General features: G+C 39.5%; 10 protein-coding genes and 59 non-coding genes across 71 annotated transcripts in view; 39 read left to right on the top strand and 30 right to left on the bottom strand.

Annotated features, from left to right (window-relative positions):
* The window catches only part of LOC124203489 (uncharacterized protein K02A2.6-like), a 4332-nt gene extending 3345 nt beyond the window's left edge, over positions 1-987 (bottom strand). Inside the window, exon 1 of the mRNA XM_046600165.1 lies at positions 1-987. This exon is cut by the window's left edge and continues 3345 nt beyond it. Coding sequence (XP_046456121.1) covers positions 1-987 — 987 coding nt within the window.
* A 53312-nt stretch (positions 988-54299) lies between these two features.
* LOC124205991 (histone chaperone asf1-like) lies at positions 54300-56650 on the top strand. 2 transcript variants are annotated; one of them, XM_046603602.1, is made up of 6 exons: positions 54300-54521; positions 54676-54765; positions 54917-55077; positions 55143-55176; positions 55237-55423; positions 55485-56650. In XM_046603602.1, exons 3-6 carry the CDS (start codon positions 54970-54972, stop codon positions 55717-55719), a joined length of 564 nt encoding a protein of 187 aa, XP_046459558.1. In that variant the 5' UTR covers positions 54300-54521; positions 54676-54765; positions 54917-54969; the 3' UTR covers positions 55720-56650. The 2 variants fall into 2 exon arrangements, with proteins under 2 accessions (XP_046459558.1, XP_046459556.1); XM_046603600.1 differs by having other exon boundaries at positions 54358-54521; positions 54859-55077.
* On the top strand, positions 55728-56576 carry LOC124203488 (NADH-cytochrome b5 reductase-like). The gene has a single exon (XM_046600164.1). The coding sequence runs from the start codon at positions 55728-55730 to the stop codon at positions 56574-56576; it is 849 nt and encodes a 282-aa protein (XP_046456120.1).
* LOC124205990 (tRNA pseudouridine synthase Pus10-like) lies at positions 56639-58652 on the bottom strand. 2 transcript variants are annotated; one of them, XM_046603599.1, is made up of 7 exons: positions 58429-58652; positions 58251-58343; positions 57880-58181; positions 57613-57818; positions 57398-57523; positions 56963-57320; positions 56639-56905 (listed from the first exon to the last, which is right to left on the bottom strand). In XM_046603599.1, the coding sequence occupies exons 1-7, from the start codon at positions 58567-58569 to the stop codon at positions 56662-56664; spliced, it is 1470 nt and encodes a 489-aa protein (XP_046459555.1). In that variant the 5' UTR covers positions 58570-58652; the 3' UTR covers positions 56639-56661. The 2 variants fall into 2 exon arrangements, with proteins under 2 accessions (XP_046459555.1, XP_046459554.1); XM_046603598.1 differs by having other exon boundaries at positions 58251-58355; positions 58429-58650.
* Positions 58653-62110: 3458 nt separating this feature from the next.
* Positions 62111-64301, top strand: LOC124206317 (inositol 1,4,5-trisphosphate receptor-like). The gene is made up of 4 exons (XM_046604059.1): positions 62111-62276; positions 62434-62961; positions 63018-63704; positions 63774-64301. The coding sequence occupies exons 3-4, from the start codon at positions 63029-63031 to the stop codon at positions 64205-64207; spliced, it is 1110 nt and encodes a 369-aa protein (XP_046460015.1). The 5' UTR covers positions 62111-62276; positions 62434-62961; positions 63018-63028; the 3' UTR covers positions 64208-64301.
* A 766-nt stretch (positions 64302-65067) lies between these two features.
* LOC124206315 (phosphatidylserine synthase-like) lies at positions 65068-67300 on the top strand. The gene is made up of 8 exons (XM_046604057.1): positions 65068-65329; positions 65389-65557; positions 65624-65713; positions 65783-65941; positions 66016-66056; positions 66121-66486; positions 66545-66773; positions 66835-67300. Exons 1-8 carry the CDS (start codon positions 65160-65162, stop codon positions 66973-66975), a joined length of 1365 nt encoding a protein of 454 aa, XP_046460013.1. The 5' UTR covers positions 65068-65159; the 3' UTR covers positions 66976-67300.
* A 2272-nt stretch (positions 67301-69572) lies between these two features.
* On the top strand, positions 69573-72482 carry LOC124206313 (platelet endothelial aggregation receptor 1-like). Its single transcript, XM_046604056.1, has 8 exons — positions 69573-70137; positions 70515-70626; positions 70719-70872; positions 70985-71108; positions 71181-71251; positions 71489-71558; positions 71612-71989; positions 72066-72482. The coding sequence occupies exons 1-8, from the start codon at positions 69807-69809 to the stop codon at positions 72200-72202; spliced, it is 1377 nt and encodes a 458-aa protein (XP_046460012.1). The 5' UTR covers positions 69573-69806; the 3' UTR covers positions 72203-72482.
* Positions 72194-75270, bottom strand: LOC124206316 (E3 ubiquitin-protein ligase FANCL-like). Its single transcript, XM_046604058.1, has 9 exons — positions 74989-75270; positions 74739-74918; positions 74409-74660; positions 74163-74319; positions 73958-74082; positions 73647-73856; positions 73432-73506; positions 73314-73358; positions 72194-72973 (listed from the first exon to the last, which is right to left on the bottom strand). The coding sequence occupies exons 1-8, from the start codon at positions 75088-75090 to the stop codon at positions 73329-73331; spliced, it is 1131 nt and encodes a 376-aa protein (XP_046460014.1). The 5' UTR covers positions 75091-75270; the 3' UTR covers positions 72194-72973; positions 73314-73328.
* Positions 75271-80734: 5464 nt separating this feature from the next.
* Positions 80735-81444, top strand: LOC124203487 (plasma membrane-associated cation-binding protein 2-like). Its single transcript, XM_046600163.1, has 3 exons — positions 80735-81052; positions 81163-81349; positions 81419-81444. The coding sequence occupies exons 1-3, from the start codon at positions 80735-80737 to the stop codon at positions 81442-81444; spliced, it is 531 nt and encodes a 176-aa protein (XP_046456119.1).
* An 18794-nt stretch (positions 81445-100238) lies between these two features.
* Trnag-gcc lies at positions 100239-100309 on the bottom strand. The gene has a single exon. It is a non-coding gene; the product is annotated as a tRNA-Gly (tRNA).
* A 1930-nt stretch (positions 100310-102239) lies between these two features.
* On the bottom strand, positions 102240-102310 carry Trnag-acc. The gene has a single exon. It is a non-coding gene; the product is annotated as a tRNA-Gly (tRNA).
* A 2926-nt stretch (positions 102311-105236) lies between these two features.
* Trnas-gcu lies at positions 105237-105307 on the bottom strand. Its single transcript has one exon. It is a non-coding gene; the product is annotated as a tRNA-Ser (tRNA).
* Positions 105308-107446: 2139 nt separating this feature from the next.
* On the top strand, positions 107447-107518 carry Trnaw-cca. The gene has a single exon. It is a non-coding gene; the product is annotated as a tRNA-Trp (tRNA).
* A 575-nt stretch (positions 107519-108093) lies between these two features.
* Positions 108094-108164, bottom strand: Trnag-gcc. Its single transcript has one exon. It is a non-coding gene; the product is annotated as a tRNA-Gly (tRNA).
* Positions 108165-108446: 282 nt separating this feature from the next.
* Trnaw-cca lies at positions 108447-108518 on the top strand. The gene has a single exon. It is a non-coding gene; the product is annotated as a tRNA-Trp (tRNA).
* Positions 108519-109094: 576 nt separating this feature from the next.
* On the bottom strand, positions 109095-109165 carry Trnag-ccc. Its single transcript has one exon. It is a non-coding gene; the product is annotated as a tRNA-Gly (tRNA).
* A 929-nt stretch (positions 109166-110094) lies between these two features.
* Positions 110095-110165, bottom strand: Trnag-gcc. Its single transcript has one exon. It is a non-coding gene; the product is annotated as a tRNA-Gly (tRNA).
* A 282-nt stretch (positions 110166-110447) lies between these two features.
* On the top strand, positions 110448-110519 carry Trnaw-cca. Its single transcript has one exon. It is a non-coding gene; the product is annotated as a tRNA-Trp (tRNA).
* A 1930-nt stretch (positions 110520-112449) lies between these two features.
* Positions 112450-112521, top strand: Trnaw-cca. The gene has a single exon. It is a non-coding gene; the product is annotated as a tRNA-Trp (tRNA).
* A 929-nt stretch (positions 112522-113450) lies between these two features.
* Positions 113451-113522, top strand: Trnaw-cca. The gene has a single exon. It is a non-coding gene; the product is annotated as a tRNA-Trp (tRNA).
* Positions 113523-114097: 575 nt separating this feature from the next.
* On the bottom strand, positions 114098-114168 carry Trnag-ccc. Its single transcript has one exon. It is a non-coding gene; the product is annotated as a tRNA-Gly (tRNA).
* A 282-nt stretch (positions 114169-114450) lies between these two features.
* On the top strand, positions 114451-114522 carry Trnaw-cca. Its single transcript has one exon. It is a non-coding gene; the product is annotated as a tRNA-Trp (tRNA).
* Positions 114523-115452: 930 nt separating this feature from the next.
* On the top strand, positions 115453-115524 carry Trnaw-cca. The gene has a single exon. It is a non-coding gene; the product is annotated as a tRNA-Trp (tRNA).
* A 575-nt stretch (positions 115525-116099) lies between these two features.
* On the bottom strand, positions 116100-116170 carry Trnag-gcc. The gene has a single exon. It is a non-coding gene; the product is annotated as a tRNA-Gly (tRNA).
* Positions 116171-117310: 1140 nt separating this feature from the next.
* Positions 117311-117381, bottom strand: Trnag-gcc. Its single transcript has one exon. It is a non-coding gene; the product is annotated as a tRNA-Gly (tRNA).
* A 2285-nt stretch (positions 117382-119666) lies between these two features.
* Positions 119667-119738, top strand: Trnaw-cca. The gene has a single exon. It is a non-coding gene; the product is annotated as a tRNA-Trp (tRNA).
* Positions 119739-120314: 576 nt separating this feature from the next.
* Positions 120315-120385, bottom strand: Trnag-gcc. The gene has a single exon. It is a non-coding gene; the product is annotated as a tRNA-Gly (tRNA).
* Positions 120386-120667: 282 nt separating this feature from the next.
* Positions 120668-120739, top strand: Trnaw-cca. Its single transcript has one exon. It is a non-coding gene; the product is annotated as a tRNA-Trp (tRNA).
* Positions 120740-121673: 934 nt separating this feature from the next.
* Positions 121674-121745, top strand: Trnaw-cca. Its single transcript has one exon. It is a non-coding gene; the product is annotated as a tRNA-Trp (tRNA).
* A 5926-nt stretch (positions 121746-127671) lies between these two features.
* Positions 127672-127743, top strand: Trnaw-cca. The gene has a single exon. It is a non-coding gene; the product is annotated as a tRNA-Trp (tRNA).
* A 3579-nt stretch (positions 127744-131322) lies between these two features.
* On the bottom strand, positions 131323-131393 carry Trnac-gca. The gene has a single exon. It is a non-coding gene; the product is annotated as a tRNA-Cys (tRNA).
* A 2286-nt stretch (positions 131394-133679) lies between these two features.
* On the top strand, positions 133680-133751 carry Trnaw-cca. The gene has a single exon. It is a non-coding gene; the product is annotated as a tRNA-Trp (tRNA).
* Positions 133752-134685: 934 nt separating this feature from the next.
* Trnaw-cca lies at positions 134686-134757 on the top strand. Its single transcript has one exon. It is a non-coding gene; the product is annotated as a tRNA-Trp (tRNA).
* Positions 134758-144130: 9373 nt separating this feature from the next.
* Positions 144131-144202, top strand: Trnaw-cca. Its single transcript has one exon. It is a non-coding gene; the product is annotated as a tRNA-Trp (tRNA).
* Positions 144203-149967: 5765 nt separating this feature from the next.
* Trnaw-cca lies at positions 149968-150039 on the top strand. The gene has a single exon. It is a non-coding gene; the product is annotated as a tRNA-Trp (tRNA).
* A 5935-nt stretch (positions 150040-155974) lies between these two features.
* Trnaw-cca lies at positions 155975-156046 on the top strand. Its single transcript has one exon. It is a non-coding gene; the product is annotated as a tRNA-Trp (tRNA).
* Positions 156047-157627: 1581 nt separating this feature from the next.
* On the bottom strand, positions 157628-157698 carry Trnag-gcc. Its single transcript has one exon. It is a non-coding gene; the product is annotated as a tRNA-Gly (tRNA).
* A 13637-nt stretch (positions 157699-171335) lies between these two features.
* On the bottom strand, positions 171336-171406 carry Trnaa-ggc. The gene has a single exon. It is a non-coding gene; the product is annotated as a tRNA-Ala (tRNA).
* Positions 171407-173298: 1892 nt separating this feature from the next.
* Positions 173299-173370, top strand: Trnaw-cca. Its single transcript has one exon. It is a non-coding gene; the product is annotated as a tRNA-Trp (tRNA).
* A 580-nt stretch (positions 173371-173950) lies between these two features.
* Trnaa-ggc lies at positions 173951-174021 on the bottom strand. The gene has a single exon. It is a non-coding gene; the product is annotated as a tRNA-Ala (tRNA).
* A 930-nt stretch (positions 174022-174951) lies between these two features.
* Trnag-gcc lies at positions 174952-175022 on the bottom strand. The gene has a single exon. It is a non-coding gene; the product is annotated as a tRNA-Gly (tRNA).
* A 6931-nt stretch (positions 175023-181953) lies between these two features.
* Positions 181954-182024, bottom strand: Trnag-gcc. Its single transcript has one exon. It is a non-coding gene; the product is annotated as a tRNA-Gly (tRNA).
* A 2933-nt stretch (positions 182025-184957) lies between these two features.
* Trnag-gcc lies at positions 184958-185028 on the bottom strand. The gene has a single exon. It is a non-coding gene; the product is annotated as a tRNA-Gly (tRNA).
* A 2204-nt stretch (positions 185029-187232) lies between these two features.
* On the top strand, positions 187233-187304 carry Trnaw-cca. Its single transcript has one exon. It is a non-coding gene; the product is annotated as a tRNA-Trp (tRNA).
* Positions 187305-187880: 576 nt separating this feature from the next.
* On the bottom strand, positions 187881-187951 carry Trnag-gcc. Its single transcript has one exon. It is a non-coding gene; the product is annotated as a tRNA-Gly (tRNA).
* A 282-nt stretch (positions 187952-188233) lies between these two features.
* Positions 188234-188305, top strand: Trnaw-cca. The gene has a single exon. It is a non-coding gene; the product is annotated as a tRNA-Trp (tRNA).
* Positions 188306-196336: 8031 nt separating this feature from the next.
* On the top strand, positions 196337-196408 carry Trnaw-cca. Its single transcript has one exon. It is a non-coding gene; the product is annotated as a tRNA-Trp (tRNA).
* A 1930-nt stretch (positions 196409-198338) lies between these two features.
* Trnaw-cca lies at positions 198339-198410 on the top strand. Its single transcript has one exon. It is a non-coding gene; the product is annotated as a tRNA-Trp (tRNA).
* A 5930-nt stretch (positions 198411-204340) lies between these two features.
* Trnaw-cca lies at positions 204341-204412 on the top strand. The gene has a single exon. It is a non-coding gene; the product is annotated as a tRNA-Trp (tRNA).
* Positions 204413-205993: 1581 nt separating this feature from the next.
* On the bottom strand, positions 205994-206064 carry Trnag-gcc. Its single transcript has one exon. It is a non-coding gene; the product is annotated as a tRNA-Gly (tRNA).
* Positions 206065-208268: 2204 nt separating this feature from the next.
* On the top strand, positions 208269-208340 carry Trnaw-cca. Its single transcript has one exon. It is a non-coding gene; the product is annotated as a tRNA-Trp (tRNA).
* Positions 208341-208916: 576 nt separating this feature from the next.
* Positions 208917-208987, bottom strand: Trnag-gcc. The gene has a single exon. It is a non-coding gene; the product is annotated as a tRNA-Gly (tRNA).
* Positions 208988-209269: 282 nt separating this feature from the next.
* Positions 209270-209341, top strand: Trnaw-cca. Its single transcript has one exon. It is a non-coding gene; the product is annotated as a tRNA-Trp (tRNA).
* An 8032-nt stretch (positions 209342-217373) lies between these two features.
* Positions 217374-217445, top strand: Trnaw-cca. Its single transcript has one exon. It is a non-coding gene; the product is annotated as a tRNA-Trp (tRNA).
* Positions 217446-219375: 1930 nt separating this feature from the next.
* Positions 219376-219447, top strand: Trnaw-cca. Its single transcript has one exon. It is a non-coding gene; the product is annotated as a tRNA-Trp (tRNA).
* A 5930-nt stretch (positions 219448-225377) lies between these two features.
* Positions 225378-225449, top strand: Trnaw-cca. Its single transcript has one exon. It is a non-coding gene; the product is annotated as a tRNA-Trp (tRNA).
* A 933-nt stretch (positions 225450-226382) lies between these two features.
* Trnaw-cca lies at positions 226383-226454 on the top strand. The gene has a single exon. It is a non-coding gene; the product is annotated as a tRNA-Trp (tRNA).
* A 1584-nt stretch (positions 226455-228038) lies between these two features.
* Positions 228039-228109, bottom strand: Trnag-gcc. Its single transcript has one exon. It is a non-coding gene; the product is annotated as a tRNA-Gly (tRNA).
* A 10902-nt stretch (positions 228110-239011) lies between these two features.
* Positions 239012-239083, top strand: Trnaw-cca. Its single transcript has one exon. It is a non-coding gene; the product is annotated as a tRNA-Trp (tRNA).
* A 582-nt stretch (positions 239084-239665) lies between these two features.
* On the bottom strand, positions 239666-239736 carry Trnag-gcc. The gene has a single exon. It is a non-coding gene; the product is annotated as a tRNA-Gly (tRNA).
* A 282-nt stretch (positions 239737-240018) lies between these two features.
* Positions 240019-240090, top strand: Trnaw-cca. Its single transcript has one exon. It is a non-coding gene; the product is annotated as a tRNA-Trp (tRNA).
* An 11126-nt stretch (positions 240091-251216) lies between these two features.
* On the bottom strand, positions 251217-251287 carry Trnag-acc. The gene has a single exon. It is a non-coding gene; the product is annotated as a tRNA-Gly (tRNA).
* Positions 251288-255708: 4421 nt separating this feature from the next.
* Positions 255709-255780, top strand: Trnar-ccg. The gene has a single exon. It is a non-coding gene; the product is annotated as a tRNA-Arg (tRNA).
* A 574-nt stretch (positions 255781-256354) lies between these two features.
* On the bottom strand, positions 256355-256425 carry Trnag-gcc. Its single transcript has one exon. It is a non-coding gene; the product is annotated as a tRNA-Gly (tRNA).
* Positions 256426-263377: 6952 nt separating this feature from the next.
* On the top strand, positions 263378-263449 carry Trnaw-cca. The gene has a single exon. It is a non-coding gene; the product is annotated as a tRNA-Trp (tRNA).
* A 166-nt stretch (positions 263450-263615) lies between these two features.
* On the bottom strand, positions 263616-263686 carry Trnag-gcc. Its single transcript has one exon. It is a non-coding gene; the product is annotated as a tRNA-Gly (tRNA).
* A 7649-nt stretch (positions 263687-271335) lies between these two features.
* Positions 271336-271407, top strand: Trnaw-cca. The gene has a single exon. It is a non-coding gene; the product is annotated as a tRNA-Trp (tRNA).
* A 1584-nt stretch (positions 271408-272991) lies between these two features.
* Trnag-gcc lies at positions 272992-273062 on the bottom strand. The gene has a single exon. It is a non-coding gene; the product is annotated as a tRNA-Gly (tRNA).
* Positions 273063-283899: 10837 nt separating this feature from the next.
* Positions 283900-284390, bottom strand: LOC124203486 (cAMP-dependent protein kinase catalytic subunit PRKX-like). Its single transcript, XM_046600161.1, has 2 exons — positions 284293-284390; positions 283900-284188 (listed from the first exon to the last, which is right to left on the bottom strand). The coding sequence occupies exons 1-2, from the start codon at positions 284388-284390 to the stop codon at positions 283900-283902; spliced, it is 387 nt and encodes a 128-aa protein (XP_046456117.1).
* Between the last annotated feature and the right edge of the window lie 3968 nt (positions 284391-288358).

Here is a 288358-nt window from a genome sequence, read left to right as displayed (position 1 = left end):
CTCGTGCCACTCTTCTCCACCGCTAGAGCACTTGAGCTCATGCAGAACATATTCTTCGTCCATGAATCGCGCTTCCTCTTGGCCGACCGCCCCTGCGCCCTCAAGGGAGGGTAGCTGATGTTGCATAAACGTGCCGCGCTGTGCTGGTCGGTGTTGTGGCTGTGTCGGCTGTTGTCCTGTTGGTGGCGCCATCTGACGGTCGTTTGCCCAACCTCGTCGTTGTTGTCCGTTGGACGCTGGGCACCGCCTGGAGTAATGACCCGGCTTTCCGCATGCAAAACACGTGACACCGGCTGCGGGGCATTGATTTCTTCTGTGTCGTCTGCCACAATTGACGCAATTGTTCACGTCCTCACCTCGTGATTTGCTTGACTGTGTCGGCACGTGTTCCTTCGCAGCTTTGTCCCTCAGACCATGAACCTGGGCCTCAGTACGTGTCGAGATTTGTCCGAGTTGCATGGACGACGCTTCACATGCCCGAACTATAGCACACGCACCTTCTAACGATAGACCACTCTCGAACAGCAGCTTTTCACGAACATTATCGTTCGCGACTCCCAACACAATTTGATCACGTATCACCGATTTTACAACAGCCTCAGTTCCATAGTTGCACGTTTTTACCATACTCCGCAAATCCACGAGCCATGCATCAAACGATTCGCCTGGTTTTTGTACGCGTTTGTGGAAGCAGAAACGGTCGAACACTTCACTCTTCAGAGGCTCGAAATAGTCAGTGAACGTGTCTAGTACCTCAGCAATCTTCTTGGCGTCCAGAGGATCCGTGAACGTAAAAGTTTCGTATATTTTCAATCCTTCCCGACCGAGTAGCGACAGCAACACACCCACAATAACTTCTTCGTCTTTCTCGGTTTTGCGCGTGGCCATGATAAACCACTCGAACTGTCGCCTCCACTGTGACCACTCCAGCGACAAGTTCGATGCCGCAAAATTGAACGGGTCGGGAAATTTCAATGCGGACGCCATGGTGAATCGTCTACTGTAACACTGTGTAACTTTTAGAGTTATTAGCCCACGGATGGCTACGATAAACTCGGATTCAGTACTAACACCACGTGGAAAGTCAGCTCAGCGTGGTGTAGAGCACTTCTGACACCATGTTGTAGTCTCAAGTGTGAGATCTGACCTGAGCTTGTATTGTCTCCGTGTTCGTATGTCTCACCACCGGAGGTGTCCCTCTAGCGGTCGACATACAAGTACATACAACACTTGTCTTAGCATTAAGGGAAGCATGGCTAAACAAAAATTTCCAATCTATATTCTCGACGCCATATACAGTAAGCCAATGTGTTTGAATTTTGCACTTACTTTATTCAACCTTTTGACGTAGATTTCCTATTTCAAAAGTGGGCAGATTGGCATTAAGTAGTGCTAACCCCTAAACAAGTCAAGAAATCAGCAGGCTCTATATTGCTGTCATGTAACAAACATCTTTAAAAAAGGGAAAAACAAACTGTGGATGCCGATGACGACTCGTCACCTTAAAACATCACCAGAGGAATATAAATAGAAGACAACGTGCCCTTTTCGCTCCTTTATAACAACGTCAAATCAGAAATCCCTCACACACAGAAATTGGAAGTTTTAAATCACCTTTGAAAGTCTTAGAAATATTTATGACCTATTTTTAATTATCCTGATAAAATTTGAAATGGTTCACTCGTTACGCATTTCTTTTGTAATGTGTTGTTCTATAAATTTTGGTGTTTGTTCGCTATTTATAAAACAGAAAATTATCGATCTTCAACTCATTTGTTAACAGAAGAAAAAAAAGAGAATAATAAAAGTAATTTTAACTATTTTTCAACTCAACTAGAAATAACTAAGCCTAGTAGAATATCCCTTGCATATAATTTTACTATAATTATTATTAACTGAAATCAGTTGGTTTTAGTTATAGCTGGTTCTGTTGCAATCTTCAGCTAGTAAAGATTGATGTAGACTCCCCAAAAATACATTACTGGATATAGCACAAATCAGCTGTTTTTATTATGGGTAACCAACGGGTGGTGCCAAATCTTTAATTGTTGGATAGGGAGCATCGTTTTCGGCTGACGTTGGGTAGGTGTTTTTTGGTTCTATTAGCTTTCTCTCAGGGTGTTCATTTATTTTTGTGACAAGATTTCGAGGTATATGCAGCAAGCAATTAATGGTGTTTTTGTCGGAGGCAAATGAGAAAGTCATCGAGTCCTCGTTGGTCTAGTTGCACAAGGGATCTGAACAAACGTATACACCCATTACCTCCCTCTACGCACCAGGTATCGAATACGGTACCGGCTGTTGAGCTGGACGGAATAGATTACGCGGTGTTATGTGGGCAGCCAGTAATATAGGCAGAAAAAAGGTGGGAGAGTACAACGAAACATCTTGAAGAATCTAACGTAGACAAAAGTTTTGAGGCTGCAAAATATATAGCGGGAAAAGCGAAGAAGACGAGTTGGAGATTACTACGAACTATCATGAAGAATCTGACGTAGAAGAGAATAGTGACGACACACATGAAAGTAGCGAGGAAAGCGAAGAAGAGAATGTAGACAGAAATGGCGAGGAGCAGTTTTATGCAGATACCGATAGCAATTCAGGTACTGACAATATGCCTCCTCAGACAAAGCTTTTGACTCGAAAGGTCTTAAAAGAAATGCCGGAAGATTGCTTGAACGTTACGAGTCCACTGGAGTGTACACTCGCTTCCATAAATATGTAGGCCACCACCCCCGGGTTGTACCGCTTCAAAAATACCTTTATGCGCGCCTTTATGGTATATTCGACAATAGAGTAGGAAGGGGTTACATATGAAACCAAAATAATGATGGGATGAGTATGAAAACCAAAAAAGCTATTATTTCAAGGCTTTTTTCCTTAAAATTTATCTTTCAAATATGAAAAGCTACACTGTGTTAAAAAGGCAAGAGAACGTGGGCGAGTTTTTGGTCCGCATGAAGAATTTCACCGTGAATCTTACAGATTGACTGATGCAATTCGTATCGAAATAATTTGACTTCATAAAAATGGCATAGGGCAGCGCACAATCGCGCGTAGATAACAAATTCATCGAAAATCAGTGGAATTGTGGATCAAAAGATATAACGAAGACAGAAATCTGAAGGTTTATGCTAATGATGAAGGGGCTCCAAGATTGACTTCCGAAAATGAAGATTTTTTGTTGGCATGTTCAGGTGTGTGATCGTCTTAATGAATTATTTTAATTTTCTACTAAATTTTATTAATAATTACCATTTTATTTTTAGCCACTATAAATAATTTTGATAATTCTTCTGACGTCGCGGCTAAAGCCGGCATAAATTTCTTATCGATTCAATCTATTTCAAGACGATTGAATGAATCGGGTTTACAATCTAGAATCGCCGCAATAAAAGACATTCTAACTCCGGAACATAGAGCCGGAAGACTACATTTTGCTAGGCGCTACGTTGACTATCCCGTGGAATTTTGGAGGTGGGTTCTTTTTACTGATGAAAAATCGTAGTCATCGGCAGCACACGGTCAGATCAACGTTCGGTGACAACAGAATGAGAGATTCAAGAAAAAGAATATCTATTCTATTAAAAGAAGCGGACGAACAACTGTAAGCGTGTGGGGTGGTGTGTGGTTGGGTGGCTTAACGCCACTGTATCGCGTTCAAAATAATTTAATTTCAGCGCAATAAATAACGAATGTTTTAGAAGGAACTCTACTTCCTTACATTCGCCAAGCATATCCACATGGGGAACCTGTTGTTTTTGTTCAGGACAAGTATTTATAACAACAATAATAATCATAATGCAGATAACTTTATTTTTTAAATATTTTATTAGTTCTTCTGTCCATAATTCGCGCATTACCCGACAATGGTTAGTTGAACATCCGGAAATTGTGCTCTCGATTGGCCCGTGAAAGGAGCTGATATGAATCTTGTTGTCGCCCTCAACAAATCGAGAAATGAACAGGGATTGCCTTTTCACGCACGCGACGCAAATGGAGCTGACGAGTTATACGCCCTAGTAAATTCTGAATGGCAAAAGTTAATGCGTAATGAAACGTATATCGAAAGCCTGATAGAAAGTATGCCACGGCGACTTCAAGAAGTAATAAATGAAGAAGGGGGGGGGGTGGACGAAATATTGATCTTTGCCTAAAACACTGTAACAAAAAATTTTCCGCTAAAATAAAAAATTTTGTTTTGCTGACCCATCCCTCAAGTTTATTTTCTTCCTTTCACAAGCTTAAGTAAACATACCGTAAAGGTATATTTGAAGCGGTACAACCCGCGGGCGGTGTCCTACATATTTATGGAAGCGAGTGTACAATCAATAGGCGACGCGGAACTGCGGGCAAACTTATTTACGTATCTGGATGGAGAGGCAAGGAAATGGTACATGTGCTCCACACTTTCGATGGAATGGCGGTTTCTACCCATTTGGCCGGGGGTCTCTCGGCTAAGGTATCTCAAACTTCCAGAAGACTTGGCTTTGAAACTTGACAGGTCCATTCTTCCAACATACGTTAGCTGCTGGTTAACTGAAATAAATTCGCAGTGGAAGTAAGTTCATTTTCAATCTTTCCAATTTCCCTTGTAGTTTTTTTTTTTATCTTAACCACCATAGAGTCCTCAAACAACCTGTGGCTAGCAAATATTTGGATGTTGTCCTTCTGAAATTCCAACAATTAAGCGTTGATGAGGAAGCCAAATCCAGTCTTGTTTGTGATTAGGAAGACATTTATATGTCAGTTGGGGCTGAGGAACTGGCTCAAGGTATTTTTCTTATTTTTCCTTAAATTTAAATTTTATACTTGATCTATGTTTGTTAGGGTTCAAACAATTGTAACGATGTTATGTTACATGATAAAAAAAGATTACTGTGATGCCAGCACTACTCTGAAAGAAGTTGAATTTGGAAGGTATCCTAGAAGAGCAATTGGAGTTGCACGACTGTTCCCTCGACTCAAAAAGCTGCTGAGGTAATTGCCCTAACTATGGGTATGAAACTGGGAACATTGACATCTCTTCTCGAATTTCACGAAATAATGGCCTCTTTCAGTGGCTCACAGATAAGGAAGACCGCATCAAACGAACTAATGGTAAAATTATGGCTTTTTTTATTTCCCTGTACAATTATAACAACTATTTAATGCTATAGATGTTCGTTGGAAATGGAAGGAGTTGGATGTAGTCGCGAAGACTTCAAAAGCAGATTTGGAGAAGAAGGAATTTGAAAGTAAAAGAACGGAAGTAGTACAACATTTACATGCGTTGGGCTCCTAGACTCTGTTGAACACTTAAATATTTCCCAGTTGCCATTAAATCCTTCAGAAATCTAAAAGTTCATAAGTCAAGTCTTGACATCCACAGACGTCTTAACCAACAACGAAAAGCTTGTTGGATGACCTCAAATTTTCTGTAAGTCTAGATAATTTTTTAAAGACCCAGATGTAACGAGCGAACGCTCGTTAAATGCAACTTAGGTTCCGTAGATAGAAGACAATCAGTTTATTACAGCAGAGCCCAAAAAGATGTGCTCTAGAACACTTGACAGATTCAACTCCCAGAACACCGGGCGACGTGAGTAGGTCTGCTTCGCTGGCTGCTTGCACGTCGCCAAGGGAGGGAAATTTTCAATTGTTGTTGTTTGTAAAATTTACAGTGCCAACCCTGTCAATTTTGGATTTTGGATCTTAGAAGTAAGTTACGAGTTACTACTTTCAAATTTCTCAAAGCAGGAAGTGAGTTGTATCAATTCCAAACCATCCGGTCAGGTTGGAACCACACAACCGAAAAAAGTGTTTGGTACCCATTATTATCCTGAGACGCTAGAAAGTGTCATTGCATTTACCCCCAATCTCGAAAAGTTAGAACTGGATCTACGTTTCGCCATTTTTTTCTTGGGGGCGTTCTCGTGGCCGCGGCCATTGCTTTCCCCACACGGGATCCTTTATGCCCAAAATCCCCCCTCCCGATTCCACTTATAGCCACTTTGTCCGCGCCATCATTGGTCCCTACTCATCGTTCACAAGCGTTCCTCCTACTTCTTCGCGCCCCCCTCTTCATCGTATGCAACATAAAACTTGTATCACAGTCGTGTTCGTTACTCACTTCGCTGTAATAGAATTATTCGAAATTAGAACATGGAGTTTGGAACTTTTGGCATGGTGCCTCTTAAGCGCGACTGGGGCAATAGTTTACTTCTACTAGTGCAATAGAAAAGCTCGTTCCCTCCCTCCGCTACTTCCACGGCAAGTTCGTTTCCCCTAAGCATACCACGAAATAAAAGGGGTAACAAAAACACTTTTTAGAAGGAAAGGGGGCGCCAATTATCATCAAGTCTGCGTCTAAATCTCAGCGAACAGTTTCGCCGATGCGAAACTCCGATTTCGCCTATATTCCAAACACCTACCCAACAGCCAACAAACGAAGAAACAGGAAACCCATTTGCAGCTCAAGCCCCATCGTCCATCGCGTATTCGTAGACGACTCTCTCGTCTGAAGTCTTAAACATGATTAACCCGTTCAAAGGCTCAACAGCGGATGACACGAGGGATTGGGTGCTTACCATTGAAGACGTTGGAAGAACTCAAGGTTGGCGGGCTCAGACACACATGAGGGCGGCGGTCTCTAAATTAGTTAGAGGGGCTTACGACTGGCATGTGGTGGACGGATGCAGCCTACTGTTGTGGGAAGGCTGGCGGGCAGCATTTTTAAAAATGTTCGTGAAAGAGTTGACCCTAGAACAATGGAATCACATGGTAGAAAATAGGACGCGTCTTCACTTTGAGACAGGGCTGGAATACTCCCTGACAAAAAGGCAAATTTGTATGAAATGCCCCGTACCCCTAACGCCATTGTAAGTAATTCTAAGGATGGTGTTTGGTCTTATCAGCCCCCATCTTTAATCATTAATTTAAAAAAAAACGAAGCAGTTTGTATTAAACAACAAACAAATTAAACTACACGTTAAAATTATTAATAACCATGAAATTGTTTTTGTCATAATTCTATGAATATAAAACACATTTTACGAGAGACATATACAATATTCATGGGTAAAAAATACAGTCACGTGTGATGGTGTGAGGGTAAGGAGTTGCTAAGGGTAGGCGTGTATTCCGAAAAAAAGAAAAGAAATCGATGTGCTTGAGAACCATACCGAAAAACGATCGCTGCAAAAACAACATTGTTTGTCAAATTCTTACGTACAATATGTCAACACCCATTCAAACGGATATTCCAATCTCTTCTCGCAGTTTGCGAAATCCTGGACTATCTAGTCCTTTTTTCAACAAATCAGCCAACTGCCCTTCCAAGTTTACATACACAACATCAATAACTTTCTCTTCCTGCAGATCACGAATAAAATGGAATTTTACATCAATATGTTTTGTACGTGGGTGGAATTGGGGGTTACGAATGAGCTTAATAGCGCCTTTATTATCACAAAATAAGTAGGTAGGTTTGAGCTGAATACATCCCAGATCTTGAAGTAGACGTCTCATCCACCCAACTTCTTTAGCTGCATCTGGTGCAAGTGACGGTATATATATAAGGGCTCCAACAGCCTCACGATAAAGACGAGCCAGGTTCTCCTCTTCGGATGAGGAGTCTTGACCATTGTTCTTGGATAGACGAGTAAATGGGTCGGCTGGAACTGTTCGGGCTTGACAGTCTGAGAGGTTTAATTTGTCTAGCAGACGGGAAATTTAGTTTTCCTGTGACAGATGAATGGTTCTGCTCTCTCTGTCTCTGTTGATTTTAATGCCCACAAAGCAGTCAACTGGCTCACACGTCATCTCGAAGTTCTGTGATAGATACTCCACGACACTGTCAAGTCTCTTGATATCGCTACTGCAAATCAGGCCGTCGTCCACCCAGATTGCAATGATTGTTAGGCAATCTTCTTCTTCCTTAATGTACACACATGGGTCCGCACAGCTCCTGACGAATCCAAACTTGATGAGGAAACCGTGGAATTTAATATTCTAGGCTCGGAAGGCCTGCTTCAATCCATATACTACTTACTGCTGACTCCATATACTTCAATATATACTTCTGTTGAGCTTGCAGACTTCTTTTTCTCTACCAGATAAGACAAAACCAGTTGGCTGCGTCATGTATAATTCCTCGTGTAAATCACCATTCAAAAGCGCGGTCTTGACATCAAGTTGCAACATGTTCAGGTCCTTTTTGGCAGCCTCGGTGAGCACAGCACGCTAAGAATCGTGCTTTAAGACTGGTGAAAAGGTTTCCTCAAAATCCATGCCAGCTTGCTGTGTAAATCCCTTCACAACCAGTCGTGCCTTGTAGCGCCGAACTGCTCAATCTCCATCCAGCTTGAGTTTAAAGACCCAACGGTTCGTGATGGGTTGTCTGCCCATGTGAAGTTTGGTGAGGGTCCACGTCTCATTCTGTTCCAAGGATCGAATTTCATCTTCCATTGCCAGATTCTATTGATCTGCTTGTGGTGACGCCAGAGCTTCCTCTAGGGTTGTCGGTTTGATGTCACCCACTGCAGTCAAGCCAGCATTCGGAGGAGTTGTCGATTCTTCTATCCATCTGACAACTGGAGTCCTGATCCTCGGCCCATGAATGATCAAATCTTGGTCTGGAAGTCCTATTCTTCTTGGTCTCATGTCCGGCTGAATTATGGGTTCTATGATAGGATCAGGCTCCCTGACCCAGTGCAGGGACAGGAGCGAAGACAGGGTCAGCTACTTGCTCATGATTGAAGACAGGATCGGCTATTGGCTCAGGAACCAAGACAGAATCAGTCGTTGAATCAGGAACGAAGACAGAATCAGCTGCTGATTCATGACTAGAGACTGATTCAGCCTCATCATCATGGTACATAGCAGGAACGAGGTAAAAAATTATGTTTGTTTTTGTTGGCGACCTCAGTGAGTTTCTGGATGGCTGTGTGTCATTTGATCGAGTCTGCTGATCAAAGATGTCCTCAATCAGGTCTGAGATTCCACAGGGTGGCCCACCAGGCAATCCTTTTTCGAATTCTTGAAAAATGACATCACGACTGATGAGCACCTTTCCGCTTCCTTGGTTCAATGCTCGGAATCCTTTTTGAAGTTCAAAATACCCAACATGACAGCATTTGATGGACTTCGGTTCTAGTTTGTTTCGCTTTTCCTTCGGAACGTGTACGTAGACAGTTCAGCCAAACACCCGGATGTAAGATGAATTCGGCTTCACCCCTTTCCAAATTTCATAGGGGGTCTTCCCGTTGATGGACTTTGTTGCCACTCGATTCATGAGATATACAGCCGTATTGCATAACTTAGCCCATAATTTCAGAAAAAGGTCGGCAAAATGTATCATGCTTCGAGCAGACTCACTCTTTCGGCAACTCTGTTCTGCTCCGGCGTGTAGGCAACCGTCGTCACATGTCGGATTCCATTCTCTAGTAACCATTCTTCAAACGCCTTTACGACGTATAGACTTCCTGTCGTTGATCCCATACCCAGCTTAGAAGTCAGCCATTTCTGCAAAGACATGAATAGATTTTTCAGAATTTCGAAAAGAATTAAAATGAAATTAAATGAATGTACCAGTCGTAGTTGTAGCAAAATCCATGAGACCTGGAACGAATGTTTTTATACCCTGTGGACATATTTTTTGCTCCCATTGTGCAAACGAAATTTGAAATTCGGCCAGGAACTTGGAAGGACGCTTTTTTGTGTTTCGCACTCCCGTTGAAATAAACAATCGCGATTTTTTGTAGATTTCAACTGTCATTTTATGGTGTGGTAATTTTAATTAAGATGTTGTCAATGCATATAAATATTTCCGTTTCGTTTTATTTAAGGAAAGTATAGCCTGCATGTGTCATTTCAAAACATGTTTTTTAATAAAAATTTCACAGATGCTCATGTTACTCAGTCCCACATTTAAGAAAAAAGGTTTTGTTTACGTTACATGTTTTAGTTTACATCATACATTTCATTTAGCTGGTGCAGTTCCGCAGAGAGCTAGTGTTATTGTTTTCACGCCCTCTCTATCACGTGTTCATTTTTCGGATAACACCATTCGCCTCTTCAGCAGCAGCACTGCAACACGTATAGTGAGCGGGCCTACACCGTCGAAGATGGCTTTCTGGTTAGTTATCATATTTCATATTTCAAAAATGTTTCATATATATATAAATAATGTGTATTTCCTCAATTCTAGGAAAATTTTGAAGAGTTCGGGACACCACAGATGGACTTTGAGTACGCCGCGGCTGACAACTGTCCGGTTAGTTAAATTTGTCCCATTGGCAATTAATATTTCTAGAAATTTATAATCATTTCGCTGTTTAGAAAAATATTGATGAAGATTCCGCCGATCCTCTTGCTGTTTTGCAGCAAATGACGGCGGAATTTCCACCTTCGGCCGGCAACCAGAACCAGGCAGTTGCAATTGACGTCGACCTTGGAGAGACTGATGACGTCGCCGGCCATTCCGAATCGGGATTTTTCCGTTCATCTTTCACTACTGTAAGTATTCTATAACTTACATTTTAAAAATGTGTATTTGTTTTCCACCATCTGTAACATCATGTTGTTTATATTTTTTGTCTGTATAGGAAGAAGTGGCTCGAATGGCTAGCGCTCTGGTATTTCTGCCGCGAGTCGACATTCAGAAAAACCTGCAAAGAGAACATCCAGTCACCGCCAAAAACGTCCTACAATAACTACAGGAGGATCTTCGTGTTTTGGAGTTGGAGTTTAAGGAAGGCCATGGATTGAGACCACTGGAGGTACTATACTCTTAACCTAATTTTTAAGTGTCGTGTACACACACATATATACATATATATGTAACGAACCATGTCTATGTTACATTTAATTCAAGGTTTCCATAAATGTAACTTTATCTGTTTGATAGGGTGCGTTTCCCATCAAGCCTACCTTGATTGCTCAGCTGAAGACGACCTTCACGAAGATATCCGCTTGAAAAACAGTAACCGCCCTACTGTTATCGCTCTACAACCCGCTTTATATGGAGCTGCACAAAAGAACCGCCACGCTAACAAAACGTCCCGATTGCGAAGATGTTGCAATTCCGCTACCTGGAACCAAATTGCTACAAATTTACGGTAAGTTATTTTGTTAAAGATTTATGTATATATACCGTATTTATTACATTTCATTTATATTTATTTCTCATTTCCATACCTTTTAGATGCCATTCACAAAGTCATACCAGAGAGTTTGACTACCAAGGAACTGGAAAGGTAAATCAAGGATGCCATGACCCAAAAGTTCAATGTCTGTTCCGATTGGAGCAAAATTTGGCTCAGAAAATATAAAGTACTGCAGGAAAAGTTGAAAATGGAAACAGATAAGAAATAACTATTTCTTTTGAAATTTGAAATTTGGGCCTCTAAAAGTCATCGTTTCCAAAATAGTTTGAAGGCATGGACGTCTTAACTTTAATTTGTCTTTTTTCACTTCTTCTGCCACTCTGGCTTTATTATTTTTTGTGTAAATAATTTGATTAATGTCCTTTGATGTACTACCGTAACCAAAATGGGATATGTCCGCACATTGACATAACCCTAACCAAGAATTCACAAGAAAATAAATTATTTAAAATGCTCTCATCATTAACTTATCTGAATGTGCATGCATCCATGTTAAAAAAATTCTTCGTAAAGAAGAAAGAGCCAAATAAACCATTTCATCGCCGGATTCAGAAAAATGAGCAACTTAAAAATGAAAGTTGTATGATTGATTAGAAATCAAATGTATGATATCTGGTTACATACGCCAAAAATGACAATGCACGGACATGAAAGAGAACCTCTCTAGATGCCGGTGCTAGCCGGAATAAGAGCTTCTTCCTTCGCCTTTGGCAGCCCTCTACCGGACATTTCTACGCGTACATCGTTTTAAAGAGGCTGTATGCTGATTGGCCAGTTTGGACAACAATGAGATGGCAACGCAGGATGTGTAACTGCTCCATAGGAAATATTTTTCAGTTTTAAAGATATTATTTCCAAAATTTCTTGGGGGTTTAAGTACATTAAGATCTACTTTTTTCTATTTTTTCATAATTTTTTATTCATCCTCTCCCTCTTTTAATACCCTGTCTAACATAGTACAGGCGTCTGTCCAACATTACCCCGGCCTGGTAATAAAACATGAAAAAATTCAAATCTCAATAACTTTTATACTTTTAAAGGTACTTCATTGAAAAAAATCGTGCGTGTGCGGAAACTATTTCCGCGTGTTTTTGCAAAAAAAAATTTCTTTCGCGTAAGGGGATGGGAGATATGGGGGAAATCCAATATGGATTCGGTCTTCTCTACCCGTATTCTCCTTCCTCTTCTTTTGGTGATACATATTGCTAGGAATTGCCAGCAGACAAATGGAATTGCAGTGGTTAGACGATTACTTAGTGGAAGACGATTGCGCTGTACCAAATAAACCTGAAGTCGTCGAAGACCATGATGTGATTTGCTCCACAAGCGAAGAAGCTCCCAAGCCAAAAATTACCCTGCAACCTCGTCGAAAGCCTCATGTAAAGATAGAAAATGTTCGTCCATTTCTAGCTGCTTCAACATTCGTTGGCTGCTTCAACATCTTCTCTATCCATTGTTTGGGGATTTTCTTTTTTAATACTAGAACAGTCTTTAGGGGTGCTTTTCATTCTTTTTCTTTTTGTTGATTCCTTTTTTGGTCAAGATCTGGGGGAACTGATGAACTTTGTCGTTTAACTTTTGGAAAACTTTTTCTTTTGTTTTTTTTCCTCGGTATCTTTATGCTTTTGCAAATATAACTCTTTTTGTAAATCTTTCAATAGATCATTTTTCTTTTGCGACATTTTGTTTGTTTGAATTCAATAACACAATCACAGTCATCTTGACGGAAACAGGTCCGTTTACTTTTTTGTACAACGCGATGATTTGTAAACAATCGGTTAACTAAAACAAATCCGATTTTGAAAAAGGGAGGGGAATCAGGGCAGAGCTATAGAATACTGGTAGCGCCACTACCATGTTAACTCCTCCCCTCGGAAATTTTGTCTGGGGCAGAAGCCAAGTTTACGAATCGATAGTGAAAATCGGAGCTAAGATATCGATCTCGCTCCTTGCCACTCCTGCATTTTTCCCTCCATTCCTATACACTACTTCCACACTCACCCGTCGTGGCGCTTATAGCTAAGGAGCAGGGCAGGCAAGCAGGCTTCACTCCTAGAGAAAAAAAGCAATGGAAGGGCTCGCCATATAAGTAGCGGTACCAGCACAGATAAAGACCACTGGTTGATTCTCTCCATAAGAGATTTAACATGGCTAACTGTCGCCAACATTCTTGCTTCCCTTCTTCCGATTTCTCCGATCTTGGACTACTTGTCCTGCCCTCTAGTTTACGTTTTCATCTCTATACTCTGCTTAATTCTATTTAATTGCAATGATTCAATTGATTTCTCTGCTTTTTCAATTTGCAAACTTCAAAATTAAATACAATATGAATTCTTAATAAAAATTTTTATGAAAAAATTACCTAGGACTTTTAACGCTGGCAAAGAATTTTACCAAAACAGAAGGAAAACAATCTTCGTCTGCAAAACCCTTCGTAACCTTGGTGCAGTACAGTACTTTATCCGCTAGAGGCACTACAAGCACTCCAAGAACTCTGGGTCAGTAGGGATAGGGCTAAAAGGATAGCACATAATCAACCAGTCGTCTTTATCTATGGTAGGGGAGACCGGGAACATGGGGCTGAATAGGACATCGCAGTTTTGAGCATGTTCTCGTAATTTTTATTGAAATAATTTTTTTTACCTAACATGGGGCATGGTAAATGTTCAAATATGGTTTAAAAAATATTTAAAAAAAAATAGTAATAGTAATCCATATGTAATAAAAGAACAAGCTTTTGGGGGAGGAGCCTGTGTCTGTCACGCATAATCCATATATAATAAAAGAACAAGCTTTTGGGGGAGGAGCCTGTGTCTGTCACGCATAATCTATATAATAAAAGAACAAGCTTTTGGGGGAGGGACTTATTCATGTCACGCATAATGTCACGGATAATGTCACGAACATTTTGGGGGAGGAGCTTTTTCATGTCACAACGCTGTGATTGGTCAGTCGCTGCCCAAACATGCCAATCACCACCAGATGTCTATAGCGTCGCCGTTATGACGCAATCTTCGATGTCCCAACCATGACGCAACAACCAGCATCACCACCAGATGTCTATAGCATCGCCGTGATGACGAAATCTTCAAGTAAGGTAGTCACTGGGCAGATTTCCCACGATAAAATCTATTACGGGCAGATGACTAAGCTACAGAAAAGTAAATAGCAAAACAGTCCGACTTTACGCTAGACCAAAGTTCCCCGGATTTGAACGGGGCTCAGGTTACTCGTAGTTTTCTAAGTCCTAAGTCCTCATATACCATGCCTAGATAATAATTTATTTAGTCGATTCATGTTTTATATTATATGGCAACGCAGTATTTCTATCCTTTCTATTGTTTAGTCATGGACTACTTAAGCTAGTGGACGGGTCACTTCGACAAATCCTATGTCGGCTACCATTTTTTTTTGTTACTTTAATGAATCGAGCTTCAAAAATGAGCTAGAGTCTATTAAATTATCCCTATGCGGGAATTATTTAATTTCGGTGATATTTTTATTAGAAATTGACGCAGGTGTTCGTTGGTTTGTCGCCGCCTAGCGGTGATTGTTGGTTGACCACTCTGTGATTCTCTGGTTTTGGTTTGGATTGGTATGATTAGGTGCGTCTGCTATCTGTGATTCTCTGGTGATTCTCTGGATTCTGATTGTTTTCTCTCTAAAAACCATGGAAGAGTTTAGAATTCTTAGCGCTAGGAGGAGACAACCAACGATCACTTCTCCCGTCCTCTCAAAATTAAAACGCAAATATCTTTTAATTTAATATCTTCACAAGAAATGTGCATTGGAGACTTGTAATAGCTTTTTAAATCTCTATCGATTGACACTTCTTCAAAAATTATGATTAAAAATCCACCCGACAAGCTATAACACGGCGGGATAGGAGGTTCCCGTCCTCTAGCTTAAGTAGTCCATGGTTAAGTCCGCTACGCCGCTACTTCGCTTACCATTTCAACCATTTCTTGTTTTAATATTTTTTGGTCGGAAATACCTAAATTTATCCTGTTGCGTTGTACCTTTTTTCCTTACCAAATCAAAAAGGGATATTGCTGTTCAATAGTTTATGGATAATATCTGTTTTGCTATGAAGGTAAATTCATAACTTACATTAATATATAATAATAATAATAATAATAATGTATTTTATTTATATTGAATCAAAGGCGCTATGAGCTCCGACAGAAACAGAAGAATTCAGTTACAAAAGGAAATTTGAAAGAGATGTGTTTTTAATTTACAACGGAACTGTATCAGAGAAAAAGAATTAGAGTAGGGGTAGATTGCCAGTAAACGCAGGTCAATTGGAAGCGAGTTCCAAATACGAGAGGAAGCAACAGAGAAAGATCGGTCGCCATACGTTTTGGTGCGTGAGGGAGGAGAATGAAGAAGAAGTTGGGATGAAGAGCGGAGTTCTCGACAGGGACGACGAATTGCAATTACATCAATGAGGTACTGGGGGGAAACACCAATAAAAAAACGAAACACAAGTACAGCTATCTTGAATATAATCCGCTGTTTAATGGGGAGCCAGTGAAGAGTACGTAGTATCGGAGTGATATGATCAAAGCAACGAGCACCAGAAATTAGGCAAGCTGCTGAGTTTTGCACACGCTGAAGTCTCTCTAGTTGTGAGTTAGGAAGACCAACGAGCAAGGAGTTTCCATAGTCAAGATGGGAGATGACAAACGCACGCACCAGCTGAAAAATTGCGGGACGCGATAGGAATCTCTTTATTCTGGCAATCCGTCGGAGGTGAAAATACGCCTTCCTACAGGTGGAGCGTATCTGATGATCCATTGTGAGATGAGAGTCATGCAGTACTCCAAGGTTTCGAACGACCGTTGATGGGATGATAAGGGCATCACCCAGCTCAAGAGGACAGGATACTAAGGACTTTACATTGGATGGTGATGAAACGAGGAGAGCATCGGTCTTTTCTGCATTCAGTTTCAGCCGGTTGTTTGATAGCCACTTCTTTTGTTCCGTGATGGACGCCGAGAGACAAGAGAAGGCTAGTTGCTGGTCAATTCCACCTGGTTTGAGATGAAAGAACTGATATTCTTGGGTATCATCCGCGTAGTAGTGATCCAAGATTCCAGTTGAGGCAATTATATCATGCATTGGCGATATGTAGAATACATACAAAATGGGGCCAAGCACAGAACCTTGGGGAACTCCATAGAGAAGGGGACATTGGGAGGAAGAAAAACCGCTAACACAGACAGATTGCCTCCTATCAGAAAGATAGGATGTGAACCAGGACAAAGCAGTGCCAGAGATACCAAATCGAGCTGATAGACGATCAAGGAGAATGTCATGATCAATCGTATCAAAAGCAGCACTTTGATCGAGTAAAGCAAGAATTACGGCATCACCTTTATCCACTGCCAATAGTAGGTCATTCAAGACTTTGAGAAGAGCAGTTTCAGTAGAGTGTGCAGCTCTGTAGGCAGATTGAACAGGGACAAAAAGAGATCGCAGTTCAAGATGGTTAAACAGTTGTTTAGCAGCCAGTCTCTCAAGAAGTTTGGATAGAAATGAGAGGATTGATACAGGTCTATAGTTAGAAAGAACATCAGGTTCAAGATCATTTTTCTTTAACAGAGGAGTGATTAAAGCAAGTTTCATGGTGTGTGGGAATACACCCGAAGAAAAAAGATAGATTGACAATATCAGTGATGGGAGGAGCCAGTATAGTCACACATTCTTTCAGGATTGAAGTAGGCAACGGATCAAGTGGAGACGACTTTGATGGGGAGGCTTGTAACAAAGCAGAAACCTCTGCAACAGATACAGGTAGGAATGATGAGAGTGGAATGACTGATTTCCTAATCTCAGGAACCCAACCATCAGCAACAGCATCAAGGCTCGTTCGTATATCCTGGATCTTACGAAGAAAGAAGCTGCTGAATTGCTCAACCAGCGCAGAGAGGCAAACATGTGAAGGCAAACGGAAACCGGGTTTGACGAGGAGAAACGAATCGACTAAACGGAAGAGGGACTTCTTTCCTGTTGACTCCAGGATTTTTGATTCCAGAAAGGAAGCTTTCGCTTCATTAATCATTGTATGGAGGTTCAGTAAAGTCTGATTCATTATCTCCTTGTCAACTGTGAGACCGGTCACTCTCCAACGTCGCTCAGCTCTTCTTGCTCTCCTCCTTGCAGAATGAATCATCTCATTGTCCCACGGGTTTGAGATGAAAGGTCTAATATTCTTGGGTATCATCCGCGTAAAGTTCTTTTGATCAATGGGGCATGGCGATTTAACACTTCAGATAGACTATCGTTATACTGTACCACAGCACTCTCACAGTCGACAGAATGGCCTGTTACAATTGGAAGAGAGGACAAGTCAGAGATAAATGAATTAAAGTCAATTGACTTAGTCTTCCTAAACTCCACTGTCTTCTTTGGCCGAAGAGGTTGATTAACACTAGCATACCACTGGACAGCACGATGATCACTAATTACGTCAGAGACATAACAGGTCGATATGAAGTCATCTGCTGCACGTGAAAACACAAGGTCCAATGTGTGGCCACCACACAAATATATGTTCCTTTTTCTATTTTCATCTTGCAGTTCAAATTCAAATCTTTGATGAATCTCCCTTTTCACAACTACTTGGCCAAGCATGAATTGCCTAATTGCCAGCCAAAAATTCAATTGATTTTGCTCATATGTCAATTTTTTCAATTTTTTTAAATTCAAGTAATTTTGCTCTCACAGAAGCAGCAGTTTGTTAAATGTAGTTTTCCAAGTTGCTCAGTTAACAGACCACTTCGTTTTTATTACGGGTTGTTTTCTTTAATTTCAATTTTTCGCCAATCATCGCAGCTGTACTCCACATTAACTACCTAACATTCCTATCATTACTGCAGCGTTTTTATCTTGTTTAAACGTGATTCCCTTTTTGTTTTAGGTACGTGGTTTGCTTGAACCATGTACAGATGCTGATGGAATTTTCACATGCTGGACGAAGTACAGTGACACTATCACATCTAATCACGAGCTGTACTCGTACTGGAAGGAAGTTTGTCTGTTAATTTAACGACAGTGTCTCTACATCGAGAAAAAATCGCTGTATTTTCTTTCTTAAACACTGCCCCGAAAGAAATATGTGTCAAGGTTTCCCCATTCCTCATTCAAGAAGTTGTAGTAAGGTCAGCATTACAGGTTTTTCATCATAGAATGTTAAAATAACGTTTTGTAATAGGACTACCTAAAGGAACTAGATACCTACGAAGATGATGCAAAGTACCACCAAGTTGAAGAAGGTGTTCGTGATTCAATCTTTGAAACTTTTCATCAGGACAGACAGAAAATGGAAGCAAAGCTGACCATGCTGGAGAGTGTTGTTAAAAATAGCGAGGCCAACGACGTAGTTGAAGCGCCCGTACTTGATGAAATTGCTAGGATTTGGGACCCATTGATCTTTGACACTAGCCCATCTTAGAACATACCATTCCTTCCTCCTACAAGTAGCTTACGAAGAGTGAAAATTTCTGTTGCTTCTGTTATGTGTTGACAAACTTGCCTATCAACGACCACTTGAGGGTGTTTATGCAGATTATTGTATGCAGTGCCGTCAATCCTGCGGCATTCACCATTCAGCTCGTCTCCGAAGACAGACCTTTGAAGCATATACAAGACACTCTAAACACCACGAAAGTAGGTATATCTTCACTCAATTTCGTTATGATTTGCGTCAACTACATTATTCTTTGTTTGACCCTTTTCAGAAACTGTTGCCGTCAGATTATACGTGGAATGTGCCGCCGAATTTCACGACGACGACAAGTGGTACAGGGCTGAAGTTACCAAAGTCACGACTAAGGGAGTCTTGGTCACTTTCATTGACTACTGCAACATTGCCAAGAACATGATCTTCGGGCATTGCCACGCGAGTTACTGGATCCGCCATTTGCTTACCGCTGCTGCTTGGTGGGAATTCGGCCATCAAGTGCTTGGACAGGTTTTCGTTTTCTCCGAATTGGTGCTTTTTGGGATTTACTAGCTTTACACAGAGTTGAATTAATTTCAAGCTCATCTTCAGGCATATTTGATAACTTTTCCTGGAAAATCTTTTCCAAAGCCTTGCCCATCTTCACCACATCTTCACTGGGGTTGTAGTAAGTATAGCAGTTTTGGAAAATTCTTTCGAAATCTTGGATGCAGTCTATGGCTCTCCAGTAATAGTTATTCTCCAGTCGCTTCTTCACAGTCCCCAGATCCATGGGATACTTAATAACTTTAAAGTAGCCCTGCGAAGCAAATTAGGAAGAACAAAGAAAGTTGTCGGCTTACTGGTAAGCGAAGTTTAATGGTATAAACGGGTTTGTGGAATGGCCAAGCAAGCTTGTGTTTCAACACTGCTGGCATGACAGTACGATGAATAAAATGTAGCTGGTTTGTAAATCTGCCAGGGCGGTTAGGTACAACTGGAGGCTGTACAAACCCGTTGATGAGTTCCAGAATTGCTTCCTCTCTTGGAGGGGGTTTAGGTCTTGACATAGGTGTAGACATCTGGAAACATACATACATAATGTGAAAAAATGCTACCAAACACTTGGGGTAAGCCATAGAGTCATATTCATTTCTTGTAAAAATAGTTAATGATAGTTGTTTTATTATTCACAGTGTATCCAAGAACGACGTTTAAAAAGTGTTTGATCCAAATATAGTCCACTTGAAAGGGTAGATCACCAACAAAACGAGACTTTCGTCTGGTTTTTGGGAAAAAATTACGTAAGGGATGCTCTGAATGGCCTTAAAGATCGCAAGTTAGACGGTTCTTCACTTTTTGGAAGTTGGATAGGTTCTTTACTTTAAAACTGGAGTAGAAAAAGCAGTCCGTCCAGTACGGTGGCCTTTTTAAAATTTAATATCGATTTGAAAAGAAGTCAATCAGGAGATGAGGACGAGCTGGTTGCAACGACTAAGGGCCCATATACCCAATAGGTAGGAGAAATCGGCGCCGACGAAGCCTTTTAACAGTATAGACCATACGGTACAATCTTCTGTCCCATTCAAATAACTGCCTCTTTTTACGTGTTAAGAATATTTTTGTTATGTAAATTAATGAAAATTTCGGCCATCATTCAAATTTAATCTCGTCCCATAACCTGCCTATTCTATTATTCGTAGCATTTCTATAGATTTCCGCATATTGCCTTAAAGAACTTCAGTGAGAAGTTACAATCGGTGTTCCCTATACAACTGGGAGGAAGAGTAGTCCGTTCAGCGTTATGAGCAACCTTTAGGCTATCGATTAAAATTCCTGTACAAAAACACAATTAAAGGCATGATACCTTCCTTACAACTTTTTTTTCATGTCATCAACTCATCATGAACAAACAACAACTCAGTACTTGTTTACCCCTTTCTATCTGATATCTTTAAACACAAGTTATTGTATAATATTTCTTCAATAACTTAAAATAATTTCCATGACAACTATTCAGTTCAAATTTTGTAAAACAAATGCAACATGCAGGAGTTGCATCGAATAAAATTTATTCCAGTAAATCGGCTTTGGAAAGAAAGCCATGGTTCAGAATTTTCCGAACTAAAAAAAGTAATTTTCCCCAAAAACCAAATTGCAGTAAAACTTATTCAAATGATCGATACTAACAAAATAGAAGAATAAGCACTAAAAAAGACACAATTTGAATGTCGTCAAATTCTTTTATGTCAAAAGTTATGTAGTATTCAAGTGAGATAACTTGCAGTTGGAGTATAAGATTACTAAGTTTTAAGATAAAAAGCACTTATTCTTCACACTTGTTTGTGGATAATTTCGAATCGCACAATGCTAATTGGCCAAAAATTGCTTTGAGTGCAAAAGTACAAAAAGTTATCATCGTGATGAAGTTAAAAATTATCGCCGTTATCAACTTATTATCCATTTCAGGTATTTGCACTCCCACCTGCCAATGTAACCCAGCAACGAACTATTTCCAAAACATTCTAGAATGGGATTTCTTAATAAGTTTTATGAGGAGTTGCTGTTAAGTGAGGTTCATTGCTGCATTAGATGGCCAAGAATTTTTCCTTCTCTCAGTTGTAAAGAGTTACCACACAGATTCCATTCATAAACTTTGTGTATGATACAGAACTAAAATTTTTCAAACAATCATTTTGTATTTAACGACACGGTAAATATTTTAGTTTCATTTGAACTTTGATCTATCATACAGAAAGTCAGAAACCCTCTATGAACTTTGTTACGACAGGTCTTAGATCTTAGGGAGCGGGAAAATTTGCCGGTAAATAAAAGAAAGGTTTTTGGTGATACATTTTTTTACGTTTTCTGATGTTTATTGACTAACCAAAATGACAGCAAAAGCATGGATCAAGACGGTGTTCCAGATACATTCGTAAAGTTAATCGTTATGAAAGTCTTTCAAGATCTCTTACCTTGTCCCTCAAATTGTGACACTTTAATATTCCTCATTTCGAGATACTACAACAGCTTTTTTTCACCTGGTTAATCTGTAAAATGCGATAGTTTTAAAAATAATATGTCTCAAGCTCAAAATTTAGAAGAAAATGTCAATTGTTTGTCCCCATCATAAAGGTTGTGACCACGATGTCTTTGGTTCTTTTTTTAATTGTTAAATTCTTTAAAGCCCATTAGTCAAAAATTGCAAATCGGCTCTCATCTTGTATTCTATTTTTATAACTAAATATTGAGTTTTGAAAAATTGAAAGGTTGTCGTTGTATACAAAGAGAAGCGAGAATTAAAAAAAAATTTTTAAATTTTAAAAAATTTTAAGATAATTCACAGATATTTTAAGAATTCCCAAATTTCGAAATTAAGAAGAATTATATAAAAAATTCAGCTTGAATGAAACCTATTTATACACGTTTTTTTTCCCCCTGAATTGTTCATTAGACAAGACTGAGCAGCTATTATTAATGGAGAACAGTTTCTTCGATGGAAAAAACAAAATAATTATCCCCGACCGTATCAAATGTATCCATTGTAATCTTGTTTCCGTAGGAATCCTTGTCCTTACAAAGGTTAATGATTCAAACGTAAAAGAGATAGAAGAGTTCGTCAGTAAATGGTTGGTTCACAAGTGCAACATCGACACAAAAAGAAGACTAATTTTTCCAAATGATTGCTTCCAATCGTAGAAACCCTCTATCTCTGTGTTAAATAACGTGAAAGTAAGCAGGTGTATGTATTTGATAAAGTCAATTATTCCAATTGGTTATGGGCCCAGTTTGGCTTGACAAAATTATTATCTTTGTACGTCATCAACTTGGTATAGTTTTGTGTTAGTTGTTTGCATATTTGACAGTCCATAAACCTTTTTTTTTTGTCCTAAGCCTAGTGCTGTTGGTCCATGGTTTATTGCTGTGTCTGTTTCTCTGTATGCTAAAAACTTATCATGTCTTCCAATATTTTTTCAACAGGAGATGCCAGCCATGTTACTAAGTTTAATGGCAACAACTTTCCTTTTTGGAAATTTCAAGTACTACTAGTCTTAAGACAATATGATATAGTGGATGTTGTGTTGGGAACGCAAGTCAAGCCCACACCAACAATGTCAACAGCATGTCCACCTACATTTGCTAACAATGCATAAATGACCTTGTGAATGAAGAAAGACAACTCTGCTAGTTGTTGCATTGTAGCTACCATTGAAGAAACCTTTCAAAGATCACTCATTAATTGTAAGTCTTCTAAAGAGATCTGGGATCGCTTAGCAGCACAGTACGAGCAAGCAGCTTCAGAAAATAAGTATTTCTTATAGCAACGTTTTACAACTATTCCTTTCAACAAGCCCATGATGTGATGTCACATATAACTGAAATTGAAAATCTGGATAACCAACTAGGTGATCTAGGTGAAATTCAGTCAAAGAATCAGATTTTCACCAAAGTGCTTTGCACTCTACCACCAAGCTTCAGATCAGTGGTTTCGGCATGGGAAAATGTTAAGGAGGCAAAGAAAAAACCCCCACTTCTTACCACTAGGCTTCTGAAAGAAGAAAGTCTGAACAAGATGCACGAGAGTGAGGAGTCTGCAGAGGATAAAGCATTCTTTTCAAGAAGGTCAAATCAAGTCAGACCTAAAGATGCACAATCAAGCAAGAAGATTGACAAAAGAATCTGCTATTTTTGTGATCCAAATGGAAAAACTGGTCATGTTGAAGAACGCTGTTGGGTCAAACAGGGTAGGCCTACTCGCTCACATCACACAATTAAGAATGCAGATACAGCTTTGAGTCAACACCATACTGAGTGGCCATTAGATTACAGTTTCTCTTCTTATTATATAAACATTCCCATGACTTTGTTTGGTACCTAGTCACGTCTCTCAACGCCGCCCACCTTCATTTAAATATTTCACCAAGTTTTTTATTTCTGTTTTTTTTTCGAGCTTGTGTGTAGATTTTCCTTTTGAGCATGAGCGGTGGTGGTCTGCCGTATCACGAATCATCGGGATGATATTATTCCCATAGTCGTGGTTGTTTTATCTGGCCCATCCATCTCCCCCCCCCCTCTCTTTCCCGTTCTTCTTCTTCTACCTCATTTTTATCTGGTGGTGGTGAGGGGGGCGAAATCCACTGATTGTGGTGTTTTGTGAAAAGGTTCCATTCACCCAGCCGTAATCTTTAGAAGAGCTTTTTGAATTTCCTTTAAATCATTAATTTTTTTTTATTTGTTTTTATTGCAGATGACAAGAAATTCGACGAGAAGAACCATCATGAACTACTATTTGGGTTCCTGTCCAAATATGCTGGAACATCCAGTAATCTGGACACAGTCAAGCATCCAAATGGCTATCAATCATGTTTTTCCGTCTACGGAGATAGCTCCATTACATACTCACATTCAGTAATAGAGCTATAAAAGAAATATGTCCTGCTTCGCTACATCAATAGTCTTGTTGTAGACAAGTTCATGACTTGGTAACTTATTAAACTTAAATTTTTTAACAAGCGATCTGCCACTCAAAGAGGCCGTTTTGGGGTTTTTTGATTTAGCGGAAATCGTCGCTGGGGGTTCTAAAAAAAACTAATAGATGGGTTTTGTGCAAATTTTTCGCTAAGTCGATTGCTAAAAATCGCAATCGCCTAGCTTTTGTAGTTTGGGAGATATTTTAAAAAAACTGAGAGGGGGTAGCCGAAATTTGGAATTTTTTTCGTTTTTTGTGCCGCAGTTTTCTCGTCAACTGCACCTAGAAATATTCTAATTGTTTCAAAATGATGGGATAGCCCACCTCTTCAAACCATTTTCCTGTTTTTATGATGCTCGGCTCAGAAGCCGAAATAATAACGATTGAAAATTTGAAAAAAATTCCTAAAAATTTCTTCGTTTTCCAGCCATGCCGGGCTTCATCCTATAAGCCACCTAGCGCTCGAGAAAACAACATTTCCCCCTCTTTGCCTTTAGGGTCTGTTGGGGTGGTCTCCCTCATAACGTCAGCCTACACCTATCGAGAGGGGGTGGTCACCCCAACAGACCCTAAAGGCAAAGAGGGGTCAAAAACTGCTGCACAAAAAACGAAAAAAATATATATACTAAAAAACTAATATATACTGGAGTAAAACGACAGACTAAACTGTATGGGACCCTCCCAAACCCATAAGAACTCCACATCGTCCAAATTGAATTTTCACCTAATATAGCCACCGCGAGGTTGCCATGGCGGGGGTAAACTACCACAATGATTAAAGATTTTATTTTTTAAAACATCTAAATAATTTTTATGGAAGGTTTTTATCAATAAAAATTTCAACAAAGACAGCAAACTAGACGAAGGGAATGGACTTGGGAAGAATAAGAAGATTACCTCGCCTCCCAAGTAGCGTTGCTGGATAGGTTCCAGGATTGTGATAGAAATAAGTGAATAATAAATCAAAGACAAATAAAACAAAAATCAAGCAAAAAAAGAACTCAAGAGAGATTTTGATAAATAATACATTGTATTATTTATCAAAATGAGTAGGCGAAAAGCTAGAGCTGACATACGGTTAGTAGTTAGTTGTTATTAAATGTTATTTTGTTTTGCCCAAAAACCCAGTTGTTTTATGTTTAGTTTAGTAACGTCTATTTGGTATCTTGTACTAAAGTTAATAATGGCTAATCGTCTTTGTGGCTAGAAAAAATTAACAGGGTGATTAACTAGACTATATTGCAGCTGCTCAAATTCAACTAGGCAGCTGGTAAATACCTGCACTATAATTTTTTGCATATTGCTATGCGTAAATGTCCACACAGACAGCAAATAAAACCTTTCCATTGCACTTGTATCAGTAATATTCATGAGTTTATAAACAGATCAATTTCAGTTTAAAAGGTACTTCGTCATCGTAGCTCATTTGGATGATCTTATTTGGTACTTCTACTCTTCCCACGTAATTTTGGATAAGCAATTTTTTTTTAATTCCTTGTGTTCTGATATATCCGCGTTGCATAAAAAAAGAAGTAATTTTACACTTTCTATATCATAACATAAATAAAAAACGGGTTTTTATGAGCATTTCCTTATAGTTTTTGTCCATGTAGCAAGTATATTTCAACAATAAATGATTTATTTAAATCTTTACTGGATAATATATTCGACATGACTAAACAATCTTTTTTTGTTCTAACTTCTAGTGAGCAACAACTAGTTAATTGTGACTCTAACAATAGTGTTTGTCATGGTAGATGGTATTGCAAAGGCTTGGGAATACAAAAAAAATGAATAAGAAAAACAATCGCTCTACCCTTACAATGCCACTGTAAGTACAAATTCATTTTATTCGCGCGTTTAGTCTTCTTTTTCTTGGATGATGTTTGAGTCAATTATAATATTAAACAACTTTGTTTCCAATTCAGAATAGCACCCATAACTTCACTACATCAATGATCGGATCGACGGTTGCTACATACTTCAACATCGCATCTAATTCAACCTAGTACTAACCAATACATTCCACCTAGTACTAACCAACACATTCCACCAAGTGCTAACCAATACAGTACACCTGTTGCTATCCAATACATATCCTCTGCTACAGGCCAATCAATTCCCCCTGCTACTAACCAATCAATTTCACCTGATTCTAGCCAATACATTTGAATTTTACCTGATGCTACACAACACATTCCAAATCCAGTTAGAAAAAATGTGAATCAAGCTTCACTGTTTTCGGGTTCTTCACTTTCAACAATTTTGCCTAATAACATGTTTTAATGAGCTTTTTATAATTTCAGATGTTTCTAATTCACCCCATGATCCTGGAGTCTCTTACTACAGAGAAGCTGTCGACATATGTTGGGGATTTGATGCAGCTCTTATATTCTCGAGAGTTTTTTAAGACGCACAAAATAACAAATCAAGTGGGAGGGCAGAATGGAAACACTGGAAAACTTGTCATTAACCAGCTGGAATTTGCCCAAATTATCAGTAAGATATTTTCATCTAATTATTTATAACGTGATCGTAATAGTAATTGAAATTTGTTGTTCAGAAGCTATTCAAGATAATTTCATACCATAGCCTAAGAGGTCCGACACACTATAGTCATCACGGTGAAATTCAACAGTACATCAAAGAAGAATGAAATTATTTTAGTTTTCCTGAGCAGAAATCTACTATAAGATTCTGAATCCTTTTATCCCAACATACAAAACAATTCTCCCCCTTCTCGAGAAAGATTACCAAGATGTGGCAACTTCAGTCATCCCGAAGAGACCTGGTGAAGTTCAAGAACTGGATATAGTACATTCTTACGTTCTTACGAACAAGGAATATAAAATTTAATAGCTGAGATGGCTCGATAAGAACAATTGATGAAAACAAAATCTAGTCAAGAATGAAAATTGATTTTTCAGGTCTCTTGAGGAAACAAAAAGTATTGGAAGACAAAGTGCGAGATGCCGCCTGCTCTGCCCAAGAGAATATCCGTCTTTACGCTAAATAGGAAATTTATCTTACTGTTGAAATTGACAATCATTCAGAGGGTGACGAAACAGATTAAGAAATTGTAAGTGTTCAGTATAAAATGCTCTGTTAAATTCGCTTTTACTTCCTTATTGTTACTATCTTTCTGGTAGACCCCTTTTGTTTTCGAAGTCAGGAGATTACAAAATGCCATCTAACTTCGCAAGTTGTACATGTTGGTTTGCAACATCCTACCGAATTCCCTGTTTGCATTTGCTCTTCGTGGTTGACAAAGTAGAAGGAGAGTTGCCTTAATATTCTAAATAAATTCGATATTTAGTCTCGATGTTGTTCTCGCGCGTTGCAATTTTAAGATGGCTGAGTCGAAATCGATCATAGAAAATCTAATGGATCATTTCATCGAGATGGTGAATGCTGAATTGGTGAAATGCGTGGAAAGAAAGTTTAAACTCAGAGAAGACAACAATATGCTAGAAAAATTGGCAAAGGAAAATGAATTAGTCGAACAAGCCCTTGTAAGCCAATTTTTTGTTTTCCTATTTTTAAAATATTGCTAATTCATTAATGTATTTCATTTTTGTAGATCGCTCAATAAATTTCCGCTCAAACAAGCATGAACCGACTGAAAGAAGTGCGTAAAAACCTCATTATTCATCTTGAATGTGTTAAAAGTCAAGTCAACTGGCGATACTCGAAAGAAGAAGAAAAGTGTTGCAACGGAAACATTTTTTTTTAATGAGCGTGTCGTAGGTTACTTGTAATTAAAATTCTTGCTCTAGTTCTTAAAACCCGTCAAGAAAAAATAGAGAAACTTGAACAAGGAATATAAAATTTAATAGCTGAGTTGGCTCGATAAAAACAATTTATGAAAACAAAATCTAGTCAAGATTGAAAATTGATTTTTCAGTTCTCTTGAGAAAACAAAAAGTATTGGAAGACAAAGTGCGAGATGCCACCTGCTCTTCCCAAGAGAATTTCCGTCTTTACGCCAAATAGGAAATTTATCTTACTGTTGAAATTGACAATCATTCAGAGGATGACGAAACAGATTAAGAAATTGTAAGTGTTCAGTATAAAATGCTCTGTTAAATTCGCTTTTACTTCCTTATTGTTACTATCTTTCTGATAGACCCCTTTTGTTTTCGAAGTCAGGAGATTACAAAATGCCATCTAACTTCGCAAGTTGTACATGTTGGTTTGCCACATCCTACCGAATTCTCTGTTCGCATCTGCTCTTCGTGGTTGACAAAGTAGAAGAAGTGCTGCCTAACTGTACTAGATTGGAAGATCTCTCTGACAAAACTGAAAACCCTGTTGCATTGCGGTTTACGACTTCTAGTTAATCAAGGGTGCATCAACTTGTTGCGCACTCTCCATAATAGGTGGAAGGCTAACGAGCCAACAGATCTAATAGATGATGGACGAATCTTGACGATGTTTTCTCAAGAGGCCACGGAGTTGTTTCCCGTTTCTGCCGCTCCTGCTACAGGTATTCGCATGATAAAAAACTAACCTACAACTATATTAAAATGTGTTCGACTATTTCCATAAACTGCAGAGGCAGGATCTAGTAGCAAGAATGCTCAAGCGCAAACGTGCACCGTAAATTTAGTGCATGAATCAGGTATGAATATTATCAATTGATACACCTACAGAGAACTAATTGAACTTATTTTTTAAAATTCACAGATCAGGTATTTGCTAAACAAGAAACAGCCGCGGTACAGAAAGAGATTGTGACGAAGGAAAATACTACATCGACTCCTAGGACTAATGCAAAAATATAGCTCGATGCATACATAATGCCACCACCCAAAGGAAGATCTGCTCCTCAATGGAAGAAGAAAGCATTAGATCACTACAAATATGTGCCCAAGAACTATGCAGAAAAAACTAAAGAAGGAAAGGCTAAGTGTTAGTAAGTAAATAAGTTATAATATCAGTAAAATGTAAGCATAATCTAACTTTCTATTTATTTTGATCAACAGTGGCTATAACTTAGCTCTGCGGATTGACCAATGCTGACTTATTAGTAATTTCAAGTAAAAAGAATGTCACAGAAGAAATGATGAGGACTATCCCTGCCCATGTAAACCCTGCAATTTTAGAACCTTCCCCCGCATGGGGAGTTGTTAAACAGCTAAGTAATTAAAAATAAGAAGAAGAATCAAACCTGAACTTATTTCTTTCATTACAGTGTCAACCATGGCTGAAGCTCCAAAACCAGCTGGATTATGTATGCCAAAAATGTGACAAGATAATTTACGACGCTTCTAACAATGAACCATCAGTTCATTGCAATTTATCCCAACAATGGATGCATTTGAAGTGCAAAAATTCAAAAACGGACCCAAAAGAATCTGTGTAAAAATGTACACAATGTCGGGAGACGAAGTATTCGGACTGGATTACTTATTTCAAAAATATAACTATAATATGTCCTGTCTAAGTTGTACATTCAATTTGAGTATATGTGTTTGAGTAAATTTTAAAAAATGTATATTAAATTTTCAGTGTATGTGTGTGTGTATATATGTCATGTCCCTACAAGCAAATGTTTACATTTTGTTAATTTATAAAAACCTGACGCTCGCCAAACTGCCAGCTAAATCGAAACGAGACTGCCCTTCTTTCGGCCCGCTGCTTCCAATGGCCTTGTGAGCCGCGCTCCATCTAGCGATCATGGAAGGAAGGGCAAAGTAACACAAAATTTACAGCAACAGTTTTAACACGTATTTTTTCTTCGGAATTTGATCGGATTTTGAAAAATTTTTAATGGGTCCACCATGTCTGGATTACAGGAATTACGCCAAGGATCATGATAGCCATATAACCATCATCGCCGAAAGTAGCAAACAGAGCTACACCAACAACGTTTTTTAACAAGCCGGAAAATGATTACAAAATTATCTCTTTGAATTGGACTGGGATTTTGAATCTTTATTCTAAATCTCTCTTGAGTTCTTTTTTTGCTTGATTTTTGTTTTATTTGTCTTTGATTTATTATTCACTTATTTCTATCACAATCCTGGAACCTATCCAGCAACGCTACTTGGGAGGCGAGGTAATCTTCTTATTCTTCCCAAGTCCATTCCCTTCGTCTAGTTTGCTGTCTTTGTTGAAATTTTTATTGATAAAAACCTTCCATAAAAATTATTTAGATGTTTTAAAAAATAAAATCTTTAATCATTGTGGTAGTTTACCCCCGCCATGGCAACCTCGCGGTGGCTATATTAGGTGAAAATTCAATTTGGACGATGTGGAGTTCTTATGGGTTTGGGAGGGTCCCATACAGTTTAGTCTGTCGTTTTACTCCAGTATATATTAGTTTTTTAGTATATATATTTTTTTTCGTTTTTTGTGTAGCAGTTTTTGACCCCTCTTTGCCTTTAGGGTCTGTTGGGGTGACCACCCCCTCTCGATAGGTGTAGGCTGACGTTATGAGGGAGACCACCCCAACAGACCCTAAAGGCAAAGAGGGGGAAATGTTGTTTTCTCGAGCGCTAGGTGGCTTATAGGATGAAGCCCGGCATGGCTGGAAAACGAAGAAATTTTTAGGAATTTTTTTCAAATTTTCAATCGTTATTATTTCGGCTTCTGAGCCGAGCATCATAAAAACAGGAAAATGGTTTGAAGAGGTGGGCTATCCCATCATTTTGAAACAATTAGAATATTTCTAGGTGCAGTTGGCGAGAAAACTGCGGCACAAAAAACGAAAAAAATTCCAAATTTCGGCTACCCCCTCTCAGTTTTTTAAAAATATCTCCCAAACTACAAAAGCTAGGCGATTGCGATTTTTAGCAATCGACTTAGCGAAAAATTTGCACAAAACCCATCTATAAGTTTATTTTTAGAACCCCCAGTGACGATTTCCGCTAAATCAAAAAACCCCAAAACGGCCTCTTTGAGTGGCAGCTTGTTAAAAAATTTAAGTTTAATAAGTTACCAAGTCATGAACTTGTCTACAACAAGACTATTGATGTAGCGAAGCAGGACATATTTCTTTTATAGCTCTATTACTGAATGTGAGTATGTAATGGAGCTATCTCCGTAGACGGAAAAACATGATTGATAGCCATCAGTGATGTGCACGTCAACGGGATTTGTTGACGTAATAAGTCAAAAAAAAACGTCAACGTAACGTAAATTTTTTCATACTTCAAACGTATGACGTTACGTCACATATACATCATTACATTATTTATTGCTTTTGCCCATAATATACACAGATTGCATTTGGAAAAAATAAGAATGAAAATTAAACATGGAGGGCTATTTTTAGAAGAATTAAAATTTCAAGAAAACTATCAGATAGTTTGTTCCTTCTAACAGTTAGAACAAGTGTCATAAATTTTCAAATGGCAGACGAATTTTCGCAAAGCAAATGTTGCAAAATTTTTAAAATTGTTTCTTGACTTTTACGGTAATAACTCATAACTGGACTTTTTTACACGTCAAAAGTATACGTAAAAAGTCAGTATTTTTTTCACTTACGTAGAAGTCACCGTAAACTTCAAAAACAAGGAAAATTGACGTAACGTACGACGTAACGTCAAATTTTCGAAAATGTCACCGTATGACGTGCACATCACTGTAATACATTATAAAAATAATATTCTGTTAGATTGCTACGACGAGAGAAATCTGAGATAATCGACTAAGACAAAACCGCTTCGATGAGAGCAGTACAATAACGAGACGAGATCGAGAGAAAAAACTTCGTTGATGTGAGCAATTTGAGAGGGTGGGACAAAAACTGTTGTGAAAGCGAGCAGTGGAGAAAAAATTCAAAGAGTGTTTGAATCCTGGTCCATTGTTCGAATCCAGTCTTTAAAGGAAATATTCTTCTTTGGTCCAGTTTTTGGCACGTTTTCGAATCGGAAGTGGAAGCTAAAATCTTCGGTGGCGCTACTAAATTCAACTTTCTGATCTTTAGCTCAAGGGAAAAGCTAAAACCGCTCTACTAGGTCACACATCTTCTAACTAAAACTACATCAAAACTAAAAATATTATTCGTGAACAATACAGTAAACCCAAGAAAGTCGTAATCGCTCACTTCAAGCAAGGCACTCATCAATCTACCCGTTACAAACGCTACTCGTTCCAGTTTATGCTCGTTTACAGATCAACTTGAATCTCATATTCGAGGACGCGAAGCTCTTGGAACTGCCCCCGCTTTCTACGGCTATCTTCTAGTTTGTTTTCTTATCGACAAGCTTGCCATCGACGTGCACAGAAATCTCATATGCCATTAATGCACCACTGATTGGACTCTCAATGAATTACGAACAGCTACCATTGAACGTGAAATTTAAATCATGGGTGATGACTGCGACCAAGTCACACCTTCTCGCCCTGCCTTAAAACAAGTCCAGTTCACGCCATCCCAACCTTCTTCACCATTCTCTGGAAGAAGATGTCCATTTTGCTTAGGTGACGGGTGACCATTCCCAAACTCAATGTACCAAATTTAAAGGATCGGAAGATCGAGTAAAAGTCGTCAAGATCAAAAAGCTCTGTTTCAATTGTCTTTTTTTACCACAACAATCCGAAAGAATGTCCGTCTCACTATTGATGTCAACGATGTCATCAACCACACACCAAACCAGTCTTCACATCGAGAACCATCCGGAATGAACCAGAAACCTATCAGAAAAGTCTCTTTCATCCACTTTTTTCTAGAAAACGCAATCTTTGTCTCTCTTTTGCCCGCATTTGCAGAAGTCGTCTCACCCGCTTCACGGCAGGTTGCATTTCTTTTCTTGCTCACACAGAACACATTTCGACCTCGCTACCATAGGTCTTTCTTTCTCCCTCTAACACAGAACCTCGCTAACACAGGGTTCTTTCTCTCGTCAATTTCCCCTTATCTCTTCTCACAACGAAGTGTCCTAAACTGAACTTGTACTTTATACATTCGGATTGAAATTAAAAACCAGCGTCGCTATTTCTCGACATTTAGATTTAGATTTTTGGACTAATTGCATTCATATGCAGGAAAAATTGTAAACTAAAAATGCGATGCAGTATCCGATGATTCACTTATGTTAAAGAAACTTTAAAACGGATAAGACAACATTGGCTTGCATTGGTTAATAGAACCATTTAATGAAAAGTGTGTTCCTCTTCTAGTACAAACTTAACTCCCAGCAAAATGAACTGCACTTTATGACAAAATTGTTGCACATCTACCAATTTCTGAAATAAAGACGCCATGCGAAAATCTTCTTTTACATTATTCGGTAACTCATGAAAAACAAAATTACATAGAATAGTTTACTCAAAACAATCAAATAGTAAGCAGTGGCGCAATGTCACGAAGGTTAGAGTTACAGCAACTAGTATTCAAAGTAACGAGAACACGTTAGACAATCCTTCCAAGTCTTTGTTCTAACAAGGTTTACCCAATTGATTGCTGTACGTTCCGATCTAAAGCTACTGAGTATGATATTTATATCATGTTATAAAGAAATTGTTTATATATTCTACCCTCATCTATTTTCAGTTAGGGAATAAAACATGGTAGTAACAGAACTTCTAAATTAAAAGACTAATGAAAAAGTCTAGTCTTCACAACATGTTGAGGTTTGTGATGCTGGATTGCAAGTTTCTTTAACGCACTGATCTTGCTGTGACTCCAGATGGCATTTTCGTGGGTGCTTGTCATGAAAAAGCAGTTATAAAAAAATTTATTTCTCTCACTTCTTGAGAAGCTGCCACAAAAGACAAAAAATTTCTTCTCAATGTAGACCATGGAGGAATCCATCATCTTAACCATCGAAAATCCTTTTTCCTTACATGTTTTAAAAAGTTTTGCTGTTACTGTAACAGAAGAGGTTGTGCATCACTTTGCCGACGGTTATCCCAATTTTCCAAAATTTTCCCAATTTTCAAAATTTTCCCGGATTTTCCCGATTTCAGTAAAAATTATACTTTAAAAAAAATTTGTTTCAGAAAAGTAGCTTCCAATTTTATTTTATCCGAGACAAAAAAGATAAGCATCATGCACAATTTTGTCAGAATAAGCAATATTTTTACACGACGGGATGGCTGGAGGAGGTAGACTGCAAATGTATAGTCATTTTTTTAAGATCACAGTTTCTACTCAGCCTTTTTTTCTACGCCAGCAAATTGGACACGTTTAGGATTACAACTTTTAACTGAAGATGAGGAAAAAAGTTGCGGAATATCGCGAATAGTGCCAGTGTTCGACGGAACATAAAATAAATAAAGAGTCAAGAGTAAAAGAGAGTTAGTTACGACCATAAGTTTGGAAGCTAATCATTTGTTATAATATCTTTTTCTTTTTGTGTTTTATTTTGAAGGTAAAAAAATATGAATAATAAATTCTTTCTTTTCAGGCATCGTAGACAGCACCTATTTACAAATTTGCCAATCCTTTGAGCATTTCACGACTTACACATGCCGAAACAGTTATTGTGATATGATTCTGCAATTTACTTGCAACAAAAGCTTGAAGTGTGAGAACAGGATGGCCATGGTCAAACCATGATGTTCGAGTTTTTGAAAACAGTGCGATTTCGGTCGACAAAAACACCAAATACTACCAGGTAATTAAAAATATTCCTGGCGCTAATGAAATTTGGGGTCGATTTCAAATCTCTCAACGTCAGTAGAGAAATGGACCATATCGTGAATTGTTCTTGGACTATATACGTACAAATTGTTATTTACAGAAAATTTTTTAATTTTTTATGGTTACACACGAATTTTCACATCATGTGAGACAGACCTACCCACTCAGTCACAGTCCCGTAGACTTTTTAAGGTACTCTAAATGATTATCCTTGGAGTATAAAACGGGTATTGGTCCGATTGAAGAATCTTTTCGTTGACTGAAGTTTTTATGCACGATTCGACTGGATCTTATTCCAAGTGTTATTTTTTCTTCATGTTGTTTACATAATTTTATACTTGAAGTTGATGGCATTGATCAAGATGATAAATACAAGATAGAAGAAGAAGAGCAGAAAGAGGAAGATTTAGACCACAACGAGCTATTCAATGGTGAAGTAAAACGAGACAGAATTTCGTTGTCAATGTGATCCATTATAAATTTTTTTTAAGTGAAGAGGAAACGTGAAAAACATTTGCACCTTTAACAAATGTTTATTTGTTAGAATATTCAAATGAGAGGAATACAAACATTCTTTTCTCCAACGAATGTTTGTTTACATTTTGGAAGCATTTGGAGAAAGGTGTTCTACTGCTGCTGTGAGCCGACGAAAAACTAAAGACCTATCTTGCTGAGCGCCCACTAAATCTTTAAGTGTGCTGGCTTTCGCAATTTTCGTTGCCAAAAGTCGCTCGTTGTAACCTTCCTATTTTTGTCGGGTTGTGGAGGCTTTACACTGCTGAATAACATACGTTACATCCTACAAATGAAATAATAAGTAAGACTCTTTCCCGGTAATCTTATTTTGTTTCATTGAGAGATAGATAGATATTTCCAATATTTCCTCCTCTTCACTATATTTTTTCTCTGTTTTTTAATTTTTTTTTAGAGGGAGATTCTATTTTTCCAACATGCGAGTTACTTCAATCACCCCGTTATCTTTGTTGATTTTATCTGAGTCTGGGTCCTCATCTCCGTAGAAATGAGGAATCCGGTACTTCTGTTCTTGATATATCAATAGCAGAAGTTATCTTTATGCCCTATACCAGTGGAGAAACCAGAAAAAAAAACAATTGTCACAATTAACAAAGCTGACGTAGAAAACACTTTGCCTACAATCGACGATGCACCAATAACAGAAAAAGACTACCTTAACCCAGAACTCTTCAAAAATCTTCAAATTTCAGACACATCATTGCTACGCCCAGCTGAAAAAAAATCAATTTGATCTTAAAAACCTCAATGAATCTCACATCGTGCAATTTACTCGACTTACTTAGAATCAAACTTTAAGAATAAAGATTTACCAAACAAACCGGACTTTGCAATGGCTTGATCGTAACTACCAGAAGATTGGTCTAAAATGGTGAACAGGAACTGAAAAAAACACCCTTTTCTTCAGATTACGAAAAAATAATCAGCCATATGAACCTGTTAGCACCAGTTACATTTTTTTTACTGCCTTTCTAGTTTCGTTGCATTTTGTTTTCACTGTTGTATCTTTTGAATATCTATGTTTACCCACCCATATTGATTGATTTTTACATTATTCAAGGTCCAATTCTTTTCTCAGTAAAGGGAAAGGAAACACACTCCACATGGTGATGGCAATTTAGCCTTAAGGCATATCAGGATATTTACATGTTTCCTTATTTTACTCCGGTGATAGAAAATATGCGTATCCCTAACATGCACATTTTATGGTTTTTATATTGTTTCATTTATACCCCGGTGATGGAAATATGTATACCCATTTGAGTTCTTATATCCTTCCAATTACAAATTGTATTCCTTCTCAATACAAAAAATTCTTTTACAATAAGAGGATTAATTCTTTTCCTCAATAAGGGAGAAGGAATAACAATACATGAGCCAAACAGCTCAACTAACCCTCGACGGATATAATTCAAAAGAGACTGGAAGAGTAACAACAAGTTTCGGGCTCTTTCACCTGTATTCTTTTCCTCTTCCATAATACGCATGATCTGGATGCGTCCACACTCTTATTTAATTAGGTGTTTGTGTACGTACCCCAGTGTTCTTTTGAGAATAAATACTCGTGGATTTGGCACCTAAAGTGTTAAGAGTTCTTTCAGCTCTCTTTCAAGCTCCAGATCCAGAATAAGACCTCTTTATACTGCTCTTTTAGTGTGCTGTATTCGTGTATGTACTGTGGGAATAAATACAAGGTATTGCATTAAGAACACTACAATTGGGGGTCCTAATGAAACTTAAAACTTAAGTGAAGCAATTTGATTTAAGTCAGTCATTGTTGGTAGACTGTAAAAAGGAGAGACCTTTTACTGCCTGTATTCATCTTGGTGCTGCCGTGTACTTGTATTACTATAACAGAGAGTGTATTTTGACGAGTCAAATTTCACCACCCTATTGGAGGTAAGCGGATGCCTGACACTTTGTGCACTACTGAGACTACTCTCAACTCCTTCTTCACCACCCTCAAATCCTTATTAATTGGACGAAAGCCAAACTCCCACCCAACGCTTCAAACTCATCCAAAACCATAGATGGGGAAGAAGAATTTTTATGGATGAGCTCGTTGAAAACAGTACTGTACAGAATCTTTCGGTTTTTCTTCGGTGGTGGGGGAAGACATTTGTTTTCTGCTTGATTAGATTCTTCAGAGTTATTTGTAGCACTGTAATGATTGCGAGCACCTGTGAAAAAGAACATGAGAATTGGTGTTATTTTTAAATTCAAAATTTTTCTAACGCAGGGCTCTTGATTTGCTTTCTAGTTCCTTCCTGACAGCTTCTAACACCTGAGATTCTGATAATACAGATGATTTTATCCAGGGTTTTTTTAAAATGCGGATCAAGAATTGCACCTTGACGTTAAAGAGGCGAGCATTCCTTTCGCAACAGACTTGCAGTTTGTGATTTTACCAGTCAAGGGACTTTCAGGATTGAACACCTCCGTACCGTTTCTTTCCATAGTTATGGAAAGTTTATTTACCAAGTCTAAGTATAGGCAGGGATCACGTTCCCTACAGTTTTACAGTCGTCTTTGAAGTCGTCACTAGCGTCTTCGAACATTCAAAGCATGAAAATCAATTCCTTTATTATTTTCATTTCGAATGGCTCAAATTTTTCCGTGTTTTTTAGTGACATTCAGTTTTCCATTAAGTTCAAGGGCCATTTCGAAGACTCAAATTATGATCACTAACAAGTAGATTTGGGAATTCCACCTAGTAGCATTCCTCGCCGGAAGTCGGAGTTTTGCTAAGTTCAAACTCATCTTAGTATCGAGGACACTTTTTCTTACTGAGTTGACTATTTTACTAGCATGTTCGATAGTCTGTGCTAGATTTTTCTATAAAAGGAAAACAAATATCGTTAATACAACAGCTATGAAAATAAGCAAAAATTAACTTTCTCCCATTTCTTTTTTACCATCTTTTATCGCCAATTGAAGAAGTTATAATACAGATTTAGACCTGAGAGATGAAGGCAAAGAGTACCCTGACTTGTTGTTGACAGCCTCTATTGTCGCTTTGCTCAAAGAAAAAAATGTGTCTTGCAACTCTTGCTCAAGATCTTAAAGCTCATAAAGAATATTGCGATCTTCGGCAGAATTAGCGACTTACAGCCGCTCGTAGGCTACCTTTGGTGACTCGTGAGCCACAATCTCCATAAGCTTCAGGAGATAAGTTTCCAGCTGGAATTTAAGTTGCGTTCGTGCCGATTCGAAAAGCAAGAAACATACGCGACAAGCGGCGGCTACCACGGATAGTCACTTGAAATTCAGAAGCAAAAAGAGTGACCGGCACGTTTCGTATTGGTTTGGGGTTGAAGCGATGGTACGGCGGCACGATCACGTCCGCTCTTGTTTCCACGGCTATGGTGGGCAGTCTAAGACCAACATGAATCATTGCTTTGTTATTCATTCGCTTCAACAGATTGATGAGGCTCAACAGAAAGCGCAGCAACTCTCGGGCGCAGGGTAATTCGTAGGGCACAGGGGCGCGGCCAACACTCTTGGTCAGTTGATTCGGCTAAGATAAAGCCAACACCCGGTTAATTGACGTAGTCTTGGGCAGCAGCGTCAATGCTTTGAGGAGAAGATGTTTTTTCTGGTCCAGCTGAAATAGTCACGACAGGCGCTTCCGCCTCCACTCAGGAGGAACGATCAATCGATTGGCAAGTCGTTCAAATCATTTCGGCATTGCAATCCGTGTCGGCTGTTGCATTTCATCCGCCGGATTAGGTATGGGTATTGATTCAGTGCTCTCGTAGATAGTGGGCGTATCGACGTAGGACTAGACAGAGTCTCGACCGTTATTCCACTTTTGGACGTTCTATTGGAATTAACGGCTAATGTTTTCGGTCTCGGCTTTGGAGATTTAGAATTCTTATCAGCCTTGAAGGATCATAGTCAGCCGTTCTCATTTTGAACTTCTAAAATAAGATGCAATTAGATAAATAAAAGAGCTGAGAGGAAAATGGAATTATGATAACCTTGCAATTTAACGATCCTTTCGTTTCTTATAGAGGAAACTGCGGCCTTCGTTCGTAAAGCAGATGCACAAATTCACTCAGAGAATGTTCAGCAGATTTTCTCAAGAGATCTTAAATAATAGAATACTCATTTGAACAACTTCATTAGACTGCCCCCAACAAATCTTGCATGTGTTGCAGCATCAGCTAAACCTTTAAAATCAATGACAGCTGATTCCTGACCTGGGTCAGAAAGATCGAAGATCTGGAAAACTTATGTGATTTCAAAAGATGCAGGCACTAGAATGTCACCAATCAGTTCATAAGAGAGGAATGTAAGACTGCAGGCCAAGTGAGTTCAGTGACATGCCCATTTCACTCAGAAAATTTTCAGTAGATTTTCTCACGAGTTCTAAAATAAGAGACAAATGAATCAAAAGTCTAAACAACAGCTAAAGAAGCTGATTACAAACCACTTGGATGTGTCTCAAAGCAGGTTTCAACACAGCTTTGCATGATCTTGCTAACACTTTCATTAGAAAAGCAAATTTCCAGTGGGTGAAGATCCAAAAATCTCAAGACCTAAAACAGATGCAGATTTTAGAAATAAGTTCAGTAAGACTAGGTTAACAAAATATCTTACACGTAAAATTTTCATAAGAACAATACCATCACTGCATCTGAGTGAGATGAAAAATTTCTTTTCGTCTGATGGAATTTTAATTTTACACATTGTTGTCGAGTATCACCAATTAAAAAAGTATTTCACGTTTAAATTCTAAAATGTGTTTTTGTGTGAATCATTTATCCGGTGTTGTATTATCAAGTAATAAAAATAAAAAATCTTGTTAATCGAATAATTAAGTGTCTGTGTAGGGAAATGACGTCACACATTCTGGCCTTCTGGGAGTGTCGTCCCCGTTGTTACCTCAAATCACTATTGCTATTTGCTACATATTGTTAAGCGCTATTGGTGTAGTGGTTATCGAGTCGATCTGTGACACGATAAGTTAGAATTTAGAGTCTCGGGTGCAACGATATCTTGTTAAAATTCTCAGAATTATTTTACCATTTAATCGCTAACTTTTCCGATGCAAGCGGCCGCGCAGCGGATTCAGCGAGGATACCTCCAGCGTGACTTGAGCCCGCGGGGGTGGGGGCCTCGGAGATCCTGGTGCTGCTAGTGCTGGAGATCCTCACGGCTAAAGACCGGAGCCCGCGCTGCATAGGCAACGTTGCCAAGTGAGAATATATTTTTTTTTTGGGGGGGGGGGGGTTGAGGTTTTCATCAAGCTTATTAACATTTCAACCCATTTTTTCACACAACTCCACTATTTGTGAATATATTTCTAAAACTTCAACAAGCATTCGAAAGGGAATCAAATTCCCTATCCAATAGTTGTATTGTCATATTTTTAATGAATAAGGGGACGAGGCAGAATGAAAATTAAAAAAAAAACTGTATTCAAAAACGGCGCACGGGAAAGTCACAAAAATCAAAACTAAAAACGCCACAACTTTTTTACGGATAAAATCATTTTTAAAAATCCTTTGGGGGTTGTAATTGCACAGTAGTTCTTGATCTACTGTGCAAATTTGAATAAAATCGGAGGTTTCATCGCGCCACCGATTTGTGGAGTTGGCGCGGATTGACCCAAGAGCATACTATTCTCTTGATCATTAGGTTAGTATTTATTTTCATTATTTTTTTAAAATTCTATGCAAGGAACAAGGTATTTGAGAAAAGAGCACACTTGAGAATCAAAACATTTAAATTGTATTGAATTTTTGGTACACTTGGCAACAATGAGTCCCAATGCAAAGCAGACGACAACCAGTTAAAACTCCAGTCATTTCATTTTCGTCGCTCCATTAGGGGAGGTTGTGTTCGTGGCCGTCTCCATTTCCCCTCCTCCAGTTTTTCTTTGAATAGCTACCAATGGTATCTATTTTCGTGTGTTTTGCTCGACTGAATTGTGTTAACTGTAGTTTACAAATTTACTGTTCGTATTTGCTTACCCCATTTTTTGATCGAGCTTCCCCGTGTTAAGTAATTTAGTATAGTAAATATGGTAATTTAGTATAGTAGGTATAGTAAATTAGTATAGTAATTAGTGAATAGTAACTCTGGTGGCAGGAACTGGAATTTTACCCCAATCAGTTCATTAGTCAGGAACAAAAGGCTGTAGGCCACTGAGTTTAGTGACAGGCCCAGATATTTCAACGAATCAGATCACCTATAGAAATGGACCTCTATTGCCCTTTTTAAAAATAATATTTCACTTGGTTACAACAAAGCAACTCTACTTCATTATTTTTTTACGTAGAAGGCTGGTAATGTTTAGAAAAGAAATTATAGGGTCAATATAGGTTTTCGTGTCAGAAGACGACCCTTTTATTGACAAAATGCTAGGCTGCCATGGAAATACTTAGAAACAGAAGGAGGGGGCTATCGTGAAAATAGCAACAATGAGGAAGTCAAAGCGAATTTAACTGTACATTTTGTACTTAACACTTACAATTTCTTAATGAGTTTCGCCTTCCTCTGAACGATCACCAACTGCAGCAGCGGGACACATTTCAAATTTATCGCAAAGACTTAAACGTGCGTGAGTAGCGCACACGGCATCTTCAAATTTAACCAGAGCAGTGGATTTGAATTTTTTCAGCTAGAAAAGAGGGCCAAACTGTTCAAAAACCTCCCTCAACATCTCTTCTGACATATCCTCAGGTAGATTTTTTACATAGATGGATTTTACTTTGTCTAGCAATTCTTTGGGAGCCCTGAAATTAAAAATCAATTTTCACTCTTGCCTGGATAATTAAATTTTTTTCGTTAATACCGAGTGAAAGTCAACTCAATCTTCAGGTCTTCTATTTCCAGTTTAAGAATCTCAATTAATAATCGTTAAGATGACGCGGCAAGCGACTCCGACGGCCAGATCTTGAAACAGGCTGTTGGGGTGTCAATACATTCCAAACATACTCCCCACCAGAGCCCGTATCATCCGGATCGACTTCTCCAATTGCTGGATCTGGATCGTTTGGAACTGGATCGGGTATCATCGGTGCTGGATCAGGGGGAGCTGGATCATCGATCAGCTCCGTTCCTGCTGCATCTTTGGCTAATATGTCTTCGGAGTCTTGGTACACTTCTAAAGGGTATAAACATTGAATTTTGCGATTAATTAGATTACCGTTAGGGGTCCGGAGAACGACTGAACGAATGAGTCCATCGCGACTCGGTCTGAGCTCAGTGACCAATTACTTGACCACATAAGGCGTTTGTTGTATTCGTCGTGAATGAGTACGACTTTACCAAGATGAATTTTCCGGCCGGATTTTCCCTTAGTTTGGAAGTTATCCAGCTGCATTACATAGTCCTCGATGAATCGGGCGCAGATGTTGCTAACATTCTCTCTTCTCTCCTGGTCCATCGCGATGAGTGTTGCACTAGTTGAGGTGGGAGCCATCAAGTTGACTGCTGGCTTCGGGTTAGCACAAGTCGATCGGCGATTGTTGAGAAATTGGTTGGGAGTGATAGGGAGTGGTTCATCTGTTACGTCACTGATGTAATTAAGAGGCCGTGCGTTAATTACGCTTTCGATTTCGATAAGGCTTGCTTCGAGTTCGTCGTAAGCTAAACAGGCTCTGCCGTTGAAGCGTCGTAGTAAATCTTTGACACTCCGCACCATCCGCTCCCAAAATCCTCCCCAGCATGGCGCTCAGCTTGCGGAATAAATCCAAAGGATGTTTAAGTGGCGCTCGACACAGTGGAATATTTGTGCATTATCTTAGTACATGGCCGAAACTGGCCCTCTTCTCGCGGCAAATCTTCTGAATGCCAGTAAAAACGAGCGGGTGGATAAATCGGTAGCAAGTTAAAGATGCACTGCAAGTGTAGTGGCGCACGTAAACAAACACACGTGGCACTTGAGATGATTAGTCACTGTTTCTTCTTCAAATTCTTGTTCGGTTGGAGTCTCTGCTTCTGTCAGTGACTCCACATCTTGTTCTTCGGGAGTCTCTTCTTCTGCAAGTGGCTCCAGGATGGAATCAGCTTCAGTGGAAGTTATTTGTTTCTTTGTTTTCTTGATTGCTACCATTTTGTAGTAAAGCGGTCCAGCAAAGTCGACTCCAGTGACGTTAAAAGTCGATGGATTTTTCAGACGATTAAGTGGAAGAGGCGCTGCTAGCTCGTTGAATGTTGGCGATGACAGCTTTTGATATTTGACGCACGCGAACCACACTTTCTTGGTCGGTTGACGTCCCCTGATGATCCAAAATATTTCCTTTAGTTCGGAGAGGGTCGTCTTCACGCCAGCATGGATAAGTGATTCGTGTTTATCTGCAATAATAAAAGTAACAAACTTGTGATTAGCAGGTAGCAAGATCGGAGGCTCGATATTTTTGTCCCTAAGCTCTAGGATGACTCAACCACTGATCCGGATTAGTTTGTCTCGTTCGTCCCAGACTGGATTAAGAGATGCGATCTTTTCCTTTTGATGGATCGGTAGACCAAGCTGGAGTGTCTCGTATGCCTTCGGATACTTTTCTTTCTGGAGCTGCCTATAAATCTTCAGCTCCGCCTCGTCTAATTCTTCGCTTGCAAACCTGGTCACTCTGATAACTTTATCTTTTACTTTGATTGCTTCTGTTAGCCCTACGCCTGGGTCACGTAATCGTTTACGGCATCTGTTGGAGAACCTAAGCATTCAGGCTGTTCTCTGAAGAAGTCGATTCCAGGTTGAGATATAATCTAAATCCCCGTCGATAGGCGTTGTTGGTATTGCAATGGCAGCAGTGACGTTGACCACTGCTCCTCTTGACTCTGCGTCTATAGTTTCTTGAATGGATGGATCTTGCTTTTCTTGTGTGGAATCCGGCCAATCGTCTTATTCTTCGATCAGCCATTCGGGTCCGTGCCACCACAGCTGAGAGTTTACCAGTGCTTGTGCTGGCGCTCCCCGCGAAGCAAGATCCGCTGGATTCTGGAGACCTGGGCAGTGCTTCCACCAACTCTTCTCGGAGACACTTTGAATTGTCTCCACTTGGTTTTGGACAAACGGCTTCCACCTGTTGGCGTCACCTCGGATCCATCCGAGCGTTACCAATGAATCCGACCAATACGTCACTCTCCATTTTTCAATGTGCAGTGCTTTTCTTACAGCTTCACCTAGAAGGACTGCCAAAAGAGAGCTTAATAATTCTAATCGTGGTAAGGTGACCTTACGTTATGGTAGAGGCGCTACTTTCGTTTTGCTGAAGAGAAATGTGGTGAACGGCTTTTCATTTTCTCTTTGGAGCCGTACGTAAGCTACGGCTCCGTACGCAGCTTCCGGTGCGTCTCCGAACACGTGTAATTCTGGTGTCACTACGTCTTTTCCAAATCCTACCCAGCGTGGAATTTTCAGCTGGTTGAAATTGATAACACCTTTCATCACTGCTCTCCATGATTTTTGGATTTCTTCCGGGGCAACTCCATCCCAATCTACGTCGTTTTCCCAAAGCCGTTGATAAATGATCTTTAGCAGGAGGACTGTTGGGGCTAGAAAACCTAAAGGATCGAAAAATCTAGACGAAATACTTAAAATTTTTCTCTTCGTGATCTTTTCGCCTATTTCCTCCGCTGCTTGTACGATTGAAGACGGCTTGAATTGGAACGTTTCGGATCCAGTATCCCATAGGATCCCGAGAACTTTCTGTTGACTATCCAAAGAGGGAGACAGAAGACATACTGCTTGATTTTCAAGGCCTTTTTCTTCCAGGTGTGTGCGGAGCTCTTCGCTATTTGTTGCGTAGCTCCTCATGTTAAGTTTGGCTTCACTGAATAGGGTGTTCGTCTCGTCGACTCTTGTTTTGGCCGTTTCGACTTCGTCTGCTCCGCCTAATTAATCATCGACATACAAATTTTCCATTAGTTGATCCACCGTGTCTGGATATCGAGAATGAACGGATTTGAGGCGCTTGTTTACAGCTGCTCTAAGTAAAAAAGGACGAGGACTTAGGCCGAACGGGACTCTTAACTTTTTGTAGGCAATCAGAGGGGAGCCAACTTTATTTGGCTCCGTTGACCATAGAAACCTGATCGCTTCTGCATATTCGGGCTGTAGCGCTATATTCAAAAACGCTTTCTCTATGTCGGCAATCCAGGCGAAGTGAGTCATCCGGAACCGCATTGTGACTGAAAGGAGATCGGGGTTTCAATTCGGTCCGATTTCCAATACTTCATTCAGGCTTGGTCCATATTTCGACTTAGCTGCTCCGTCAAAAACTGGGCGAATTTTTGTCGTGTTTTTGTCTCTTCTGAAGACTGGCCGATTTGGTACATACGTGTGATGACCATCGTACTCCACGTCTGCTTCCTCCACGAACTTCTTGTCGATTAGTTAGTTAGTTGCTGCATCTCGTAGCTGTAGTCGGCGAGATACTGTGGAGTTTTTCTTAGCCTCCCCAGCGTATTTTCAAGTCTTCCGGCGGTCAGATGGATATTCCTCTGCAATCTCCATTGATTCGTCGTCCATGCCAATGAGGTGCAATAACAGCCATATCCGAAAGTCGAGTGATCTCGTCTTTAAACCAGTCGAAACGATTGTTTGGCTCCACCGCATCTGCTCCATCCAGATTCGAGAAATTCTCTTATTTCAAAAAAAAGAGAAACATCAAACTTGATTGCACTCAGCTTGACTTCTTCCATCCTTTTGATGTCTGAATCTAACTCTGGCCCATCTGATCCATCCGAGAGTCATGTTTTTTTTCATTTGGGGAGTGGAGACTGGATTTCCCTGTCTCCGAGGTTGATTTTTTCGACTGGACTGGGAAGACTTTCGTTGAACTGGCGCAAGTTGTAGTGAATGATGTTGCGACCTGCGAAGATGAGTAATTGGATTGAGAGATGAAATGTTTTATTATTGTTTGACCAGTTTTGGATGATGCTTCTTTTGATGGGCCGCCTAGCATTTTTACAAATGGCGTGTTGTAGGTTCTCAGCCCGCACGGGCTTTGGATTGATGCTCCACTGTCTATGATAAAATTTATTTGGTCCATGCCCACCAAAATTCCAGATGGATCTTCTTCTTCCGATTGAATTTTGTCGAATCTATCGTGTTGGCTATAAATTCAGACTCTAAAGCAAGAAGATTAATTATTGAGGCTCCTTGCCCCATGCCCAGCACTTTTAATTTCACTAAATTCTTCATTTCTGGCGGACTTTCTTCTTCTTGCTGGAAAACTATGATTGAGATATTCTCGACCTGTTTTCGTTTTCGTTCTAATGTAAGATCTTCTGAAATGGATTTAAGTACCCATGATCTGTGGCTTCCTTTGTTGGCGAATAGGATGGTCTTCTTTTCTCCGCCATCCGGGCAGATCCAGGACCGTTGGGGGAAACCGTCGCAGAGCTCGCGGAAGAATTAAGACAACACAAGAATTAAGACTTTAAAGGCGATATCCTGGAGTGCACATAATTTTGGGAGACGTTCAATTTAGCCATCCATTCCTCCAGCTTCACAGACATTTGACTACTTGAAAGAATATCTTAAGGGGGAAGCCCGTCTTTTTGTTGAAAATTTAGAGCTCACCGACGCCAACTATCAAATCTCCATCGACGAGCAGAAGAAAACTTACGGAAAATAAGAAGCACTTATCAACGCCCATTTTAAAAAATTGGATTCTCTACTGCCGGTGAGAGATGCGAAGGATGTCGCAGCACTGCGAAATCTTCAATTCACAATCCAGTCCCACATTAGTGCATTGGAGACTCTCGGAAAACGGAAGGCAACTTACGGAAGTTTCCTTGGGACCAAGCTTATCAAACTGGTCCCATACAAACTTCAGGAAAAGTGGGCGGAAGTCGAGGCCAACGATCCAACAGACATCGACTGTGTGCTGAAGTTCATCCGTGAACAAACAGAAGCGGCAGAGAGATTCAGCAGATTGAAGGTGACAGAAAAACCGAAACAAGCTCAAAACAAAGCTCAACAAAAACAAACACCACCTCCAGCTACAGCCTCGCAATTGGCAACGGGAGTCAGAATAAATTCGGCTAACCCAGTAAAGCAAAATAAAAAATCAGAAACTAATTTTCCTCCTTCTAACACAGGTCCAAGAGAAGCATACAGACCTTGTATCTTCTGCAACCAGGGGCACTGGCCATCAAAATGCCCTAAAAACTCAAAGGAGAGAAAAGCAGTCATTGCAGAGCTTCAAAGATGTACGAATTGTTTTGGAACGTGTCACGCAAACAAAGATTGCACTTCACCAAGAAATTGTAATCGATGCGGAGGCCGACATCACACAGCACTATGTGAACGGTAAGACACAAGATTCGCAGACGCATCCGGAACCGGAACATCCAGCTCCACAGTATCAGGAAATGCCGCAGCCGTCACCGCAGCATGTACAAGTACGTTTGGTACCATAATGTTAAAGACAGCAACAGTCGAGGGAAATTTTCAATTGTTGTTGTTTGTAAAATTTACAGTGCCAACCCTGTCAATTTTGGATTTTGGATCTTAGAAGTAAGTTACGAGTTACTACTTTCAAATTTCTCAAAGCAGGAAGTGAGTTGTATCAATTCCAAACCATCCGGTCAGGTTGGAACCACACAACCGAAAAAAGTGTTTGGTACCCATTATTATCCTGAGACGCTAGAAAGTGTCATTGCATTTACCCCCAATCTCGAAAAGTTAGAACTGGATCTACGTTTCGCCATTTTTTTCTTGGGGGCGTTCTCGTGGCCGCGGCCATTGCTTTCCCCACACGGGATCCTTTATGCCCAAAATCCCCCCTCCCGATTCCACTTATAGCCACTTTGTCCGCGCCATCATTGGTCCCTACTCATCGTTCACAAGCGTTCCTCCTACTTCTTCGCGCCCCCCTCTTCATCGTATGCAACATAAAACTTGTATCACAGTCGTGTTCGTTACTCACTTCGCTGTAATAGAATTATTCGAAATTAGAACATGGAGTTTGGAACTTTTGGCATGGTGCCTCTTAAGCGCGACTGGGGCAATAGTTTACTTCTACTAGTGCAATAGAAAAGCTCGTTCCCTCCCTCCGCTACTTCCACGGCAAGTTCGTTTCCCCTAAGCATACCACGAAATAAAAGGGGTAACAAAAACACTTTTTAGAAGGAAAGGGGGCGCCAATTATCATCAAGTCTGCGTCTAAATCTCAGCGAACAGTTTCGCCGATGCGAAACTCCGATTTCGCCTATATTCCAAACACCTACCCAACAGCCAACAAACGAAGAAACAGGAAACCCATTTGCAGCTCAAGCCCCATCGTCCATCGCGTATTCGTTGACGACTCTCTCGTCTGAAGTCTTAAACATGATTAACCCGTTCAAAGGCTCAACAGCGGATGACACGAGGGATTGGGTGCTTACCATTGAAGACGTTGGAAGAACTCAAGGTTGGCGGGCTCAGACACACATGAGGGCGGCGGTCTCTAAATTAGTTGGAGGGGCTTACGACTGGCATGTGGTGGACGGATGCAGCCTACCGTTGTGGGAAGGCTGGCGGGCAGCATTTTTAAAAATGTTCGTGAAAGAGTTGACCCTAGAACAATGGAATCACATGGTAGAAAATAGGACGCGTCTTCACTTTGAGACAGGGCTGGAATACTCCCTGACAAAAAGGCAAATTTGTATGAAATGCCCCGTACCCCTAACGCCATTGTAAGTAATTCAAAGGATGGTGTTTGGTCTTATCAGCCCCCATCTTTAATCATTAATTTTAAAAAAAACGAAGCAGTTTGTATTAAACAACAAACAAATTAAACTACACGTTAAAATTATTAATAACCATGAAATTGTTTTTGTCATAATTCTATGAATATAAAACACATTTTACGAGAGACATATACAATATTCATGGGTAAAAAATACAGTCACGTGTGATGGTGTGAGGGTAAGGAGTTGCTAAGGGTAGGCGTGTATTCCGAAAAAAAGAAAAGAAATCGATGTGCTTGAGAACCATACCGAAAAACGATCGCTGCAAAAACAACATTGTTTGTCAAATTCTTACGTACAATATGTCAACACCCATTCAAACGGATATTCCAATCTCTTCTCGCAGTTTGCGAAATCCTGGACTATGTAGTCCTTTTTTCAACAAATCAGCCAACTGCCCTTCCAAGTTTACATACACAACATCAATAACTTTCTCTTCCTGCAGATCACGAATAAAATGGAATTTTACATCAATATGTTTTGTACGTGGGTGGAATTGGGGGTTACGAATGAGCTTAATAGCGCCTTTATTATCACAAAATAAGTAGGTAGGTTTGAGCTGAATACATCCCAGATCTTGAAGTAGACGTCTCATCCACCCAACTTCTTTAGCTGCATCTGGTGCAAGTGACGGTATATATAAGGGCTCCAACAGCCTCACGATAAGGACGAGCCAGGTTCTCCTCTTCCGATGAGGAGTCTTGACCATTGTTCTTGGATAGACGAGTAAATGGTCGGCTGGAACTGTTCGGGCTTGACAGTCTGAGAGGTTTAATTTGTCTAGCAGACGGGAAATTTAGTTTTCCTGTGACAGATGAATGGTTCTGCTCTCTCTGTCTCTGTTGATTTTAATGCCCACAAAGCCGGCTCACACGTCATCTCGAAGTTCTGTGATAGATACTCCAAGACACTGTCAAGTCTCTTGATATCGCTACTGCAAATCAGGCCGTCGTCCACCCAGATTGCAATGATTGTTAGGCAATCTTCTTCTTCCTTAATGTACACACATGGGTCCGCACAGCTCCTGACGAATCCAAACTTGGTGAGGAAACCGTGGAATTTAATATTCTAGGCTCGGAAGGCCTGCTTCAATCCATATACTACTTACTGCTGACTCCATATACTTCAATATATACTTCTGTTGAGCTTGCAGACTTCTCCTTCTCTACCAGATACGACAAAACCAGTTGGCTGCGTCATGTATAATTCCTCGTGTAAATCACCATTCAAAAACGCGGTCTTGACATCAAGTTGCAATATGTTCAGGTCCTTTTCGGCAGCCTCGGTGAGCACAGCACGCTAAGAATCGTGCTTTAAGACTGGTGAAAAGGTCTCCTCGAAATCCATGCCAGCTCGCTGCGTGAATCCCTTCACAACCAGTCGTGCCTTGTAGCGCCGAACTGCTCAATCTCCATCCAGCTTGAGTTTAAAGACCCAACGGTTCGTGATGGGTTGTCTGCCCATGTGAAGTTTGGTGAGGGTCCACGTCTCATTCTGTTCCAAGGATCGAATTTCATCTTCCATGGCCAGATTCTATTGATCAGCTTGTGGTGACGCCAGAGCTTCCTCTAGGGTTGTCGGTTTGATGTCACCCACTGCAGCCAAGCCAGCATACTGAGGAGTTGTCGATTCTGCTATCCATCTTACAACTGGAGTCCTGATCCTCGGCCCATGAATGTTCAAATCTTGGTCTGGAAGTCTTATTCTTCTTGGTGTCATGCCCGGCTGAATTATGGTTCTATGATAGGCTCAGGCTCCCTGACCCAGTGCAGGGTCAGAAGCGAAGACAGGATCAGCTACTTGCTCAGGATTGAAGACAGGATCGGCTATTGGCTCAGGAACCAATACAGAATCAGTCGTTGAATCAGGAACGAAGACAGAATCATTCGTTGACTCAGGAACGAATACAGAATCAGCTGCTGATTCATGACTAGAGAGTAGAGACTGAGTCAGCCTCATCATCATGGTACATAGCAGGAACGATGTCAAAAATTCTGTTTGTTTTTGTTGGCGACGTCAGTGAGTTGCTGGATGGCTGTGTCATTTGATCGAGTTTGCCGATCAAAGATGTCATCAATCAGGTCTGAGATTCCACAGGGTGGCCCACCAGGCAATCCTTTTTCAAATTCTTGAAAAATGACATCACGAATGATGAGCACCTTTCCGCTTCCTTGGTTCAATGCTCGGAATCCCTTTTGAAGTTCACAATACCCAACATGACAGCATTTGATGGACTTCGGTTATAGTTTGTTTCGCTTCTCCTTCGGAACGAGTACGTAGACAGTTCAGCCAAACACCCGGATGTGAGATAAATTCGGCTTTACACCTTTCCAAATTTCATAGGGGGTCTTCCCGTTGATGGAGTTTGTTGCCACTCGATTCATGAGATACACGGCCGTGTTGCATGCCTTAGCCCATAATTTCAGAGGAAGGTCGGCAAAACGAATCATGCTTCGAGCAGACTCCAGGATTGTGCGGTTCACTCTTTCGGCAACTCTGTTCTGCTCCGGCGTGTAGGCAACCGTCGTCTCATGTCGAATGCCGTTCTCTAGTAACCATTCTTAAACTTAAGGTAAGGTAAACGTAAGCCGATTTGGAAACTGGAATGAGCGCCTCTAGTGAGTGTGTCAGCAACAACGTCCAGCTACTTTTGAGAGCCTAGATGGCGCTGTTTCCAGTTTCCATTTCACAATTCTGACAGGCCCCGCCCTAAAATCTCTGAAAATCGGCTTACGTTTACCCTGAAACCTGGATGGGGAAGCCAACACAGCCGTGAAGCGACCAGGAGTCTATAGCTCTGGTTATAGGGCTGTTCGACATCTTTGTTTCGCATTTGATTCCATCATGGCAACGCAGTAGTTGACGAAAGAATCCGTCTGCTACAAGAGCCCGCCTCGCTTTGTCTGATGTCAGCTGACCTTGGTCAACTGGGGCGTGTCTAAAGTACAAAAAAGTTAGAACGGTTAAGTTGCTGAGTGTGTGAATTAGTCACGTGATTTTTTCTGTATTTATCATTGGTTTCAGCATTTTTTCCTGCTATTTCTACATTTTGGCGACGTTGCGACATATAAAATAATACACTGCGCCTGTATCTAACCAGAGCCAATAAGGAGGGTCATTCCGCTGAAAAAGAATTATTTTCGGCGCTCAACATCACCGATATTCCCAATTTTTTAACGGTTTATTTATTGCTGATGTATAAAATACTCTGTTTCGGGAAAAAATTTCCCGTTTACCAAATGAAATGAGAGATAAAAAATCCAAAAGTTTTGGTTTTTTTAATTTAAAAAATTGATTTTTGTCGTTTAAATTCAATTTTTTCCAATAGAGCAAACCAACAACGCGTACCCCAGCCATGGCAACCTCGCGGCTGCCATAAGAGCCGAGAGAAAAAGAAGCCGAAAAAAATTGACCCAACATGGCCGCGGCGGCCATGTTGGGTCAATTTTTTCTCTCGGCTCTTATGGAAAAAAGCGCAGTTGCCACAAATTAGGGTACGCGTTGTTGGTTTGCTCTATACCGTTTGCGCTATAGGTTTAAAAAAAGAGAAAAGATAGAGAATTTTCTTTCTCTTTATTAATCATCTATTTGGATTTGAAATTTAATCAATACAAAGTTAGAATATCGGGGTTTAAAAATTTTTTTTCAAAAAGGCCTTAGCGAAAATAAGTTAACTTCGATTTGAAATTTTTTTTTACTCATCGATAGCTCTTGAGTGTGCGCATCTCGTGTAAAATTTTCAAGTTTCACCCGTGCTAAAAAAAAGTTTTGATTCCACTAATAATTAGCCTATGCCTAGAAGAGCAATAGATATTGCTCTGGCCATAGACAAAGACCACTTCTTATCTACGTCTTCTTTATCTATGCTCTGGCCCATGGTGTATTAGTATGGTGAGGGAACTTATGGTTGGAATCGGCTATCTCGGCTGAAGCCAGTGGTCGGCTATGATCAGCGCTGCCTGGTGGACAATTGGGTGAACTATGAGCTATAAACGGTTTGAAAATTTTCTAAGTCCGATTGCACTTTGCTTATGTACTTATAAAGCTATAAAATCGTAAAAAATGAGTCAATAACAGTAATTAAGTATTCTTTTTCCAGCTTTAATTATTTTAAAATTAATAGAAAAAAATATGAAAAAAAATTATTATAGAAATCGAACCTTAAGCCTCTAGAGTCGTAGCACGTTACTCTAACCACTACGACAAACAGTTGATGACTGCCTTCAAAAAAGTTACGAATTATTTTACAAAAGATATGTATTTTGGTTCATAGAGGGCACTGACAATAGCCGACCAGCCCTGCAATTGGCTGTTAAGAATTTTTACTTTTGCACTAAGCTCCGTCTCTTGTCCGGAAACTGGCTTCATTCGAGATAGCCGATTCCAAACAAAGTTCCCCCACCATACTAATACACCGTGTCTGGCCATGGGCATGGAGAGATGGTTTCCAGTCTCCATGTTAAATTTCCCATAAGGGGTTGTCCGCTTTTTTTACTAAAAGGTATCTCGGTATGTCCATATGCCGCGAGAGCCTAGATGGCGCCACCGTCGGAGAGACCTCCCTATGCCTCCATGTAAAAGTCGTTAGTAAAAAAGTAGCTTCCCGTCGAATCCCCTTAAGGGAAATTTAACACTGTCATTGGGAATCACCTCTCTATACCCCTGGCATGGTGTATTAGTATGGTGGGGGAACTTTTGTTGGAATCGGCTATCTCGAATGAAGCCAGTTTCCGGACAAGAGGCGGAGCTTAGTGACAAAGGCAAGCCAATTGCAGGGCTGGTCACCTATTCTTGGTTCAATTCTTTGGCATGTCATTGGTTCAATTCTCCAAATTGTCCACCAAGCAGCGCTGATCATAGGTGACCACTGGCTTCAGCCGAGATAGCCGAAGTTCCCCCACCATACTAATACACCATGCCCCTGGCATAGACAAAGACCACTGGTTGATGCTGTCCATAAGAAAATTAACATGGCCAACTGTCGCCAGAATTCTTGCTACCCTTCCTCCGATTTTCCCGATTCTGTTTTGCTTGTCCTGCCCTCTAGTGTACGTTTTGTTCTCTACACTCTGCTTACATCTATTCCATTGCAATCATTCAATTGATTTCTCTACTTTTGCAATTGGCAAACGTCAAAATTTAATACAAAATGACTTTTAAGTAAAAATTTGTATGAAAAAATTACCTAGAACTTTTAAACGCCAGCAAAGAATTTTACCAAGACAGAAGGAAAACAACTTTCGTCTGCAACACCCTTGGTAGCCACGGTGCAGTACAGCAGTTTATCCGCTAGGGGCAGGACAAGCAAAACAGAAACTCGGGGTCAGTAGGGATAGGGCTAAAAGGATAGGACATGCGAAACCAGTCTTCTTTATCTATGCCCCTGGTCTGGCCTAGATAATAATTTATTTAGTCGATTCATGTTTTCTATTACATGGCAACGCAGTATTTCTATCCTTTCTATTGTTAAGTCCCCTACTTCTTCGCTTATTTACCATTTCAATTTTTCTTGTTTTAATATTTTTGGGTCGGAAATACCTAAATTTATCCTGTTGCGTTGTACCTTTTTTCCTTACCAAATCAAAAAGGGATATTGCTGTTCAATACTGTATGGATATTATCTGTTTTGCTATGAAGGTAAATTCATAACTTACATTAATATTATATTTCTTTTTCTCTTTTCATCTTGCAGTTCAAATTCAAATCTTTGATGAATCTCCCTTTTCACAACTACTTCATGATAAAAGTTACATTTATTCTAGTTAATAGATATTTTTTCTGCTTTGTTCAGGAATTTGTACATGGTAAGTTACCAAGAATCATCTAGATATTTCAACAAGTATTTTGAATAGACATTGATCACCGAGATTCCAAACTCCAGGTAAAATATATCTTAAAATGTGATGTTAATGCATATGGTTTTACCCTTTTGTTATAATATTAACCATTTTCATACATTTTTGACCACTAATAGAGTAAATAAGTTAAATTTAAGTTGCAAGGATACCAATTGGCTAACTGTTTAATTGCAGTTATCAAGTGTTTAATAAGAAAAGTGTGAACAGCAGAAGAAACTTGGGCCATCATGGCAAAGGTTCATGTTCAGAATGTTGTAGTTCTTGACAACCCCTCCAATTTCTCCAATCCCTTCCAGTTTGAAATCACCTTCGAATGTTTGGAAGATCTTCAGGAAGTACTTGCTATTTATATACATTCGATAAAAATAATAATAAAACTAATAATATTTTTAATTATGAGGATTTGGAGTGGAAAATTATATATGTTGGTTCAGGTATTGTATACACACACAACATATATTTAAAGTTATATCATGCATTGTTTTCTTTTCCAGCTGAAAGTGAAACTTATGACCAAGTTCTTGATACTGTTTATGTTGGTCCTGTGCCTGAAGGAAGACACATGTTTGTATTTCAAGCTGAGCCTCCACAACCCTCTAAAATTCCGGTTGCAGATGCTGTGGGCGTAACAGTTGTCCTGCTTACCTGTTCCTATCGCAGCCAAGAATTTATTCGTGTTGGGTAATAATGTTGCATCAAACCACAATGAACCCTATACTCAATTATACATGGTTTTGTATAGGTATTACGTAAATAATGAATATGGCGATGCTGAACTGAAAGAGAATCCTCCCGCAATTCCGCAGTTTGACAAACTAATGCGAAATATCCTAGCCACCAATCCTCGTGTCACACGATTCAAAGTGGATTGGGACGATACGAATAAGAGCGGCACCTCGAAAGGTGAACAAATTGTGGAAAGTGATGGTCATCAGAAAATGGATGCCTCCATAATGGAATCCATGGACGTGATGTAAAGCTGAAAATGGATCGCCTTGTGAACCTGCCACCTGAACCGCTCAAACCGGAGGAATCCCAGTGCTGCGGCCAAGGATGTCAGTTTTGCGTCTTTGACACTTACAAGCAAGAATTGTTGATTTGGCAAAGAAAGTGTAAGGAACTCGAAACTTGCCAATTGGAGAAAAATACTAAAATGAATCCAGAAACTTATGTAGACTGTGTTATTGAAAGTGTCGAACCAGTGTGCCCTAGTGTTTTTTTGTTCCACTTCAAGCTTCCGGAGAACCACTGTATGGAGTTTAGTGCGAGCCAGCATTTGATAGCCCGCGAAAGTACGAGCAACTCAACCATTTCCAGGCCATACACTCTGATCAGTTCACCCGGACTAGTGAAAAAATTTACTGTCTTGATAAAACTTTATGACAACGGAATGATGTCCAACATTATCAAAAGAAAATGGCTGACAGGAAAGGTAGTTTCTTGGAGCGGACCAATTGGTCAATGTGACTGTAAGCCAAATAGTTATCGTAACGTACTGATGATTGCGGCTGGAACCGGAATTACCCCACTGTACCAAATAACAAAGCTGATTATTGATAACCCGGATGACGAAACGCGCGTTTTTCTTCTTTATGGTTGCAGAACGTACTCAGAAATAATTTTCCAACGTGAATTTCATCAACTGCAAGATTATTGGAATTTCAAGGCCTGTTATTTCCTCAGTGATGATGAGAATCAAGATGCTGAAACCCTTAAAAGACATAACGAAGAAATTATTTATCACACGTTAGACGAGGAAACCTTGAAGGAGATGAGTGTTATCAAGCAAAGTGACAGTTTCTGTGTGGATCTAAAGCATTTGAGAAAAAAATAATCGAGTATTTGACTAAAATTGGTATTGAGAAAAGTTCCATAATCACTTTTTAGTGAATACAATTCTTGCTGAATTTTGTATTGCTTCAATTGAAAAGAGCCGGAGGCCAATCTAGTTCAACAGCGTCAACATCTAATGCAACAATATCCACAGGTCGACCTAATAGTATACATAAGTTGGGCACTGTCCGATTGAAGTCGCCATGAACGAATTCTTTTATGTAAGTTCCAGCCTGTGTTTTGAGACGCATGATGAAATGCCCTGGATAGTCGTCGAGTAAAGTAGCATTTATCTGATGGACAGTTCGTGGTCTCACAGCCAGAGGTCTCCTGTTAGATTAAATGATATTTATTATTACAATGGTTATTGAATAGATGATTCAATACCTATGTAACACACGCAGGGGAGTTTTCTGCATCAAAACAAGTTCAGTAGTGCCATTGATACGATCTAAATCTTCGGCTGTTAGTGTCGAGCCATCAAGCGTTACACATAAAGCTCGATAGATTTTTGTTTTTTCTTCTTCACCCTCTTTTAGTACAGATAATTGTTCTTTTGTGACTAATTGCAGGTCGCGAATTTGTATGGCATCGGTACTTTTATTGATAATAATCTGCACTTGGGTAATCTCATCTTGTGTGAAGAGAGTTCTATGTGGGTCCAGAAGCTCTATGGCAAATGGTCTACCAAGCCCAAGAGTTCTTACATCCACATCCTCGCGCCCAGATGATGAAAATTTGACACCTAGAACATTCAATTAGAGTTGTAACTTTGCAATGTAAACATGTAAGTAGGTCTAAATTAAAAGTATTTCAACATACTTTCAGTTTTAAAAAATGGCTCAAGGTGTTTGCAGATCAATTCCTGGATGGAGGTGTCCATGTGTTTTTCACCTTCAATAAGCCAAGGTGTTTGGCAGAGTTTTCTGGAGAATTTTTGATACCGACCTAATCATGCAAATAGCACAGTAAAATAGTTTACATTATAACTTCACAGACATACTTAAATGCAAGACAAATTTAAACAAAAAAATTACCAGCAATGTGAATGGAAGTGTGTGAGCATTGTACCACACCATAGTGGGTGCCAACATTTGGTACTTTAAATGTGTAGTGTTTCTTAAAATTTAAAGAGCTTATTCCTGACAACACAGAATGAGCAGCATTTCTTGTGAAAATGCCTTCTCGATAGACTCTAGTCTGCTTGTATCTATGTTTGAATTTTTCAGGGCACATGTCTACTCTGTAATAAAAACATTTAATTATACATAAAAATATAAAATTAGATAATTATAAAGCATTACAAGGCACCACATTCAGATATTTCATCTTGGTAAAGTACATTGACTTGGATTTGGAATGATGAGCTGCTGTATTCCAATTTTTTCTTTAGTTTAAGTTCCAATGCCTCGGAGAACACAAACTTCCATACATCTTTGAGAGATGTGACATGATCAATTTTAAAGTTAGTTGAAAGTAGTTCTGGAAACTTCTCAGTTACCAGAAACCACACAGCTTGTTCCCTGAGCATAATAGCCACTGGCAATGAAACCATACATGAAAATGTAGGGGAATCATAATCAGATTCAATAACACGTTGGGAAATCTGTGAATGGAAAAAAATCAAAGCCAAAGATTAACACAAATACACAGATGTAGGACAAGTTATACACACCTCATCAGTAATACATTCTTTAATGAACTGATCCTGTACCAACCCCAAGCAAATAACGCATGGACTAGTTTTCTGTACTTTTTCTTCAGGTTCCTGTTTCAAATCCTTCACATGGTCAGGGTTGTCCAATTAAAAAACAACATAACTCAATTTGATCAGTTTAAACAGATATAATTACAAGGTTTTTCTGTTGATAGGCCTCTGGTTTCCTTTCTCTCGTAAATCGGATAGCACACCTCCAACATGATCCCAATTCCTGAATATATTCTGTAATTTTCAAATTCAATTTTTCACTATGAATTTCAATAGCGGGTGCCATTTTGTATTGAAATTAAAGCTGAGTTGTCAAACAGCATAATATTAAATATAATGGTACTGTACTGTGGACGAAGCATGGTGTATTTAGGGCTGTGGCCCGGGCCATGAAAGCCCGGGCCAAAGTTCGGGCTAAAGGGAAAAAAAACCCAACCCGACTCAACCCATCGAGGCATTTTTTTAACGGGGCGGGTGATGGGTCGAACCGCCGGGTCCGCGGGCCAACCCGAGATGTGGCGCCATCTATTGGTCAAATAAAGAATCTCACAGCTAGAAAGTGCCAGAAAGATCTGGAGGGATAGGATAGCTTAAATCCATGCATTGCAGAGTTGCAGATGCAGACATTCGAAGTTCAGTCATCACGTTTTAAGTAGACGCTGACACGCGCTAGAGCTTCAAAAGGCAGAACACATGAAGTGGTGAAGGCAGTATGTCTAAACGTAAATCTACTTCTTATAATGGCGAGCAGTTATCGCGTAAACCTCAAATTTTGTCTAAATCGAGCAATTCTGCTGGGAAAAAGAGAAGTTTACCAATTAACATTAGCATTGAAAGTGATGAGAATGAGATGGATGATGCAGATGCACTTCCTGCAACAAGCACAGAAATAACCAATCAGTCAAGTTGAGCTCCATCGAAAGGTATCAATTATTCTATCTTTTAATTTGCTGTTTAATGGCTAGAGATCTCCTCAGCATTCCAGCGACAAGCGCAGCTAGCGAGAGGGCCTTTACTGTTGGCAAGGATATTTTTGGCATTTCGAGAATGAGCTTGAAGCCTGAGACCGTTGAAGCCCTAATCTGTCTACGTTCATGGTACAAAGCAGGATTAGTTAGTGGGGGATGGGGGTAAAAGAAGTCTACGATTTCTTGGAAGAAAACTTTGATACCTTACTTTTCAACTTTTGGAAAACGAAGAAGAAGAAGATTTTTAAAAACAATTGTTTGTATTTGTTCGATAACTACAGTTAATTCGGATTTTTACTTCCAACACTTACTTCCAAGTTTCTTTTCGTTTTATTGATGTATGATTACATCAATTCTCATGTATTAATTTTTTTTTTGTTCATTTAAAACAGAATAAAAATTCAATTTTTATACGTTAGGAAATTTTGCCATTTATTGATAAACAGACTGAAAAGATGATGAAAAAGTATGATTGACCCGTTAAAAACCCGGGCCGTGACCCATCCTGTTAATATTTTTTGACCCATGGGTTGGCCCGGGCCGAACCCATTTACTCTGTTGGCCCAACCCGCTCCAACCCGTGTTTGAAGAAAAACCCATCTAGGCAACCCATTAAAAAAAAACCCGCCCAATAAGCTCCGGGCCACAGTCCTAGGTGTATTAGTATGGTGGGGGAACTTTTGTTGGAATCGGCTATCTCGAATGAAGCCAGTTTCCGGACAAGAGGCGGAGCTTAGTGAATTCTCAACAGCCAATTGCAGGGCTGGTCACGTATTGTTGGTGCCCTCTATGAACCCAAATACTAATCTTTTGTAAAATAATTCGTCTGTAAAATAGTATATATATTTAACATTTTCGAGTGCAGACATATTCCGGTTGTCGCAATGGTTAAAGATACGAGCTACGACTCCTGGGTAGACAGTATCGAGTCCCATTTACTAAATTTCTTTTTTTTTCATATTTATTGTCTATTAATTTTGAAATAATTTAAGCTGGAAAAATAATACTTAATTACTGTTATTGACTAATTTTTTACGATTTTATAGCTTTATAAGTACATAAGCAAAGTGCAATCGGACTTAGAAAATTTTCAAACCGTTTATAGCTCATAGTTCACCCAATTGTCCACCAGGCAGCGCTGATCATACGTGACCACTGGCTTCAGCCGAGATAGCCGATTCCAACAAAAGTTCCCCCACCATACTAATACACCATGGATGGGGTAAGCGAGGCGAGACCGGCGGCCAGGCAGCCATCTGCCAGCCGGAAGAGAAATATTTCGATCCTATTTTGATCTTTTTTCTTTAAATCAAAAATGAAACGCTACTGCGTATCGGCCATCGAGATTTTATTAATTGATCTAAAATATTGAACCGTTTGGATTTTTAAAAAATTTTGGGGGTTTTCAGTGCACCAATGTGGGTTGGTGTGGAGACGTGGAACTGTGAATGGTTGCCCTTTCTCACAAAAATTACAAATATTGGAATTAATCGAATTTCGCCTACGGAGTACGAAACTAATTTATTATAAATACCTTTAAGTTAAAATGTAAAATTAATAGTTGAAAAGGAATGTTAGGTTTAGATAAAAACCCCCCATCAAAACTAAAATAGTTAAGTATGAGGTTCCACACTTAAATTTTACATTGTAAGTATCACCTGCACTCTCCGTATTTTAACTAGATGTGATGAAAACAAAAGGTTCCGGCAAAGAAATAATCAACGAATTATTTACTGTTGAGATCTATTAATAGCTATTTAAAATTAGCATATTCGCCGATGAGTTATCGATAAGATGATCTGAGGGCATTTATTTCTATCTACAAAACCCTGATCGGCAAATGTCAAAATGTGCCTTCAGCTCCAGGTTTTAAAATGAAACGCACGCCAACGTTACGCGCCGCCATTCGTTTACATTTACATGAGTCATCCACATATTAATCAACCCTTTTTTATTTCGCGCAAAACTTTTGTTTTTTACTCAAAGTCAAATTGACTTTGTTCTTCCTCCGCACCAAGCCATACTTGAGTTACATCTATTTCCTTACAGTTTGTAAATTGTAACTTTGTTTATTTTAATAGACTATAAATAACCAAATTGTAAGACTTATAGATTTCCATCCGCTATAGCCCATAAGGAATCGTGCAGGACACGGACCAGAGTCCGTGTTAAGTGGGTGAAGGCCTTGATAAATTTTTTTTTACAAGAAAACTGTTTGTCCACCAGATGCATTGATATTTTGCAGTACCGTTTGGGATAGGAAAAAATAATATTATTGCTATTAGTTAAAAAATTTATAAAACTGTTTTTTCGTTAAAACAATGTGTGTGTTAATAATGAATCCAAAACATTTAAATTACATTCTATTTTTGCACAAGTAAAACAGTTTATTTGTCGGGAAGGTACATTTAAAGATTTAATTTCCCGTAGGGATTCTAGTCACAGTCGAAGGAGGCTCAGTTTCGACACGCCACCGCTACGATACAAATCGCTATTCAAACGTACGAAAAAAGGTTGTATTCTTCAACACGAAACGTACGGAAATGTTACGCAAAATGCCTTCACTTTTTATAGACATAGATTGCTCGCAGAAATCTCTTTCATATAGATGTAATTTCCAGGGGTATCTGTGTTTTTACACAGCGTTTTCCCTGTAAAATCGCAGTCGCCAAAAACGCGCCACTAGCTTTCGATGGCCACCGCTATTCCCGCCAAAGACGCACTAATCTTTATTTTATGCCGCTAGATGCGCCACATTGAGGCTCATTTTCCCGGCTTGAAGCGCGTCAACCCAAGAAGCTAGTTTCCAGGCCTACTAGAAGTGAGTTCGGTAGTAGTTTTAAGTTTAACGACTGTCCGGCGGCCTTATACATACATGTAGATCCAAAAAAGCGTCCGGTTTGTTTGTTTACGTTTGAACATGGTTTGAATGTTATTAAACTTAAACTTAAAATAAAAAATAACAATAAAATAAAATAAAACAATTAAAATAATAAAATAACAACAACATATCTTCTAAAGCAAAGTAAGTTTTCCTATGTGTTTAGACAAACAAATTGGTTATTTACACATTTTTTGGTATGCCTCAAGTCCATATGGATATGTAGAATTTCAATTTTTGAGTGTGATCTACAACAATTGACAAACATTTCTTACTGAAAATATTTCTTTTTCCTTTTTAGATGCCTGGAGAAGTTCAAATGGAAGACGAAGCTGAGACTTTCACATTCCAGGCCAAGATTGCTCAGCTTATGAGCTTGATTATCAACACCTTCTATAGTCGATCTCCAACTCCTCAAATGCCCTAGACAAGATCCGTTATGAATCCCTGACTGACCCAAGCAAGTTGGACAGAGGTAAGGATCTTAAAATCAAGATTGTCCTCAACAAGAATGCTGACTCACTCTCGACATCAACGCATGATGTCCACAAGAGTAGCCCAGTGCCCCAGTCCAACAAAAACAGTTACAATTTAGTGTCAGAGACACTCATGTTCATCGACTGCATTTGCGGATCGACGACGGGCGAACTGGGTCTGCTCGGCCTCTACATTAATGAGCACAACGTCACCCTCATCAACCAAACCCTGGAAACATTGACGGAATAGTGCCAAGGACCTTGTCACGAAAACCAAAACTGCATCGCCACTCACGAGTCGAATGGACTGGACATCATCAAGGCTCTTCTTCTTACCGACATCAATCCATTAGGTAACAATTTCCTTTCATTCCATTTGATTCTAATAATTATTGTATCAATTATTTAGGGCAGCGGAGAATGGATCTTGTTTTAGAGTTGAAAAACAACGCCTCCAAGTTGTTGCTGGCCGTCATGGAGAGTCGTGGCGAAAGCGAGAACGCGGAAAGGATCCTGTACAACATGAATCCTCGCCAATTGGTGGACGTTGCCTGCAAAGCCTATCACCAAAAGTTGGTCGGTGGAGAAGAGGCGGCCAGTCCCAAAGAAGTCGGCCAGAACATTTACATTTTGTGCCACCAATTGGCGCAGCACAACAAAGAATTGGCCGCCCTGATGAAACCGCCGCCAGTGGACGGAGTTAGCGGTGATGCGGCCCTGCAGTGCTACGCCGATCACACGGCGCAAATCGAAATTGTCCGTCACGACCGGACGATGGAGCAGATTGTCTTCCCCATTCCGGAAATGTGCGAGTATTTGACCAACGACACGAAAGTGCGCGTCTTCCACACGGCGGAGCGCGACGACCAGGGATCGAAAGTGGCCGCCTTCTTCAAAGGAGTCGACGACATGTTTGACGAGATGAAATGGCAGAAGAAATTGCGCGGACAGCCGTTCCTCTTTTGGGTCAGCTCGCACATGTCCATCTGGAGTCAAATCCTCTTCAATTTGGCCGTCATTATCAACTTGATTGTCGCCTTCTTTTACCCGTTTGACACTGACGGACCGGCTCCTGATCCTGGCACTCACCTCTCAGGTCTGCCCAACTTGGAATAGTAACTCCCATTTCCATCTTTTCAACGATCTTTTCCATTTATTAATTCAGGTCTCATCTGGGCCGTCATGCTCCTATCCGCCGCTGTGGCCATCACGTTACCCAAACCGTCGGGTATCAGGACTCTCGTCATGACAGTCATCCTCCGGCTTATTTGCTCAGCCGGCCCTCAACCCACACTGATGCTCCTTGGCACCGCCGCGGTAGTGTTGAAGGGCGTCCATCTGCTGAGCATCATGGGCAACGCCGGGACATTCCAGCGGAGCGTCAGACAAATCTGCACGGACACGGAGATTGTCTACCACGTCGTTTACCTCATCTTTTGCTTCCTCGGACTCAGCACCCATCCGTTCTTCTTCTCCGTCCTTTTGTTTGACGTCGTCTACCGCAACACAAACTCAGTTTCTCTCAATTGTTCTTATTTCAGCGTTTTTGTGAACTGGAATGAGAGTATTCATATGATAAAACTAGTCTTATTGTCTTAAAATCATGGCTTTACTACCCTCATTCTTGGCATTGTAAAACTACGTGTTACGAGTTGGAATTTAATACAACCAATCGCGGTTTGCTATATAAAAACCTTTGTTCGATTTCTCTCCATACCCCTGCTTGTGACAGCTATCCAACGACACCGAGTTTCGAATAGAAAAGCGGTACATAGAGCTTAACATTTCGGTCATGAGAAATGATTTTAGAAAAATGATGACGAATGGAATTGGTTATCCGTGGAGGATAATTCTCTGAGTAGATCCGCGGAGTTGGTTGCATAAATTTACTTAGAATGCTTCGTAAGAAATTCACTAGGCTACTCAACTAAGTTGATCCATAAATCACTCTTCGCTAATCTATAAGTGAGTTGAAGAAAATTCTGCCCTCTCTTCATTAGAAAACAAAATTTGTTGCCTAGATAGTCCGGCTTTAAAGTTGCATTCAATGTCTTCAATTCCAACATGATAGGGATCCAAATGATACAAGTTGTGAAAATGGTCAAAAGGTAACCGAAAAAAAAAATAGTTAGGCGTGCTCCTGGATTACAGTTACACCCCAAAATGATGTTTATAATAAGCGCCGAGCAATCACCCTACATTGCGCGAAAAAATACTTAACCTATATATAACCTTTCTCCGAACCCCCAAAAATTTATTATGCACACTCCCTCATTTAAGTTAAACCCCAAAAGTCCCGGAGGGAAACTGGCGACGCTAGGCGCGAGGCACAATAGTGATTCTTATCTACAACTACAAATACAAAGTTCATTGTTATCTTTTTAAAATTATCTACTTTGCCTCATCGATTGCACTATGATTGCATAGGTGTCACTACTTATTCTGTTGCCATCATGGTTGCCATGGCACTAACAACAGCAGACAATTATTAGCCTGCAAACACGATCGACGATTCGTAAATTTTTTCTTAAATTTTACAAGCAGCTTTACGATGGTGAGTAGAAAAAGGACATATTCCAATGTTTCACAAGACGAAGATCACTTTTATGTGATTAATGAAAGACCAGTCGACGATATTTCACTTGATTTTTTTTACAAACCACACACAATTACTTTGTTGACAACTATTTCATCGTTGCTTTTATACTCGGCCTTCACTAGGTAATACTTAAATCAGTCAATGTTTTACAATTTAATTTATTTAAAAAACGTTTTCTTAGAAATGACGACGATTTCCGAGAAAATATCTGGGCTGGAGTAAGGTGTGTAATATTCATTTTTCTGGTTATATCTGTCCTTGCCTTCCCAAATGGACCCTTTACACGGCCTCATCCTGCTGTTTGGAGGATGGTTTTTGGTCTTTCAGTTTTGTACCTAATTGCTCTTCAGGTAAGTGTTCTCATCACTAAAAAATTTATTTGAAAATTTCGAACATGACATTTAATTTCTTTACAGTTTTTCCTCTTCCAAAATTATCAAACTGTACGAAGCATTTTGGTGTGGACAGATCCTTCTCTTGAAAATTTCCACATCGATATGGACAAAGTAAAAAAAAAAAATCTGAATTGTCACATTTCATCAAAATGTTTACTGATGTTTTTCATTTTGTTTAAGGAATATGGAGTCAATTGTTCAGACATTAGTTTAGAAAGGGTTTGGTCACATATGGATGTATTTGCTGCTTCTCATTTTTTTGGTTGGATAATGAAAGCCCTGTTGGTTCGCCATTACGGAATTTTGTGGACGATCAGCGTGATGTGGGAGATTACCGAGGTATATAATGAAACAAAATCTCAATTTATCTTATTCCGTATTCTTATGCTCGATTCATCGCTATTTGTTTTCAGATTGCTTTTGCTCATCTTCTTCCCAATTTTGTAGAATGCTGGTAAGTTTAACAGTACTTTTATTAGTGTGTTTTTCGCCTTTAGTAATACTTATTCATTTTCAAGGTGGGATGCGATTATTCTTGATATTCTATTATGCAATGGTCTCGGAATTTGGGTGGGCATGAAATTGTGTCATTACCTTGAAATGCGCGAATATAAATGGGAATCCATCAAAGATATTCCAACCACATCGGATAAGATCAAACGAGCTGTATTGCAGTTCACCCCAGAGTCGTGGACAAACGTTCGATGGCTCGATCCTTACTCATCCTACATGCGCTTCCTCGCCGTTTGCCAGTTAGTGTTCTTTTGGCAAATCACGGAGTTGAACACGTTCTTCCTCAAACACATTTTTGAACTTCCGCCGAGTCATATGCTCAATCTATGGCGACTCGTTGTTATTGGCCTGATTGTCGCTCCTTCAGTCAGGTAAACATTTATTCTATCCAATTATTAAATTGCTCTAACATTTTTCGTATTTTATCAGACAATACTATACTTATGTGACGGACGCTCGCTGTACTCGTGTTGGCACTCAGTGCTGGGTTTTCGGTGCCATTTTGTTTACTGAATTAATCATTTGCATCAAATTCGGCAAAGAGATTTTTGAACATACTCAGATATTGACTATCGCTCTCTGGCTGGGTATCCAGTCTATCTTGTCTATGATCTGCCTCTATGGTTGCGTATTGTATCACCGGCAAGAAGTGAAAAAGGTTTCAAATCTTATTTTAAAATCAAGTTTAAATTGGCAATTTCATCAATATTCTTTCTTAGACTAAGGGACACGTGGCGTCTAACTCCAAACGTAGATCCCTCACAATCAGCAATGGTGCATCTAAGAAAGGAGTTGCAACTAGTCCACAGCATTGTCCAACAGCAGTCAAAAGTAAAGCGAAAACCGCAAAAATTGCTTAGAAGCCGTTGGAGACCAAATTCCCACACTCAACGACGTGAATCTCGATCTCTCTACGAGAGTTTTAGATAGATCAGTCGATTAGTCCATCAATATTTGTAGATAAATAAGCACGTGTGTCTCGATTTTCTTGAGAAAGTGCGTAATTGTGCTTTTTTTCTTTATCAATCTCATTCAAGTTAACGCCAATTTCCCGCTAGTCCTTGTTCTTATAACTAAGCTCAAGTATATAAATCAAATTGACTCGCTCGTCCTGTTTGCTTTACCAATTATAACGGGACTAACTCAATTCAATATGCATTGAAAATAAAGCTCTGTTCGTAGAAATTCGCACTTTAGCGTTGTCATCTAATTACTTTTTTTTTTCAGGACAACGTTCTGACGGAACAAATAAAATCAAATAAAAAATATTCACCGCCTGTAATCTTTTTTAAACATTTTTAAAAGGAGGGAAGGGGGGTTGGATACGGATAAGCTTACGGCTCCGTCGAGAATTTCAACCGCAAACACGAAATCGCACACACTCAGTGAAACTAAACGCCGCAACGAAAAGCTGTAATTGTTTTGTTTTTTTGCGGAAATCTGCCTTAGGAGGTTAAAATATAATCAATTCAATAACCTTGAGTAGAATTTTGTGCCAAGTCGATTTGCGCGAATCCCAATCTTGTAGATTTTTTTGTTTACGATAAATAGTTAAAATAAAACTTACCAGCTTGCTTAGCCAAAAAATCTATTTTTTACATCAGTTTTCTCGATGTGTAGGTCCTTTTACTCACTGAAAAACCGGGAACTGGAGTAGTATCTTTCTCAGTATCCGACGTGAACAAAGGCACGAAAACAGAAAGTTTTGGTACCACACATTCAGTAGAGCTACGTATATACGTGCTATGTGTGTCAATAATCCACCATGCAGAAAACGTTAGTTCTGTTGGAAAGTCACACTTGTTTTCCTTTTCTCACTTTGACTTATTTCGGGGGCTTGAATGCACTAATATGGTTCATCGTTAGAAAAGGTAATATAGGCAATATCACATGAATTTATAAAATTGCTAATAAGAGGTCGCATTTGCAACAAAATTGGTAGGTTAAAATTGGCATTGAATATATAAAATTGTTGATTCAGAAATAATTTGTTTTTCTAAATACTTTCTCTAGCTCAACAATGTGTGTATTAGTGTATATGTCGCAATAAACTTGAACGCTGGATAAAGTAAAGTCAATTTCCACCTCCTATTCAATGAATTGATTTTCCATCTTTTTATTCTGTTACATCCGCTCGTGGTGGGTGTTAGTGCAGCATTATTATGATAGTTAAGGATCAAACTACAGCGGAAACAGCGGAAATAGATTTTTTTTTTTTACTTTCACTTTCTTTTCTTCGACCAACAAACAATGAATCAGCATTATTTTGATGTCTTTAAAATTGATTGTATTAACATTAAAGAGCAATGAACAAAAGGATCATCCAGCTCAGGTAGTCTACGTGGGAAAATAAGGGGGTGTGCTGAGTTAAAAAACAAAAAAATACCAGGACACGACCAAAACAAAACAAAAAAACAAAAAACTTGAATACCGTTACTTTTGAAAAGTTCAATGTCCTACCCGGAAGACATTGAACTTTGAGATCATCCCCAGGATCTTTTAGTTCAAATATAGTAGGCTATATTGCTCAATTCCGCACCTCAACAACCTGGTGTACACAGAGTCCGTTCAGCGAAACTCTCTTTTCTTTTCTTCATCTGAAATTTCGTTATTCCAACCGAATCGGTTGGCATTAAATAATTTTCAAGGCTGAGCCCCGTCTAGAGGCGAAAGGGAAAGTCCTGCCATGTCCCGATCGCACCCAATCAAAGGTGTGCCGACCCTTTTTTTTTTCTTTGTCTGTTCTCTTTATGAAGCTGAATGGAGTATTCTCCTTAGCTCACTTACCGCTTTCATTATTTTCATTTTATATAACGTCTGAGAACCGAAAGAGCTTCTGCAAGGTAGTGAGAGCTAGCTGCCCAGCACCACCCATACTGCGATGATAACAAGCTCGCTGAAAACATTGAGAAAATTCAAATTGCGTTTTGGGGTTTTCTTCATTGGGCAGCCGTGCGTCTTTATTGGAACCGTTCCCTGCTGGTCTTATTTACCCAGAACTAGATTTGTTTTTCTCCCCGTTTTTCTCCTTATTTCGAAAATAAGAGATTTTGAAGGGAAAGTTAGAACTTTATCGAAATGGGACCGACAAGGTTTTCTACTGGAAGAGAACACCGAACTGTAACAAAACGAAACGAACAAAGTGTATAAATGAGGCTCGGCAAGACTGTGGGCTCCGTGAAACAATAACTACATATGCATGTGAATGATTACCAAAAGACCAGCAAGTATATCAGCTGATTGATCCGTCACTTTCTCTCGAGGCAATATCCTGCTGTTTTTACCGATTCTCGGTCAACACCTATACACACACCGACTATTGTTCGTGTGTCGCTATATCCGACGTGAAAGAGAGGGGTGTGGTGCTATAGCAGAGACTCAAATGCGCACATAGCTGCCGCCCTAGACTCTTATATTGCCATACACCTAACGGGAATAGTCACGTGACTTTCATTGTTTTGTCTTTTCCCTCATCGCCAAACACACACACACACACACATACACACAATCACCAGAGCAGCTCAAAGCACGCCCTCCGGGAGAGAAACAAGGGAGTACCTGAGCTCCAGTCTGGAGTGTTCAGTCGATCGGCTGGTCTAGTACCGTCACCACCACCGTTTTCAATAGTTTGCACACGGCAAATTCTCGATATACAACAGCTCCGAGGAAATTATTCTCTCTTTGAATCAGAATGACCATGAAATGGTTATTGGCGTGTGCGCTTTTATTGACGGTCGGTGCGGGCGCGGTTGACGGTCGCCAGCGATCGCTGATCAAAACTTGTCCAGAAGGTTACGAGTTGGTGGAAAATCCTGTATCAGGTAAAGCCGAATGCGCTTGCCTTCCGTATCATCTGTACTGGCCCATGGATGGGATCTGCTACCGTGAAATGACGCAAGGCCCTTGCAAACCCGGGCACAAGCTGATTTGGAATTCCCAACTCGAGACATCCGAGTGCCAGTGCCCACCGTTCTGGACCCGACTTACGTCTGATGGCGAGTGCTACGAGGAGTACACACAAGGTAAGACTTTCTAATTCAGAAAATTTGCTAAATCATGCTCTGCTATACACATCTCGCAATGTAAGATTAAGTTTAACAATTGCGAATTTCTAATATAAGCTCTTCGTCGTGGTGTATTATACCTACGCAGCGAAAAATAAATTGTGGAGGTTTAATCGGTTTAATCATCCGATTAATTAAACATTTAATTACAACATTTGTACACAGCCGTACTCTATTTTTAAATTTATATGAGAGTTGGTTGGGTGGTTCCGTCTGGCAGAAATGACCCTAACAATAGTCTTACGTCATTAGACCGTGGTGTATAGCAGCTGTAATGACATCATCGTCGTTGAATTTGGTTATGAATGCGGTACTATTTTTTTGCTCGTTTCAAGGTCCTTGCCAAAAAGGTCAACTCTTGATTCAGGAACGTTGCACTTGCAGCCAGAACTTGACCATGCACTACCACCCCGATTCAGGTCAATGTTTTGAACTGTACACCAGAGGGTAATGAACCAGATTTTTTTCACCGGGTCGTCGTCATACAAATGATTGGGCTAGTTTAGTAGCCAATAATATACAAAACGTTTCCCATTCAGGCCATGTTCGTCTGGAAAAGTGCTCCATTTTAACTACAGCACATTGCGCCCGGAATGCGTTTGCCAAGAAGGACACGTCGAATGGGACGACGGCAACTGTTACCAAGTTAATACGCAGCGCGTAGGGCCATGCAACGCGACTCAATGTCCTCAGGTAACCTATATTTTTTTTCGCACAGCTTTCATAGTTACGGAAAAATTAAATTGATTCACAAGATTTTGTGACCTCAATCTAATAACGCAAGTGTCCGGGGATTTGTATATAGGAAACGCCAATTTCTTGTTTCGTGAGCGATGCTGACGGTACGACTGTCAGCTCAGCCAGATGTGCTTGTTTGCCGGCATCCTCCCTGATGGACAACGGTCGCTGCTACGCCGCCTATAACCAAGGTTAGATGTCGATTCGTGTCAAACTAATAAAATAGAGGCAACAATTTTATTCGTAATGTCACAATTCTTTAGGACCCTGTGAATACGGTCACTGGTTCGTCTACGATCGCACCCAACAGCCAGCCCAATGTCTACCTAAAAAGGTCATAAACTGGTCCTTTCAGCCAGGAATTCTATTTTTTAAGTACAGGGTCATCGATTACAGCGCGGTGATTCCAAACGACCTAAATCCGTCGACATTGGTGGTGCTGGTCAATCAAATAATCTTTTGACATTCTTTCGTCTCGAATTTTTCCAACGTCACGTTTTCGAATGTTTTTTCGAGTAAATCTGTTTTCATATCGATAGAACCGTAACATACATTAATTGATTAATCACAGAACTGTCAGCGATTCGACAACTGGTACTCCTGGCTGCAGGACGGCAATTGCTACAAACAGTGGAGACAAGGTGCTTTAATTCAACTCACTTTTTCTATTCATTCAAAACAATTTTTCACTCAGGACCGTGCCAATTTGGCGAGCTTTTCTATCTCGATCCAGAGACGGGCAGAACGTCTTGCCAATGTAAGAGTTCCTGGTTGGCGCATTTATTTGAAGGGAAATGTTATGAACATCACTCGGTTGGTCCATGTCCAGCTGGGCAATATTTCAATTTCGACCCCGTCACCAAAAAGACCGGATGCACCTGCTTCACCGCTTTTGCGCCTGATGTAGAAAAAGGAATTTGCGTCGAAAAGCTGACTCAAGATAAATGTCCGCTCGGTCAATTAATTACGGCCGACGCCGTCACTGGCCAATCCAAGTGCGACTGTCAGGCAGACACGATGAAACAAAATTACTGGCCGGCCGATGGAAAGTGTTACCAGCATTTGACTCAAGGTTGAAATTCACTTTTTAAAAAATGTTAATCCACAAAATTTTGATCATTCAAGAGATGTTTCGAAATATTTTTCAGGGCCTTGTCTAAAATCGATGCTCTTCCGTTTGGACGATCAAACCTCTCTCCCGGCTTGTTTGCCGCCCATCGTCAGCAGTAGCGGCCTCCGCAAAAAAAGGAGCGCGCCATTCAAGAAGCTGTCGGCAACGCATTAAATTATATATTTTTTTTTAGCTTGTTATTATTATACATCGTAACTCGTCGCTATAGCCTCAATAAAGGGAAGACATGCAAGAAGAGAGAGTACAGAAAAGCTGGAGCAAACATATGGAGGATCGCTATCAAAATGTGCGGTACGGTGGCAGCAAAAACGTTTGGAGGTTATGTACACATCATCCACTGGTCACTTACATGAATTAAAAATACCATCTCCAATTAAATAACACCTTGAACTGAGCAGTGAAGTAAAATACACGTATAATTTCTTTTACGATACTTAACTGTGTACCTGTTCTCTAGAAGGACCTTGGTTTTTTCCCACATACAAACTAATTAGTAATTATGGAATTTTTTATATAACCTCGAATTCGCTTTAAGCCGTCGCGCCTTTCATCAGCTACTTTCATGACAATATTGCCAATATTTACAAAATGTTTGACGACGTACATGACTTATTTTGTTATTCATGCAAAATCTTTCAAGCTAGACCACCGGAAGACATCGTTAAGTTCTCCTTGTTGACTGTATCGTCGAGGTACCTACAAACCATAAACTATAATGCATGAATAGGTTTGACTACTATACCTTTGTGGTAGTGGGGTCTCTGACTCTCCGTGAGCTGTCGTCTCCTTCATTTTTAATCATTTGCAACAACACATTTTCTTTTATGGGCTGTACAAGTGTAGCAGCCCGTTAAAAGTCATCTAAAGGAGACGAGGATTTTCACACTTGCCTGTAGACATGTGGTTGGTGGAATTCAGTCTCTCCTATCCCCCAAACAAAAAACAAAAAAATGCGAGAAAAAACGCTTGTGGTAAAAAATGTCTTTCAAGGGCACCAAGGCAATCAACATAATTTGCTGGAATTGTAATAACTTGAGGACCAACATGGGGAAAAACTGCACGAATGTCGGTTACTCATTTCTTTGTTTTCATATGATTAATTTCAAGCGGGGAAGTGTAAGTGTAACACACAAGATTTAATTTGATAGTGAATGAAACAGAAAATCACATTGAAAATTACTAGCATTTTATATTTCCAGTTAACTTCTGTTAATAATTGAATTTAGATGTTGAAGCTCCCTCATAAGTCTCAATATAAATTTACCTTGAACATGACATTTTAAGGTCCTGGAGGATTGCACGAGATGGGCTACAAGGCAATTGGATTAAAATGAACTAGTGTTAGATACGAACATGAATAATCAAAATTAGAACGGTCTTACTTGGTCACAATATGGACACGCTCCAAATACTTTATTCCCCTGCTTTCTTATCGTCTCTCTTAAACTTCGAAGCCACTGCGAATGAAAAAATAAAAATAAACAGGAATTTTTAAATAATTGCGCTGAAAGATGCTACAGTATACAAAAAAGAAAATACCACAATACATGGCTAGCTGCTATAAATTAAACTCAATTAAGTAAAGCACTCGTATTACCTCGTATAGACAATAGATGTGGAATGATTGTCCGCAGTGAGAATTGTCACAAGTGCGCGATGGAACTTCGCCATTGAGGCGTTCTGAGTAGCAAATACAACAGGTCACCTCATGACTCTCTGCTGTTTGTTCACAAGTTTGTTTCGACGGTAGGGATATCTCGAGAAGTCTTTCGAGATTGGTAGTTATTGGGAAATCGCTGTTCCAAGTCTGAAATTTCCGCCATTATGATTAGACATAAACTTATTTAAGCATTTATAATTAAATAAATAAATAAATAAAAAAAAAATCAAATAATAAAAGAGACGTACCTCAACTCGATCTAAAATTTTCTCTCGGAAAACAAACACAGCCGTTTCAGAACCAAGCCAAGTAATAGAGGGGAAAATGCGAGGGTGATTTGGATCTACTTCTATTTTCAGAGACACGTTTGGAGCTGTTGGAAAAATATAAAATTTTTATTTTTATTCTAATTGTAATGACGTGAACGACATACTGAAAAATCCAGTAACATACCAATAGATATTTTCCTGTATGTATCACGTCTTGAGGGGTTTTCAGGTTCTAGAACCCAACATCTACTGTCCAACTCATCCATTGTTTCCCAGAAATCTTGGTAATGTTCTGTTTCTTCACAAAATATGTTGTACATTTCAATCAGTGTACTAGTGCTCTAAAAAATAAAATTTTTTGAATACTTGAGTTGTAAGTAAAAAAAAAATAACACCAAAAACAAAAAACACATAAACAATAATTAATTACCTCATGCCATTCAAAGTTTATGATTCTGGGAAACTCTGTTGAAAACTCTGGCAAATCATTGTTAAATTTGACATTCAAAATGTGTTCACGATTCAAAGAATCATACATTTTCAGCCTGATCTCAGTGAAATCATGATTAACACTTGAGAGCTTCTCCCAGCCTATTTTATCAATCTCATCCAGAATGTTTGAGTAATCTACCGCTCTTAGTTTATCCTTGTCAATAATACAGGAATCTGTTGTGTGATCTTTCTAAATATACAACAATAAAATTTCATTGTGGCATTAGTTATTTTTGTTATTGAAATTATACACAATAAAGTAACCAACGATTAGGAGGACCAATTTTTCAACAAATTCTGCAACACTGCAACAGTTTTCAAGCAAATGTTGATTGAAACCTTTACTTTTACTCGTCATTATTGATCTTAACTCCCAGCTCACATTAACTGTGCATCCCTTATGTGATGGATAGTTAGGAAGTAATAAGTGTAACACATAGTCTTTTCCCTAGAAAAAAAAAACGAACAGTTTATGTGTACTAAAATCATGACAATTCATACCATTCTTCAAGTCTTACGTTTATTACGAGAAGGCAGTCGAAAATGGTTTGCTGATCGTTTAACGGCAATATTGAATAAGAATATTGAGCATTAGGCGTACTCGTCTCCCGTAATTCCATAACTAATAATTTTTCTTCAAATTCAGCGAGACAATAATATTTACAATGATTGAATTTATAAAGAATGATGGACTAGTCTTTTGACAATATTTGTCAGAAACGGAAACTTCGCAGTTTTGGTTTATTTTTATTTCACACACTACTAAATAAGGGTGTTACAAAAACGCGAAGCGAAACGGCGGAACGCGAAACTCCTAAAACGCGAAACAGTGCTGCGAAACGGTCCCAAAAATTTTCGGGACCGTTTCGCAGTTTAGGCGCAAGAGGGCTTACTAAAATGCGAAACGGTAGACGCGAAACAGTCGACGTCAGTGCATTGTTAAAAGTAGTCGTCAAAGTGTCGAACTAGAAGCTAATAAAAAATTGAAAGTAAGTTATTTTTTGATTTTATTTATTTAACAACTGATGACAGTGGATTTGGAGACGGTCGGTATTTACAGCAAGAAGGTAAAACCTGCCGGCCATATGGCCAGGGTGAGAAAGCGCAAAGCGGCATACAAGCATTCATTGCCTTACTCATTATCAAAATCAATTAACGGCGAATTATCTTGTGTAGAATTGATGCCCAAATAGTTATACCGCCAGTTTAATATCAGAAACTATAACCTATTTATGTCTGAGTCTGTAATTATTGACTTTGTACGAAAATATGTATGAAACCAACATAATTTGTTACCAAACCCATCTTTGTTATTCAATTACTCTTTGAATCTGTTCAAACTACAATAAACGGTGGAATTCAAGATGCTCATATTATTTATTTAAATTAAATAATAGTATAATTTTTAAATTTCAAAAGTAAAATATTTGGGTCCCGGACATTCAGGCCAGTGACATTCAGGCCAGCGACATTCAGGCCAGTGGCCTGAAAGTCCCCGCCACTGGCCTGAATATCCAGATCCTTTCAGGCCAGTGGCGGCAGTAGGTAAATTTTCATTTTCAAAGTCTTGAGTCTCTACATACCGTGTTTTGGCGTTTTATAAATATTTTTAGAAGTTGGGAAGGGGTCAGTTTCGTGTCGTCAGAAGAAGTCAGTTTTAGCATAAATTTAGGGAAGTTTTTCTTTACAAGTCCCAACAAAACAATTTTGAGCAGAAAATACCAAAAACAAAAGAAAATCGTTACAAAAACAAAAAAAAAATAGATACAAAGTAACGTTGGGGTTGTTGATTGGAAGAATAGGTAGTAATCGAGCTCTTCAATAGTTCAATTCACATGAAGCTTTTAAATTTTATCTGAGACGACATCTTATCTCTGAAAGAGTTCCCGAGTTAAAATTTCTCACTGACATGCGAAATTGAACGTAAATTTGATGAGGATAAAAAAATCCGTCAGACAAAGATTTACATTACAGAACCGTCGTGTGTTTGTAAAGTTCAAGTATTTTATAGTAATGGAGGTAATGGTTTAAAAAGTTCATGATACACTTCCTAACTTGCCATTCAACTAAAATTTAAAATTACAGACTATTTCAATAAAATTCGCTGCCTTTTTTCTTTAGTGTAGGAAGGTGATTCATTTAAGGCTAGAGTTATTATTATGGCAAAGGGGTTGGCTATATCTTACTGGCCTGAAAGTCCCCTGGCACTGGCCTGAATGTCGCTGGCCTGAACGTCGCTGGCCTGAACGTCACACATCCAAATATTTCACAAGTAGTTTCGCAATTTAGGATGCCCTTGGGCGTTCAGAAATTTAAAAACAGGAAATTTTTTATATTTCAAAAATCAAAGGTTTCGCAAATGGTTTCGCATTTTAGGATGCCCTTAAGCCATTGAGCCCGCGAAACGGTCCCCAATTTTTGGGACCGTTTCGCACCACTGTTTCGCGTTTTAGGAGTTTCGCGTTCCGCCGTTTCGCTTCGCGTTTTAGTAACACCCGAAAAAAATTACATTTTACCTGAACGCTTGCGTTTCGTTCATGAAGTGGAAAGCAAATTCTAAACGTTAATTTGCTTGCGCAGGCGTTAAAAACAATTTGTGCGCAGCTCGCCGTGGATTACTTTCTTTCCGTTTCAGATTGCGGATGACAGTGTTGGGATTCACATCCACATCAGCAATATCTAGAAAACAATTAATTCGTTTCTATATATTAATGAGATTGCTTAATATTTAAACTTACCCACAATCTCTTGCGCTGTCGTGTTTAGATTGGCAGCCACAGCAAAGGGCTACATTATCTTCTTCTTCTGGGGTAACTTTTCTCAGTCTACCGGAACCAACTTGTCTAATTACGTCAAATATGTCAAGAAACCGTATTTGCCATAAACTCACGGTCCGGACCGCTATCCCAAATCAATCACTTATAAATCTACCAGTATTACTTCTTGTCTGTCTACCACTGCTTACCATGTATCTACCGGTGCTCTAGTCAAGGCCATTTCTTCCTCCTCTTGGTCGAAAAGATGTCTGAAGATAAAATTTATTATTTGGTCGTTCAAAGGGTTCTGTTGTTGAGGCTGAGGTGGATTCAATTTCGATTGTTTCGGTTGCACGTTTATTTTGACGTTGATCGGATCTTGTTGAGGGGGGGGGGGGCACTATCTGATTAGGGGTGGCAAGATTTCCGTCCAACTGGATCTCTGGTTTAATTTTAAAGGGTACAAATTGTGGGGGCTTGGTTTTGGTTGGGTGGTCCTACGTTCTGTTATATTGTGCTTCTTCGACGTTTGGGTTGTTCACTTGTTCTTCCGTTTTGTTGATTGTTTTTCTTCCTAATGGTTACTACAGTTCCTAATGGTGTTACTACACTTTCTACACTGTGCTAAGCTGTTTGGAATCGATTATATGTTATCATTACACTTTGCACACTCTTCAATGTGTTTTTGTGTTTCTGGGAGGGCTGCTGCTCCGTATTCAAATTCCTCAGTTGGTTCGGTAAGAGTGAAATTTGGACCAGCTGCGTGTCTTTTATTTTCTATACCTGTCACGGTTGGGCTTCAAAACCCTGAAATGGTTCAGTTTCTGGTAACTCTTGCGTTGGTACTGCGGGTATATTTTTTATTTCGTTTATGTTAACGATTTTTTTAACTAATTCTGCGTACTTTGCTGTTACATTTTGTACGTAATCTTTTAACGTTTTCATCTCTTTCAGGTCTAAGTTTGGGTCGAGTGACCATTACTGTCATTTTGGACATTTTTGAAATTATTTTAGATTTAAGCTTCTCTAAACTTATGATTCTCCCCTGGTCTTAGGTTGACCAACCCTAAGAACTTTCACTCGTTGACGGAAAAAATCTGGGAGATAAATTCATTACTTACATTTACAGTTCATAGATAGATCGTTCACCAATTGTAAGGCGTTTTTGAGGCTGCGGAAGACTTACTGGATAACACTCAAACTGACTAATGAAGCACTTGGGCCAAACTAAATGTATTTGCGGTATCAGAATAAAAAGTATTACAAGCGTTACAATCTGGAGAGCAGAGGTGACACAGTAGAGAGTTGAGTACGACACTGGTATTTGGGAGTATTTCTGGGGTTTATATATTCCCGGTCAGCATATAATTCCTAAGAGAAACTGCAAGCCGGACGGCGTAGTCATCGAGCAGCATTTACAAGTAAAAGGGGACTCTCTTGCGCGTACGTTGTAACGCAAGCCAGTGTCATGCAAAGGTTGCTCAAAGTAAAGCAGAAACTAGAAGGGTGATCAGTTGAAAGGTATTATGGGTATAGTCACAACAGTTCCTCTATGTCTAGAGCTAATGGCAGCCGTGGATCTGAAAGAAAATAATGAAAAGAGTCACATTTAATATGGAACTTATCAAATAATTTTATGTAAGCTCATTTACTTGATTTGGCCTTCTCAGATTTTAGCTGAAACGCATCCAGGGCTTGGGATGTACTTTGACAAGCTGGACCAAGGTCCAGAAAGAAGGCATCGTGTGCAGAAAGAGTAGCCAGTTCTCAGGTTTATCTACAATTTGCCAAGGTTGCTGTTGGGATCTGTGATGGTGGTGGATGGCGATGCATTACCACACAATGAGCAGTTGACTGCCACACAAGTGTAGCCTAATTGGAAGCTGACAAAACTATACATTGTTATTTATCTCGTTTGTTAGCGTTCCTGAGCACACCAAGAGTATCCGATTGGAGACGAAGGGTGGACGAGCTTGCAGCCACGAGATCAGTTGGGAATTTTTCGTCTCGCATCAACATATCTCAACTCATGTCTCCTCCATTTCTGTTCGCCTTCTCACCAAATTTTTTTTGGGCAGTCGCGTGATGTAAATACCTTCACTTATGTAATCTTGTCAATTATTAAAGAGTGTGTGTGTGTGTGCGTGTATTTCGTGTATGAGTCCCGTAATTTGTAGAGCCCCGTCGCAGGATATCCTTGCTGGACACTTTCCAACTCTTTCCGTAACTCACGTGGTCCGGTGGCCATTTTGTGTGCATACCAACTGGGTTTTGTGCTGTTGGGGACTAATCATACGGGGCATTTTATTTTAAAAAACGTTGGCGTGTACGTTTGCCTTAATTTTGTAAACCTGGGTGTAAAATTTTTGTGTTGGGTAAAAAGACCCAATTGAGGCCACCATGGCCAACCCAGAAAAAAGACCGACTAGCCAAAAAAAAGGAGAGTATGTTGCCTTTGATTACAAATTTATTTTTCTCTTGCTCCAGCAGTGGGGGGAATATGAATAAATACCTTATGTTGCTCTTATTTAAGAAAACAAAATGGTAACTAGCTCCTTTTTTTTCTTCCTTTAATCAAGAAACATTAAAGATTCCCGAATAATTGTTTATACTTTATTCAGGGTACCTTGTTTGAGCATTCATGAATTTTCTGGCCTTGATATTCTTCTTATTTTTATGTAATGAAAGTACAAATCAGCTTTCCACTTTCTTATAGTTTGTACAGCAGCACGGGAGAGATAGCCTACCGGAGTCGTTTTTCCTATTGTCTGAAGATTATTACCTCTACTAGCACCCTGGTCGTACTCCTGGTCGTAGTCTACTAGTCTTGAACGTCATTTCCTCTGAGTGTAAGAAAAGATTTGTTTTGTTTTGTTCGTTTTTTTTTTGTTTTTTGTTTGTTTGTTTGTTTTTTTTTTGGGGGGGGGGGTTTTCTTCTTAGCGGTATTTTTCCATCGGGCCTTCATGTCATATCACCAGAGTGTTGAATAACAAATTCCTGACAGAAATTTGATAAAGATATGGCTAATCATCTTAGATAAGAGGATAAACTAGTATTGCAGCAGCATGTCAATCGGATGCAGTTCATTTGGAAAACTGGGTTTAAATCTGACATAAAACATCTTAGCATCCAAAAGAATCAACCAACATAAAGACGGCATTTTTGAGTCAGACGAGGGATATGTTGATTGTTTCTCGCCAGAGGATCCAAAGGTTTGGTAATTATAATTCAATGTTACTTTCCTTCCTTTTATATGTAAACTTAAACATGGAATATTTGTAGGTTGGCTGTCAAGGAATCGAAACGTGTTGATTGAAAAAAAAATTATAGGACATTTTGTGATCATTTAGAAAAGCTGAGACCAACAACAACCAACAAAAGTTTGAACCACTTTTAAGTAATGACCTCAACATTTAATACGGACCTTTAGTTTACCGAAAACTTATTTCTTTCTTGGTTTTTGCAGTGTCGAACTTCACTAGCAAAAAAGGCCCAAGTACCCACGTTATGCGCGACCCTCCCGTTAGATTGAAGGAATCGATAGCCAACATCCGTGTCCAAGATGAAACGGTTCCAGTTGTTCACGATGAAACGGTTCCAGTCGTCCAAGATGCAACTGTTCCAGTCGTGCAAGATGAAACTCATCCAGTCGTCGAAGAAAAAACTGTACCAGTCGTCCAAGATGAAACGGTTCCTGTTTTCCAAGATGAAAATGAACCAGTCGTCCAAGAAGAAACGGTTCCTGTCGTCCAAGATGAAACGGTTCCAGTCGTCCAAGATGCAACTGTTCCTGTCGTCGAAGAGAAAACTGCACCAGAAGAAAAAGTAAAAAAAAAGAGTGGAAAAAAAGAAGGGTAAATGCATATTTTGCATTTTTTCATTTTATTTGCAATTCCAAATTTCACCACATTCGAGATTGCCCGGAACCACGCAAGAAAAAGAAGAAAATTGTTGTATATGTCGAAGTGGAAACTGTTCCAGTCGTCCAAGATGCAACTGTTCCTGTCGTCGAAGAGGAAACTGTACCAGAAGAAAAAGGGGAAAAAAGAGTGGAAAAAAAGAAGAGTAAATGCACAACTTGCAATTCCAAAACTCACCACATTCGAGATTGCCCGGAACCACGTAAGAAAAAGAAAAATAAGTTCTCGGGTTGATATTTATCATTTTTTAATTGTCATATTTGTCTAATAGACATTTATCCTTTTTTCCAAACTTGAAATCTAGTCTATGTCTAGCCTTATGCCAGTTTAGCAATAAATACCTTGTTTCTATTGGATGATGCTTCCGTCAAAAGTATCTAAAATACCTCCCCTCTTCTTATGTCAAAATTCTCCCCTTGTGAAAACGCATTTTTATGTCATTATGTCTTCCTGACATAGTTTTGGCGTATTGAGCCCAAAACAATGCGCGGAATTAGTTTGACGTAAGCGGCATAACGGCATAAAGGCATAAAGGCATAATAAAGTGGCAGTCTGGAGGGAAATTCACTTAGATAACCATAATTTTTGCATTTGCCTCATTTCTGTGTTTTCATAATTTGAAGAAAATGAATGGTCAAATGGGAATCTGGACTTGGTCAGTTGATCCATGGATGAATAAATTGTATTCATTTCAAAATCAGTCAGTTATGTTTGATACTCTAAGCCAAAAGAAAAAAAATAAACTGTGGAAACAATTATTTACTCAATCTTTTTTAGAGTTTTAAGTTACGAACAGAGTCAGTCACGAAGAATTTTGAATTTTTTAGAATGAGAAATTCCGCGTGCGCTAATATAGGAAAGCTACTAAGCGATAGAGTTTCTCTGGTCTTATGATTAAAATGTAAGAATGCGACTATACTTTTAACCTATTTATTCTCTCTAGATTAAAAACAATTCATTAGCAGGAATCAAAACACTAAGCAGTTGGCCCAGGAAACCAAGGAACATGGTCTTGAAATTTTCACAAAGTAATTGTTTTGCTTAAAGGTAATAATTTGAAGAATTCAAGTAAGAAATTTGCTATTTTGCCTCCTAAATAAATAATTTCACAGGAAGAACGATGCATAATAACAGTTATTATAACTAAAACGCGACAGGGCACTTTTCATTTCTAATGTTTTGCGACAGATTGTCGCCCAATGTTGGTATAGCCAAAAGTAGATTGGATCCTTAATACCATCAAATATTTTCTAATAATAAATTTTGTTGTTATTTGTTTTTAAATGTATGTATGTATGTATGTATGTATGTATGTATGTATTCAATTTATATAGCGCAATATCGCATGAATTCAATCCCGATCTAATGACGCTGTTTCGTTTCCAATTTGGAAGATGTGATTGAACAAATCACCGTATGTTTAACGTCATATCCTTGAAAGCAATCAAGGATCCCTGTGTTATGCATGCTGCCTTTCTCCACGGCGCGACGCTACAGGTTTTTGACGGGTTCAGCTGGGTTCCGAAACCAGAGCCTCATTGCCTTTTTCTAAAGCGTTGACGCTCTAATCCACTACACCAACACATCCCATCCCACACAATGCATTTCCAACTATCTTTTCCCCTCACATCGCTTTTCCCTTTTTCCACAACCTCAGCTTCCCTGACCAGTTAACCAATCTATAATTGGTTACCTGAAACAATCCTAACTCTGCCGAGTCATATCCATCTCTCATCGTATTATCACCTATATGTATTCTTATTGCCCTCCTGTCAAACGTTTCAGGGTGCCTTTTCCCCTTGTCCAATAAAATTAAATCACTATGAAATTTAGAGCTATTTCAAAATTACACCACCCACGAAACTAGTATAAAAGCCTCTACAAGGGCAACATCCTACAGAGCCCAGAGCCCAGAGTCCAGCCAGAGTCGCTGCCAGCACCGCAGCCAGCTGTCAGCCGCCAGTCGTCGACAACTCCGTGGTCTCCTCAGTTCGCTTCCTGTCTTCGACAGTGTAGCAGTCCGCCGACTCTTCATTCTCCCTCTCTATCCTCCCTCTCAGTTCTCCCACTCTACTCTCCCTTACAGTTCTCGTTGCTTGTGTACGTGCAGTCGTCAATAGACAGTTTAAACCAAAGACCTTTTTGTCCTCACACGTTTCATTATTTTATGGTATCCACTTTTCTGATATGGGTTTGTTGACTTTGTTTGCATTATTATAATTCAATACATATACATACCACCCGAAACACCTGCATTTCTTCGCTAGGCTAGGGCTCATTCCCGCAAATTTACTTAACTAGTATTAAATAAAGGGTACCAGCTTTTTCAACCGACCGATTTCACTTGAGAGGAAACTAGGGATTGTTCAATTTTTGCATCGAGTAGGCGAGAGCCGCCATTTTGTTACACCATAATTTCTTTGTTCATCTTTTACTGAAACGTTACTTATGGTTTTTATTTTCCCTGTTCGTTGGTCCATTTGAGCCGACCAGTCAGATATTTGGTGGACCCTTATACGGTGTTGATCATTGAGTCAGGTGAGGCATTGAACTGAGTGGGCGGGAGCCGCCATATTGCTGCACCATTGATGAAAGACGGGCTGATGTTCAAATTTTCAATCAGTTTGCCGATCTATCATTTCCTTGTTAATTTTTTACTGAAACGTTGCTTGTAATGTTTATTTATTGTTTATCATCGTTTATCCCTGGTCGTTGGTCCATCTGAGCCCATCGGTCAGAAATTTATTTGTTTTGTTTTCGTTTTCTTGTCTTCCTCTTTACCTCATGCCAAGTCGAAGAAATATTAAAATTAGTCGGGTGATTCGGGTTGTTGTTAATAAGGAAATCACTGTTCAATCATAAAGAAACCAACGTTTAGAAAAACAAGGGTAACAAGTTACACATCAATCTGCACAAGTTGTCGCTCCCGAGCGTCTGGCGAAGGATATTCGGCTCGGAAAAGTAATTTTTCGGGTTGTTCAAGCCGAGCGCCGCATCATCCCCCAGCATCTGCTTTCACCCCATGAGATTTGGATTTAGCAGTGTGAGGACATCGCTTGGAACGCTCAAGTGGTACGTATAATTCCACTCAGCCAGAACTGGCCAACGAAGTCCTTCAGGATGCTCTACTCTACCGACCTAATCTCCTGCCTTCTGTCACTGACCTACTCTATAGTCAGCTAGATGGTCTTCACCTTCCTGATCGTAATCATTAGACTTTTTGGTTGGATTTGAATTGGGTCTTTTTCGAATAATTTTACAGTGTAGTTGTGGCGTTGGAACTTGTATACAGTGTCCGTGCGCTCGACAAGGAAGAAGGTGCGACTAAAATTGTTGTTGTAGCCCTTTTTTCTGTTTAAATCAATACGTAGAAGGATTGGAAGACGCCGTGGAAATACCCGAAAACAATACTTTACAGGCAATAGATCCCGCTTTCCAGAATCTCTGGTGGGTATTGCATATATGCCCAAAAGGGTATGCAATACGCTTTACCCGTTTTTTCTGCCAAGTAAATCAGCCACATCGTCGTCGCATTCTATCCTAATGTCAGATCGGTAATAGTAGGACGAAATTTTTATTTCAACGTATTTTAAATGGCTCATTAGCCATGCAGCAGTTAGCGTCACTGAAGGATGAAATCCAGACCAATATCGGAAAGTGGCATTGAGGGCGGGTAGAACAACAGGATCTTTGGATTGATAAACTAGGCAGCGTTCCGGAAATTGCGGGTCGGATGGCGCCTCTTTTCTCCTACAGACCACTGAATCAAGAAACAAGGATAAAGCTTCAAATTTTTGGAAACTGAATTGGGGTTTTTTAATTGACTGATCAGCAATTGTTTTACGTAGCAGATGGTCACAGAAGGTGCCAAAACAGTGAAAAGCCTGACGGTGTCGACAATCGATCTTGCTCGATCTTACTGGACGACAAACGATCACGCTGGAAACCTGAACGACAAAACAGATTTAGATAACTAGTATCTTTTCTTGGTGGTGATCATAACGATTCCCTGATTTATCTGCTTAGGTATTCTAATTCCTATTTTTCCGTTTGATAATCTGAATACATTATTGGAAAACAATGCTACTGCTGTGTTATTACTTTTCCCGTTTAATATTTAGCAATTAGTTTTATACCCTACCAAAAATACTTCTGGGTTGGTTTTTAAAGGATAAAATTATTTTTTTTTGTATCTGTACCGATTTGGACACGTTTTGAATGTAATATGCATAAACTTGACAGGACATACAGAAGATATAGTCTATGCTAAGTCCATGTGTTGTGTACATCCTATGTATGTACTGACAGAATATCCCAGATCCAAAAATGTACGTACGAGGAATGTAATCGTAACATTCATGTCTTATTAGGGACGCCCTATTCATTATAGCGCAGTTGTTCTTACAAATTCTCCTTCCGTACTGCACTGTTGTTGGTCACATCCCACATTCAAATGATAAGAATTTGAGTACTGCAGCTAGAAATCTCTACAATTCCAAATTAAGTGATCAGCTGTGAACTGCCATCAACGATGAAATTAATTTGCCTGAATGCGACATCTATAGGTTCGACTTATGTTAATTGAAACAATCTTCAAAGTTTTTGATTGATGTTTTTGTGCAATTACAACTGGGATACGGCGACAGATCTCTTTGGTGACGATGGTTCATTGTGTCCCTATTATTATTTTTTTCTACAATCGGAAACTAAAGCGCATTGTTCCCTTAACATGCCGAATTCTCAGGTATGTAATGATCTCGAAGAAATTATTGATATTTATTTACTTTAACATTAAATAATTAGATTTAAATCACATGGATCCGAGTCGCGGTGGGAATTCATGAAGGATGAAGAAGCCTAGCCTTGTATTAAGACTTACAAGACTTTTTTAGTGCCGTACCATCAATCCGATTTTATCCTGTCTCCAGAGCATTCTTTACTTTAATTTAAAAAGAAAACGATGTAATGAATTTTCTTTTCTTCGAAGAATGTCGCATACGAATACACGGAATAAAATTTACCATTATATTGTGTTCCTGAGCAACCAGATTTCTCAATTTGGTATGCCCGGAAGCAACTATCAGAAAAAACCACAACATTGCTTGCTTCACCTAAAGGAGAAGGAAATTAATTGAATATTTGTATTGTTGTTTTTTTAACGAAAATGTCACATGACTAGCTATCAGTTCAATTTTATTTGAACTTCTCTTACTCTTGCATCGCTTGATGATTGTTTGAACGCTGTTAACAATAAAGCAACACCTTAATGAAGCTAGACTTAATGATTTTCCCGTATATAGTAGGAATCCCAATCTATAGTATACCAACACTGACCAAAGTTTCACACCTGGCAATAAAATGCTTTTGAAGAAAAAAGTAAGTCAATGAAAAGAATTTCGACGTTGGCGTCAAAGACTACAGAATCGTCGACAGGCAATCCATTATTTGCCTACATAAAAGAGGAGGGCATAAATAAGAGGACGTTTGTAAGAGAGTTGACGGAAGGATCCTGGCAAGCTCTAGTTGCTGATCGCCGCTAACTATCGGATGGGCCTGGAACTCAGTACGCTCTAGCAAAGTCTGTACTATGCTGAAGTAGGCCAACACTGGTTACAGAAGTCGAAATCATAACACAACTTATTCGAGGACTTTCCCACAGCAGCATGTGGCAAAACTTATGAAACCGCTTCATATGTTGTTGGAAGTAGAAAAAAGGTAGAAAAAAAGTCTTTACAAAAGAAGACGGCTATTCTGTTGGATTAGTAAATGAAGAAGAACACACGGTCAGCGTAACAAAAAATGAAAATCTAATTCGAGTTAGAATTACAGAAGGTTTGTCAACAAATTTTGGAGCTGGGAACTTTATTGTACATCTTCCAAAAGTGCTTCAAAAAACCGTTAACCCATCTAATTGAACACCGAATCGATACTGGCGATGCACTTCCAATTCTAGACGAACAACGGAGAGTGTCAAAATAGAAAGGAGCCTCATCATGGGACAAGTGAAGGAGAAAATTCCAATTAAAGTACTTATACCTATCCTACAGATTGTCATAATCTTATATTTTTCATATTAAATAATGCAATGGAAATTGAAGAACCAGATTCAACTTCGTCCATTAAGTCCATGGCGATGAAATTATTAAAAAAACTGAAGAAAAGAATAAGAAATCAATTTTAAAAGATGATACAAATAAAACACAATAAATCAAACCGTGTTACTTGAAGACAAAATCTAACTGCAAAATCTAAGATTTACTGCAACCCAGCTGAAAAACAACTTCAGTTAGACTGTAGTTTTTGCAAATTACTGCAGAAAAACCGCTTATTACTGCAGTAATTTGGCCAAAATACTGCATTTTAATTGGAAACAAAAAAATGCATTTTAGATTACCTAAAAAAAGAAGTAGAAAATCAGCTTTGAAACATTTCAACAGACAAGTAAAGACAGTGAATACAAATTTATAATGATAAAAAGTGTGATGTATGGGAGTAATATTTGTGAACACATTTTTAATGAAATATTTATTTAGTTTTATGTAAATTATCTATTTTTAATATTATTAACTTTTACTCGCTATCTAGACATTGTTAATCCTTTAATTACTCCCAGAATAATAAAGGGTATTATTACATTTACATTTTGATCCACCATTGGACAAGCACATCACAGAAACAAACCAGATTAAAATCCACAGAGCAATGATCACATTTAGTTCAATATTCTTTGACAATGAACTGGGTGCAAACAAATCAGATGATGGATGATGGACCCAGTACGTGGAAAATTCAGGGAAAAAAAAATTGTCAAGAAATCAGGTAGGGGAGAGTGGGGTTATTTGGACCGGTTTTTGTCTTTCTCGTGTTGGGCCTTTCCTAATCATCTGATTTGTAAAATAAATGTTTTATTGTATTTGTCTCACTTTTTTCTATCTCCAGTATTTTTCATTTTATTTTAGATTCGTTAGTTTACCCGCTACCAATTTTTAAAGTTGCGGAAAAAAAGTGGGCGTGGAAAAATTCGGGGTTTATTTGAGACAGGGCGAAACACTCTAAATTTAGCACTAAAATAGTGTTATAAATTAATTTCAAAATATCATGCGATTATATTTGCCACCTAGTATTTGTTTTTCATTATGTATTTGGGTTTATTGTATGTTTAAAAATTATATGTTTAAAAATTATTTTTTTTTCAGCGTTGCCACTGAGCTAAGCTCCGCTTATTACCCATTGCCCTTTTAGTCCCAGTTAACCCCACATCTTCGTCCCAAATATCCCCCCAAAAACGCTTTTCGGAAAATTTGAATTATAAAACACTTTTTTGAAGTAAGAAATTTTATTTTTGGGGGGGATTAAAGATAGAAGGTATAACTACACTTTTGTTATCTCACTTTTCTTTTAAAATTTTGAGTAAATTAAAAAAAATTGTTTTTTTAAAGAATTTTAGAGTGCTTTTTTTGTTTTTTTAAAAACTAAAAAACTTACTATACAAAAGTAATGATTTTTTAGGGAATAGAGTAGATACCTATGAACAACATCATGAATTAATTTTAGAATTTTAGAATTTAATTAAATATTTTTTAACTTGCTGTTTCACATAGTACAGCGGACTATATAACCCCCCTCTTCCCTTAAATGTAAGGGTTATTCGATGAATTAACCGGAGAGTCACGGAATTTGAGACTACTGTAGAGATTTTCTTCACCGTGTTAACTAAAACAACGACAACCTCAGAGGTCGAATTGTGTTTAGTATTTTCTCATCTGTTTAAGCACTCCCTTCAGCAGACGACAACTAAGTTTTATTTGTCTTAATTTTACTTTTAATCTTTACTTTTAACCTTTATCTTTATAAATACTTATAAATTTTAAAGAAAGAGGGTTGGCGAAAAGCCACAACCACATTTACAGTTTGGTAGCATGAGTATGATAGCCTTTAAAAGTCCACGACGAATGCTGGTAAAAAAAAGCCAAGAACGGAAGACCACTTCAACCGTCAGTTGTTGCAACATTTTCCCAAACCCCGGATGTCAATGGATCTTTTTCTTTGAACAGTATTTATAGATAAGTCGATCTTGTATTGTTAAAAATTTACAAACTCAGTCTCATTAATAAATTGATGACTTATATTATTTCAGTTTTAACTACAACTTCAAGTAACAAATGCAATGGCGTCATTGAAACAGAAAATCCTATTGTACAAAATACTCCAATTTAACGGCATGTACATCAAATGCATACAGTTCGTGAACTGATTCGTCTTGCAAATCAGTTACTTTTGTCTTCAGACCAGATATTTGAAGCAGAGGTGCAAAAGATGGTATCTCAAAACCATAGGCACAAGTCTATCATTTTTTATGATGATGAAGATCCTATTAGCTGTAAAGCTTTTAAACACACCCATAAGCTTTAAAGCTAATTCTTCTAGTATTATCAATGAAATGTCAAGGAAATACGATGTGAAGAGCCTCTTTGGGTATTTTGCAATCTGGCAACTCTGACATGTGTGCTTAGTTTGTTTGTGTTAAGTCATGAAGAAGAATGTTAGGAGAAACAACGGAATAGACTAACAGACCAAAATCTGATATCTTGCTAAAGCCTGGCTAGAACTCAACCGCTTGGTGGCGCTGTGCGGTGGTTGGCAGTTTTGCAAAGCAGTGGGAACTGGGAAGGGAAACAAAGATTAAAATAGGAATTTCGAGAACATAAATTCACTGCTTCATGAAAGGAATTCACTTAAGCTATGTTGAAAACACAATAAAACTTTGCTACAGTAGCTAACTTCTGCAAATGTTGAAAACACAAAAAATAAAACTGCCCTACCACCGCACAGCACCGCCAAGCGGATAAGTTCCAGCTAGGCTTCAGTATGATATCAAACTCTTAGTACGTCGTTGTTTCTCCTGTCTTTCACTTCACGGTTAAGTGATGGGTAGAAATGTCTGGTAGAGGGCCGCCAAAGGCGAAGGAAGCAAACCTCATTCCGGCTAGCTCCGGCATCTAGAGAGGTTCTCTTTCATGTCCGTGCATGTGTAATTTTTGACGTACGGATATCATACGGGTACCGTACCAGATATCATACTACTATGATATGGTTTTTAAGTCGCTCTTTTTTCTGAATCCGATGATGAAGTAGGGTAAAACAGCGAACTGGGACACGGGCGGCGAAAACGCGAATTGGGACACAAATCGACTTTTTTTTCTTAAAGTAAAATACAAAAAATTTTGAGGTTTATTGCAAAATCTAATTAATTAAATTTAAAATATAGGGGGGGATACGCTATTAAGCAAAAGGGCGTCATATAATATTCAGAATTAAACGAGATATCGTTAATTGAAATTTCAGAATCTTGCTTACGGCCAAGAAATTCGGGCTCTGTGTTGGCTGTTAGCAAAAATAATCACGGCATAAGGAATATCTAGAGTATAAGTGAAGTAATCCCTTAAATAATTATATCAAAAGATAGAGAATGAAAAGTTCTACAATATTATAAAAGGTTTTGTCAGTATTTTGAATATTTATCGAAATATTTCATTACCAGGAAATGGAAGAAAAATGCGAATTTGGGACAGCAGACGCGAATTGGGACAAAAAATTTTGAATTTTTTTTTTTCGTTATTTCGCCATGTCTGTACATCAATCGACGCAGAATTTGAAGGCGAATCGATTGATGTATAAGGTTTAGGGTTTTTTTTTGTCATTTAAGCATTTTTTGAAAAATAATATTTCAGGGACTCAGGATTGATTCTATCCAGGCTCAAGAAAATTGTCATTTCAACTTATTTGTTTTTTATTCTTTTCATAAAATGGCATTAAAAGCGAATAGGGTTTCAGGAATTTTCGCGAAAATTTTTGAATTTTATGTCAATATTTGAATTAGATAATGGCTCTTCCATCTCATAGTACCTTATCTTATGTCCCAAACTATAGCCCCTTATTATTTTATTGGCAATATTATTTAAGTCTTAACTTTTTTCATTAATCCCGTACACTTTCATAAAATGTTTGGGATTCGCTTTAAAAAATGCAAAAAGAATGAAAAACCGAGAATTTTTTTGAAAAAATAGTTGTAGTTTTGCTGCCATAAGGTGCTATGATGCTAATTGGGACAGCCGAATGGGGGACTTTGTCTATACTATACAATACTCTATCGCTGACATCTTCGAAACAAATCATAGCTCCGAGGTTTAATGCTAGATTGGAATGCGCGGTTTCCTTGATGTATGAGGTTCGAATCACATATCCGGTAAAACATATAATTAATTCATGGTTGAAATCCCAATTGTATTTATATCTTTAAAAAATTCCTGATTAACGTCCATTGTCAAATGGATTTTTTTAAAAATTTATTCGGTAAGAAAAAATCCAGCTCTGATCCCGCTCTAGATCACCAGGAAGATCTTCAACATATTCAAGGCTTGAACCTTCGACCTTTGTAGTAGCATTCTACTACCTTATTCACTAGACCACCACAAACTTTATAAAACAATAACATGTCAACACTTGATTAGCGAAACCTAAGCCCAATTTGATTTCTATTTTCATTTGATATCGCGATTTCATTTCAAATGATCTCAATTATCAAAGAGAATAAGAATTGTTGCCGATAACATAATTAAACATTTGTTCATTTATGAGTATCGAACTCACAACAATATTCTTCGTTCGCCGTGATTATACCGCTACGCCATTATACATTAACGAAACTTTAGGTAAATCTAAACCTTCTTTTGCGTAAGTTTGGGACATTCGCAACACGGACGTCCATCTTCCCAATCGAATTTCTAGATAAATGAACAACAGCATTTAGTTAAGTTTTTTATTTTGTTAATCGTATGTTATACCTTTTACATTAAGCTAATAAGTTCATGAGATTTTCAAAATCATATTTTTGTGCTGTTGAACAGTTTTGAAACACGATCGAAATTGTTTAGCAGACTGAAAAACTTTTTGACAGCTCAATATTTTGATTTTTTAAATCAGAATATCTTAATATTTTTCTATTGCACCATACTTAGTGTCTTAAGCAATTCGATTCAGAAAAAAATTCTGCGTCGAATGAAATAATTAGTTTTTAAAAATAAGTCTGTCCCAATTAGCATTTTTTGTCCCATGAATACACGTTTTGTCCCATAATTCGCATTTCGTCGATACACGTAAATGCCATAAGAAAGTCTATTAGGAAAAACGCTGTCCCAGTTCGCTGTTTTACCCTAGTTTACTTGGCCCTTTCTCCTTTAAAAAGACTTTTTTAACTTATAGTTTGTAACAACAACTAACAACAAAAACAAGGCTAGGGGTTAGTGGGACGAGAAAATGGCATAAAAAAACGAAATGACAGTAAACATACCAAAGGCATGGTTCTTTTGATATATTGGGCGTTCTCCACGGCTGGATCCTCTGAGGAAAATAAAATTAATAATTATATTTTTAGAATTTATAAACTTAATACTTACTAGTTTGGCATAGACTATTGCAAGTCTTAAAACAGGCGAGGTGACTTCTAAAACTCCGTCTCCATCTCAACGTGAGTTCCTTTTTTATTCAACTTCTTCAATAATTCCTGCAGACTTTTCAAGTCAATCGCTGCCGGAGCTGGTTGCGCTCCTGAAGCCAGAGCAGCTATAAGAAGCTACAAGCAGGCCGCTCCTGCTTTTGCTGCGTTATCGTCTGGCGGTGCGTGGATATCTAGACGTACTTGGAGTTTACAGAGGCCGGGTGGTTGAACCGGTTGGCTCACCGGACCCCATGTCATGGGACGTGACGTTTGATCGAAGGTGACAGCAATTCATGCGAATGATATGAAGGTCGTGAATGAAGGAATCGAAGGAAATGTTTGCAGTGCAAAGCATGATATTTTGAAAGAAAAAAAGAAGCTTGAAGCTTGAAACTTGGAGAAAGTTGTCAATTTCCTTTGGTAAGAACGGAGGAATTCGAAATCGGGCGGATGACAAGAGGGGACCGTAACGTAGATAATCTTTGCCTTAGCCGAATGACGAGGCAACTAAAAAAATAGCAACCAAACCAAGAATAGGGCCGCTCCTGCTTTTGCTGCGTTATCGGCCGGCGGTGCGTGGATATTTAGACGTACTTGGAGTTTACAGAGGCCGGGTGGTTGGACCGGTTGGCTCACCGGACCCCATGTCATGGGACGTGACGTTTGATCGAAGGTGACAGCAATTCATGCGAATGATATGAAGGTCGTGAATGAAGGAATCGAAGGAAATGTTTGCAGTGCAAAGCATGATATTTTGAAAGAAGAAAAGAAGCTCGAAGCTTGAAACTTGGAGAAAGTTGTCAATTTCCTTTGGTAAGAACGGAGGAATTCGAAATCCGGCGGATGACAAGAGGGGACCCTAGCGTAGATAATCTTTGCCTTAGCCGAATGACGAGGCAACTAAACAAATAGCAACCAAACCAAGAATGGGGCCGCTCCTGCTTTTGCTGCGTTATCGGCCGGCGGTGCGTGGATATTTAGACGTACTTGGAGTTTACAGAGGCCGGGTGGTGCGAAAAGGAGTTACTTATGCACTCAGATTTGTCATTGTGAATGAACCGGGTCAACCAGCCTTTTTGGGACTTCCGGCTTGCAATCATTTTTTCGCAATTTTTTCAACAACTACAAATATGAAATTGCAGTGTAGACCCTGTATTATGGGTTGCAAAATGTAGTGCGATACTGCTGTAATTATTGCTTTGTTATTTGTACATTTTATATTTGTATTTGATTAATATTCCCTGTTCTTCCAAATAATCTTGTGGATCAAACTTACTTTTCTTCTGTGTTGCTGAACAGTTGCCATTATTGCAACTTAGCATTATTTAAGACTATACCTTCGTCCGACGATTTTATTTCGCCTACTTTGATGTGTACCGTGGACCTTGCTCACAAAATCTTCACTGGACCAGCCTTGTTCCTAGTTTAAAATTGTGATTGGTGTCCATGCCTAAAAAAAGCCCAACAATCAAGAGTAATAAAACAATATAAGCCATGAGCCAAACGAAATCTTGACATTTAGTTAACTTACACCTCTTTCGGTTTTCTACTAACAGCATTCCCAACGGTCCAAAAAAGGACAAGATTGGATTACGACCACTTATTGTCAAGATGGTCCAAAAATCACCAAGTTAACCACTAGATCGTAAATCCACATACCTGCAAAGTGTTTTGTTACCGAAAAATCTTAATCCAACAATGGATTACGACCACTTGATATAGCCACGGGCGGGCTCAAGTCGAAAGTTGTTTTTTTTTTCTGTCAAGGAAACTTTTCTCTTTTAAAATCTTCAGGAAGAGCCCCTTGTCAATCTACGAAGAATTAGCGAAACCACCAATTTTTATGGTAGAGTACTGGACGTTCCGGTTTCAAAGAAGATGATGACGGCATGTCTACTTTCCACTATCGGTAGGCTTTTGAAGAGAACAAGAAGAGGCAAGAGGCCAGTTATTCTACAAAATAGCGGAAAAGAAAGTCGTTGGTTGCGAAGTTAAAAGAAATAAAAAAGAAAAGAAATTCACGGAGCTAGACTTGGAACAATTATCAATGGAAAGAAGACTACTTGAAACGCAGATATCGCACATGTAGATTTTATTTCAGCCTTCTCGAGTCATCCCAAAACTAATCGAGTCACCTGTCTCATTTAAAATTAAAGTGGAAATAAAGACCCTTTAACCTAGTTAAGTTCATGTTTTAAAAATGCAATACAGAAATTGCTAGTCACTTAATTATTTTGTGATATTCTGCGTTAGCCAAAGTCAGGGAATTCATATTTTTAGTCTGAAACTCTTGAAAAAGCGAGACATGTTATGAGAGGACACCCTGCTAATACTTGGTCTATATGTTTAACATGCTTCAGATCTCTATAGTGGTTGGATATATGATTACATCGTCAAGGTATTACTAACGCAAATTTCCTAATTACTGATTTTAAGATTTCTTTAATAAAACGCTGGAAAGTAGCAGGTGCGTTTGTTAGACCGAATGGCATTCTATTAAATTAATAATATCCATCTTTTCTGTTGAGAAGGCTGTTTTAGGTTTGTCGTCTAGCTTTTTCGATCTCAATTTGCCAATACCCGCTTCCAGATCAGAAGATATCGATTCTGAGAATGTGGTCCAGATTATCAAGCAAATTGATATTTCAAGTCTGGTATTAGGACTGCTTATTGGGGATCCATTAACGACAAACTGGACGAATTTTTAGCATAGCTAAAGTAAGTTAGGTTAGACGAAACGACTGATGACTCATGTTGTTTCTGCAGTTGTTCGGCACCTTGAAACAGCGAATATTGAATTGTATTTGAAATGAATTCAATTTACATAGTATTAGGATAGTGGAACGTATCTGGATTAAAGAAGAGAGACGAAGAGAATTTAGGAGGAATTTGCCAAGAAGAGAATCGGATTTCTCTTCTAGAATCCTTCTTGCTGATCCATTAACGACAAATTTTTAGCAATGACTGCCGGCCAGTTGTTCTTGTTGATTCCGGATTTTTTCGGCTACTTCAAGAAAAACCATCAATCAATCAAATTTTGAATTGAAAATCAATTTTTTCGGAGAGGGGGGGATTAGGAAGGCAATAATTTTCTTGCCCCATTGTGAATTATCCTCCTGCACCTGCGGCGCGAGATCCATTGACGGAAATTGGTCGTCAATCGACCTTCTCCCGACACACTATTGGCCTTGTAGTGAGGGCTGTTTTCTTCGTAATGATGATCTCGCCGAGAGTTTCTTGGTGTTAATTGGTTTGTGGCTGGCACGGATGCTTCAGTAGTGTGACTGTGGTAGCGACAGCGGTCACAACCTTTAGCAGTAGCAGCCGCGTCCGGAGGACTGGGATCGTCAGGGGACTCATCCTCATCAAGTGGACGACTGGTAGACGATTTTGTGTCATCATGTGACCCTACTTAAGGAAAAAATAAAAAATTTAAGCATTTTTTTAAAATTTAAAACAAAAAATGGGGAGACTTACCGTTGGAAGTCCTATTCCAACGCTCTCGTAAGTAGAACTGCATTAGAGGCCAGAGTATGATCTTCCGACACCAATAACCACAACTCCAAATATTCCTTCGGCCATAAGAAGGGCTAAGTTTGCTATTTGTTGATAACATTCTTTATCTGACTCTTCAGTGATAAAAGCCATTCCTTAAAAAAAATTTAACATTAGATGAAATGGAAAGCTATGCAAAGGCATGGAAATAAAACAAATTGCATAGAAGAAAAATCTGGACTGAACTCTTTTACCTTTTCAAACACAAAATCACAAATGTCCGCCTGTGCATAAAAAAATCTGCTGAAAACTGGAAATTGGCACACGAGTTTTCTTTCTTTTTGTCGTGTTTTGTTTGTTGCAAGCCCTGAATGACGACAAAATAAAAAAAGGGGTGGAAACTATGGCACAAGATCTTGGCTTCATTAAAACACTTTTCTGTGAAAAATAACAAAATAATTTAAATACTGGCACAGCCTTTCTCTTTCTGACATTATTCAATTAAAAAACAAGACATTCAAACTAAATATCGTAATCAATGGTAGATATGTAATCAATGTGCTAAAACCAAATCAATATCAATTGAATCGAAGGCTTTGCCTCATCCCAGTTGCAATGATTTCATTGCATCATTGTTGTATTTCATTCAGATGTCAAAAATTGTTCATATTTTTACGATTTGAATTTAAAACAGTCCACCAAAACAGCAGAACACTTTGAATAAATCGATATAACTATGAAAACACCTCCAGCAGAGACTGCCGTCACAAAAGGGTAGGCCTTCTGAAGAATGTACTAGATTTCTTTTTGTCCTTGTAAATGCTAATAACTTGCACAATGGATTTAATTTTGTCCAAAAATCTGCTGAATCATTTCAAGGTCAACTCTGTTTCCCACACTGACTACTGCTGACTGACGTCGTAATTTCATTGATCCAGAAAACAAAGTCAACGAACTTATCCAAACTGATAAAGAATAAACTTCATGAAAATAACTATTTTGATGAAATAACTATTGAAATCTGGATTCTTATCAGGTCGAGTGTTGAGAAAAATTGTGATCAATACTAGTAGTTTATCGTGTCGTCAATTCTTGGAAGTGGAATTTATCTTTTGTCGTTAACGAATTTAATTGGCAAAAATCCATACAAAATCGGTGTCCTCCTCCTTTCTTTTTAGCAAGGTGGATAGAAGCGATATGTGGGCGTTATCAGTTTAGTTTTTTTCTCTGTGTATCTTGAGACTTGTATCTTCTATTGTAAATGGGTCGGCTTCTTCATATACTGATTTTTTTTACACCTTTCAGCGTTAATTTATACTGTATATTTTTTAAAATTCATCTTTCAATTAGAATTATTTTCTTGTTTATAATGTATGAAAGTTTTCTAGCTATACCTTTTAATATAACAGAATTTGTTTTGATAAAGTCCATTCCTAATAAACACGTTTTTGTTAGATTTGGTATCACGTAAATTGTTGTTTGATTGTGTTTGTTTTCGAATCTACACTGATCGGTATCTCATATAATCTTGAAATTTTCATTTCCCGTACACAAATACTATGAAGTTTTTCGTCTTGACATTCTACTTCATTTGTAACTATATTTTTGGTAAACTAGAGGAAAAATATTAGGACATTGCACGCCAGTGCGCCAGTGTCTACTAATTATCTATTCCGATTTCTACGTGGAATAACTTGTATTTATGAATATTGTGTATTTACATGATACTTTCTTTGATGTTTTTAAGTTTTCCTTTAGTAGTTGTTCTTGCTCTGAAAGTTTTCTTCACTTCTGCTCCTCTGGAACCCATTGTTCGGGTTTCCATTTCGTTTCCTCGATACAAACACACAGTCTGGCGATGGATATAACTTGTACCTCTCTGTCCTACAAATGGTTTATTCGCCAATTGGTATGATCAAAGGAAGATGAAGTAATCTAAACCAATCTGGCAATTAAAAAAGAGTCCGCTTAAAGAGATTGCTTCAACCACCACTAACCACTAAGTACCGTCTTTACGCGAACTGCGCAAGAATATCAGCAAACTAAACTCAATAGATTAGATTCTACCAATGAGTCGTGGGCAATGGTGATTAAAATGCATTGACCGGGAATCGAACCCGGGCCGCCCGCGTGGCAGGCGAGCATTCTACCACTGAACCATCGATGCTTGTCCCTCAAGTATACTTCTTGATACAAATTGAACGACGACATCCCATCTATTGTAGCCAACTATCATGCCTAAGCTTGTTAGCTTTCATTACGCAAATCAAGGCTTGTGGCGATCAAAAGATCCACAGAAATATAAAAAAAATAACCTGACTAATCTGACTGACTCTTTCAAAAGACTAAATGTGTTCGTGTGATAATCAATCTTACCATCATAATCTATTCCTTTATAAAAGACACCGTAGTTCCCAAAATGTAACGATAGTAATTACATCGAAAATTAAGATTTCGTGGCGCAGTGGTAGCGCTCCTGACTCCAGATCAGAAGGTTGCGTGTTCAAATCACGTCGAGATCAAGAAAAAAATATCTCTTATGAAGGTATCTTTGTGCTTAAATAACGGATACAACGTTCAAATAACATTAATCACCATTGTTTCTATATCTTGTTATCTCAACACACATGTTTTCTAATTCAATTTGAATCTTAGTCAGCTGTTTTTTTTTCTTTTTATCAAAATGTGACTTTAGATCTACACGGGACTACAGTTTTTGGAATGGGAGAGCATAGAACCAAGTGAGTTTACAAAAGGGGGAACATTTGCGTCTGAATGTCGATTACCACAGCAGTTGGAACACGATGAGTTTGAACCGATAACTATCTTGGGTTTCCACGATACAAACACAGAGTCTGGCGATGGATATAACTTGTACCTCTCTGTCCTACAAATGGTTTATTCACCAATTGGTATGATCAAAGGAAGATTAAGTAATCTAAACCAATCTGGCAAACAAAAAAGAGTCCGCTTAAAGAGATTGCTTCAACCACCACTAACCACTAAGTTTCGTCCTTATACGTATTGCGCGAGAATATAAGCAAACTAAACTCAATAAAGTAGATTCTACCAATCTGTCTTGGGCAATGGTGATTAAAATGCATCGACCGGAAATCGAACCCGGGCCGCCCGCGTGGCAGGCGAGCATTCTACCACTAAACCATCGATGCTTGCCCCTCATGTATACTTCTTGATACAAATTGCACGACGACAACCCATCTATTGTAGCCGACTATCATGCCTAAGCTTGTTAGCTTTCATTACGGAAATCAAGGCTTGTTGCGATCAAAAGATCCAAGGAAATATAAAAAAATTACCTGACTAATCTGACTGACTCTTTCAAAAGACTAAATGTGTTCGTGTGATAATCAATCTTACCATCAGAATCTATTCCTTTATAAAAGACACCGTAGTTCCCAAAATATAACGATAGTAATAACATCGAAAATCAAAATTTCATGGCGCAACGGTAGCGCGCCTGACTCCAGATCAGGAGGTTGCGTGTTCAAATCACGTCGAGATCAAGCAAAAATATTTCTTGTGAAGGTATGTTTAGGCTTTTAAAACGGTTACAACGTTCAAATAACATTAATCACCATTGTTTCTATATCTTGTTATCTCAACACACATGTATCCTAATTCAATTTGAATCTTAGTCAGCTTTTTTTTTTCTTTTTATCAAAATATGACTTTAGATCTACACGGGACTACAGTTTTTGGAATGGGAGAGCATAGAACCAAGTGAGTTTACAAAAGGGGGAACATTTGCGTCTGAATGTCGATTACCACAGCAGTTGGAACACGACGAGTTTGAACCGATAACTATCTTGGGTTTCCACGATACAAACACAGAGTCTGGCGATGGATATAACTTGTACCTCTCTGTCCTACAAATGGTTTAGTCACCAATTAGTATGATCAAAGGAAGATTAAGTAATCTAAACCAATCTGGCAAACAAAAAAGAGTCCGCTTAAAGAGATTGCTTCAACCACCACTAACCACTAAGTTTCGTCCTTATACGTACTGCGCGAGAATATCAGCAAACTAAACTCAATAGAGTAGATTCTACCAATCTGTCTTGGGCAATGGTGATTCAAATGCATCGACCGGGAATCGAACCCGGGCCGCCCGCGTGGCAGGCGAGCATTCTACCACTGAACCATCGATGCTTAAACCTCATGTATACTTCTTGATACAAATTGCACGACGACAACCCATCTATTGTAGCCGACTATCATGCCTAAGCTTGTTAGCTTTCATTACGGAAATCAAGGCTTGTGGCGATCAAAAGATCCAAGGAAATATAAAAAAATAACCTGACTAATCTGACTGACTCTTTCAAAAGACTAAATGTGTTCGTGTGATACTCAATCTTACCATCAGAATCTATTCCTTTATAAAAGACACCGTAGTTCCCAAAATATAACGATAGTAATTACATCGAAAATCAAGATTTCATAGCGCAACGGTAGCGCGCCTGACTCCAGATCAGGAGGTTGCGTGTTCAAATCACGTCGAGATCAAGCAAAAATATTACTTGTGAAGGTATGTTTAGGCTTTTAAAACGGTTACAACGTTCAAATAACATTAATCACCATTGTTTCTATATCTTGTTATCTCAACACACATGTATCCTAATTCAATTTGAATCTTAGTCAGCTGTTTTTTTTTCTTTTTATCAAAATGTGACTTTAGATCTACACGGGACTACAGTTTTTGGAATGGGAGAGCATAGAACCAAGTGAGTTTACAAAAGGGGGAACATTTGCGTCTGAATGTCGATTACCACAGCAGTTGGAACACGACGAGTTTGAACCGATAACTATCTTGGGTTTCCACGATACAAACACAGAGTCTGGCGATGGATATAACTTGTACCTCTCTGTCCTACAAATGGTTTATTCGCCAATTGGTATGATCAAAGGAAGATTCCGTAATCTAAACCAATCTGGCAAACAAAAAAGAGTCCGCTTAAAGAGATTGCTTCAACCACCACTAACCACTAAGTACCGTCCTTATACGTACTGCGCAAGAATATCAGCAAACTAAACTCAATAGAGTAAATTCTACCAATCTGTCTTGGGCAATGGTGATTTAAATGCATCGACCGGGAATCGAACCCGGCCGCCCGCGTGGCAGGCGAGCATTCTACCACTGAACCATCGATGCTTGCCCTTCACGTATACTTCTTGATACAAATTGCACGACGACAACCCATCTATTGTAGCCGACTATCATGCCTAAGCTTGTTAGCTTTCATTACGGAAATCAAGGCTTGTGGCGATCAAAAGATCCAAGGAAATATAAAAAAATAACCTGACTAATCTGACTGACTCTTTCAAAAGACTAAATGTGTTCGTGTGATAATCAATCTTACCATCAGGATCTATTCCTTTATAAAAGACACCGTAGTTCCCAAAATATAACGATAGTAATTACATCGAAAATCCAGATTTCGCGGCGCAACGGTAGCGCGTCTGACTCCAGATCAGGAGGATGCGTGTACAAATCACGTCGAGATCAAGCAAAAATATTTCTTGTGAAGGTATGTTTAGGCTTTTAAAACGGATACAACGTTCAAATAACATTAATCACCATTGTTTCTATATCTTGTTATCTCAACACACATGTATCCTATTTCAATTTGAATTTTAGTCAGCTGTTTTTTTTTCTTTTTATCAAAATGTGACTTTAGATCTACACGGGACTACAGTTTTTGGAATGGGAGAGCATAGAACCAAGTGAGTTTACAAAAGGGGGAACATTTGAGTCTGAATTTCGATTACCACAGCAGTTGGAACACGACGAGTTTGAACCGATAACCATCTTGGGTTTCCACGATACAAACACAGAGTCTGGCGATGGATATAACTTGTACCTCTCTGTCCTACAAATGGTTTATTCGCCAATTGGTATGATCAAAGGAAGATTAAGTAATCTAAACCAATCTGGCAAACAAAAAAGAGTCCGCTTAAAGAGATTGCTTCAACCACCACTAACCACTAAGTACCGTCCTTATAGGTACTGCGCAAGAATATCAGCAAACTAAACTCAATAGAGTAGATTCTACCAATCTGTCTTGGGCAATGGTGATTAAAATGCATCAACCGGGAATTGAACCCGGGCCGCCCGCGTGGTAGGTGAGCATTTTATCACTGAACCATCGATGCTTTTCCCTCACGTATACTTCTTGATACAAATTGCACGACGACAACCCATCTATTGTAGCCGACTATCATGCCTAAGCTTGTTAGCTTTCATTACGGAAATCAAGGCTTGTGGCGATCAAAAGATCCAAGGAAATATAAAAAAATAACCTGACTAATCTGACTGACTCTTTCAAAAGACTAAATGTGTTCGTGTGATAATCAATCTTACCATCAGGATCTATTCCTTTATAAAAGACACCGTAGTTCCCAAAATATAACGATAGTAATTACATCGAAAATCAAGATTTTGTGGCGCAACGCTAGCGCGCCTGACTCCAGATCAGGAGGTTGCGTGTTCAAATCACGTCGAGATCAAGCAAAAATATTTCTTGTGAAGGTATGTTTAGGCTTTTAAAACGGATACAACATTCAAATAACATTAATCACAATTGTTTCTATATCTTGTTATCTCAACACACATGTATCCTAATTCAATTTGAATCTTAGTCAGCTGTTTTTTTTTCTTTTTATCAAAATGTGACTTTAGATCTACACGGGACTACAGTTTTTGGAATGGGAGAGCATAGAACCAAGTGAGTTTACAAAAGGGGGAACATTTGCGTCTGAATGTCGATTACCACAGCAGTTGGAACACGACGAGTTTGAACAGATAACTATCTTGGGTTTCCACGATACAAACACAGAGTCTGGCGATGGATATAACTTGTACCTCTCTGTCCTACAAATGGTTTATTCGCCAATTGGTATGATCAAAGGAAGATTAAGTAATCTAAACCAATCTGGCAAACAAAAAAGAGTCCGCTTAAAGAGATTGCTTCAACCACCACTAACCACTAAGTACCGTCCTTATACGTACTGCGCAAGAATATCAGCAAACTAAACTCAATAGAGTAAATTCTACCAATCTGTCTTGGGCAATGGTGATTAAAATGCATCGACCGGGAATCGAACCCGGCCGCCCGCGTGGCAGACGAGCATTCTACCACTGAACCATCGATGCTTGCCCTTCACGTATACTTCTTGATACAAATTGCACGACGACAACCCATCTATTGTAGCCGACTATCATGCCTAAGCTTGTTAGCTTTCATTACGGAAATCAAGGCTTGTGGCGATCAAAAGATCCAAGGAAATATAAAAAAATAACCTGACTAATCTGACTGACTCTTTCAAAAGACTAAATGTGTTCGTGTGATAATCAATCTTACCATCAGGATCTATTCCTTTATAAAAGACACCGTAGTTCCCAAAATATAACGATAGTAATTACATCGAAAATCCAGATTTCGCGGCGCAACGGTAGCGCGTCTGACTCCAGATCAGGAGGATGCGTGTTCAAATCACGTCGAGATCAAGCAAAAATATTTCTTGTGAAGGTATGTTTAGGCTTTTAAAACGGATACAACGTTCAAATAACATTAATCACCATTGTTTCTATATCTTGTTATCTCAACACACATGTATCCTATTTCAATTTGAATTTTAGTCAGCTGTTTTTTTTTCTTTTTATCAAAATGTGACTTTAGATCTACACGGGACTACAGTTTTTGGAATGGGAGAGCATAGAACCAAGTGAGTTTACAAAAGGGGGAACATTTGCGTCTGAATGTCGATTACCACAGCAGTTGGAACACGACGAGTTTGAACCGATAACCATCTTGGGTTTCCACGATACAAACACAGAGTCTGGCGATGGATATAACTTGTACCTCTCTGTCCTACAAATGGTTTATTCGCCAATTGGTATGATCAAAGGAAGATTAAGTAATCTAAACCAATCTGGCAAACAAAAAAGAGTCCGCTTAAAGAGATTGCTTCAACCACCACTAACCACTAAGTACCGTCCTTATACGTACTGCGCAAGAACATCAGCAAACTAAACTCAATAGAGTAGATTCTACCAATCTGTCTTGGGCAATGGTGATTAAAATGCATCGACCGGGAATCGAACCCGGCCGCCCGCGTGGCAGGCGAGCATTCTACCACTGAACCATCGATGCTTGCTCCTCACGTATACTTCTTGATACAAATTGCACGACGACAACTCATCTATTGTAGCCGACTATCATGCCTAAGCTTGTTAGCCTCCATTACGGAAATCAAGGCTTGTGGCGATCAAAAGATCCAAGGAAATATAAAAAAATAACCTGACTAATCTGACTGACTCTTTCAAAAGACTAAATGTGTTCGTGTGATAATCAATCTAACCATAAGAATCTATTCCTTTATAAAAGACACCGTTGTTCCCAAAATATAACGATAGTAATTACATCGCAAATTAAGATTTCGTGGCGCAACGGTAGCGCGTCTGACTCCATATCAGGAGGATGCGTGTTCAAATCACGTCGAGATCAAGCAAAAAAATTTCTTGTGAAGGTATGTTTAGGCTTTTAAAACGGATACAACGTTCAAATAACATTAATCACCATTGTTTCTATATCTTGTTATCTCAACACACATGTATCCTATTTCAATTTGAATTTTAGTCAGCTTTTTTTTTCTTTTTATCAAAATGTGACTTAAGATCTACACGGGACTACAGTTTTTGGAATGGGAGAGCATAGAACCAAGTGAGTTTACAAAAGGGGGAACATTTGCGTCTGAATGTCGATTACCACAGCAGTTGGAACAAGACGAGTTTGAACCGATAACTATCTTGGGTTTCCACGATACAAACACAGAGTCTGGCGATGGATATAACTTGTACCTCTGTCCTACAAATGGTTTATTCGCCAATTGGTATGATCAAAGGAAGATTAAATAATCTAAACCAATCTGGCAATCAAAAAACAGTCCGCTTAAAGAGATTGCTTCAACCACCACTAACCACTAAGTACCGTTCTTATACGTACTGCGCAAGAATATCAGCAAACTAAACTCAATAGAGTAGATTCTACCAATCTGTCTTGGGCAATGGTGATTAAAATGCATCGACCAGGAATCGAACCCGGGCCGCCCGCGTAGCAGGCGAGCATTCTACCACTGAACCATCGATGCTTGCCCCTCACGTATACTTCTTGATACAAATTGCACGACGACAACCCATCTATTGTAGCCGACTATCATGCCTAAGCTTGTTAGCTTTTATTACGGAAATCAAGGCTTGTGGCGATCAAAAGATCCAAGGAAATATAAAAAAATAACCTGACTAATCTGACTGACTCTTTCAAAAGACTAAATGTGTTCGTGTGATAATCAACCTTACCATCAGAATCTATTCCTTAATAAAAGACACCGTAGTTCCCAAAATATAACGATAGTAATTACATCGAAAATCAAGATTTCGTGGCGCAACGGTAGCGCGCCTGGCTCCAGATCAGGAGGTTGCGTGTTCAAATCACGTCGAGATCAAGCAAAAATATTTCTTGTGAAGGTATGTTTAGGCTTTTAAAACGGATACAAAATTCATATAACATTATTCACCATTGTTTCTATATCTTGTTATCTCAACACACATGTATCCTAATTCAATTTGAATCTTAGTCAGCTGTTTTTTTTTCTTTTTATCAAAATGTGACTTTAGATCTACACGGGACTACAGTTTTTGGAATGGGAGAGCATAGAACCAAGTGAGTTTACAAAAGGGGGAACATTTGCGTCTGAATGTCGATTACCACAGCATTTGGAACACGACGAGTTTGAACCGATAACTATCTTGGGTTTCCACTATACAAACACAGAGTCTGGCGATGGATATAACTTGTACCTCTCTGTCCTACAAATGGTTTATTCGCCAATTGGTATGATCAAAGGAAGATTAAGTAATCTAAACCAATCTGGCAAACAAAAAAGAGTCCGCTTAAAGAGATTCTCCAGTGTCGGGCCGACATTCTACCACTGAACCATCGATGCTTGCACCTCACGTATACTTCTTGATACAAATTGCACGACGACAACCCATCTATTGTAGCCGACTATCATGCCTAAGCTTGTTAGCTTTTATTACGGAAATCAAGGCTTGTGGTGATCAAAAGATCCAAGGAAATATAAAAAAATAACCTGACTAATCTGACTGACTCTTTCAAAAGACTAAATGTGTTCGTGTGATAATCAACCTTACCATCAGAATCTATTCCTTTATAAAAGACACCGTAGTTCCCAAAATATAATGATAGTAATTACATCGAAAATCAAGATTTCGTGGCGCAACGGTAGCGCGCCTGACTCCAGATCAAGAGGTTGCGTGTTCAAATCACGTCGAGATCAAGCAAAAATATTTTTTGTGAAGGTATGTTTAGGCTTTTAAAACGGATACAACATTCAAATAACATTAATCACCATTGTTTCTATATCTTGTTATCTCAACACACATGTATCCTAATTGAATTTGAATCTTAGTCAGCTGTTTTTTTTTTCTTTTTATCAAAATGTGACTTTAGATCTACACGGGACTACAGTTTTTGGAATGGGAGAGCATAGAACCAAGTGAGTTTACAAAAGGGGGAACATTTGCGTCTGAATGTCGATTACCACAGCAGTTGGAACACGACGAGTTTGAACCGATAACTATCTTGGGTTTCCACGATACAAACACAGAGTCTGGCGATGGATATAACTTGTACCTCTCTGTCCTACAAATGGTTTATTCGCCAATTGGTATGATCAAAGGAAGATTAAGTAATCTAAACCAATCTGGCAAACAAAAAAGAGTCCGCTTAAAGAGATTGCTTCAACCACCACTAACCACTAAGTACCGTCCTTATACGTACTGCGCAAGAATATCAGCAAACTAAACTCAATAGAGTAGATTCTACCAATCTGTCTTGGACAATGGTGATTAAAATGCATCGATCGGGAATCGAACCCGGGCCGCCCGCGTGGCAGGCGAGCATTCTACCACTGAACCATCGATGCTTGCCTCTCACGTATACTTCTTGATGCAAATTGCACGACGACAACCAATCTATTGTAGCCGACTATCATGCCTAAGCTTGTTAGCTTTTATTACGGAAATCAAGGCTTGTGGTGATCAAAAGATCCAAGGAAATATAAAAAAATAACCTGACTAATCTGACTGACTCTTTCAAAAGACTAAATGTGTTCGTGTGATAATCAACCTTACCATCAGAATCTATTCCTTTATAAAAGACACCGTAGTTCCCAAAATATAACGATTATAATTACTTCGATAATCAAGATTTCGTGGCGCAACGGTAGCGCGCCTGACTCCAGATCAGGAGGTTGCGTGTTCAAATCACGTCGAGATCAAGCAAAAATATTTCTTGTGAAGGTATGTTTAGGCTTTTAAAACGGATACAACATTCAAATAACATTAATCACCATTGTTTCTATATCTTGTTATCTCAACACACATGTATTCTAATTCAATTTGAATCTTAGTCTGCTGTTTTTTTTTCTTTTTATCAAAATGTGACTTTAGATCTACACGGGACTACAGTTTTTGGAATGGGAGAGCATAGAACCAAGTGAGTTTACAAAAGGGGGAACATTTGCGTCTGCATGTCGATTACCACAGCAGTTGGAACACGACGAGTTTGAACCGATAACTATCTTGGGTTTCCACGATACAAACACAGAGTCTGGCGATGGATATAACTTGTACCTCTCTGTCCTACAAATGGTTTTTCGCCAATTGGTATGATCAAAGGAAGATTAAGTAATCTAAACCAATCTGGCAAACAAAAAAGAGTCCGCTTAAAGAGATTGCTTCAACCACCACTAACCACTAAGTACCGTCCTTATACGTACTGCGCAAGAATATCAGCAAGCTAAACTCAATAGAGTAGAATCTACCAATCAGTCTTGGGCAATGGTGATTAAAATGCATCGACCGGGAATCGAACCCGGGCCGCCCGCGTGGCAGGCGAGCATTCTACCACTGAACCATCGATGCTTGCCCCTCATGTATACTTCTTGATACAAATTGCACGACGACAACCCATCTATTGTAGCCGACTATCATGCCTAAGCTTGTTAGCTTTCATTACGGAAATCAAGGCTTGTGACGATCAAAAGATCCAAGGAAATATAAAAAAATAACCTGACTAATCTGACTGACTCTTTCAAAAGACTAAATGTGTTCGTGTGATAATCATTCTTACAATCAGAATCTATTCCTTTATAAAAGACACCGTTATTCCCGAAATATAACGATAGTAATTACATCGAAAATCAAGATTTCGTGGCGCAACGGTAGCGCGCCTGACTCCAGATCAGGAGGTTGCGTGTTCAAATCACGTCGAGATCAAGCAAAAATATTTCTTGTGAAGGTATGTTTAGGCTTTTAAAACGGATACAACGTTCAAATAACATTAATCACCATTGTTTCTATATCTTGTTATCTCAACACACATGTATCCTAATTCAATTTGAATCTTAGTCAGCTGTTTTTTTTTCTTTTTATCAAAATGTGACTTTAGATCTACACGGGACTACAGTTTTTGGAATGGGAGAGCATAGAACCAAGTGAGTTTACAAAAGGGGGAACATTTGCGTCTGAATGTCGATTACCACAGCAGTTGGAACACGACGAGTTTGAACCGATAACTATCTTGGGTTTCCACGATACAAACACAGAGTCTGGCGATGGATACAACTTGTACCTCTATGTCCTACAAATGGTTTATTCGCCAATTGGTATGATCAAAGGAAGATTAAGTAATCTAAACCAATCTGGCAAACAAAAAAGAGTCCGCTTAAAGAGATTGCTTCAACCACCACTAACCACTAAGTACCGTCCTTATACGTACTGCGCAAGAATATCAGCAAACTAAACTCAATAGAGTAGATTCTACCAATCTGTCTTGGGCAATGGTGATTAAAATGCATCGACCGGGAATCGAACCCGGGCCGCCCGGTTGGGAGTCGAGCATTCTACCACTGAACCATCGATGCTTGCCCGTCATGTATACTTCTTGATACAAATTGCACGACGACAACCCATCTATTGTAGCCGACTATCATGCCTAAGCTTGTTAGCTTTCATTACGGAAATCAAGGCTTGTGACGATCAAAAGATCCAAGGAAATATAAAAAAATAACCTGACTAATCTGACTGACTCTTTCAAAAGACTAAATGTGTTCGTGTGATAATCAATCTTTTAATCAGAATCTATTCCTTTATAAAAGACACCGTAGTTCCCAAAATATAACGATAGTAATTACATCGAAAATCAAGATTTCGTGGCGCAACGGTAGCGCGCCTGACTCCACATCAGGAGGTTGAGTGTTCAAATCACGTCGAGATCAAGCAAAAATATTTCTTGTGAAGGTATGTTTAGGCTTTTAAAACGGATACAACGTTCAAATAACATTAATCACCATTGTTTCTATATCTTGTTATCTCAACACACATGTATCCTAATTCAATTTGAATCTTAGTCAGCTGTTTTTTTTCTTTTTATCAAAATGTGACTTTAGATCTACACGGGACTACAGTTTTTGGAATGGGAGAGCATAGAACCAAGTGAGTTTACAAAAGGGGGAACATTTGCGTCTGAATGTCGATTACCACAGCAGTTGGAACACGACGAGTTTGAACCGATAACTATCTTGGGTTTCCACGATACAAACACAGAGTCTGGCGATGGATATAACTTGTACCCCTCTGTCCTACAAATGGTTTATTCGCCAATTGGTATGATCAAAGGAAGATTAAGTAATCTAAACCAATCTGGCAAACAAAAAAGAGTCCGCTTAAAGAGATTGCTTCAACCACCACTAACCACTAAGTTCCGTCCTTATACGTACTGCGCAAGAATATCAGCAAGCTAAACTCAATAGAGTAGAATCTACCAATCAGTCTTGGGCAATGGTGATTAAAATGCATCGACCGGGAATCGAACCCGGGCCGCCCGCGTGGCAGGCGAGCATTCTACCACTGAACCATCGATGCTTGCCCCTCTCGTATACTTCTTGATACAAATTGCACGACGACAACCCATCTATTGTAGCCGACTATCATGCCTAAGCTTGTTAGCTTTCATTACGGAAATCAAGGCTTGTGACGATCAAAAGATCCAAGGAAATATAAAAAAATAACCTGACTAATCTGACTGACTCTTTCAAAAGACTAAATGTGTTCGTGTGATAATCATTCTTACAATCAGAATCTATTCCTTTATAAAAGACACCGTAATTCCCGAAATATAACGATAGTAATTACATCGAAAATCAAGATTTCGTGGCGCAACGGTAGCGCGCCTGACTCCAGATCAGGAGGTTGCGTGTTCAAATCACGTCGAGATCAAGCAAAAATATTTCTTGTGAAGGTATGTTTAGGCTTTTAAAACGGATACAACGTTCAAATAACATTAATCACCATTGTTTCTATATCTTGTTATCTCAACACACATGTATCCTAATTCAATTTGAATCTTAGTCAGCTGTTTTTTTTTCTTTTTATCAAAATGTGACTTTAGATCTACACGGGACTACAGTTTTTGGAATGGGAGAGCATAGAACCAAGTGAGTTTACAAAAGGGGGAACATTTGCGTCTGAATGTCGATTACCACAGCAGTTGGAACACGACGAGTTTGAACCGATAACTATCTTGGGTTTCCACGATACAAACACAGAGTCTGGCGATGGATACAACTTGTACCTCTATGTCCTACAAATGGTTTATTCGCCAATTGGTATGATCAAAGGAAGATTAAGTAATCTAAACCAATCTGGCAAACAAAAAAGAGTCCGCTTAAAGAGATTGCTTCAACCACCACTAACCACTAAGTACCGTCCTTATACGTACTGCGCAAGAATATCAGCAAACTAAACTCAATAGAGTAGATTCTACCAATCTGTCTTGGGCAATGGTGATTAAAATGCATCGACCGGGAATGGAACCCGGGCCGCCCGCGTGGCAGGCGAGCATTCTACCACTGAACCATCGATGCTTGCCTCTCACGTATACTTCTTGATGCAAATTGCACGACGACAACCCATCTATTGTAGCCGACTATCATGCCTAAGCTTGTTAGCTTTTATTACGGAAATCAAGGCTTGTGGTGATCAAAAGATCCAAGGAAATATAAAAAAATAACCTGACTAATCTGACTGACTCTTTCAAAAGAGTAAATGTGTTCGTGTGATAATCAACCTTACCATCAGAATATATTCCTTTATAAAAGACACCGTAGTTCCCAAAATATAACGATAGTAATTACATCGAAAATCAAGATTTCGCGGCGCAACGGTACGCGCCTGACTCCAGATCAGGAGGTTGCGTGTTCAAATCACGTCGAGATCAAGCAAAAATATTTCTTGTGAAGGTATGTTTAGGCTTTTAAAACGGATACAACATTCAAATAACATTAATCACCATTGTTTCTATATCTTGTTATCTCAACACACATGTATCCTAATTGAATTTGAATCTTAGTCAGCTGTTTTTTTTTCTTTTTATCAAAATGTGACCTTAGATCTGCACGGGACTACAGTTTTTGGAATGGGAGAGCATAGAACCAAGTGAGTTTACAAAAGGGGGAACATTTGCGTCTGAATGTCGATTACCACAGCAGTTGGAACACGATGAGTTTGAACCGATAACTATCTTGGGTTTCCACTATACAAACACAGAGTCTGGCGATGGATATAACTTGTACCTCTCTGTCCTACAAATGGTTTATTCGCCAATTGGTATGATCAAAGGAAGATTAAGTAATCTAAACCAATCTGGCAAACAAAAAAGGAGTCCGCTTAAAGAGATTGCTTCAACCACCACTAACCACTAAGTACCGTCCTTATACGTACTGCGCAGGAATATCAGCAAACTAAACTCAATAGAGTAGATTCTACCAATCTGTCTTGGGCAATGGTGATTAAAATGCATCGACCGGGAATCGAACCCGGGCCGCCCGCGTGGCAGGCGAGCATTCTACCAATGAACCATCAATGCTTGCACCTCACGTATACTTCTTGATACAAATTGCACGACGACAACCCATCTATTGTAGCCGACTATCATGCCTAAGCTTGTTAGCTTTTATTACGGAAATCAAGGCTTGTGGTGATCAAAAGATCCAAGGAAATATAAAAAAATAACCTGACTAATCTGACTGACTCTTTCAAAAGACTAAATGTGTTCGTGTGATAATCAACCTTACCATCAGAATCTATTCCTTTATAAAAGACACCGTAGTTCCCAAAATATAACGATAGTAATTACATCGAAAATCAAGATTTCGTGGCGCAACGGTAGCGCGCCTGACTCCAGATCAGGAGGTTGCGTGTTCAAATCACGTCGAGATCAAGCAAAAATATTTTTTGTGAAGGTATGTTTAGGCTTTTAAAACGGATACAACATTCAAATAACATTAATCACCATTGTTTCTATATCTTGTTATCTCAACACACATGTATCCTAATTCAATTTGAATCTTAGTCAGCTGTTTTTTTTTCTTTTTATCAAAATGTGACTTTAGATCTACACGGGACTACAGTTTTTGGAATGGGAGAGCATAGAACCAAGTGAGTTTACAAAAGGGGGAACATTTGCGTCTGAATGTCGATTACCACAGCAGTTGGAACACGACGAGTTTGAACCGATAACTATCTTGGGTTTCCACGATACAAACACAGAGTCTGGCGATGGATATAACTTGTACCTCTCTGTCCTACAAATGGTTTATTCGCCAATTGGTATGATCAAAGGAAGATTAAGTAATCTAAACCAATCTGGCAAACAAAAAAGAGTCCGCTTAAAGAGATTGCTTCAACCACCACTAACCACTAAGTACCGTCCTTATACGTACTGCGCAAGAATATCAGCAAACTAAACTCAATAGAGTAGATTCTACCAATCTGTCTTGGGCAATGGTGATTAAAATGCATCGACCGGGAATCGAACCCGGGCCGCCCGCGTGGCAGGCGAGCATTCTACCACTGAACCATCGTTGCTTGACCCTCACGTATACTTCTTGATACAAATTGCACGACGACAACCCATCTATTGTAGCCGACTATCATGCCTAAGCTTGTTAGCCTCCATTACGGAAATCAAGGCTTGTGGAGATCAAAAGATCCAAGGAAATATAAAAAAATAACCTGACTAATCTGACTGACTCTTTCAAAAGACTAAATGTGTTCGTGTGATAATCAACCTTACCATCAGAATCTATTCCTTTATAAAAGACACCGTAGTTCCCAAAATATAACGATTATAATTACTTCGAGAATCAAGATTTCGTGGCGCAACGGTAGCGCGCCTGACTCCAGATCAGGAGGTTGCGTGTTCAAATCACGTCGAGATCAAGCAAAAATATTTCTTGTGAAGGTATGTTTAGGCTTTTAAAACGGATACAACATTCAAATAACATTAATCACCATTGTTTCTATATCTTGTTATCTCAACACACATGTATTCTAATTCAATTTGAATCTTAGTCTGCTGTTTTTTTTTCTTTTTATCAAAATGTGACTTTAGATCTACACGGGACTACAGTTTTTGGAATGGGAGAGCATAGAACCAAGTGAGTTTACAAAAGGGGGAACATTTGCGTCTGCATGTCGATTACCACAGCAGTTGGAACACGACGAGTTTGAACCGATAACTATCTTGGGTTTCCACGATACAAACACAGAGTCTGGCGATGGATATAACTTGTACCTCTCTGTCCTACAAATGGTTTTTCGCCAATTGGTATGATCAAAGGAAGATTAAGTAATCTAAACCAATCTGGCAAACAAAAAAGAGTCCGCTTAAAGAGATTGCTTCAACCACCACTAACCACTAAGTACCGTCCTTATACGTACTGCGCAAGAATATCAGCAAACTAAACTCAATAGAGTAGATTCTACCAATCTGTCTTGGGCAATGGTGATTAAAATGCATCGACCGGGAATCGAACCCGGGCCGCCCGGTTGGGAGTCGAGCATTCTACCACTGAACCATCGATGCTTGCCCGTCATGTATACTTCTTGATACAAATTGCACGACGACAACCCATCTATTGTAGCCGACTATCATGCCTAAGCTTGTTAGCTTTCATTACGGAAATCAAGGCTTGTGACGATCAAAAGATCCAAGGAAATATAAAAAAATAACCTGACTAATCTGACTGACTCTTTCAAAAGACTAAATGTGTTCGTGTGATAATCAATCTTACAATCAGAATCTATTCCTTTATAAAAGACACCGTTATTCCCGAAATATAACGATAGTAATTACATCGAAAATCAAGATTTCGTGGCGCAACGGTAGCGCGCCTGACTCCAGATCAGGAGGTTGCGTGTTCAAATCACGTCGAGATCAAGCAAAAATATTTCTTGTGAAGGTATGTTTAGGCTTTTAAAACGGATACAACGTTCAAATAACATTAATCACCATTGTTTCTATATCTTGTTATCTCAACACACATGTATCCTAATTCAATTTGAATCTTAGTCAGCTGTTTTTTTTTTCTTTTTATCAAAATGTGACTTTAGATCTACACGGGACTACAGTTTTTGGAATGGGAGAGCATAGAACCAAGTGAGTTTACAAAAGGGGGAACATTTGCGTCTGAATGTCGATTACCACAGCAGTTGGAACACGACGGGTTTGAACCGATAACTATCTTGGGTTTCCACGATACAAACACAGAGTCTGGCGATGGATACAACTTGTACCTCTATGTCCTACAAATGGTTTATTCGCCAATTGGTATGATCAAAGGAAGATTAAGTAATCTAAACCAATCTGGCAAACAAAAAAGAGTCCGCTTAAAGAGATTGCTTCAACCACCACTAACCACTAAGTACCGTCCTTATACGTACTGCGCAAGAATATCAGCAAACTAAACTCAATAGAGTAGATTCTACCAATCTGTCTTGGGCAATGGTGATTAAAATGCATCGACCGGGAATCGAACCCGGGCTGCCCGCGTGGCAGGCGAGCATTCTACCACTGAAACATCGATGCATGCCCGTCACGTATACTTCTTGATACAAATTGCACGACGACAACCCATCTATTGTAGCCGACTATCATGCCTAAGCTTGTTAGCTTTCATTACGGAAATCAAGGCTTGTGACGATCAAAAGATCCAAGGAAATATAAAAAAATTACCTGACTAATCTGACTGACTCTTTCAAAAGACTAAATGTGTTCGTGTGATAATCAATCTTACAATCAGAATCTATTCCTTTATAAAAGACACCGTAGTTCCCGAAATATAACGATAGTAATTACATCGAAAATCAAGATTTCGTGGCGCAACGGTAGCGCGCCTGACTCCAGATCAGGAGGTTGCGTGTTCAAATCACGTCGAGATCAAGCAAAAATGTTTCTTGTGAAGGTATGTTTAGGCTTTTAAAACGGATACAACGTTCAAATAACATTAATCACCATTGTTTCTATATCTTGTTATCTCAACACACATGTATCCTAATTCAATTTGAATCTTAGTCAGCACTTTTTTTTTCTTTTCATCAAAATGTGACTTTAGATCTACACGGGACTACAGTTTTTGGAATGGGAGAGCATAGAACCAAGTGAGTTTACAAAAGGGGGAACATTTGCGTCTGAATGTCGATTACCACAGCAGTTGGAACACGACGAGTTTGAACCGATAACTATCTTGGGTTTCCACGATACAAACACAGAGTCTGGCGATGGATATAACTTGTACCTCTCTGTCCTACAAATGGTTTTTCGCCAATTGGTATGGTCAAAGGAAGATTAAGTAATCTAAACCAATCTGGCAAACAAAAAAGAGTCCGCTTAAAGAGATTGCTTCAACCACCACTAACCACTAAGTACCGTCCTTATACATACTGCGCAAGCATATTAGCAAACTAAACTCAATAGAGTAGATTCTACCAATCTGTCTTGGGCAATGGTGATTATAATGCATCGACCGGGAATCGAACCCGGGCCGCCCGCGTGGCAGGCGAGCATTCTACCACTGAACCATCGATGCTTGCCCCTCACGTATACTTCTTGATACAAATTGCACGACGACAACCCATCTATTGTAGCCGACTATCATGCCTAAGCTTGTTAGCTTTCATTACGGAAATCAAGGCTTGTGGCGATCAAAAGATCCAAGGAAATATAAAAAATAACCTGACTAATCTGACTGACTCTTTCAAAAGACTAAATGTGTTCGTGTGATAATCAATCTTACCATCAGAATCTATTCCTTTATAAAAGACACCGTAGTTCCCAAAATATAACGATAGTAATTACATTTAAAATCAAGATTTCGTGGCGCAACGGTAGCGCGCCTGACTCCAGATCAGGAGGTTGCGTGTTCAAATCACGTGGAGATCAAGCCAAAATGTTTCTTGTGAAGGTATGTTTAGGCTTTTAAAACGGATGTAACGTTCAAATAACATTAATCACCATTGTTTTTTATATCTTGTTATCTCAACACACATGTATCCTAATTCAATTTGAATCTTAGTCAGCTGTTTTTTTTTCTTTTTATCAAAATGTGACTTTAGATCTACACGGGACTACAGTTTTTGGAATGGGAGAGCATAGAACCAAGTGAGTTTACAAAAGGGGGAACATTTGCGTCTGAATGTCGATTACCACAGCAGTTGGAACACGACGAGTTTGAACCGATAATTATCTTGGGTTTCCACGATACAAACACAGAGTCTGGCGATGGATATAACTTGTACCTCTCTGTCCTACAAATGGTTTTTCGCCAATTGGTATGATCAAAGGAAGATTAAGTAATCTAAACCAATCTGACAAACAAAAAAGAGTCCGCTTAAAGAGATTGCTTCAACCACCACTAACCACTAAGTACCGTCCTTATACAGTATCGTCCAAAAAAATCCGAACTTACCTCTTTTTCAAAAGCCCAGTTTAGTGTATATTTTTTGTTTTTAGCTTTCAAGACTCCATATTATGTGTAGAATGAATTGTTTTACAAAGTTCATTTGTTAGGATTAAGAAAAAAATCTCGAAGAACTTTTAAAAAATAAAGAAAGAGACCATGGTGTTCGGATTTTTTTGGACGATACTGTACGTACTGCGCAAGAATATCAGCAAACTAAACTCAATAGAGTAGAATCTACCAATCAGTCTTGGGCAATGGTGATTAAAATGCATCGACCGGGAATCGAACCCGGGCCGCCCGCGTGGCAGGCGAGCATTCTACCACTGAACCATCGATGCTTGCCCCTCATGTATACTTCTTGATACAAAATGCACGACGACAACCCATCTATGGTAGCCGACTATCATATCTAAGCTTGTTAGCTTTCATTACGGAAATCATGGCTCGTGGCGATCAAAAGATCCAAGGAAATATAAAAAAATAACCTGACTAATCTGACTGACTCTTTCAAAAGACTAAATGTGTTCGTGTGATAATCAATCTTACCATCAGGATCTATTCCCTTATAAAAGACACCGTAGTTCCCCAAAAATATCGATAGTAATTACATCAAACATCAAGATTTCGTGGCGCAACGGTAGCGCGCCTGACACAAGATCAGGAGGTTGCGTGTTCAAATCACGTCGAGATAAAGCAAAAATATTTCTTGTGAAGGTATGTTTAGGCTTTTAAAACGGATACAACGTTCAAATAACATTAATCACCATTGTTTCTATATCTTGTTATCTCAACACACATGTATCCTAATTCAATTTGAATCTTAGTCAGCTGTTTTTTTTTCTTTTTATCAAAATGTGACTTTAGATCTACACGGGACTACAGTTTTTGGAATGGGAGAGCATAGAACCAAGTGAGTTTACAAAAGGGGGAACATTTGCGTCTGAATGTCGATTACCACAGCAGTTGGAACACGACGAGTTTGAACCGATAACTATCTTGGGTTTCCACGATAAAAACACAGAGTCTGGCGATGGATATAACTTGTACCTCTCTGTCCTACAAATGGTTTATTCGCCAATTGGTATGATCAAAGGAAGATTAAGTAATCTAAACCAATCTGGCAAACAAAAAAGAGTCCACTTAAAGAGATTGCTTCAACCACCACTAACCACTAAGTACCGTCCTTATGCGTACTGCGCAAGAATATCAGCAAACTAAACTCAATAGAGTAGATTCTACCAATCTGTCTTGGGCAATGGTGATTAAAATGCATCGACCGGGAATGGAACCCGGGCCGCCCGCGTGGCAGGCGAGCATTCTACCACTGAACCATCGATGCTTGCCTCTCACGTATACTTCTTGATGCAAATTGCACGACGACAACCCATCTATTGTAGCCGACTATCATGCCTAAGCTTGTTAGCTTTTATTACGGAAATCAAGGCTTGTGGTGATCAAAAGATCCAAGGAAATATAAAAAAATAACCTGACTAATCTGACTGACTCTTTCAAAAGACTAAATGTGTTCGTGTGATAATCAACCTTACCATCAGAATCTATTCCTTTATAAAAGACACCGTAGTTCTCAAAATATAACGATAGTAATTACATCGAAAATCAAGATTTCGCGGCGCAACGGTACGCGCCTGACTCCAGATCAGGAGGTTGCGTGTTCAAATCACGTCGAGATCAAGCAAAAATATTTCTTGTGAAGGTATGTTTAGGCTTTTAAAACGGATACAACTTTCAAATAACATTAATCACCATTGTTTCTATATCTTGTTATCTCAACACACATGTATCCTAATTGAATTTGAATCTTAGTCAGCTGTTTTTTTTTTCTTTTTATCAAAATGTGACCTTAGATCTGCACGGGACTACAGTTTTTGGAATGGGAGAGCATAGAACCAAGTGAGTTTACAAAAGGGGGAACATTTGCGTCTGAATGTCGATTACCACAGCAGTTGGAACACGATGAGTTTGAACCGATAACTATCTTGGGTTTCCACTATACAAACACAGAGTCTGGCGATGGATATAACTTGTACCTCTCTGTCCTACAAATGGTTTATTCGCCAATTGGTATGATCAAAGGAAGATTAAGTAATCTAAACCAATCTGGCAAACAAAGAAGGAGTCCGCTTAAAGAGATTGCTTCAACCACCACTAACCACTAAGTACCGTCCTTATACGTACTGCGCAGGAATATCAGCAAACTAAACTCAATAGAGTAGATTCTACCAATCTGTCTTGGGCAATGGTGATTAAAATGCATCGACCGGGAATCGAACCCGGGCCGCCCGCGTGGCAGGCGAGCATTCTACCAATGAACCATCAATGCTTGCACCTCACGTATACTTCTTGATACAAATTGCACGACGACAACCCATCTATTGTAGCCGACTATCATGCCTAAGCTTGTTAGCTTTTATTACGGAAATCAAGGCTTGTGGTGATCAAAAGATCCAAGGAAATATAAAAAAATAACCTGACTAATCTGACTGACTCTTTCAAAAGACTAAATGTGTTCGTGTGATAATCAACCTTACCATCAGAATCTATTCCTTTATAAAAGACACCGTAGTTCCCAAAATATAACGATAGTAATTACATCGAAAATCAAGATTTCGTGGCGCAACGGTAGCGCGCCTGACTCCAGATCAGGAGGTTGCGTGTTCAAATCACGTCGAGATCAAGCAAAAATATTTTTTGTGAAGGTATGTTTAGGCTTTTAAAACGGATACAACATTCAAATAACATTAATCACCATTGTTTCTATATCTTGTTATCTCAACACACATGTATCCTAATTCAATTTGAATCTTAGTCAGCTGTTTTTTTTTCTTTTTATCAAAATGTGACTTTAGATCTACACGGGACTACAGTTTTTGGAATGGGAGAGCATAGAACCAAGTGAGTTTACAAAAGGGGGAACATTTGCGTCTGAATGTCGATTACCACAGCAGTTGGAACACGACGAGTTTGAACCGATAACTATCTTGGGTTTCCACGATACAAACACAGAGTCTGGCGATGGATATAACTTGTACCTCTCTGTCCTACAAATGGTTTATTCGCCAATTGGTATGATCAAAGGAAGATTAAGTAATCTAAACCAATCTGGCAAACAAAAAAGAGTCCGCTTAAAGAGATTGCTTCAACCACCACTAACCACTAAGTTCCGTCCTTATACGTACTGCGCAAGAATATCAGCAAGCTAAACTCAATAGAGTAGAATCTACCAATCAGTCTTGGGCAATGGTGATTAAAATGCATCGACCGGGAATCGAACCCGGGCCGCCCGCGTGGCAGGCGAGCATTCTACCACTGAACCATCGATGCTTGCCCCTCATGTATACTTCTTGATACAAATTGCACGACGACAACCCATCTATTGTAGCCGACTATCATGCCTAAGCTTGTTAGCTTTCATTACGGAAATCAAGGCTTGTGACGATCAAAAGATCCAAGGAAATATAAAAAAATAACCTGACTAATCTGACTGACTCTTTCAAAAGACTAAATGTGTTCGTGTGATAATCAATCTTACAATCAGAATCTATTCCTTTATAAAAGACACCGTAATTCCCGAAATATAACGATAGTAATTACATCGAAAATCAAGATTTCGTGGCGCAACGGTAGCGCGCCTGACTCCAGATCAGGAGGTTGCGTGTTCAAATCACGTCGAGATCAAGAAAAAATATTTGTTGTGAAGGTATGTTTAGGCTTTTAAAACGGATACAACGTTCAAATAACATTAATCACCATTGTTTCTATATCTTGTTATCTCAACACACATGTATCCTAATTCAATTTGAATCTTAGTCAGCTGTTTTTTTTTTTTTTCTTTTTATCAAAATGTGACTTTAGATCTACACGGGACTACAGTTTTTGGAATGGGAGAGCATAGAACCAAGTGAGTTTACAAAAGGGGGAACATTTGCGTCTGAATGTCGATTACCACAGCAGTTGGAACACGACGAGTTTGAACCGATAACTATCTTGGGTTTCCACGATACAAACACAGAGTCTGGCGATGGATACAACTTGTACCTCTATGTCCTACAAATGGTTTATTCGCCAATTGGTATGATCAAAGGAAGATTAAGTAATCTAAACCAATCTGGCAAACAAAAAAGAGTCCGCTTAAAGAGATTGCTTCAACCACCACTAACCACTAAGTACCGTCCTTATACGTACTGCGCAAGAATATCAGCAAACTAAACTCAATAGAGTAGATTCTACCAATCTGTCTTGGGCAATGGTGATTAAAATGCATCGACCGGGAATCGAACCCGGGCTGCCCGCGTGGCAGGCGAGCATTATACCACTGAAACATCGATGCATGCCCGTCACGTATACTTCTTGATACAAATTGCACGACGACAACCCATCTATTGTAGCCGACTATCATGCCTAAGCTTGTTAGCTTTCATTACGGAAATCAAGGCTTGTGACGATCAAAAGATCCAAGGAAATATAAAAAAATTACCTGACTAATCTGACTGACTCTTTCAAAAGACTAAATGTGTTCGTGTGATAATCAATCTTACAATCAGAATCTATTCCTTTATAAAAGACACCGTAATTCCCGAAATATAACGATAGTAATTACATCGAAAATCAAGATTTCGTGGCGCAACGGTAGCGCGCCTGACTCCAGATCAGGAGGTTGCGTGTTCAAATCACGTCGAGATCAAGTAAAAATATTTCTTGTGAAGGTATGTTTAGGCTTTTAAAACGGATACAACGTTCAAATAACATTAATCACCATTGTTTCTATATCTTGTTATCTCAACACACATGTATCCTAATTCAATTTGAATTGTAGTCAGCTGCTTTTTTTTTCTTTTTATCAAAATGTGACTTTAGATCTACACAGTACTACAGTTTATGGAATGGGAGAGTATAGAACCAAGTGAGTTTACAAAAGGGGGGAAATTCGCGTCTGAATGTCGATTACCACAGCAGTTGGAACACGACGAGTTGGAACCGATAACTATCTTGGGTTTCCACGATACAAACACAGAGTCTGGCGATGGATATAACTTGTACCTCTCTGTCCTACAAATGGTTTATTCGCCAATTGGTATGATCAAAGGAAGATTAAGTAATCTAAAGCAATCTCGCAAACAAAAAAGAGTCCGCTTAAAGAGATTGCTTCAACCACCACTAACCACTAAGAACCGTCCTTACGCGTACTGCGCAAGAATATCAGCAAAATAAACGCAATAGAGTAGATTCTACCAATGTGTCGTAGGCAACGGTGATTAAAATGCATCGATTGGGGATCGAACCCGGGCCGCCCGCGTGGCGGGCGCGCATTCTAGCACTGAACCATTCATGCTTGCACCTCTGGTATACTTCTTGATACAAAATGAACGACGACAGCCCATCGAGGTCCGCCCAGCGATAAACACCAATCCTGCTATACGCCTTAGAATTTGCTTGGTCGGCTAAAAAGGCTGCTACCACAGTTACGTCATTGCACAGGGGATCGGAACGCCTTCCCACACACCAATCTGACAAAACTCCCCAGGCCGAAGCGTAAGCGGAGTTTATAGGAAATAGTCTCATGGGAGAATTTCTCACTTTAGAGGCCCCACGAAAGCACAAAAGAGTCCTGGCTCAAAACACCATCTTGAGTTGGCCGATTTCAGGTTAGCTCAATGATCCATTCACAAACACTCAAACAGTAAGCGTCTCTTCATTGAACCTTCCTGTCCCGAGTCTTGAGTCCTCCCCCTCAGGTCAAATACCCGTTGAATTGTCTTTGTTGTCGGCTTGGACTCAGTAGAGAGTCCAGGCTTTGTAACTTGTATTTCAGTGGACTTAGAATATTTTTTTGAATAGGAAATGTTGTAAGTATCTGGATTCAGGACCATTCACCGTTTACCCATTAGGAATTTGCAGACGACATCCGTGTTTAGGCTCAATTCCGCAGATGCCAGAAGACGCAACCGTTGGACCGTCCCATCCTACTTTCAGGCCGCCTCTGATTGTAGCTCCTCGGTGTGGTCGACGTCCACAGCCGGGATAAATCTAGCCCAACTAATTGTCTCCAATTCCAGGAAGTTCAACGATACTAACCGGTCGTATTGTCTATTTACACATCTGGACGAATTCTCATCATTTCGCGCATCGTAAGCATCATCTCACTGAATCTACTGTAAGGAGAAAGTGTACCTTTGTGCGAATGCACCACATATGTGCGGTAACGAACTGCAACCAACATGAGATTTCTGAAACAATTGCTGCATTGGACCAATATTGTGCTGGAAGCAAATTTAACGTTGTTGCAAGATCGATATGAGACAGGTCCACCATTCGTCCAATTTTAGCATTGGGCCAATACGACCTTGGTGGAATATCGGTGGAATATTGGCTCTATCTTGTGCCTGACTCATCTCCATCTTGAAAGACCGTTATTTGAAGCCAATGTTTAACCATGATAAAGAATCATATGTAAACAACAATGTTGTACCAAATCATCATATATGTGCGGTTACGAACTGAAGCCAATGCAAGGTTTCTGAAACAGACGGTGCATTGGAACAGATCAAAAATGGGGATTGGGCTAATTAATGAAACGAAAACAGATATAGCTGCCAATACAGTTTATTAAACGTGGTAGCAAAGAGCAAACAACTCCAAATTACGTTTTTTTTAAGTTTAATCGTTGTTGACGGCTTCGTCTGCCGTTCCACGTCGTACTTTTTGCTTTAAAAACTTGTCTATGGCAGTTTTCTTAATGGCAGTGAGTTTCTTCCTATCAGCGACCCCACCGTCCTCATCCGCTGCATTAGCGAAAGTGTCTAATCCCATTTCCTTTAGAATGGTGTCGTTTGTCAACTCTTGGCTGGTGTTGCTGGCCCAACGCCCAATTATGTCTAAATTAAAGAGTAAACAAAAAAGATTAAAACAGGTAGAAAAAAGGGAATTGCTTTAAAAGTTTACCGATTACAAAGGAACAAATCATCTACATATCAGTAAAGACGTGTTTAACTTTAGTTTTTTTACGGGGGAAGTACATCATTCTGAGCTCTTTAGACATAAGGCTCTTTAATACATTTCTGACAATAGCCTTTAGGCTCTTGTTGGTCCTCACCAGGGTCAGGACGTTTCTGATTTGTGTCTTTAGCGTTGCATCATTCCTCATCTTAACTTCAAGTTCCTCGAAAAACGTCTGAGTTGTCACAGGCAACTCATCGGCACAGTCAGTTGAGCATGGCGAGCCATTAATTGGTGTAGGCAGGTTGGTAGCGATTTCAAGTCTCCTCGTCATGAACAAGTCAGTCAGCTGCTGTATTCCCATTTTGATCTCAATAAGCATTTTTGCAACGTCAACCTGTACCAACATTGCTTTTTCTGCCTGCTGGATTACTACAACAACAAACAAGTAAACAAAAGAAATCTTTAGTAGTTGTCACTTAGGTGTACCAATAAAGACATTTTCCTTACCCAATATGTCTTCATCGCTTACAGAAATAACATCCTGTATTACCTCGTCGTTTTACACCAAAATTTCTCTGGTTTCTCTCATTTGGACGTGAGCCACACCCCCTTCTATCGGTTGAGTTACCGTTTCATCTTCTGGTCTCTTCATCTTGTTCGTGAAACACCCCCTCCCCCTTCTTCTTTTGCTGGATGAGTTCCCGTTCTGAAGGCGTATTTCAGTCATTTGAATTCCTTTCTTTCACCTCGTCCTCTGACGTAGATTCTTCAGAGCTATTGTGATCTAGATTTTCAGAACTCTTTCTAAAGGGACAGAAGGGTGAGCTTGTTACAGAACAGACGAATCAGACTCTGGCTTTTCAGCAGGAGTTACTATACCACAAATATAAAAAAGTTATAATCTGGACTTACAGTTTCATAATTCAAATTGTTACATATCGTACCTTTTGACTTCTGGGCTTTGGTTACAGTCTTATTTGATGTTGCCGTTGTTAGGTTTTTTAGAGCTTCTGCAATGAAGAAAAAATAGTATGCTATTTCACCATATCACCTTCAAAACCCGTATAGAATCACCTGCTTGTGTTGTAGAGCCATCACCCTTTTCCTTATGGTTACTCTCTTTCACTTTTCGGTTCCGAGTTAACTTTATTTCCTGAAATACACAAGGCAACATGAACACTGTATTGAGAGAAAAATATAACAAAATTCCATAATGAATGTACCTTGGGGAATACGTGGAGCTACAGGTGTAACTTGCACTACTTGTTAGACTTCTTTGTTGCCGGACGCTCCGATGATGATGATGAAGGCTCGGCATAATTAGTATTTGGCAGTTTCGTTTTGGTTCTGTTTTTTACAAAATTAGGTTCTGGGAAGGGGCATAATTAGCCATTTCACTTGTTTGGATCAAAAACACAATATTGTTGCAAAATCGGATAACTTGGTGGGCCATGGTGGAAATCAACATCAACTGACGTGCCTGATTCACGGGCAAGAAACAATATTGCTCGCAATATTGCCCAATATGTCAAGCCTATGTTCATTTCGGTAAGGTTAGCGTTGGTTAATCTATTTAAATGAATGCAAATGGGGTCACGGCTTGAAAAATATTGGAATTACGATTTAAACAGCCAGGCCAATATGCAAATTGGGCCACGTTTGAAAAGTCAGGTTCAACCAATGTAAGTACCCCGCTACCAACCCAATGTCTGTATGCACCTTTGAGATTTTCATGTTTTGTACATCGCAGATAACCAATGTATCCAACAAGTAATTTGTAATGAAAGGATTTCAAGATTAGTTTAGAATAGGGACAAGTTTCTGATAGGTTAACCAACATTCCGCTGACACCGATTTTCTCAGCTTAGACCAAAGCAGACATAATGATGAAGAGTTTGGTACCGCATTTGGTCAAACTTGCCAGTCCAATACAAAAATTCTAATCATAGCCGCAATTTTGCCAACATTACATATTAAAGTGAGGATTATTCGCAGTAGTTGAATTCCTACATTGGTTTAGCATAGGACCCAGCTTGAAAATTACACTGCAAAATTTAAGTTACATCGGTAAACCAACCTTCTGCAAATACTGCATTTCTGTACGACATTGATCTATGAAATGACGAGCTGAATACAACATTACGCCAAACTCTGAAATCCATATGGGGAAATACAAGTGTTATTATTTATTATTTATTAGTTGTTATCATTGCAAAAGACGGAACCCAATTTTAAAAAGCATTTTTAAAGCATCTTCACGTGACCCCAGAAAGTTTCATATGGAAAAGCAGAGAAAAAATTAATTAAGTGAGCCATCGATCTCAAGTCATCAACTAAATGAATGAGTGAATGAACATTGTGAATGAGGTGGTTCTTGCTATAAATTTCTCCAAATTGAAAAGCAAAATATTGCAAAAAATCTTGAGCCAATTAAGAGTAGGTTTTAGACAACGTATACTAGAGCAGAGAATACGAATTTCCAACTCTTAATACAAAAAATGGGTTTACTTTTCTGTTTATAAAATTCCCTTGAAGATTACTGGTCCAATATGAAGAAAAATTTTACGCAGTTCGTTGGCTTTTAGCTGATTGGGATATTTGGGATATTCATTCCCTTATAAAAGACACCGTAGTTCCTAAAATATAACGATAGTAATTACATTGAAAATCAAGATTTCGTGGCGCAACGGTAGCGCGCCTGACTCCAGATCAGGAGGTTGCGTGTTCAAATCACGTAGAGATCAAGCAAAAATGTTTCTTGTAAAGGTATGTTTAGGCTTTTAAAACGGATATGACGTTCAAATAACATTAATCACCATTGTTTCTATATCTTGTTATCTCAACACACATGTATCCTAATTCAATTTGAATCTTAGTCAGCTGTTTTTTTTTCTTTTTATCAAATTGTGACTTTAGATCTACACGGGACTACAGTTTTTGGAATGGGAGAGCATAGAACCAAGTGAGTTTACAAAAGGGGGAACATTTGCGTCTGAATGTCGATTACCACAGCAGTTGGAACACGACGAGTTTGAACCGATAACTATCTTGGGTTTCCACGATACAAACACAGAGTCTGGCGATGGATATAACTTGTACCTCTCTGTCCTACAAATGGTTTTTCGCCAATTGGTATGGTCAAAGGAAGATTAAGTAATCTAAACCAATCTGGCAAACAAAAAAGAGTCCGCTTAAAGAGATTGCTTCAACCACCACTAACCACTAAGTACCGTCCTTATACGTACTGCGCAAGAATATCAGCAAACTAAACTCAATAGAGTAGATTCTACCAATCTGTCTTGGGCAATGGTGATTAAAATGCATCGACCGGGAATCGAACCCGGCCGCCCGCGTGGCAGGCGAGCATTCTACCACTGAACCATCGATGCTTGCCCCTCATGTATACTTCTTGATACAAATTGCACGACGACAACCCATCTATTGTAGCCGACTATCATGCCTAAGCTTGTTAGCTTTCATTACGGAAATCAAGGCTTGTGACGATCAAAAGATCCAAGGAAATATAAAAAAATAACCTGACTAATCTGACTGACTCTTTCAAAAGACGAAATGTGTTCGTGTGATAATCAATCTTACAATCAGAATCTATTCCTTTATAAAATACACCGTAGTTCCCGAAATATAACGATAGTAATTACATCGAAAATCAAGATTTCGTGGCGCAACGGTAGCGCGCCTGACTCCAGATCAGGAGGTTGCGTGTTCAAATCACGTCGAGATCAAGTAAAAATATTTCTTGTGAAGGTATGTTTAGGCTTTTAAAACGGATACAACGTTCAAATAACATTAATCACCATTGTTTCTATATCTTGTTATCTCAACACACATGTATCCTAATTCAATTTGAATCTTAGTCAGCTGTTTTTTTTTTCTTTTTATCAAAATGTGACTTTAGATCTACACGGGACTACAGTTTTTGGAATGGGAGAGCATAGAACCAAGTGAGTTTACAAAAGGGGGAACATTTGCGTCTGAATGTCGATTACCACAGCAGTTGGAACACGACGAGTTGGAACCGATAACTATCTTGGGTTTCCACGATACAAACACAGAGTCTGGCGATGGATATAACTTGTACCTCTCTGTCCTACAAATGGTTTTTCGCCAATTGGTATGATCAAAGGAAGATTAAGTAATCTAAACCAATCTGGCAAACAAAAAAGAGTCCGCTTAAAGAGATTGCTTCAACCACCACTAACCACTAAGTACCGTCCTTATACGTACTGCGCAAGAATATCAGCAAACTAAACTCAATAGAGTAGATTCTACCAATCTGTCTTGGGCAATGGTGATTAAAATACATCGACCGGGAATCGAACCCGGGCCGCCCGCGTGGAAGGAGAGCATTCTACCACTGAACCATCGATGATTGCCCCTCACGTATACTTCTTGATAAAATTTGCACGACGACAACCCATCTATTGTAGCCGACTATCATGCCAAAGCTTGTTAGCTTTCATTACGGAAATCAAGGCTTGTGGCGATCAAAAGATCCAAGGAAATATAAAAAAATAACCTGACTAATCTGACTGACTCTTTCAAAAGACTAAATGTGTTCGTGTGATAATCAATCTTACCATCAGGATCTATTCCCTTATAAAAGACACCGTAGTTCCCCAAAAATATCGATAGTAATTACATCGAAAATCAAGATTTCGTGGCGCAACGGTAGCGCGCCTGACACCAGATCAGGAGGTTGCGTGTTCAAATCACGTCGAGATAAAGCAAAAATATTTCTTGTGAAGGTATGTTTAGGCTTTTAAAACGGATACAACGTTCAAATAACATTAATCACCATTGTTTCTATATCTTGTTATCTCAATACACATGTATCCTAATTCAATTTGAATCTTAGTCAGCTGTTTTTTTTTCTTTTTATCAAAATGTGACTTTAGATCTACACGGGACTACAGTTTTTGGAATGGGAGAGCATAGAACCAAGTGAGTTTACAAAAGGGGGAACATTTGCGTCTGAATGTCGATTACCACAGCAGTTGGAACACGACGAGTTTGAACCGATAACTATCTTGGGTTTCCACGATACAAACACAGAGTCTGGCGATGGATATAACTTGTACCTCTTTGTCCTACAAATGGTTTTTCGCCAATTGGTATGATCAAAGGAAGATTAAGTAATCTAAACCAATCTGGCAAACAAAAAAGAGTCCGCTTAAAGAGATTGCTTCAACCACCACTAACCACTAAGTACCGTCCTTATACGTACTGCGCAAGAATATCAGCAAACTAAACTCAATAGAGTAGATTATACCAATCTGTCTTGGGCAATGGTGATTAAAATGCATCGACCGGGAATCGACCCCGGGCCGCCCGCGTGGAAGGAGAGCATTCTACCACTGAACCATCGATGCTTGCCCCTCACGTATACTTCTTGATATAAATTGCACGACGACAACCCATCTATTGTAGCCGACTATCATGCCAAAGCTTGTTAGCTTTCATTACGGAAATCAAGGCTTGTGGCGATCAAAAGATCCAAGGAAATATAAAAAAATTACCTGACTAATCTGACTGACTCTTTCAAAAGACTAAATGTGTTCGTGTGATAATCAATCTTACCATCAGAATCTATTCCTTTATAAAACCCACCGTAGTTCCCAAAATATAACGATAGTAATTACATTGAAAATCAAGATTTCGTGGCGCAACGGTAGCGCGCCTGACTCCAGATCAGGAGGTTGCGTGTTCAAATCACGTGGAGATCAAGCCAAAATGTTTCTTGTGAAGGTATGATTAGGCTTTTAAAACGGATGTAACGTTCAAATAACATTAATCACCATTGTTTTTTATATCTTGTTATCTCAACACACATGTATCCTAATTCAATTTGAATCTTAGTCAGCTGTTTTTTTTTTCTTTTTATCAAAATGTGACTTTAGATCTACACGGGACTACAGTTTTTGGAATGGGAGAGCATAGAAACAAGTGAGTTTACAAAAGGGGGAACATTTGCGTCTGAATGTCGATTACCACAGCAGTTGGAACACGACGAGTTTGAACCGATAATTATCTTGGGTTTCCACGATACAAACACAGAGTCTGGCGATGGATATAACTTGTACCTCTCTGTCCTACAAATGGTTTTTCGCCAATTGGTATGATCAAAGGAAGATTAAGTAATCTAAACCAATCTGGCAAACAAAAAAGAGTCCGCTTAAAGAGATTGCTTCAACCACCACTAACCACTAAGTACCGTCCTTATACATACTGCGCAAGAATATCAGCAAACTAAACTCAATAGAGTAGATTCTACCAATCTGTCTTGGGCAATGGTGATTAAAATGCATCTATCGGGAATCGAACCCGGGCCGCCCGCGTGGCAGGCGAACATTCTACCACTGAACCATCGATGCTTGCTCCTCAAGTATACTTCTTGATACAAAATGCACGACGACAACCCATCTATGGTAGCCGACTATCATATCTAAGCTTGTTAGCTTTCATTACGGAAATCATGGCTTGTGGCGATCAAAAGATCCAAGGAAATATAAAAAAATAACCTGACTAATCTGACTGACTCTTTCAAAAGACTAAATGTGTTCGTGTGATAATCAATCTTACCATCAGGATCTATTCCCTTATAAAAGACACCGTAGTTCCCCAAAAATATCGATAGTAATTACATTGAAAATCAAGATTTCGTGGCGCAACGGTAGCGCGCCTGACACAAGATCAGGAGGTTGCGTGTTCAAATCACGTCGAGATAAAGCAAAAATATTTCTTGTGAAGGTATGTTTAGGCTTTTAAAACGGATACAACGTTCAAATAACATTAATCACCATTGTTTCTATATCTTGTTATCTCAACACACATGTATCCTAATTCAATTTGAATCTTAGTCAGCTGTTTTTTTTTCTTTTTATCAAAATGTGACTTTAGATCTACACGGGACTACAGTTTTTGGAATGGGAGAGCATAGAACCAAGTGAGTTTACAAAAGGGGGAACATTTGCGTCTGAATGTCGATTACCACAGCAGTTGGAACACGACGAGTTTGAACCGATAACTATCTTGGGTTTCCACGATAAAAACACAGAGTCTGGCGATGGATATAACTTGTACCTCTCTGTCCTACAAATGGTTTATTCGCCAATTGGTATGATCAAAGGAAGATTAAGTAATCTTAACCAATCTGGCAAACAAAAAAGAGTCCACTTAAAGAGATTGCTTCAACCACCACTAACCACTAAGTACCGTCCTTATACGTACTGCGCAAGAATATCAGCAAACTAAACTCAATAGAGTAGATTCTACCAATCTGTCTTGGGCAATGGTGATTAAAATGTATCGACCGGGAATCGAACCAGGGCCGCCCGCGTTGCAGGCGAGCATTCTACCACTGAACCATCGATGCTTGCCCCTCAGGTATACTTCTTGATACAAATTGCACGACGACAACCCATCTATTGTAGCCGACTATCATGCCTAAGCTTGTTAGCTTTCATTACGGAAATCAAGGCTTGTGGCGATCAAAAGATCCAAGGAAATATAAAAAAATAACCTGACTAATCTGACTGACTCTTTCAAAAGACTAAATGTGTTCGTGTGATAATCAATCTTACCATCAGAATCTATTCCTTTATAAAAGACACCGTAGTTCCCAAAATATAACGATAGTAATTACATTGAAAATCAAGATTTCGTGGCTCAACGGTAGCGCGCCTGACTATAGATCAGGAGGTTTCGGTTTCAAATCACGTCGAGATCAAGAAACTAATCTCTCTTTTATAGGTATCTTTGTGCTTATATAACGGATAAAACGTTCAAATAACATTAATCACCATTGTTTCTATATCTTGTTATCTCAACACACATGTATCCTAATTCAATTTGAATCTTAGTCAGCTGTTTTTTTTTTTCTTTTTATCAAAATGTGACTTTAGATCTACACGGGACTACAGTTTTTGGAATGGGAGAGCATAGAACCAAGTGAGTTTACAAAAGGGGGAACATTTGCGTCTGAATGTCGATTACCACAGCAGTTGGAACACGACGAGTTTGAACCGATAACTATCTTGGGTTTCCACGATACAAACACAGAGTCTGGCGATGGATATAACTTGTACCTCTCTGTCCTACAAATGGTTTTTCGCCAATTGGTATGATCAAAGGAAGATTAAGTAATCTAAACCAATCTGGCAAACAAAAAAGAGTCCGCTTAAAGAGATTGCTTCAACCACCACTAACCACTAAGTACCGTCCTTATACGTACTAGGCAAGAATATCAGCAAACTAAACTCAATAGAGTAGATTCTACCAATCTGTCTTGGGCAATGGTGATTAAAATGCATCGACCGGGAATCGAACCCGGGCCGCCCGCGAGGCAGGCGAGCATTCTACCACTGAACCATCGATGCTTGCCGCTCACGTATACTTCTTGATACAAATTGCACGACGACAACCCATCTATTGTAGCCGACTATCATGCCTAAGCTTGTTAGCTTTTATTACGAAAATCAAGGCTTGTGGCGATCAAAAGATCCAAGGAAATATAAAAAAATAACCTGACTAATCTGACTGACTCTTTCAAAAGACTAAATGTGTTCGTGTGATAATCAATCTTACCATCAGAATCTATTCCTTTATAAAAGACACAGTAGTTCCCAAAATATAACGATAGTAATTACATCGAAAATCAAGATTTCGTGGCGCAACGGTAGCGCGCCTGACTCCAGATCTGGAGGTTGCGTGTTCAAATCACGTCGAGATCAAGCAAAAATATTTCTTGTGAAGATATGTTTAGGCTTTTAAAACGGATATAACGTTCAAATTACATTAATCACCATTGTTTCTATATCTTGTTATCTCAACAAACATGTATCCTAATTCAATTTGAATCTTAGTCGGCTGTTTTTTTTTCTTTTTATCAAAATGTGACTTTAGATCTACACGGGACTACAGTTTTTGGAATGGGAGAGCATAGAACCAAGTGAGTTTACAAAAGGGGGAACATTTGCGTCTGAATGTCGATTACCACAGCAGTTGGAACACGACGAGTTTGAACCGATAACTATCTTGGGTTTCCACGATACAAACACAGAGTCTGGCGATGGATATAACTTGTACCTCTCTGTCCTACAAATGGTTTATTCGCCAATTGGTATGATCAAAGGAAGATTACGTAATCTAAACCAATCTGGCAAACAAAAAAGAGTCCGCTTAAAGAGATTGTTTCAACCACCACTAACCACTAAGTACCGTCCTTTTACGTACTGCGCAAAAATATCAGCAAACTAAACTCAATAGAGTAGATTCTACCAATCTGTCTTGGGCAATGGTGATTAAAATGCATCGACCGGGAATCGAACCAGGGCCGCCCGCGAGGCAGGCGTGCATTCTACCACTGAACCATCGATGCTTTCTCCTTTCGTATACTTCTTAATACAAATTGCACGACGACAACCCATCTATTGTAGCCGACTATCATGCCTAAGCTTATTAGCTTTTATTACGAAAATCAAGGCTTGTGGCGATCAAAAGATCCAAGGAAATATAAAAAAATAACCTGACTAATCTGACTGACTCTTTCAAAAGACTAAATGTGTTCGTGTGATAATCAATCTTACCATCAGAATCTATTCCTTTATAAAAGACACCGTAGTTACCAAAATATAAAGATAGTAATTACATCGAAAATCAAGATTTCGTGGCGCAACGGTAGCGCGCCTGACTCCAGATCAGGAGGTTGCGTGTTCAAATCACGTCGAGATCAAGCAAAATTATTTTATTTCTTGTGAAGGTATGTTTAGGCTTTTAAAACGGATACAACGTTCAAATAACATTAATCACCATTGTTTCTATATCTTGTTATCTCAACACACATGTATCCTAATTCAATTTGAATCTTAGTCAGCTGTTTTTTTTTCTTTTTATCAAAATGTGACTTTAGATCTACACGGGACTACAGTTTTTGGAATGGGAGAGCATAGAACCAAGTGAGTTTACAAAAGGGGGAACATTTGCGTCTGAATGTCGATTACCACAGCAGTTGGAACACGACGAGTTTGAACCGATAACTATCTTGGGTTTCCACGATACAAACACAGAGTCTGGCGATGGATATAACTTGTACCTCTCTGTCCTACAAATGGTTTATTCGCCAATTGGTATGATCAAAGGAAGATTACGTAATCTAAACCAATCTGGCAAACAAAAAAGAGTCCGCTTAAAGAGATTGTTTCAACCACCACTAACCACTAAGTACCGTCCTTTTACGTACTGCGCAAAAATATCAGCAAACTAAACTCAATAGAGTAGATTCTACCAATCTGTCTTGGGCAATGGTGATTAAAATGCATCGACCGGGAATCGAACCCGGGCCGCCCGCGAGGCAGGCGTGCATTCTACCACTGAACCATCGATGCTTACCCCTTTCGTATACTTCTTAATACAAATTGCACGACGACAACCCATCTATTGTAGCCGACTATCATGCCTAAGCTTGTTAGCTTTTATTACGAAAATCAAGGCTTGTGGCGATCAAAAGATCCAAGGAAATATAAAAAAATAACCTGACTAATCTGACTGACTCTTTCAAAAGACTAAATGTGTTCGTGTGATAATCAATCTTACCATCAGAATCTATTCCTTTATAAAAGACACCGTAGTTACCAAAATATAAAGATAGTAATTACATCAAAAATCAAGATTTCGTGGCGCAACGGTAGCGCGCCTGACTCCAGATCAGGAGGTTGCGTGTTCAAATCACGTCGAGATCAAGCAAAATTATTTTATTTCTTGTGAAGGTATGTTTAGGCTTTTAAAACGGATACAACGTTCAAATAACATTAATCACCATTGTTTCTATATCTTGTTATCTCAACACACATGTATCCATCGACAAATCGTCTGCTAGTCGCGCCATGAGAAGGCTGCACAATCCAGTAGCTCCCTGTTTTAGTGATTTAGCTTTTTTAACCTATATTTACCGTGTGTGTTTTACAAGGTTTACTGTACAGTTTCATCTCGTACACTTCTTGGCCCAATTAATTGGATTCCTGTCCATCTAAGTGCAACTGATTTTTCGTTCTCAAATCTTCCCTGAATCTGTCACTCTGGTTCTTTTTTCCACCGCCAGTGGAGCCACTTGAACACACTGTTTACATCAATCAGCAAATGTGTCCTCCTATCGACCGCGATTTATTACTTGCTCTCAAATCAGTTGGTGAGCAGCTGGAACTTCTTAGCTGGACCCCTTGCAAAAATCATCATTCGTTATGGCAGCACAACCTTCTCAGATCTTCTTTTCCACGAACAAGAAGAAGCTACCGGGGGGGAAGAGCTGCTGTCGTCAGATTCGAGGCTAGATGTGCTCTCTACTCCGTGAATCCTTACCAGTTTGCTCGGCCCGCTACCTCTAAAGAGAAGAAGATCCCTCCTCGCGTCTCTGTTCCCAGGCTCGGCTTACTTAATGCCCGCTCGGTTTGCAAGAGAAAACACGACATAGCCGATCTAATCATCTCCTCAGGGCTCGACTTCCTTGCGATTACCGAGACGTGGCTCAATGTCACCCATGGTGATCACATTTTGAAATCGGCATGTCCTCCTGGCTACATGTCATTACACGTTCCTCGTCTGGTCGCGAAGAAGAAGAGGGGTGGTGGTGTCGGTCTAGTCTTCAGGGCGTCTTTTAATGTGAGGGCAGTCCACCTTGACATCTCCCTGACTAGTTTTGAGCTCCTCTGCGTCCAGATCAGTTCATCTACCAAAACTATCCGACTCTACGTCATCTACCGTCCGCCAGAGCGCCCTGGTTTTCCAACATTTTCGACTTTTCTATCAGAGTTTCGTACTCTACTTGAGTTTGCGGTCGACAACAACGAGGAGCCAGTTATCGTCGGTGATTTCAACATTCATGTTGACGACTCTAACTGCAACAAGGCTCGTTCCTTTAACCAGCTAGTCGAAGAGTTGGGCTGGAATCAGCTTGTCTTGGGTCGTACTCATAGTGCGGCTCATACACTCGATCTCATTCTCACTCGCAGTGGAAGCAAATTCGTCTCCGACGTCCAGGTAGCTGGCCTCGTCAGCGACCACCACCTCGTGATCTGTTCCGTCGGGCTTCGCCGTCCGGTGACGGAGAGAAAGTCATTTTCTTTCCGTACCTACAATTCCATCGACTTGGATTCTCTGCGAGCTGACCTGTCCCAACTACCATTAATTACTGCTCCGGCGTTCGTTCATCAAGACCAAGTAGCGACTCTGGATTCACTTGTCGACCTGTTTCAGGAGATTCGTGGCGTCGTGGAGTCGCACGCCCCGCTGAAGACTAGTGTCGCGGTGCTTCGTGACCCTGCCCCGTGGATAAACTCCGACATTCTTGTTTTTCGGCACAAACTTCGAAGAGCTGAGAGAATCTGGCGTGGTGGTGGATATCTTCAAGGCCATTTTGAATCATACAAGTGCCTTCGCTCTGAATATCGAAGACTTTTATTTAAGGTGAAGGCCGACTATCTCTGTTCTACTATTGCCGACTGCTCTGGCGACCAGAAGAAACTATACAAGATTGTTGACTCATGGCTTGGTCGTTCTAAAGAGCGATCACTCCCGACTCATCAGTCTTCAGCTAATTTGGCCAACGCCTTTTCTTCCTTTTACAGCGACAAGGTAGACGCAATCAAGGATGAACTTATTGGTTCTAGAGCTAGGATTGATCCAACCAGTGTCATTGGCTCGGTTCACTTTTTGGACACTCGAACAGACTCTGATCTGCTCACTGAGTTCTCCATCGTCAGTATCGAGGAAGTCCATCGTGTGATCGTTGCCTCCCCCACAAAATCCTGCGGATTGGATCCTATTCCCACTGGTATCCTTAAGAAGGTGGCCCCACTGCTCGTTCCAGCGATCACTTCCATAGTCAACCTATCTTTCCAGACCGGCGTTTTCCCTCAGATCTTCAAGCACGGTCTCATTACGCCTCTTCTTAAGAAGCCAGCACTCGATAAAGAAGTTTTCTCCAATTATCGACCAGTAACTAATCTCTCGTTCTTGTCTAAAGTTCTTGAGCGACTAGCAGCCCACCAGCTTGATGCTCATCTGGCCAGCCATGAGATCCTTTCACCGACTCAGTATGCCTATCGCCCTAATCACTCGACCGAGACCGCGCTACTGGCACTTCAGAATGACTTACTTCAAGCTGCTAGTCAGGGACATGGCTGTGTCGTTCTTCTTCTCGATCTGACCGCCGCTTTTGACACGATCGATCATGAAATTCTTCTTGATCGAATCTCTTCCCACTGTGGCATTGATGGAAAGCCTCTTGCCTGGATCGCTTCATATCTAAGAAACCGGACTCAATCGGTGATCGTGGATGGTGTTGAATCGGTTCCGGTTCAAGTTAAGTATGGAGTCCCCCAAGGATCTGTCCTTGGTCCTAAACTCTATACCATTTATGTGAACTGTTTACGGCTGGTGGCTGAGCGGTACGGCATCAGCATCGAGCAGTACTCCGACGATACAGCCATCTACCTCGAGTTCGGTTTCTCACGTGACTGTCTCGACCAATTCGACGCCCTTAGGATCTTGTCCGAGTGCGCCGGCGACTTAATCGACTGGTTCTCATTCAACTGGGTCAAGTTGAATCCTTCAAAAAGTGAGGTTCTTTACTTTGCCCCCTCCGAGCTGGCTGGAAAATTAGCTCCACTGCCATTTCGTGTTGGTGACAACCTTGTCACACCTACTACATCAGCGAAAGTTCTCGGTGTTCACCTTAGCTCTGATCTGACGATGGACCGTCAAATTTCGGCCATATCAAGAGCCGCAAATTTTAATTTATATCGGCTCGGCAAAATAAGAAGTCATCTGACAACGGAAGCCACGAAGATTCTTGTGCACTCGCTTGTCATATCACATCTTGACTACGCCAACTCCTTACTGGCTGGACTTTCAAAGGAGAAATTAAGACCTCTTCAATCGGTGCAGGACTCAGCCGCACGCCTAATTCACCGAGGCGTTTTTTCCACTGAAGAGTCAAGATTTCGACTGCACTGGCTCCCTATCCACTACAGGATTCTCTTTAAGGTCCTACTTCTTGTCTTCGACTGTCTGCAAGGAACTGCACCAGTCTACCTACAAGAATGCGTTGCTCTCCACGTACCCGGCCGTGCAGGTTTACGCGCGGAGGCGAGGAGTCTTCGTGTGGTGGCCTCCACTAGAACTCGGGGGAAGAAGAACGCTCCACCAAAGCCAGCCTACCAAAAGCGGTCGTTTATCTCTTATGCACCGCACTACTGGAACGAACTTCCACCAGCTATCCGGTCAACTTCTAGTCGCCAAGATTTCAAGAAACTCCTTAAGACACACTTTTTTACCTTGTCATACCCTTTTTTAACTGCCCGTCACTAAAGCACAGCTCACTTTTAAACCGTCATTTGAACGTATTGTTATTATATGAGAAAGTGCGGTATATAAATGTTAATATACATACATACATACATACGTATCCTAATTCAATTTGAATCTTAGTCAGCTGTTTTTTTTTTCTTTTTATCAAAATGTGACTTTAGATCTACACGGGACTACAGTTTTTGGAATGGGAGAGCATAGAACCAAGTGAGTTTACAAAAGGGGGAACATTTGCGTCTGAATGTCGATTACCACAGCAGTTGGAACACGACGAGTTTGAACCGATAACTATCTTGGGTTTCCACGATACAAACACAGAGTCTGGCGATGGATATAACTTGTACCTCTCTGTCCTACAAATGGTTTATTCGCCAATTGGTATGATCAAAGGAAGATTAAGTAATCTAAACCAATCTCGCAAACAAAAAAGAGTCCGCTTAAAGAGATTGCTTCAACCACCACTAACCACTAAGAACCGTCCTTACGCGTACTGCGCAAGAATATCAGCAAAATAAACTCAATAGAGTAGATTCTACCAATCTGTCGTAGGCAACGGTGATTAAAATGCATCGATTGGGAATCGAACCCGGGCCGCCCGCGTGGCGGGCGCGTATTCTAGCACTGAACTATCCATGCTCTATTTCTGGTATACTTCTTGATACAAAATGAACGACGACAGCCCATCGAGGTCCGCCCAGCGATAAACACCAATCGTGCTATACGCCTTAGAATTTGCCTGGTCGGCTAAAAAGGCCTCTACCACAGTTACGTCATTGCACAGGGGATCGGAACGCCTTCCCACACACCAATCTGACAAAACTCCCCAGGCCGAAGCGTAAGCGGAGTTTATAGGAAATAGTCTCATGGGAGAATTTCTCACTTTAGAGGCCCCACGAAAGCACAAAAGAGTCCTGGCTCAAAACACCATCTTGAGTTGGCCGATTTCAGGTTAGCTCAATGATCCATTCACAAACACTCAAACAGTAAGCGTCTCTTCATTGAACCTTCCTGTCCCGAGTCTTGAGTCCTCCCCCTCAGGTCAAATACCCGTTGAATTGTCTTTGTTGTCGGCTTGGACTCAGTAGAGAGTCCAGGCTTTGTAACTTGTATTTGAGTGGACTTAGAATATTTTTTTTGAATAGGAAATGTTGTAAGTATCTGGATTCAGGACCATTCACCGTTTACCCATTGGGAATTTGCAGACGACATCCGTGTTTAGGCTCAATTCCGCAGATGCCAGAAGACGCAACCGTTGGACCGTCCCATCCTACTTTCAGGCCGCCTCTGATTGTAGCTCCTCGGTGTGGTCGACGTCCACAGCCGGGATAAATCTAGCCCAACTAATTGTCTCCAATTCCAGGAAGTTCAACGATACTAACCGGTCGTATTGTCTATTTACACATCTGGACGAATTCTCATCATTTCGCGCATCGTAAGCATCATCTCACTGAATCTACTGTAAGGAGAAAGTGTACCTTTGTGCGAATGCACCACATATGTGCGGTTACGAACTGCAACCAACATGAGATTTCTGAAACAATTGCTGCATTGGACCAATATTGTGCTGGAAGCAAATTTAACGTTGTTCCAAGATCGATATGAGACAGGTCCACCATTCCTCCAATTTTAGCATTGGGCCAATACGACCTTGGTGGAATATCGGTGGAATATTGGCTCTATCTTGTGCCTGACTCATCTCCATCTTGAAAGACCGTTATTTGAAGCCAATGTTTAACCATGATAAAGAATCATATGTAAACAACAATGTTGTACCAAATCACCATATATGTGCGGTTACGAGCTGAAGCCAATGCAAGGTTTCTGAAACAGACGGTGCATTGGAACAGATAAAAAATGGGGATTGGGCTAATTAATGAAACGAAAACAGATATAGCTGCCAATACAGTTTATAAAACGTGGTAGCAAAGAGCAAACAACTCCAAATTACGTGTTTTTTAAGTTTAATCGTTGTTGACGGCTTCGTCTGCCGTTCCACGTCGTACTTTTTGCTTTAAAAACTTGTCTATGGCAGTTTTCTTAATGGCAGTGAGTTTCTTCCTATCAGCGACCCCACCGTCCTCATCCGCTGCATTAGCGAAAGTGTCTAATCCCATTTCCTTTAGAATGGTGTCGTTTGTCAACTCTTGGCTGGTGTTGCTGGCCCAACGCCAAATTATGTCTAAATTAAAGAGTAAACAAAAAAGATTAAAACAGGTAGAAAAAAGGGAATTGCTTTAAAAGTTTACCGATTACAAAGGAACAAATCATCTACATATCAGTAAAGACGTGTTTAACTTTAGTTTTTTTACGGGGGAAGTACATCATTCTGAGCTCTTTAGACATAAGGCTCTTTAATACATTTCTGACAATAGCCTTTAGGCTCTTGTTGGTCCTCACCAGGGTCAGGACGTTTCTGATTTGTGTCTTTAGCGTTGCATCATTCCTCATCTTAACTTCAAGTTCCTCGAAAAACGTCTGAGTTGTCACAGGCAACTCATCGGCACAGTCAGTTGAGCATGGCGAGCCATTAATTGGTGTAGGCAGGTTGGTAGCGATTTCAAGTCTCCTCGTCATGAACAAGTCAGTCAGCTGCTGTATTCCCATTTTGATCTCAATAAGCATTTTTGCAACGTCAACCTGTACCAACATTGCTTTTTCTGCCTGCTGGATTACTACAACAACAAACAAGTAAACAAAAGAAATCTTTAGTAGTTGTCACTTAGGTGTACCAATAAAGACATTTTCCTTACCCAATATGTCTTCATCGCTTACAGAAATAACATCCTGTATTACCTCGTCGTTTTACACCAAAATTTCTCTGGTTTCTCTCATTTGGACGTGAGCACACCCCCTTCTATCGGTTGAGTTACCGTTTCATCTTCTGGTCTCTTCATCTTGTTCGTGAAACACCCCCTCCCCCTTCTTCTTTTGCTGGATGAGTTCCCGTTCTGAAGGCGTATTTCAGTCATTTGAATTCCTTTCTTTCACCTCGTCCTCTGACGTAGATTCTTCAGAGCTATTGTGATCTAGATTTTCAGAACTCTTTCTAAAGGGACAGAAGGGTGAGCTTGTTACAGAACAGACGAATCAGACTCTGGCTTTTCAGCAGGAGTTACTATACCACAAATATAAAAAGTTATAATCTGGACTTACAGTTTCATAATTCAAATTATTACATATCGTACCTTTTGACTTCTGGGCTTTGGTTACAGTCTTATTTGATGTTGCCGTTGTTAGGTTTTTTAGAGCTTCTGCAATGAAGAAAAAATAGTATGCTATTTCACCATATCACCTTCAAAACCCGTATAGAATCACCTGCTTGTGTTGTAGAGCCATCACCCTTTTCCTTATGGTTACTCTCTTTCACTTTTCGGTTCCGAGTTAACTTTATTTCCTGAAATACACAAGGCAACATGAACACTGTATTGAGAGAAAAATATAACAAAATTCCATAATGAATGTACCTTGGGGAATACGTGGAGCTACAGGTGTAACTTGCACTACTTGTTAGACTTCTTTGTTGCCGGACGCTCCGATGATGATGATGAAGGCTCGGCATAATTAGTATTTGGCAGTTTCGTTTTGGTTCTGTTTTTTACAAAATTAGGTTCTGGGAAGGGGCATAATTAGCCATTTCACTTGTTTGGATCAAAAACACAATATTGTTGCAAAATCGGATAACTTGGTGGGCCATGGTGGAAATCAACATCAACTGACGTGCCTGATTCACGGGCAAGAAACAATATTGCTCGCAATATTGCCCAATATGTCAAGCCTATGTTCATTTCGGTAAGGTTAGCGTTGGTTAATCTATTTAAATGAATGCAAATGGGGTCACGGCTTGAAAAATATTGGAATTACGTTTTAAACAGCCAGGCCAATATGCAAATTGGGCCACGTTTGAAAAGTTAGGTTCAACCAATGTAAGTACCCCGCTACCAACCTAATGTCTGTATGCACCATTGAGATTTTCATGTTTTGTACATCGCAGATAACCAATGTATCCAACAAATAATTTGTAATGAAAGGATTTCAAGATTAGTTTAGAATAGGGACAAGTTTCTGATAGGTTAACCAACATTCCGCTGACACCGATTTTCTCAGCTTAGACCAAAGCAGACATAATGATGAAGAGTTTGGTACCGCATTTGGTCAAACTTGCCAGTCCAATACAAAAATTCTAATCATAGCCACAATTTTGCCAACATTACATATTAAAGTGAGGATTATTCGCAGTAGTTGAATTCCTACATTGGTTTAGCATAGGACCCAGCTTGAAAATTACACTGCAAAATTTAAGTTACATCGGTGAACCAACCTTCTGCAAATACTGCATTTCTGTACGACATTGATCTATGAAATGACGAGCTGAATACAACATTACGCCAAACTCTGAAATCCATATGGGGAAATACTAGTGTTATTATTTATTATTTATTAGTTGTTATCATTGCAAAAGACGGAACCCAATTTTAAAAAGCATTTTTAAAGCATCTTCACGTGACCCCAGAAAGTTTCATATGGAAAAGCAGAGAAAAAATTAATTAAGTGAGCCATCGATCTCAAGTCATCAACTAAATGAATGAGTGAATGAACATTGTGAATGAGGTGGTTCTTGCTATAAATTTCTCCAAATTGAAAAGTAAAATATTGCAAAAAATCTTGAGCCAATTAAGAGTAGGTTTTAGACAACGTATACTAGAGCAGAGAATACAAATTTCCAACTCTTAATACAAAAATGGGTTTACTTTTCTGTTTATAAAATTCCCTTGAAGATTACTGGTCCAATATGAAGAAAAATTTTACGCAGTTCGTTGGCTTTTAGCTGATTGGGATATTTGGGATATTCATTCCCTTATAAAAGACACCGTAGTTCCTAAAATATAACGATAGTAATTACATCGAATATCAAGATTTCGTGGAGCAACGGTAGCGCGGCTGACTCCAGAAGTCAGCTGTTTTTTTTTTCCTTTTATCAAAATGTGACTTTAGATCTACACGGGACTACAGTTTTTGGAATGGGAGAGCATAGAACCAAGTGAGTTTACAAAAGGGGGAACATTTGCGTCTGAATGTCGATTACCACAGCAGTTGGAACACGACGAGTTTGAACCGATAACTATCTTGGGTTTCCACGATACAAACACAGAGTCTGGCGATGGATATAACTTGTACCTCTCTGTCCTACAAATGGTTTTTCGCCAATTGGTATGATCAAAGGAAGATTAAGTAATCTAAACCAATCTGGCAAACAAAAAAGAGTCCGCTTAAAGAGATTGCTTCAACCACCACTAACCACTAAGTACCGTCCTTATACGTACTGCGCAAGAATATCAGCAAACTAAACTCAATAGAGTAGATTCTACCAATCTGTCTTGGGCAATGGTGATTAAAATGCATCGACCGGGAATCGAACCCGGGCCGCCCGCGAGGCAGGCGAGCATTCTACCACTGAACCATCGATGCTTGCCCCTCACGTATACTTCTTGATACAAATTGCACGACGACAACCCATCTATTGTAGCCGACTATCATGCCTAAGCTTGTTAGCTTTTATTACGAAAATCAAGGCTTGTGGCGATCAAAAGATCCAAGGAAATATAAAAAAATAACCTGACTAATCTGACTGACTCTTTCAAAAGACTAAATGTGTTCGTGTGATAATCAATCTTACCATCAGAATCTATTCCTTTATAAAAGACACCGTAGTTACCAAAATATAAAGATAGTAATTACATCGAAAATCAAGATTTCGTGGCGCAACGGTAGCGCGCCTGACTCCAGATCAGGAGGTTGCGTGTTCAAATCACGTCGAGATCAAGCAAAATTATTTTATTTCTTGTGAAGGTATGTTTAGGCTTTTAAAACGGATACAACGTTCAAATAACATTAATCACCATTGTTTCTATATCTTGTTATCTCAACACACATGTATCCTAATTCAATTTGAATCTTAGTCAGCTGTTTTTTTTTTCTTTTTATCAAAATGTGACTTTAGATCTACACGGGACTACAGTTTTTGGAATGGGAGAGCATAGAACCAAGTGAGTTTACAAAAGGGGGAACATTTGCGTCTGAATGTCGATTACCACAGCAGTTGGAACACGACGAGTTTGAACCGATAACTATCTTGGGTTTCCACGATACAAACACAGAGTCTGGCGATGGATATAACTTGTACCTCTCTGTCCTACAAATGGTTTATTCGCCAATTGGTATGATCAAAGGAAGATTAAGTAATCTAAACCAATCTCGCAAACAAAAAAGAGTCCGCTTAAAGAGATTGCTTCAACCACCACTAACCACTAAGAACCGTCCTTACGCGTACTGCGCAAGAATATCAGCAAAATAAACTCAATAGAGTAGATTCTACCAATCTGTCGTAGGCAACGGTGATTAAAATGCATCGATTGGGAATCGAACCCGGGCCGCCCGCGTGGCGGGCGCGTATTCTAGCACTGAACTATCCATGCTCTACTTCTGGTATACTTCTTGATACAAAATGAACGACGACAGCCCATCGAGGTCCGCCCAGCGATAAACACCAATCGTGCTATACGCCTTAGAATTTGCCTGGTCGGCTAAAAAGGCCTCTACCACAGTTACGTCATTGCACAGGGGATCGGAACGCCTTCCCACACACCAATCTGACAAAACTCCCCAGGCCGAAGCGTAAGCGGAGTTTATAGGAAATAGTCTCATGGGAGAATTTCTCACTTTAGAGGCCCCACGAAAGCACAAAAGAGTCCTGGCTCAAAACACCATCTTGAGTTGGCCGATTTCAGGTTAGCTCAATGATCCATTCACAAACACTCAAACAGTAAGCGTCTCTTCATTGAACCTTCCTGTCCCGAGTCTTGAGTCCTCCCCCTCAGGTCAAATACCCGTTGAATTGTCTTTGTTGTCGGCTTGGACTCAGTAGAGAGTCCAGGCTTTGTAACTTGTATTTGAGTGGACTTAGAATATTTTTTTTGAATAGGAAATGTTGTAAGTATCTGGATTCAGGACCATTCACCGTTTACCCATTGGGAATTTGCAGACGACATCCGTGTTTAGGCTCAATTCCGCAGATGCCAGAAGACGCAACCGTTGGACCGTCCCATCCTACTTTCAGGCCGCCTCTGATTGTAGCTCCTCGGTGTGGTCGACGTCCACAGCCGGGATAAATCTAGCCCAACTAATTGTCTCCAATTCCAGGAAGTTCAACGATACTAACCGGTCGTATTGTCTATTTACACATCTGGACGAATTCTCATCATTTCGCGCATCGTAAGCATCATCTCACTGAATCTACTGTAAGGAGAAAGTGTACCTTTGTGCGAATGCACCACATATGTGCGGTTACGAACTGCAACCAACATGAGATTTCTGAAACAATTGCTGCATTGGACCAATATTGTGCTGGAAGCAAATTTAACGTTGTTCCAAGATCGATATGAGACAGGTCCACCATTCCTCCAATTTTAGCATTGGGCCAATACGACCTTGGTGGAATATCGGTGGAATATTGGCTCTATCTTGTGCCTGACTCATCTCCATCTTGAAAGACCGTTATTTGAAGCCAATGTTTAACCATGATAAAGAATCATATGTAAACAACAATGTTGTACCAAATCACCATATATGTGCGGTTACGAGCTGAAGCCAATGCAAGGTTTCTGAAACAGACGGTGCATTGGAACAGATAAAAAATGGGGATTGGGCTAATTAATGAAACGAAAACAGATATAGCTGCCAATACAGTTTATAAAACGTGGTAGCAAAGAGCAAACAACTCCAAATTACGTGTTTTTTAAGTTTAATCGTTGTTGACGGCTTCGTCTGCCGTTCCACGTCGTACTTTTTGCTTTAAAAACTTGTCTATGGCAGTTTTCTTAATGGCAGTGAGTTTCTTCCTATCAGCGACCCCACCGTCCTCATCCGCTGCATTAGCGAAAGTGTCTAATCCCATTTCCTTTAGAATGGTGTCGTTTGTCAACTCTTGGCTGGTGTTGCTGGCCCAACGCCAAATTATGTCTAAATTAAAGAGTAAACAAAAAAGATTAAAACAGGTAGAAAAAAGGGAATTGCTTTAAAAGTTTACCGATTACAAAGGAACAAATCATCTACATATCAGTAAAGACGTGTTTAACTTTAGTTTTTTTACGGGGGAAGTACATCATTCTGAGCTCTTTAGACATAAGGCTCTTTAATACATTTCTGACAATAGCCTTTAGGCTCTTGTTGGTCCTCACCAGGGTCAGGACGTTTCTGATTTGTGTCTTTAGCGTTGCATCATTCCTCATCTTAACTTCAAGTTCCTCGAAAAACGTCTGAGTTGTCACAGGCAACTCATCGGCACAGTCAGTTGAGCATGGCGAGCCATTAATTGGTGTAGGCAGGTTGGTAGCGATTTCAAGTCTCCTCGTCATGAACAAGTCAGTCAGCTGCTGTATTCCCATTTTGATCTCAATAAGCATTTTTGCAACGTCAACCTGTACCAACATTGCTTTTTCTGCCTGCTGGATTACTACAACAACAAACAAGTAAACAAAAGAAATCTTTAGTAGTTGTCACTTAGGTGTACCAATAAAGACATTTTCCTTACCCAATATGTCTTCATCGCTTACAGAAATAACATCCTGTATTACCTCGTCGTTTTACACCAAAATTTCTCTGGTTTCTCTCATTTGGACGTGAGCACACCCCCTTCTATCGGTTGAGTTACCGTTTCATCTTCTGGTCTCTTCATCTTGTTCGTGAAACACCCCCTCCCCCTTCTTCTTTTGCTGGATGAGTTCCCGTTCTGAAGGCGTATTTCAGTCATTTGAATTCCTTTCTTTCACCTCGTCCTCTGACGTAGATTCTTCAGAGCTATTGTGATCTAGATTTTCAGAACTCTTTCTAAAGGGACAGAAGGGTGAGCTTGTTACAGAACAGACGAATCAGACTCTGGCTTTTCAGCAGGAGTTACTATACCACAAATATAAAAAGTTATAATCTGGACTTACAGTTTCATAATTCAAATTATTACATATCGTACCTTTTGACTTCTGGGCTTTGGTTACAGTCTTATTTGATGTTGCCGTTGTTAGGTTTTTTAGAGCTTCTGCAATGAAGAAAAAATAGTATGCTATTTCACCATATCACCTTCAAAACCCGTATAGAATCACCTGCTTGTGTTGTAGAGCCATCACCCTTTTCCTTATGGTTACTCTCTTTCACTTTTCGGTTCCGAGTTAACTTTATTTCCTGAAATACACAAGGCAACATGAACACTGTATTGAGAGAAAAATATAACAAAATTCCATAATGAATGTACCTTGGGGAATACGTGGAGCTACAGGTGTAACTTGCACTACTTGTTAGACTTCTTTGTTGCCGGACGCTCCGATGATGATGATGAAGGCTCGGCATAATTAGTATTTGGCAGTTTCGTTTTGGTTCTGTTTTTTACAAAATTAGGTTCTGGGAAGGGGCATAATTAGCCATTTCACTTGTTTGGATCAAAAACACAATATTGTTGCAAAATCGGATAACTTGGTGGGCCATGGTGGAAATCAACATCAACTGACGTGCCTGATTCACGGGCAAGAAACAATATTGCTCGCAATATTGCCCAATATGTCAAGCCTATGTTCATTTCGGTAAGGTTAGCGTTGGTTAATCTATTTAAATGAATGCAAATGGGGTCACGGCTTGAAAAATATTGGAATTACGTTTTAAACAGCCAGGCCAATATGCAAATTGGGCCACGTTTGAAAAGTTAGGTTCAACCAATGTAAGTACCCCGCTACCAACCTAATGTCTGTATGCACCATTGAGATTTTCATGTTTTGTACATCGCAGATAACCAATGTATCCAACAAATAATTTGTAATGAAAGGATTTCAAGATTAGTTTAGAATAGGGACAAGTTTCTGATAGGTTAACCAACATTCCGCTGACACCGATTTTCTCAGCTTAGACCAAAGCAGACATAATGATGAAGAGTTTGGTACCGCATTTGGTCAAACTTGCCAGTCCAATACAAAAATTCTAATCATAGCCACAATTTTGCCAACATTACATATTAAAGTGAGGATTATTCGCAGTAGTTGAATTCCTACATTGGTTTAGCATAGGACCCAGCTTGAAAATTACACTGCAAAATTTAAGTTACATCGGTGAACCAACCTTCTGCAAATACTGCATTTCTGTACGACATTGATCTATGAAATGACGAGCTGAATACAACATTACGCCAAACTCTGAAATCCATATGGGGAAATACTAGTGTTATTATTTATTATTTATTAGTTGTTATCATTGCAAAAGACGGAACCCAATTTTAAAAAGCATTTTTAAAGCATCTTCACGTGACCCCAGAAAGTTTCATATGGAAAAGCAGAGAAAAAATTAATTAAGTGAGCCATCGATCTCAAGTCATCAACTAAATGAATGAGTGAATGAACATTGTGAATGAGGTGGTTCTTGCTATAAATTTCTCCAAATTGAAAAGTAAAATATTGCAAAAAATCTTGAGCCAATTAAGAGTAGGTTTTAGACAACGTATACTAGAGCAGAGAATACAAATTTCCAACTCTTAATACAAAAATGGGTTTACTTTTCTGTTTATAAAATTCCCTTGAAGATTACTGGTCCAATATGAAGAAAAATTTTACGCAGTTCGTTGGCTTTTAGCTGATTGGGATATTTGGGATATTCATTCCCTTATAAAAGACACCGTAGTTCCTAAAATATAACGATAGTAATTACATCGAATATCAAGATTTCGTGGAGCAACGGTAGCGCGGCTGACTCCAGAAGTCAGCTGTTTTTTTTTTCCTTTTATCAAAATGTGACTTTAGATCTACACGGGACTACAGTTTTTGGAATGGGAGAGCATAGAACCAAGTGAGTTTACAATAGGGGGAACATTTGCGTCTGAATGTCGATTACCACAGCAGTTGGAACACGACGAGTTTGAACCGATAACTATCTTGGGTTTCCACGATACAAACACAGAGTCTGGCGATGGATATAACTTGTACCTCTCTGTCCTACAAATGGTTTTTCGCCAATTGGTATGATCAAAGGAAGATTAAGTAATCTAAACCAATCTGGCAAACAAAAAAGAGTCCGCTTAAAGAGATTGCTTCAACCACCACTAACCACTAAGTACCGTCCTTATACGTACTGCGCAAGAATATCAGCAAACTAAACTCAATAGAGTAGATTCTACCAATCTGTCTTGGGCAATGGTGATTAAAATGCATCGACCGGGAATCGAACCCGGGCCGCCCGCGAGGCAGGCGAGCATTCTACCACTGAACCATCGATGCTTGCCCCTCACGTATACTTCTTGATACAAATTGCACGACGACAACCCATCTATTGTAGCCGACTATCATGCCTAAGCTTGTTAGCTTTTATTACGAAAATCAAGGCTTGTGGCGATCAAAAGATCCAAGGAAATATAAAAAAATAACCTGACTAATCTGACTGACTCTTTCAAAAGACTAAATGTGTTCGTGTGATAATCAATCTTACCATCAGAATCTATTCCTTTATAAAAGACACCGTAGTTACCAAAATATAAAGATAGTAATTACATCGAAAATCAAGATTTCGTGGCGCAACGGTAGCGCGCCTGACTCCAGATCAGGAGGTTGCGTGTTCAAATCACGTCGAGATCAAGCAAAATTATTTTATTTCTTGTGAAGGTATGTTTAGGCTTTTAAAACGGATACAACGTTCAAATAACATTAATCACCATTGTTTCTATATCTTGTTATCTCAACACACATGTATCCTAATTCAATTTGAATCTTAGTCAGCTGTTTTTTTTTTTCTTTTTATCAAAATGTGACTTTAGATCTACACGGGACTACAGTTTTTGGAATGGGAGAGCATAGAACCAAGTGAGTTTACAAAAGGGGGAACATTTGCGTCTGAATGTCGATTACCACAGCAGTTGGAACACGACGAGTTTGAACCGATAACTATCTTGGGTTTCCACGATACAAACACAGAGTCTGGCGATGGATATAACTTGTACCTCTCTGTCCTACAAATGGTTTATTCGCCAATTGGTATGATCAAAGGAAGATTAAGTAATCTAAACCAATCTCGCAAACAAAAAAGAGTCCGCTTAAAGAGATTGCTTCAACCACCACTAACCACTAAGAACCGTCCTTACGCGTACTGCGCAAGAATATCAGCAAAATAAACTCAATAGAGTAGATTCTACCAATCTGTCGTAGGCAACGGTGATTAAAATGCATCGATTGGGAATCGAACCCGGGCCGCCCGCGTGGCGGGCGCGTATTCTAGCACTGAACTATCCATGCTCTACTTCTGGTATACTTCTTGATACAAAATGAACGACGACAGCCCATCGAGGTCCGCCCAGCGATAAACACCAATCGTGCTATACGCCTTAGAATTTGCCTGGTCGGCTAAAAAGGCTTCTACCACAGTTACGTCATTGCACAGGGGATCGGAACGCCTTCCCACACACCAATCTGACAAAACTCCCCAGGCCGAAGCGTAAGCGGAGTTTATAGGAAATAGTCTCATGGGAGAATTTCTCACTTTAGAGGCCCCACGAAAGCACAAAAGAGTCCTGGCTCAAAACACCATCTTGAGTTGGCCGATTTCAGGTTAGCTCAATGATCCATTCACAAACACTCAAACAGTAAGCGTCTCTTCATTGAACCTTCCTGTCCCGAGTCTTGAGTCCTCCCCCTCAGGTCAAATACCCGTTGAATTGTCTTTGTTGTCGGCTTGGACTCAGTAGAGAGTCCAGGCTTTGTAACTTGTATTTGAGTGGACTTAGAATATTTTTTTTGAATAGGAAATGTTGTAAGTATCTGGATTCAGGACCATTCACCGTTTACCCATTGGGAATTTGCAGACGACATCCGTGTTTAGGCTCAATTCCGCAGATGCCAGAAGACGCAACCGTTGGACCGTCCCATCCTACTTTCAGGCCGCCTCTGATTGTAGCTCCTCGGTGTGGTCGACGTCCACAGCCGGGATAAATCTAGCCCAACTAATTGTCTCCAATTCCAGGAAGTTCAACGATACTAACCGGTCGTATTGTCTATTTACACATCTGGACGAATTCTCATCATTTCGCGCATCGTAAGCATCATCTCACTGAATCTACTGTAAGGAGAAAGTGTACCTTTGTGCGAATGCACCACATATGTGCGGTTACGAACTGCAACCAACATGAGATTTCTGAAACAATTGCTGCATTGGACCAATATTGTGCTGGAAGCAAATTTAACGTTGTTCCAAGATCGATATGAGACAGGTCCACCATTCGTCCAATTTTAGCATTGGGCCAATACGACCTTGGTGGAATATCGGTGGAATATTGGCTCTATCTTGTGCCTGACTCATCTCCATCTTGAAAGACCGTTATTTGAAGCCAATGTTTAACCATGATAAAGAATCATATGTAAACAACAATGTTGTACCAAATCACCATATATGTGCGGTTACGAGCTGAAGCCAATGCAAGGTTTCTGAAACAGACGGTGCATTGGAACAGATCAAAAATGGGGATTGGGCTAATTAATGAAACGAAAACAGATATAGCTGCCAATACAGTTTATTAAACGTGGTAGCAAAGAGCAAACAACTCCAAATTACGTGTTTTTTAAGTTTAATCGTTGTTGACGGCTTCGTCTGCCGTTCCACGTCGTACTTTTTGCTTTAAAAACTTGTCTATGGCAGTTTTCTTAATGGCAGTGAGTTTCTTCCTATCAGCGACCCCACCGTCCTCATCCGCTGCATTAGCGAAAGTGTCTAATCCCATTTCCTTTAGAATGGTGTCGTTTGTCAACTCTTGGCTGGTGATGCTGGCCCAACGCCAAATTATGTCTAAATTAAAGAGTAAACAAAAAAGATTAAAACAGGTAGAAAAAAGGGAATTGCTTTAAAAGTTTACCGATTACAAAGGAACAAATCATCTACATATCAGTAAAGACGTGTTTAACTTTAGTTTTTTTTACGGGGGAAGTACATCATTCTGAGCTCTTTAGACATAAGGCTCTTTAATACATTTCTGACAATAGCCTTTAGGCTCTTGTTGGTCCTCACCAGGGTCAGGACGTTTCTGATTTGTGTCTTTAGCGTTGCATCATTCCTCATCTTAACTTCAAGTTCCTCGAAAAACGTCTGAGTTGTCACAGGCAACTCATCGGCACAGTCAGTTGAGCATGGCGAGCCATTAATTGGTGTAGGCAGGTTGGTAGCGATTTCAAGTCTCCTCGTCATGAACAAGTCAGTCAGCTGCTGTATTCCCATTTTGATCTCAATAAGCATTTTTGCAACGTCAACCTGTACCAACATTGCTTTTTCTGCCTGCTGGATTACTACAACAACAAACAAGTAAACAAAAGAAATCTTTAGTAGTTGTCACTTAGGTGTACCAATAAAGACATTTTCCTTACCCAATATGTCTTCATCGCTTACAGAAATAACATCCTGTATTACCTCGTCGTTTTACACCAAAATTTCTCTGGTTTCTCTCATTTGGACGTGAGCCACACCCCCTTCTATCGGTTGAGTTACCGTTTCATCTTCTGGTCTCTTCATCTTGTTCGTGAAACACCCCCTCCCCCTTCTTCTTTTGCTGGATGAGTTCCCGTTCTGAAGGCGTATTTCAGTCATTTGAATTCCTTTCTTTCACCTCGTCCTCTGACGTAGATTCTTCAGAGCTATTGTGATCTAGATTTTCAGAACTCTTTCTAAAGGGACAGAAGGGTGAGCTTGTTACAGAACAGACGAATCAGACTCTGGCTTTTCAGCAGGAGTTACTATACCACAAATATAAAAAGTTATAATCTGGACTTACAGTTTCATAATTCAAATTATTACATATCGTACCTTTTGACTTCTGGGCTTTGGTTACAGTCTTATTTGATGTTGCCGTTGTTAGGTTTTTTAGAGCTTCTGCAATGAAGAAAAAATAGTATGCTATTTCACCATATCACCTTCAAAACCCGTATAGAATCACCTGCTTGTGTTGTAGAGCCATCACCCTTTTCCTTATGGTTACTCTCTTTCACTTTTCGGTTCCGAGTTAACTTTATTTCCTGAAATACACAAGGCAACATGAACTCTGTATTGAGAGAAAAATATAACAAAATTCCATAATGAATGTACCTTGGGGAATACGTGGAGCTACAGGTGTAACTTGCACTACTTGTTAGACTTCTTTGTTGCCGGACGCTCCGATGATGATGATGAAGGCTCGGCATAATTAGTATTTGGCAGTTTCGTTTTGGTTCTGTTTTTTACAAAATTAGTTTCTGGGAAGGGGCATAATTAGCCATTTCACTTGTTTGGATCAAAAACACAATATTGTTGCAAAATCGGATAACTTGGTGGGCCATGGTGGAAATCAACATCAACTGACGTGCCTGATTCACGGGCAAGAAACAATATTGCTCGCAATATTGCCCAATATGTCAAGCCTATGTTCATTTCGGTAAGGTTAGCGTTGGTTAATCTATTTAAATGAATGCAAATGGGGTCACGGCTTGAAAAATATTGGAATTACGATTTAAACAGCCAGGCCAATATGCAAATTGGGCCACGTTTGAAAAGTCAGGTTCAACCAATGTAAGTACCCCGCTACCAACCCAATGTCTGTATGCACCTTTGAGATTTTCATGTTTTGTACATCGCAGATAACCAATGTATCCAACAAATAATTTGTAATGAAAGGATTTCAAGATTAGTTTAGAATAGGGACAAGTTTCTGATAGGTTAACCAACATTCCGCTGACACCGATTTTCTCAGCTTAGACCAAAGCAGACATAATGATGAAGAGTTTGGTACCGCATTTGGTCAAACTTGCCAGTCCAATACAAAAATTCTAATCATAGCCGCAATTTTGCCAACATTACATATTAAAGTGAGGATTATTCGCAGTAGTTGAATTCCTACATTGGTTTAGCATAGGACCCAGCTTGAAAATTACACTGCAAAATTTAAGTTACATCGGTAAACCAACCTTCTGCAAATACTGCATTTCTGTACGACATTGATCTATGAAATGACGAGCTGAATACAACATTACGCCAAACTCTGAAATCCATATGGGGAAATACAAGTGTTATTATTTATTATTTATTAGTTGTTATCATTGCAAAAGACGGAACCCAATTTTAAAAAGCATTTTTAAAGCATCTTCACGTGACCCCAGAAAGTTTCATATGGAAAAGCAGAGAAAAAATTAATTAAGTGAGCCATCGATCTCAAGTCATCAACTAAATGAATGAGTGAATGAACATTGTGAATGAGGTGGTTCTTGCTATAAATTTCTCCAAATTGAAAAGCAAAATATTGCAAAAAATCTTGAGCCAATTAAGAGTAGGTTTTAGACAACGTATACTAGAGCAGAGAATACGAATTTCCAACTCTTAATACAAAAAATGGGTTTATTTTTCTGTTTATAAAATTCCCTTGAAGATTACTGGTCCAATATGAAGAAAAATTTTACGCAGTTCGTTGGCTTTTAGCTGATTGGGATATTTGGGATATTCATTCCCTTATAAAAGACACCGTAGTTCCTAAAATATAACGATAGTAATTACATCGAAAATCAAGGTTCCCGTGGTGCAACGGTAGCGCGCCTGACTCCAGATCAGGAGGTTGCGTGTTCAAATCGCGTCGAGATCAAGCAAAAATATTTCTTGTAAAGGTATGTTTAGGCTTTTAAAACGGATATAACGTTCAAATAACATTAATCACCATTGTTTCTATATCTTGTTATCTCAACACACATGTATCCTAATTCAATTTGAATCTTAGTCAGCTGTTTTTTTTTTCTTTTTATCAAAATGTGACTTTAGATCTACACGGGACTACAGTTTTTGGAATGGGAGAGCATAGAACCAAGTGAGTTTACAAAAGGGGGAACATTTGCGTCTGAATGTCGATTACCACAGCAGTTGGAACACGACGAGTTTGAACCGATAACTATCTTGGGTTTCCACGATACAAACACAGAGTCTGGCGATGGATATAACTTGTACCTCTCTGTCCTACAAATGGTTTTTCGCCAATTGGTATGATCAAAGGAAGATTAAGTAATCTAAACCAATCTGGCAAACAAAAAAGAGTCCGCTTAAAGAGATTGCTTCAACCACCACTAACCACTAAGTACCGTCCTTATACGTACTGCGCAAGAATATCAGCAAACTAAACTCAATAGAGTAGATTCTACCAATCTGTCTTGGGCAATGGTGATTAAAATGCATCGACCGGGAATCGAACCCGGGCCGCCCGCGAGGCAGGCGAGCATTCTACCACTGAACCATCGATGCTTGCCCCTCACGTATACTTCTTGATACAAATTGCACGACGACAACCCATCTATTGTAGCCGACTATCATGCCTAAGCTTGTTAGTTTTCATTACGGAAATCAAGGCTTGTGGCGATCAAAAGATTCAAGGAAATATAAAAAAATAACCTGACTAATCTGACTGACTCTTTCAAAAGACTAAATGTGTTCGTGTGATAATCAATCTTACCATCAGAATCTATTCCTTTATAAAAGACACCGTAGTTACCAAAATATAAAGATAGTAATTACATCGAAAATCAAGATTTCGTGGCGCAACGGTAGCGCGCCTGACTCCAGATCAGGAGGTTGCGTGTTCAAATCACGTCGAGATCACGCAAAAATATTTTATTTCTTGTGAAGGTATGTTTTGGCTTTTAAAACGCATACAACGTTCAAATAACATTAATCACCATTGTTTCTATATCTTGTTATCTCAACACACATGTATCCTAATTCAATTTGAATCTTAGTCAGCTGTTTTTTTTTCCTTTTATCAAAATGTGACTTTAGATCTACACGGGACTACAGTTTTTGGAATGGGAGAGCATAGAACCAAGTGAGTTTACAAAAGGGGGAACATTTGCGTCTGAATGTCGATTACCACAGCAGTTGGAACACGACGAGTTTGAACCGATAACTATCTTGGGTTTCCACGATACAAACACAGAGTCTGGCGATGGATATAACTTGTACCTCTCTGTCCTACAAATGGTTTTTCGCCAATTGGTATGATCAAAGGAAGATTAAGTAATCTAAACCAATCTGGCAAACAAAAAAGAGTCCGCTTAAAGAGATTGCTTCAACCACCACTAACCACTAAGTACCGTCCTTATACGTACTGCGCAAGAATATCAGCAAACTAAACTCAATAGAGTAGATTCTACCAATCTGTCTTGGGCAATGGTGATTAAAATGCATCGACCGGGAATCGAACCCGGGCCGCCCGCGAGGCAGGCGAGCATTCTACCACTGAACCATCGATGCTTGCCCCTCACGTATACTTCTTGATACAAATTGCACGACGACAACCCATCTATTGTAGCCGACTATCATGCCTAAGCTTGTTAGTTTTCATTACGGAAATCAAGGCTTGTGGCGATCAAAAGATTCAAGGAAATATAAAAAAATAACCTGACTAATCTGACTGACTCTTTCAAAAGACTAAATGTGTTCGTGTGATAATCAATCTTACCATCAGAATCTATTCCTTTATAAAAGACACCGTAGTTACCAAAATATAAAGATAGTAATTACATCGAAAATCAAGATTTCGTGGCGCAACGGTAGCGCGCCTGACTCCAGATCAGGAGGTTGCGTGTTCAAATCACGTTGAGATCAAGCAAAAATATTTCTTGTGAAGGTATGTTCAGGCTTTTAAAACGGATATAACGTTCAAATAACATTAATCACCATTGTTTCTATATCTTGTTATCTCAACACACATGTATCCTAATTCAATTTGAATCTTAGTCAGCTGTTTTTTTTTTCTTTTTATCAAAATGTAACTTTAGATCTACACGGGACTACAGTTTTTGGAATGGGAGAGCATAGAACCAAGTGAGTTTACAAAAGGGGGAACATTTGCGTCTGAATGTCGATTACCACAGCAGTTGGAACACGACGAGTTTGAACCGATAACTATCTTGGGTTTCCACGATACAAACACAGAGTCTGGCGATGGATATAACTTGTACCTCTCTGTCCTACAAATGGTTTTTCGCCAATTGGTATGATCAAAGGAAGATTAAGTAATCTAAACCAATCTGGCAAACAAAAAAGAGTCCGCTTAAAGAGATTGCTTCAACCACCACTAACCACTAAGTACCGTCCTTATACGTACTGCGCAAGAATATCAGCAAACTAAACTCAATAGAGTAGATTCTACCAATCTGTCTTGGGCAATGGTGATTAAAATGCATCGACCGGGAATCGAACCCGGGCCGCCCGCGTGGCAGGCGAGCATTCTACCACTGAACCATCGATGCTTACCCCCATCGTATATTTCTTGATACAAATTGCACGACGACAACCCATCTATTGTAGCCGACTATCATGCCTAAGCTTGTTAGCTTTCATTACGGAAATCAAGGCTTGTGGCGATCAAAAGATCCAAGGAAATATAAAAAAATAACCTGACTAATCTGACTGACTCTTTCAAAAGACTTAATGTGTTCGTGTGATAATTGTAAAATTGTTCGAGCGCTAGCGCTGAAAAATTGGGATTATTTACTAAAATGAAAAGAGAGACAGAACTGTGTGTGACCTTTTATATTGAGCATATTTATAGCAAACATGACTTGAAGTATGGCAACAGTGCCATACAAAAAAAGATGAAGAGGTGTGGACGAAGCCTATGAGGCACCACACGTCGGTATACTAATCAGACTTTAGAAGCACTGAAATATAAAGTAACACGGAGGAAAGGCAACAAGAAAAGGAAACATGATTACTTTTTGTTGCTAAATTTCTCAGATTGTCGATCTTGTCTTGTCTCCTTTTCCCGGCTGTAATCGTTATTATTTCCACTGAAAAATAACAAAAGCAAAAACGAGTCTGATCATTATTAATTACTAAAAATATGAAAAGCAGCGGCGGGCGGGTGGGAGAGACAGTTCTGTCTCTCTTTTCATTTTAGTAAATAATCCCAATTGTTCAGCGCTAGCGCTCAAACAATTTTACAATTATTTAGTAAAATTCGTTCGACAGAACTGTGTGTTCAAAGCAAAAGCTGACGAGGTATAGGGAAAAGAGCGAAAATAGAACCACAACACAGCAGAGGGTTTGACTGTGATTCCAAGATGATGTCAGATGGATGGCGATCAGGTTGGATGGTCCATCGCCCATCTCCCTGTGGTAAAGCTGTTTGAACATAGACTGTCTGGCCCAATGGCCGAAGTCTAGGATAATTCGGACTCTTTTTCTCTGGTGCCGTGAAGATTCACCCTAAGCGCTAACTAGTCCCGTGGCCTATTGTAGTGACGGGGAACGGGATCACGAAGTTTGTTGTTGTTGAGCAAGAGAGAAGCGGAGTTGGTGGTATTGCGCAATGCTACAGTACAATCCAAATGTGTTTCCACGCATTTGACAGAACAAATTGAAAAGAAACATAAAGTTGCTCGGTCCCGAATGACACACGATGGAGGGGCCTAGAGTGTTGAGTTTTACTTATTTGGCCAATTGTAAAACACATTTCGGAATCGACTCAAACAAATTTGAAGAGATTCGTATGTTTCTAGTAGTGTGGGAGTCAAGAGCAGAGATACCAGCTTCCGAGACATTTCAGGGAGAGAAGGAGCAATTGTTGTGACATCAAAAAAAGGATTCCATGATTGGGGGTATCTGACTGATGTAGGCAAATATATATATTTTTTTTTTTTTTTCGCATTTGACAGGACAAATTGAAAAGAAACATTAAGTCGCTCAGTACGTGATGGAGGGGCTCAGAGAGTTGAGCCTTACTCAGTTGGGCAAGGGGAAAAGACATTTCGGAATCGACTCCAACACATTTGAGAGATTTCGTAAGTTCTTAAATATTGGCATGAGGGTCAGAGAGAGAGCAGAATGACCAACTTCCGTGACAGTTCAAGGAGAGATCTCTTGTTTTTGGCGGGCGGATGAGATGTTACCCGGGTTTACAGCAAGCGTAGAGGAGAGAGTAGGGGCGCTGACCTACGTCTTTGTTCTGCAGCTCCTTCTCACGCTCGTAGCACATAAAAAGTTTCAGTCGGACTTATGTGCAACGATTTTATGTAGATAACGGTGGTGTCGGTCTTGTTTTCCGCCATGCAATCAGGGAGAGAAGAAGCGATGAAACATTCAAAAGGTTATTGACATCTCGGCCAATTCCGCTTTACACCAAGGCAAGTGACAAGGCAAAGGCAAGGGTAACCCAAAAACGCCCTCGGTTGTGAACAGAAACCAAAACGCAGGGTAGGTGAATATTTGGACGAGTTTCAGAAACGCCCTCGACGCAAGTATATCTTTTGGCCTCGAAAGACTAGACTGTAACCTTTGTCGACTTAGCTTTCTTCTCCTTCGTCTGTACTACTTGCCCCCCCCCCTTCTAATTTTTTTTTTTTTTTTTAATAAACTCCACCTCTGTTGACCAAATATCCAGCTGGACGCTATCCATCGATGCGTTTGGTGGAATATTACGTTGAAAGAGGGGAAAATTCGCCTTTGCTGTTTAGTTATTAATTTCAGTTCAAAAAATTCAGCTTTTTTTGTAATAGTAGACAAACAAAAAATCTAACGGCACAACCCACAGGTCATTGTCAGACGGGCCTATGTGATAACGGAATGAACTGGCAATCGGCCAATAACTGAGGGAAAAAAGAAATTAAAAAATAATTTGCATACCGGGCGAAACTGTTGTTGTCGTTGGGAGAGCCGTATAGAGGATGTGAACGGCTCGATTTCCCCGGTGTTGCCGAAGTCGATGGTCCAGCCACAGAGCTGATTATCAAACTGGCGGTCTTGACTTGAGAGACGAGTTCATTGACAAAATCCGTCCCAAACAGATCCTCGCCTCCAACTGGAAGTTTTCCTGCTGCGCGGGAAAGTAGACCGATGTGATTGGGATGAGTCTGTGTCAGAATGTTGAGTCATCTAGAGTGGGTGATCTCGCGAAACAGGTGAACCCACAGCATTAACAGGGATCTCAAGGCCTTGGAGTCGTTGTTGCTTCTCTTTCTTTTCTTGTTGAGGAGAAATAAGAGAGGTTTGGCCATATCCAGGATGAAATCTGTCTGTTTTCGATACACTTTCTCCAATTGGTCAATATTGGCCATTGTTGCACTCGAATTCTTGGCAGATTTAAGGGCCCCGTAGAATGTCTCGTCCAATTTGGGATTCGTGAAAAGATCAGAGGCACTGACACTAGCCTTTTTGCCACGTTTGACAATAGGCTTGTACGCCTCTCTAGCAGACTTCAAGTTTCTTTCACCTATGCCTTTCGCAATCCAATTAGCGAGAACCAACGATTTGCGTCTGCTAAGCGTAAAGTTTTTTGGTTTAAACTTAGTAATGTCTGAAAAGGTACTTGAAAAAGAATTAGAAGAAGAGGCGGATCTCTCAGACGAGACAGAGTCGGAACTCGAACTCGAACCCGTCTTACGAGAACGCCTAGATTTACGATGTTTAGACATGCTTGCTATGCAAGAGCAAAAAAAGATCTGATTAGTATACCGACGTGTGGTGCCTCATAGGCTTCGTCCACACCTCTTCATCTTTTTTTGTATGGCACTGTTGCCATACTTCAAGTCATGTTTGCTATAAATATGCTCAATATAAAAGGTCACACACAGTTCTGTCGAACGAATTTTACTAAATAATCAACCTTACCATCAGAATCTATTCCTTTATAAAAGACACCGTAGTTCCCAAAATATAACGATAGTAATTACATCGAAAATCAAGATTTCGTGGCGCAACGGTAGCGCGCCTGACTCCAGATCAAGAGGTTGCGTGTTCAAATCACGTCGAGATCAAGCAAAAATATTTCTTGTGAAGGTATGTTTAGGCTTTTAAAACGGATATAACGTTCAAATAACATTAATCACCATTGTTTCTATATCTTGTTATCTCAACACACATGTATCCTAATTCAATTTGAATCTTAGTCAGCTGTTTTTTTTTCTTTTTATCAAAATGTGACTTTAGATCTACACGGGACTACAGTTTTTGGAATGGGAGAGCATAGAACCAAGTGAGTTTACAAAAGGGGGAACATTTGCGTCTGAATGTCGATTACCACAGCAGTTGGAACACGACGAGTTTGAACCGATAACTATCTTGGGTTTCCACGATACAAACACAGAGTCTGGCGATGGATATAACATGTACCTCTCTGTCCTACAAATGGTTTTACGCCAATTGGTATGATCAAAGGAAGATTAAGTAATCTAAACCAATCTCGCAAACAAAAAAGAGTCCGCTTAAAGAGATTGCTTCAACCACCACTAACCACTAAGAACCGTCCTTACGCGTACTGCGCAAGAATATCAGCAAAATAAACTCAATAGAGTAGATTCTACCAATGTGTCGTAGGCAACGGTGATTAAAATGCATCGATTGGGAATCGAACCCGGGCCGCCCGCGTGGCGGGCGCGTATTCTAGCACTGAACTATCCATGCTTGCACCTCTGGTATACTTCTTGATACAAAATGAACGACGACAGCCCATCGAGGTCCGCCCAGCGATAAACACCAATCGTGCTATACGCCTTAGAATTTGCCTGGTCGGCTAAAAAGGCTTCTACCACAGTTACGTCATTGCACAGGGGATCGGAACGCCTTCCCACACACCAATCTGACAAAACTCCCCAGGCCGAAGCGTAAGCGGAGTTTATAGGAAATAGTCTCATGGGAGAATTTCTCACTTTAGAGGCCCCACGAAAGCACAAAAGAGTCCTGGCTCAAAACACCATCTTGAGTTGGCCGATTTCAGGTTAGCTCAATGATCCATTCACAAACACTCAAACAGTAAGCGTCTCTTCATTGAACCTTCCTGTCCCGAGTCTTGAGTCCTCCCCCTCAGGTCAAATACCCGTTGAATTGTCTTTGTTGTCGGCTTGGACTCAGTAGAGAGTCCAGGCTTTGTAACTTGTATTTGAGTGGACTTAGAATATTTTTTTGAATAGGAAATGTTGTAAGTATCTGGATTCGGGACCATTCACCGTTTACCCATTGGGAATTTGCAGACGACATCCGTGTTTAGGCTCAATTCCGCAGATGCCAGAAGACGCAACCGTTGGACCGTCCCATCCTACTTTCAGGCCGCCTCTGATTGTAGCTCCTCGGTGTGGTCGACGTCCACAGCCGGGATAAATCTAGCCCAACTAATTGTCTCCAATTCCAGGAAGTTCAACGATACTAACCGGTCGTATTGTCTATTTACACATCTGGACGAATTCTCATCATTTCGCGCATCGTAAGCATCATCTCACTGAATCTACTGTAAGGAGAAAGTGTACCTTTGTGCGAATGCACCACATATGTGCGGTTACGAACTGCAACCAACATGAGATTTCTGAAACAATTGCTGCATTGGACCAATATTGTGCTGGAAGCAAATTTAACGTTGTTCCAAGATCGATATGAGACAGGTCCACCATTCGTCCAATTTTAGCATTGGGCCAATACGACCTTGGTGGAATATCGGTGGAATATTGGCTCTATCTTGTGCCTGACTCATCTCCATCTTGAAAGACCGTTATTTGAAGCCAATGTTTAACCATGATAAAGAATCATATGTAAACAACAATGTTGTACCAAATCACCATATATGTGCGGTTACGAACTGAAGCCAATGCAAGGTTTCTGAAACAGACGGTGCATTGGAACAGATCAAAAATGGGGATTGGGCTAATTAATGAAACGAAAACAGATATAGCTGCCAATACAGTTTATTAAACGTGGTAGCAAAGAGCAAACAACTCCAAATTACGTGTTTTTTAAGTTTAATCGTTGTTGACGGCTTCGTCTGCCGTTCCACGTCGTACTTTTTGCTTTAAAAACTTGTCTATGGCAGTTTTCTTAATGGCAGTGAGTTTCTTCCTATCAGCGACCCCACCGTCCTCATCCGCTGCATTAGCGAAAGTGTCTAATCCCATTTCCTTTAGAATGGTGTCGTTTGTCAACTCTTGGCTGGTGTTGCTGGCCCAACGCCAAATTATGTCTAAATTAAAGAGTAAACAAAAAAGATTAAAACAGGTAGAAAAAAGGGAATTGCTTTAAAAGTTTACCGATTACAAAGGAACAAATCATCTACATATCAGTAAAGACGTGTTTAACTTTAGTTTTTTTACGGGGGAAGTACATCATTCTGAGCTCTTTAGACATAAGGCTCTTTAATACATTTCTGACAATAGCCTTTAGGCTCTTGTTGGTCCTCACCAGGGTCAGGACGTTTCTGATTTGTGTCTTTAGCGTTGCATCATTCCTCATCTTAACTTCAAGTTCCTCGAAAAACGTCTGAGCCCAGCTAGCAGAGTATATTTCCCAAATATTGCTAAAATATTATATTCCTACAATTGAGATGTTGGTAAAATAATTTTTTTAAATATTTTTCCAATATATTTTTGCACCCAAATTTGTTGGCTCACAATATTTTTTCAACTTGTTTTACTTTTTTCACTTTTATTGGTAAAATAAAAGTTTTACTACTTTTAAAATTTTGATGGAAATCTGGTTGTTGTGTTTATGGTTATATAGTCCATCGTGGAATATTTATTTATCTTCTACTTGTTATTAGACAAGTTCTTGATTTTGGCCTTGAGTGGGTTTGAACCATCACACCTTCAGTCACCAATCCAATGCTATAACCACTACACCAAGATCGGTGTTACAAATTTTTTTCGACTTGATGCAATAAAAGTTTTTAACTTCTAGAAGCCACGTAAACAAGGGTTAAGAGGGGATTCCCTATAGGGGTTTGTCCCGACAGGCAATAGACAGATGCAGAGGATCTCGCCAAGGATGTTCCTACGGCCAAAAAATGGATAAGTCTAGTCCCGTAATGGTAAAATATTGTTTTCCGAGAAGATTCTTCGGTCGATAACCCACATATTGGTATAATATTAGATTATTACTTTGCTGCGTCAAGGTGGCTGTTAAATTGTTTTGTTGTTTTCCCAATGAATGGCTATTATGAAAAATGAATAAATCAATATTACTTTTTGTTATTTTCCCAATAACGGACCATTAAAAAAATAATAAATCCTTTTTTTATGAAAAAGCTATAGTCTTTTACATTTAACATGCGTTCAAAATCCTAAAAGTTTTATATCGTATTCAATTCGTTAGTTCTGCATACAATTGCCTAACTGAACAATCCAATTTTCTTAAAATCCATATCTTGCACAAGTCTCGAACAACTAACTTACGTACTTCGAATTTAAAACTCTACCTTCGCGCTAACGTAATATAATTTATCTTAAACGTTAAGGAGATGAAATGTTAAATCTGCTATTATTATATATCCATATAGGTAATTCTATGGAGGTTGGTTCAAACCCACTTGCAGCAAACAAATGACTTATGAAACAAATAGTCTCAATAATCATAAATTTCTACACTGATGTAAATTAAATCGATTTTGCTCACGCTGGGCTATAACCATGACAATGTGTAAGTATGCACTATCCATCCTGTCACATCGGGACTTTATAATCATTACCGTTTCTGGTGTAGTGGTTATAGTGTTGGATTGGTGACATAAAGGACGATGGTTCAAACCCACTCTCGGCTTAAAAGACAGCAGCTATCCAATCATTTAGGATTTTGAACATGTGGTAAATGTAAAAGACTATAGCTTTATCATAGAAAACGATGTAATCATTATTTAATGATCCGTTATTGGGAAAATAAAAAAAAATTATATTAATTTATTCATCTTTGATAATAGTCATTTATTGGTAATATAACAAAAAAATTTAACAGCCACCTTGTCGCAACAAAGTAATAATATAATATTATACCAATATGTGGGTTATCGATCGAAGAATATTGTCGGAAAAAAATATTTTACCAATAAAGACATGCTAGCTGGGAGTTGTCACAGGCAACTCATCGGCACAGTCAGTTGAGCATGGCGAGCCATTAATTGGTGTAGGCAGGTTGGTAGCGATTTCAAGTCTCCTCGTCATGAACAAGTCAGTCAGCTGCTGTATTCCCATTTTGATCTCAATAAGCATTTTTGCAACGTCAACCTGTACCAACATTGCTTTTTCTGCCTGCTGGATTACTACAACAACAAACAAGTAAACAAAAGAAATCTTTAGTAGTTGTCACTTAGGTGTACCAATAAAGACATTTTCCTTACCCAATATGTCTTCATCGCTTACAGAAATAACATCCTGTATTACCTCGTCGTTTTACACCAAAATTTCTCTGGTTTCTCTCATTTGGACGTGAGCCACACCCCCTTCTATCGGTTGAGTTACCGTTTCATCTTCTGGTCTCTTCATCTTGTTCGTGAAACACCCCCTCCCCCTTCTTCTTTTGCTGGATGAGTTCCCGTTCTGAAGGCGTATTTCAGTCATTTGAATTCCTTTCTTTCACCTCGTCCTCTGACGTAGATTCTTCAGAGCTATTGTGATCTAGATTTTCAGAACTCTTTCTAAAGGGACAGAAGGGTGAGCTTGTTACAGAACAGACGAATCAGACTCTGGCTTTTCAGCAGGAGTTACTATACCACAAATATAAAAAGTTATAATCTGGACTTACAGTTTCATAATTCAAATTATTACATATCGTACCTTTTGACTTCTGGGCTTTGGTTACAGTCTTATTTGATGTTGCCGTTGTTAGGTTTTTTAGAGCTTCTGCAATGAAGAAAAAATAGTATGCTATTTCACCATATCACCTTCAAAACCCGTATAGAATCACCTGCTTGTGTTGTAGAGCCATCACCCTTTTCCTTATGGTTACTCTCTTTCACTTTTCGGTTCCGAGTTAACTTTATTTCCTGAAATACACAAGGCAATATGAACACTGTATTGAGAGAAAAATATAACAAAATTCCATAATGAATGTACCTTGGGGAATACGTGGAGCTACAGGTGTAACTTGCACTACTTGTTAGACTTCTTTGTTGCCGGACGCTCCGATGATGATGATGAAGGCTCGGCATAATTAGTATTTGGCAGTTTCGTTTTGGTTCTGTTATTTACAAAATTAGGTTCTGGGAAGGGGCATAATTAGCCATTTCACTTGTTTGGATCAAAAACACAATATTGTTGCAAAATCGGATAACTTGGTGGGCCATGGTGGAAATCAACATCAACTGACGTGCCTGATTCACGGGCAAGAAACAATATTGCTCGCAATATTGCCCAATATGTCAAGCCTATGTTCATTTCGGTAAGGTTAGCGTTGGTTAATCTATTTAAATGAATGCAAATGGGGTCACGGCTTGAAAAATATTGGAATTACGTTTTAAACAGCCAGGCCAATATGCAAATTGGGCCACGTTTGAAAAGTCAGGTTCAACCAATGTAAGTACCCCGCTACCAACCCAATGTGTGTATGCACCTTTGAGATTTTCATGTTTTTTACATCGCAGATAACCAATGTATCCAACAAATAATTTGTAATGAAAGGATTTCAAGATTAGTTTAGAATAGGGACAAGTTTCTGATAGGTTAACCAACATTCCGCTGACACCGATTTTCTCAGCTTAGACCAAAGCAGACATAATGATGAAGAGTTTGGTACCGCATTTGGTCAAACTTGCCAGTCCAATACAAAAATTCTAATCATAGCCACAATTTTGCCAACATTACATATTAAAGTGAGGATTATTCGCAGTAGTTGAATTCCTACATTGGTTTAGCATAGGACCCAGCTTGAAAATTACACTGCAAAATTTAAGTTACATCGGTAAACCAACCTTCTGCAAATACTGCATTTCTGTACGACATTGATCTATGAAATGACGAGCTGAATACAACATTACGCCAAACTCTGAAATCCATATGGGGAAATACAAGTGTTATTATTTATTATTTATTAGTTGTTATCATTGCAAAAGACGGAACCCAATTTTAAAAAGCATTTTTAAAGCATCTTCACGTGACCCCAGAAAGTTTCATATGGAAAAGCAGAGAAAAAATTAATTAAGTCATCAACTAAATGAATGAGTGAATGAACATTGTGAATGAGGTGGTTCTTGCTATAAATTTCTCCAAATTGAAAAGCAAAATATTGCAAAAAATCTTGAGCCAATTAAGAGTAGGTTTTAGACAACGTATACTAGAGCAGAGAATACGAATTTCCAACTCTTAATACAAAAAATGGGTTTACTTTTCTGTTTAGAAAATTCCCTTGAAGATTATTGGTCCAATATGAAGAAAAATTTTACGCAGTTCGTTGGCTTTTAGCTGATTGGGATATTTGGGATATTCATTCCCTTATAAAAGACACCGTAGTTCCTAAAATATAACGATAGTAATTACATCGAAAATCAAGGTTCCCGTGGTGCAACGGTAGCGCGCCTGACTCCAGATAAGGAGGTTGCGTGTTCAAATCGCGTCGAGATCAAGCAAAAATATTTCTTGTAAAGGTATGTTTAGGCTTTTAAAACGGATATAACGTTCAAATAACATTAATCACCATTGTTTCTATATCTTGTTATCTCAACACACATGTATCCTAATTCAATTTGAATCTTAGTCAGCTGTTTTTTTTTTCTTTTTATCAAAATGTGACTTTAGATCTACACGGGACTACAGTTTTTGGAATGGGAGAGCATAGAACCAAGTGAGTTTACAAAAGGGGGAACATTTGTGTCTGAATGTCGATTACCACAGCAGTTGGAACACGACGAGTTTGAACCGATAACTATCTTGGGTTTCCACGATACAAACACAGAGTCTGGCGATGGATATAACTTGTACCTCTCTGTCCTACAAATGGTTTTTCGCCAATTGGTATGATCAAAGGAAGATTAAGTAATCTAAACCAATCTGGCAAACAAAAAAGAGTCCGCTTAAAGAGATTGCTTCAACCACCACTAACCACTAAGTACCGTCCTTATACGTACTGCGCAAGAATATCAGCAAACTAAACTCAATAGAGTAGATTCTACCAATCTGTCTTGGGCAATGGTGATTAAAATGCATCGACCGGGAATCGAATCCGGGCCGCCTGCGTGGCAGGCGAGCATTCTACCACTGAACCATCGATGCTTGCCCCTCACGTATCCTTTTTGATACAAATTGCACGACGACAACCCATCTATTGTAGCCGACTATCATGCCTAAGCTTGTTAGCTTTCATTACGGAAATCAAGGCTTATGTCGATCAAAAGATCCAAGGAAATATAAAAAAATAACCTGACTAATCTGACTGACTCTTTCAAAAGACTAAATGTGTTCGTGTGATAATCAATCTTACCATCAGAATCTATTCCTTTATAGAAGACACCGTAGTTCCCAAAATATAACGATAGTAATTACATCGAAAATCAAGATTTCGTGGCGCAACGGTAGCGCGCCTGACTTCAGATCAGGAGTTTGCGTGTTCAAATCAAGTCGAGATCAAGCAAAAATATTTCTTGTGAAGGTATGTTTAGGCTTTTAAAACGGATATAACGTCCAAATAACATTAATCACCATTGTTTCTATATCTTGTTATCTCAACACACATGTATCCTAATTCAATTTGAAACTTAGTCAGCTGTTTTTTTTTCTTTTTATCAAAATGTGACTTTAGATCTACACGGGACTACAGTTTTTGGAATGGGAGAGCATAGAACCAAGTGAGTTTACAAAAGGGGGAACATTTGCGTCTGAATGTCGATTACCACAGCAGTTGGAACACGACGAGTTTGAACCGATAACTATCTTGGGTTTTCACGATACAAACACAGAGTCTGGCGATGGATATAACTTGTACCTCTCTGTCCTACAAATGGTTTATTCGCCAATTGGTATGATCAAAGGAAGATTAAGTAATCTAAACCAATCTGGCAAACAAAAAAGAGTCCGCTTAAAGAGATTGCTTCAACCACCACTAACCACTAAGTACCGTCCTTATACGTACTGCGCAAGAATATCAGCAAACTAAACTCAATAGAGTAGATTCTACCAATCTGTCTTGGGCAATGGTGATTAAAATGCATCGACCGGGAATCGAACACGGGCCGCCCGCGTGGCAGGCGAGCATTCTACCACTGAACCATCGATGCTTGCCCCTCTCTTATACTTCTTGATACAAATTGCACGACGACAACCCATCTATTGTAGCCGACTATCATGCCTAAGCTTGTTAGCTTTCATTACGGAAATCAAGGCTTGTGGCGATCAAAAGATCCAAGGAAATATAAAAAAATAACCTAATTAATCTGACTGACTCTTTCAAAAGACTAAATGTGTTCGTGTGATAATCAATCTTACCACCAAAATCTATTCCTTTATAAAAGACACCATAGTTCCCAAAATATAACGATAGTAATTACATCGAAAATCAAAATTTTGTGGCGCAATGGTAGCGCGTCTGAATCCAGATCAGGAGGTTGCGTGTTCAAATCACGTCGAGATCAAGCAAAAATATTTCTTGTGAACGTATGTTTAGGCTTTTAAAACGGATACAACGTTCAAATAACACTAATCACCATTGTTTCTATATCTTGTTATCTCAACACACATGTATCCTAATTCAATTTGAATCTTAGTCAGCTGTTTTTTTTTTCTTTTTATCAAAATGTGACTTTAGATCTACACGGGACTACAGTTTTTGGAATGGGAGAGCATAGAACCAAGTGAGTTTACAAAAGGGGGAACATTTGCGTCTGAATGTCGATTACCACAGCAGTTGGAACACGACGAGTTTGAACCGATAACTATCTTGGGTTTCCACGATACAAACACAGAGTCTGGCGATGGATATAACTTGTACCTCTCTGTCCTACAAATGGTTTATTCGCCAATTGGTATGATCAAAGGAAGATTAAGTAATCTAAACCAATCTGGCAAACAAAAAAGAGTCCGCTTAAAGAGATTGCTTCAACCACCACTAACCACTAAGTACCGTCCTTATACGTACTGCGCAAGAATATCAGCAAACTAAACTCAATAGAGTAGATTCTACCAATCTGTCTTGGGCAATGGTGATTAAAATGCATCGACCGGGAATCGAACACGGGCCGCCCGCGTGGCAGGCGAGCATTCTACCACTGAACCATCGATGCTTGCCCCTCTCTTATACTTCTTGATACAAATTGCACGACGACAACCCATCTATTGTAGCCGACTATCATGCCTAAGCTTGTTAGCTTTCATTACGGAAATCAAGGCTTGTGGCGATCAAAAGATCCAAGGAAATATAAAAAAATAGCCTAATTAATCTGACTGACTCTTTCAAAAGACTAAATGTGTTCGTGTGATAATCAATCTTACCACCAAAATCTATTCCTTTATAAAAGACACCATAGTTCCCAAAATATAACGATAGTAATTACATCGAAAATCAAAATTTTGTGGCGCAATGGTAGCGCGTCTGAATCCAGATCAGGAGGTTGCGTGTTCAAATCACGTCGAGATCAAGCAAAAATATTTCTTGTGAAGGTATGTTTAGGCTTTTAAAACGGATACAACGTTCAAATAACACTAATCACCATTGTTTCTATATCTTGTTATCTCAACACACATGTATCCTAATTCAATTTGAATCTTAGTCAGCTGTTTTTTTTTCTTTTTATCAAAATGTGACTTTAGATCTACACGGGACTACAGTTTTTGGAATGGGAGAGCATAGAACCAAGTGAGTTTACAAAAGGGGGAACATTTGCGTCTGAATGTCGATTACCACAGCAGTTGGAACACGACGAGTTTGAACCGATAACTATCTTGGGTTTCCACGATACAAACACAGAGTCTGGCGATGGATATAACTTGTACCTCTCTGTCCTACAAATGGTTTATTCGCCAATTGGTATGATCAAAGGAAGATTAAGTAATCTAAACCAATCTGGCAAACAAAAAAGAGTCCGCTTAAAGAGATTGCTTCAACCACCACTAACCACTAAGTACCGTCCTTATACGTACTGCGCAAGAATATCAGCAAACTAAACTCAATAGAGTAGATTCTACCAATCTGTCTTGGGCAATGGTGATTAAAATGCATCGACCGGGAATCGAACCCGGGCCGCCCGCGTGCCAGGCGAGCATTCTACCACTGAACCATCGATGCTTGCCTCTCATGTATACTTCTTGATACAAATTGCACGACGACAACCCATCTATTGTAGCCGACTATCATGCCTAAGCTTGTTAGCTTTCATTACGGAAATCAAGGCTTGTGGCGATCAAAAGATCCAAGGAAATATAAAAAAATAACCTGACTAATCTGACTGACTCTTTCAAAAGACTAAATGTGTTCGTGTGATAATCAATCTTACCATCAGAATCTATTCCTTTATAAAAGACACCGTAGTTCCCAAAAAAAAAACGATAGTAATTACATTAAGATTTCGTGGCGCTACGGTAGTGCGTTTGTCTTCAGATCAGGAGGTTGCGTGTTCAAATCACGTCGAGATCACGAAAAAATATTTTATTTCTTGTGAAGGTATGTTTAGAATTTTAAAACGGATATATCATTCAAATAACATTAATCACCATTGTTTCTATATCTTGTTATCTCAACACACATGTATCCTAATTCAATTTGAATCTTAGTCAGCTGTTTTTTTTCCTTTTTATCAAAATGTGACTTTAGATCTACACGGGACTACAGTTTTTGGAATGGGAGAGCATAGAACCAAGTGAGTTTACAAAAGGAGGAACATTTGCGTCTGAATGTCGATTACCACAGCAGTTGGAACACGACGAGTTTGAACCGATAACTATCTTGGGTTTCCACGATACAAACACAGAGTCTGGCGATGGATATAACTTGTACCTCTCTGTCCTACAAATGGTTTTTCGCCAATTGTTATGATCAAAGGAAGATTAAAAAATCTAAACCAATCTGGCAAACAAAAAAAGTCCGCTTAAAGAGATTGCTTCAACCACCACTAACCACTAAATACCGTCCTTAATAAATTAATATAATTTTTTTTTATTTTCCCAATAACGGATCATTAAATAATGATTACATCGTTTTCTATGATAAAGCTATAGTCTTTTACATTTACCACATGTTCAAAATCCTAAATGATTGGATAGCTGCTGTCTTTTAAGCCGAGAGTGGGTTTGAACCATCGTCCTTTGTGTCACCAATCAAACACTATAACCACTACACCAGAAACGGTGATGATAATAAAGTCCCGATGTGACCGGATGGATAGTGCATACTTACACAGAACCTAAAGACTTTCAAAAGACTAAATGTGTTCGTGTGATAATCAATCTTACCATCAGAATCTATTCCTTTATAAAAGACACCGTAGTTCCCAAAATATAACGATAGTAATTACATCGAAAATCAAGATTTCGTGGCGCAACGGTAGCGCGCCTGACTCCAGATCTGGAGGTTGCGTGTTCAAATCACGTCGAGATCAAGCAAAAATATGGTTTATTATTAAATGGTTTATTCGCCAATTGGTATGATCAAAGGAAGGTTAAGTAATCTAAACCAATCTGGCAAACAAAAAAGAGTCCGCTTAAAGAGATTGTTTCAACCACCACTAACCACTAAGTACCGTCCTTTTACGTACTGCGCAAGAATATCAGCAAACTACACTCAATAGAGTAGATTCTACCAATCTGTCTTGGGCAATGGTGATTAAAATGCATCGACCGGGAATTGAACCCGGGCCGCCCGCGAGGCAGGCGTGCATTTTACCACTGAACCATCGATGCTTACCCCTTTCGTATACTTCTTAATACAAATTGCACGACGACAACCCATCTATTGTAGCCGACTATCATGCCTAAGCTTGTTAGATTTCATTGCGGAAATCAAGGCTTGAGGTGATCAAAAGATCCAAGGAAATATAAAAAAATAACCTGACTAATCTGACTGACTCTTTCAAAAGACTAAATGTGTTCGTGTGATAATCAATCTTACCATCAGAATCTATTCCTTTATAAAAGACACCGTAGTTCCCAAAATATAACGATAGTAATTAAATTGAAAATCAAGATTTCGTGGCGCAACGGTAGCGCGCCTGACTCCAGATCAGGAGGTTGCGTGTTCAAATCACGTCGAGATCAAGCAAAATTATTTTATTTCTTGTGAAGGTATGTTTAGGCTTTTAAAACGGATATAACGTTCAAATAACATTAATCACCATTGTTTCTATATCTTGTTATCTCAACACACATGTATCCTAATTCAATTTGAATCTTAGTCAGCTGTTTTTTTTTCTTTTTATCAAAATGTGACTTTAGATCTACACGGGACTACAGTTTTTGGAATGGGAGAGCATAGAACCAAGTGAGTTTACAAAAGGGGGAACATTTGCGTCTGAATGTCGATTACCACAGCAGTTGGAACACGACGAGTTTGAACCGATAACTATCTTGGGTTTCCACGATACAAACACAGAGTCTGGCGATGGATATAACTTGTACCTCTCTGTCCTACAAATGGTTTTTCGCCAATTGGTATGATCAAAGGAAGATTAAGTAATCTAAACCAATCTGGCAAACAAAAAAGAGTCCGCTTAAAGAGATTGCTTCAACCACCACTAACCACTAAGTACCGTCCTTATACGTACTGCGCAAGAATATCAGCAAACTAAACTCAATAGAGTAGATTCTACCAATCTGTCTTGGGCAATGGTGATTAAAATGCATCGACCGGGAATCGAACCCGGGCCGCCCGCGTGCCAGGCGAGCATTCTACCACTGAACCATCGATGCTTGCCTCTCATGTATACTTCTTGATACAAATTGCACGACGACAACCCATCTATTGTAGCCGACTATCATGCCTAAGCTTGTTAGCTTTCATTACGGAAATCAAGGCTTGTGGCGATCAAAAGATCCAAGGAAATATAAAAAAATAACCTGACTAATCTGACTGACTCTTTCAAAAGACTAAATGTGTTCGTGTGATAATCAATCTTACCATCAGAATCTATTCCTTTATAAAAGACACCGTAGTTCCCAAAAAAAAACGATAGTAATTACATTGAAAATCAAGTTTTTGTGGCGCAACGGTAGCGCGCCTGACTCCAGATCAGGAGGTTGCGTGTTCAAATCACGTCGAGATCAAGCAAAAATGTTTCTTGTCAAGGTAAGTTTAGGCTTTTAAAACGGATATAACGTTCAAATAACATTAATCACCATTGTGTCTATATCTTGTTATCTCAACACACATGTATCCTAATTCAATTTGAATCTTAGTCAGCTGTTTTTTTTTTCTTTTTATCAAAATGTGACTTTAGATCTACACGGGACTACAGTTTTTGGAATGGGAGAGCATAGAACCAAGTGAGTTTACAAAAGGGGGAACATTTGCGTCTGAATGTCGATTACCACAGCAGTTGGAACACGACGAGTTTGAACCGATAACTATCTTGGGTTTCCACGATACAAACACAGAGTCTGGCGATGGATATAACTTGTACCTCTCTGTCCTACAAATGGTTTTTCGCCAATTGGTATGGTCAAAGGAAGATTAAGTAATCTAAACCAATCTGGCAAACAAAAACGAGTCCGCTTAAAGAGATTGCTTCAACCACAACTAACCACTAAGTACCGTCCTTATACGTACTGCGCAAGAATATCAGCAAACTAAACTCAATAGAGTAGATTCTACCAATCTGTCTTGGGCAATGGTGATTAAAATGCATCGACCGGGAATCGAACCCGGGCCGCCCGCGTGGCAGGCGAGCATTCTACCACTGAACCATCGATGCTTACCCCTTTCGTATACTTCTTGATACAAATTACACGACGACAACCCATCTATTGTAGCCGACTATCATGCCTAAGCTTGTTAGCTTTTATTACGAAAATCAAGGCTTGTGGCGATCAAAAGATCCAAGGAAATATAAAAAAATAACCTGACTAATCTGACTGACTCTTTCAAAAGACTAAATGTGTTCGTGTGATAATCAATCTTACCATCAGAATCTATTCCCTTATAAAAGACACCGTAGTTCCCAAAATATAACGATAGTAATTACAATGAAAATCAGGATTTCGTGGCGCAACGGTAGCGCGCCTGACTCCAGATCAGGAGGTTGCGTGTTCAAATCACGTAGAGCTCAAGCAAAAATATTTCTTGTGAAGGTATGTTTAGGCTTTTAAAACGGATATAACGTTCAAATAACATTAATCACCATTGTTTCTATATCTTGTTATCTCAACACACATGTATCCTAATTCAATTTGAATCTTAGTCAGCTGTTTTTTTTTTTTCTTTTTATCAAAATGTGACTTTAGATCTACACGGGACTACAGTTTTTGGAATGGGAGAGCATAGAACCAAGTGAGTTTACAAAAGGGGGAACATTTGCGTCTGAATGTCGATTACCACAGCAGTTGGAACACGACGAGTTTGAACCGATAACTATCTTGGGTTTCCACGATACAAACACAGAGTCTGGCGATGGATATAACTTGTACCTCTCTGTCCTACAAATGGTTTATTCGCCAATTGGTATGATCAAAGGAAGATTAAGTAATCTAAACCAATCTCGCAAACAAAAAAGAGTCCGCTTAAAGAGATTGCTTCAACCACCACTAACCACTAAGAACCGTCCTTACGCGTACTGCGCAAGAATATCAGCAAAATAAACTCAATAGAGTAGATTCTACCAATGTGTCGTAGGCAACGGTGATTAAAATGCATCGATTGGGAATCGAACCCGGGCCGCCCGCGTGGCGGGCGCGTATTCTAGCACTGAACTATCCATGCTTGCACCTCTGGTATACTTCTTGATACAAAATGAACGACGACAGCCCATCGAGGTCCGCCCAGCGATAAACACCAATCGTGCTATACGCCTTAGAATTTGCCTGGTCGGCTGAAAAGGCTTCTACCACAGTTACGTCATTGCACAGGGGATCGGAACGCCTTCCCACACACCAATCTGACAAAACTCCCCAGGCCGAAGCGTAAGCGGAGTTTATAGGAAATAGTCTCATGGGAGAATTTCTCACTTTAGAGGCCCCACGAAATCACAAAAGAGTCCTGGCTCAAAACACCATCTTGAGTTGGCCGATTTCAGGTTAGCTCAATGATCCATTCACAAACACTCAAACAGTAAGCGTCTCTTCATTGAACCTTCCTGTCCCGAGTCTTGAGTCCTCCCCCTCAGGTCAAATACCCGTTGAATTGTCTTTGTTGTCGGCTTGGACTCAGTAGAGAGTCCAGGCTTTGTAACTTGTATTTGAGTGGACTTAGAATATTTTTTTTGAATAGGAAATGTTGTAAGTATCTGGATTCAGGACCATTCACCGTTTACCCATTGGGAATTTGCAGACGACATCCGTGTTTAGGCTCAATTCCGCAGATGCCAGAAGACGCAACCGTTGGACCGTCCCATCCTACTTTCAGGCCGCCTCTGATTGTAGCTCCTCGGTGTGGTCGACGTCCACAGCCGGGATAAATCTAGCCCAACTAATTGTCTCCAATTCCAGGAAGTTCAACGATACTAACCGGTCGTATTGTCTATTTACACATCTGGACGAATTCTCATCATTTCGCGCATCGTAAGCATCATCTCACTGAATCTACTGTAAGGAGAAAGTGTACCTTTGTGCGAATGCACCACATATGTGCGGTTACGAACTGCAACCAACATGAGATTTCTGAAACAATTGCTGCATTGGACCAATATTGTGCTGGAAGCAAATTTAACGTTGTTCCAAGATCGATATGAGACAGGTCCACCATTCGTCCAATTTTAGCATTGGGCCAATACGACCTTGGTGGAATATCGGTGGAATATTGGCTCTATCTTGTGCCTGACTCATCTCCATCTTGAAAGACCGTTATTTGAAGCCAATGTTTAACCATGATAAAGAATCATATGTAAACAACAATGTTGTACCAAATCACCATATATGTGCGGTTACGAGCTGAAGCCAATGCAAGGTTTCTGAAACAGACGGTGCATTGGAAAAGATAAAAAATGGGGATTGGGCTAATTAATGAAACGAAAACAGATATAGCTGCCAATACAGTTTATTAAACGTGGTAGCAAAGAGCAAACAACTCCAAATTACGTGTTTTTTAAGTTTAATCGTTGTTGACGGCTTCGTCTGCCGTTCCACGTCGTACTTTTTGCTTTAAAAACTTGTCTATGGCAGTTTTCTTAATGGCAGTGAGTTTCTTCCTATCAGCGACCCCACCGTCCTCATCCGCTGCATTAGCGAAAGTGTCTAATCCCATTTCCTTTAGAATGGTGTCGTTTGTCAACTCTTGGCTGATGTTGCTGGCCCAACGCCAAATTATGTCTAAATTAAAGAGTAAACAAAAAAGATTAAAACAGGTAGAAAAAAGGGAATTGCTTTAAAAGTTTACCGATTACAAAGGAACAAATCATCTACATATCAGTAAAGACGTGTTTAACTTTAGTTTTTTTACGGGGGAAGTACATCATTCTGAGCTCTTTAGACATAAGGCTCTTTAATACATTTCTGACAATAGCCTTTAGGCTCTTGTTGGTCCTCACCAGGGTCAGGACGTTTCTGATTTGTGTCTTTAGCGTTGCATCATTCCTCATCTTAACTTCAAGTTCCTCGAAAAACGTCTGAGTTGTCACAGGCAACTCATCGGCACAGTCAGTTGAGCATGGCGAGCCATTAATTGGTGTAGGCAGGTTGGTAGCGATTTCAAGTCTCCTCGTCATGAACAAGTCAGTCAGCTGCTGTATTCCCATTTTGATCTCAATAAGCATTTTTGCAACGTCAACCTGTACCAACATTGCTTTTTCTGCCTGCTGGATTACTACAACAACAAACAAGTAAACAAAAGAAATCTTTAGTAGTTGTCACTTAGGTGTACCAATAAAGACATTTTCCTTACCCAATATGTCTTCATCGCTTACAGAAATAACATCCTGTATTACCTCGTCGTTTTACACCAAAATTTCTCTGGTTTCTCTCATTTGGACGTGAGCCACACCCCCTTCTATCGGTTGAGTTACCGTTTCATCTTCTGGTCTCTTCATCTTGTTCGTGAAACACCCCCTCCCCCTTCTTCTTTTGCTGGATGAGTTCCCGTTCTGAAGGCGTATTTCAGTCATTTGAATTCCTTTCTTTCACCTCGTCCTCTGACGTAGATTCTTCAGAGCTATTGTGATCTAGATTTTCAGAACTCTTTCTAAAGGGACAGAAGGGTGAGCTTGTTACAGAACAGACGAATCAGACTCTGGCTTTTCAGCAGGAGTTACTATACCACAAATATAAAAAGTTATAATCTGGACTTACAGTTTCATAATTCAAATTATTACATATCGTACCTTTTGACTTCTGGGCTTTGGTTACAGTCTTATTTGATGTTGCCGTTGTTAGGTTTTTTAGAGCTTCTGCAATGAAGAAAAAATAGTATGCTATTTCACCATATCACCTTCAAAACCCGTATAGAATCACCTGCTTGTGTTGTAGAGCCATCACCCTTTTCCTTATGGTTACTCTCTTTCACTTTTCGGTTCCGAGTTAACTTTATTTCCTGAAATACACAAGGCAACATGAACACTGTATTGAGAGAAAAATATAACAAAATTCCATAATGAATGTACCTTGGGGAATACGTGGAGCTACAGGTGTAACTTGCACTACTTGTTAGACTTCTTTGTTGCCGGACGCTCCGATGATGATGATGAAGGCTCGGCATAATTAGTATTTGGCAGTTTCGTTTTGGTTCTGTTTTTTACAAAATTAGGTTCTGGGAAGGGGCATAATTAGCCATTTCACTTGTTTGGATCAAAAACACAATATTGTTGCAAAATCGGATAACTTGGTGGGCCATGGTGGAAATCAACATCAACTGACGTGCCTGATTCACGGGCAAGAAACAATATTGCTCGCAATATTGCCCAATATGTCAAGCCTATGTTCATTTCGGTAAGGTTAGCGTTTGTTAATCTATTTAAATGAATGCAAATGGGGTCACGGCTTGAAAAATATTGGAATTACGATTTAAACAGCCAGGCCAATATGCAAATTGGGCCACGTTTGAAAAGTCAGGTTCAACCAATGTAAGTACCCCGCTACCAACCCAATGTCTGTATGCACCTTTGAGATTTTCATGTTTTGTACATCGCAGATAACCAATGTATCCAACAAGTAATTTGTAATGAAAGGATTTCAAGATTAGTTTAGAATAGGGACAAGTTTCTGATAGGTTAACCAACATTCCGCTGACACCGATTTTCTCAGCTTAGACCAAAGCAGACATAATGATGAAGAGTTTGGTACCGCATTTGGTCAAACTTGCCAGTCCAATACAAAAATTCTAATCATAGCCGCAATTTTGCCAACATTACATATTAAAGTGAGGATTATTCGCAGTAGTTGAATTCCTACATTGGTTTAGCATAGGACCCAGCTTGAAAATTACACTGCAAAATTTAAGTTACATCGGTAAACCAACCTTCTGCAAATACTGCATTTCTGTACGACATTGATCTATGAAATGACGAGCTGAATACAACATTACGCCAAACTCTGAAATCCATATGGGGAAATACAAGTGTTATTATTTATTATTTATTAGTTGTTATCATTGCAAAAGACGGAACCCAATTTTAAAAAGCATTTTTAAAGCATCTTCACGTGACCCCAGAAAGTTTCATATGGAAAAGCAGAGAAAAAATTAATTAAGTGAGCCATCGATCTCAAGTCATCAACTAAATGAATGAGTGAATGAACATTGTGAATGAGGTGGTTCTTGCTATAAATTTCTCCAAATTGAAAAGCAAAATATTGCAAAAAATCTTGAGCCAATTAAGAGTAGGTTTTAGACAACGTATACTAGAGCAGAGAATACGAATTTCCAACTCTTAATACAAAAAATGGGTTTACTTTTCTGTTTATAAAATTCCCTTGAAGATTACTGGTCCAATATGAAGAAAAATTTTACGCAGTTCGTTGGCTTTTAGCTGATTGGGATATTTGGGATATTCATTCCCTTATAAAAGACACCGTAGTTCCTAAAATATAACGATAGTAATTACATTGAAAATCAAGATTTCGTGGCGCAACGGTAGCGCGCCTGACTCCAGATCAGGAGATTGCGTGTTCAAATCACGTAGAGATCAAGCAAAAATGTTTCTTGTAAAGGTATGTTTAGGCTTTTAAAACGGATATGACGTTCAAATAACATTAATCACCATTGTTTCTATATCTTGTTATCTCAACACACATGTATCCTAATTCAATTTGAATCTTAGTCAGCTGTTTTTTTTTTCTTTTTATCAAAATGTGACTTTAGATCTACACGGGACTACAGTTTTTGGAATGGGAGAGCATAGAACCAAGTGAGTTTACAAAAGGGGGAACATTTGCGTCTGAATGTCGATTACCACAGCAGTTGGAACACGACGAGTTTGAACCGATAACTATCTTGGGTTTCCACGATACAAACACAGAGTCTGGCGATGGATATAACTTGTACCTCTCTGTCCTACAAATGGTTTTTCGCCAATTGGTATGATCAAAGGAAGATTAAGTAATCTAAACCAATCTGGCAAACAAAAAAGAGTCCGCTTAAAGAGATTGCTTCAACCACCACTAACCACTAAGTACCGTCCTTATACGTACTGCGCAAGAATATCAGCAAACTAAACTCAATAGAGTAGATTCTACCAATCTGTCTTGGGCAATGGTGATTAAAATACATCGACCGGGAATCGAACCCGGGCCGCCCGCGTGGAAGGAGAGCATTCTACCACTGAACCATCGATGATTGCCCCTCACGTATACTTCTTGATAAAAATTGCACGACGACAACCCATCTATTGTAGCCGACTATCATGCCAAAGCTTGTTAGCTTTCATTACGGAAATCAAGGCTTGTGGCGATCAAAAGATCCAAGGAAATATAAAAAAATTACCTGACTAATCTGACTGACTCTTTCAAAAGACTAAATGTGTTCGTGTGATAATCAATCTTACCATCAGAATCTATTCCTTTATAAAACCCACCGTAGTTCCCAAAATATAACGATAGTAATTACATTGAAAATCAAGATTTCGTGGCGCAACGGTAGCGCGCCTGACTCCAGATCAGGAGGTTGCGTGTTCAAATCACGTGGAGATCAAGCCAAAATGTTTCTTGTGAAGGTATGTTTAGGCTTTTACAACGGTTGTAACGTTCAAATAACATTAATCACCATTGTTTTTTATATCTTGTTATCTCAACACACATGTATCCTAATTCAATTTGAATCTTAGTCAGCTGTTTTTTTTCTTTTTATCAAAATGTGACTTTAGATCTACACGGGACTACAGTTTTTGGAATGGGAGAGCATAGAACCAAGTGAGTTTACAAAAGGGGGAACATTTGCGTCTGAATGTCGATTACCACAGCAGTTGGAACACGACGAGTTTGAACCGATAACTATCTTGGGTTTCCACGATACAAACACAGAGTCTGGCGATGGATATAACTTGTACCTCTCTGTCCTAAAAATGGTTTTTCGCCAATTGGTATGGTCAAAGGAAGATTAAGTAATCTAAACCAATCTGGCAAACAAAAAAGAGTCCGCTTAAAGAGATTGCTTCAACCACCACTAATCACTAAGTACCGTCCTTATACGTACTGCGCAAGAATATCAGCAAACTAAACTCAATAGAGTAGATTCTACCAAACTGTCTTGGGCATTGGTGATTAAAATGCATCGACCGGGAATCGAACCCGGGCCGCCCGCGTGGCAGGCGAGCATTCTACCACTGAACCATCGATGCTTGCCCCTCATGTATACTTCTTGATACAAATTGCACGACGACAACCTATCTATTGTAGCCGACTATCATGCCTAAGCTTGTTAGCTTTCATTACGGAAATCAAGGCTTGTGACGATCAAAAGATCCAAGGAAATATAAAAAAATAACCTGACTAATCTGACTGACTCTTTCAAAAGACTAAATGTGTTCGTGTGATAATCAATCTTACAATCAGAATCTATTCCTTTATAAAAGACACCGTAGTTCCCGAAATATAACGATAGTAATTACATCGAAAATCAAGATTTCGTGGTGCAACGGTAGCGCGCCTGACTCCAGATCAGGAGGTTGCGTGTTCAAATCACGTCGAGATCAAGTAAAAATATTTCTTGTGAAGGTATGTTTAGGCTTTTAAAACGGATACAACGTTCAAATAACATTAATCACCATTGTTTCTATATCTTGTTATCTCAACACACATGTATCCTAATTCAATTTGAATCTTAGTCAGCTGTTTTTTTTTTCTTTTTATCAAAATGTGACTTTAGATCTACACGGGACTACAGTTTTTGGAATGGGAGAGCATAGAACCAAGTGAGTTTACAAAAGGGGGAACATTTGCGTCTGAATGTCGATTACCACAGCAGTTGGAACACGACGAGTTTGAACCGATAACTATCTTGGGTTTCCACGATACAAACACAGAGTCTGGCGATGGATATAACTTGTACCTCTCTGTCCTACAAATGGTTTTTCGCCAATTGGTATGATCAAAGGAAGATTAAGTAATCTAAACCAATCTGGCAAACAAAAAAGAGTCCGCTTAAAGAGATTGCTTCAACCACCACTAACCACTAAGTACCGTCCTTATACGTACTGCGCAAGAATATCAGCAAACTAAACTCAATAGAGTAGATTCTACCAATCTGTCTTGGGCAATGGTGATTAAAATACATCGACCGGGAATCGAACCCGGGCCGCCCGCGTGGAAGGAGAGCATTCTACCACTGAACCATCGATGATTGCCCCTCACGTATACTTCTTGATAAAAATTGCACGACGACAACCCATCTATTGTAGCCGACTATCATGCCAAAGCTTGTTAGCTTTCATTACGGAAATCAAGGCTTGTGGCGATCAAAAGATCCAAGGAAATATAAAAAAATTACCTGACTAATCTGACTGACTCTTTCAAAAGACTAAATGTGTTCGTGTGATAATCAATCTTACCATCAGAATCTATTCCTTTATAAAACCCACCGTAGTTCCCAAAATATAACGATAGTAATTACATTGAAAATCAAGATTTCGTGGCGCAACGGTAGCGCGCCTGACTCCAGATCAGGAGGTTGCGTGTTCAAATCACGTGGAGATCAAGCCAAAATGTTTCTTGAGAAGGTATGTTTAGGCTTTTACAACGGTTGTAACGTTCAAATAACATTAATCACCATTGTTTTTTATATCTTGTTATCTCAACACACATGTATCCTAATTCAATTTGAATCTTAGTCAGCTGTTTTTTTTTTCTTTTTATCAAAATGTGACTTTAGATCTACACGGGACTACAGTTTTTGGAATGGGAGAGCATAGAACCAAGTGAGTTTACAAAAGGGGGAACATTTGCGTCTGAATGTCGATTACCACAGCAGTTGGAACACGACGAGTTTGAACCGATAACTATCTTGGGTTTCCACGATACAAACACAGAGTCTGGCGATGGATATAACTTGTACCTCTCTGTCCTACAAATGGTTTTTCGCCAATTGGTATGATCAAAGGAAGATTAAGTAATCTAAACCAATCTGGCAAACAAAAAAGAGTCCGCTTAAAGAGATTGCTTCAACCACCACTAACCACTAAGTACCGTCCTTATACGTACTGCGCAAGAATATCAGCAAACTAAACTCAATAGAGTAGATTCTACCAATCTGTCTTGGGCAATGGTGATTAAAATACATCGACCGGGAATCGAACCCGGGCCGCCCGCGTGGAAGGAGAGCATTCTACCACTGAACCATCGATGATTGCCCCTCACGTATACTTCTTGATAAAAATTGCACGACGACAACCCATCTATTGTAGCCGACTATCATGCCAAAGCTTGTTAGCTTTCATTACGGAAATCAAGGCTTGTGGCGATCAAAAGATCCAAGGAAATATAAAAAAATTACCTGACTAATCTGACTGACTCTTTCAAAAGACTAAATGTGTTCGTGTGATAATCAATCTTACCATCAGAATCTATTCCTTTATAAAACCCACCGTAGTTCCCAAAATATAACGATAGTAATTACATTGAAAATCAAGATTTCGTGGCGCAACGGTAGCGCGCCTGACTCCAGATCAGGAGGTTGCGTGTTCAAATCACGTGGAGATCAAGCCAAAATGTTTCTTGTGAAGGTATGTTTAGGCTTTTACAACGGTTGTAACGTTCAAATAACATTAATCACCATTGTTTTTTATATCTTGTTATCTCAACACACATGTATCCTAATTCAATTTGAATCTTAGTCAGCTGTTTTTTTTTCTTTTTATCAAAATGTGACTTTAGATCTACACGGGACTACAGTTTTTGGAATGGGAGAGCATAGAACCAAGTGAGTTTACAAAAGGGGGAACATTTGCGTCTGAATGTCGATTACCACAGCAGTTGGAACACGACGAGTTTGAACCGATAACTATCTTGGGTTTCCACGATACAAACACAGAGTCTGGCGATGGATATAACTTGTACCTCTCTGTCCTAAAAATGGTTTTTCGCCAATTGGTATGGTCAAAGGAAGATTAAGTAATCTAAACCAATCTGGCAAACAAAAAAGAGTCCGCTTAAAGAGATTGCTTCAACCACCACTAATCACTAAGTACCGTCCTTATACGTACTGCGCAAGAATATCAGCAAACTAAACTCAATAGAGTAGATTCTACCAAACTGTCTTGGGCATTGGTGATTAAAATGCATCGACCGGGAATCGAACCCGGGCCGCCCGCGTGGCAGGCGAGCATTCTACCACTGAACCATCGATGCTTGCCCTTCATGTATACTTCTTGATACAAATTGCACGACGACAACCTATCTATTGTAGCCGACTATCATGCCTAAGCTTGTTAGCTTTCATTACGGAAATCAAGGCTTGTGACGATCAAAAGATCCAAGGAAATATAAAAAAATAACCTGACTAATCTGACTGACTCTTTCAAAAGACTAAATGTGTTCGTGTGATAATCAATCTTACAATCAGAATCTATTCCTTTATAAAAGACACCGTAGTTCCCGAAATATAACGATAGTAATTACATCGAAAATCAAGATTTCGTGGTGCAACGGTAGCGCGCCTGACTCCAGATCAGGAGGTTGCGTGTTCAAATCACGTCGAGATCAAGTAACAATATTTCTTGTGAAGGTATGTTTAGGCTTTTAAAACGGATACAACGTTCAAATAACATTAATCACCATTGTTTCTATATCTTGTTATCTCAACACACATGTATCCTAATTCAATTTGAATCTTAGTCAGCTGTTTTTTTTTTCTTTTTATCAAAATGTGACTTTAGATCTACACGGGACTACAGTTTTTGGAATGGGAGAGCATAGAACCAAGTGAGTTTACAAAAGGGGGAACATTTGCGTCTGAATGTCGATTACCACAGCAGTTGGAACACGACGAGTTTGAACCGATAACTATCTTGGGTTTCCACGATACAAACACAGAGTCTGGCGATGGATATAACTTGTACCTCTCTGTCCTACAAATGGTTTTTCGCCAATTGGTATGATCAAAGGAAGATTAAGTAATCTAAACCAATCTGGCAAACAAAAAAGAGTCCGCTTAAAGAGATTGCTTCAACCACCACTAACCACTAAGTACCGTCCTTATACGTACTGCGCAAGAATATCAGCAAACTAAACTCAATAGAGTAGATTCTACCAATCTGTCTTGGGCAATGGTGATTAAAATACATCGACCGGGAATCGAACCCGGGCCGCCCGCGTGGAAGGAGAGCATTCTACCACTGAACCATCGATGATTGCCCCTCACGTATACTTCTTGATAAAAATTGCACGACGACAACCCATCTATTGTAGCCGACTATCATGCCAAAGCTTGTTAGCTTTCATTACGGAAATCAAGGCTTGTGGCGATCAAAAGATCCAAGGAAATATAAAAAAATTACCTGACTAATCTGACTGACTCTTTCAAAAGACTAAATGTGTTCGTGTGATAATCAATCTTACCATCAGAATCTATTCCTTTATAAAACCCACCGTAGTTCCCAAAATATAACGATAGTAATTACATTGAAAATCAAGATTTCGTGGCGCAACGGTAGCGCGCCTGACTCCAGATCAGGAGGTTGCGTGTTCAAATCACGTGGAGATCAAGCCAAAATGTTTCTTGTGAAGGTATGTTTAGGCTTTTACAACGGTTGTAACGTTCAAATAACATTAATCACCATTGTTTTTTATATCTTGTTATCTCAACACACATGTATCCTAATTCAATTTGAATCTTAGTCAGCTGTTTTTTTTTTCTTTTTATCAAAATGTGACTTTAGATCTACACGGGACTACAGTTTTTGGAATGGGAGAGCATAGAACCAAGTGAGTTTACAAAAGGGGGAACATTTGCGTCTGAATGTCGATTACCACAGCAGTTGGAACACGACGAGTTTGAACCGATAACTATCTTGGGTTTCCACGATACAAACACAGAGTCTGGCGATGGATATAACTTGTACCTCTCTGTCCTACAAATGGTTTTTCGCCAATTGGTATGATCAAAGGAAGATTAAGTAATCTAAACCAATCTGGCAAACAAAAAAGAGTCCGCTTAAAGAGATTGCTTCAACCACCACTAACCACTAAGTACCGTCCTTATACGTACTGCGCAAGAATATCAGCAAACTAAACTCAATAGAGTAGATTCTACCAATCTGTCTTGGGCAATGGTGATTAAAATGCATCGACCGGGAATCGAACCCGGGCCGCCGAACCCATCTATTGTAGCCGACTATCATGCCAAAGCTTGTTAGCTTTCATTACGGAAATCAAGGCTTGTGGCGATCAAAAGATCCAAGGAAATATAAAAAAATTACCTGACTAATCTGACTGACTCTTTCAAAAGACTAAATGTGTTCGTGTGATAATCAATCTTACCATCAGAATCTATTCCTTTATAAAACCCACCGTAGTTCCCAAAATATAACGATAGTAATTACATTGAAAATCAAGATTTCGTGGCGCAACGGTAGCGCGCCTGACTCCAGATCAGGAGGTTGCGTGTTCAAATCACGTCGAGATCAAGCAAAAATGTTTCTTGTGAAGGTATGTTTAGGCTTTTAAAACGGATGTAACGTTCAAATAACATTAATCACCATTGTTTTTTATATCTTGTTATCTCAACACACATGTATCCTAATTCAATTTGAATCTTAGTCAGCTGTTTTTTTTTCTTTTTATCAAAATGTGACTTTAGATCTACACGGGACTACAGTTTTTGGAATGGGAGAGCATAGAACCAAGTGAGTTTACAAAAGGGGGAACATTTGCGTCTGAATGTCGATTACCACAGCAGTTGGAACACGACGAGTTTGAACCGATAATTATCTTGGGTTTCCACGATACAAACACAGAGTCTGGCGATGGATATAACTTGTACCTCTCTGTCCTACAAATGGTTTTTCGCCAATTGGTATGATCAAAGGAAGATTAAGTAATCTAAACCAATCTGGCAAACAAAAAAGAGTCCGCTTAAAGAGATTGCTTCAACCACCACTAACCACTAAGTACCGTCCTTATACGTACTGCGCAAGAATATCAGCAAACTAAACTCAATAGAGTAGATTCTACCAATCTGTTTTGGGCAATGGTGATTAAAATGCATCGACCGGGAATCGAACCCGGGCCGCCCGCGTGGCAGGCGAGCATTCTACCACTGAACCATCGATGCTTGCCCCTCACGTATACTTCTTGATACAAATTGCACGACGACAACCCATCTATTGTAGCCGACTATCATGCCTAAGCTTGTTAGCTTTCATTACGGAAATCAAGGCTTGTGGCGATCAAAAGATCCAAGGAAATATAAAAAAATAACCTGACTAATCTGACTGACTCTTTCAAAAGACTAAATGTGTTCGTGTGATAATCAATCTTACCATCAGAATCTATTCCTTTATAAAAGACACCGTAGTTACCAAAATATAAAGATAGTAATTACATCGAAAATCAAGATTTCGTGGCGCAACGGTAGCGCGCCTGACTCCAGATCAGGAGGTTGCGTGTTCAAATCACGTCGAGATCAAGCAAAAATGTTTCTTGTGAAGGTATGTTTAGGCTTTTAAAACGGATACAACGTTCAAATAACATTAATCACCATTGTTTCTATATCTTGTTATCTCAACACACATGTATCCTAATTCAATTTGAATTGTAGTCAGCTGCTGTTTTTTTCTTTTTATCAAAATGTGACTTTAGATCTACACAGTACTACAGTTTATGGAATGGGAGAGTATAGAACCAAGTGAGTTTACAAAAGGGGGGAAATTCGCGTCTGAATGTCGATTACCACAGCAGTTGGAACACGACGAGTTGGAACCGATAACTATCTTGGGTTTCCACGATACAAACACAGAGTCTGGCGATGGATATAACTTGTACCTCTCTGTCCTACAAATGGTTTTTCGCCAATTGGTATGATCAAAGGAAGATTAAGTAATCTAAAGCAATCTCGCAAACAAAAAAGAGTCCGCTTAAAGAGATTGCTTCAACCACCACTAACCACTAAGAACCGTCCTTACGCGTACTGCGCAAGAATATCAGCAAAATAAACTCAATAGAATAGATTCTACCAATGTGTCGTAGGCAACGGTGATTAAAATGCATCGATTGGGGATCGAACCCGGGCCGCCCGCGTGGCGGGCGCGCATTCTACCATCCAGCACTGAACCATCCATGCTTGCACTTCTGGTATACTTCTTGATACAAAATGAACGACGACAGCCCATCGAGGTCCGCCCAGCGATAAACACCAATCGTGCTATACGCCTTAGAATTTGCCTGGTCGGCTAAAAAGGCTGCTACCACAGTTACGTCATTGCACAGGGGATCGGAACGCCTTCCCACACACCAATCTGACAAAACTCCCCAGGCCGAAGCGTAAGCGGAGTTTATAGGAAATAGTCTCATGGGAGAATTTCTCACTTTAGAGGCCCCACGAAAGCACAAAAGAGTCCTGGCTCAAAACACCATCTTGAGTTGGCCGATTTCAGGTTAGCTCAATGATCCATTCACAAACACTCAAACAGTAAGCGTCTCTTCATTGAACCTTCCTGTCCCGAGTCTTGAGTCCTCCCCCTCAGGTCAAATACCCGTTGAATTGTCTTTGTTGTCGGCTTGGACTCAGTAGAGAGTCCAGGCTTTGTAACTTGTATTTCAGTGGACTTAGAATATTTTTTTGAATAGGAAATGTTGTAAGTATCTGGATTCAGGACCATTCACCGTTTACCCATTAGGAATTTGCAGACGACATCCGTGTTTAGGCTCAATTCCGCAGATGCCAGAAGACGCAACCGTTGGACCGTCCCATCCTACTTTCAGGCCGCCTCTGATTGTAGCTCCTCGGTGTGGTCGACGTCCACAGCCGGGATAAATCTAGCCCAACTAATTGTCTCCAATTCCAGGAAGTTCAACGATACTAACCGGTCGTATTGTCTATTTACACATCTGGACGAATTCTCATAATTTCGCGCATCGTAAGCATCATCTCACTGAATCTACTGTAAGGAGAAAGTGTACCTTTGTGCGAATGCACCACATATGTGCGGTTACGAACTGCAACCAACATGAGATTTCTGAAACAATTGCTGCATTGGACCAATATTGTGCTGGAAGCAAATTTAACGTTGTTGCAAGATCGATATGAGACAGGTCCACCATTCGTCCAATTTTAGCATTGGGCCAATACGACCTTGGTGGAATATCGGTGGAATATTGGCTCTATCTTGTGCCTGACTCATCTCCATCTTGAAAGACCGTTATTTGAAGCCAATGTTTAACCATGATAAAGAATCATATGTAAACAACAATGTTGTACCAAATCATCATATATGTGCGGTTACGAACTGAAGCCAATGCAAGGTTTCTGAAACAGACGGTGCATTGGAACAGATCAAAAATGGGGATTGGGCTAATTAATGAAACGAAAACAGATATAGCTGCCAATACAGTTTATTAAACGTGGTAGCAAAGAGCAAACAACTCCAAATTACGTGTTTTTTAAGTTTAATCGTTGTTGACGGCTTCGTCTGCCGTTCCACGTCGTACTTTTTGCTTTAAAAACTTGTCTATGGCAGTTTTCTTAATGGCAGTGAGTTTCTTCCTATTGTTGAGCGGCAAAACCCACACCCGTCAGATGAGATGCTGTTTAGCATCCACCTCAACCCTTTCCTCGTTACTGTCAAGCTCGCCACTAGCTTCTTCTCTCTCTGTCTCTCCTGTCACTAAGGTACTGTGAATAATCGTGTGTAATGAGGATGTAATAATGGTAAATTGTATTGGCACACGTGTGACTATAAGACAGAGCCTGGTATGTTGAACAAAGTACATTCAGCAACATGTAAACTCTTTTATTCAACTCAACAGGTTACGGGCCCAGCTGACGCCCACACAATTAAATAAAAAAAATGGCAGAGAATTCCGAGGGCAAACGTGATTCCACAGAATTCAATGGAGTGAATTTTCCGCAATGGAAATTTGCAGTCATGCTGAAACTGAAGCAAAAGAAACTGGATGGGATAGTCCTGGGTTACGACAGGAAACCAAATGAGGTAATTACATAAGATGTTTCAACTAGAACTTTTATCTTGGTCTTGTGAACCACATGTGAACACGAGAAACTTTTGAGTCTACACATGGACTGTGATTCCAAATCACAGGTAACCGATTGAATGTGTACGAGAAATTTTTGAGTCTGCACATGGACTGTGATCCCAAATCACAGGTAACTGATTGAATGTGTACGAGAAACTTTTGAGTCTACACATGGACTGTGATCACAAATCACAGGTAACTGATTGAATGTGTACGAGAAATTTTTGAGTCTGCACATGGACTGTGATCCCAAATCACAGGTAACTGATTGAATGTGTACGAGAAACTTGTGAGTCTACACATGGACTGTGATCACAAATCACAGGTAACTGATTGAATGTGTACGAGAAATTGTTGATTGTTGATTGTCTACACGGACTGTGACTCTATAGACTCACAGGTAACCGATCAAGTGTGTATGAAAGGAACTTATGATTTATATCCGAACAGGCACTGATTGTGAGAATGCTACAAACGTTGCCGCCAAGTTTCAGGCATTTCCTGTCAGTGTGGGACAGCGTTCCATCGGCCGAGAGGAATCTGGTAAACTTAACTGCCAGATCAGTCACTGAAGAACTTAGATCGAAATCACTCAACAACGGTCAGGCCGACCCCATTGATGTTGCGTTCTTCGCATCCCACCCGAACAGAGTGCAGAAAGAGGCAGTAGCCAATGACGCCCACAGCAAAGACCCGAAACGAGACTACAACCCACGTAACAACAACTCCAACTATCGAGACAACAGACAAAACTACCGTGATGATTCTCGAGGTCAATCAAGCCGTCATCGAGACAACCGACCAAACCAACGCAACCACCGCGATCGCGCAAACGAGGAAGTTTTTTTTTCTCCTATCCCAATCACACATGTTTAAGAAACTGTGTAAACGCTTCAAAATGTCGGACCTTCCCCCGAAGTTGATCCCGGCCGACCCAAGTGTCCATCTCGCATCAGACAACGTCTCAAAGGGCGAGGGAGAGAAGACTGCCTTTCCGTACCCTTACCGTGCAGCAGTCGGCGCCCTCCTCTACGTCGCACTGATGACTAGACCGGACATTGCATACGCCGTCGGACAGGTCTGGCTAGGTGGAAGCCAATGTGGACTCATCGGATACACCGACGCTAACTCCGCCGGCGATCGAAACCAATGCCGTTCCACCTCTGGAAGTATCCATTTTCTCTTGCATGGTGGCCCTGTAGCGTGGTTAAGCAAGAAACACCCTGATATCGCACAATCGACTTCAGAATTGGAGTGAGAAAATTCACCGATTAAGTAGCAACATCCTAATCCCCCTTTTTCCTCTTTTGAATAAATCCATCTTCCGTTTGTATGTTTTGAGGGAGAGTGTTGAGCGGCAAAACCCACACCCGTCAGATGAGATGCTGTTTAGCATCCACCTCAACCCTTTCCTCGTTACTGTCAAGCTCGCCACTAGCTTCTTCTCTCTCTGTCTCTCCTGTCACTAAGGTACTGTGAATAATCGTGTGTAATGAGGATGTAATAATGGTAAATTGTATTGGCACACGTGTGACTATAAGACAGAGCCTGGTATGTTGAACAAAGTACATTCAGCAACATGTAAACTCTTTTATTCAACTCAACACCTATCAGCGACCCCACCGTCCTCATCCGCTGCATTAGCGAAAGTGTCTAATCCCATTTCCTTTAGAATGGTGTCGTTTGTCAACTCTTGGCTGGTGTTGCTGGCCCAACGCCCAATTATGTCTAAATTAAAGAGTAAACAAAAAAGATTAAAACAGGTAGAAAAAAGGGAATTGCTTTAAAAGTTTACCGATTACAAAGGAACAAATCATCTACATATCAGTAAAGACGTGTTTAACTTTAGTTTTTTTACGGGGGAAGTACATCATTTTGAGCTCTTTAGACATAAGGCTCTTTAATACATTTCTGACAATAGCCTTTAGGCTCTTGTTGGTCCTCACCAGGGTCAGGACGTTTCTGATTTGTGTCTTTAGCGTTGCATCATTCCTCATCTTAACTTCAAGTTCCTCGAAAAACGTCTGAGTTGTCACAGGCAACTCATTGGCACAGTCAGTTGAGCATGGCGAGCCATTAATTGGTGTAGGCAGGTTGGTAGCGATTTCAAGTCTCCTCGTCATGAACAAGTCAGTCAGCTGCTGTATTCCCATTTTGATCTCAATAAGCATTTTTGCAACGTCAACCTGTACCAACATTGCTTTTTCTGCCTGCTGGATTACTACAACAACAAACAAGTAAACAAAAGAAATCTTTAGTAGTTGTCACTTAGGTGTACCAATAAAGACATTTTCCTTACCCAATATGTCTTCATCGCTTACAGAAATAACATCCTGTATTACCTCGTCGTTTTACACCAAAATTTCTCTGGTTTCTCTCATTTGGACGTGAGCCACACCCCCTTCTATCGGTTGAGTTACCGTTTCATCTTCTGGTCTCTTCATCTTGTTCGTGAAACACCCCCTCCCCCTTCTTCTTTTGCTGGATGAGTTCCCGTTCTGAAGGCGTATTTCAGTCATTTGAATTCCTTTCTTTCACCTCGTCCTCTGACGTAGATTCTTCAGAGCTATTGTGATCTAGATTTTCATAACTCTTTCTAAAGGGACAGAAGGGTGAGCTTGTTACAGAACAGACGAATCAGACTCTGGCTTTTCAGCAGGAGTTACTATACCACAAATATAAAAAGTTATAATCTGGACTTACAGTTTCATAATTCAAATTATTACATATCGTACCTTTTGACTTCTGGGCTTTGGTTACAGTCTTATTTGATGTTGCCGTTGTTAGGTTTTTTAGAGCTTCTGCAATGAAGAAAAAATAGTATGCTATTTCACCATATCACCTTCAAAACCCGTATAGAATCACCTGCTTGTGTTGTAGAGCCATCACCCTTTTCCTTATGGTTACTCTCTTTCACTTTTCGGTTCCGAGTTAACTTTATTTCCTGAAATACACAAGGCAACATGAACACTGTATTGAGAGAAAAATATAACAAAATTCCATAATGAATGTACCTTGGGGAATACGTGGAGCTACAGGTGTAACTTGCACTACTTGTTAGACTTCTTTGTTGCCGGACGCTCCGATGATGATGATGAAGGCTCGGCATAATTAGTATTTGGCAGTTTCGTTTTGGTTCTGTTTTTTACAAAATTAGGTTCTGGGAAGGGGCATAATTAGCCATTTCACTTGTTTGGATCAAAAACACAATATTGTTGCAAAATCGGATAACTTGGTGGGCCATGGTGGAAATCAACATCAACTGACGTGCCTGATTCACGGGCAAGAAACAATATTGCTCGCAATATTGCCCAATATGTCAAGCCTATGTTCATTTCGGTAAGGTTAGCGTTGGTTAATCTATTTAAATGAATGCAAATGGGGTCACGGCTTGAAAAATATTGGAATTACGATTTAAACAGCCAGGCCAATATGCAAATTGGGCCACGTTTGAAAAGTCAGGTTCAACCAATGTAAGTACCCCGCTACCAACCCAATGTCTGTATGCACCTTTGAGATTTTCATGTTTTGTACATCGCAGATAACCAATGTATCCAACAAATAATTTGTAATGAAAGGATTTCAAGATTAGTTTAGAATAGGGACAAGTTTCTGATAGGTTAACCAACATTCCGCTGACACCGATTTTCTCAGCTTAGACCAAAGCAGACATAATGATGAAGAGTTTGGTACCGCATTTGGTCAAACTTGCCAGTCCAATACAAAAATTCTAATCATAGCCGCAATTTTGCCAACATTACATATTAAAGTGAGGATTATTCGCAGTAGTTGAATTCCTACATTGGTTTAGCATAGGACCCAGCTTGAAAATTACACTGCAAAATTTAAGTTACATCGGTAAACCAACCTTCTGCAAATACTGCATTTCTGTACGACATTGATCTATGAAATGACGAGCTGAATACAACATTACGCCAAACTCTGAAATCCATATGGGGAAATACAAGTGTTATTATTTATTATTTATTAGTTGTTATCATTGCAAAAGACGGAACCCAATTTTAAAAAGCATTTTTAAAGCATCTTCACGTGACCCCAGAAAGTTTCATATGGAAAAGCAGAGAAAAAATTAATTAAGTGAGCCATCGATCTCAAGTCATCAACTAAATGAATGAGTGAATGAACATTGTGAATGAGGTGGTTCTTGCTATAAATTTCTCCAAATTGAAAAGCAAAATATTGCAAAAAATCTTGAGCCAATTAAGAGTAGGTTTTAGACAACGTATACTAGAGCAGAGAATACGAATTTACAACTCTTAATACAAAAAATGGGTTTACTTTTCTGTTTATAAAATTCCCTTGAAGATTACTGGTCCAATATGAAGAAAAATTTTACGCAGTTCGTTGGCTTTTAGCTGATTGGGATATTTGGGATATTCATTCCCTTATAAAAGACACCGTAGTTCCTAAAATATAACGATAGTAATTACATTGAAAATCAAGATTTCGTGGCGCAACGGTAGCGCGCCTGACTCCATATCAGGAGGTTGCGTGTTCAAATCACGTAGAGATCAAGCAAAAATGTTTCTTGTGAAGGATTGTTTATGCTTTTAAAACGGATATAACGTTCAAATAACATTAATCACCATTGTTTCTATATCTTGTTATCTCAACACACATGTATCCTAATTCAATTTGAATCTTAGTCAGCTGTTTTTTTTTCTTTTTATCAAAATGTGACTTTAGATCTACACGGGACTACAGTTTTTGGAATGGGAGAGCATAGAACCAAGTGAGTTTACAAAAGGGGGAACATTTGCGTCTGAATGTCGATTACCACAGCAGTTGGAACACGACGAGTTTGAACCGATAACTATCTTGGGTTTCCACGATACAAACACAGAGTCTGGCGATGGATATAACTTGTACCTCTCTGTCCTACAAATGGTTTATTCGCCAATTGGTATGATCAAAGGAAGATTAAGTAATCTAAACCAATCTGGCAAACAAAAAAGAGTCCGCTTAAAGAGATTGTTTCAACCACCACTAACCACTAAGTACCGTCCTTTTACGTACTGCGCAAGAATATCAGCAAACTAAACTCAATAGAGTAGATTCTACCAATCTGTCTTGGGCAATGGTGATTAAAATGCATCGACCGGGAATCGAACCCGGGCCGCCCGCGAGGCAGGCGTGCATTCTACCACTGAACCATCGATGCTTAACCCTTTCGTATACTTCTTGATACAAATTGCACGACGACAACCCATCTATTGTAGCCGACTATCATGCCTAAGCTTGTTAGCTTTTATTACGAAAATCAAGGCTTGTGGCGATCAAAAGATCCAAGGAAATATAAAAAAATAACCTGACTAATCTGACTGACTCTTTCAAAAGACTAAATGTGTTCATGTGATAATCAATCTTACCATCAGAATCTATTCCTTTATAAAAGACACCGTAGTTCCCAAAATATAACGATAGTAATTAAATTGAAAACCAAGATTTCGTGGCGCAACGGTAGCGCGCCTGACTCCAGATCAGGAGGTTGCGTGTTCAAATCACGTCGAGATCAAGCAAAAATGTTTCTTGTGAAGGTATGTTTAGGCTTTTAAAACGGATATAACGTTCAAATAACATTAATCACCATTGTGTCTATATCTTGTTATCTCAACATACATGTATCCTAATTCAATTTGAATCTTAGTCAGCTGTTTTTTTTTTCTTTTTATCAAAATGTGACTTTAGATCTACACGGGACTACAGTTTTTGGAATGGGAGAGCATAGAACCAAGTGAGTTTACAAAAGGGGGAACATTTGCGTCTGAATGTCGATTACCACAGCAGTTGGAACACGACGAGTTTGAACCGATAACTATCTTGGGTTTCCACGATACAAACACAGAGTCTGGCGATGGATATAACTTGTACCTCTCTGTCCTACAAATGGTTTTTCGCCAATTGGTATGGTCAAAGGAAGATTAAGTAATCTAAACCAATCTGGCAAACAAAAAAGAGTCCGCTTAAAGAGATTGCTTCAACCACCACTAACCACTAAGTACCGTCCTTATACGTACTGCGCAAGAATATCAGCAAACTAAACTCATTAGAGTAGATTCTACCAATCTGTCTTGGGCAATGGTGATTAAAATGCATCGTCCGGGAATCGAACCCGGGCCGCCCGCGTGGCAGGCGAGCATTCTACCACTGAACCATCGATGCTTACTCCTTTCGTATACTTCTTGATACAAATTACACGACGACAACCCATCTATTGTAGCCGACTATCATGCCTAAGCTTGTTAGCTCTTATTACGAAAATCAAGGCTTGTGGCGATCAAAAGATCCAAGGAAATATAAAAAAATAACCTGACTAATCTGACTGACTCTTTCAAAAGACTAAATGTGTTCGTGTGATAATCAATCTTACCATCAGAATCTATTCCTTTATAAAAGACACCGTAGTTCCCAAAATATAACGATAGTAATTACATCGAAAATCAAGATTTCGTGGCGCAACGGTAGCGCGCCTGACTCCAGATCTGGAGGTTGCGTGTTCAAATCACGTCGAGATCAAACAAAAATATTTCTTGTGAAGATATGTTTAGGCTTTTAAAACGGATATAACGTTCAAATAACATTAATCACCATTGTTTCTGTATCTTGTTATCTCAACACACATGTATCCTAATTCAATTTGAATCTTAGTCAGCTGTTTTTTTTTCTTTTTATCAAAATTTGACTTTAGATCTACACGGGACTACAGTTTTTGGAATGGGAGAGCATAGAACCAAGTGAGCTTACAAAAGGGGGAACATTTGCGTCTGAATGTCGATTACCACAGCAGTTGGAACACGACGAGTTTGAACCGATAACTATCTTGGGTTTCCACGATACAAACACAGAGTCTGGCGATGGATATAACTTGTACCTCTCTGTCCTACAAATGGTTTATTCGCCAATTGGTATGATCAAAGGAAGATTACGTAATCTAAACCAATCTGGCAAACAAAAAAGAGTCCGCTTAAAGAGATTGTTTCAACCACCACTAACCACTAAGTACCGTCCTTTTACGTACTGCGCAAAAATATCAGCAAACTAAACTCAATAGAGTAGATTCTACCAATCTGTCTTGGGCAATGGTGATTAAAATGCATCGACCGGGAATCGAACCCGGGCCGCCCGCGAGGCAGGCGTGCATTCTACCACTGAACCATCGATGCTTACCCCTTTCGTATACTTCTTAATACAAATTGCACGACGACAACCCATCTATTGTAGCCGACTATCATGCCTAAGCTTGTTAGCTTTTATTACGAAAATCAAGGCTTGTGGCGATCAAAAGATCCAAGGAAATATAAAAAAATAACCTGACTAATCTGACTGACTCTTTCAAAAGACTAAATGTGTTCGTGTGATAATCAATCTTACCATCAGAATCTATTCCTTTATAAAAGACACCGTAGTTACCAAAATATAAAGATAGTAATTACATCGAAAATCAAGATTTCGTGGCGCAACGGTAGCGCGCCTGACTCCAGATCAGGAGGTTGCGTGTTCAAATCACGTCGAGATCAAGCAAAATTATTTTATTTCTTGTGAAGGTATGTTTAGGCTTTTAAAACGGATACAACGTTCAAATAACATTAATCACCATTGTTTCTATATCTTGTTATCTCAACACACATGTATCCTAATTCAATTTGAATCTTAGTCAGCTGTTTTTTTTTTCTTTTTATCAAAATGTGACTTTAGATCTACACGGGACTACAGTTTTTGGAATGGGAGAGCATAGAACCAAGTGAGTTTACAAAAGGGGGAACATTTGCGTCTGAATGTCGATTACCACAGCAGTTGGAACACGACGAGTTTGAACCGATAACTATCTTGGGTTTCCACGATACAAACACAGAGTCTTGCGATGGATATAACTTGTACCTCTCTGTCCTACAAATGGTTTATTCGCCAATTGGTATGATCAAAGGAAGATTAAGTAATCTAAACCAATCTCGCAAACAAAAAAGAGTCCGCTTAAAGAGATTGCTTCAACCACCACTAACCACTAAGAACCGTCCTTACGCGTACTGCGCAAGAATATCAGCAAAATAAACTCAATAGAGTAGATTCTACCAATCTGTCGTAGGCAACGGTGATTAAAATGCATCGATTGGGAATCGAACCCGGGCCGCCCGCGTGGCGGGCGCGTATTCTAGCACTGAACTATCTATGCTCCACTTCTGGTATACTTCTTGATACAAAATGAACGACGACAGCCCATCGAGGTCCGCCCAGCGATAAACACCAATCGTGCTATACGCCTTAGAATTTGCCTGGTCGGCTAAAAAGGCTTCTACCACAGTTACGTCATTGCACAGGGGATCGGAACGCCTTCCCACACACCAATCTGACAAAACTCCCCAGGCCGAAGCGTAAGCGGAGTTTATAGGAAATAGTCTCATGGGAGAATTTCTCACTTTAGAGGCCCCACGAAAGCACAAAAGAGTCCTGGCTCAAAACACCATCTTGAGTTGGCCGATTTCAGGTTAGCTCAATGATCCATTCACAAACACTCAAACAGTAAGCGTCTCTTCATTGAACCTTCCTGTCCCGAGTCTTGAGTCCTCCCCCTCAGGTCAAATACCCGTTGAATTGTCTTTGTTGTCGGCTTGGACTCAGTAGAGAGTCCAGGCTTTGTAACTTGTATTTGAGTGGACTTAGAATATTTTTTTTGAATAGGAAATGTTGTAAGTATCTGGATTCAGGACCATTCACCGTTTACCCATTGGGAATTTGCAGACGACATCCGTGTTTAGGCTCAATTCCGCAGATGCCAGAAGACGCAACCGTTGGACCGTCCCATCCTACTTTCAGGCCGCCTCTGATTGTAGCTCCTCGGTGTGGTCGACGTCCACAGCCGGGATAAATCTAGCCCAACTAATTGTCTCCAATTCCAGGAAGTTCAACGATACTAACCGGTCGTATTGTCTATTTACACATCTGGACGAATTCTCATCATTTCGCGCATCGTAAGCATCATCTCACTGAATCTACTGTAAGGAGAAAGTGTACCTTTGTGCGAATGCACCACATATGTGCGGTTACGAACTGCAACCAACATGAGATTTCTGAAACAATTGCTGCATTGGACCAATATTGTGCTGGAAGCAAATTTAACGTTGTTCCAAGATCGATATGAGACAGGTCCACCATTCCTCCAATTTTAGCATTGGGCCAATACGACCTTGGTGGAATATCGGTGGAATATTGGCTCTATCTTGTGCCTGACTCATCTCCATCTTGAAAGACCGTTATTTGAAGCCAATGTTTAACCATGATAAAGAATCATATGTAAACAACAATGTTGTACCAAATCACCATATATGTGCGGTTACGAGCTGAAGCCAATGCAAGGTTTCTGAAACAGACGGTGCATTGGAACAGATAAAAAATGGGGATTGGGCTAATTAATGAAACGAAAACAGATATAGCTGCCAATACAGTTTATAAAACGTGGTAGCAAAGAGCAAACAACTCCAAATTACGTGTTTTTTAAGTTTAATCGTTGTTGACGGCTTCGTCTGCCGTTCCACGTCGTACTTTTTGCTTTAAAAACTTGTCTATGGCAGTTTTCTTAATGGCAGTGAGTTTCTTCCTATCAGCGACCCCACCGTCCTCATCCGCTGCATTAGCGAAAGTGTCTAATCCCATTTCCTTTAGAATGGTGTCGTTTGTCAACTCTTGGCTGGTGTTGCTGGCCCAACGCCAAATTATGTCTAAATTAAAGAGTAAACAAAAAAGATTAAAACAGGTAGAAAAAAGGGAATTGCTTTAAAAGTTTACCGATTACAAAGGAACAAATCATCTACATATCAGTAAAGACGTGTTTAACTTTAGTTTTTTTACGGGGGAAGTACATCATTCTGAGCTCTTTAGACATAAGGCTCTTTAATACATTTCTGACAATAGCCTTTAGGCTCTTGTTGGTCCTCACCAGGGTCAGGACGTTTCTGATTTGTGTCTTTAGCGTTGCATCATTCCTCATCTTAACTTCAAGTTCCTCGAAAAACGTCTGAGTTGTCACAGGCAACTCATCGGCACAGTCAGTTGAGCATGGCGAGCCATTAATTGGTGTAGGCAGGTTGGTAGCGATTTCAAGTCTCCTCGTCATGAACAAGTCAGTCAGCTGCTGTATTCCCATTTTGATCTCAATAAGCATTTTTGCAACGTCAACCTGTACCAACATTGCTTTTTCTGCCTGCTGGATTACTACAACAACAAACAAGTAAACAAAAGAAATCTTTAGTAGTTGTCACTTAGGTGTACCAATAAAGACATTTTCCTTACCCAATATGTCTTCATCGCTTACAGAAATAACATCCTGTATTACCTCGTCGTTTTACACCAAAATTTCTCTGGTTTCTCTCATTTGGACGTGAGCACACCCCCTTCTATCGGTTGAGTTACCGTTTCATCTTCTGGTCTCTTCATCTTGTTCGTGAAACACCCCCTCCCCCTTCTTCTTTTGCTGGATGAGTTCCCGTTCTGAAGGCGTATTTCAGTCATTTGAATTCCTTTCTTTCACCTAGTCCTCTGTCGTAGATTCTTCAGAGCTATTGTGATTTAGATTTTCATAACTCTTTCTAAAGGGACAGAAGGGTGAGCTTGTTACAGAACAGACGAATCAGACTCTGGCTTTTCAGCAGGAGTTACTATACCACAAATATAAAAAGTTATAATCTGGACTTACAGTTTCATAATTCAAATTATTACATATCGTACCTTTTGACTTCTGGGCTTTGGTTACAGTCTTATTTGATGTTGCCGTTGTTAGGTTTTTTAGAGCTTCTGCAATGAAGAAAAAATAGTATGCTATTTCACCATATCACCTTCAAAACCCGTATAGAATCACCTGCTTGTGTTGTAGAGCCACCACCCTTTTCCTTATGGTTACTCTCTTTCACTTTTCGGTTCCGAGTTAACTTTATTTCCTGAAATACACAAGGCAACATGAACACTGTATTGAGAGAAAAATATAACAAAATTCCATAATGAATGTACCTTGGGGAATACGTGGAGCTACAGGTGTAACTTGCACTACTTGTTAGACTTCTTTGTTGCCGGACGCTCCGATGATGATGATGAAGGCTCGGCATAATTAGTATTTGGCAGTTTCGTTTTGGTTCTGTTTTTTACAAAATTAGGTTCTGGGAAGGGGCATAATTAGCCATTTCACTTGTTTGGATCAAAAACACAATATTGTTGCAAAATCGGATAACTTGGTGGGCCATGGTGGAAATCAACATCAACTGACGTGCCTGATTCACGGGCAAGAAACAATATTGCTCGCAATATTGCCCAATATGTCAAGCCTATGTTCATTTCGGTAAGGTTAGCGTTGGTTAATCTATTTAAATGAATGCAAATGGGGTCACGGCTTGAAAAATATTGGAATTACGTTTTAAACAGCCAGGCCAATATGCAAATTGGGCCACGTTTGAAAAGTTAGGTTCAACCAATGTAAGTACCCCGCTACCAACCTAATGTCTGTATGCACCATTGAGATTTTCATGTTTTGTACATCGCAGATAACCAATGTATCCAACAAATAATTTGTAATGAAAGGATTTCAAGATTAGTTTAGAATAGGGACAAGTTTCTGATAGGTTAACCAACATTCCGCTGACACCGATTTTCTCAGCTTAGACCAAAGCAGACATAATGATGAAGAGTTTGGTACCGCATTTGGTCAAACTTGCCAGTCCAATACAAAAATTCTAATCATAGCCACAATTTTGCCAACATTACATATTAAAGTGAGGATTATTCGCAGTAGTTGAATTCCTACATTGGTTTAGCATAGGACCCAGCTTGAAAATTACACTGCAAAATTTAAGTTACATCGGTGAACCAACCTTCTGCAAATACTGCATTTCTGTACGACATTGATCTATGAAATGACGAGCTGAATACAACATTACGCCAAACTCTGAAATCCATATGGGGAAATACTAGTGTTATTATTTATTATTTATTAGTTGTTATCATTGCAAAAGACGGAACCCAATTTTAAAAAGCATTTTTAAAGCATCTTCACGTGACCCCAGAAAGTTTCATATGGAAAAGCAGAGAAAAAATTAATTAAGTGAGCCATCGATCTCAAGTCATCAACTAAATGAATGAGTGAATGAACATTGTGAATGAGGTGGTTCTTGCTATAAATTTCTCCAAATTGAAAAGTAAAATATTGCAAAAAATCTTGAGCCAATTAAGAGTAGGTTTTAGACAACGTATACTAGAGCAGAGAATACGAATTTCCAACTCTTAATACAAAAATGGGTTTACTTTTCTGTTTATAAAATTCCCTTGAAGATTACTGGTCCAATATGAAGAAAAATTTTACGCAGTTCGTTGGCTTTTAGCTGATTGGGATATTTGGGATATTCATTCCCTTATAAAAGACACCGTAGTTCCTAAAATATAACGATAGTAATTACATCGAAAATCAAGATTTCGTGGAGCAACGGTAGCGCGGCTGACTCCAGATCAGGAGGTTGCGTGTTCAAATCACGTCGAGATCAAGCAAAAATATTTCTTGTAAAGGTATGTTTAGGCTTTTAAAACGGATATAACGTTCAAATAACATTAATCACCATTGTTTCTATATCTTGTTATCTCAACACACATGTATCCTAATTCAATTTGAATCTTAGTCAGCTGTTTTTTTTTTCTTTTTATCAAAATGTGACTTTAGATCTACACGGGACAACAGTTTTTGGAATGGGAGAGCATAGAACCAAGTGAGTTTACAAAAGGGGGAACATTTGCGTCTGAATGTCGATTACCACAGCAGTTGGAACACGACGAGTTTGAACCGATAACTATCTTGGGTTTCCACGATACAAACACAGAGTCTGGCGATGGATATAACTTGTACCTCTCTGTCCTACAAATGGTTTTTCGCCAATTGGTATGATCAAAGGAAGATTAAGTAATCTAAACCAATCTGGCAAACAAAAAAGAGTCCGCTTAAAGAGATTGCTTCAACCACCACTAACCACTAAGTACCGTCCTTATACGTACTGCGCAAGAATATCAGGAAACTAAACTCAATAGAGTAGATTCTACCAATCTGTCTTGGGCAATGGTGATTAAAATGCATCGATCGGGAATCGAACCCGGGCCGCCCGCGTGGCAGGCGAGCATTCTACCAGTGAACCATCGATGCTTACCCCTCTCGTATACTTCTTGATACAAATTGCACGACGACAACCCATCTATTGTAGCCGACTATCATGCCTAAGCTTGTTAGCTTTCATTACGGAAATCAAGGCTTGTGGCGATCAAAAGATCTAAGGAAATATAAAAAAATAACCTGACTAATCTGACTGACTCTTTCAAAAGACTAAATGTGTTCGTGTGATAATCAATCTTACCATCAGAATCTATTCCTTTATAAAAGACACCGTAGTTACCAAAATATAGGGATAGTAATTACATCGAAAATCAAGATTTCGTGGCGCAACGGTAGCGCGCCTGACTCCAGATCAGGAGGTTGCGTGTTCAAATCACGTCGAGATCACGCAAAAATATTTTATTTCTTGTGAAGGTATGTTTTGGCTTTTAAAACGCATACAACGTTCAAATAACATTAATCACCATTGTTTCTATATCTTGTTATCTCAACACACATGTATCCTAATTCAATTTGAATCTTAGTCAGCTGTTTTTTTTTCCTTTTATCAAAATGTGACTTTAGATCTACACGGGACTACAGTTTTTGGAATGGGAGAGCATAGAACCAAGTGAGTTTACAAAAGGGGGAACATTTGCGTCTGAATGTCGATTACCACAGCAGTTGGAACACGACGAGTTTGAACCGATAACTATCTTGGGTTTCCACGATACAAACACAGAGTCTGGCGATGGATATAACTTGTACCTCTCTGTCCTACAAATGGTTTTTCGCCAATTGGTATGATCAAAGGAAGATTAAGTAATCTAAACCAATCTGGCAAACAAAAAAGAGTCCGCTTAAAGAGATTGCTTCAACCACCACTAACCACTAAGTACCGTCCTTATACGTACTGCGCAAGAATATCAGCAAACTAAACTCAATAGAGTAGATTCTACCAATCTGTCTTGGGCAATGGTGATTAAAATACATCGACCGGGAATCGAACCCGGGCCGCCCGCGTGGAAGGAGAGCATTCTACCACTGAACCATCGATGATTGCCCCTCACGTATACTTCTTGATAAAAATTGCACGACGACAACCCATCTATTGTAGCCGACTATCATGCCTAAGCTTGTTAGTTTTCATTACGGAAATCAAGGCTTGTGGCGATCAAAAGATCCAAGGAAATATAAAAAAATTACCTGACTAATCTGACTGACTCTTTCAAAAGACTAAATGTGTTCGTGTGATAATCAATCTTACCATCAGAATCTATTCCTTTATAAAACCCACCGTAGTTCCCAAAATATAACGATAGTAATTACATTGAAAATCAAGATTTCGTGGCGCAACGGTAGCGCGCCTGACTCCAGATCAGGAGGTTGCGTGTTCAAATCACGTGGAGATCAAGCCAAAATGTTTCTTGTGAAGGTATGTTTAGGCTTTTACAACGGTTGTAACGTTCAAATAACATTAATCACCATTGTTTTTTATATCTTGTTATCTCAACACACATGTATCCTAATTCAATTTGAATCTTAGTCAGCTGTTTTTTTTTCTTTTTATCAAAATGTGACTTTAGATCTACACGGGACTACAGTTTTTGGAATGGGAGAGCATAGAACCAAGTGAGTTTACAAAAGGGGGAACATTTGCGTCTGAATGTCGATTACCACAGCAGTTGGAACACGACGAGTTTGAACCGATAACTATCTTGGGTTTCCACGATACAAACACAGAGTCTGGCGATGGATATAACTTGTACCTCTCTGTCCTAAAAATGGTTTTTCGCCAATTGGTATGGTCAAAGGAAGATTAAGTAATCTAAACCAATCTGGCAAACAAAAAAGAGTCCGCTTAAAGAGATTGCTTCAACCACCACTAATCACTAAGTACCGTCCTTATACGTACTGCGCAAGAATATCAGCAAACTAAACTCAATAGAGTAGATTCTACCAAACTGTCTTGGGCATTGGTGATTAAAATGCATCGACCGGGAATCGAACCCGGGCCGCCCGCGTGGCAGGCGAGCATTCTACCACTGAACCATCGATGCTTGCCCTTCATGTATACTTCTTGATACAAATTGCACGACGACAACCTATCTATTGTAGCCGACTATCATGCCTAAGCTTGTTAGCTTTCATTACGGAAATCAAGGCTTGTGACGATCAAAAGATCCAAGGAAATATAAAAAAATAACCTGACTAATCTGACTGACTCTTTCAAAAGACTAAATGTGTTCGTGTGATAATCAATCTTACAATCAGAATCTATTCCTTTATAAAAGACACCGTAGTTCCCGAAATATAACGATAGTAATTACATCGAAAATCAAGATTTCGTGGTGCAACGGTAGCGCGCCTGACTCCAGATCAGGAGGTTGCGTGTTCAAATCACGTCGAGATCAAGTAACAATATTTCTTGTGAAGGTATGTTTAGGCTTTTAAAACGGATACAACGTTCAAATAACATTAATCACCATTGTTTCTATATCTTGTTATCTCAACACACATGTATCCTAATTCAATTTGAATCTTAGTCAGCTGTTTTTTTTTTCTTTTTATCAAAATGTGACTTTAGATCTACACGGGACTACAGTTTTTGGAATGGGAGAGCATAGAACCAAGTGAGTTTACAAAAGGGGGAACATTTGCGTCTGAATGTCGATTACCACAGCAGTTGGAACACGACGAGTTTGAACCGATAACTATCTTGGGTTTCCACGATACAAACACAGAGTCTGGCGATGGATATAACTTGTACCTCTCTGTCCTACAAATGGTTTTTCGCCAATTGGTATGATCAAAGGAAGATTAAGTAATCTAAACCAATCTGGCAAACAAAAAAGAGTCCGCTTAAAGAGATTGCTTCAACCACCACTAACCACTAAGTACCGTCCTTATACGTACTGCGCAAGAATATCAGCAAACTAAACTCAATAGAGTAGATTCTACCAATCTGTCTTGGGCAATGGTGATTAAAATACATCGACCGGGAATCGAACCCGGGCCGCCCGCGTGGAAGGAGAGCATTCTACCACTGAACCATCGATGATTGCCCCTCACGTATACTTCTTGATAAAAATTGCACGACGACAACCCATCTATTGTAGCCGACTATCATGCCAAAGCTTGTTAGCTTTCATTACGGAAATCAAGGCTTGTGGCGATCAAAAGATCCAAGGAAATATAAAAAAATTACCTGACTAATCTGACTGACTCTTTCAAAAGACTAAATGTGTTCGTGTGATAATCAATCTTACCATCAGAATCTATTCCTTTATAAAACCCACCGTAGTTCCCAAAATATAACGATAGTAATTACATTGAAAATCAAGATTTCGTGGCGCAACGGTAGCGCGCCTGACTCCAGATCAGGAGGTTGCGTGTTCAAATCACGTGGAGATCAAGCCAAAATGTTTCTTGTGAAGGTATGTTTAGGCTTTTACAACGGTTGTAACGTTCAAATAACATTAATCACCATTGTTTTTTATATCTTGTTATCTCAACACACATGTATCCTAATTCAATTTGAATCTTAGTCAGCTGTTTTTTTTTTCTTTTTATCAAAATGTGACTTTAGATCTACACGGGACTACAGTTTTTGGAATGGGAGAGCATAGAACCAAGTGAGTTTACAAAAGGGGGAACATTTGCGTCTGAATGTCGATTACCACAGCAGTTGGAACACGACGAGTTTGAACCGATAACTATCTTGGGTTTCCACGATACAAACACAGAGTCTGGCGATGGATATAACTTGTACCTCTCTGTCCTACAAATGGTTTTTCGCCAATTGGTATGATCAAAGGAAGATTAAGTAATCTAAACCAATCTGGCAAACAAAAAAGAGTCCGCTTAAAGAGATTGCTTCAACCACCACTAACCACTAAGTACCGTCCTTATACGTACTGCGCAAGAATATCAGCAAACTAAACTCAATAGAGTAGATTCTACCAATCTGTCTTGGGCAATGGTGATTAAAATGCATCGACCGGGAATCGAACCCGGGCCGCCGAACCCATCTATTGTAGCCGACTATCATGCCAAAGCTTGTTAGCTTTCATTACGGAAATCAAGGCTTGTGGCGATCAAAAGATCCAAGGAAATATAAAAAAATTACCTGACTAATCTGACTGACTCTTTCAAAAGACTAAATGTGTTCGTGTGATAATCAATCTTACCATCAGAATCTATTCCTTTATAAAACCCACCGTAGTTCCCAAAATATAACGATAGTAATTACATTGAAAATCAAGATTTCGTGGCGCAACGGTAGCGCGCCTGACTCCAGATCAGGAGGTTGCGTGTTCAAATCACGTCGAGATCAAGCAAAAATGTTTCTTGTGAAGGTATGTTTAGGCTTTTAAAACGGATGTAACGTTCAAATAACATTAATCACCATTGTTTTTTATATCTTGTTATCTCAACACACATGTATCCTAATTCAATTTGAATCTTAGTCAGCTGTTTTTTTTTCTTTTTATCAAAATGTGACTTTAGATCTACACGGGACTACAGTTTTTGGAATGGGAGAGCATAGAACCAAGTGAGTTTACAAAAGGGGGAACATTTGCGTCTGAATGTCGATTACCACAGCAGTTGGAACACGACGAGTTTGAACCGATAATTATCTTGGGTTTCCACGATACAAACACAGAGTCTGGCGATGGATATAACTTGTACCTCTCTGTCCTACAAATGGTTTTTCGCCAATTGGTATGATCAAAGGAAGATTAAGTAATCTAAACCAATCTGGCAAACAAAAAAGAGTCCGCTTAAAGAGATTGCTTCAACCACCACTAACCACTAAGTACCGTCCTTATACGTACTGCGCAAGAATATCAGCAAACTAAACTCAATAGAGTAGATTCTACCAATCTGTTTTGGGCAATGGTGATTAAAATGCATCGACCGGGAATCGAACCCGGGCCGCCCGCGTGGCAGGCGAGCATTCTACCACTGAACCATCGATGCTTGCCCCTCACGTATACTTCTTGATACAAATTGCACGACGACAACCCATCTATTGTAGCCGACTATCATGCCTAAGCTTGTTAGCTTTCATTACGGAAATCAAGGCTTGTGGCGATCAAAAGATCCAAGGAAATATAAAAAAATAACCTGACTAATCTGACTGACTCTTTCAAAAGACTAAATGTGTTCGTGTGATAATCAATCTTACCATCAGAATCTATTCCTTTATAAAAGACACCGTAGTTACCAAAATATAAAGATAGTAATTACATCGAAAATCAAGATTTCGTGGCGCAACGGTAGCGCGCCTGACTCCAGATCAGGAGGTTGCGTGTTCAAATCACGTCGAGATCAAGCAAAAATGTTTCTTGTGAAGGTATGTTTAGGCTTTTAAAACGGATACAACGTTCAAATAACATTAATCACCATTGTTTCTATATCTTGTTATCTCAACACACATGTATCCTAATTCAATTTGAATTGTAGTCAGCTGCTGTTTTTTTCTTTTTATCAAAATGTGACTTTAGATCTACACAGTACTACAGTTTATGGAATGGGAGAGTATAGAACCAAGTGAGTTTACAAAAGGGGGGAAATTCGCGTCTGAATGTCGATTACCACAGCAGTTGGAACACGACGAGTTGGAACCGATAACTATCTTGGGTTTCCACGATACAAACACAGAGTCTGGCGATGGATATAACTTGTACCTCTCTGTCCTACAAATGGTTTATTCGCCAATTGGTATGATCAAAGGAAGATTAAGTAATCTAAAGCAATCTCGCAAACAAAAAAGAGTCCGCTTAAAGAGATTGCTTCAACCACCACTAACCACTAAGAACCGTCCTTACGCGTACTGCGCAAGAATATCAGCAAAATAAACTCAATAGAATAGATTCTACCAATGTGTCGTAGGCAACGGTGATTAAAATGCATCGATTGGGGATCGAACCCGGGCCGCCCGCGTGGCGGGCGCGCATTCTACCATCCAGCACTGAACCATCCATGCTTGCACTTCTGGTATACTTCTTGATACAAAATGAACGACGACAGCCCATCGAGGTCCGCCCAGCGATAAACACCAATCGTGCTATACGCCTTAGAATTTGCCTGGTCGGCTAAAAAGGCTGCTACCACAGTTACGTCATTGCACAGGGGATCGGAACGCCTTCCCACACACCAATCTGACAAAACTCCCCAGGCCGAAGCGTAAGCGGAGTTTATAGGAAATAGTCTCATGGGAGAATTTCTCACTTTAGAGGCCCCACGAAAGCACAAAAGAGTCCTGGCTCAAAACACCATCTTGAGTTGGCCGATTTCAGGTTAGCTCAATGATCCATTCACAAACACTCAAACAGTAAGCGTCTCTTCATTGAACCTTCCTGTCCCGAGTCTTGAGTCCTCCCCCTCAGGTCAAATACCCGTTGAATTGTCTTTGTTGTCGGCTTGGACTCAGTAGAGAGTCCAGGCTTTGTAACTTGTATTTCAGTGGACTTAGAATATTTTTTTGAATAGGAAATGTTGTAAGTATCTGGATTCAGGACCATTCACCGTTTACCCATTAGGAATTTGCAGACGACATCCGTGTTTAGGCTCAATTCCGCAGATGCCAGAAGACGCAACCGTTGGACCGTCCCATCCTACTTTCAGGCCGCCTCTGATTGTAGCTCCTCGGTGTGGTCGACGTCCACAGCCGGGATAAATCTAGCCCAACTAATTGTCTCCAATTCCAGGAAGTTCAACGATACTAACCGGTCGTATTGTCTATTTACACATCTGGACGAATTCTCATAATTTCGCGCATCGTAAGCATCATCTCACTGAATCTACTGTAAGGAGAAAGTGTACCTTTGTGCGAATGCACCACATATGTGCGGTTACGAACTGCAACCAACATGAGATTTCTGAAACAATTGCTGCATTGGACCAATATTGTGCTGGAAGCAAATTTAACGTTGTTGCAAGATCGATATGAGACAGGTCCACCATTCGTCCAATTTTAGCATTGGGCCAATACGACCTTGGTGGAATATCGGTGGAATATTGGCTCTATCTTGTGCCTGACTCATCTCCATCTTGAAAGACCGTTATTTGAAGCCAATGTTTAACCATGATAAAGAATCATATGTAAACAACAATGTTGTACCAAATCATCATATATGTGCGGTTACGAACTGAAGCCAATGCAAGGTTTCTGAAACAGACGGTGCATTGGAACAGATCAAAAATGGGGATTGGGCTAATTAATGAAACGAAAACAGATATAGCTGCCAATACAGTTTATTAAACGTGGTAGCAAAGAGCAAACAACTCCAAATTACGTGTTTTTTAAGTTTAATCGTTGTTGACGGCTTCGTCTGCCGTTCCACGTCGTACTTTTTGCTTTAAAAACTTGTCTATGGCAGTTTTCTTAATGGCAGTGAGTTTCTTCCTATTGTTGAGCGGCAAAACCCACACCCGTCAGATGAGATGCTGTTTAGCATCCACCTCAACCCTTTCCTCGTTACTGTCAAGCTCGCCACTAGCTTCTTCTCTCTCTGTCTCTCCTGTCACTAAGGTACTGTGAATAATCGTGTGTAATGAGGATGTAATAATGGTAAATTGTATTGGCACACGTGTGACTATAAGACAGAGCCTGGTATGTTGAACAAAGTACATTCAGCAACATGTAAACTCTTTTATTCAACTCAACAGGTTATGGGCCCAGCTGACGCCCACACAATTAAATAAAAAAAATGGCAGAGAATTCCGAGGGCAAACGTGATTCCACAGAATTCAATGGAGTGAATTTTCCGCAATGGAAATTTGCAGTCATGCTGAAACTGAAGCAAAAGAAACTGGATGGGATAGTCCTGGGTTACGACAGGAAACCAAATGAGGTAATTACATAAGATGTTTCAACTAGAACTTTTATCTTGGTCTTGTGAACCACATGTGAACACGAGAAACTTTTGAGTCTACACATGGACTGTGATTCCAAATCACAGGTAACCGATTGAATGTGTACGAGAAATTTTTGAGTCTGCACATGGACTGTGATCCCAAATCACAGGTAACTGATTGAATGTGTACGAGAAACTTTTGAGTCTACACATGGACTGTGATCACAAATCACAGGTAACTGATTGAATGTGTACGAGAAATTTTTGAGTCTGCACATGGACTGTGATCCCAAATCACAGGTAACTGATTGAATGTGTACGAGAAACTTGTGAGTCTACACATGGACTGTGATCACAAATCACAGGTAACTGATTGAATGTGTACGAGAAATTGTTGATTGTTGATTGTCTACACGGACTGTGACTCTATAGACTCACAGGTAACCGATCAAGTGTGTATGAAAGGAACTTATGATTTATATCCGAACAGGCACTGATTGTGAGAATGCTACAAACGTTGCCGCCAAGTTTCAGGCATTTCCTGTCAGTGTGGGACAGCGTTCCATCGGCCGAGAGGAATCTGGTAAACTTAACTGCCAGATCAGTCACTGAAGAACTTAGATCGAAATCACTCAACAACGGTCAGGCCGACCCCATTGATGTTGCGTTCTTCGCATCCCACCCGAACAGAGTGCAGAAAGAGGCAGTAGCCAATGACGCCCACAGCAAAGACCCGAAACGAGACTACAACCCACGTAACAACAACTCCAACTATCGAGACAACAGACAAAACTACCGTGATGATTCTCGAGGTCAATCAAGCCGTCATCGAGACAACCGACCAAACCAACGCAACCACCGCGATCGCGCAAACGAGGAAGTTTTTTTTTCTCCTATCCCAATCACACATGTTTAAGAAACTGTGTAAACGCTTCAAAATGTCGGACCTTCCCCCGAAGTTGATCCCGGCCGACCCAAGTGTCCATCTCGCATCAGACAACGTCTCAAAGGGCGAGGGAGAGAAGACTGCCTTTCCGTACCCTTACCGTGCAGCAGTCGGCGCCCTCCTCTACGTCGCACTGATGACTAGACCGGACATTGCATACGCCGTCGGACAGGTCTGGCTAGGTGGAAGCCAATGTGGACTCATCGGATACACCGACGCTAACTCCGCCGGCGATCGAAACCAATGCCGTTCCACCTCTGGAAGTATCCATTTTCTCTTGCATGGTGGCCCTGTAGCGTGGTTAAGCAAGAAACACCCTGATATCGCACAATCGACTTCAGAATTGGAGTGAGAAAATTCACCGATTAAGTAGCAACATCCTAATCCCCCTTTTTCCTCTTTTGAATAAATCCATCTTCCGTTTGTATGTTTTGAGGGAGAGTGTTGAGCGGCAAAACCCACACCCGTCAGATGAGATGCTGTTTAGCATCCACCTCAACCCTTTCCTCGTTACTGTCAAGCTCGCCACTAGCTTCTTCTCTCTCTGTCTCTCCTGTCACTAAGGTACTGTGAATAATCGTGTGTAATGAGGATGTAATAATGGTAAATTGTATTGGCACACGTGTGACTATAAGACAGAGCCTGGTATGTTGAACAAAGTACATTCAGCAACATGTAAACTCTTTTATTCAACTCAACACCTATCAGCGACCCCACCGTCCTCATCCGCTGCATTAGCGAAAGTGTCTAATCCCATTTCCTTTAGAATGGTGTCGTTTGTCAACTCTTGGCTGGTGTTGCTGGCCCAACGCCCAATTATGTCTAAATTAAAGAGTAAACAAAAAAGATTAAAACAGGTAGAAAAAAGGGAATTGCTTTAAAAGTTTACCGATTACAAAGGAACAAATCATCTACATATCAGTAAAGACGTGTTTAACTTTAGTTTTTTTACGGGGGAAGTACATCATTTTGAGCTCTTTAGACATAAGGCTCTTTAATACATTTCTGACAATAGCCTTTAGGCTCTTGTTGGTCCTCACCAGGGTCAGGACGTTTCTGATTTGTGTCTTTAGCGTTGCATCATTCCTCATCTTAACTTCAAGTTCCTCGAAAAACGTCTGAGTTGTCACAGGCAACTCATTGGCACAGTCAGTTGAGCATGGCGAGCCATTAATTGGTGTAGGCAGGTTGGTAGCGATTTCAAGTCTCCTCGTCATGAACAAGTCAGTCAGCTGCTGTATTCCCATTTTGATCTCAATAAGCATTTTTGCAACGTCAACCTGTACCAACATTGCTTTTTCTGCCTGCTGGATTACTACAACAACAAACAAGTAAACAAAAGAAATCTTTAGTAGTTGTCACTTAGGTGTACCAATAAAGACATTTTCCTTACCCAATATGTCTTCATCGCTTACAGAAATAACATCCTGTATTACCTCGTCGTTTTACACCAAAATTTCTCTGGTTTCTCTCATTTGGACGTGAGCCACACCCCCTTCTATCGGTTGAGTTACCGTTTCATCTTCTGGTCTCTTCATCTTGTTCGTGAAACACCCCCTCCCCCTTCTTCTTTTGCTGGATGAGTTCCCGTTCTGAAGGCGTATTTCAGTCATTTGAATTCCTTTCTTTCACCTCGTCCTCTGACGTAGATTCTTCAGAGCTATTGTGATCTAGATTTTCATAACTCTTTCTAAAGGGACAGAAGGGTGAGCTTGTTACAGAACAGACGAATCAGACTCTGGCTTTTCAGCAGGAGTTACTATACCACAAATATAAAAAGTTATAATCTGGACTTACAGTTTCATAATTCAAATTATTACATATCGTACCTTTTGACTTCTGGGCTTTGGTTACAGTCTTATTTGATGTTGCCGTTGTTAGGTTTTTTAGAGCTTCTGCAATGAAGAAAAAATAGTATGCTATTTCACCATATCACCTTCAAAACCCGTATAGAATCACCTGCTTGTGTTGTAGAGCCATCACCCTTTTCCTTATGGTTACTCTCTTTCACTTTTCGGTTCCGAGTTAACTTTATTTCCTGAAATACACAAGGCAACATGAACACTGTATTGAGAGAAAAATATAACAAAATTCCATAATGAATGTACCTTGGGGAATACGTGGAGCTACAGGTGTAACTTGCACTACTTGTTAGACTTCTTTGTTGCCGGACGCTCCGATGATGATGATGAAGGCTCGGCATAATTAGTATTTGGCAGTTTCGTTTTGGTTCTGTTTTTTACAAAATTAGGTTCTGGGAAGGGGCATAATTAGCCATTTCACTTGTTTGGATCAAAAACACAATATTGTTGCAAAATCGGATAACTTGGTGGGCCATGGTGGAAATCAACATCAACTGACGTGCCTGATTCACGGGCAAGAAACAATATTGCTCGCAATATTGCCCAATATGTCAAGCCTATGTTCATTTCGGTAAGGTTAGCGTTGGTTAATCTATTTAAATGAATGCAAATGGGGTCACGGCTTGAAAAATATTGGAATTACGATTTAAACAGCCAGGCCAATATGCAAATTGGGCCACGTTTGAAAAGTCAGGTTCAACCAATGTAAGTACCCCGCTACCAACCCAATGTCTGTATGCACCTTTGAGATTTTCATGTTTTGTACATCGCAGATAACCAATGTATCCAACAAATAATTTGTAATGAAAGGATTTCAAGATTAGTTTAGAATAGGGACAAGTTTCTGATAGGTTAACCAACATTCCGCTGACACCGATTTTCTCAGCTTAGACCAAAGCAGACATAATGATGAAGAGTTTGGTACCGCATTTGGTCAAACTTGCCAGTCCAATACAAAAATTCTAATCATAGCCGCAATTTTGCCAACATTACATATTAAAGTGAGGATTATTCGCAGTAGTTGAATTCCTACATTGGTTTAGCATAGGACCCAGCTTGAAAATTACACTGCAAAATTTAAGTTACATCGGTAAACCAACCTTCTGCAAATACTGCATTTCTGTACGACATTGATCTATGAAATGACGAGCTGAATACAACATTACGCCAAACTCTGAAATCCATATGGGGAAATACAAGTGTTATTATTTATTATTTATTAGTTGTTATCATTGCAAAAGACGGAACCCAATTTTAAAAAGCATTTTTAAAGCATCTTCACGTGACCCCAGAAAGTTTCATATGGAAAAGCAGAGAAAAAATTAATTAAGTGAGCCATCGATCTCAAGTCATCAACTAAATGAATGAGTGAATGAACATTGTGAATGAGGTGGTTCTTGCTATAAATTTCTCCAAATTGAAAAGCAAAATATTGCAAAAAATCTTGAGCCAATTAAGAGTAGGTTTTAGACAACGTATACTAGAGCAGAGAATACGAATTTACAACTCTTAATACAAAAAATGGGTTTACTTTTCTGTTTATAAAATTCCCTTGAAGATTACTGGTCCAATATGAAGAAAAATTTTACGCAGTTCGTTGGCTTTTAGCTGATTGGGATATTTGGGATATTCATTCCCTTATAAAAGACACCGTAGTTCCTAAAATATAACGATAGTAATTACATTGAAAATCAAGATTTCGTGGCGCAACGGTAGCGCGCCTGACTCCATATCAGGAGGTTGCGTGTTCAAATCACGTAGAGATCAAGCAAAAATGTTTCTTGTGAAGGATTGTTTATGCTTTTAAAACGGATATAACGTTCAAATAACATTAATCACCATTGTTTCTATATCTTGTTATCTCAACACACATGTATCCTAATTCAATTTGAATCTTAGTCAGCTGTTTTTTTTTCTTTTTATCAAAATGTGACTTTAGATCTACACGGGACTACAGTTTTTGGAATGGGAGAGCATAGAACCAAGTGAGTTTACAAAAGGGGGAACATTTGCGTCTGAATGTCGATTACCACAGCAGTTGGAACACGACGAGTTTGAACCGATAACTATCTTGGGTTTCCACGATACAAACACAGAGTCTGGCGATGGATATAACTTGTACCTCTCTGTCCTACAAATGGTTTATTCGCCAATTGGTATGATCAAAGGAAGATTAAGTAATCTAAACCAATCTGGCAAACAAAAAAGAGTCCGCTTAAAGAGATTGTTTCAACCACCACTAACCACTAAGTACCGTCCTTTTACGTACTGCGCAAGAATATCAGCAAACTAAACTCAATAGAGTAGATTCTACCAATCTGTCTTGGGCAATGGTGATTAAAATGCATCGACCGGGAATCGAACCCGGGCCGCCCGCGAGGCAGGCGTGCATTCTACCACTGAACCATCGATGCTTAACCCTTTCGTATACTTCTTGATACAAATTGCACGACGACAACCCATCTATTGTAGCCGACTATCATGCCTAAGCTTGTTAGCTTTTATTACGAAAATCAAGGCTTGTGGCGATCAAAAGATCCAAGGAAATATAAAAAAATAACCTGACTAATCTGACTGACTCTTTCAAAAGACTAAATGTGTTCATGTGATAATCAATCTTACCATCAGAATCTATTCCTTTATAAAAGACACCGTAGTTCCCAAAATATAACGATAGTAATTAAATTGAAAACCAAGATTTCGTGGCGCAACGGTAGCGCGCCTGACTCCAGATCAGGAGGTTGCGTGTTCAAATCACGTCGAGATCAAGCAAAAATGTTTCTTGTGAAGGTATGTTTAGGCTTTTAAAACGGATATAACGTTCAAATAACATTAATCACCATTGTGTCTATATCTTGTTATCTCAACATACATGTATCCTAATTCAATTTGAATCTTAGTCAGCTGTTTTTTTTTTCTTTTTATCAAAATGTGACTTTAGATCTACACGGGACTACAGTTTTTGGAATGGGAGAGCATAGAACCAAGTGAGTTTACAAAAGGGGGAACATTTGCGTCTGAATGTCGATTACCACAGCAGTTGGAACACGACGAGTTTGAACCGATAACTATCTTGGGTTTCCACGATACAAACACAGAGTCTGGCGATGGATATAACTTGTACCTCTCTGTCCTACAAATGGTTTTTCGCCAATTGGTATGGTCAAAGGAAGATTAAGTAATCTAAACCAATCTGGCAAACAAAAAAGAGTCCGCTTAAAGAGATTGCTTCAACCACCACTAACCACTAAGTACCGTCCTTATACGTACTGCGCAAGAATATCAGCAAACTAAACTCATTAGAGTAGATTCTACCAATCTGTCTTGGGCAATGGTGATTAAAATGCATCGTCCGGGAATCGAACCCGGGCCGCCCGCGTGGCAGGCGAGCATTCTACCACTGAACCATCGATGCTTACTCCTTTCGTATACTTCTTGATACAAATTACACGACGACAACCCATCTATTGTAGCCGACTATCATGCCTAAGCTTGTTAGCTCTTATTACGAAAATCAAGGCTTGTGGCGATCAAAAGATCCAAGGAAATATAAAAAAATAACCTGACTAATCTGACTGACTCTTTCAAAAGACTAAATGTGTTCGTGTGATAATCAATCTTACCATCAGAATCTATTCCTTTATAAAAGACACCGTAGTTCCCAAAATATAACGATAGTAATTACATCGAAAATCAAGATTTCGTGGCGCAACGGTAGCGCGCCTGACTCCAGATCTGGAGGTTGCGTGTTCAAATCACGTCGAGATCAAACAAAAATATTTCTTGTGAAGATATGTTTAGGCTTTTAAAACGGATATAACGTTCAAATAACATTAATCACCATTGTTTCTGTATCTTGTTATCTCAACACACATGTATCCTAATTCAATTTGAATCTTAGTCAGCTGTTTTTTTTTCTTTTTATCAAAATTTGACTTTAGATCTACACGGGACTACAGTTTTTGGAATGGGAGAGCATAGAACCAAGTGAGCTTACAAAAGGGGGAACATTTGCGTCTGAATGTCGATTACCACAGCAGTTGGAACACGACGAGTTTGAACCGATAACTATCTTGGGTTTCCACGATACAAACACAGAGTCTGGCGATGGATATAACTTGTACCTCTCTGTCCTACAAATGGTTTATTCGCCAATTGGTATGATCAAAGGAAGATTACGTAATCTAAACCAATCTGGCAAACAAAAAAGAGTCCGCTTAAAGAGATTGTTTCAACCACCACTAACCACTAAGTACCGTCCTTTTACGTACTGCGCAAAAATATCAGCAAACTAAACTCAATAGAGTAGATTCTACCAATCTGTCTTGGGCAATGGTGATTAAAATGCATCGACCGGGAATCGAACCCGGGCCGCCCGCGAGGCAGGCGTGCATTCTACCACTGAACCATCGATGCTTACCCCTTTCGTATACTTCTTAATACAAATTGCACGACGACAACCCATCTATTGTAGCCGACTATCATGCCTAAGCTTGTTAGCTTTTATTACGAAAATCAAGGCTTGTGGCGATCAAAAGATCCAAGGAAATATAAAAAAATAACCTGACTAATCTGACTGACTCTTTCAAAAGACTAAATGTGTTCGTGTGATAATCAATCTTACCATCAGAATCTATTCCTTTATAAAAGACACCGTAGTTACCAAAATATAAAGATAGTAATTACATCGAAAATCAAGATTTCGTGGCGCAACGGTAGCGCGCCTGACTCCAGATCAGGAGGTTGCGTGTTCAAATCACGTCGAGATCAAGCAAAATTATTTTATTTCTTGTGAAGGTATGTTTAGGCTTTTAAAACGGATACAACGTTCAAATAACATTAATCACCATTGTTTCTATATCTTGTTATCTCAACACACATGTATCCTAATTCAATTTGAATCTTAGTCAGCTGTTTTTTTTTTCTTTTTATCAAAATGTGACTTTAGATCTACACGGGACTACAGTTTTTGGAATGGGAGAGCATAGAACCAAGTGAGTTTACAAAAGGGGGAACATTTGCGTCTGAATGTCGATTACCACAGCAGTTGGAACACGACGAGTTTGAACCGATAACTATCTTGGGTTTCCACGATACAAACACAGAGTCTTGCGATGGATATAACTTGTACCTCTCTGTCCTACAAATGGTTTATTCGCCAATTGGTATGATCAAAGGAAGATTAAGTAATCTAAACCAATCTCGCAAACAAAAAAGAGTCCGCTTAAAGAGATTGCTTCAACCACCACTAACCACTAAGAACCGTCCTTACGCGTACTGCGCAAGAATATCAGCAAAATAAACTCAATAGAGTAGATTCTACCAATCTGTCGTAGGCAACGGTGATTAAAATGCATCGATTGGGAATCGAACCCGGGCCGCCCGCGTGGCGGGCGCGTATTCTAGCACTGAACTATCTATGCTCCACTTCTGGTATACTTCTTGATACAAAATGAACGACGACAGCCCATCGAGGTCCGCCCAGCGATAAACACCAATCGTGCTATACGCCTTAGAATTTGCCTGGTCGGCTAAAAAGGCTTCTACCACAGTTACGTCATTGCACAGGGGATCGGAACGCCTTCCCACACACCAATCTGACAAAACTCCCCAGGCCGAAGCGTAAGCGGAGTTTATAGGAAATAGTCTCATGGGAGAATTTCTCACTTTAGAGGCCCCACGAAAGCACAAAAGAGTCCTGGCTCAAAACACCATCTTGAGTTGGCCGATTTCAGGTTAGCTCAATGATCCATTCACAAACACTCAAACAGTAAGCGTCTCTTCATTGAACCTTCCTGTCCCGAGTCTTGAGTCCTCCCCCTCAGGTCAAATACCCGTTGAATTGTCTTTGTTGTCGGCTTGGACTCAGTAGAGAGTCCAGGCTTTGTAACTTGTATTTGAGTGGACTTAGAATATTTTTTTTGAATAGGAAATGTTGTAAGTATCTGGATTCAGGACCATTCACCGTTTACCCATTGGGAATTTGCAGACGACATCCGTGTTTAGGCTCAATTCCGCAGATGCCAGAAGACGCAACCGTTGGACCGTCCCATCCTACTTTCAGGCCGCCTCTGATTGTAGCTCCTCGGTGTGGTCGACGTCCACAGCCGGGATAAATCTAGCCCAACTAATTGTCTCCAATTCCAGGAAGTTCAACGATACTAACCGGTCGTATTGTCTATTTACACATCTGGACGAATTCTCATCATTTCGCGCATCGTAAGTATCATCTCACTGAATCTACTGTAAGGAGAAAGTGTACCTTTGTGCGAATGCACCACATATGTGCGGTTACGAACTGCAACCAACATGAGATTTCTGAAACAATTGCTGCATTGGACCAATATTGTGCTGGAAGCAAATTTAACGTTGTTCCAAGATCGATATGAGACAGGTCCACCATTCCTCCAATTTTAGCATTGGGCCAATACGACCTTGGTGGAATATCGGTGGAATATTGGCTCTATCTTGTGCCTGACTCATCTCCATCTTGAAAGACCGTTATTTGAAGCCAATGTTTAACCATGATAAAGAATCATATGTAAACAACAATGTTGTACCAAATCACCATATATGTGCGGTTACGAGCTGAAGCCAATGCAAGGTTTCTGAAACAGACGGTGCATTGGAACAGATAAAAAATGGGGATTGGGCTAATTAATGAAACGAAAACAGATATAGCTGCCAATACAGTTTATAAAACGTGGTAGCAAAGAGCAAACAACTCCAAATTACGTGTTTTTTAAGTTTAATCGTTGTTGACGGCTTCGTCTGCCGTTCCACGTCGTACTTTTTGCTTTAAAAACTTGTCTATGGCAGTTTTCTTAATGGCAGTGAGTTTCTTCCTATCAGCGACCCCACCGTCCTCATCCGCTGCATTAGCGAAAGTGTCTAATCCCATTTCCTTTAGAATGGTGTCGTTTGTCAACTCTTGGCTGGTGTTGCTGGCCCAACGCCAAATTATGTCTAAATTAAAGAGTAAACAAAAAAGATTAAAACAGGTAGAAAAAAGGGAATTGCTTTAAAAGTTTACCGATTACAAAGGAACAAATCATCTACATATCAGTAAAGACGTGTTTAACTTTAGTTTTTTTACGGGGGAAGTACATCATTCTGAGCTCTTTAGACATAAGGCTCTTTAATACATTTCTGACAATAGCCTTTAGGCTCTTGTTGGTCCTCACCAGGGTCAGGACGTTTCTGATTTGTGTCTTTAGCGTTGCATCATTCCTCATCTTAACTTCAAGTTCCTCGAAAAACGTCTGAGTTGTCACAGGCAACTCATCGGCACAGTCAGTTGAGCATGGCGAGCCATTAATTGGTGTAGGCAGGTTGGTAGCGATTTCAAGTCTCCTCGTCATGAACAAGTCAGTCAGCTGCTGTATTCCCATTTTGATCTCAATAAGCATTTTTGCAACGTCAACCTGTACCAACATTGCTTTTTCTGCCTGCTGGATTACTACAACAACAAACAAGTAAACAAAAGAAATCTTTAGTAGTTGTCACTTAGGTGTACCAATAAAGACATTTTCCTTACCCAATATGTCTTCATCGCTTACAGAAATAACATCCTGTATTACCTCGTCGTTTTACACCAAAATTTCTCTGGTTTCTCTCATTTGGACGTGAGCACACCCCCTTCTATCGGTTGAGTTACCGTTTCATCTTCTGGTCTCTTCATCTTGTTCGTGAAACACCCCCTCCCCCTTCTTCTTTTGCTGGATGAGTTCCCGTTCTGAAGGCGTATTTCAGTCATTTGAATTCCTTTCTTTCACCTAGTCCTCTGTCGTAGATTCTTCAGAGCTATTGTGATTTAGATTTTCATAACTCTTTCTAAAGGGACAGAAGGGTGAGCTTGTTACAGAACAGACGAATCAGACTCTGGCTTTTCAGCAGGAGTTACTATACCACAAATATAAAAAGTTATAATCTGGACTTACAGTTTCATAATTCAAATTATTACATATCGTACCTTTTGACTTCTGGGCTTTGGTTACAGTCTTATTTGATGTTGCCGTTGTTAGGTTTTTTAGAGCTTCTGCAATGAAGAAAAAATAGTATGCTATTTCACCATATCACCTTCAAAACCCGTATAGAATCACCTGCTTGTGTTGTAGAGCCACCACCCTTTTCCTTATGGTTACTCTCTTTCACTTTTCGGTTCCGAGTTAACTTTATTTCCTGAAATACACAAGGCAACATGAACACTGTATTGAGAGAAAAATATAACAAAATTCCATAATGAATGTACCTTGGGGAATACGTGGAGCTACAGGTGTAACTTGCACTACTTGTTAGACTTCTTTGTTGCCGGACGCTCCGATGATGATGATGAAGGCTCGGCATAATTAGTATTTGGCAGTTTCGTTTTGGTTCTGTTTTTTACAAAATTAGGTTCTGGGAAGGGGCATAATTAGCCATTTCACTTGTTTGGATCAAAAACACAATATTGTTGCAAAATCGGATAACTTGGTGGGCCATGGTGGAAATCAACATCAACTGACGTGCCTGATTCACGGGCAAGAAACAATATTGCTCGCAATATTGCCCAATATGTCAAGCCTATGTTCATTTCGGTAAGGTTAGCGTTGGTTAATCTATTTAAATGAATGCAAATGGGGTCACGGCTTGAAAAATATTGGAATTACGTTTTAAACAGCCAGGCCAATATGCAAATTGGGCCACGTTTGAAAAGTTAGGTTCAACCAATGTAAGTACCCCGCTACCAACCTAATGTCTGTATGCACCATTGAGATTTTCATGTTTTGTACATCGCAGATAACCAATGTATCCAACAAATAATTTGTAATGAAAGGATTTCAAGATTAGTTTAGAATAGGGACAAGTTTCTGATAGGTTAACCAACATTCCGCTGACACCGATTTTCTCAGCTTAGACCAAAGCAGACATAATGATGAAGAGTTTGGTACCGCATTTGGTCAAACTTGCCAGTCCAATACAAAAATTCTAATCATAGCCACAATTTTGCCAACATTACATATTAAAGTGAGGATTATTCGCAGTAGTTGAATTCCTACATTGGTTTAGCATAGGACCCAGCTTGAAAATTACACTGCAAAATTTAAGTTACATCGGTGAACCAACCTTCTGCAAATACTGCATTTCTGTACGACATTGATCTATGAAATGACGAGCTGAATACAACATTACGCCAAACTCTGAAATCCATATGGGGAAATACTAGTGTTATTATTTATTATTTATTAGTTGTTATCATTGCAAAAGACGGAACCCAATTTTAAAAAGCATTTTTAAAGCATCTTCACGTGACCCCAGAAAGTTTCATATGGAAAAGCAGAGAAAAAATTAATTAAGTGAGCCATCGATCTCAAGTCATCAACTAAATGAATGAGTGAATGAACATTGTGAATGAGGTGGTTCTTGCTATAAATTTCTCCAAATTGAAAAGTAAAATATTGCAAAAAATCTTGAGCCAATTAAGAGTAGGTTTTAGACAACGTATACTAGAGCAGAGAATACGAATTTCCAACTCTTAATACAAAAATGGGTTTACTTTTCTGTTTATAAAATTCCCTTGAAGATTACTGGTCCAATATGAAGAAAAATTTTACGCAGTTCGTTGGCTTTTAGCTGATTGGGATATTTGGGATATTCATTCCCTTATAAAAGACACCGTAGTTCCTAAAATATAACGATAGTAATTACATCGAAAATCAAGATTTCGTGGAGCAACGGTAGCGCGGCTGACTCCAGATCAGGAGGTTGCGTGTTCAAATCACGTCGAGATCAAGCAAAAATATTTCTTGTAAAGGTATGTTTAGGCTTTTAAAACGGATATAACGTTCAAATAACATTAATCACCATTGTTTCTATATCTTGTTATCTCAACACACATGTATCCTAATTCAATTTGAATCTTAGTCAGCTGTTTTTTTTTTCTTTTTATCAAAATGTGACTTTAGATCTACACGGGACAACAGTTTTTGGAATGGGAGAGCATAGAACCAAGTGAGTTTACAAAAGGGGGAACATTTGCGTCTGAATGTCGATTACCACAGCAGTTGGAACACGACGAGTTTGAACCGATAACTATCTTGGGTTTCCACGATACAAACACAGAGTCTGGCGATGGATATAACTTGTACCTCTCTGTCCTACAAATGGTTTTTCGCCAATTGGTATGATCAAAGGAAGATTAAGTAATCTAAACCAATCTGGCAAACAAAAAAGAGTCCGCTTAAAGAGATTGCTTCAACCACCACTAACCACTAAGTACCGTCCTTATACGTACTGCGCAAGAATATCAGGAAACTAAACTCAATAGAGTAGATTCTACCAATCTGTCTTGGGCAATGGTGATTAAAATGCATCGATCGGGAATCGAACCCGGGCCGCCCGCGTGGCAGGCGAGCATTCTACCAGTGAACCATCGATGCTTACCCCTCTCGTATACTTCTTGATACAAATTGCACGACGACAACCCATCTATTGTAGCCGACTATCATGCCTAAGCTTGTTAGCTTTCATTACGGAAATCAAGGCTTGTGGCGATCAAAAGATCTAAGGAAATATAAAAAAATAACCTGACTAATCTGACTGACTCTTTCAAAAGACTAAATGTGTTCGTGTGATAATCAATCTTACCATCAGAATCTATTCCTTTATAAAAGACACCGTAGTTACCAAAATATAGGGATAGTAATTACATCGAAAATCAAGATTTCGTGGCGCAACGGTAGCGCGCCTGACTCCAGATCAGGAGGTTGCGTGTTCAAATCACGTCGAGATCACGCAAAAATATTTTATTTCTTGTGAAGGTATGTTTTGGCTTTTAAAACGCATACAACGTTCAAATAACATTAATCACCATTGTTTCTATATCTTGTTATCTCAACACACATGTATCCTAATTCAATTTGAATCTTAGTCAGCTGTTTTTTTTTCCTTTTATCAAAATGTGACTTTAGATCTACACGGGACTACAGTTTTTGGAATGGGAGAGCATAGAACCAAGTGAGTTTACAAAAGGGGGAACATTTGCGTCTGAATGTCGATTACCACAGCAGTTGGAACACGACGAGTTTGAACCGATAACTATCTTGGGTTTCCACGATACAAACACAGAGTCTGGCGATGGATATAACTTGTACCTCTCTGTCCTACAAATGGTTTTTCGCCAATTGGTATGATCAAAGGAAGATAAAGTAATGTAAACCAATCTGGCAAACAAAAAAGAGTCCGCTTAAAGAGATTGCTTCAACCACCACTAACCACTAAGTACCGTCCTTATACGTACTGCGCAAGAATATCAGCAAACTAAACTCAATAGAGTAGATTCTACCAATCTGTCTTGGGCAATGGTGATTAAAATGCATCGACCGGGAATCGAACCCGGGCCGCCCGCGAGGCAGGCGAGCATTCTACCACTGAACCATCGATGCTTGCCCCTCACGTATACTTCTTGATACAAATTGCACGACGACAACCCATCTATTGTAGCCGACTATCATGCCTAAGCTTGTTAGTTTTCATTACGGAAATCAAGGCTTGTGGCGATCAAAAGATTCAAGGAAATATAAAAAAATAACCTGACTAATCTGACTGACTCTTTCAAAAGACTAAATGTGTTCGTGTGATAATCAATCTTACCATCAGAATCTATTCCTTTATAAAAGACACCGTAGTTACCAAAATATAAAGATAGTAATTACATCGAAAATCAAGATTTCGTGGCGCAACGGTAGCGCGCCTGACTCCAGATCAGGAGGTTGCGTGTTCAAATCACGTCGAGATCACGCAAAAATATTTTATTTCTTGTGAAGGTATGTTTTGGCTTTTAAAACGCATACAACGTTCAAATAACATTAATCACCATTGTTTCTATATCTTGTTATCTCAACACACATGTATCCTAATTCAATTTGAATCTTAGTCAGCTGTTTTTTTTCCTTTTATCAAAATGTGACTTTAGATCTACACGGGACTACAGTTTTTGGAATGGGAGAGCATAGAACCAAGTGAGTTTACAAAAGGGGGAACATTTGCGTCTGAATGTCGATTACCACAGCAGTTGGAACACGACGAGTTTGAACCGATAACTATCTTGGGTTTCCACGATACAAACACAGAGTCTGGCGATGGATATAACTTGTACCTCTCTGTCCTACAAATGGTTTTTCGCCAATTGGTATGATCAAAGGAAGATTAAGTAATCTAAACCAATCTGGCAAACAAAAAAGAGTCCGCTTAAAGAGATTGCTTCAACCACCACTAACCACTAAGTACCGTCCTTATACGTACTGCGCAAGAATATCAGCAAACTAAACTCAATAGAGTAGATTCTACCAATCTGTCTTGGGCAATGGTGATTAAAATGCATCGACCGGGAATCGAACCCGGGCCGCCCGCGAGGCAGGCGAGCATTCTACCACTGAACCATCGATGCTTGCCCCTCACGTATACTTCTTGATACAAATTGCACGACGACAACCCATCTATTGTAGCCGACTATCATGCCTAAGCTTGTTAGTTTTCATTACGGAAATCAAGGCTTGTGGCGATCAAAAGATTCAAGGAAATATAAAAAAATAACCTGACTAATCTGACTGACTCTTTCAAAAGACTAAATGTGTTCGTGTGATAATCAATCTTACCATCAGAATCTATTCCTTTATAAAAGACACCGTAGTTACCAAAATATAACGATAGTAATTACATTGAAAATCAAGATTTCGTGGCGCAACAGTAGCGCGCCTGACTCCAGATCAGGAGGTTGCGTGTTCAAATCACGTCGAGATCAAGCAAAAATATTTTATTTCTTGTGAAGGTATGTTAAGGCTTTTAAAACGGATATAACGTTCAAATAACATTAATCACCATTGTTTCTATATCTTGTTATCTCAACACACATGTATCCTAATTCAATTTGAATCTTAGTCAGCTGTTTTTTTTTCTTTTTATCAAAATGTGACTTTAGATCTACACGGGACTACAGTTTTTGGAATGGGAGAGCATAGAACCAAGTGAGTTTACAAAAGGGGGAACATTTGCGTCTGAATGTCGATTACCACAGCAGTTGGAACACGACGAGTTTGAACCGATAACTATCTTGGGTTTCCACGATACAAACACAGAGTCTGGCGATGGATATAACTTGTACCTCTCTGTCCTACAAATAGTTTTTCGCCAATTGGTATGATCAAAGGAAGATTAAGTAATCTAAACCAATCTCGCAAACAAAAAAGAGTCCGCTTAAAGAGATTGCTTCAACCACCACTAACCACTATGTACCGTCCTTATACGTACTGCGCAAGAATATCAGCAAACTAAACTCAATAGAGTAGATTCTACCAAACTGTCTTGGGCAATGGTGATTAAAATGCATCGACCGGGAATCGAACCCGGGCCGCCCGCGTGGCAGGCGAGCATTCTACCACTGAACCATCGATGCTTGCCCCTCACGTATACTTCTTGATACAAATTGCACGACGACAACCCATCTATTGTAGCCGACTATCATGCCTAAGCTTGTTAGCTTTCATTACGGAAATCAAGGCTTGTGGCGATCAAAAGATCCAAGGAAATATAAAAAAATAACCTGACTAATCTGACTGACTCTTTCAAAAGATTTAATGTGTTCGTGTGATAATTGTAAAATTGTTCGAGCGCTAGCGCTGAAAAATTGGGATTATTTACTAAAATGAAAAGAGAGACAGAACTGTGTGTGACCTTTTATATTGAGCATATTTATAGCAAACATGACTTGAAGTATGGCAACAGTGCCATACAAAAAAAGATGAAGAGGTGTGGACGAAGCCTATGAGGCACCACACGTCGGTATACTAATCAGACTTTAGAAGCACTGAAATATAAAGTAACACGGAGGAAAGGCAACAAGAAAAGGAAACATGATTACTTTTTGTTGCTAAATTTCTCAGATTGTCGATCTTGTCTTGTCTCCTTTTCCCGGCTGTAATCGTTATTATTTCCACTGAAAAATAACAAAAGCAAAAACGAGTCTGATCATTATTAATTACTAAAAATATGAAAAGCAGCGGCGGGCGGGTGGGAGAGACAGTTCTGTCTCTCTTTTCATTTTAGTAAATAATCCCAATTGTTCAGCGCTAGCGCTCAAACAATTTTACAATTATTTAGTAAAATTCGTTCGACAGAACTGTGTGTTCAAAGCAAAAGCTGACGAGGTATAGGGAAAAGAGCGAAAATAGAACCACAACACAGCAGAGGGTTTGACTGTGATTCCAAGATGATGTCAGATGGATGGCGATCAGGTTGGATGGTCCATCGCCCATCTCCCTGTGGTAAAGCTGTTTGAACATAGACTGTCTGGCCCAATGGCCGAAGTCTAGGATAATTCGGACTCTTTTTCTCTGGTGCCGTGAAGATTCACCCTAAGCGCTAACTAGTCCCGTGGCCTATTGTAGTGACGGGGAACGGGATCACGAAGTTTGTTGTTGTTGAGCAAGAGAGAAGCGGAGTTGGTGGCATTGCGCAATGCTACAGTACAATCCAAATGTGTTTCCACGCATTTGACAGAACAAATTGAAAAGAAACATAAAGTTGCTCGGTCCCGAATGACACACGATGGAGGGGCCTAGAGTGTTGAGTTTTACTTATTTGGCCAATTGTAAAACACATTTCGGAATCGACTCAAACAAATTTGAAGAGATTCGTATGTTTCTAGTAGTGTGGGAGTCAAGAGCAGAGATACCAGCTTCCGAGACATTTCAGGGAGAGAAGGAGCAATTGTTGTGACATCAAAAAAAGGATTCCATGATTGGGGGTATCTGACTGATGTAGGCAAATATATTTTTTTTTTTTTTTTTTCGCATTTGACAGGACAAATTGAAAAGAAACATTAAGTCGCTCAGTACGTGATGGAGGGGCTCAGAGAGTTGAGCCTTACTCAGTTGGGCAAGGGGAAAAGACATTTCGGAATCGACTCCAACACATTTGAGAGATTTCGTAAGTTCTTAAATATTGGCATGAGGGTCAGAGAGAGAGCAGAATGACCAACTTCCGTGACAGTTCAAGGAGAGATCTCTTGTTTTTGGCGGGCGGATGAGATGTTACCCGGGTTTACAGCAAGCGTAGAGGAGAGAGTAGGGGCGCTGACCTACGTCTTTGTTCTGCAGCTCCTTCTCACGCTCGTAGCACATAAAAAGTTTCAGTCGGACTTATGTGCAACGATTTTATGTAGATAACGGTGGTGTCGGTCTTGTTTTCCGCCATGCAATCAGGGAGAGAAGAAGCGATGAAACATTCAAAAGGTTATTGACATCTCGGCCAATTCCGCTTTACACCAAGGCAAGTGACAAGGCAAAGGCAAGGGTAACCCAAAAACGCCCTCGGTTGTGAACAGAAACCAAAACGCAGGGTAGGTGAATATTTGGACGAGTTTCAGAAACGCCCTCGACGCAAGTATATCTTTTGGCCTCGAAAGACTAGACTGTAACCTTTGTCGACTTAGCTTTCTTCTCCTTCGTCTGTTCTACTTGCCCCCCCCCCTTCTAATTTTTTTTTTTTTTTTTTAATAAACTCCACCTCTGTTGACCAAATATCCAGCTGGACGCTATCCATCGATGCGTTTGGTGGAATATTACGTTGAAAGAGGGGAAAATTCGCCTTTGCTGTTTAGTTATTAATTTCAGTTAAAAAAATTCGGCTTTTTTTGTAATAGTAGACAAACAAAAAATCTAACGGCACAACCCACAGGTCATTGTCAGACGGGCCTATGTGATAACGGAATGAACTGGCAATCGGCCAATAACTGAGGGAAAAAAGAAATTAAAAAATAATTTGCATACCGGGCGAAACTGTTGTTGTCGTTGGGAGAGCCGTATAGAGGATGTGAACGGCTCGATTTCCCCGGTGTTGCCGAAGTCGATGGTCCAGCCACAGAGCTGATTATCAAACTGGCGGTCTTGACTTGAGAGACGAGTTCATTGACAAAATCCGTCCCAAACAGATCCTCGCCTCCAACTGGAAGTTTTCCTGCTGCGCGGGAAAGTAGACCGATGTGATTGGGATGAGTCTGTGTCAGAATGTTGAGTCGTCTAGAGTGGGTGATCTCGCGAAACAGGTGAACCCACAGCATTAACAGGGATCTCAAGGCCTTGGAGTCGTTGTTGCTTCTCTTTCTTTTCTTGTTGAGGAGAAATAAGAGAGGTTTGGCCATATCCAGGATGAAATCTGTCTGTTTTCGATACACTTTCTCCAATTGGTCAATATTGGCCATTGTTGCACTCGAATTCTTGGCAGATTTAAGGGCCCCGTAGAATGTCTCGTCCAATTTGGGATTCGTGAAAAGATCAGAGGCACTGACACTAGCCTTTTTGCCACGTTTGACAATAGGCTTGTACGCCTCTCTAGCAGACTTCAAGTTTCTTTCACCTATGCCTTTCGCAATCCAATTAGCGAGAACCAACGATTTGCGTATGCTAAGCGTAAAGTTTTTTGGTTTAAACTTAGTAATGTCTGAAAAGGTACTTGAAAAAGAATTAGAAGAAGAGGCGGATCTCTCAGACGAGACAGAGTCGGAACTCGAACTCGAACCCGTCTTACGAGAACGCCTAGATTTACGATGTTTAGACATGCTTGCTATGCAAGAGCAAAAAAAGATCTGATTAGTATACCGACGTGTGGTGCCTCATAGGCTTCGTACACACCTCTTCATCTTTTTTTGTATGGCACTGTTGCCATACTTCAAGTCATGTTTGCTATAAATATGCTCAATATAAAAGGTCACACACAGTTCTGTCGAACGAATTTTACTAAATAATCAACCTTACCATCAGAATCTATTCCTTTATAAAAGACACCGTAGTTCCCAAAATATAACGATAGTAATTACATCGAAAATCAAGATTTCGTGGCGCAACGGTAGCGCGCCTGACTCCAGATCAAGAGGTTGCGTGTTCAAATCACGTCGAGATCAAGCAAAAATATTTCTTGTGAAGGTATGTTTAGGCTTTTAAAACGAAAAGGACCATTGTTTCTATATCTTGTTATCTCAACACACATGTATCCTAATTCAATTTGAATCTTAGTCAGCTGTTTTTTTTTTTCTTTTTATCAAAATGTGACTTTAGATCTACACGGGACTACAGTTTTTGGAATGGGAGAGCATAGAACCAAGTGAGTTTACAAAAGGGGGAACATTTGCGTCTGAATGTCGATTACCACAGCAGTTGGAACACGACGAGTTTGAACCGATAACTATCTTGGGTTTCCACGATACAAACACAGAGTCTGGCGATGGATATAACATGTACCTCTCTGTCCTACAAATGGTTTTACGCCAATTGGTATGATCAAAGGAAGATTAAGTAATCTAAACCAATCTGGCAAACAAAAAATAGTCCGCTTAAAGAGATTGCTTCAACCACCACTAACCACTAAGTACCGTCCTTATACGTACTGCGCAAGAATATCAGCAAACTAAACTCAATAGAGTAGATTCTACCAATCTGTCTTGGGCAATGGTGATTAAAATGCATCGACCGGGAATCGAACCCGGGCCGCCCGCGTGGCAGGCGAGCATTCTCCCACTGAACCGTCGATGCTTGCCCCTCACGTATACTTCTTGATACAAATTGCACGACGACAACCCATCTATTGTAGCCGACTATCATGCCTAAGCTTGTTAGCTTTCATTACGGAAATCAAGGCTTGTGGCGATCAAAAGATCCCAGGAAATATAAAAAAATAACCTGACTAATCTGACTGACTCTTTCAAAAGACTAAATGTGTTCGTGTGATAATCAATCTTACCATCAGAATCTATTCCTTTATAAAAGACACCGTAGTTCCCAAAATATAACGATAGTAATTACATCGAAAATCAAGATTTCGTGGCGCAACGGTAGCGCGCCTGACTCCAGATCAGGAAGTTGCGTGTTCAAATCACGTCGAAATCAAGCAAAAATATTTCTAGTGAAGGTATGTTTAGGCTTTTAAAACGGATATAACGTTCAAATAACATTAATCACCATTGTTTCTATATCTTGTTATCTCAACACACATGTATCCTAATTCAATTTGAATCTTAGTCAGCTGTTTTTTTTTCTTTTTATCAAAATGTGACTTTAGATCTACACGGGACTACAGTTTTTGGAATGGGAGAGCATAGAACCAAGTGAGTTTACAAAAAGGGGAACATTTGCGTCTGAATGTCGATTACCACAGCAGTTGGAACACGACGAGTTTGAACCGATAACTATCTTGGGTTTCAACTATACAAACACAGAGTCTGGCGATGGATATAACTTGTACCTCTCTGTCCTACAAATGGTTTATTCGCCAATTGGTATGATCAAAGGAAGATTAAGTAATCTAAACCAATCTCGCAAACAAAAAAGAGTCCGCTTAAAGAGATTGCTTCAACCACCACTAACCACTAAGAACCGTCCTTACGCGTACTGGCAAGAATATCAGCAAAATAAACTCAATAGAGTAGATTCTACCAATCTGTCGTAGGCAACGGTGATTAAAATGCATCGATTGGGAATCGAACCCGGGCCGCCCGCGTGGCGGGCGCGTATTCTAGCACTGAACTATCCATGCTTGCACCTCTGGTATACTTCTTGATACAAAATGAACGACGACAGCCCATCGAGGTCCGCCCAGCGATAAACACCAATCGTGCTATACGCCTTAGAATTTGCCTGGTCGGCTAAAAAGGCTTCTACCACAGTTACGTCATTGCACAGGGGATCGGAACGCCTTCCCACACACCAATCTGACAAAACTCCCCAGGCCGAAGCGTAAGCGGAGTTTATAGGAAATAGTCTCATGGGAGAATTTCTCACTTTAGAGGCCCCACGAAAGCACAAAAGAGTCCTGGCTCAAAACACCATCTTGAGTTGGCCGATTTCAGGTTAGCTCAATGATCCATTCACAAACACTCAAACAGTAAGCGTCTCTTCATTGAACCTTCCTGTCCCGAGTCTTGAGTCCTCCCCCTCAGGTCAAATACCCGTTGAATTGTCTTTGTTGTCGGCTTGGACTCAGTAGAGAGTCCAGGCTTTGTAACTTGTATTTCAGTGGACTTAGAATATTTTTTTTGAATAGGAAATGTTGTAAGTATCTGGATTCAGGACCATTCACCGTTTACCCATTGGGAATTTGCAGACGACATCCGTGTTTAGGCTCAATTCTGCAGATGCCAGAAGACGCAACCGTTGGACCGTCCCATCCTACTTTCAGGCCGCCTCTGATTGTAGCTCCTCGGTGTGGTCGACGTCCACAGCCGGGATAAATCTAGCCCAACTAATTGTCTCCAATTCCAGGAAGTTCAACGATACTAACCGGTCGTATTGTCTATTTACACATCTGGACGAATTCTCATCATTTCGCGCATCGTAAGCATCATCTCACTGAATCTACTGTAAGGAGAAAGTGTACCTTTGTGCGAATGCACCACATATGTGCGGTTACGAACTGCAACCAACATGAGATTTCTGAAACAATTGCTGCATTGGACCAATATTGTGCTGGAAGCAAATTTAACGTTGTTCCAAGATCGATATGAGACAGGTCCACCATTCGTCCAATTTTAGCATTGGGCCAATACGACCTTGGTGGAATATCGGTGGAATATTGGCTCTATCTTGTGCCTGACTCATCTCCATCTTGAAAGACCGTTATTTGAAGCCAATGTTTAACCATGATAAAGAATCATATGTAAACAACAATGTTGTACCAAATCACCATATATGTGCGGTTACGAACTGAAGCCAATGCAAGGTTTCTGAAACAGACGGTGCATTGGAACAGATCAAAAATGGGGATTGGGCTAATTAATGAAACGAAAACAGATATAGCTGCCAATATAGTTTATTAAACGTGGTAGCAAAGAGCAAACAACTCCAAATTACGTGTTTTTTAAGTTTAATCGTTGTTGACGGCTTCGTCTGCCGTTCCACGTCGTACTTTTTGCTTTAAAAACTTGTCTATGGCAGTTTTCTTAATGGCAGTGAGTTTCTTCCTATCAGCGACCCCACCGTCCTCATCCGCTGCATTAGCGAAAGTGTCTAATCCCATTTCCTTTAGAATGGTGTCGTTTGTCAACTCTTGGCTGGTGTTGCTGGCCCAACGCCAAATTATGTCTAAATTAAAGAGTAAACAAAAAAGATTAAAACAGGTAGAAAAAAGGGAATTGCTTTAAAAGTTTACCGATTACAAAGGAACAAATCATCTACATATCAGTAAAGACGTGTTTAACTTTAGTTTTTTTACGGGGGAAGTACATCATTCTGAGCTCTTTAGACATAAGGCTCTTTAATACATTTCTGACAATAGCCTTTAGGCTCTTGTTGGTCCTCACCAGGGTCAGGACGTTTCTGATTTGTGTCTTTAGCGTTGCATCATTCCTCATCTTAACTTCAAGTTCCTCGAAAAACGTCTGAGCCCAGCTAGCAGAGTATATTTCCCAAATATTGCTAAAATATTATATTCCTACAATTGAGATGTTGGTAAAATAATTTTTTTAAATATTTTTCCAATATATTTTTGCACCCAAATTTGTTGGCTCACAATATTTTTTCAACTTGTTTTACTTTTTTCACTTTTATTGGTAAAATAAAAGTTTTACTACTTTTAAAATTTTGACGGAAATCTGGTTGTTGTGTTTATGGTTATATAGTCCATCGTGGAATATTTATTTATCTTCTACTTGTTATTAGACAAGTTCTTGATTTTGGCCTTGAGTGGGTTTGAACCATCACACCTTGAGTCACCAATCCAATGCTATAACCACTACACCAAGATCGTTGTTACTAATATTTTTCGACTTGATGCAATAAAAGTTTTTAACTTCTAGAAGCCACGTAAACAAGGGTTAAGAGGGGATTCCCTATAGGGGTTTGTCCCGACAGGCAATAGACAGATGCAGAGGATCTCGCCAAGGATGTTCCTACGGCCAAAAAATGGATAAGTCTAGTCCCGTAATGGTAAAATATTGTTTTCCGAGAAGATTCTTCGGTCGATAACCCACATATTGGTATAATATTAGATTATTACTTTGCTGCGTCAAGGTGGCTGTTAAATTGTTTTGTTGTTTTCCCAATGAATGGCTATTATGAAAAATGAATAAATCAATATTACTTTTTGTTATTTTCCCAATAACGGACCATTAAAAAAATAATAAATCCTTTTTTTATGAAAAAGCTATAGTCTTTTACATTTAACATGCGTTCAAAATCCTAAAAGTTTTATATCGTATTCAATTCGTTAGTTCTGCATACAATTGCCTAACTGAACAATCCAATTTTCTTAAAATCCATATCTTGCACAAGTCTCGAACAACTAACTTACGTACTTCGAATTTAAAACTCTACCTTCGCGCTAACGTAATATAATTTATCTTAAACGTTAAGGAGATGAAATGTTAAATCTGCTATTATTATATATCCATATAGGTAATTCTATGGAGGTTGGTTCAAACCCACTTGCAGCAAACAAATGACTTATGAAACAAATAGTCTCAATAATCATAAATTTCTACACTGATGTAAATTAAATCGATTTTGCTCACGCTGGGCTATAACCATGACAATGTGTAAGTATGCACTATCCATCCGGTCACATCGGGACTTTATTATCATTACCGTTTCTGGTGTAGTGGTTATAGTGTTGGATTGGTGACACAAAGGACGATGGTTCAAACCCACTCTCGGCTTAAAAGACAGCAGCTATCCAATCATTTAGGATTTTGAACATGTGGTAAATGTAAAAGACTATAGCTTTATCATAGAAAACGATGTAATCATTATTTAATGATCCGTTATTGGGAAAATAAAAAAAAATTATATTAATTTATTCATCTTTGATAATAGTCATTTATTGGTAATATAACAAAAAAATTTAACAGCCACCTTGTCGCAACAAAGTAATAATATAATATTATACCAATATGTGGGTTACCGATCGAAGAATATTGTCGGAAAAAAATATTTTACCAATAAAGACATGCTAGCTGGGAGTTGTCACAGGCAACTCATCGGCACAGTCAGTTGAGCATGGCGAGCCATTAATTGGTGTAGGCAGGTTGGTAGCGATTTCAAGTCTCCTCGTCATGAACAAGTCAGTCAGCTGCTGTATTCCCATTTTGATCTCAATAAGCATTTTTGCAACGTCAACCTGTACCAACATTGCTTTTTCTGCCTGCTGGATTACTACAACAACAAACAAGTAAACAAAAGAAATCTTTAGTAGTTGTCACTTAGGTGTACCAATAAAGACATTTTCCTTACCCAATATGTCTTCATCGCTTACAGAAATAACATCCTGTATTACCTCGTCGTTTTACACCAAAATTTCTCTGGTTTCTCTCATTTGGACGTGAGCCACACCCCCTTCTATCGGTTGAGTTACCGTTTCATCTTCTGGTCTCTTCATCTTGTTCGTGAAACACCCCCTCCCCCTTCTTCTTTTGCTGGATGAGTTCCCGTTCTGAAGGCGTATTTCAGTCATTTGAATTCCTTTCTTTCACCTCGTCCTCTGACGTAGATTCTTCAGAGCTATTGTGATCTAGATTTTCAGAACTCTTTCTAAAGGGACAGAAGGGTGAGCTTGTTACAGAACAGACGAATCAGACTCTGGCTTTTCAGCAGGAGTTACTATACCACAAATATAAAAAGTTATAATCTGGACTTACAGTTTCATAATTCAAATTATTACATATCGTACCTTTTGACTTCTGGGCTTTGGTTACAGTCTTATTTGATGTTGCCGTTGTTAGGTTTTTTAGAGCTTCTGCAATGAAGAAAAAATAGTATGCTATTTCACCATATCACCTTCAAAACCCGTATAGAATCACCTGCTTGTGTTGTAGAGCCATCACCCTTTTCCTTATGGTTACTCTCTTTCACTTTTCGGTTCCGAGTTAACTTTATTTCCTGAAATACACAAGGCAACATGAACACTGTATTGAGAGAAAAATATAACAAAATTCCATAATGAATGTACCTTGGGGAATACGTGGAGCTACAGGTGTAACTTGCACTACTTGTTAGACTATGATGGTACCACTGAACCATCGATGCTTGCCCCTCTCTTATACTTCTTGATACAAATTGCACGACGACAACCCATCTATTGTAGCCGACTATCATGCCTAAGCTTGTTAGCTTTCATTACGGAAATCAAGGCTTGTGGCGATCAAAAGATCCAAGGAAATATAAAAAAATAACCTAATTAATCTGACTGACTCTTTCAAAAGACTAAATGTGTTCGTGTGATAATCAATCTTACCATCAGAATCTATTCCTTTATAAAAGACACCGTAGTTCCCAAAATATAACGATAGTAATTACATTGAAAATCAAGATTTCGTGGCGCAACGGTAGCGCGCCTGACTCCAGATAAGGAGGTTGCGTGTTCAAATCACGTCGAGATCACGCAAAAATATTTTATTTCTTGTGAAGGTATGTTTTGGCTTTTAAAACGCATAAAAAGTTCAAATAACATTAATCACCATTGTTTCTATATCTTGTTATCTCAACACACATGTATCCTAATTCAATTTGAATCTTAGTCAGCTGTTTTTTTTTTTCCTTTTATCAAAATGTGACTTTAGATCTACACGGGACTACAGTTTTTGGAATGGGAGAGCATAGAACCAAGTGAGTTTACAAAAGGGGGAACATTTGCGTCTGAATGTCGATTACCACAGCAGTTGGAACACGACGAGTTTGAACCGATAACTATCTTGGGTTTCCACGATACAAACACAGAGTCTGGCGATGGATATAACTTGTACCTCTCTGTCCTACAAATGGTTTTTCGCCAATTGGTATGATCAAAGGAAGATTAAGTAATCTAAACCAATCTGGCAAACAAAAAAGAGTCCGCTTAAAGAGATTGCTTCAACCACCACTAACCACTAAGTACCGTCCTTATACGTACTGCGCAAGAATATCAGCAAACTAAACTCAATAGAGTAGATTCTACCAATCTGTCTTGGGCAATGGTGATTAAAATGCATCGAACGGGAATCGAACCCGGGCCGCCCGCGAGGCAGGCAAGCATTCTACCACTGAACCATCGATGCTTGCCTCTCACGTACACTTCTTGATACAAATTGCACGACGACAACCCATCTATTGTAGCCGACTATCATGCCTAAGCTTGTTAGTTTTCATTACGGAAATCAAGGCTTGTGGCGATCAAAAGATCCAAGGAAATATAAAAAAATAACCTGACTAATCTGACTGACTCTTTCAAAAGACTAAATGTGTTCGTGTGATAATCAATCTTACCATCAGAATCTATTCCTTTATAAAAGACACCGTAGTTCCCAAAATATAACGATAGTAATTACATTGAAAATCAAGATTTCGTGGCGCAACGGTAGCGCGCCTGACTCCAGATCAGGAGGTTGCGTGTTCAAATCACGTCGAGATCACGCAAAAATATTTTATTTCTTGTGAAGGTATGTTTTGGCTTTTAAAACGCATACAAAGTTCAAATAACATTAATCACCATTGTTTCTATATCTTGTTATCTCAACACACATGTATCCTAATTCAATTTGAATCTTAGTCAGCTGTTTTTTTTTTTCCTTTTATCAAAATGTGACTTTAGATCTACACGGGACTACAGTTTTTGGAATGGGAGAGCATAGAACCGAGTGAGTTTACAAAAGGGGGAACATTTGCGTCTGAATGTCGATTACCACAGCAGTTGGAACACGACGAGTTTGAACCGATAACTATCTTGGGTTTCCACGATACAAACACAGAGTCTGGCGATGGATATAACTTGTACCTCTCTGTCCTACAAATGGTTTTTCGCCAATTGGTATGATCAAAGGAAGATTAAGTAATCTAAACCAATCTGGCAAACAAAAAAGAGTCCGCTTAAAGAGATTGCTTCAACCACCACTAACCACTAAGTACCGTCCTTATACGTACTGCGCAAGAATATCAGCAAACTAAACTCAATAGAGTAGATTCTACCAATCTGTCTTGGGCAATGGTGATTAAAATGCATCGACCGGGAATCGAACCCGGGCCGCCCGCGTGGCAGGCGAGCATTCTACCACTGAACCATCGATGCTTACCCCTATCGTATATTTCTTGATACAAATTGCACGACGACAACCCATCTATTGTAGCCGACTATCATGCCTAAGCTTGTTAGCTTTCATTAAGGAAATCAAGGCTTGTGGCGATCAAAAGATCCAAGGAAATATAAAAAAATAACCTGACTAATCTGACTGACTCTTTGAAAAGACTAAATGTGTTCGTGTGATAATCAATCTTACCATCAGAATCTATTCCTTTATAAAAGACACCGTAGTTCCCAAATTATAACGATAGTAATTCAATTGAAAATCAAGATTTCGTGGCGCAACGGTAGCGCGCCTGACTCCAGATCAGGAGGTTGCGTGTTCAAATCACGTCGAGATCAAGCAAAAATATTTTATTTCTTGTGAAGGTATGTTTAGGCTTTTAAAACGGATATAACGTTCAAATAACATTAATCACCATTGTTTCTATATCTTGTTATCTCAACACACATGTATCCTAATTCAATTTGAATCTTAGTCAGCTGTTTTTTTTTTCTTTTTATCAAAATGTGACTTTAGATCTACACGGGACTACAGTTTTTGGAATGGGAGAGCATAGAACCAAGTGAGTTTACAAAAGGGGGAACATTTGCATCTGAATGTCGATTACCACAGCAGTTGGAACACGACGAGTTTGAACCGATAACTATCTTGGGTTTCCACGATACAAACACAGAGTCTGGCGATGGATATAACTTGTACCTCTCTGTCCTACAAATGGTTTTTTGCCAATTGGTATGATCAAAGGAAGATTAAGTAATCTAAACCAATCTCGCAAACAAAAAAGAGTCCGCTTAAAGAGATTGCTTCAACCACCGCTAACCACTAAGAACGGTCCTTACGCGTACTGCGCAAGAATATCAGCAAAATAAACTCAATAGAGTAGATTCTACCAATGTGTCGTAGGCAACGGTGATTAAAATGCATCGATTGGGAATCGAACCCGGGCCGCCCGCGTGGCGGGCGCGTATTCTAGCACTGAACTATCCATGCTTGCACCTCTGGTATACTTCTTGATACAAAATGAACGACGACAGCCCATCGAGGTCCGCCCAGCGATAAACACCAATCGTGCTATACGCCTTAGAATTTGCCTGGTCGGCTAAAAAGGCTTCTACCACAGTTACGTCATTGCACAGGGGATCGGAACGCCTTCCCACACACCAATCTGACAAAACTCCCCAGGCCGAAGCGTAAGCGGAGTTTATAGGAAATAGTCTCATGGGAGAATTTCTCACTTTAGAGGCCCCACGAAAGCACAAAAGAGTCCTGGCTCAAAACACCATCTTGAGTTGGCCGATTTCAGGTTAGCTCAATGATCCATTCACAAACACTCAAACAGTAAGCGTCTCTTCATTGAACCTTCCTGTCCCGAGTCTTGAGTCCTCCCCCTAAGGTCAAATACCCGTTGAATTGTCTTTGTTGTCGGCTTGGATGTTGAAATTATACAAGGATTGGTCACTGTTAACGAGGCTTCTGTATTGTTTCAACACAGGGTAAAGCAATGAATCATTCCATAATGGAGCTTCTGGCTAGACCAGGCTTAATACAATAGACTGTTCATGGCACATTTAAACACGTACATAGGATTACGATAAACGTGTGACGATAACGTCCACACGTGATGATCAGGAAAGACAGAGTTGTGAAACGATAACGTTTCCACAATGCAGCAATGCATACATATATATATGATGTGCCATGAACAGATTATACGATAATAGATTACAATAATTACCAGTGTTGAAGATGGAATGAAGCACACTTAATCAAAGGAAAAACGATCAGATAATTCTGTAGATAGAGAGAGCAAAAACGAACACTTCGTGTCAATTCACAGAAGCGTGGTGAGAGCAGACGAAACAAAGGATAGAGAGAAGAGACAGAAGCTACAACCCGAAGGCCGGAGACCTGCCTCCACTTCTTAGCATAGAATGGGTTCAACTAGAGCCATCTGGCGGTCATTTGGTGAAGGTCGTGTTTGTTGAGAATCTCAACACTCCCCTCAAACATAACCAGAACAAAACAAAAAAAAACTTTAACACAAGTAACACGACAATTAAAAAAAATTTATATCTTCTTGTTGTTGACGGTGTTCTTGCATTTCTTGGATTAGAAGAAACTAGTTGAGATCAGTCGGGACTGGAACAATTCCAGCCAACTCCCGCAGAATTGAGAATCGAGGATTAGGCAGAGGCTTGGTGAACGGATCTGCAAGTTGATTGTCGGTCGACACATAGATTACGTTGATATCTCCTTTCTCCTGAAGCTCACGTACGAAGTGGAAACGGACATCTATGTGTTTCGTTCTCTGATGAAACACGGGGTTTTTTATCAGCTGGATAGCTGACTGATTGTCACACATGATGCGGAGCGGCCTTTCCGATCCGAGATTTATGTCCACTAAAAGGCGCTGAAGCCAGACTCCTTCTCGTGCTGCTTCACAAGCGGCCACGTATTCTGCCTCGGTTGTTGAGAGGGCGACGCATGACTGGCGACGACTACTCCAGCCGACGGGTCCTCCGTGAAGAAGGAAAATAAAACCCGTCGTGGAACGGCGAGAGACGACATCTCCAGCATAGTCTGAGTCTGTGAAGCCTTTGAGTCCGTCCGTCCCTGGACCAAAACGAATGCCATGGCTTGAAGTTCCTTGAAGATAGGACAAAATTCGCTTTACTGCTTCCCAGTGACTCGGCTCTGGGTCCTCACAGAATTGTGAAACTTGCCCTACAGAAAAAGAAATGTCGGGCCTGGTTGCCACCATTAGATACATGAGAGAGCCAACAGCCTCCCTATAGGGCATCGTCTCTTCTTGTCTCCCTTTTTCTGCACTCCTATGCAGATGGTGACCTGGCTCCGCTGGAAGGTTTCTTGGACGACAGTTGGCCATGTTGAAGCGCTGGAGAATTTTCTTTATGTAGATTGGTTGTGAGAGAAACAGCGTTTTTGTTTGACGATCGCGATGGATGGATAGTCCGACAAAGTGATTAGCGACTGTGCATCTCATATCAAAATGCTCGTTCAGATGTTTAACAATGTCAAGGATGGAGCTTCCGTTGTTGCTACATATCAGGCAGTCATCCACCCAGATAATGACGATGACAAGCTCACCTTGGTTTTGGCGAATGTACAGACATGGATCGGCAGAGCTTGGACGAAGACCAAACTTTTTCAGAAAATGGTCAAAGTGCCGGTTCCATACGCGCGAGGCCTGCTTCAGACCATAGATGCACTTGTGAAGGCGGCAAACATATTTTTCTTTTCCGGCGACGACATATCCCTCTGGTTGTTGCAGATAAATTTCCTCGTCGAGCTCGCCATACAAAAACGCAGTTTTCACGTCTAGTTGAGACATCTCCATATCGTAAGCGGCGACAAAGGATAAAACCACTCGGAGTGTGTCATGTTTGATGACTGGCGAAAAAGTCTCTTCAAAGTCGATGCCTGGCCGTTGAGAAAAACCTTTTGCGACTAACCTTGCTTTGTATCTAGCAGGGGAACCAGGAGTGGCAGGTTTTACCTTAAGAACCCAGCGTGACAAGGTGCATTTTCTTCCAGGTGGTAGCTCTGAGAGGGACCACGTTTTGTTGGTCATCAGAGATTTCATTTCATCCTGGATAGCGGCTTTCCAAAGCTCGGCATCTGGTGACTTCATTGCATCTGCGTAGCTGGTTGGCTCGTAGATCTCATCTTCTTGTGAATCGAACGATAGAAGAGATTGCCACTGTTTCCTGGGTTGGCGATTGCGTAGGGGATACGGCGAGAAACGTGTCCGCGGTGGTGATGAGGCGGAGTCATTATTTTCGGGTGGAGTAGTTGAGTTGCTCGTATCTTCTGATGTGTCAATGATTCCTGGGGAAGCTACATCTGGTGAACGTGATGGCTCCTGTTGGGTCTCAAGAATCTCCCCTGCGACTGGAGGCATCAGGTTGATCGGATTGGCTTGGTCGGATGGTTGTGGTGCTTGAATCGGATTGGAAAACTTTGGTAAAATTTCGAGAAAATCTTCCCGTTCTAAATTGGTGGAGAAATCCGGTTTAGCGTTAAAAAATTCATCAAAAATAACGTCTCTACTTATTTTGATTTTCCTACCAATTACATCCCAGAATCGATATGCCTTTTGCGAGAGAGAGTAGCCGACGAAAAAACATTTGAGACTCTTGGAGTCTAGTTTCCGTCTCTCGGCTTTGGGCACATGGATGAAGGCGATAGATCCAAAAGTCCGGAGGTGTGAGACGTCAGGTTTAGTTCCATGCCAGGATTGATAGGGAGTGACTTCTGACGTGCTGTTGCTGACGCGATTGAGTGTGTACACAGTACACGCGATGGCTTCTGCCCAGAGCTCCAACGGTAAATGTTTGGCGTATAGCAGACAGCGTCCACCCTCGACTATGGTGCGATTGGCTCTTTCGGAGACGCCATTTTGTTCAGGTGAGTGTGGCGCAGAAGTCTCAAGCCGGATGCCCTTCTTTGACAGCCATGATTTCAGAGAGTTGCTCGTAAATTCTCCGCCATTGTCAGCTCTTAGTGTGCGGACTAGATGTCCAGTTTCGCTCCGCAGCGTGTTGACGTACTCTTTGAAATATTCGGCCACATCCGATTTCTGTTTTAGGAAGTACACGGCTCGCCATCCGCTGTAGTCATCTGTGAAAAGCACAAAATATTTGGCTCCTCCTGGGGTCTGCACGTGCATAGGGCCGCAGACGTCTGCATGGATGAGTTGTCCGACTTCGTCTGCTCTGGTTCTTCCGGATGGGAAAGGAGATCGTTGCATCTTTCCTGATGCGCATCCTGCGCATGGATGAGTGGGGATGTCAACATCGGATTGGAGCTTGAGGCCTTCTACCAGTTGGCTTGATGCCATCTTCAGGATTCTCTTGTAGCTGATGTGTGCGAGTCGTTCGTGCCAGACGGAAATTGATGCTGCTTTTGGTGTAGCAAAACAGGCAAAATCTTCGGATGAAGAATTGATCGAGGTGTTGGGATGGATGTCAAGGTGATAAAGACTGCTCCCGACTCGTTCGCCTACCATGACGATAGTTTGATTTCTTGTGAGAGTCACCTGGGTTTCGACGAAATGCACGGAAAGCCCAACATCAGTTACAGCAGCAATAGAGAGTAGATTGGTTCCTAAACCTGGAACGTAGAGTACTTTCTCCAGCGTGATCTTCTGTTGGGAGCCGTTGAGTCTTACGATAAATTCAATGCTTCCATACCCGCGTACCACCAGGAGGGAGGTACCAATTCCTTTTACCGTCCAGGTATTCGAGAGAACAGGAGTAAAAGTTGAGAAGACATGTCTTTGTTCCGTCATGTTGAGTACATCCTGAATCTGCGAACCAATCATGGATACTGCGGCTTGCAAAACACGTGGATGAGAGATAGGCATCATCCAGTTGCTCCTTCTCTTTGGCTGCAAGGTCTGATTTAGCAATCAAACTCTTTTCCTTCGCGGCGTTTTCTTCATCTCTAAGTCTCTTCCTGCATACTTCAATTGTATGTCCAGGTATTTTGCATCGGTGGTAGTTGCAGAATCGATATGGACGTCTGTTTTTCGGATGGCTGCCTCGTCTTTCTCCCCTATCACGGCCTCGTGCTGCAGATGACGGCTTGTCGTTGGGAGTGTTACCGTACGTTGGGTAGTGATGGGCAAAATAGGCAGCGTCTTGACTATCTGGCTGTCCTGTGCTCCAGCGTTTTGCCATGGCCTCTTCTTTGAGAAGGCGAGAAGTTAGGAGGGCCATTGTTCTTTCACCAAATGGGACGCTATCCCACGCCGTAATAAAGCTTCTGTAGCTGGGAGGTAGCGTACAGATGATTTTTGTTATAATTGAGATACTGTCAACGGGAGCTCCCACATCTGCGAGTTCGGTGGCCATCGTCTCAACTTCTGTAACGTGAGACATGATGTCATGGTCAGGCTTGTATCTGTACTCGAAGAATCTTGCTTGGAGTACATGACGATTTTCCACAGCATTTCTGAGATATTGGGCTGACAGACGCACCCACATTTGATTGGCTGTAGTGCAGTTGATTAATGATCTCTGCTGCTGGCTTTCAATCGTGGCGATCAAATAACCACGTAAGAGAACGTCTTTTACATGCCAGGCTGCAATGGCAGCACGATTCGTGACAACTCCCTCAGCGTTTAATGCCTGTGATACGAAAATTGGTGTTATGAATATCATCTGTGGGTTCATATAGTTATAATGAAACTATTTGAAAATACCTCAGCAGGAAGGGCTGTTTCCCCATTCACAATCTTGACCAGATCGTGCTGTTCAAGAAGGATCCAAAATCCAAATTTCCATAATGGAAAATTCTGGCCGTTGAATTTGACAATATGGCCGACATCTCGTGTGGTGTTGTTCATCTTGAAATTTTAACTGGTCGAAGGTACTGGGCCCATAACCTGTTGAAATTATACAAGGATTGGTCACTGTTAACGAGGCTTCTGTATTGTTTCAACACAGGGTAAAGCAATGAATCATTCCATAATGGAGCTTCTGGCTAGACCAGGCTTAATACAATAGACTGTTCATGGCACATTTACACACGTACATAGGATTACGATAAACGTGTGACGATAACGTCCACACGTGATGATCAGGAAAGACAGAGTTGTGAAACGATAACGTTTCCACAATGCAGCAATGCATACATATATATATGATGTGCCATGAACAGATTATACGATAATAGATTACAATAATTACCAGTGTTGAAGATGGAATGAAGCACACTTAATCAAAGGAAAAACGATCAGATAATTCTGTAGATAGAGAGAGCAAAAACGAACACTTCGTGTCAATTCACAGAAGCGTGGTGAGAGCAGACGAAACAAAGGATAGAGAGAAGAGACAGAAGCTACAACCCGAAGGCCGGGGACCTGCCTCCACTTCTTAGCATAGAATGGGTTCAACTAGAGCCATCTGGCGGTCATTTGGTGAAGGTCGTGTTTGTTGAGAATCTCAACATTGGACTCAGTAGAGAGTCCAGGCTTTGTAACTTGTATTTCAGTGGACTTAGAATATTTTTTTGAATAGGAAATGTTGTAAGTATCTGGATTCAGGACCATTCACCGTTTACCCATTGGGAATTTGCAGACGACATCCGTGTTTAGGCTCAATTCCGCAGATGCCAGAAGACGCAACCGTTGGACCGTCCCATCCTACTTTCAGGCCGCCTCTGATTGTAGCTCCTCGGTGTGGTCGACGTCCACAGCCGGGATAAATCTAGTCCAACTAATTGTCTCCAATTCCAGGAAGTTCAACGATACTAACCGGTCGTATTGTCTATTTACACATCTGGACGAATTCTCATCATTTCGCGCATCGTAAGCATCATCTCACTAAATCTACTGTAAGGAGAAAGTGTACCTTTGTGCGAATGCACCACATATGTGCGGTTACGAACTGCAACCAACATGAGATTTCTGAAACAATTGCTGCATTGGACCAATATTGTGCTGGAAGCAAATTTAACGTTGTTCCAAGATCGATATGAGACAGGTCCACCATTCGTCCAATTCTAGCATTGGGCCAATACGACCTTGGTGGAATATCGGTGGAATATTGGCTCTATCTTGTGCCTGACTCATCTCCATCTTGAAAGACCGTTATTTGAAGCCAATGTTTAACCATGATAAAGAATCATATGTAAACAACAATGTTGTACCAAATCACCATATATGTGCGGTTACGAGCTGAAGCCAATGCAAGGTTTCTGAAACAGACGGTGCATTGGAACAGATCAAAAATGGGGATTGGGCTAATTAATGAAACGAAAACAGATATAGCTTCCAATACAGTTTATTAAACGTGGTAGCAAAGAGCAAACAACTCCAAATTACGTGTTTTTTAAGTTTAATCGTTGTTGACGGCTTCGTCTGCCGTTCCACGTCGGACTTTTTGCTTTAAAAACTTGTCTATGGCAGTTTTCTTAATGGCAGTGAGTTTCTTCCTATCAGCGACCCCACCGTCCTCATCCGCTGCATTAGCGAAAGTGTCTAATCCCATTTCCTTTAGAATGGTGTCGTTTGTCAACTCTTGGCTGGTGTTGCTGGCCCAACGCCAAATTATGTCTAAATTAAAGAGTAAACAAAAAAGATTAAAACAGGTAGAAAAAAGGGAATTGCTTTAAAAGTTTACCGATTACAAAGGAACAAATCATCTACATATCAGTAAACCCGTGTTTAACTTTAGTTTTTTTACGGGGGAAGTACATCATTCTGAGCTCTTTAGACATAAGGCTCTTTAATACATTTCTGACAATAGCCTTTAGGCTCTTGTTGGTCCTCACCAGGGTCAGGACGTTTCTGATTTGTGTCTTTAGCGTTGCATCATTCCTCATCTTAACTTCAAGTTCCTCGAAAAACGTCTGAGTTGTCACAGGCAACTCATCGGCACAGTCAGTTGAGCATGGCGAGCCATTAATTGGTGTAGGCAGGTTGGTAGCGATTTCAAGTCTCCTCGTCATGAACAAGTCAGTCAGCTGCTGTATTCCCATTTTGATCTCAATAAGCATTTTTGCAACGTCAACCTGTACCAACATTGCTTTTTCTGCCTGCTGGATTACTACAACAACAAACAAGTAAACAAAAGAAATCTTTAGTAGTTGTCACTTAGGTGTACCAATAAAGACATTTTCCTTACCCAATATGTCTTCATCGCTTACAGAAATAACATCCTGTATTACCTCGTCGTTTTACACCAAAATTTCTCTGGTTTCTCTCATTTGGACGTGAGCCACACCCCCTTCTATCGGTTGAGTTACCGTTTCATCTTCTGGTCTCTTCATCTTGTTCGTGAAACACCCCCTCCCCCTTCTTCTTTTGCTGGATGAGTTCCCGTTCTGAAGGCGTATTTCAGTCATTTGAATTCCTTTCTTTCACCTCGTCCTCTGACGTAGATTCTTCAGAGCTATTGTGATCTAGATTTTCAGAACTCTTTCTAATGGGACAGAAGGGTGAGCTTGTTACAGAACAGACGAATCAGACTCTGGCTTTTCAGCAGGAGTTACTATACCACAAATATAAAAAGTTATAATCTGGACTTACAGTTTCATAATTCAAATTATTACATATCGTACCTTTTGACTTCTGGGCTTTGGTTACAGTCTTATTTGATGTTGCCGTTGTTAGGTTTTTTAGAGCTTCTGCAATGAAGAAAAAATAGTATGCTATTTCACCATATCACCTTCAAAACCCGTATAGAATCACCTGCTTGTGTTGTAGAGCCATCACCCTTTTCCTTATGGTTACTCTCTTTCACTTTTCGGTTCCGAGTTAACTTTATTTCCTGAAATACACAAGGCAACATGAACACTGTATTGAGAGAAAAATATAACAAAATTCCATAATGAATGTACCTTGGGGAATACGTGGAGCTACAGGTGTAACTTGCACTACTTGTTAGACTTCTTTGTTGCCGGACGCTCCGATGATGATGATGAAGGCTCGGCATAATTAGTATTTGGCAGTTTCGTTTTGGTTCTGTTTTTTACAAAATTAGGTTCTGGGAAGGGGCATAATTAGCCATTTCACTTGTTTGGATCAAAAACACAATATTGTTGCAAAATCGGATAACTTGGTGGGCCATGGTGGAAATCAACATCAACTGACGTGCCTGATTCACGGGCAAGAAACAATATTGCTCGCAATATTGCCCAATATGTCAAGCCTATGTTCATTTCGGTAAGGTTAGCGTTGGTTAATCTATTTAAATGAATGCAAATGGGGTCACGGCTTGAAAAATATTGGAATTACGATTTAAACAGCCAGGCCAATATGCAAATTGGGCCACGTTTGAAAAGTCAGGTTCAACCAATGTAAGTACCCCGCTACCAACCCAATGTCTGTATGCACCTTTGAGATTTTCATGTTTTGTACATCGCAGATAACCAATGTATCCAACAAATAATTTGTAATGAAAGGATTTCAAGATTAGTTTAGAATAGGGACAAGTTTCTGATAGGTTAACCAACATTCCGCTGACACCGATTTTCTCAGCTTAGACCAAAGCAGACATAATGATGAAGAGTTTGGTACCGCATTTGGTCAAACTTGCCAGTCCAATACAAAAATTCTAATCGTAGCCGCAATTTTGCCAACATTACATATTAAAGTGAGGATTATTCGCAGTAGTTGAATTCCTACATTGGTTTAGCATAGGACCCAGCTTGAAAATTACACTGCAAAATTTAAGTTACATCGGTAAACCAACCTTCTGCAAATACTGCATTTCTGTACGACATTGATCTATGAAATTACGAGCTGAATACAACATTACGCCAAACTCTGAAATCCATATGGGGAAATACAAGTGTTATTATTTATTATTTATTAGTTGTTATCATTGCAAAAGACGGAACCCAATTTTAAAAAGCATTTTTAAAGCATCTTCACGTGACCCCAGAAAGTTTCATATGGAAAAGCAGAGAAAAAATTAATTAAGTGAGCCATCGATCTCAAGTCATCAACTAAATGAATGAGTGAATGAACATTGTGAATGAGGTGGTTCTTGCTATAAATTTCTCCAAATTGAAAAGCAAAATATTGCAAACAATCTTGAGCCAATTAAGAGTAGGTTTTAGACAACGTATACTAGAGCAGAGAATACGAATTTCCAACTCTTAATACAAAAAATGGGTTTATTTTTCTGTTTATAAAATTCCCTTGAAGATTACTGGTCCAATATGAAGAAAAATTTTACGCAGTTCGTTGGCTTTTAGCTGATTGGGATATTTGGGATATTCATTCCCTTATAAAAGACACCGTAGTTCCTAAAATATAACGATAGTAATTACATCGAAAAGCAAGGTTCCCGTGGTGCAACGGTAGCGCGCCTGACTCCAGATCAGGAGGTTGCGTGTTCAAATCACGTCGAGATCAAGCAAAATTATTTCTTGTAAAGGTATGTTTAGGCTTTTAAAACGGATATAACGTTCAAATAACATTAATCACCATTGTTTCTATATCTTGTTATCTCAACACACATGTATCCTAATTCAATTTGAATCTTAGTCAGCTGTTTTTTTTTCTTTTTATCAAAATGTGACTTTAGATCTACACGGGACTACAGTTTTTGGAATGGGAGAGCATAGAACCAAGTGAGTTTACAAAAGGGGGAACATTTGCGTCTGAATGTCGATTACCACAGCAGTTGGAACACGACGAGTTTGAACCGATAACTATCTTGGGTTTCCACGATACAAACACAGAGTCTGGCGATGGATATAACTTGTACCTCTCTGTCCTACAAATGGTTTATTCGCCAATTGGTATGATCAAAGGAAGATTAAGTAATCTAAACCAATCTGGCAAACAAAAATGAGTCCGCTTAAAGAGATTGCTTCAACCACCACTAACCACTAAGTACCGTCCTTATACGTACTGCGCAAGAATATCAGCAAACTAAACTCAATAGAGTAGATTCAACCAATCTGTCTTGGGCATTGGTGAATAAAATGCATCGACCGGGAATCGAACCCGGGCCGCCCGCGTGGTAGGTGAGCATTCTACCACTGAACCATCGATGCTTACCCCTTTCGTATACTTCTTGATACAAATTGCACGACGACAACCCATCTATTGTAGCCGACTATCATGCCTAAGCTTGTTAGCTTTTATTACGAAAATCAAGGCTTGTGGCGATCAAAAGATCCAAGGAAATATAAAAAAATAACCTGACTAATCTGACTGACTTTTTCAAAAGACTAAATGTGTTCGTGTGATAATCAACCTTACCATCAGAATCTATTCCTTTATAAAAGACACCGTAGTTCCCAAAATATAACGATAGTAATTACATCGAAAATCAAGATTTCGTGGTGCAACGGTAGCGCGCCTGACTCCAGATCAGTAGGTTGCGTGTTCAAATCACGTCGAGATCAAGCAAAAATATTTCTTGTGAAGGTATGTTTAGACTTTTAAAACGGATATAACGTTCAAATAACATTAATCACCATTGTTTCTATATCTTGTTATCTCAACACACATGTATCCTAATTCAATTTGAATCTTAGTCAGCTGTTTTTTTTTCTTTTTATCAAAATGTGACTTTAGATCTACACGGGACTACAGTTTTTGGAATGGGAGAGCATAGAACCAAGTGAGTTTACAAAAGGGGGAACATTTGCGTCTGAATGTCGATTACCACAGCAGTTGGAACACGACGAGTTTGAACCGATAACTATCTTGGGTTTCCACGATACAAACACAGAGTCTGGCGATGGATATAACTTGTACCCACTCTGTCCTACAAATGGTTTTTCGCCAATTGGTATGATAAAAGGAAGATTAAGTAATCTAAACCAATCTGGCAAACAAAAAAGAGTCCGCTTAAAGAGATTGCTTCAACCACCACTAACCACTAAGTACCGTCCTTATACGTACTGCGCAAGAATATCAGCAAACTAAACTCAATAGAGTAGATTCTATCAATCTGTCTTGTGATTAAAATGCACCTACCGGGAATCGAACCCGGGCCGCCCGCGTGGCAGGCGAGCATTCTACCACTGAACCATCGATGCTTGCCCATCACGTATACTTCTTGATACAAATTGCACGACGACAACCCATCTATTGTAGCCGACTATCATGCCTAAGCTTGTTAGCTTTCATTACGGAAATCAAGGCTTGTGGCGATCAAAAGATCCAAGGAAATATAAAAAAATAACCTGACTAATCTGACTGACTCTTTCAAAAGACTTAATGTGTTCGTGTGATAATTGTAAAATTGTTCGAGCGCTAGCGCTGAAAAATTGGGATTATTTACTAAAATGAAAAGAGAGACAGAACTGTGTGTGACCTTTTATATTGAGCATATTTATAGCAAACATGACTTGAAGTATGGCAACAGTGCCATACAAAAAAAGATGAAGAGGTGTGGACGAAGCCTATGAGGCACCACACGTCGGTATACTAATCAGACTTTAGAAGCACTGAAATATAAAGTAACACGGAGGAAAGGCAACAAGAAAAGGAAACATGATTACTTTTTGTTGCTAAATTTCTCAGATTGTCGATCTTGTCTTGTCTCCTTTTCCCGGCTGTAATCGTTATTATTTCCACTGAAAAATAACAAAAGCAAAAACGAGTCTGATCATTATTAATTACTAAAAATATGAAAAGCAGCGGCGGGCGGGTGGGAGAGACAGTTCTGTCTCTCTTTTCATTTTAGTAAATAATCCCAATTGTTCAGCGCTAGCGCTCGAACAATTTTACAATTATTTAGTAAAATTCGTTCGACAGAACTGTGTGTTCAAAGCAAAAGCTGACGAGGTATAGGGAAAAGAGCGAAAATAGAACCACAACACAGCAGAGGGTTCGACTGTGATTCCAAGATGATGTCAGATGGATGGCGATCAGGTTGGATGGTCCATCGCCCATCTCCCTGTGGTAAAGCTGTTAGAACATAGACTGTCTGGCCCAATGGCCGAAGTCTAGGATAATTCGGACTCTTTTTCTCTGGTGCCGTGAAGATTCACCCTAAGCGCTAACTAGTCCCGTGGCCTATTGTAGTGACGGGGAACGGGATCACGAAGTTTGTTGTTGTTGAGCAAGAGAGAAGCGGAGTTGGTGGTATTGCGCAATGCTACAGTACAATCCAAATGTGTTTCCACGCATTTGACAGAACAAATTGAAAAGAAACATAAAGTTGCTCGGTCCCGAATGACACACGATGGAGGGGCCTAGAGTGTTGAGTTTTACTTATTTGGCCAATTGTAAAACACATTTCGGAATCGACTCAAACAAATTTGAAGAGATTCGTATGTTTCTAGTAGTGTGGGAGTCAAGAGCAGAGATACCAGCTTCCGAGACATTTCAGGGAGAGAAGGAGCAATTGTTGTGACATCAAAAAAAGGATTCCATGATTGGGGGTATCTGACTGATGTAGGCAAATATATTTTTTTTTTTTTTTTTTCGCATTTGACAGGACAAATTGAAAAGAAACATTAAGTCGCTCAGTACGTGATGGAGGGGCTCAGAGAGTTGAGCCTTACTCAGTTGGGCAAGGGGAAAAGACATTTCGGAATCGACTCCAACACATTTGAGAGATTTCGTAAGTTCTTAAATATTGGCATGAGGGTCAGAGAGAGAGCAGAATGACCAACTTCCGTGACAGTTCAAGGAGAGATCTCTTGTTTTTGGCGGGCGGATGAGATGTTACCCGGGTTTACAGCAAGCGTAGAGGAGAGAGTAGGGGCGCTGACCTACGTCTTTGTTCTGCAGCTCCTTCTCACGCTCGTAGCACATAAAAAGTTTCAGTCGGACTTATGTGCAACGATTTTATGTAGATAACGGTGGTGTCGGTCTTGTTCTCCGCCATGCAATCAGGGAGAGAAGAAGCGATGAAACATTCAAAAGGTTATTGACATCTCGGCCAATTCCGCTTTACACCAAGGCAAGTGACAAGGCAAAGGCAAGGGTAACCCAAAAACGCCCTCGGTTGTGAACAGAAACCAAAACGCAGGGTAGGTGAAAATTTGGACGAGTTTCAGAAACGCCCTCGACGCAAGTATATCTTTTGGCCTCGAAAGACTAGACTGTAACCTTTGTCGACTTAGCTTTCTTCTCCTTCGTCTGTACTACTTGCCCCCCCCCCTTCTAATTTTTTTTTTTTTTAAATAAACTCCACCTCTGTTGACCAAATATCCAGCTGGACGCTATCCATCGATGCGTTTGGTGGAATATTACGTTGAAAGAGGGGAAAATTCGCCTTTGCTGTTTAGTTATTAATTTCAGTTCAAAAAATTCGGCTTTTTTGTAATAGTAGACAAACAAAAAATCTAACGGCACAACCCACAGGTCATTGTCAGACGGGCCTATGTGATAACGGAATGAACTGGCAATCGGCCAATAACTGAGGGAAAAAAGAAATTAAAAAATAATTTGCATACCGGGCGAAACTGTTGTTGTCGTTGGGAGAGCCGTATAGAGGATGTGAACGGCTCGATTTCCCCGGTGTTGCCGAAGTCGATGGTCCAGCCACAGAGCTGATTATCAAACTGGCGGTCTTGACTTGAGAGACGAGTTCATTGACAAAATCCGTCCCAAACAGATCCTCGCCTCCAACTGGAAGTTTTCCTGCTGCGCGGGAAAGTAGACCGATGTGATTGGGATGAGTCTGTGTCAGAATGTTGAGTCGTCTAGAGTGGGTGATCTCGCGAAACAGGTGAACCCACAGCATTAACAGGGATCTCAAGGCCTTGGAGTCGTTGTTGCTTCTCTTTCTTTTCTTGTTGAGGAGAAATAAGAGAGGTTTGGCCATATCCAGGATGAAATCTGTCTGTTTTCGATACACTTTCTCCAATTGGTCAATATTGGCCATTGTTGCACTCGAATTCTTGGCAGATTTAAGGGCCCCGTAGAATGTCTCGTCCAATTTGGGATTCGTGAAAAGATCAGAGGCACTGACACTAGCCTTTTTGCCACGTTTGACAATAGGCTTGTACGCCTCTCTAGCAGACTTCAAGTTTCTTTCACCTATGCCTTTCGCAATCCAATTAGCGAGAACCAACGATTTGCGTCTGCTAAGCGTAAAGTTTTTTGGTTTAAACTTAGTAATGTCTGAAAAGGTACTTGAAAAAGAATTAGAAGAAGAGGCGGATCTCTCAGACGAGTCAGAGTCGGAACTCGAACTCGAACCCGTCTTACGAGAACGCCTAGATTTACGATGTTTAGACATGCTTGCTATGCAAGAGCAAAAAAAGATCTGATTAGTATACCGACGTGTGGTGCCTCATAGGCTTCGTCCACACCTCTTCATCTTTTTTTGTATGGCACTGTTGCCATACTTCAAGTCATGTTTGCTATAAATATGCTCAATATAAAAGGTCACACACAGTTCTGTCGAACGAATTTTACTAAATAATCAACCTTACCATCAGAATCTATTCCTTTATAAAAGACACCGTAGTTCCCAAAATATAACGATAGTAATTACATCGAAAATCAAGATTTCGTGGCGCAACGGTAGCGCGCCTGACTCCGGATCAAGAGGTTGCGTGTTCAAATCACGTCGAGATCAAGCAAAAATATTTCTTGTGAAGGTATGTTTAGGCTTTTAAAACGGATATAACGTTCAAATAACATTAATCACCATTGTTTCTATATCTTGTTATCTCAACACACATGTATCCTAATTCAATTTGAATCTTAGTCAGCTGTTTTTTTTCTTTTTATCAAAATGTGACTTTAGATCTACACGGGACTACAGTTTTTGGAATGGGAGAGCATAGAACCAAGTGAGTTTACAAAAGGGGGAACTTTTGCGTCTGAATGTCGATTACCACAGCAGTTGGAACACGACGAGTTTGAACCGATAACTATCTTGGGTTTCCACGATACAAACACACAGTCTGGCGATGGATATAACTTGTACCTCTCTGTCCTACAAATGGTTTTACGCCAATTGGTATGATCAAAGGAAGATTAAGTAATCTAAACCAATCTGGCAAACAAAAAATAGTCCGCTTAAAGAGATTGCTTCAACCACCACTAACCACTAAGTACCGTCCTTATACGTACTGCGCAAGAATATCAGCAAACTAAACTCAATAGAGTAGATTCTACCAATCTGTCTTGGACAATGGTGATTAAAATGCATCGACCGGGAATCGAACCCGGGCCGCCCGCGTGGCAGGCGAGCATTCTACCACTGAACCATCGATGCTTGCCCCTCATGTATACTTCTTGATACAAATTGCACGACGACAACCCATCTATTGTAGCCGACTATCATGCCTAAGCTTGTTAGCTTTCATTACGGAAATCAAGGCTTGTGGCGATCAAAAGATCCAAGGAAATATAAAAAAATAACCTGACTAATCTGACTGACTCTTTCAAAAGACTAAATGTGTTCGTGTGATAATCAATCTTACCATCAGAATCTATTCCTTTATAAAAGACACCGTAGTTCCCAAAATATAACGATAGTAATTACATCGAAAATCAAGATTTCGTGGCGCAACGGTAGCGCGCCTGACTCCAGATCAGGAAGTTGCGTGTTCAAATCACGTCGAGATCAAGCAAAAATATTTCTTGTGAAGGTATGTTTAGGCTTTTAAAACGGATATAACGTTCAAATAACATTAATCACCATTGTTTCTATATCTTGTTATCTCAACACACATGTATCCTAATTCAATTTGAATCTTAGTCAGCTGTTTTTTTTTTCTTTTTATCAAAATGTGACTTTAGATCTACACGGGACTACAGTTTTTGGAATGGGAGAGCATAGAACCAAGTGAGTTTACAAAAAGGGGAACATTTGCGTCTGAATGTCGATTACCACAGCAGTTGGAACACGACGAGTTTGAACCGATAACTATCTTGGGTTTCAACTATACAAACACAGAGTCTGGCGATGGATATAACTTGTACCTCTCTGTCCTAAAAATGGTTTATTCGCCAATTGGTATGATCAAAGAAAGATTAAGTAATCTAAACCAATCTCGCAAACAAAAAAGAGTCCGCTTAAAGAGATTGCTTCAACCACCACTAACCACTAAGAACCGTCCTTACGCGTACTGCGCAAGAATATCAGCAAAATAAACTCAATAGAGTAGATTCTACCAATCTGTCGTAGGCAACGGTGATTAAAATGCATCGATTGGGAATCGAACCCGGGCCGCCCGCGTGGCGGGCGCGTATTCTAGCACTGAACTATCCATGCTTGCACCTCTGGTATACTTCTTGATACAAAATGAACGACGACAGCCCATCGAGGTCCGCCCAGCGATAAACACCAATCGTGCTATACGCCTTAGAATTTGCCTGGTCGGCTAAAAAGGCTTCTACCACAGTTACGTCATTGCACAGGGGATCGGAACGCCTTCCCACACACCAATCTGACAAAACTCCCCAGGCCGAAGCGTAAGCGGAGTTTATAGGAAATAGTCTCATGGGAGAATTTCTCACTTTAGAGGCCCCACGAAAGCACAAAAGAGTCCTGGCTCAAAACACCATCTTGAGTTGGCCGATTTCAGGTTAGCTCAATGATCCATTCACAAACACTCAAACAGTAAGCGTCTCTTCATTGAACCTTCCTGTCCCGAGTCTTGAGTCCTCCCCCTCAGGTCAAATACCCGTTGAATTGTCTTTGTTGTCGGCTTGGACTCAGTAGAGAGTCCAGGCTTTGTAACTTGTATTTCAGTGGACTTAGAATATTTTTTTTGAATAGGAAATGTTGTAAGTATCTGGATTCAGGACCATTCACCGTTTACCCATTGGGAATTTGCAGACGACATCCGTGTTTAGGCTCAATTCCGCAGATGCCAGAAGACGCAACCGTTGGACCGTCCCATCCTACTTTCAGGCCGCCTCTGATTGTAGCTCCTCGGTGTGGTCGACGTCCACAACCGGGATAAATCTAGCCCAACTAATTGTCTCCAATTCCAGGAAGTTCAACGATACTAACCGGTCGTATTGTCTATTTACACATCTGGACGAATTCTCATCATTTCTCCTCGGTGTGGTCGACGTCCACAACCGGGATAAATCTAGCCCAACTAATTGTCTCCAATTCCAGGAAGTTCAACGATACTAACCGGTCGTATTGTCTATTTACACATCTGGACGAATTCTCATCATTTCGCGCATCGTAAGCATCATCTCACTGAATCTACTGTAAGGAGAAAGTGTACCTTTGTGGGAATGCACCACATATGTGCGGTTACGAACTGCAACCAACATGAGATTTCTGAAACAATTGCTGCATTGGACCAATATTGTGCTGGAAGCAAATTTAACGTTGTTCCAAGATCGATATGAGACAGGTCCACCATTCGTCCAATTTTAGCATTGGGCCAATACGACCTTGGTGGAATATCGGTGGAATATTGGCTCTATCTTGTGCCTGACTCATCTCCATCTTGAAAGACCGTTATTTGAAGCCAATGTTTAACCATGATAAAGAATCATATGTAAACAACAATGTTGTACCAAATCACCATATATGTGCGGTTACGAGCTGAAGCCAATGCAAGGTTTCTGAAACAGACGGTGCATTGGAACAGATCAAAAATGGGGATTGGGCTAATTAATGAAACGAAAACAGATATAGCTGCCAATACAGTTTATTAAACGTGGTAGCAAAGAGCAAACAACTCCAAATTACGTGTTTTTTAAGTTTAATCGTTGTTGACGGCTTCGTCTGCCGTTCCACGTCGTACTTTTTGCTTTAAAAACTTGTCTATGGCAGTTTTCTTAATGGAAGTGAGTTTCTTTCTATCAGCGACCCCACCGTCCTCATCCGCTGCATTAGCGAAAGTGTCTAATCCCATTTCCTTTAGAATGGTGTCGTTTGTCAACTCTTGGCTGGTGTTGCTGGCCCAACGCCAAATTATGTCTAAATTAAAGAGTAAACAAAAAAGATTAAAACAGGTAGAAAAAAGGGAATTGCTTTAAAAGTTTACCGATTACAAAGGAACAAATCATCTACATATCAGTAAAGACGTGTTTAACTTTAGTTTTTTTACGGGGGAAGTACATCATTCTGAGCTCTTTAGACATAAGGCTCTTTAATACATTTCTGACAATAGCCTTTAGGCTCTTGTTGGTCCTCACCAGGGTCAGGACGTTTCTGATTTGTGTCTTTAGCGTTGCATCATTCCTCATCTTAACTTCAAGTTCCTCGAAAAACGTCTGAGCCCAGCTAGCAGAGTATATTTCCCAAATATTGCTAAAATATTATATTCCTACAATTGAGATGTTGGTAAAATAATTTTTTTAAATATTTTTCCAATATATTTTTGCACCCAAATTTGTTGGCTCACAATATTTTTTCAACTTGTTTTACTTTTTTCACTTTTATTGGTAAAATAAAAGTTTTACTACTTTTAAAATTTTGACGGAAATCTGGTTGTTGTGTTTATGGTTATATAGTCCATCGTGGAATATTTATTTATCTTCTACTTGTTATTAGACAAGTTCTTGATTTTGGCCTTGAGTGGGTTTGAACCATCACACCTTGAGTCACCAATCCAATGCTATAACCACTACACCAAGATCGGTATTACAAATATTTTTCGACTTGATGCAATAAAAGTTTTTAACTTCTAGAAGCCACGTAAACAAGGGTTAAGAGGGGATTCCCTATAGGGGTTTGTCCCGACAGGCAATAGACAGATGCAGAGGATCTCGCCAAGGATGTTCCTACGGCCAAAAAATGGATAAGTCTAGTCCCGTAATGGTAAAATATTGTTTTCCGAGAAGATTCTTCGGTCGATAACCCACATATTGGTATAATATTAGATTATTACTTTGCTGCGTCAAGGTGGCTGTTAAATTGTTTTGTTGTTTTCCCAATGAATGGCTATTATGAAAAATGAATAAATCAATATTACTTTTTGTTATTTTCCCAATAACGGACCATTAAAAAAATAATAAATCCTTTTTTTATGAAAAAGCTATAGTCTTTTACATTTAACATGCGTTCAAAATCCTAAAAGTTTTATATCGTATTCAATTCGTTAGTTCTGCATACAATTGCCTAACTGAACAATCCAATTTTCTTAAAATCCATATCTTGCACAAGTCTCGAACAACTAACTTACGTACTTCGAATTTAAAACTCTACCTTCGCGCTAACGTAATATAATTTATCTTAAACGTTAAGGAGATGAAATGTTAAAACTGCTATTATTATATATCCATATAGGTAATTCTATGGAGGTTGGTTCAAACCCACTTGCAGCAAACAAATGACTTATGAAACAAATAGTCTCAATAATCATAAATTTCTACACTGATGTAAATTAAATCGATTTTGCTCACGCTGGGCTATAACCATGACAATGTGTAAGTATGCACTATCCATCCGGTCACATCGGGACTTTATTATCATCACCGTTTCTGGTGTAGTGGTTATAGTGTTGGATTGGTGACACAAAGGACGATGGTTCAAACCCACTCTCGGCTTAAAAGACAGCAGCTATCCAATCATTTAGGATTTTGAACATGTGGTAAATGTAAAAGACTATAGCTTTATCATAGAAAACGATGTAATCATTATTTAATGATCCGTTATTGGGAAAATAAAAAAAAATTATATTAATTTATTCATCTTTGATAATAGTCATTTATTGGTAATATAACAAAAAAATTTAACAGCCACCTTGTCGCAACAAAGTAATAATATAATATTATACCAATATGTGGGTTATCGATCGAAGAATATTGTCGGAAAAAAATATTTTACCAATAAAGACATGCTAGCTGGGAGTTGTCACAGGAAACTCATCGGCACAGTCAGTTGAGCATGGCGAGCCATTAATTGGTGTAGGCAGGTTGGTAGCGATTTCAAGTCTCCTCGTCATGAACAAGTCAGTCAGCTGCTGTATTCCCATTTTGATCTCAATAAGCATTTTTGCAACGTCAACCTGTACCAACATTGCTTTTTCTGCCTGCTGGATTACTACAACAACAAACAAGTAAACAAAAGAAATCTTTAGTAGTTGTCACTTAGGTGTACCAATAAAGACATTTTCCTTACCCAATATGTCTTCATCGCTTACAGAAATAACATCCTGTATTACCTCGTCGTTTTACACCAAAATTTCTCTGGTTTCTCTCATTTGGACGTGAGCCACACCCCCTTCTATCGGTTGAGTTACCGTTTCATCTTCTGGTCTCTTCATCTTGTTCGTGAAACACCCCCTCCCCCTTCTTCTTTTGCTGGATGAGTTCCCGTTCTGAAGGCGTATTTCAGTCATTTGAATTCCTTTCTTTCACCTCGTCCTCTGACGTAGATTCTTCAGAGCTATTGTGATCTAGATTTTCAGAACTCTTTCTAAAGGGACAGAAGGGTGAGCTTGTTACAGAACAGACGAATCAGACTCTGGCTTTTCAGCAGGAGTTACTATACCACAAATATAAAAAGTTATAATCTGGACTTACAGTTTCATAATTCAAATTATTACATATCGTACCTTTTGACTTCTGGGCTTTGGTTACAGTCTTATTTGATGTTGCCGTTGTTAGGTTTTTTAGAGCTTCTGCAATGAAGAAAAAATAGTATGCTATTTCACCATATCACCTTCAAAACCCGTATAGAATCACCTGCTTGTGTTGTAGAGCCATCACCCTTTTCCTTATGGTTACTCTCTTTCACTTTTCGGTTCCGAGTTAACTTTATTTCCTGAAATACACAAGGCAACATGAACACTGTATTGAGAGAAAAATATAACAAAATTCCATAATGAATGTACCTTGGGGAATACGTGGAGCTACAGGTGTAACTTGCACTACTTGTTAGACTTCTTTGTTGCCGGACGCTCCGATGATGATGATGAAGGCTCGGCATAATTAGTATTTGGCAGTTTCGTTTTGGTTCTGTTTTTTACAAAATTAGGTTCTGGGAAGGGGCATAATTAGCCATTTCACTTGTTTGGATCAAAAACACCATGGTGGAAATCAACATCAACTGACGTGCCTGATTCACGGGCAAGAAACAATATTGCTCGCAATATTGCCCAATATGTCAAGCCTATGTTCATTTCGGTAAGGTTAGCGTTGGTTAATCTATTTAAATGAATGCAAATGGGGTCACGGCTTGAAAAATATTGGAATTACGTTTTAAACAGCCAGGCCAATATGCAAATTGGGCCACGTTTGAAAAGTCAGGTTCAACCAATGTAAGTACCCCGCTACCAACCCAATGTCTGTATGCACCTTTGAGATTTTCATGTTTTTTACATCGCAGATAACCAATGTATCCAACAAATAATTTGTAATGAAAGGATTTCAAGATTAGTTTAGAATAGGGACAAGTTTCTGATAGGTTAACCAACATTCCGCTGACACCGATTTTCTCAGCTTAGACCAAAGCAGACATAATGATGAAGAGTTTGGTACCGCATTTGGTCAAACTTGCCAGTCCAATACAAAAATTCTAATCATAGCCACAATTTTGCCAACATTACATATTAAAGTGAGGATTATTCGCAGTAGTTGAATTCCTACATTGGTTTAGCATAGGACCAAGCTTGAAAATTACACTGCAAAATTTAAGTTACATCGGTAAACCAACCTTCTGCAAATACTGCATTTCTGTACGACATTGATCTATGAAATGACGAGCTGAATACAACATTACGCCAAACTCTGAAATCCATATGGGGAAATACAAGTGTTATTATTTATTATTTATTAGTTGTTATCATTGCAAAAGACGGAACCCAATTTTAAAAAGCATTTTTAAAGCATCTTCACGTGACCCCAGAAAGTTTCATATGGAAAAGCAGAGAAAAAATTAATTAAGTGAGCCATCGATCTCAAGTCATCAACTAAATGAATGAGTGAATGAACATTGTGAATGAGGTGGTTCTTGCTATAAATTTCTCCAAATTGAAAAGCAAAATATTGCAAAAAATCTTGAGCCAATTAAGAGTAGGTTTTAGACAACGTATACTAGAGCAGAAAATACGAATTTCCAACTCTTAATACAAAAAATGGGTTTACTTTTCTGTTTATAAAATTCCCTTGAAGATTATTGGTCCAATATGAAGAAAAATTTTACGCAGTTCGTTGGCTTTTAGCTGATTGGGATATTTGGGATATTCATTCCCTTATAAAAGACACCGTAGTTCCTAAAATATAACGATAGAAATTACATCGAAAATCAAGATTTCGTGGCGCAACGGTAGCGCGCCTGACTCCAGATCAGGAGGATGCGTGTTCAAATCACGTCGAGATCAAGCAAAAATATTTCTTGTAAAGGTATGTTTAGGCTTTTAAAACGGATATAACGTTCAAATAACATTAATCACCATTGTTTCTATATCATGTTATCGCAAGAATATCAGCAAACTAAACTCAATAGAGTAGATTCTACCAATCTGTCTTGGGCAATGGTGATTAAAATGCATCGACCGGGAATCGAACCCGGGCCGCCCGCGTGGCAGGCGAGCATTCTACCACTGAACCATCGATGCTTGCCCCTCTCTTATACTTCTTGATACAGATTGCACGACGACAACCCATCTATTGTAGCCGACTATCATGCCTAAGCTTGTTAGCTTTCATTACGGAAATCAAGGCTTGTGGCGATCAAAAGATCCAAGGAAATATAAAAAAATAACCTGACTAATCTGACTGACTCTTTCAAAAGACTAAATGTGTTCGTGTGATAATCAATCTTACCATCAGAATCTATTCCTTTATAAAAGACACCGTAGTTCCCAAAATATAGCGATAGTAATTACATCGAAAATCAAGATTTCGTGGCGCAACGGTAGCGCGCCTGACTCCAGATCAGGAGGTTGCGTGTTCAAATCAAGTCGAGATCAAGAAAAAATATTTCTTGTGAAGGTATGTTTAGGCTTTTAAAACGGATATAACGTTCAAATAACATTAATCACCATTGTTTCTATATCTTGTTATCTCAACACACATGTATCCTAATTCAATTTGAATCTTACTCAGCTGTTTTTTTTTTCTTTTTATCAAAATGTGACTTTAGATCTACACGGTACTACAGTTTTTGGAATGGGAGAGCATAGAACCAAGTGAGTTTACAAAAGGGGGAACATTTGCGTCTGAATGTCGATTACCACAGCAGTTGGAACACGACGAGTTTGAACCGATAACTATCTTGGGTTTCCACGATACAAACACAGAGTCTGGCGATGGATATAACTTGTACCTCTCTGTCCTACAAATGGTTTATTCGCCAATTGGTATGATCAAAGGAAGATTAAGTAATCTAAACCAATCTGGCAAACAAAAAAGAGTCCGCTTAAAGAGATTGCTTCAACCACCACTAACCACTAAGTACCGTCCTTATACGTTCTGCGCAAGAATAACAGCAAACTAAACTCAATAGAGTAGATTCTACCAATCTGTCTTGGGCAATGGTGATTAAAATGCATCGACCGGGAATCGAACCCGGGCCACCCGCGTGGCGGGAGAGCATTCTACCACTGAACCATCGATGTTTGCCCTTCACGTATACTTCTTGATACAAATTGCACGACGACAACCCATCTATTGTAGCCGACTATCATGCCTAAGCTTGTTAGCTTTCATTACGGAAATCAAGGCTTGTGGCGATCAAAAGATCCAAGGAAATATAAAAAAATAACCTGACTAATCTGACTGACTCTTTCAAAAGACTAAATGTGTTCGTGTGATAATCAATCTTACCATCAAAATCTATTCCTTTATAAAAGACACCGTAGTTCCCAAAATATAACGATAGTAATTACATCGAAAATCAAAATTTTGTGGCGCAATGGTAGCGCGTCTGAATCCAGATCAGGAGGTTGCGTGTTCAAATCACGTCGAGATCAAGCAAAAATATTTCTTGTGAAGGTATGTTTAGGCTTTTAAAACGGATACAACGTTCAAATAACACTAATCACCATTGTTTCTATATCTTGTTATCTCAACACACATGTATCCTAATTCAATTTGAATCTTAGTCAGCTGTTTTTTTTTTCTTTTTATCAAAATGTGACTTTAGATCTACACGGGACTACAGTTTTTGGAATGGGAGAGCATAGAACCAAGTGAGTTTACAAAAGGGGGAACATTTGCGTCTGAATGTCGATTACCACAGCAGTTGGAACACGACGAGTTTGAACCGATAACTATCTTGGGTTTCCACGATACAAACACAGAGTCTGGCGATGGATATAACTTGTACCTCTCTATCCTACAAATGGTTTATTCGCCAATTGGTATGATCAAAGGAAGATTAAGTAATCTAAACCAATCTCGCAAACAAAAAAGAGTCCGCTTAAAGAGATTGCTTCAACCACCACTAACCACTAAGAACCGTCCTTACGCGTACTGCGCAAGAATATCAGCAAAATAAACTCAATAGAGTAGATTCTACCAATGTGTCGTAGGCAACGGTGATTAAAATGCATCGATTGGGAATCGAACCCGGGCCGCCCGCGTGGCGGGCGCGCATTCTAGCACTGAACCATCCATGCTTGCACCTCTGGTATACTTCTTGATACAAATTGAACGACGACAGCCCATCGAGGTCCGCCCAGCGATAAACACCAATCGTGCTATACGCCTTAGAATTTGCCTGGTCGGCTAAAAAGGCTGCTACCACAGTTACGTCATTGCACAGGGGATCGGAACGCCTTCCCACACACCAATCTGACAAAACTCCCCAGGCCGAAGCGTAAGCGGAGTTTATAGGAAATAGTCTCATGGGAGAATTTCTCACTTTAGAGGCCCCACGAAAGCACAAAAGAGTCCTGGCTCAAAACACCATCTTGAGTTGGCCGATTTCAGGTTAGCTCAATGATCCATTCACAAACACTCAAACAGTAAGCGTCTCTTCATTGAACCTTCCTGTCCCGAGTCTTGAGTCCTCCCCCTCAGGTCAAATACCCGTTGAATTGTCTTTGTTGTCGGCTTGGACTCAGTAGAGAGTCCAGGCTTTGTAACTTGTATTTGAGTGGACTTAGAATATTTTTTTGAATAGGAAATGTTGTAAGTATCTGGATTCAGGACCATTCACCGTTTACCCATTGGGAATTTGCAGACGACATCCGTGTTTAGGCTCAATTCCGCAGATGCCAGAAGACGCAACCGTTGGACCATCCCATCCTACTTTCAGGCCGCCTCTGATTGTAGCTCCTCGGTGTGGTCGACGTCCACAGCCGGGATAAATCTAGCCCAACTAATTGTCTCCAATTCCAGGAAGTTCAACGATACTAACCGGTCGTATTGTCTATTTACACATCTGGACGAATTCTCATCATTTCGCGCATTGTAAGCATCATCTCACTGAATCTACTGTAAGGAGAAAGTGTACCTTTGTGCGAATACACCACATATGTGCGGTTACGAACTGCAACCAACATAAGATTTCTGAAACAATTGCTGCATTGGACCAATATTGTGCTGGAAGCAAATTTAACGTTGTTCCAAGATCGATATGAGACAGGTCCACCATTCGTCCAATTTTAGCATTGGGCCAATACGACCTTGGTGGAATATCGGTGGAATATTGGCTCTATCTTGTGCCTGACTCATCTCCATCTTGAAAGACCGTTATTTGAAGCCAATGTTTAACCATGATAAAGAATCATATGTAAACAACAATGTTGTACCAAATCACCATATATGTGCGGTTACGAACTGAAGCCAATGCAAGGTTTCTGAAACAGAGGGTGCATTGGAACAGATCAAAAATGGGGATTGGGCTAATTAATGAAACGAAAACAGATATAGCTGCCAATACAGTTTATTAAACGTGGTAGCAAAGAGCAAACAACTCCAAATTACGTGTTTTTTAAGTTTAATCGTTGTTGACGGCTTCGTCTGCCGTTCCACGTCGTACTTTTTGCTTTAAAAACTTGTCTATGGCAGTTTTCTTAATGGCAGTGAGTTTCTTCCTATCAGCGACCCCACCGTCCTCATCCGCTGCATTAGCGAAAGTGTCTAATCCCATTTTCTTTAGAATGGTGTCGTTTGTCAACTCTTGGCTGGTGTTGCTGGCCCAACGCCAAATTATGTCTAAATTAAAGAGTAAACAAAAAAGATTAAAACAGGTAGAAAATCATTCCTCATCTTAACTTCAAGTTCCTCGAAAAACGTCTGAGCCCAGCTAGCAGAGTATATTTCCCAAATATTGCTAAAATATTATATTCCTACAATTGAGATGTTGGTAAAATAATTTTTTTAAATATTTTTCCAATATATTTTTGCACCCAAATTTGTTGGCTCACAATATTTTTTCAACTTGTTTTACTTTTTTCACTTTTATTGGTAAAATAAAAGTTTTACTACTTTTAAAATTTTGACGGAAATCTGGTTGTTGTGTTTATGGTTATATAGTCCATCGTGGAATATTTATTTATCTTCTACTTGTTATTAGACAAGTTCTTGATTTTGGCCTTGAGTGGGTTTGAACCATCACACCTTGAGTCACCAATCCAATGCTATAACCACTAGACCAAGATCGGTGTTACAAATATTTTTCGACTTGATGCAATAAAAGTTTTTAACTTCTAGAAGCCACGTAAACAAGGGTTAAGAGGGGATTCCCTATAGGGGTTTGTCCCGACAGGAAATAGACAGATGCAGAGGATCTCGCCAAGGATGTTCCTACGGCCAAAAAATGGATAAGTCTAGTCCCGTAATGGTAAAATATTGTTTTCCGAGAAGATTCTTCGGTCGATAACCCACATATTGGTATAATATTAGATTATTACTTTGCTGCGTCAAGGTGGCTGTTAAATTGTTTTGTTGTTTTCCCAATGAATGGCTATTATGAAAAATGAATAAATCAATATTACTTTTTGTTATTTTCCCAATAACGGACCATTAAAAAAATAATAAATCCTTTTTTTATGAAAAAGCTATAGTCTTTTACATTTAACATGCGTTCAAAATCCTAAAAGTTTTATATCGTATTCAATTCGTTAGTTCTGCATACAATTGCCTAACTGAACAATCCAATTTTCTTAAAATCCATATCTTGCACAAGTCTCGAACAACTAACTTACGTACTTCGAATTTAAAACTCTACCTTCGCGCTAACGTAATATAATTTATCTTAAACGTTAAGGAGATGAAATGTTAAAACTGCTATTATTATATATCCATATAGGTAATTCTATGGAGGTTGGTTCAAACCCACTTGCAGCAAACAAATGACTTATGAAACAAATAGTCTCAATAATCATAAATTTCTACACTGATGTAAATTAAATCGATTTTGCTCACGCTGGGCTATAACCATGACAATGTGTAAGTATGCACTATCCATCCGGTCACATCGGGACTTTATTATCATCACCGTTTCTGGTGTAGTGGTTATAGTGTTTGATTGGTGACACAAAGGACGATGGTTCAAACCCACTCTCGGCTTAAAAGACAGCAGCTATCCAATCATTTAGGATTTTGAACATGTGGTAAATGTAAAAGACTATAGCTTTATCATAGAAAACGATGTAATCATTATTTAATGATCCGTTATTGGGAAAATAAAAAAAAATTATATTAATTTATTCATCTTTGATAATAGTCATTTATTGGTAATATAACAAAAAAATTTAACAGCCACCTTGTCGCAACAAAGTAATAATATAATATTATACCAATATGTGGGTTATCGATCGAAGAATATTGTCGGAAAAAAATATTTTACCAATAAAGACATGCTAGCTGGGAGTTGTCACAGGCAACTCATCGGCACAGTCAGTTGAGCATGGCGAGCCATTAATTGGTGTAGGCAGGTTGGTAGCGATTTCAAGTCTCCTCGTCATGAACAAGTCAGTCAGCTGCTGTATTCCCATTTTGATCTCAATAAGCATTTTTGCAACGTCAACCTGTACCAACATTGCTTTTTCTGCCTGCTGGATTACTACAACAACAAACAAGTAAACAAAAGAAATCTTTAGTAGTTGTCACTTAGGTGTACCAATAAAGACATTTTCCTTACCCAATATGTCTTCATCGCTTACAGAAATAACATCCTGTATTACCTCGTCGTTTTACACCAAAATTTCTCTGGTTTCTCTCATTTGGACGTGAGCCACACCCCCTTCTATCGGTTGAGTTACCGTTTCATCTTCTGGTCTCTTCATCTTGTTCGTGAAACACCCCCTCCCCCTTCTTCTTTTGCTGGATGAGTTCCCGTTCTGAAGGCGTATTTCAGTCATTTGAATTCCTTTCTTTCACCTCGTCCTCTGACGTAGATTCTTCAGAGCTATTGTGATCTAGATTTTCAGAACTCTTTCTAAAGGGACAGAAGGGTGAGCTTGTTACAGAACAGACGAATCAGACTCTGGCTTTTCAGCAGGAGTTACTATACCACAAATATAAAAAGTTATAATCTGGACTTACAGTTTCATAATTCAAATTATTACATATCGTACCTTTTGACTTCTGGGCTTTGGTTACAGTCTTATTTGATGTTGCCGTTGTTAGGTTTTTTAGAGCTTCTGCAATGAAGAAAAAATAGTATGCTATTTCACCATATCACCTTCAAAACCTGTATAGAATCACCTGCTTGTGTTGTAGAGCCATCACCCTTTTCCTTATGGTTACTCTCTTTCACTTTTCGGTTCCGAGTTAACTTTATTTCCTGAAATACACAAGGCAATATGAACACTGTATTGAGAGAAAAATATAACAAAATTCCATAATGAATGTACCTTGGGGAATACGTGGAGCTACAGGTGTAACTTGCACTACTTGTTAGACTTCTTTGTTGCCGGACGCTCCGATGATGATGATGAAGGCTCGGCATAATTAGTATTTGGCAGTTTCGTTTTGGTTCTGTTTTTTACAAAATTAGGTTCTGGGAAGGGGCATAATTAGCCATTTCACTTGTTTGGATCAAAAACACAATATTGTTGCAAAATCGGATAACTTGGTTGGCCATGGTGGAAATCATCAAATCAACATCAACTGACGTGCCTGATTCACGGGCAAGAAACAATATTGCTCGCAATATTGCCCAATATGTCAAGCCTATGTTCATTTCGGTAAGGTTAGCGTTGGTTAATCTATTTAAATGAATGCAAATGGGGTCACGGCTTGAAAAATATTGGAATTACGTTTTAAACAGCCAGGCCAATATGCAAATTGGGCCACGTTTGAAAAGTCAGGTTCAACCAATGTAAGTACCCCGCTACCAACCCAATGTCTGTATGCACCTTTGAGATTTTCATGTTTTTTACATCGCAGATAACCAATGTATCCAACAAATAATTTGTAATGAAAGGATTTCAAGATTAGTTTAGAATAGGGACAAGTTTCTGATAGGTTAACCAACATTCCGCTGACACCGATTTTCTCAGCTTAGACCAAAGCAGACATAATGATGAAGAGTTTGGTACCGCATTTGGTCAAACTTGCCAGTCCAATACAAAAATTCTAATCATAGCCACAATTTTTCCAACATTACATATTAAAGTGAGGATTATTCGCAGTAGTTGAATTCCTACATTGGTTTAGCATAGGACCCAGCTTGAAAATTACACTGCAAAATTTAAGTTACATCGGTGAACCAACCTTCTGCAAATACTGCATTTCTGTACGACATTGATCTATGAAATGACGAGCTGAATACAACATTACGCCAAACTCTGAAATCCATATGGGGAAATACAAGTGTTATTATTTATTATTTATTAGTTGTTATCATTGCAAAAGACGGAACCCAATTTTAAAAAGCATTTTTAAAGCATCTTCACGTGACCCCAGAAAGTTTCATATGGAAAAGCAGAGAAAAAATTAATTAAGTGAGCCATCGATCTCAAGTCATCAACTAAATGAATGAGTGAATGAACATTGTGAATGAGGTGGTTGTTGCTATAAATTTCTCCAAATTGAAAAGCAAAATATTGCAAAAAATCTTGAGCCAATTAAGAGTAGGTTTTAGACAACGTATACTAGAGCAGAGAATACGAATTTCCAACTCTTAATACAAAAAATGGGTTTACTTTTCTGTTTATAAAATTCCCTTGAAGATTATTGGTCCAATATGAAGAAAAATTTTACGCAGTTCGTTGGCTTTTAGCTGATTGGGATATTTGGGATATTCATTCCCTTATAAAAGACACCGTAGTTCCTAAAATATAAAGATAGAAATTACATCGAAAATCAAGATTTCGTGGCGCAACGGTAGCGCGCCTGACTCCAGATCAGGAGGTTGCGTGTTCAAATCACGTCGAGATCAAGCAAAAATATTTCTTGTGAAGGTATGTTTAGGCTTTTAAAACGGATATAACGTTCAAATAACATTAATCACCATTGTTTCTATATCTTGTTATCTCAACACACATGTATCCTAATTCAATTTGAATCTTACTCAGCTGTTTTTTTTTCTTTTTATCAAAATGTGACTTTAGATCTACACGGGACTACAGTTTTTGGAATGGGAGAGCATAGAACCAAGTGAGTTTACAAAAGGGGGAACATTTGCGTCTGAATGTCGATTACCACAGCAGTTGGAACACGACGAGTTTGAACCGATAACTATCTTGGGTTTCCACGATACAAACACAGAGTCTGGCGATGGATATAACTTGTACCTCTCTGTCCTACAAATGGTTTATTCGCCAATTGGTATGATCAAAGGAAGATTAAGTAATCTAAACCAATCTGGCAAACAAAAAAGAGTCCGCTTAAAGAGATTGCTTCAACCACCACTAACCACTAAGTACCGTCCTTATACGTTCTGCGCAAGAATATCAGCAAACTAAACTCAATAGAGTAGATTCTACCAATCTGTCTTGGGCAATGGTGATTAAAATGCATCGACCGGGAATCGAACCCGGGCAACCCGCGTGGCGGGCGAGCATTCTACCACTGAACCATCGATGTTTGCCCTTCACGTATACTACTTGATACAAATTGCACGACGACAACCCATCTATTGTAGCCGACTATCATGCCTAAGCTTGTTAGCTTTCATTACGGAAATCAAAGCTTGTGGCGATCAAAAGATCCAAGGAAATATAAAAATATAACCTGACTAATCTGACAGACTCTTTCAAAAGACTAAATGTGTTCGTGTGAATGATCAATCTTACCATCAGAATCTATTCCTTTATAGAAGACACCGTAGTTCCCAAAATATAACGATAGTAATTACATCGAAAATCAAGATTTCGTGGCGCAACGGTAGCGCGCCTGACTCCAGATCAGGAGGTTGCGTGTTCAAATCAAGTCGAGATCAAGCAAAAATATTTCTTGTGAAGGTATGTTTAGGCTTTTAAAACGGATATAACGTTCAAATAACATTAATCACCATTGTTTCTATATCTTGTTATGTCAACACACATGTATCCTAATTCAATTTGAATCTTAGTCAGCTGTTTTTTTTTTTTTTTTTTTTTATCAAAATGTGACTTTAGATCTACACGGGACTACAGTTTTTGGAATGGGAGAGCATAGAACCAAGTGAGTTTACAAAAGGGGGAACATTTGCGTCTGAATGTCGATTACCACAGCAGTTGGAACACGACGAGTTTGAACCGATAACTATCTTGGGTTTTCACGATACAAACACAGAGTCTGGCGATGGATATAACTTGTACCTCTCTGTCCTACAAATGGTTTATTCGCCAATTGGTATGATCAAAGGAAGATTAAGTAATCTAAACCAATCTGGCAAACAAAAAAGAGTCCGCTTAAAGAGATTGCTTCAACCACCACTAACCACTAAGTACCGTCCTTATACGTACTGCGCAAGAATATCAGCAAACTAAACTCAATAGAGTAGATTCTACCAATCTGTCTTGGGCAATGGTGATTAAAATGCATCGACCGGGAATCGAACCCGGGCCGCCCGCGTGGCAGGCGAGCATTCTACCACTGAACCATCGATGCTAGCCCCTCTCTTATACTTCTTGATACAGATTGCACGACGACAACCCATCTATTGTAGCCGACTATCATGCCTAAGCTTGTTAGCTTTCATTACGGAAATCAAGGCTTGTGGCGATCAAAAGATCCAAGGAAATATAAAAAAATAACCTGACTAATCTGACTGACTCTTTCAAAAGACTAAATGTGTTCGTGTGATAATCAATCTTACCATCAGAATCTATTCCTTTATAAAAGACACCGTAGTTCCCAAAATATAACGATAGTAATTACATCGAATATCAAGATTTCGTGGCGCAACGGTAGCGCGCCTGACTCCAGATCAGGAGGTTGCGTGTTCAAATCAAGTCGAGATCAAGAAAAAATATTTCTTGTGAAGGTATGTTTAGGCTTTTAAAACGGATATAACGTTCAAATAACATTAATCACCATTGTTTCTATATCTTGTTATCTCAACACACATGTATCCTAATTCAATTTGAATCTTACTCAGCTGTTTTTTTTTTTCTTTTTATCAAAATGTGACTTTAGATCTACACGGGACTACAGTTTTTGGAATGGGAGAGCATAGAACCAAGTGAGTTTACAAAAGGGGGAACATTTGCGTCTGAATGTCGATTACCACAGCAGTTGGAACACGACGAGTTTGAACCGATAACTATCTTGGGTTTCCACGATACAAACACAGAGTCTGGCGATGGATATAACTTGTACCTCTCTGTCCTACAAATGGTTTATTCGCCAATTGGTATGATCAAAGGAAGATTAAGTAATCTAAACCAATCTGGCAAACAAAAAAGAGTCCGCTTAAAGAGATTGCTTCAACCACCACTAACCACTAAGTACCGTCCTTATACGTTCTGCGCAAGAATATCAGCAAACTAAACTTTCTACCTTCTACCAATCTGTCTTGGGCAATGGTGATTAAAATGCATCGACCGGGAATCGAACCCGGGCCACCCGCGTGGCGGGCGAGCATTCTACCACTGAACCATCGATGTTTGCCCTTCACGTATACTTCTTGATACAAATTGCACGACGACAACCCATCTATTGTAGCCGACTATCATGCCTAAGCTTGTTAGCTTTCATTACGGAAATCAAGGCTTGTGGCGATCAAAAGATCCAAGGAAATATAAAAAAATAACCTGACTAATCTGACTGACTCTTTCAAAAGACTAAATGTGTTCGTGTGATAATCAATCTTACCATCAAAATCTATTCCTTTATAAAAGACACCGTAGTTCCCAAAATATAACGATAGTAATTACATCGAAAATCAAAATTTTGTGGCGCAATGGTAGCGCGTCTGAATCCAGATCAGGAGGTTGCGTGTTCAAATCACGTCGAGATCAAGCAAAAATATTTCTTGTTAAGGTATGTTTAGGCTTTTAAAACGGATACAACGTTCAAATAACACTAATCACCATTGTTTCTATATCTTGTTATCTCAACACACATGTATCCTAATTCAATTTGAATCTTAGTCAGCTGTTTTTTTTTCTTTTTATCAAAATGTGACTTTAGATCTACACGGGACTACAGTTTTTGGAATGGGAGAGCATAGAACCAAGTGAGTTTACAAAAGGGGGAACATTTGCGTCTGAATGTCGATTACCACAGCAGTTGGAACACGACGAGTTTGAACCGATAACTATCTTGGGTTTCCACGATACAAACACAGAGTCTGGCGATGGATATAACTTGTACCTCTCTGTCCTACAAATGGTTTATTCGCCAATTGGTATGATCAAAGGAAGATTAAGTAATCTAAACCAATCTCGCAAACAAAAAAGAGTCCGCTTAAAGAGATTGCTTCAACCACCACTAACCACTAAGAACCGTCCTTACGCGTACTGCGCAAGAATATCAGCAAAATAAACTCAATAGAGTAGATTCTACCAATGTGTCGTAGGCAACGGTGATTAAAATGCATCGATTGGGAATCGAACCCGGGCCGCCCGCGTGGCGGGCGCGCATTCTAGCACTGAACCATCCATGCTTGCACCTCTGGTATACTTCTTGATACAAATTGAACGACGACAGCCCATCGAGGTCCGCCCAGCGATAAACACCAATCGTGCTATACGCCTTAGAATTTGCCTGGTCGGCTAAAAAGGCTGCTACCACAGTTACGTCATTGCACAGGGGATCGGAACGCCTTCCCACACACCAATCTGACAAAACTCCCCAGGCCGAAGCGTAAGCGGAGTTTATAGGAAATAGTCTCATGGGAGAATTTCTCACTTTAGAGGCCCCACGAAAGCACAAAAGAGTCCTGGCTCAAAACACCATCTTGAGTTGGCCGATTTCAGGTTAGCTCAATGATCCATTCACAAACACTCAAACAGTAAGCGTCTCTTCATTGAACCTTCCTGTCCCGAGTCTTGAGTCCTCCCCCTCAGGTCAAATACCCGTTGAATTGTCTTTGTTGTCGGCTTGGACTCAGTAGAGAGTCCAGGCTTTGTAACTTGTATTTGAGTGGACTTAGAATATTTTTTTGAATAGGAAATGTTGTAAGTATCTGGATTCAGGACCATTCACCGTTTACCCATTGGGAATTTGCAGACGACATCCGTGTTTAGGCTCAATTCCGCAGATGCCAGAAGACGCAACCGTTGGACCATCCCATCCTACTTTCAGGCCGCCTCTGATTGTAGCTCCTCGGTGTGGTCGACGTCCACAGCCGGGATAAATCTAGCCCAACTAATTGTCTCCAATTCCAGGAAGTTCAACGATACTAACCGGTCGTATTGTCTATTTACACATCTGGACGAATTCTCATCATTTCGCGCATCGTAAGCATCATCTCACTGAATCTACTGTAAGGAGAAAGTGTACCTTTGTGCGAATGCACCACATATGTGCGGTTACGAACTGCAACCAACATGAGATTTCTGAAACAATTGCTGCATTGGACCAATATTGTGCTGGAAGCAAATTTAACGTTGTTCCAAGATCGATATGAGACAGGTCCACCATTCGTCCAATTTTAGCATTGGGCCAATACGACCTTGGTGGAATATCGGTGGAATATTGGCTCTATCTTGTGCCTGACTCATCTCCATCTTGAAAGACCGTTATTTGAAGCCAATGTTTAACCATGATAAAGAATCATATGTAAACAACAATGTTGTACCAAATCACCATATATGTGCGGTTACGAACTGAAGCCAATGCAAGGTTTCTGAAACAGACGGTGCATTGGAACAGATCAAAAATGGGGATTGGGCTAATTAATGAAACGAAAACAGATATAGCTGCCAATACAGTTTATTAAACGTGGTAGCAAAGAGCAAACAACTCCAAATTACGTGTTTTTTAAGTTTAATCGTTGTTGACGGCTTCGTCTGCCGTTCCACGTCGTACTTTTTGCTTTAAAAACTTGTCTATGGCAGTTTTCTTAATGGCAGTGAGTTTCTTCCTATCAGCGACCCCACCGTCCTCATCCGCTGCATTAGCGTAAGTGTCTAATCCCATTTCCTTTAGAATGGTGTCGTTTGTCAACTCTTGGCTGGTGTTGCTGGCCCAACGCCAAATTATGTCTAAATTAAAGAGTAAACAAAAAAGATTAAAACAGGTAGAAAAAAGGGAATTGCTTTAAAAGTTTACCGATTACAAAGGAACAAATCATCTACATATCAGTAAAGACGTGTTTAACTTTAGTTTTTTTACGGGGGAAGTACATCATTCTGAGCTCTTTAGACATAAGGCTCTTTAATACATTTCTGACAATAGCCTTTAGGCTCTTGTTGGTCCTCACCAGGGTCAGGACGTTTCTGATTTGTGTCTTTAGCGTTGCATCATTCCTCATCTTAACTTCAAGTTCCTCGAAAAACGTCTGAGCCCAGCTAGCAGAGTATATTTCCCAAATATTGCTAAAATATTATATTCCTACAATTGAGATGTTGGTAAAATAATTTTTTTAAATATTTTTCCAATATATTTTTGCACCCAAATTTGTTGGCTCACAATATTTTTTCAACTTGTTTTACTTTTTTCACTTTTATTGGTAAAATAAAAGTTTTACTACTTTTAAAATTTTGACGGAAATCTGGTTGTTGTGTATATGGTTATATAGTCCATCGTGGAATATTTATTTATCTTCTACTTGTTATTAGACAAGTTCTTGATTTTGGCCTTGAGTGGGTTTGAACCATCACACCTTCAGTCACCAATCCAATGCTATAACCACTACACCAAGATCGGTATTACAAATATTTTTCGACTTGATGCAATAAAAGTTTTTAACTTCTAGAAGCCACGTAAACAAGGGTTAAGAGGGAATTCCCTATAGGGGTTTGTCCCGACAGGCAATAGACAGATGCAGAGGATCTCGCCAAGGATGTTCCTACGGCCAAAAAATGGATAAGTCTAGTCCCGTAATGGTAAAATATTGTTTTCCGAGAAGATTCTTCGGTCGATAACCCACATATTGGTATAATATTAGATTATTACTTTGCTGCGTCAAGGTGGCTGTTAAATTGTTTTGTTGTTTTCCCAATGAATGGCTATTATGAAAAATGAATAAATCAATATTACTTTTTGTTATTTTCCCAATAACGGACCATTAAAAAAATAATAAATCCTTTTTTTATGAAAAAGCTATAGTCTTTTACATTTAACATGCGTTCAAAATCCTAAAAGTTTTATATCGTATTCAATTCGTTAGTTCTGCATACAATTGCCTAACTGAACAATCCAATTTTCTTAAAATCCATATCTTGCACAAGTCTCGAACAACTAACTTACGTACTTCGAATTTAAAACTCTACCTTCGCGCTAACGTAATATAATTTATCTTAAACGTTAAGGAGATGAAATGTTAAAACTGCTATTATTATATATCCATATAGGTAATTCTATGGAGGTTGGTTCAAACCCACTTGCAGCAAACAAATGACTTATGAAACAAATAGTCTCAATAATCATAAATTTCTACACTGATGTAAATTAAATCGATTTTGCTCACGCTGGGCTATAACCATGACAATGTGTAAGTATGCACTATCCATCCGGTCACATCGGGACTTTATTATCATCACCGTTTCTGGTGTAGTGGTTATAGTGTTGGATTGGTGACACAAAGGACGATGGTTCAAACCCACTCTCGGCTTAAAAGACAGCAGCTATCCAATCATTTAGGATTTTGAAATGTAGAAGACTATAGCTTTATCATAGAAAACGATGTAATCATTATTTAATGATCCGTTATTGGGAAAATAAAAAAAAATTATATTAATTTATTCATCTTTGATAATAGTCATTTATTGGTAATATAACAAAAAAATTTAACAGCCACCTTGTCGCAACAAAGTAATAATATAATATTATACCAATATGTGGGTTATCGATCGAAGAATATTGTCGGAAAAAAATATTTTACCAATAAAGACATGCTAGCTGGGAGTTGTCACAGGAAACTCATCGGCACAGTCAGTTGAGCATGGCGAGCCATTAATTGGTGTAGGCAGGTTGGTAGCGATTTCAAGTCTCCTCGTCATGAACAAGTCAGTCAGCTGCTGTATTCCCATTTTGATCTCAATAAGCATTTTTGCAACGTCAACCTGTACCAACATTGCTTTTTCTGCCTGCTGGATTACTACAACAACAAACAAGTAAACAAAAGAAATCTTTAGTAGTTGTCACTTAGGTGTACCAATAAAGACATTTTCCTTACCCAATATGTCTTCATCGCTTACAGAAATAACATCCTGTATTACCTCGTCGTTTTACACCAAAATTTCTCTGGTTTCTCTCATTTGGACGTGAGCCACACCCCCTTCTATCGGTTGAGTTACCGTTTCATCTTCTGGTCTCTTCATCTTGTTCGTGAAACACCCCTCCCCCTTCTTCTTTTGCTGGATGAGTTCCCGTTCTGAAGGCGTATTTCAGTCATTTGAATTCCTTTCTTTCACCTCGTCCTCTGACGTAGATTCTTCAGAGCTATTGTGATCTAGATTTTCAGAACTCTTTCTAAAGGGACAGAAGGGTGAGCTTGTTACAGAACAGACGAATCAGACTCTGGCTTTTCAGCAGGAGTTACTATACCACAAATATAAAAAGTTATAATCCGGACTTACAGTTTCATAATTCAAATTATTACATATCGTACCTTTTGACTTCTGGGCTTTGGTTACAGTCTTATTTGATGTTGCCGTTGTTATGTTTTTTAGAGCTTCTGCAATGAAGAAAAAATAGTATGCTATTTCACCATATCACCTTCAAAACCCGTATAGAATCACCTGCTTGTGTTGTAGAGCCATCACCCTTTTCCTTATGGTTACTCTCTTTCACTTTTCGGTTCCGAGTTAACTTTATTTCCTGAAATACACAAGGCAACATGAACACTGTATTGAGAGAAAAATATAACAAAATTCCATAATGAATGTACCTTGGGGAATACGTGGAGCTACAGGTGTAAATTGCACTACTTGTTAGACTTCTTTGTTGCCGGACGCTCCGATGATGATGATGAAGGCTCGGCATAATTAGTATTTGGCAGTTTCGTTTTGGTTCTGTTTTTTACAAAATTAGGTTCTGGGAAGGGGCATAATTAGCCATTTCACTTGTTTGGATCAAAAACACAATATTGTTGCAAAATCGGATAACTTGGTGGGCCATGGTGGAAATCAACATCAACTGACGTGCCTGATTCACGGGCAAGAAACAATATTGCTCGCAATATTGCCCAATATGTCAAGCCTATGTTCATTTCGGTAAGGTTAGCGTTGGTTAATCTATTTAAATGAATGCAAATGGGGTCACGGCTTGAAAAATATTGGAATTACGTTTTAAACAGCCAGGCCAATATGCAAATTGGGCCACGTTTGAAAAGTCAGGTTCAACCAATGTAAGTACCCCGCTACCAACCCAATGTCTGTATGCACCTTTGAGATTTTCATGTTTTGTACATCGCAGATAACCAATGTATCCAACAAATAATTTGTAATGAAAGGATTTCAAGATTAGTTTAGAATAGGGACAAGTTCAAATATTCACCACTAAAGGGACAAGTTTCTGATAGGTTAACCAACATTCCGCTGACACCGATTTTCTCAGCTTAGACCAAAGCAGACATAATGATGAAGAGTTTGGTACCGCATTTGGTCAAACTTGCCAGTCCAATACAAAAATTCTAATCGTAGCCACAATTTTGCCAACATTACATATTAAAGTGAGGATTATTCGCAGTAGTTGAATTCCTACATTGGTTTAGCATAGGACTCAGCTTGAAAATTACACTGCAAAATTTAAGTTACATCGGTAAACCAACCTTCTGCAAATACTGCATTTCTGTACGACATTGATCTATGAAATGACGAGCTGAATACAACATTACGCCAAACTCTGAAATCCATATGGGGAAATACAAGTGTTATTATTTATTATTTATTAGTTGTTATCATTGCAAAAGACGGAACCCAATTTTAAAAAGCATTTTTAAAGCATCTTCACGTGACCCCAGAAAGTTTCATATGGAAAAGCAGAGCAAAAATCAATTAAGTGAGCCATCGATCTCAAGTCATCAACTAAATGAATGAGTGAATGAACATTGTGAATGAGGTGGTTCTTGCTATAAATTTCTCCAAATTGAAAAGCAAAATATTGCAAAAAATCTTGAGCCAATTAAGAGTAGGTTTTAGACAACGTATACTAGAGCAGAGAATACGAATTTCCAACTGTTAATACAAAAAATGGGTTTACTTTTCTGTTTATAAAATTCCCTTGAAGATTACTGGTCCAATATGAAGAAAAATTTTACGCAGTTTGTTGGCTTTTAGCTGATTGGGATATTTCATTGTAGTAGTAATTCTATGAAATTCTTCTGGATACGACAGACGAATCCTACATATCTTTGCTCCAGTTGAAAATTCTTCCATGTGCTAAGTCGATGTTTAAAATGCTTCTAGCTCCAGCATCCTGTTCAAATCGTCAGCAACCGTTTAAAAACCCCAAGAAAAACAAGATGCATGTAGTCCAAAGGGAAACTCGATATCAGGTTGATCTTTAAATGAAGCAGTGGACTCCTTCCTTTGTGGTGATTCTTGTGTACCTGATTGCGGAAAGTGGCGTCTGTTCGAAGAAAAACATCGTCTAACTCTGGGAAAGTAAGGCAGTGATAGACTAGATCAAATACACTGGTTTTGGCTGCAACGATCGCATCCACCATAGCCCCCATGCCCAGTAATAGCCTTTAGAAATTGTCTAGCAGGAGCGTCACAGACGAAAGAAGTTATTTCGACTGCATAAACTTTGCCTTCAAATTCTGAACCTTCACTTTGCAGTTGGATCAGTTCAGTAAGAAATGGTCGGAGAAATTGTTCCAAATTTGAAGGTTTTCCTTTACCAGCAAAAAGGTTTACCATAAAAGGCAAAGAATCAAGTGAATTGGTTACGCGACATAGTATTGGTCATAGGTCGACGGAATTCATTTTGAAGTCACTAGTACCATCAATCTTAATATGGATTTTGATAGTAAGTCGGTCAACCAAGCCTTTCTTCAACTTTGCCAAGAACCTTTTTTCAAAGAGAAATGATAGAATTACTTGCTATTTATTGAAGCATTGGTTGTTTGGAGTAAAGTCCTTAGGTCTATCGGTATCTTGTGACCCAGTGCTACTATTTACTTAGCAATTGCTCCAAGGGCGCTTAGAGAAAGTCTTTTCATTACAGATAATAAGGCAAGTTTGTTTTCAAAATTTTTTTTTGCTAGAAATATGCTGAACGTGATTGGCACTATTCACACCACTATCGGTAGTTTCTGAAGGCTCAGTAATTTCAAGAATATTACCAGAACTATGAGACTTGATTATGTTATCCTTGTTCCCAACATTAATCTGCAGTAGTTGGACTGCATCATCTGTGATAGTGGTGTTTTCTACCTCTTCATTTCTGTGCACGTAATTAAAAAAGTTTACAATGTAATTTGAAAGTCCCGACCTGTATTTGTCCAAATTAGTGCATATTACCTTGTAACTGGAAAACGTATCGGCTGCTCAACAACAGTTTGAAAACTGGCTTCTTTTGTAGTTTCCAACAATTTTGACAATCCAACAGCACGTTTCCTTGCGAATCTTGACACTTTCTTCATGTTCTAACACATGCCAAGGAAATTACCAGGAGGTTATATAGTAGATCTTGTATTCAGAGTAGTCAAAATGTTAGTGCATAACAACGTCCCCCACTCGCACCGGTCTATCTCTCTTCTCTTCTTTCCGCATACACCCCAGCACGATCCTTAAGCTCCTCTAGCACTACCTCCCTCCTGGTCTCTCTCTCTGGTTTTACAAGCTCGGAATGTTTCTCATTCACAATTTCCTTCTTCTTATTGAATGGGTGCCATCGACGAGTTAGAAAGTAGAAGAATACACAACCTGTTGAAAACGTGTCCGTTTGGACTGTTTCTTCATCAAGAGTCACAGACATTGAGTCAAAATCTTCCAACTTTTCAGGTGCCATCCATAAAGGAGTTCCCCTGATAGCACTCTGCGAAAAACAGCCTTCTTTGGTTTTCTTCTTAGCCAAACCTAGATCGGACAACTTCATTTGGACCGGCGTAGTTTTGGAAATGAGGATATTATCCGGTTTTACATCGCGATGGACCAAATTTCGGGAGTGAATTTAATGCAATCCATTGACGATTTGATATAAAACTATGTCATCAAGCATTCAAGCGGGCCGCTATATAGATACAAGGGACCTATGCCGCTACTAGCGGCATCATCGCAAAAGTCTGTTAGGGTCCCAGCGCACAATTCCGGGACCATTTATCTGTATCCAATAAGATTTATTGGTAATTATTTTTATTACATAAAAAATAAATTATCATGATTAATTTGTCATACATATACTTATTTTCAGAAGTAAACCGAAACAACTTCAACACATTTTCGTGATCCAATTTTTTATTTTCCTCAATTTCTCTTTCGGTTAAACTTTTTCTTGTTTTGTCTTTTTTAATTTCAATTTCTTTGACAGCAACCTGACCCCCCTGGTATTTTCCTTTATATACTTTACCGAACGACCCTTCGCCATTTTTTTTATCATTGTATACTTTCACTGTCCATGTTGGGAATGTATTGACACCCCAACACCCTATTTCAAGATCTGGCCGTCGGAGTCGCTTGCCGCGTCATCTTAACGATTATTTCCTTCGGGGCCCCCGTTAGGTGGCCCCGTTGTCACCATTGTACCCTTACCCCAAGTGTGTAAGCCGCCCACTTTTGTGCTAGAAATAAATCAGTGTGAAAGAAAAGTCCATTGGGTTTACACCTTATTCTCAGGTGTCGTTTATTTCCTCATATTTTGGTATGTTACCGGTAGACACTTCCGGCAAAGTGTTACATTCCGAACAATCCAATCAAAAACAAATCAATTGATTGATGGATAAGACAAATAAATGAATGACTATACGTAATAGCGTCTCTTCAAATTGTTTGATAGCTTTGCGCCACCATTTCGATAAATGTTCCGGTTGTCGTATCATATTGTCGAGTGCAGATTGAAACGGCTTGGTATGATCCTCGTGAAATTCTGGTTATCAGATAGATATGAATTATTTTAAGTAATACAGTAGTATGTAACATACATAAAGAATATTAAACGTTCTGGTCATTTTCTTTCCAAGTTGATTGGATTGTTGTTCTTCATATTATATTCGATGGCTTGAATATCATATCCAAACGGATGCACACCCGTTAAAAGGAAATAAACAATCAAGCATCCCAGAGCGAAAAAGCCAGCCTCTTTTGTAGGAAAAATTTAGATTTTCGCTGTTCACAATTTCATGGTTGCGCTTACTATCTTTCCCTGAAGTCTATTTCAGCCAGTATTTCCTTCAACAGATCTCCAGAATTTGAATCGAGAGATTATCTGGTTGGTTTGATTTGGTATAACTAAGTTTCGACAATCCGAAATCGGATAGTTTTATTCGCCCGTCTCGAGAAATGATAATGTTGAGCGGATTAAGATCCCCGTGTGGATACTCTAAGTTATGCAGATACTTGATTCCGCTGATCATTTGATCAATGACTTGAGATTTGCTGAGCAACGTTGGTCCCTTGTACTGTCCATCACAGCGGCAGTAATCGTACAAAGTGGAAATGTATGGCTCCAAGGCAAAATATCTTTAGAAAAAAATTTAATACTTTTTAAATCAGTGGATCTTATAGACGTTCGGCATAATCAAATTTATTATACTATTACAGATTATATACGGTTATTTTCTTACCTCCATTCATCTTTGTCCTCGTGAGCAAAAATTTGCGGGATAATTTTCCGGTCGAAATATTTATCTTTATTATTGGATTTTTTAAATTTCGTTACCATAGTTTTCCAGTCGTCAAAACAATCAGCTTTCAGAAGTCTTCTTATTAGAGCTTCTTTTCTGATTATTTTTTTGCTCTGCCGCCAATGCCTTGGTCAAAACTAATCCTTTTTTTGTTAAAATATCCAGCATACACATACGCAAAACTTCCTTTAGTAAACTCCTTTTTACATCCTTAATTTTGTCCCTTAAAGAAAAATTTTTCTTCTTCGATGGCGTTTACCATCTTTAACAAAATCGGAAATAGATTTATTTTAACCTATGAAAACGAGTTACACCTTTCTTTATTATGGTTTATAACTACCGACTAATTGATTGGTAACTATGCGTATGTATACGGAACAGTGCCTACCTTAACTGATGGTGCTTGCAGCGAATTTAACACATCCAATTCTTGCTCAGCAAACGGTTGAACAAATTTTGTCCTTTAAGATTTTATTCGCGAATATTGGCTGCTATCTGAACCTGAAAAACCTGAAAAATTCAAGTTAGATATGCTGATGTTTATATGAATTTATCTTAGCGTGGGTTCACTTCTGCAAGTTATTTCATTTCGGTGCTTATCAAAATGAAAAATAGTCTGGTTTTATATTTAATTGTGCAATAAGGCAATAGCTTTTACTGCAGAAATAATCATTTTACGTTATGTACGAAAGTAAGTAAGAGATTCGTCTTTTAATACTAATTTCTGATACGTACTGCCAAAAACTGGAGGCTATTTATACCAAGAAACCAGTAAATTACATGGAAACCTTTATTCAATTTATTCATCCATTAAAAATCTTTAAAAATTTGGATTACCCTCTCTGTCTCAATTTCAACTTTTCCTAACATTTGTTGTTTCTGTCAATATTTTTAGATGTAGTCTGGCTGTTGGATGTCGTCTTTATATAGCAGCAAGCAAAACCGACCACAATAAACTTTCTATTTAAAATTCACTGTCCACAGAGTTAAAATTATTACGACACCGGGAAAACGATGCAAATTTTGTCACTTCAATCAATAATAATTATTATTAGCTCGTGCCATCCAATAGGGTCCTGGAGGGTCTTAATTGTAATCGTAATCGTTGTCTTAGGAATTGTCTGCGGGTTAAAATGTTTACTGTTTATCCACTGTGGTAGGGTAGGCCTAGTGTAACTCGATATGAGAGTATTAGATATGAAAATAATACCGATGCATTCGCAGATATCAAGCGCGGGTGAGAAAACTGCTGTTAACCTTTTTAGCAGTTTGAATTTTGGTTGGATTGCTTTTTTTATAATTTTCTATCGATATTTCTTCTAACGATTAATAAGAACGATGTTGTCTGCTTTCATTTTCTTTAATTTTTGCCCAAGCGTTTTTAATCCATCTTTAATTTTAAGCACAATATGATTAAAAAGTTTGTGGTTTAAGATTACAGAGAAAATGGAGCTTATTAACGAACATGGGATGCACGAAAACAGAAAATAACAAAAATGTAATCGTCGATTCGTTACCTGAACTCTGGGAGTTCTCATGCTCATGATGTTTCTCAGGTACAATAAAGAATAAAGTAACAATACAAATGAAATGGTTATTTTAGCTTAAATGGAAGAGTTAAAATGTTCAAAATTTGTTAAATTTTAGTTCCCCAGATAGCACACTGCAGTCCCATAGACGTCCAAAATACGTCACTTTGAGACGTCTGAGATGTACTTGGCACATAGCAGATTCCCAAGTTTACATTCCAAGGACGTCTTTTACGTATGGCCAATGTCCGCTTCGACGAGATCTCATAGCGATCCTTATCCCGTCCCATTGGATGGACTTTAGACGTACTTGGTACGGGAAAAGGATCTCAAGATGTCATGAATAATAAATCTTTTTCTGGACTTTGAATTTCGTTCCTTTTTTCTTTCCTCTTCTTTTTCTTATGAGTGTTTGCTGTGCCGACAATTTTTCACGAACGCTGATCCGGATGTCCGGTTCGGACGACAAGTTTATTTGTCAAAGTATGCAAAGGGTTACCGGAAACACTACATAAATCTACAGCTTACTATCTACAGCGTACTAACAGCATTGTTGTAGAAATATGCAACCTGGACCGGGGATCGAACCCGGATCGTCGTGGTGAGAAGCCAGTACTATACAGATGGGCCACGAATTCATGTATACAAATTCGAAGATAAAGGTAATAATAAGATTTTAGAATCAAACTTTGCCGCGAAATGACAAAGACAGTTTCTCCAAAATTTTCTAAGTGTCGAGAAGGAGCCAAAAAATAAAAACGGGACGCATCAGAGACTTCTACGAGAGGGAGTAAAAAATGACGTATCCGACAAGATGAAAAATGAGTAACGTATTCAAATAATGGCTCGCAATGGGACATCTTAGAGATTCCCCTGTTCCCACCGCACCAGCCGCACGGCTTTGGTCCCGCCTTGGGACAAAAATTCCTATCTGGGTCCTGACTACCGTTGATATTGTAAAAATCCCCCCTGTCGATGCATGGCAGTTTGTTTGTAAGTTGTAACCTTTTTCAACTTGTGCATAGATTTTTGGTCTAAAGTGAGCCATCACAAAAAAAATTCAAGTTTTGCTTGTGCTGGTGTCAGTCTCACCAACAAAAAATTTAACACTGTCTGACATCAGTAATCATCTTAATATCATTGTTAATGATAATGTTTCGTAATGGTTTTCGTTATTACTTCTATTCTTGTGCCCTACTAGATATTTATATGATGCAGGACTTGCATCAAAACACACAATGTATGTAAACCAGCATTACACGTAAAACTTAAGTTCTCTCTAAAAAAATCTTGTATTGTAAAAGCTATACACTTGTTTGTATAGTTAATTTTCTGTACATTGTATGCAGAAAATGTCCCTCTGAAATATGCCCATTTTCAACAGTGGACAATATTGTCTCAGCGAAAAGGAGACACAGTTTTCTGCAATTCACGGACAATATTGTCTACGCAATAGGACATATAAGTCTTATGCTAAAAGTGGGAAATATTGTTCCGACTTTTGAACAAGAAGATAGAACCTTTTGCAGTTTTAAACCCTGCCCTGGCTAAACACCAGTGCGAAGGAAATTAACGCCCCCGTCATTAAAGGTAATCCCCTGAAAGCTGGCCATAAAAAATTGAGTCTCAAGGTTGGTAACTATGACACCATCTCTAACTCTTTTTTTATTTGACGTGCGTCTTTAATCCCCAATTTTTCTCCCCCTCCTCGGCACTCACTACCGAGTTTGCACAATCAGTGGGTGAAACACGGGGTACTGATTACAATCAGCTATCATTAGACTTATCCGTAATAAAAAACGGCAAGTGAATCAATGTTTTACAGGGATACTGGGTGTAATTTTAAGGATTTCAAAAACATGCCAGCTGAATTTAAAAATTCATAATAGCTGATAATAGCCGCAGTTTATAATATAGCCGCAGTTCTGTCGAATCCCTACTGACTGTTCTTGTGAAATCTGTTAGCGCGTGTTAAACTAACATGAGGTTCATGAAAAATTCTAAGCCCCTTTTAACAAATGTCCCACGTTATTTCCATCGTCATAATATGTTCTTAAATTAATATCTCAAAGCTCAGTTGTCAGCGTTGGAAGCTGCTGATCATATGTGAATATTGGGTTCAAATCCAGTTACCGACTGAACTATGGTGTTAAAACTTAGAAGAAACTCACAAATAATATTGTTTTTAACACAAATCTTAACAAAGGAATTGGCCTAGGGTGGGGGTAAGTGGGTGGCTTCACCCACTCTTGAATTGAAAAAAACGGGCGCTCTGGCATTGAAAGGGGATTATGGGGAGAATCATTAGCCGAAGGTACAAAGAGACAAAACCATATAGACCAAGTATAACTTTTTTCCAGTATAGTGGAATGTATTGTATTTTCCTATACACGGGGGTTAAAATTTGCGAGAAAACTGTGGCTGGAAAACGAAAACTTGGCAGACGACCGCTTCGAACGAGATAGAGGAGACGAGGA

The sequence above is a fragment of the Daphnia pulex genome, chromosome 10 (assembly GCF_021134715.1).
Source record: "Daphnia pulex isolate KAP4 chromosome 10, ASM2113471v1".
In the NCBI taxonomy this organism is placed as follows: domain Eukaryota; kingdom Metazoa; phylum Arthropoda; class Branchiopoda; order Diplostraca; family Daphniidae; genus Daphnia; species Daphnia pulex.
This window is presented reverse-complemented; position numbering and strand designations above follow the sequence as displayed.

Excerpts from the sequence above, each read along its gene's own strand:
- LOC124205991 (XM_046603602.1), top strand. The coding sequence starts at position 54,970 with ATGGCAAAGGTTCATGTTCAGAATGTTGTAGTTCTTGACAACCCCTCC. Across the intron at positions 55,078-55,142 it reads GTTTGGAAGATCTTCAGGAA|GATTTGGAGTGGAAAATTAT; the intron begins GTACTTGCTATT and ends TTTAATTATGAG. Across the intron at positions 55,177-55,236 it reads AATTATATATGTTGGTTCAG|CTGAAAGTGAAACTTATGAC; the intron begins GTATTGTATACA and ends TTTCTTTTCCAG.
- LOC124203488 (XM_046600164.1), top strand. The coding sequence starts at position 55,728 with ATGGATCGCCTTGTGAACCTGCCACCTGAACCGCTCAAACCGGAGGAA.
- LOC124205990 (XM_046603598.1), bottom strand. The coding sequence starts at position 58,569 with ATGGCACCCGCTATTGAAATTCATAGTGAAAAATTGAATTTGAAAATT. Across the intron at positions 58,182-58,250 it reads AAGAATGTATTACTGATGAG|ATTTCCCAACGTGTTATTGA; the intron begins GTGTGTATAACT and ends TTCCATTCACAG. Across the intron at positions 57,321-57,397 it reads GCCATTTTTTAAAACTGAAA|GTGTCAAATTTTCATCATCT; the intron begins GTATGTTGAAAT and ends TGAATGTTCTAG.
- LOC124206317 (XM_046604059.1), top strand. The coding sequence starts at position 63,029 with ATGGATCTTGTTTTAGAGTTGAAAAACAACGCCTCCAAGTTGTTGCTG. Across the intron at positions 63,705-63,773 it reads TCCTGGCACTCACCTCTCAG|GTCTCATCTGGGCCGTCATG; the intron begins GTCTGCCCAACT and ends TTATTAATTCAG.
- LOC124206315 (XM_046604057.1), top strand. The coding sequence starts at position 65,160 with ATGGTGAGTAGAAAAAGGACATATTCCAATGTTTCACAAGACGAAGAT. Across the intron at positions 66,057-66,120 it reads CCCAATTTTGTAGAATGCTG|GTGGGATGCGATTATTCTTG; the intron begins GTAAGTTTAACA and ends TTCATTTTCAAG. Across the intron at positions 66,487-66,544 it reads ATTGTCGCTCCTTCAGTCAG|ACAATACTATACTTATGTGA; the intron begins GTAAACATTTAT and ends GTATTTTATCAG.
- LOC124206313 (XM_046604056.1), top strand. The coding sequence starts at position 69,807 with ATGACCATGAAATGGTTATTGGCGTGTGCGCTTTTATTGACGGTCGGT. Across the intron at positions 71,109-71,180 it reads CTACGCCGCCTATAACCAAG|GACCCTGTGAATACGGTCAC; the intron begins GTTAGATGTCGA and ends ACAATTCTTTAG. Across the intron at positions 71,559-71,611 it reads CTACAAACAGTGGAGACAAG|GACCGTGCCAATTTGGCGAG; the intron begins GTGCTTTAATTC and ends TTTTTCACTCAG.
- LOC124206316 (XM_046604058.1), bottom strand. The coding sequence starts at position 75,090 with ATGGAATTACGGGAGACGAGTACGCCTAATGCTCAATATTCTTATTCA. Across the intron at positions 74,320-74,408 it reads TAAACTTTGAATGGCATGAG|AGCACTAGTACACTGATTGA; the intron begins GTAATTAATTAT and ends TTTATTTTTTAG. Across the intron at positions 73,507-73,646 it reads ACATCTATTGTCTATACGAG|TGGCTTCGAAGTTTAAGAGA; the intron begins GTAATACGAGTG and ends TTTCATTCGCAG.
- LOC124203487 (XM_046600163.1), top strand. The coding sequence starts at position 80,735 with ATGCGCGACCCTCCCGTTAGATTGAAGGAATCGATAGCCAACATCCGT. Across the intron at positions 81,053-81,162 it reads AAACTGCACCAGAAGAAAAA|AAAAAGAAGAAAATTGTTGT; the intron begins GTAAAAAAAAAG and ends GAACCACGCAAG. Across the intron at positions 81,350-81,418 it reads TCGAGATTGCCCGGAACCAC|ACATTTATCCTTTTTTCCAA; the intron begins GTAAGAAAAAGA and ends TTTGTCTAATAG.
- LOC124203486 (XM_046600161.1), bottom strand. The coding sequence starts at position 284,390 with ATGGTAACGAAATTTAAAAAATCCAATAATAAAGATAAATATTTCGAC. Across the intron at positions 284,189-284,292 it reads GAGGACAAAGATGAATGGAG|ATATTTTGCCTTGGAGCCAT; the intron begins GTAAGAAAATAA and ends TTTTTTCTAAAG.